Source organism: Alligator mississippiensis, chromosome 14, assembly GCF_030867095.1.
Source record: "Alligator mississippiensis isolate rAllMis1 chromosome 14, rAllMis1, whole genome shotgun sequence".
NCBI classification, from domain to species: domain Eukaryota; kingdom Metazoa; phylum Chordata; order Crocodylia; family Alligatoridae; genus Alligator; species Alligator mississippiensis.
The window spans coordinates 17,232,694-17,499,886 of record NC_081837.1 but is presented as its reverse complement, the minus strand read 5'-3'; the positions used below and the strand labels follow the sequence as shown (position 1 = coordinate 17,499,886).

Here is a 267,193-nt window from a genome sequence, read left to right as displayed (position 1 = left end):
GATGTAAGACTTCCTGAAGAGATGTATTAAGCTTGATAGCCATGCCATTCCAAGAACTGAGACCATGTTTGTAATAAAAGGGATAGCCTGTGCAGTGTCCTGGGCATGTAAGTAATTATATTGTGCCTCCCTATAATCCTTTTGTACCATCAGTAGGCGTATTTTGCTTTGCTTCCTGCTGAATGTATGACTACCTGCTAATAAACACCTGCTGTGGCACAGTATAAAATTATACTGTGGATTTTGGTGTGTGACGAGTTTCCGGCACGTATGCTGCACATGATGATCTGAGATCCTTCAGGATGAATGGTTCTACTTAGATCCAGCATCTATTATTAGTTTGGCACCAAAATAATGCTACCTATTTGCACATTAGATAACATCAGCTTCTTCTGTTTCATACCACAGTTGGATAAATGTGTTGTTTTTTGGATGTGTGCCACCAGTATTCTCCTCTGCTGTACTATTACTCTGAGAGGTGTCCATGAAACTACTTTTTACCAGTTTCTACAGCACATACTTGGATGTGACATACCTTGCCATGCTCAAGACCCAGCCTTCTGAGATGAGGCTTCCTGAACATACTTGCTCTCCTTTCTTCCATGCCATGGCTTGTCACAGCCATTCTATATTGGCATCACCACCAATTAACAAGTGTCATAAGCTAATGGAAAACCAGTTGCGAACCAGTGTCAAGGCTTCTATGGATCCATTTCTTATCAGTTATATGTAGGAAAAGCCTCCCTTGGAGAATAGGGTTCCCTTGTTTTAGGTGCAATGGGCTTTTGTCTATACATGGAAGTTGCACCAATTTAATCAGAACTTTAAGTTGATTTAATGAAAATTGTTCACAGTCCGCTGGGAACATACTTATTTTGGTTTAACTCCATGCAGTAATTTTTATCAGATTAAAACAAGATGGTCTGAAACTAACATGTAGGTCTTCTCTCTGCACAAACTTAATACTGGTTAGTCAAAATCAATGTAGTTAACTCTTATTTTGGTTTAAGCCAAACCAGAATAAGCCACAGTAAAATGAGTGTGTCTGTACAGCCTTTTGCACCAGTTTAAATTGTGTTGAAAACCGCTCTTTAAGTTAAGCTAGGGAAGGGAGCATGGAGATAACCTCACAGTTAAACCAGTGCACATCTGTGTATAGAACAAACCTAAGAAATAGTCCTTGCCCTGGGAAGTTTACAGTGAAAACAGAAAAAAAACACACAATGGGTGGGAGAAAGGAAATTAATCTAATTCTTCTGCACTGGGCGTGATGGAAAGGGCCTGGGAACATTCTTTGAGACAAAGCTAAAGCTTCCTTTGGCTCAGGAATGTGATTCTGTTGCTTGTTTGCATAGAGAGTACAAAATTAAATGTAGCACAAGTGAAAATCATTAGACTGACTGCTGTACCAGTTGAGTGTCTCTTGCTATGGTGCTGGCATAGGCAGTACAAGCATCCTCACGCACCAACCCATTTGTACCACAAGCTTCAGTCAGGTTGGTCAGTTCTAGGGAACAGGGTTTTTATGGCTCATGTCTGCTTAATTATGGCACTAGGCAGCACTGTACTGAGATGTACCCCAACTGCTCTGTGCACAATCTGCTGAAGCAGAAGTAGTGTAGTTGACTTAGTGTGGCAGAGCTTCTATTGAGAGGCAGAACTTCTAAGAAGTTCTATTGAGAGGGAGAGCTAACAGGTTGGCACATAATCCCACACTGAAGAAGCTACCTCTCTTTTGGTTTGCAAGGCAGGCCAAGCATGGTGTGCCTCCATACAGCACTGCCTGGGACAGTGATTGGGAGGGAGAGACTCAACTGCCAACCTGGATGGCACTTTTGATGATGGGGAAGTGGTGGAATGAACCCTCACTGCTGGCTGCTGGCAATAGACTGAGATCATCCGCTCCAATCATTGAAAGTGGAGGAGGTTGGAAAGAGCAAATGTGGGCATGTGTGTGTGTGCATGTATGTATGTGTATGCATAGGCACATGTTCATGATGGTGGGTATTGAGGATTGTAGGGAGGTTCTGTCATGGAGGGAAGTGCTAGGCACCTGTAAAAGAGATGGGGTTAGAGGAAGCCATTAGATAGAGTGCATGTTGAGTCTCCTGGGCATGCGTGAAAGGTTTTATATAGTGTATGAAGGGAAAAATAACTGAGAGTGACTCCTCAAGGCAGGTCTTAGGTTCCCCAACTAGTCTGAGACTTAGGTTTATGTCTCTGCCCTGCTACAAACTTCCCATGTGAGCTGGGGCAAGTCACTTTGCCTCTCTGTGCCTCAGTTCCCCATCTGTAAAATAGGGGAAAAAATCACCGTCCAACCTGACAGGAGGACTCTGATGAGCAGTGCGGTATAGGCTAAGATGCTTGGATCTCATGGTGAGGGGGACCAAAGAAGAAACCAAGACAAAAATGTGTCACAGATAGAGCTACTATGTTCTGATTGCTCAGCTATTTCTTTTTCTATCTCCTGAGGTTCTTCTGGCCTTACATTCTCATGGTATTCTGGTTGTGGAGGATTTCCATCCCCTGTCTTTTCCCTGGAGACACCTTTGGAGGAGGTACCAAGTGGGGCTTCCCCAAGAGCCTGTCCTAGGTTTGGTATAGTTTAATATCTCATTAATGATTTGGAGGATGGGACTGAGCGCATGCTTAAATTTGTGAATGACAGCAAATTGCCAAGTTGTCTAGTTGCAGACACTGGAGGGTAGGACTAGAGATCCAGAACAACTTGGATGAACTGGAGAAATAATCTCAAATTAATCTGATGACATTCAGCAAGGACAAGGGCAGACTTCTGCACTTAGAACAGAACAATTACATATACAAATTCAGACTGGGGCATGGCTGGCTAGGTTGAGGTACTGGCCTGGGGGTTAGAGTGAACCATAAGCTGAATATGAGCCAACAGTGTGCTCTTGGTGTAAAAAAGAGCTGGCAACACGAGTTGCATGGGCGACTGGTGCCTCCTGAGTTGGGGGTGGGGGGGCACTTGCCTCCCCCAGTGGCCAGTCAGTGACTGGGAAGGGGTGCCCCTGCAGCTGATCGTGCCGACCAGGGGCGGGGGTTCCCCCTGTGGCCAGTCACACACGCCGACCTAGAAGCAGCGTTCCCTCTAAGCTGGCTCTAAGAGGGAACGCTGCCTGGAAGTGGCAACGGTGCGCCTGGAAGGGCCAGGGACATGCCCAGAAGTGCCACGGCACTTCTCCTGGCACCCCCACTCCCTGGTCAGCTCTCTCAGGGGGGTCACCAGTGCTCCTGCCTGCCTCCCTTGCCCACCACCTAAGCGGGGAACACTGCTGTGATGGGGTGCACTAGTGCTCTTAAGGAGTGTATGTGCACCCCCGTGCACCCCCTATGCATCGCCATGCTGAGTTGTATTAACAGAAGTGCCACCTGTAAAGCGAGGGATATGATTCTACTGCTCTATTTAGCACTGGTGAGGCATCACCTGGAGTACTATGTCCAGTTTTGCATCCTACACTTCAAGAGACATGTAAACAGATTAGCAAAGGTCTAGTGGAGGGCAACAAAAATGATTAGGGGTATGGGAAGCAACACTTATGAGGAAAGGCTGAAAAAACTAGGGTTATTCAGTCCAGGGAAGAGAAGACAGGGGTGGGGGTGGGATTTGATAACAGTATTCAAATATCTGAAGGATGGTTATAAAGAGGAGAGAGACAGAATATTGTTGTGGCCACAGGGGACAGAACTAGAAGTCATGTTCTCTAATTCCAGCAGGTTGCATATTAGGAAGAACTTTCTTCATGAATGTGATTAAACATTGGAACAGCCTACCTCGAGAGGCTGTGGAATCTCTCTCCATGCACATAGATTCATAGATTCATAGATGTTAGGGTCGGAAGGGACCTCAATAGATCATCGAGTCCGACCCCCTGCATAAGCAGGAAAGAGTGCTGGGTCTAGATGACCCCAGCTAGATGCTCATCTAACCTCCTCTTGAAGACCCCCAGGGTAGGGGAGAGCACCACCTCCCTTGGGAGCCCGTTCCAGACCCTGGCCACTCGAACTGTGAAGAAGTTCTTCCTAATGTCCCGTCTAAATCTGCTCTCTGCTAGCTTGTGGCCATTATTTCTTGTAACCCCCAGGGGCGCCTTGGTGAATAAAACCTCACCAATTCCCTTCTGTGCCCCCATGACGAACTTAAACATTTTCAAGAGTAGGCTAAACAGACACTTCAGTGGTGTGATTTAGTAGGATGGTGTAGGACACGGATGGGCAGAGTCTGGCCAATGGGCTGGATCAGGCCTCCAGCAGATTCAATTTTCCAGGAGCCCCTGTCCACGTGGCTTCCAGCCAGTCTCCATGGAGACCCTGGGAGTGGCGGGTATGAGAGTGCAGGGCCAGAATAGTGTGGGGCTGCAGAACTGGGGCTGTGCCCCAACCCCGCTTGGCCCTGCACTGTCACAGCCCTGCACTCCTGGGGTCTCCGTGGAGACTGGCCAGCAGCCTTGTGCGCAGGGCATGCGGCCAGGCAGGGAGCTGTTCTGCAGCCAGGGCTAGGATTTTGCGGTGGTGACGGCACGGGGCAGGGCTGGGACAGGGCTGCAATCCGCTCCCTGCATGTCCCTGCCCGTGGAACCAGAGACCCAGGAGCACAGGTGCAAGACAGTGCGAGGCCATGACAGTGTGGGCCCAGGGCAGAGCCCCAGGTCTGCGGCCCCATGCTGTCATGGCCCCATGCTATCATGCCCCCATGCTCCATGGGTCTCCATGGAGACCAGCTGGGAGCCACATGGGCAGGGGCTGCTGGGAAATGGAATTTGGCTGCTGGCCCCATCCACCACTTTGCACACCCCTGGTCTCCAACCTCATGAAGTTCCTTCTAGCGTTACTTTTCTCTGATTCTGTGCCAGACAAATTACCTCATGCCTGGTGCTAACCCAGGACCTGTTGGTTAGGGACAGACATTCAAAAAGCCGGAGCCTGAATTGATTCCCAGACCCCTTTCTGGTTTAAGTTAAACCAGAGTCTCCCAGCATCCCAGATGCTTTGCAGCCCTGGGCTGGGCTCTCTGCTCCAGACCAGCACGGCAGGCCCTGCCTTTCTGCTCCCCTGCCACAGCAGGGACGGGCAGGTGTGGAGGCCTGGCCAGATGCTATTCTCCTCCCCCCACTCCCTCCCCTGTCCCACCAGCGTGGACCGGCATGTCTCCACTGGCTGCTTGAGCAGTGAGGGCATGGCCAGCCCTGGCAGTAGCTTGAAATGAAAGGGCCGGGGCTGGGGTCTGCCTGGTGCTCCCCCCTCACTGCTGCATGGCCCCTGAAGCAGAGGGGGAAGGAGGGGGGTTATTTTTCCTTCTACCCCTACTGCCCCCGGGGGACTGCAGCAGGGTCTGCCCACCTTGACTTCTGCTGCCCCTGTTCCTCCATGTGTGAGGCAAGCGGCGTAATAAGCCCCCTCCTGCTCCCTCTGCCAGATGCTGGGGGGAGAGGGAATAACTCCCCCGCACCCCCCACCCCTCCCACTGGGAAGAGGCTCACACTCCTTGGACACTAGGACAGGGACCTTCCCCCTCACCACTCCAGCGGCAGAGGGGGCAGGAGGGGACTTATTGTGCTGCTTGCCCCACACATGGAGGACTGGGGCAGCCAGTGGAGACATGCAGGTCTGTGCTGGTGGGACAGGGGAAGGAGGGGGGAGTGGGAATAACATCTGGCCAGGCCCCTGCCCCTGCCTGTCTGTGCTCTGGCTGGGGAGTGGAGGGGTGGGGCCAGCCCTGCTGGTCTGGAGAGGTGAGCCCAGCCCAAAGAGCATGCAGGGATGCTGGGAGACTCTGGTTTAACTTAAACCAGGAAGGGGCCTGGCATACAAGTTCCATAAACCAGCTTGACCTCAGTCGATTAAGTCTGATACTACTGTGGCTGTGTGGAGGTAACTAATGAAATCTCTCTCCCTGGGGCTCACCTGCCATGTCTTGATGTAATGGAAGAATAAGAAGTTAATTCCCCAACGAGAGAGAGTGTAGTAAATCACCCCAGAAGCAGGATAAAAGTAAATTGGTTTATTAGTGAATTCCCAGCAGGTTGTGGATAACCCCAGCTGTCTTCCTTTGCCCTTCACCACTGTGCAACCTACTCCCCTGAGCCTGTCAGCTCGCCTTCAGTCTCTCTCTCTCCTTCCCTCACAGGTATCAGCGGATTCTTCCTCCGTGGGACCTTCTCTCTGCCTGGCTTTCCTCACGCTGTGCCCCAGGGGGCAAAGAATAGGCCCCTGCTGCGGACTTTAATAGCCACTGTCTCTTAATTGGGCAACATTCACCCCTGGTGTGATCCCTCTCCCCAACTGTGCCTACTAAGTAACTATCCTTGCCCTGTCTGTGCCTGCCTGTGCTCTATTAGGCATTCCCGAGCAGCCTTTGTCCGGACAGTTGATCTGGTTTGTCCCGGGCCTGTGGATGGGCCCCAGAGTATACCTCGGCTGATGTCAGGAGACCCCCTTAACTCGCCTGCCATGACTTTGGATGGATCCTCAGTGGAGGGGGTCTCCTTTGAGGGAGCCTCCAGGGTCGTCACGCCTCTCGGCGGGCACTCACAGGGCTCCGACCTCCCCTACACCCCAGCCAAATGCCACCTTCTGCCACAGGTCTTCAAGGCTTGCTTTACCACTGGCCCCTACTTGTTTCTTCACCCGGACTTCCCATTGTTCGCCAGCGGCGGGACCTGGTGTCCTGGGCCAGGCTCTGGCACAAGGCTGAAAGGCTCTTAATTTCCACCTCTCTCACCCTTATTCTAACACCCCCTGTGACACCACGCGAAATACCCACCACCGTGATTGCCTGAGGGGTGCAACCGTCAGGCCAGAAGGGGTCTAGAAGGAAAGTAGAGTGTCCCAGCCCGTGGGGCCCTGTGCTTCCTCAGTGCCCCTCGGCTCCCGGCTTCCCCATAGCTGCTTTCTCTGCGGGCCTCCCTGCTGGCTTTGCTGCCGGCTTTTCGGCTAGCTCCTTCGTCGGTTTCTTCACCGGCTTCTCTGTCGGCTCCTCTGCCAGCTTCACTGCTGGCTCCTCCACCGGCTTCTCTGCTGAGTCCCTTGCCAGTTCCTCCACCGGCTTCACTGTCGGTTCCTCCGCTGGCTTCACTGCCAAGTCCTTTGCCGGCTCTTCTGCCGGCTTCTCCACTGGCTTCTCTGCCGCTGCCACAGCTGCAGCTGTCCTCGCCATCCTGGGCTGTCAGCCACCGCGGGTGCATGCTGCTCGCCTCAGGTCTTCCTGTGGGGCTCTCTGGTAGCCTGCCTGCCCCCTGCGCCCTCGGGGTTTCCCTTTATTTCCGCTGCGGGGTGTCCTTTGCTGACATCACCCGGCCCCAGCTGAATATGGGCACGGCTAATGAACCGCGCAGGCGGTTTTCCAGCGTGTGCTCCCCTGCTCCTTCCGGCCCCTGTGGATGGTAAGTAGGGGGCTTTCTTCCCCTTCTATTTTGGCTTGGGGTTCCCCTATAGCCCCGGTGTCCCCCTCTTCTAAACCGGTGTCCCGGGGACACTGTCCCTGACCCAACTCTCCCCTGCACTCACAACTTTGTAGTACCAAATGAACAGGGCTGTTCCTTGCCCTGTTACAACTACATTCAACCAGGTTTATCTCAAACCAGTTTCGGCCATTTTAAAACTGGTTTATGTACATTGAATTTATGTTCTGTAACAGGTTTAAACCAGTTTCTTATCACTTAAACTGGTTTATGTGTAATGTCTGTCCCTAGCCTTTGGGACCAGGTGCTTTTATTACCCATATTGTACTCTGAATGAATCAGAGGCAAGACTCTCTATTGCTAGAGAGGCAACCTCTGGTTCTTGCCAGCCAAGTTGTTTGAGGCCTTCCCTCATAGCTCTTTGCAGGCTGTCTCCCAACTGCAAAAAGAATCTAGAAAGCTCTAGATAAGGGGTAGGCAACTTTTTTTGGCCAGAGTGCCGAAAAAAACACAATGTCTGCTTTGGAAGGTGCTGGAGTGCTGACATGCCGGAGCCCAGAGCAGCTGTTTGCAGCCTTTTGACTGCAGCCGACCCACAGAGCCCAGTCTGCTTGCAGCAGGGCTTGCAGCCTCCCAGCCGCCTGCTGGAAGCAGCCTGGGCTCTGTGGCTGACAGCAGCTGCTTAGAGCCTGGGCTGGCGGTGGAGTGCTGAGCAAAATGGCCTTGCGTGCCATGCTAGGTATGCGTGCCGGGGGTTGCTGACCCCTGCTCTAAATGTTTCTAAGAACTCACCTGAGATCATCCTGATGTTCCCACAGACAAGGCATGGAAATGTTAACTGCACACCAGGCCCTCTTAGATACCAAACTCCCACAATTCCATCTGCAGTCAGTGCTCAGTCCTTCCAGAAACCAGACTTGAGTGACTCACCCTCACACGGCAGAAGACAAGTCCTATCTTTGGATTAAGTATGTCATCCAGGAAATCTCTCAGAGCCTGATTGCATATGTCAATCCAATAAAGGATGTGTACGTGTGCGTGGGAGAAATTTCTTCACTCATTTCTCTTTCACCATCTCCTCATCCAGTAGTCTTTCTTTAGTGGGGCTGTAACCTTTTAGTTAAATTCTTCAGGGAAATACATTTCTCAAAATTGACTTGATTCTGTAGCTTTCCTCACTTCCAGAGACTTGCCCCTGACAATCTCTGGGGTGTGTCTGTGGAAGAGGGGAAATTTAGGGTTCCTCACTTCTAGAAACTCACCCTAGAGACTGCTGATTGGCAGCCCGAGCTGCAGGACCACATCAGAGTATTGAACTAGCTCTCTAGCATGGTTCCGAAGCTGAGACTGACAATCAGCTCATTGGTGGTCCCAGAACTGGGACTTCACTGGAGTGTCCCAGCTTTCCTTGCTTCCAGGGATATGCCCCCAGGATCTCCAAGGCATGTCTCTGGGAGCAGGGAAAGTCAGAGCTATTTCCAAAGACATGCCTGGAAACCCGAAGATTGCCAGGGGTGTATCTCTAGAAGGAAGGACCGCATCAACTGTTGTCCCATAAGATCAATGACCTGGACAATGGGTTTTTTTGCATAATGAAGTGGAACCAGCCATGCCAGACATCCCAGCAAGACTGATCTGTTATTTGGTAACATATAACCAACTAACTAACTGTTAGCTAACTGTATCTATAGTAGTTAGTTTAAAGCTTGTGTAGATCTGTCTACATGAGCTGTAGTAGCTGTAGTAAGACATGCTCTAAGCTCTTTGAGGATTTGATAAAAGTGTTTATGCTTATTATACATTGGGCAAAACCTTGCTAAACTGGTCAGTTTCCTTGCTGCCTTTCCTTTGATGTAGCTGTTAGATATGGTTAAACACATTTTTCTGCCCAAAGCACAGGCAGATGCCAAGATGCTCAAGAAATTGAATACTCTGGACAGACAGGCTTCAGCAGGGCAAAGTTTGAGAAAGGGCCTTATGTCTGGGTGGATGGGAGTCATCTCAAGCTGAGAAGCGGATAGGACTCCAAACCAGATTGAGAGTTTATCTATATGGCTGACTTACCTCAGTGGAACCTTGGGGTACCTACAGTCTCTTTTTATGGGGTCTCTTTTTATGACCAGGTTACAAAATGCCTGGATGGAGGAGTAGGAGTGGATGTTGTATACTTAGACTTCAGGAAGGCCTTCGATACAGTATCCCACCCCATACTGGTGAACAAGTTAAGAGGCTGTGACTTGGATGACTGCACGGTCCTGTGGGTGGCGAATTGGCTAGAGGGTCGCACTCACAGAGTTGTAGTGGATGGGTTGGTTTCGACCTGGAAGGGTGTGGGCAGTGGGGTCCCGCAGGGCTTGGTCCTTGGACCGATACTCTTCAATGTCTTCATCAACGACTTGGACGAGAGAGTGAAGTGTACTCTGTCCAAGTCTGCGGATGACACAAAACTGTGGGGAGAAGTGGACACGCCGGAGGGCAGGGAACAGCTACAAGCAGACCTGGACAGGTTGGACAAATGAGCAGAAAACAACAGAATGCAATTCAACAAGGAGAAATGTAAAGTGCTGCACGTAGGGAGGAAAAATGTCCAGCACACCTACAGCCTAGGGAATGACCTGCTGGGTGGCACAGGAGCAGAAAGGGATCTTGGAGTCCTAGTGGACTCTAAGATGAACATGAGTTGGCAGTGTGACAAAGCCATCAGAAAAGCTAATGGCACTTTATTGTGCATCAGCAGATGCATGACGAATAGATCCAAAGAGGTGATACTTCCCCTCTATCAAGCGCTGGTCAGACTGCAGTTGGAGTACTGCGTGCAATTCTGGGCACCGCACTTCAAGAGAGATGTGGATAACCTGGAGAGGGTCCAGAGAAGGGCCACTCATATGGTTAAGGGCCTGCAGGCCAAGCCCTACGAGGAGAGACTAGAGAACCTGGACCTTTTTAGCCTCCGCAAGAGAAGGTTGAGAGGCGACCTTGTGGCTGCCTATAAGTTCATCATGGGGGCACAGAAGGGAATTGGTGAGGCTTTACTCACCAAGGTGCCCCCGGGGGTTACAAGAAATAATGGCCACAAGCTAGCAGAGAGCAGATTTAGACTAGACATTAGGAAGAACTTCTTCACAGTTCGAGTGGCCAAGGTCTGGAACGGGCTCCCAAGGGAGGTGGTGCTCTCCCCTACCCTGGGGGTCTTCAAGAGGAGGTTAGATAGGCATCTAGCTGGGGTCATCTAAACCCAGCACTCTTTCCTGCCTATGCAGGGGGTTGGACTCGATGATCTATTGAGGTCCCTTCCAACCCTAACATCTATGAATCTATGAATCTACAGGCATTTAGGGCCCTGCTCTAACTCATGGTGCTTTACACAAAGCACCAAGAGTTACAGCCCTGCCATGAACCAACAGACATTCACCTGCTGGGTGTGTGTGGGTTGGGAGCTCAAGTCTTCCTGCACTGGCCCTGGCCAGCAGGCAGAGGTGCTCCAAACTGCATCTCTCCCTAGGACCCCTCCAACCCCCCAAATCCGGAGCTGTCAGCAGGGGCGGGAAGGGAACAGCATGGAGCTGTCCCCACAATCCCCCACCCTCCTTCAGACCCATGCCTTGCCCACATGAGCTCTGTGTTCCCGCCACCCCTCTGGGCACAGGCTCTGCACTGCCACCAGCCCCACACTCTGTGCTTCTGCCCAGATACAGATCCACCCCCACCCCTGTCCCTATTGCTGCTTTGCCTGGTGCCTGGAGCAAGCGAGACGCTAGGGAAGCCGAGCAGGTCCCCTGGCAGCTGCAGCAGTGGCAGCAGCAGCCCTGCCCAGAAGTTATGAGCTGGCTGGGCTGGGCCCTTCCACCCACAAAGGTGGGAGTGAGGTCCATGGGCTGGGTGGGGTAAAATTAATTGGTGAACGTCCATGAGCCAGATGAAATTGCCTGGCGGGCAAGATCCAGCCCGCGGGCTGTATTTTGTTCACCCCTGATCTAATACCTCATTTGATGGGGGTTAATTTTTCATGTGATTGACCATTTTAAATGCACTCTGCAGCCATGCATGTACATCACACCACTGCTGTAGGGGCCCAGTCACACAAAAAATGTCATTTGTATAAGCTGCCATGCTTGCTCTGAAGTATAAAGATCCTTGTCCGCATGATGTAATGCCTTCCACTGATGCAACTGAGGAATTGATCTGGATCTGTTATTTCTGCAAAGATCTGCCTTACCAGGAAAATATATTGCAGTCTGAAAGACCAGTGGGCTGTGGCACTGGGAGAAGCCAAAAAAGTGGGGTGTTTGAGTCTGGGTGCTGGTTGGAAGAGTTGGCATGCTGAGCAGGGAAACTGTCTCTGCCTGAGTCCTCAGAGAAGCCAGACTTTGTATATTCTTATAAAAGAACAGACTGAATCAGATACTTGACTCCATCATCAATTTCTCTTCCTAGCTGGAAAAACCTATAAGACCACAAATTGTAGCTCAAAACTTAGATCAAAAGAGGTACCAGTCAGGCATCTGGTAGGATTTTTCTTTAAGCTCAAAAAGAATGGAAGTCAGCTGTTTAGGCACTCCGAAGCCTTCCACTAGGGGCTTGTCTGCAGGGTTTAATGTTTGAATCCCTTTACAAATGGGAGCCTTTGTAATGGGGTGAGTGGCTCCAGGTGCACCCCCAGGTGGCCACATTATACCTTCATTCCTATTCTGGCTCCCCAATTTGCCCCTGTCTTCTCATGCCATGCTTTTATGTTTATTAATATACATTTTAGGAGGCTGCCATCAGAGAACCAGAGTTCGGTCTTTTGTGCCTTGCTCCATGCAGCTCATCATCAGGCTGCCAGTCTGCCCAGTGCTCACATCCTAGCCTGAGCAAGTTTTGGTCTGGGCTCCTTGGCCCTGTCTCGCTCTTGTTTGCCCCCCCCCCCCCCCGGCACTTCCAGGCTTCAGCCCCTCTCCCTAGGCTTTTGCCCCTTGCCATCCCCAGGTGCTGGATCTTGCCAGGGATCTGTTTCAGTTCAGTATGTTCAGAGCTGTGTGAGCTCTGGGTCCTGATGGTAGAACAAGAGAGCCATGCATCATATTCTGAGCACCATTTGAGAGGAAGATGTGGCACAGCACACTAGATCCATCCTGAGGCTCCGGAGAAGGTGGATTTAGTCTGCTGTGAACTAACCTATAATACAAAGAGTATCAGGGACAGTGAAGCTGGTTAGCAGCTTATTTACTACCACAGAGCTTTACAATGTATGTGAGTATATATTTTGATTTTTCACATTTTTCTGTGTAAGGTTTTCATTTGTAGTCTGTAGTTCATTTGTTATTGTCTTTTTTAGTATAGTAAAAAGATACATTTGGATTTTCTTTTGTTTATAATTATCCACTGAGGAAAATTTGATACTAGATATCCCCTATTGGGTGGTGTGTGTGTGTGTGTGTGTGTGTGACAGAGAGAGAAATGAACTCAGAATTTACACACTCATGGGGATCTGAGCTACCTGAGCCTCCAGCCCCATGCTCACACTTATATGACTTTGACTTCTTCCCCTCTGGTCATCTGACCTGACTCTCTGGAAACAGGACCCATATGTTGTCCAATACTCCAAATCAGCAACAAGGGTCTCAGTCCCCTCATCAGCTGCTCAAAGCCCTGCAGCTCCACTTTTTGAAAGCTCCCTTCCCCCAGCCTGCTTTCTGCAACACTACTCCCTCTTTTCTCCAGTAGCAAGGGTCAGGGATGCCCTGCTACAGACTTAGTGCCCGAGGGGATGTCTACACCATATTTCTGGTACTGCTTGCCGTGCTGGTTTTTGGGGACACCTCACCCACGTATTCCTATTTGCATATGCTGACTTAAAAGAGTGTTGGGGAGGCAACTCCATGGGTCCTGCTATGGTGACTTTCACGTGTGCCAGAGAGAGGTGTGAAGCAGAGAGGGCCAGAGCAGTTTTGCTGCTTCCTCTCTGGTTTTGGGAGGTGTGAAGGGGGCAGGTGACCAGGGTATGCTTGAGAGTGACCCTTTCTGAAGCATTGGAAACACAGTACAGATATACCCTAAGTCACTCTTGAAAATCACTTAGCACCTTGGAAATTTTTTAGAAACTCTAAGATGTAAGGTTAAATAAATGAATTGATGCATATGATGTTTATTTACTAGCAATACCGATTATTCCTGTTCATCATAAATATTCCATCCACGTTGTTGTCCATTTTTTTGCCATATTTGCTGAAGTGACAGCAGTAGCATAATTAGGATAGGGTACCAGTCTCTGGTGCCAAGTTAGAGGGGGTGCCAGCATGGCCCCAGGAGTCTTTACCATGGCACATACAGCTCAGTGCTGCTCCTGCCCCACCATAGGACCCCTTTCCTCTCTCCCTCCCTCACACTCCCAAGGGCTCTGGGTTGATAGTGTTGAAAGCAATGTTTGTAAGAAAGGGAGTGATGTGTTGCTGTGTCCTGATGGGAGGGGGTGATGGTGAGGGTTGAGTGTGGTTTCTCTAACTGATGTCTTTGCTTTTTAATAGTCATGCTGTTGTATGCAAATACCTTAACTCTAAGTCAGTGAACTTTTTCTGGGAGTGTGGGGGATGTTTCCTAGAATGACACAAAGCAAAACTTTGTGACTTGATTTCTTGATGGCCTTGGGAAAGGTTAGATTGGGCTCCAATTTTGTATCTAACACTTAAGGCCATTACTGGCCATATCAGAAGCCTTATCTGAATTTTGTGACCTTACTACTTGCTGAGCCCAAATAAGCCTAATGGCTCAACCTCAGATCCAGGCAGGGGAACGGTGGGCAATGAGGGTGGGCTTAGGTCCACCAGCTACAATCAGCTATCCTCAATGGCTATAGCACTGGTTCTCAACTTTTTTTTACATTTGAGTAGCCCTTGCTAGACTCAAGGCACCTTCAGAATATGCCAGCTTTTAGTTTTCACTTGTTTCATGTCTACAGAAAAATAACAGAACAATTCTTCTATTGCAAAGAACTCAGAAAGCCAGAATGCTTTTAACACTATGGATTCCTATTGGAAATGTCTGGGTTTATCTCGTGAATCAAGTTTGCATACCTAGTGGTGCCAGCATCGCATGGAACTCCATGACAAGATACCCTGCTTGAGAATCATTGGGCTAAAGGGATGCCATAGGTCATGCAAGCAACTGATTTCTTGGGACAACCAATGAGAAAAGAGAAGCAAAAACCCAGTGCAGGCTAACGACCCAAGCATTTATCTAGGTTTTGGAGCAGGCTTTCTAGTCCACACTGAACTGTGTGCTGCAGCAGCTACTATGCTAGCACTGCTTGAACTAGTTAGGTTATTTACTAGCTTGGCTATACCCTAGGTTACTTCTGCCTCTAATTTCCCCAGCATGTCCTGTCTTTTGTTTGCCTACTTGATAGAATACAAAGGGCCAAAGCTGTCTTTAGTCTTGACTGTAGTGCAGCACCAAGTAACTTGTCAGTGTTTGTCACATATGAATTTTCCCTTACCTGAAACATGCCTGCAGACTTCACTGCAGATGAATATACAAGGAGACAACATAAAATTTCCATACAGATTTGGCAACTGTGGATGTTTCCACCAAGGATATTGCACTGATTCTGGTAAAATAAGAATCTGGCCCCAATTTTTCCCCCAGCCTTGATTAAGTTAAGCTTGAGCTCTGGGTGTGTTTGGGTTTGGGTTAGGGTTAGGGCTTGGGTCATTTTCATCATGCTCTCCTGGATTCCACAAAATGGAAGGCTTGAAATAGCCCCAAGGATCCTTATTTTCATGGCATTTCTGATCTGGTTGATTATGGAAATATAAGGGGTTGCCAGGCTCTCAGAAGATTTGCAATAAGCTTCCAAGTCATGGGTGCATCAACAATGTTTTAAACAATGTTGTCTACCTGCCACTATTTTTAGTAAAGCTGGTGGCTTATGTAAAGGACCACAATTGGGAAATGCACCAAATTACTGCACCTACCTCAGGGCCAGCACAGATGTACCCCAAGATCTGTCATTCAGTGCACTCCTACCAGCAATCTGCAACAGGGAAAAATTAGAGCAGGTTATAGGCCAGTGCTCACCCAGGAGGCAGAGCGGACATGTCTCCCCCCATTCTAAAACAAAGCAGGATAGAATTACACTTTCAAAGTAAAATTAATTTTCATGCTGCCTCCACACAGCTCTGGAATTCAAAGGCCTCCCTCCATTCATAGCACAGTCTGTGCAGCTGCAAGGTTAGCTTCATGCTTTTCCCTACTGATGTGCTGCAACCCTGCCCTTCAGGAACTGAGGGAGTGTATGGAGAATTTGTCTCCATGAAGCAATAAAGGCCTTGGCCTCTCCTGAGAGTACAACCAGGGATGTCACTTAGAGCCAAGCGCAATGCTTGGCATTATGACAAGGAGACCCACTAGGAAATGTGTATCTAAGCAAATCTGAAGGTTGGTTAGTGCCCACTGTTTTTACCAACTAGCCCTCTGAGATACACATTTCCTAAATGACTACATTGTTTCCTCCCGAACTATTGCTCATGCTCTGCCTCCCTCTCTGGCTGTAGTCTCTTGAGATAGCATCACATCGCGCCTGTTCACTGACTGCTTTGGTCAAACACAGTACAAGACTTTATTTGCTGAATGCTCTGTCCTGGACTCTCTGAGGGCGCAGTCTCTGGATTTCTGGTTTACATCACAACAGCTGCTGAACGGAACTGAACCAAGGTACCACATGCCAGCTGCTCTCCTCAGCCCTGCTCCAAATCTGACTCTAACAGAGACTTTGTACTTTCTGCAAGAACTTTATTGACTTTTCAGTGAATGTTAACTAAGTTTAGATGTGCAATAGTGGAAATGTCTGCAGAATCCTTCACCATCCAAATGGTAACACTTAACTTTGCAGGAGGCCAAGTAAGAATACAGACAGTAAGGAGTGAACATGACTGGACCACTGAGCAGTGTAAGCACCTTATACAGACACAGAATTTCATTGCATTTACAGTATTTGTTTTGAGGAACTCAATAACTTCACTTCACTGGGATTTGTGCAAACTTGATTTCTGGCTGTGGTCCATATACCTGCCTGCCTCTGGGCTTTGCTTTGAACTCAAAAGCTCAACAAGGAATTCAGCCAAAATGAGCAACCGGGAAATGCTTGCTACCAAAAAACCCCCTTTATGCTCATCATATGGAACCTGTTTTTACATTGAAGTGGCCATCTAGATATAAAATCTTTGCAGAAACATGACAGAGGATAATTTGTACTTGTATGGAGCTAGGCAAAGTAAGCCCTGTTGCTCCCACATCTGGGGTTGACCTTAACAAACTAGACCAAGTTAAAATCTACACTGTAGACCTTCTGTCCATTTGTTTGGGGTTTTTTCAGTCGGGTTAGCTGTCATTATGTAAAGACACCTATTTTGCAGTCAAGCCATAATGTTAGAACTGTTAGGTGTGCAAACATGTTTCACAAGATAAACCCAGTTTTCAAACCAGCATCCAGACTGTTAAAAATATTCTGACTTATTTTGATCTTTGAGTTCTTTGCAACAGAAGAATTGCTTTATTATTTGTCTGTATTCAGAAAAGGAGTCAAAACTAAGAGCTGGCATTTTGTGAGGTGAGCCTTTAATCTATCAAGGGGTGCCTTGCATTTAAAAAGGTTAAGAACCACTAACATAGGGCTCATATACATGCACAGGGAGGCTGCTCCAATGCACTGTAATTCCACTGCGTTGAAGCAGACTCAAGTAATCGAGTCTGTTGGAGTGTGGTAATTACTGTGCTCCAGCAGACTCCAGCATCATGTGTATCAGCATCCCCATGCTGAAAATGGTGGGGGGTGCTTTAAACTAAAGCTCGTTTGATGGGCTTTAGTTCAAAGTGCCCCATCGCCATTTTTCAGTGTGGGGATGTTGATACAGGTGACGCTTGGGGCACTTTTAATTAGCGCACCACTTGGAGCTGCATTAATTAAAAGCACCCCACCCCCCACCTCCTGGAGCACGTCTATAAATGCCCATAGTTCCTAACTTGCTCCTGCTTTTAACCACAGTTTAGGACTTTCAAAGGATTCTGGCCTTGGTTCTCAGTTCTGTAACACCTTCCTGCTTAGCTGCACTATGCTCTAGCATAAGCCTCAGAAAAAAAATCTTAAAGATTTTCCTGTTTCTCATAATATTTACTTAATCATACTATCCTAGGAAAGCTCAGAGATCAAGCAAAAGCTATTGCTTTTACTTTAGTGAACATTACTTTCAACCAAACAAGTGCTTATTCCCTCTTCTTCTCATTGGTTTACCCAACCTTTATCATCTGCCTCTGAGTACAGATATAACTGCAGGAGTAGATGAGAACTGTGTTATCTTATGGTCTGAACACACCTATGTAGGCCAAGGAAAAGCCATAGATGTACACGTTAGGAATATGTGATGCAGATCCTCCACTGGGCTGAATTGGTGAAGCTCTATAATGTCCAAATAATTCCAGCTTACACTAGCTGTGAATCTAGCCATATGTCTCTCATAAAAGATGGTAGGGAAGTAGTCAGAGGCCACATCTACACAAAACTGCCTGCACTGTTGTTACTGCACAGGCATTTAGTACTTGCACATACAAGTACTAAATGCCTGTGCAGTAACTGGAGTTACCGTTCAGTAGCGTTTCTGAATGGCTTTTTGATGATGCTATTTGCACAGTAGTTCATTACAACTGCATAGTAGCTCATTACTACTGCACAGTAGTGTTGCACCATGCTTCATGCCACACGATGCCACTGTACAGTAGCCATGAGTTACTGCACAGTAGTAATGAGCTACGGCACAGTCAGCATCTTGTATAGATATGACCAGAGTCATCAACCCTAACCATTCAAAAATTATGCATCATGCCTTGAGACATCATGTGATTGTCTTAAATATCATGAGATTAAAAGAAAAACGTCAGGCTCTTTTGCTTCTTGGTACTAGTACATTTAGGCTTCACAGTCTCAAGCTTGTCACTGCAACTATGAAGGCCCAAAAGTTCCTTTACTTTTGTAAATGAAAGCTGGAATTCTTAAGCAATAATCCAGAGTGGTGCTCCCAGAGAAACTCCAGCATGACATCTGAATCAAGGGAATCGATCAGTTGTGTGTCCTGGTTATTGATCCACTACACACAGATCCATCTTTTTCACACACACAATGCAAGCATGTTCATGTCCAGGGGAAGTAGTAACATCCTTCATAAATTCAACAAAGAGCATCTGCTTCCACCAGTTCTGAATACTGCCCCACATATTTATCTTCCCCCATGGCACAGGAAGCACCTGTGCTTACTACATGATTCAAAGCATTTGCATGGGTCTCTTCTATCCTCAGGGTAATTTCACTTCTTCCTAGCTGGAACAAACATAGATGCACTTGCCAAATAGCTATACTTGGAGCTGCAACCATGACCTACTGGCCAGCAGAACTCACTCGTGCATCAGATCCCATAGTGATCCATATCATATACTCTTACTAGTTCAAAGATTAACAATGCCAGTAGGAAAGGACTGGTTATGTTTTTAGGCAAAGGTTTTCAGAAAGGAGGGGCTTGCTTTTGCTTATGTTTTTGCCTCAGGCCTTCAGAAGGGAGGGGTTTTGGCTAGTATCATAGGCTTTGATTCAGCATGATAAGCATATAAGCATATGAAGACTACCTTTGAAGTCACTGAATTAATCTGGAATATAGGAGGACTGTGCCTGTTTACAGTGTGTTTTACAGCTTCCTTCAAATGTACCATATTGGCCACTCTGGATAAGGTTTTGGACTCAATGAACCATTGGCCCAGTCTACTTTGCTGAGGCTCCCTTATGGTCTCAGTTACTTCCCCATATATTGTCTTAAGGTTATTCCCTTCCTCATTGTCTCCTTTTCTGGGGATGGGTGCCAGGCTGTGCTTTACCCTGTGCACCCTACACCTCCCAGCTCACTTCTAGGCCTGTAGATTGAAGTGCTACCTGAGTCACCCCCACTGGCCCCAGTGTTACCGTACTCCTCATATTACCTGGTTATAGCCCCAAGACTTTACTACACCTCAAGAGCTTGTGGCTCAGTCACAGAAGGGCTAGGGTGGCTATTGGTACTGTTTCATACTGGCCGTTGGTCCTGTTTTTAAACATTTAGTCTCCTGTCCATTTCTAAATGAGGAACGGACTGCAAAAAGTCCTGTTTTTCCATTCATTGGTGGAAACACGTCAATTAAGGCTGTGCAAACCTTCAGTCGCTGATTTGATTTGGCAGAGATTTAGCCCGATTCGGTGGTCGAATCTCCAAACCCAAATTGAATCAGGAGACCCTTTAATCACTCCGAATCAAATCAGGAGACCCTTTAATCTCTCCGAATCGAATCAGAACCCTCTGAATTGGTTTGGTGAGATTCGGAAAGATTCGGCAATTCAGACATAGACACAGCTTTAAATGTTTTTCTACATACCTCAAAGTAGCAGGCGGCTTGTGAACACTGCGATGCTGGGGCACATGGAGCGTCCCACAGGGGGGCGGAGGGGGGGGGTCCCCAGTGCCCTCAGCAGCAGACCCGGAAGTGGATCAGAAGCACTTCTGGTCCACTTCCGGGTTCGTTGCCGAGCTCGTGGAGGGCACTCCCACACTCCTGTGAGACGCTCCATCCGCCTCAGCATTGTAGTATTCACAAGCCATGCCTGGTTCCTCGAGGTAGGTAGAAAAAACATTTAAAGCTGTGTCTATGGCCGAATCACTGATTCTCTGAATCAGCATCGAAACTTCAGATTCAGATTCGGCCGAATCGAATTGGGGACAGTGATCTGAATCAACGAATCGAATCACTGTCCCTGATTTGGGCCAAATCCGAATCAAATAGTGCCTGTTTCGCACAGCCCTAATGTCAATCCTTTGTCCTCATGATTTTGTTGGCTGTGCCTAGAGGTAGGGTGGTGTACAACCAGGAAGAGAAGGGTTCAGAGCCAGTCAGGGAGGGAGGAGGCTTTTTTCATTATGGCCCCACCCCTTGCTGCTGATTGGCTACGAGGGCCAGTGGATTCCCCACCCCCACCCCAGCAAGGGGATGTCCTGCATCGTGGGGATGTACCAGTGGCCACCCTAGAAAGGGGCTGAAGAGTGACACCGGGTACTTTGAATACTGCTACTGCAGGAGGGTTGTGAAAAAGCAGGAAGGAAAACAGAAACTGGGGATTCCCAGGGCAACAAATGCTTAGAGTTACTCTCCCCGTTTTGGACACTTATGAAGCCAAGCCCATATGTTACTCCTGTTCCAGTGATAACCACGTCACCGATAGATATGGACTGAGTAGCAGCTGACTAGCCTGCCCTGTTTCCAGTGGAGCTTGTAGGAATATGATTAGGGACCGATTGAAATCGCAGTTTTGCTTATTTCACAGAAATGGGAAAATCTAACATTGCCCGCAGAAGTAGGCAATGACCATGAAATCCATAAAAAAAGAAAAAGATAAATGACTATAAGTTAATATAAAAGATAAACTGAAAATAAAATGCTGGCTCCCCAGAGGGAAGTCCGCCAGGGTAGGGGGGACAGGATAGGAGGGTGTGCTACCCGCACGAAGGGCAACCCAAAATGCCTGCCACCCCACTCCTTGCCACTGACTGGCTGAGAGGGCTGCCTGTCATGTGGCCCCACCCTTCTCCATCAATTGGTGGCAAGGGGCAGGGCCACACGACAGGCAACCCTTGCAACCAATCAGTGGTGAGGGGTGGGGCCGTTTGATGGACAGCCCTTGCAGCCAATCAGAGGCATACCCCCACCCTCCACGATCAGTCCAAAAATATGGCAGCCAGCCCTGTGATCTCCCTGTGAAATTGGGTGGCTGCCTCCTTGAGTTAGATAAACCACCTACATATGAGGCGCATTGACTGTGCGCTAATATTCCCCAAGGAGCCCAGAGCTCCTGTCCTCTCAGCTTTCCTGCAAGATGATTTCAGACTTGGCAGCAGGGGAGTGGCAATTACACTGTCACCACTCTCCTGCCACCCAATTTGCAGACCCATGGGGAGCCGGGTGGGCTGGATGTAGGGTTGCCAACTCTATTTGAATCTATTCCAGGAGGTCTCCATCATGCCTGCAACACGGAGTGCGAACATGCCCGCATGCTTGCATATATCAGTTATGGATTACAGTGCATAAACTTTACATCGGGAAGGCAAATGCACATTACTATTACATCTTAAAACTCCACTGGACTGCTGTGTGTCAGATTCAACATTTAATATTTATTTTAATGAATGCCCTATCATTTATCTCCCGGGTGACTTTCAGCAGTCTGTGGGGGTTAATATCTAATTCCTGGAGACTCCAGAGCAATCCTGGAGCGTTGGAAACCCTAGCTGGATGACACCATTCTGCAAGCCATATCTGGCCCACAGGCCAGGGGTTGAGCACCCCTGTCCTATAATGCTGAGTACTGTAATGTCTACGTGAGAACTGTCAGGCTTCCTACTGTGTGCTGCATGTACAAAGTCCTGCACTGGCCTCAGCTAATTAACCCAGCTCAATTACAGGCTTAGTAGATTCCCAGGAAGGTCACATTTCAAATGCTGAGGATGAGGGGAAAAAAAAGAAAAAAAAAGTCATTAGCCCAAAGGTTCAGTTCTTTTCCCTTTTCCTGCCCCAGAACTCCGGAAGCCAGTGGGATCCCCTCTTGCCAAGCAGGGGCTGCTCTTCAGCTACCAACATACCAGTCCCTTTGTAATGTGAATGTAATGTGTGTAACATCAGAAGGAACCAAGGGGCAGTAAGCAGAGCTGTGCTGTTAATTTGGACAACAACTCCCAGAAACCCCCTGGGGGCTGGGGAGGGGAAAAGGGAAAAAGGAAGCAGAAGCTTGAGGCTGGAGTAAGAGGAAGAGAGAGCAGTGTGCTCATGGAAACCAGTCAGCCCCACACACAGAAGTCCACAGTAGAGCTGGAGATCTTGCTTCTTGGCCTCTTGTGGGTTACGTTGGAGGTCTGTTGCCCAGACCGAAATGGATTTGAATGGCATTGTGTAGTAGTGGGTGCACCCCTGTCCAATGCACTGTGGCCAGGACACCCTACGGAAGTCTTGTAGTTAACTTCCCGGTGGCCAGCGTCCAGTGGGAGGATCTCGGCTACACGCCTACTTTATGGAAATGTGGGACTTCTCCCTAGCTTGCTCCTGTGGCCGGTGGCTAGGGTTACCATATTTCCAGGTCCAAAAAAGAGGACATCTGTCACGTGCACGGGGTGGGGGAGGTGTATGACTGTGCAGGGGCAGTGATATACTGGTGCCCTGCCACTGCCCGTTCTGTTGCCCCTCACTGCCAAGCCACAGCACCCCCAGCCCTGCTGCCGCCCCTCGCTCCCGACCTGCTGACCCCAGCCCTGCCAGTGCCCCTCACTCCCAAACCGCCGTACCCTGTCCCCCTGGGCTACAGTGGTGCCCCTCACTCCTGGCCCGCAGCCCTCTGGTGCTGCCAGTGCCTCCCACATTCCCTACCCAAAGTCCCCCACCCTGATCCGCAACCCCCTGCTCCCCGGCCCTCCAGCCCTGCCGAAGGGGCCCCAGCTGTCCCTGTCCTGATTGGGCCTGAGCGCGGTGCTTTTAATTCATGCAGGCAGCGGGGAGTGTGTCCAGCCCCAGCATGGCCTGGAGCGAAAAGGAGGGAAGACTTGTGGCACCTCCCAGCCTGGGATGGGGCTGCCATACAGTGCCAGGCAACCTGGCCATGGCCCCCCTCCAGGCTCCTTGCCCCCTTCCCTCTCGGGCAGCATCTCCTGGATGCTCGGCCCCTGCGAGCACAGGCAATGGCCCCTGTGCTACCAGCCAGCCACGGGGCTCCCTTCTTCCCTCAGAGCGCCCCCACTCCACTCCTTTCCCCCACTGGAGGGACAAGCAACCCCCCCACTCCCCTTGCCCTGTCACAGCCCCATCCCCTAACTCCTCTGCCATGACCAAAGTTCTGGGATTTTGCTCTGCTCCGCTGGTGGGAGCAGGGGGAGGGTGATTGAAGGCAGCAGGGAGCACCGCATGGGTCTGCACATGCCTCCACAGCTGCAGGCAGGTATCATAGAATCATAGAAGTTGGGTTGGAAGGGACCTTGTAGATCTTCAAGTCCAACCCCCTGCCTGGGCAGGAAGAAAACTGGGCTCAAATGGCCCCAGCCAGGTAGGCATCGAGCCGCTTCTTAAAGACCCCCAGGGTAGGAGCCAGCACCACTTCCCTTGGAAGTTGGTTCCAGGTCCTAGCCGCCCTAACTGTGAAGTAGTTCCTATGGATGTCTAATCTAAACCTACTCTCCAACAACTTGTGGCCGTTATTCCTTGTTATCCCGGGGGGCGCTAGGGGAAACAAGGTCTCCCCCAAACCCTTCTGGTCCCCCCTAGTGAGTTTATAGACGGTCACCAGGTCCCCCCTCAGCCTTCTCTTGTGAAGGCTGAAGAGGTTCAGGTCCCATAACCTATGGTTGTAGGGTCTGCCCTGCTGTGCCCAGATCATGCGGGTGGCCCTCCTCTGGACCCTCGCAATGTTGTCCACATCCCTCTTGAAGTGGGGTGCCCAGAACTGGACACACTACTCCAGCTGCGGCCTGACCAGTGTTGTGTAGAGGGGGAAGATCACCTCCTTGGCCCTACTTGAGATGCACCTGTGGATGCACGATAGGGCTCTGCACGTTAGCCCTGCTGACCGTGACCTCGCATTGTTGGCCCATGTTCATCTTGGAGTCAATGATGACTCCAAGATCCCTTTCTGCCTCCGTGCTCTCAAGAAGGGAGTTTCCCATCTTATAAGTGTGCTGCCGGTTACTACTGCCCAAGTACAGCACCCTGCACTTGTCAGTATTGAAACGCATCCTGTTTTTGTTAGCCCACCCCTGCAACCTATCCAGGTGTTTCTGCAGTCTTTCCCTCCCTGCTAATGTGCCCACCTCACCCCAGATTTTGGTATCACCAGCAAATTTGAACAGGTTGCTTTTCACCCCATCATCCAAATCCCTGATAAAGAAATTGAACGGTGCGGGCCCAAGGACTGAGCCCTGGGGGACTCCACTGCCCACTTCCCCCCAGGTCGAATATGACCCGTCCACCACCACCTTCTGAGTACGACCCTTCAACCAATTCACAATCCATCTGACTGTGTAGACATCGATGCCACAGTCGCCTAGTTTTTTAATGAGGATGGGGTGGTCGACAGTGTCAAAGGCCTTGCTGAAGTCCAGAAAAACTACATCCACGGCGACACCTGCATCCAATGCTTTTGTGACCTGACGTAAAAGGCTACGTGACCTGGACGCACTGGACGTCACTTTTGTGACCTGACGTAAAAGACCAATCAGGTTGGTCTGACATCACCTGCTCCTAATAAAACCGTGCTGGTTGCCCTTGAGCATCATCCCCGATGCTGGCCCATCACAGATGTGCTTCTTGATGATCTTCTTAAAGAGTTTCCCCAGGACTGAGATAAGACTGATGGGCCTATAGTTGCCCAGGTCCTCCCTCCTCCCTTTTTCAAAGATGGGTGCCACATTGGCTATCTTCCAATCATCTGGCACCTGGCCCAAGCACCACGAGCGCTTGTAAAGCCATGCCAAGGGCCCTGCAATAACCCCTGCTAGCTCCCTCAACACCCTGGGGTGGAGAGCATCCCGACCTGCTAATATGAACACGTCCAGCCCCTCCAGAAGTACTCTAACCCGGTCCTCCTCAACCTTAGGTCTTGAGGCATTTCCCTCAAGTCCATCTTGAATCATGGTGGGGGAGTCCCGGTCCCTGCACAAGAAAACAGAGGTGAAGAATTTGTTAAAGAGGTCTGCCTTCTCCTCTGGCGCTACCACCACATTGCCCAGAGTATCTTGCAGGGACCCCACATTTCCCGGCGCCTTCTTCATCCTCCCTATATATTTGAAAAAGGACTTTTTATTATCCTTGATCTTGGACGCTAGTCCTAGCTCTATGTCCACCTTAGCTTTCCTAACAGCCCCACTACAGGCTCGAGCAGTGGAGGTATACTCCTCTTTGGAGATCGCCCCCCGCTTCCACCAGGTGTACGCTGCCTTTTTGGCAACCAGGCATTCCTGGACGTCCTTGGTGAGCCAGGGAGGCTTTTGGGCACTCTTGCCCCCCTTGCTTCTTGTTGGGATCGTCACCCCTTGGACCCTGAGTATCGTCTCCTTAAGGAATGACCACTCATCTTGGGCACTGAGTTCCCCTGCCCTCGAGAACCCCAGCGCCTCTCCCACCAATCTCCTCAACTCGTTGAAGTTGGCCCTCTTGAAGTCTAGGGCTACCGCCTTGCTGCAGGCCCTTGACACCCTGCGCTGGATGATGAATTCCAGCAAGTGATGATCGCTATCACCCAGGTGGTCCAGGACCTGAAGCCCCCTTACCAGATCATTGCCTGTGGCCAGGACCAGATCCAACAGAGCATTTCCTCTGGTGGGACTGTACACCTCCTGGGTTAAGTGGAGGTCCTGTATCTCGGCCAGGAACCTCCTAGAATGGTCCGACCTGGCTGACTGCTCCTCCCAGCAGATGTCCGGGTAATTTAGATCACCCATGACAACTACATCCCTTGCCTTAAATGCCTCTGCAAGCTGGCCGGACAATTCCTGGTCCAGCTCCTCCCCTTGGTTGGGGGGGGGGTCTGTAGTAGACCCCCACTGTTAAATCCCTCTCCCCACGACCCCCTTGTATCTTGACCCAAAGCACTTCAGCTTGCCCCTCCTCCGACCCCATTTTGCTGGCCGAGGAGGTGTATTGCTCTTTGACATAGAGCGCCACACCCCCTCCCTTCCTTCCTTCTCTATCCCGCCTGTAGAGCCTATAGCCCCTAATGCTAACTGCCCAGTCGTGGGATGAATCCCACCACTCTTCTGTAATCCCTACTATGTCTGGGTTTGAACTGGCTATTCTGAGGGCGAGTTCCTCCTGTTTGTTCCCCATACTCCGAGCATTGGTATACAGGCATTTAAGGCCTTGTGTAGCTGCGCGTGCCACCTCCCAGTATGTCTGTGCTCCCTGCTGCCTCCCATCACCCTCCCCCTGCTCCCACCAGCAGACCAAAGCAAAATCTTGGACATTTGGTCAGATTTAGAAAACCCACCTGGATGGAGATCAGAGGGCTCAAAAATAGGACATGTCTGGGAAAACCAGGACGTATGGCAACCCTACATTGGCTATGGGCAAGTGAGAATTGGGGGCATCTGAACCCCAAGCCTCCAGGCTCGGGCCTGCATGTGGGATGCCCACCAATGGATTTGGGAGTGTCTGAAGCCTGAGGCTGAAAAGCCTGGGGTGGAGGATACCTGCTGGTTGTAATGCCATATATGGTGTTTGAATGATTGAGTTTTGCTCAATTGAAAAGATTACAAATGGATTTGGCTAACTTGACTTGGAATATGAAAAATTTTCCAAAAAAACAGTCTCACTGGCTTAGTCAGCCAGGACTTTGGACTGAAGGAGCTGGACTCATACTTGGGGGCAGCTGCAGCCTGCTGTTTGAGTACTTTAGAGACTGAAGGCTTGTTTGGGGACACCTCTGGAGGTGTGTGGGAGGAAAATTAAGGTGCTGAGTATATGTTACCACAGGGCACATCCAGACAAGTTTGGATGTGCAGTATGTGGTGCCGCAGACCCGTCTGCGGTGCCACACGCTGCACATGCATGCATTCCCCACACTGCTACCTTGCAGCATGGAGGCAGGGTGGGGGACAGGGTTTGACCCTGGGAGATCCCAGGGTCAAAAAATGCCATGCCAAAAAAAGTGAGGTGGCACACATGTCAGCAGCACATACTGCCCAAAACCAGAGCCTGGCTGGCCAGAGCCACACTCTAGCTGCTGGCCAGGCTTCCTGCTGCAGCTACAGCCCCGGGAGGCCCCCAGAACTCTAGGTAAGGTTGCTGGGGCCAGCACGGTTGCTGACCCCATCCTCTCCTACCCCACCTGGGGTAACCTACCACATGCCATTGCATGCATGATATGGACATTCCCCAGAAGCAAGTAGCAGCAACACAAGGTGTGCCGCTGCTACTTGTAGTTAGGGCAACAAGGCATGACTGGCCCATCAAATTAACAAAGCATCTGATGCCAAAACTGCTAGAACATTTTTTACAGCAAAACACTTCTGACAACAAAGTTGGAGGCAGTGAGAGTATTGCTAAGAGCAGCATTGCAAAGGGCTCACAGCACACTGGTCATTCATAAAACCAAGGGATCTTCCTCTAATATTCATCAAGCATTTTACTGGAGAAACTAAATGAAGCATAGAAAGGTAAAGTAATGTATGTCAGCTTGATCTTTGCCCAGATGAGGGTTGTGCTCACTTTTCAGAAACCAGGGTAGGGGTGAAAAGACTGCATCCAGAACAATCTAAAGGGCAAATGCAGGGAACTCTGTGATGAACTCAAATGGTAAGGCAGTTGCAGGACTAACCCAGCCTGCAGCACTGGTGAGAATAGCGAGTTAATTGAAAAGATACAGTAGGAAATCCTAGGTTTATGCAAAGCAAGTTGAGACAGCAAGATGAGGCCTTGCTGGACCTGGTCCTGGCCACAGGGGATGACCTGGTAAGGGGACTGCAGGTCCTTGACCACCTGGGCAATAGCCATCATCACCTGCTGGATTTCATTATCCAGCGCAGGACGTATTAGAATCATAGAATCATAGAAGTAGGGTTGGAAGAGACCTTGTAGATCTTCAGGTCTGACCCCCTGTCTGGGCAGGAGGAAAATTGGGCTGAAACTTCAATGAGCTTAGGAGACTAGTGTGGGAGGCACTAAGGGCCCAGAAGGTAGAGGAGATGGGAGTCCACGAGGGAAGGTTGTACCTTAAGGGGGTGATCCTCCAGGCCCAAAGGATAACAGTCCCTGAGAGAAGCAAGTGGGGTAAGAGTGCTCAGAAACCCCCTTGGCTCAGCAAGGGCATTCAGGAATGCCTGACTAAAAGCAGGGCGTACAACCAGTGGAAGGGGGGAGCTATCACCAAGGAGGAGTACTCCTCCTCGGCCCGGGAATGTAGGAGGGCTATTAGGAAGGCCAAGGCAGAGATGGAGCTCAGGCTAGTGTCCAGGATTAAGGACAACGAAAAGTCCTTTTTCAAATACAGTGGGAGCATAACAATTTCTTTGCCTCTGTTTTCTTGAACAGGGACCAGCATATCCCACCTACCAGAGGTAGGGACAATCTTGGGCATAGCTCTATCAAGCCTTCAGTCAGTGCAGATGTAGTTAGGGATCTTCTGGAAGGGCTAGACATTTTTAAATCTGCAGGTCCAGATGCCTTCCACCCAAGGGTGTTGAGGGAACTGGCAGGGGTCATCCCGAAGCCCTTGGCCCAGCTGTATGAGCATTCATGGTTATCTGGCCAGGTGCTGGAGGCTTGGAAACTGGCTAATGTGGTCCTAATTTTCAAGAAGGGGAGGAAGGAGGACCCAAGTAACTATAGGCCTGTAAGCCTCACCTCGGTGCTCGGAAAGCTCTTGGAGAGAATCATCAAGGAGCACATCTGTGGGGGCCAGCAGGGGAGATCATGCTCAGCGGCAATCAGCATGGCTTCACCAAAGGCAGGTCCTGCCACACTAACTTGATTGCCTTTTATGACCAAGTAACTAAATCCTTGGATGATGGTGTCACTGTGGACGTAGTCTTTCTAGACTTTAAGATGCTGTCTCTCACCCCATCCTCATCAATAAATTAAGTGACTGCAGCATTGATACCTGCACAGTTGGATGGGTAAAAGAACTGGCTGATGGGGCACACCAAGAGAGTAGTGGTGGACGGGTTGTACTCAACCCGGTGAGATGTGAGCAGTGGGGTACCCAGGGCTTGGTCCTCGGGCCCGCACTGTTTAACATCTTCATCAGCGACTTGGACGAGGGGGTGGAAAGCACGCTGTCCAAGTTTGCTGATGACACTAAGATGTGGGGCGAGGTGGGCACACTTGAAGGGAGAGAGAGGCTGCAACTAGATTTAGACAGACTACAAAAGTTAGCAGATGAGAATAGGATGGGGTTCAATGTACACAAATGCAGGGTGCTGCACCTTGGAAGAAGGAATCCATAGCATACATACAGGCTGGGGAGCTCCTTTCTTGAAAGCACAGAGGTGGAAAGGGATTTTGGAGTCATTATTGACTCCAAGATGAACATGGACCACCAATGCCAGACCGCAGCCAGCAAAGCCAGCCATACCTTGTCATGCATCCAAAGGTGCATCTCAAGCCGGTCCAGAGAAGTGATACTCCCCCTCTATGCGACTTTGGTCAGGCTGCAGTTGGAGTACTGCGTCCAGTGCTGGGTGCTGCACTTCAAAAGGGATGTGGCCAGCCTGGAGATGGTTCAGAGGAGGGCCACCCACTTGGTGAGAGGGCAGCAGGACAGGCCCTCTGAGGAGAGACTGAAGGACCTGAACCTGCCTACAAACTCATCAGGGGAGATCAACAGCAAATAGGCAGAGTCCTATTCTCCCCAGCACCACCTGGGGTGACGAGGAACAATGGTAATAAGCTGATGGAGAATAGGTTTAGGTTGGAGATCAGAAGGCAATATTTTACAGTTAGGGTGGCCAAAATCTGGAACCAACTTCCCAGGCAAGTGGTCCTTGCCCCTGCCTTGGACAAATTCAGGAGGAGGTTGGACGATCACCTGTCTGGGGTCAGGCTGAACCCAGCATTCATTCCTGCCTGTGACAGGGGGTCAGGCTAGATGATCTGTTCAGATCCCTCCTGACCCTAGCTACTCTGAAACTATGAAACTATGAAACAGCAAAGGAGAATGTAAATGTTTGAACCAACATGATCCAAACTGCAGAGTTCAGAGCCCCGGCATGGGAGGAAAGCTGGGGAGCAAAGTTACTGACTACAGGAAAGGGTGAGTTGAAGAGAATGGTGATGATTTCAAGAATGCAAAATATTTAAAAAATGAAGTGGATAGGAAATGGCTTGGACCAAAAATAATCCTGGTATGAAAGATCCAAGAAAAATGGCTGTGATTGTTTGGCCCCCTGTTGAAAATGGACCCTGAAAGGGTATCAAACATGGTGCTACAGACAAGAGTGCTAGGAATGAAAACTAGAGGAAGACCAAGGACATGATGTGAGCATGGTGAGGAATGACAGAGAGAAAAAAAGGTTGAAAGCTGAACAGAGCTGGAAAGCTGATACAAGACAAAAAGCAGTCGAACAATTTCCTTCACACACATTGCTGCTCTTGAGGTGATGGGTGAGAATCAAAGATCGGATCAGAAACCAGCCAATGCGATTCGATGTGTTAAGAAATGGCTGCTCAAATCCATGTTCTGACATCCAGAGATTATCTCGGAGCAGCAATTCTGCGAAAATGTACAGTAAGATGACACATCCTTAGAAATACTGTGCTGCCTCCTCTTCTCCTTCCTCCTGAGCATATTTCAGGAAGACCTTGTACCTTAATCTTGAAACTGGCTGTAAATGGCAGTTTCTCCTTGACATGTATACACGCAACACCCATTCATCAGGTTTTCCTTCTATGCTGACATGAAAAGCAGGGTATTTATCTGCATGCAAAACACAGATGAATGAGGAGACCAAAAAAGGCAGTGCTACCAGGGCCCACGGTTTGCAGGCTAGCTGGTGTTGTTCTTAAATGCCCAGCTGCTTGACTTCAGAGATTGCAGGAGATTCTTGGCTTTTATTAAAAACTGTTAACGAGCTCAGACAGTGCTAGGGCACTGCTTGTGGTCTAGCCACTATACGTCTGTCCTGATGCTCAGGCTTCACCTTTCCTGGATGAAACAGAATGTTTAGACCAAACCAAGCATGTACACCCAGCCTCTGGCTCCTCCCCGACGGGGGGACAGGGGAGAGGGGGTCACTATGTCTTTTCCTTCCAGACACAGGGCTCAGGTCCCAGGAGAGGGGGTGTGCCTGGCTTCTCTTCCCTGCCTTCCCTGGAGGAGATTGGGAGGCCAACATAGAGGACTTTCCGGTTTTCCGCTACTCTGTCCTCTACTGATATGAAACCCAATGCCTTTAGGTCCTCTATTTTTCATTCCAGGTTTTGTATCAATAGAGGACAGCCAGATTGTCCACTATGATGGCCACCCTAGGAGGAGAACTACTCTTCTCCTCCTTCATCCTCTGATCCTATGGTCCCTTCTGGGCTGCTGTTGTATGGGATCTATATGCCCTATCACAAAGGTGCTTGTAAATACAGGGATGGGACAGTTTCTAATCTGATCTCAGACTGAATTTGTGAACTACTCCTTTGAAAGCACTTTCTCTCCTGGGCTCTCCCCAGGAAGAATTAGGACCCAGCTTGTGAGCAATCAACTGAATTCCTATCGCTTTTGTACAGCATCATAGAGTCCAGGCATTTCATTCTAGCAAAAAGGAGGGGGAGTTGTTGGCCTCATGAAGCAATGGGAGATACTGTTAAATGCACAAATAGTCATGTTGGCAGGACAAGTCAGGGAAGGACTTTATGGAGGTAGGGGGTGGGCAGTCTTACCTGTTACAGCATGGGCTCACCCAGAGGCATACCTGGTAGGAGGATGAGGCTCCAGCCCTGTGGGGTTGTGAGGAGGTAGTGTCCACTCGTTAGCCTCACTCCCTAACTGCTATGCAGTTAACCCTCTCACAGCCACTTCTGAGTTATATGTGGAATGACAGCATAAAAGCTTTACTTTGGTGGCTGTAAGAGGGTTAAATCCAGTAGGCATCTGCAGCAGGAGGAGTGAGGCTGAACAGGGGAGTCCTGCACTAGCTGTGTGTGGCTGGAACCACCAGTCTAGAAACAAACTGGACTTTCCTCATTTAAGATGCAGATTCCAGTTATTAACCACTAATTTTCAGGGGAAAGATGTGGCCTGCAGATAAACTCGGTAATCCATATTGGAGTTGCACGGGCTCTTCCAGTTGGAATCAGGAGAAACAATACTTAAGTTCCTTGACCTTCTTACTTGGGGAGACTTGATGAGAGGTTACAGCAAGGGATTCTGGAGGCAGGAATCCTGGTGTGTGTCTACACATTCAATGAATGCGCTTTAGGTAATGTGCATTCAATTGAGTGCCTCCATTGTGAGGTACTAGAAAAAGAGCATTAGCCTGTTTTAATGTGCATTAGCTAAAGAGCATGGGTTTTTTGGTGATGCATTAATGTGCATTAAAATAGGCTAATGTGCATTAAAGTGCACATGTAGACACACCCCTGGGTTCTTGCCTGATTCAGGTTGCAGACTTACCTGATTATCTAATTGATTATTGTTAGTTAGTAAAGTACATGAGATTCCCATTGATTCTTGTGCCCTTTTTCTCCACAGTTTCACAATGACACCTACATGGATTTCCACCTGACCTATATCCCCACTTTCCCTCCAACATAGTGCATCCCTTGACACCAATTTGGACCAAAGGGTGCTCAATTTCTCCAATACATACACACTGTCCATCCCAGTGTTTGGCACAGCCTATACCATGGAGTGATGGGCTGTGCTGATATCACCATAGCCACCCTGCCACAGAGAAGGAAGGGAGGAGTGAGCCAGTACAAGAGTGTTTAAGTGCTTAGTCATGGGCATGCCATCCTGGAAGGGAGTCTGGTGGGATGAATGCTGCACTATGCCAAAGAATAGATCATGAGAGTCAGTGATGGGGAGAAGAGGTTGAGAGCAGGAAATATCATTTGTACCAAGAGGATGAAGGGAGAACATGGGTGAGGAGCTTAGTTTTTTCAGCTGTCTGCTTTTGCTGAGCTCAAAAAGATCCATTTTTCCAGCAGAGCTAGTGACTGGGCATGTTGCTGGGGGACTAGTACAATGTGTGTTGTGACTGCCCTGCCATCCAGTCATTCCAGTTTCAACCCCAGTGGTTCAAAGACCAAGATTTGCCAAGCAATCCCAAAGGATGCTGTCACAGCCCACTGGGGCATGTCAGTCATGTTGAAGGATGGATGTGAAGGTGAGATGATGTGAGATGAATGGGTCTAGCCTGGGTTGGTGTTCAGTGTATAGAAAAGCCTGCTTCAAAATGAGCAGTGACAGGCAAAGGTAGAGCTGAAGAGACTTTGGTTCTGCAACTGGGCACTCAGTCTAGTGACCCACTGCTCTTCTTGGCTGGTCTACCAAGCCTCCTGGAGCATATGGCCCTTCTGAGCTCGTGGATGTGTTTATGTCCTGAGATGGCATCCTGCAGATGGGCCCAGAGTGTGCCCACTGGGCATCAGTGTCAGGACTGGATGTGGAAGGTCTGAAATGAGTAAGTTTGGGCAGAGAAATTGATCCCACATATACATACCCCCTGTCCCTAACTGTGCCCCCACCACAGGAAAAAAATCCCTGCCATGTGGCATGAAGAAATGAGGGTGCTGCGGTAAGCTCATCCTTGCTCTTGCTGCTGTTAAGGCCTGCACAGCTACATGCCTGTGGCATAGGAGGAGATGTAGCCACTCCCCAAGGCTGCCAGCCAGATTTTTCAACCCTGCTGTTTCATGTTCCCTTCCTCCTCACGTAAGGAGTCAACAATACAGAGCACCTCTTTATCTCAGCTATTCCCTCTTTTTCTTGCTGCAGCTCATAACTGGAGGCAAAATGCTTATTCTTCCTTTATTACTTTTGTAATAGGCCTGCTGTATTTTCTGCCTCATAGGAAACATTTTCCCTAAGGTCTGGATTACCACCAGTACATTATGGGAAATATTTTTCCCATTGCATTATAGCTCAGAGCTGCACATGATATACAGTCAGAGGGGAGAGCCTACTGTAGAATGTCTGATTCAAGGAGATCTCCTGTTAAAGGCCAGGTGAATGGTTAACGCGATGCAAGATGCAGTTGGTATGCAGGGCAACAGTGTTAGATGCCCCATTAGTAGAGTGTCGTCTACTGACCAGCCCTGGGGAGGTTATTCATGAGATGGAACTGGGTCTAATGTGCAACTCTTTACAAAAGCAGGGCACGTAACCAGTTGGGCAGTCCAGTGGTCAGTTGTCTGCCATGTAGGAAACCCAGGTTTGTTCCCTAGCCCTGTCCTCCCATCTACATGACATCAGGAGCAGTGAATGGAAATGTTAAGCCCTCAGAAAGCAAGAGGAGAAGCCACATGGTTCTTAACAATGAAGACCCAATGTACCCAATGGTCCTTCCAGCTGGGGAGGTAGGGCTTGAAAGGAAGTCTGCTCCCTCCTTAGCCACTGGGGCCAGCTTGGGGAGAAGTACTGGGAGGAAGGGAGATCTTCAAGACATAAGGATGTACTGGGATTCCCTCTCCCCTAGTGAAGGGTTGTGGACAAGGGAGATGGAAGAATGGCAAGGACTGCAGGAAGCCAAGTGGTTTCCAGCTCTTGCACAGGTCCCCTCAGCTAGCTGCCATCTGTACTCCTTGCCTCTCAAGCCTTCCCACTATTTCCTATTCTAGATGAGGCCTGAGATGCACAATGGAGCACATTTGTGGTGGTGTTACTTAGGAGCACCAGTATGTGCACCAGAATCCTCTCATTATGATCTATTCCCAGGCTGTTCCCGGGTGGACAGGTAGAACCCACCCTTCGAAAGCCATTTAACTATGTCTCAGGTGTGAAACTGGAGAACCTTCACTGTGTGAACAGAAGTCCTTCCTTTGTCTGCACAGGCAGGTGTATGAGCCTTCAGCCTCATTCAAGCCTCCAGGCCAGCTGATGGACATCCTCCATAAACAGAGCTTTTGTAATCCATGTGCTCTGCTGAATAAGAACATTACCATTACAACTCTTATTTGTTTGGCTAACCAAGGAGCCAGGAGCCCAGTTCCATGTGCAACTTTGTAAACTTTGGCCCAAGATCAGGGTGTTTAAAGGGAAAGAGCATTAGGAAAAAACAGTAATTAAGATGCCAATAACTCATTAGAGATTCCAGATTCTTAGTCACAGCTCAAGGACTGGTTCAAGTATGGGAGGAAAGGTGTTGAAGGAGGAGAGCAGGTCTTTTTCAAAAGGGCTGTATAGGGCAGGCCAAGGTCATCTACTTGCATGCTAAGATTGTGCAGGAGCTTTGATTGGAGAAAAGAGGATGATCTCCACAGGGGATGGAGTGAAGAGGTCAATGATGAGGCAAAACTCAGGAAGGTCTGTAAGAAGGTGGCGAGCTGCTGGAAAAAGGGCTTTAAAAGGGCCAGCAAAAAGACTGGGACACCTCTGCCCTGGTGACAGACAAAATGTTAGACATTGTAAGAAAAAGAATAAAGCCTACCATGTTCTCTAGTTTCTCAGCCTCCCTCTTGAAAAAGTCTGAAGTGAGGTCATTGTAATGAGAATGGTAGGTCTCATTCAGCAGCTGGAATGACCCCATGAAATACTGAATGGCTTCCATTTCTTCAGCTCAGCTTGACACTTTTTGAATTGCAGTTGGCTGTGGAGTTGAAATAAAATTCATGGGTAAGAGTCCAGTAAAGGCTTTGGCAGGTAAAGCGGTTTCCTCAAGGACAGGCTGCTGGTGGGGAGTATGGTGAGCTGTATGGTAGTAACAACATCTCTTAGAATATTGACTGGGTTTTCAGCACTCGGTAGCATAGACCAAGAAAACTCTGGAAAAGAACCACAGTGATTACCTGTTTTCTAGAATTGAGCCCCACATCCTAATATCTCCTCACCCCTGGCTCTTTCAGAGCTAGAAGAGAGTATTTCTAAAGTTTATTCCAGGTCTAGACCTGATTTTTTTCAATTGTTCCTTTGGCCAGACCTGCAGCTGATGATACTGGGTATAGCTCCATTGGATTAATATTAATCCTTTGCAGTGCTTTGCCAAAGAGGTCAGTATTAGTGACTTAATTGTATGGTTGAAGAAAATGATGCACAGGGAGTTGCAAATTGCAAAGCTGAAAACAGAAACCACATCTTCCAGTTTAGTTTTCCATGCACTGTTCTGCTGCTGGAACTACTGGTTTACCACTGAATATCCAGCACCTTTTTATCCTGGCCTGAACCAAAACCCTAGATAGGAACACTCTTCAGTGTGTTCTGCATTTGGACTCAGCTTGAGACCATTTCTGCACTTGTTGTGCTGACTCTAGTAGGAGAACTCCTGTTTCAGTGACTGTAGGCTTATGTGGTAGGAGTACAGGCCCAGAAGCTTGCGTTCTTCCATTGTGTGGGACAATCCATTTCCAACTTTACAGCCGCACCAACCTAGATTATTTGCTGAAGCTTTTTCGAATTGCAGACATTTGTCGCTTTTAACATTAGGCTTCAGTTTCCTAAGGCCTGATTCTGCCCAGCCCTACTCTGGTTTGTTTTCTGAGTATCCTGTCAGCCCTGCTTAACACCACTCTGACGCAAAGGAGTCTTAAGATGTGATTCTGCCTTTATACTACTTCTGCATTGGCATAGCTCAACTGATTAAATGGAGCCATGCTGATTTATGCTGCCCTTTGACATTTTAATACAATGCTCAGCTGAATACTACTCAACTGAAAATCATTTACTCCATATGCCAAGGGAAGGGACTTTATTGTCAGGTATAACTTATATTAGAGGTAAGCAAGGTTTTTCGGCAGTGGGCTGGAATGACCTATTTCAGGTCAGGATGAATCAGTGCTAGGACCCAGCTAGTGCTGTAGCTTCTACCTGCTTCCACAGGCCAGATCCAGTGGCTCCATGGGCCAGATCTTGCCTGCATGCTGTAGATTGCCAACTCTTGACTTATGTTATCACTGGATATTTGTATAAACTCTCTAGCTTGCTCTTGTAAGCAGAGTCCTCTTTAATACATTGAAATGCACTCACCTTGGGCGTGCTAGCTAATAGGGCTGTGCGAAATTTCACCACCAGTTTTGTTTTGACTCTGTTTCAACCCATTTTAGGTCAAAACAGCAAAATTGAAATGGAACAGCTATGGTTGAAACAGCCTCGAAACAAAACAAGGCAAGTCGAAACATTTCGCTGTTTCAATGCTGTTTCAACGCTTCGCCCATAGGCTATAATGGGGAAGCTTGAAACAGCCTATAACTTTGTCATTTCTGGCCTGATTTGGATAGAACTTGCAGGAATGGTAGCCCATTCTGGGGGCACGAAGTCTGCCAAGTTTCAAGAGGATGGGTGCAGGGAGTTCAGAGAAACTGCACCCTAAAATCTTGAAAGCAAAACTCATGTCACACGTGTGTGTTAAGCCACAGCAAGGTCAAAACTGCAGGCTTGATAGCCCCTGCTGAGGCCACGAAGCCTGCCAGCTTTCAAGGAGATAGGCACAGGGGTTTCTGGATTCTGGGGTCCTGCACCTTTAGCTCCTGACAGGCAAAACTCGTGTCATGGGTGCTTGCGCAACTATGTCTGTCTTGGGGCATGGGGAGAGTGGGGGGTAAAGGTCACAGTCTGGACACCCTAGTTGTGAAGTAGTTTTTCCTTATGTTGAGCCTGCAACAAGCCTGAAACAATCTTCCAGGAGTTTGTTACCATTACTCCTAGTTTTCCCCAAGGGTGCCTTGGTGAACAGCTATTCACCAAGCCCTAGATGTACGCTTTTGATGTAGAGGTAAGCTGCCACCAAGTTCCCTCTCAGCCTTCTGTTTTTCAGGCTGAAGAGTCCCAGGTCCCTCAGCCTTTCCTCATTTGGCATGCCATGCAAGTCTCTGATTGTATGGTTAGCTCTTCTCTGGACTCTCTCAAGCTTTACCACGTCCTTGTTAAGGTGCGGAGCCCAGAACTGGATGCAGTACTCCAGCTGCAGTCTCACCAGTACTAAGCAGAGCCGAGTAGAGCAGGAGAATCACTTCTTTGCAATGGTTTTGCTGGAGATGCATCAATTGATGCATGCCAGTGTATTGTTGGCCCTGCTGACTACCGCATCGCATGTTCATACTGTGGTCAGTTATTACCCCCAGGTCTGTGGTGGCAAGTGATGGCTCATGTCACAAGATTTGATTGTCTGCAGCTTGAGGTGCAGTTTCCCCAAGCCCCTGCACCTATCTCCTTGAAACTTGGCAGGCTTCATGGCCTCAGCAAGAGCTACCACCCCTGCTGTTTTGACCCCGCTGTGGCTTAACACATACACGACATAATTTTTCCTTTCAGGAATTTGGGGTGCAGTTTCTCTGAATCCCCTACACCTATCTTCCTGAAAATTGGCATGCTTCATGCCTGCAGAAGGGGATACCATTCCTGAAGATTTCATCCAAATCAGGCCAGAAATGACAAATTTTTAGCCTATTTGGACCTTCCCTGTTATATCCTCTGGGTGAAATGTTGAAACGGTTGAAACAGCAAAACGTTTCGACGGAACAGAATGGAACGGAACAGCCATTTCGACTTGAAACAAACGTCAAAATGGAACACTTCCGGCGAAACATCGAAACACTGGTCAAAACGAAACGCTGCTATTTCGCACAGCCCTACTAGCTAAGTAGCTGGCATTTAAAGTCTCTGTTTGTATTACTTAATCTCAAACAATGAACTTAATACAAGTTTAGGATACGTCTCTCCACCCAGATAAAATCCTGAGCTCTGCAATGCTGCTGAAGCAATCAAGTTAGCCCATTGTGGACTACAGGCTAAAAGCTGCAGGAAGTATTTGCTTGAATTGGGAAACTATTTTCCCATTTCCCATGCATTTGTGGGTTAATGTACTCAAGTTCTGATATCTTCCACTGGGTTGCACAGTCTCCCTGTGTACCCAAACAGACAGGCAAATTCTTCTATGGTTTACTGGGAAAGAGTTGTAGACAGGCTCAGCTTACTGCAGCACAGTGAACCATGGGGTATCATAGCAATACACAGGAGAATGTCCCACTGAAGAGATGAACTTGAGTGTGGCTCTACAGTGCAAGGCTTCATGGCTAACCCTTGCACTCAGATTGGCTGCCAGTGACCTGATTTAACTCTACAGGGAATATTTACCAAAAAAGATTTACCAAACTGCCCTATGGAGTTTACTAATCTGAAAGTGTTACATGTGCTGGGCAGCACCTCGGTTGAAGTGGCCCAATTTCTGAGCTAGTGTGTCTGCATCTGGTGGAGATATGGCAGTTTACCCCAGCTGAGGATTGTCCCCTCTGACTTTGATGAGAATATTGCTAGAGTGAGACTATCAGAATTTAGCCCTGGGAGTTGTGAGTGAGAGGCCTATAGATGGATATGAGCTTTGTGGCCTCCGTGATGTGCTTTTGTTTTTCTGATTTTCTCTCCCTGAGGTGGAGAAGGTGTGTGACATGAATTAGTGTTTATGGGCCGATCAGATGCTATCAGGAGGCATGTGAAGGAGGAATGAGGGCTCCTGGGTCTAACATGGGCAGCACAGAAAAGCACAAAGCCAGGAGTGTGTATGGAGGAAACAAATCAGGCCTTAAAAGTGATATTGCTGGTGGTGGAAGGGAACCCATGTTCCAAGAGGAATGATAGGAAATAAAATCTGAGCAGAGGAGCTAAGGATGGAGTTAGGTGGAGCCTTGAAGGGGGCCTGGTCCTGAGCTAGTATAAACTGGCCCATTGACCCATTGACTTCAATGGAGCTATGCCAGTTTATATCAGTTGGAGATCTGGTCCAAGGAGTTAAAACTTCATGTATACTTTCATAGTTTCATAGTTGGTAGGGTCGGAAGGGACCTAAGCAAATCATTAAGTCCGACACCCTGCTGTGGGCAGGAAAGAATGCTGGGGTCAAATGACCCTGGCTAAGTATCTATCCAGCCTCCTTTTGAAGACCCCCAGGGTAGGAGCGAGCACCACTTCCCTTGGAAGTTGGTTCCAGATCCTAGCTGCCCTGACTGTAAAGTAGTGCTTCCTGATATCTAGCTTGAATCTACTCTCTGTCAACTTATGGTCATTATTCCTTGTTACTCCCAGTGGTGCTCAGGGGAACAGGCACTCTTCCATTGCCTGCTGGTCCCCCTTGGCCAGTTTATAGATGGCCACCAGATCCCCTCTCAGCCTTCTCTTGTGGAGGCTGAACAGGTTCAGGTCCCATAGCCTCCGCTTGTAGGGCCTGCCCTGCTGCCCCCTGATCACGCGAGTGGCCCTCCTCTGGATCCTCTTAATGCTGTCCACATCCCTTCTGAAGTACTCCAACTGCGGCCTGACCAATGTCATACAGAGGGGGAGGATCACCTCCTTGGACCTGCTTGTGATGCATCTGTGGATGCATGACAAGGAGCAGTTAGCCTTCCTGACTGCATCCTCACATTGGCGGCCCATGTTAATTTTGGCATCAATAACGACTCCAAGATCCTTTTCTGCCTCTGTGCTGACGAGAAGGGAGTTCCCCAGCCTGGGCTGCACGTGGGTATTGCAAGGAGTCCCCCAGTCTGATGTCCCTCCCGATGCCCCTTGCAGCTGGGCTGGGACTGGGACCCTGATTTGTGGCTTGAATAGGGACTGTCTGTCTGTCTGAGGTGCTGTGCAGGCCCCCATCCCTGTGTGATCCAAGAGTCTGATGCCGCCCCTTGGAGCCAGCACTTCCCCATGCGGGGGTTATCGGCAGGCAGGTGGGTCCAACCCGGGAGGGACACAGGGTGCTGAAACCACCCCCGACTGTTGCTGGCTCCGTGCACACCCTTCCAGTCCCTCCCCACCCTTCCCTCAGTTTCCCTCTCTGCGATCCCAGCCCCAGGCCTGTTCCTGAAGCACCCGGAGACTCAGCTCGGTCGGCGGCAGGTTGCACACGGGTGAGTGGAGCGCAGGCTCTCTGAAGTGTAACGTTTCTCTCCTGGAAGCTGCTCATCTGTTGAGGCCCTTGATCTCCCAGGGATTAGAGTGCTCGCACAGCCAGGCGCGCGCGGGGGCATGGGGGAGGGCTGCGCTGGAGCAAGAGACGCCTGGACACTTGACTGGAAGTGACACTTGGCGCTGGCTGGCTGCACTGTCTGAGCTGTGCCGTCGGCCCCCCAGGCATCGCTGGCATGGGGCATGGGCAGCCACCGGCTCACCTACTCCCGAGCTGGGTTGCAGTCCAGCCTGATCCCTCTGCTTCCAAGGCAAGCAGCATTACTGGGTGCTGGCGGGGGCCGAGCAGCCCTGGTGCTGGAGGTCAGTGCTTGATCCCGGGGGGTAGGTATGCTGCTGGTTCTTTCTCTCTAGGTGCAGTACCCTGCACTTGTCAGTATTGAATCCCATCTTACTCTCATCCACCCACCCCTGTAACCTGTTCAGATCCATTTGCAGCCTGTCCCTCCCTTCTAGCGTGCCCACTTCTCCCCACATCTTAGTGTCATCTGTGAATTTGAACAAGGTGCTTTTCACCCTCTCGTCCAAGTCACTGATGAAGATGTTGAACAGTATAGGCCTGAGGACTGAGCCCTGGGGGACTCCACTGCCTACATCCCTCCAGGTCGAAAATGACCCGTCCACCACCACTCTCTGGGTGCAGCCCTCCAGCCAATTGGCGACCTATCTGACTGTGTAGGCATCAACATCACAATCACCTAATTTTTTAACAAGAATGGGGTGAGAGACAGTGTTGAAGGCCTTCCTAAAGTCCAGAAAGACTACATTCACCGCGACACCTGCATCCAAGAATTTTGTGACCTGCTCATAGAAGGCATCCAGGTTGGTCTGACAGGACCTGCCTCTAATGAACCCATGTTGGTTGCCCCTAAGCATACACTCCCCTGCTTGCCCCTTGCAGATATGCACCTGGATAATTTTCATGTAGGAGGCAGCTGAGGAAATGGACAGTAATAAGGAACTGGAATGCTCCTCAGGCAGAGAATTAGATGACCAAGACCAGCCCACCCTATCCTGTGAAACCTGCAGCCGTGGGGAACCTCGCAGCTAAGGGCCCCCCACTACGTCCAGGCGCTCGCCAGCCCCTGCTGCCAATGCAGACTCCAGCTTCATGTCCAGCTGCTTGCCACCCCACCCCCAATGCTGCCAGTGGCTTCTTTGGGGCAGGGGGCCCCAAAAAATTGTGGGCCGGCCCTGTGGATGACATTCTACTTTGCAGCTATATGAAAGAAGGGTCAGGTCCTGCCAGCAGCACTCCAGAAAGCAATCCCATTGGCCAAGACTGACAGGGATTTTAGGTGACTCAGTTTTTAGGTGCCTGATGTGAGGTGCCTCAAATGAGTCTGATTTTCAGACACAACTGAACACCCTTCCTCTGTAAGTTAGGTCCTTTTAGGTTGTCCCAAGTTGGGCACCCAAAAATCAAGGTGTTGAAAATCAGTCATGACTTCTGAAAATCAGGGCCAATTTGATTTGCCTCATTTCATCTTTTGCTGTCTGAAGGCCTGGCCCTCAGGGGACTGAGACCTTACCTAGAAAATATTGCAGCAGTGAAAGGACTGTAGCTATAAGCATCAGGAAGACGAATCCATCAAGCACCTCAATAAGCAGTACCAGCAGCATGTGGACTTCTCGGGCTACAGAAACAGTCACCAGAAAGATCTGTTTGTTCATGTGGTTCCAGATAAGAACCTTTTATCGGGCCCTGTTAGATAAAACTTCACAGTGGGCCTGGATGCCTACCTTGCACTAACTGAGGATCCTGTCTGAGCATGTGTGTGCCCCCCATACTGGCTAGGCTAACTCTGTCAGGATTAGAGGACAATGTATATTTCGCTGGTGTGGGACTGATAATTTTGAGAACCATGTTCAAAGCCTGGCTCTACCTAAAGCATTGTTGTATGACTTTGAACAAGTCACTGGCTCTTTTGTGCCTTGGTTTTCCTGCTTACAAAATGGGGATACCGCCATTCACCATATTCTTATGATAGGTGATGTGAGGATTGGAGGTACTCTGGGTGACAGTGATCATGACAATTAGGTTCACCATTCACCTAAAGGCTGAGAAATCAGTTAGTAGAACAGAAGTCTTAAACTTCTGAAGGGCAGACTTTGGCAGACTCAGGAGGTTAGTTGGAGAGGCTCTCTGCAATCAGCAACTGGACAATTTGGGAGTTCAGGAATGGTGGTGCTTCCTTAAGGGGGCAATTCTCACTGCTCAAAAAGAGGCCATCCCCATGCAGACAAAAAACAGGAAAGGAGCCAAGAGACCCGCTTGTCTCAACAGGGATATTAGGGAACTATTGAAAAAGAAAAAAGAAGCTTGCAAGCAATGGAAGAATGCTTCAGCAACTAGAGAGGAGTACACTTATATCACCAGGGTCTGCAGGTATGGGACAAGGAAAGCCAAGGCAGGCATAGAGATCAAGCCAGCAACCAAAATAAAGGACAACAAAAAGTCCTTCTATAGATACATAGGGAGCAAGAAAAAATTGGGCTCCACTGTAGGACCCCTACTGAATATGGAGGGGCAGCCCACAGTTGATCCCCCCGAAAAGGCAGCGCTCCTAAATACATACTTCACATAGGTATTCCTGAAATCAAACGGGGCTGTTCACCTGTCCAGAGGCCCAGGGACTATGGGGAAGATAACAGACTACATGAAATCAGTCCTGAACAGGTGAGGGATCTCTTAGAACACCTGGATGTTTTCAAGACCACTGGGCCAGATGACCTGCATCCGAGAGCCCTGAAAAAACTGGTGGAACTTATATTAGGGCCACTGGTGAAGCTGTTTGAAGAGTCGTGGAACTCAGGAGTGGTCCTGGATGACTGGAGGAGGGCCAACGTGGTACCTATCTTCAAGGAAGGGAAGAGAAATGACCCTGCAAATTACAGACCAATCAGTCTGACTTCGGTCCTGGGAAAAAAATTTGAAAAATTTGTTAAGGAGGCCATCAATTACAAGCTGGTAACTGGCGGGGTATTAAGAAGTAACCAGCATGGCTTTGTCAAGGGTAGATCATGCCTGACAAACCTGGTGTCCTTCTATGACCAGGTAAATAACCATCTGGACGAGGGACATGAGGTTGATGTCATTTACTTGGACTACAGTAAAGCCTTTGATTCTGTTTCCCATGAGATTCTCTCAATTAAACTGGAGGGTTCTGGGCTGGGCCAGTCTACAGTGAGGTGGGTGGACAACTGGCTTGGAGGCTGATCCCAGAGAGATGTAATCGATGGGATGGCCTCATCCTGGAGGGCCGTCTCTAGTGGTAACCCCCAGGAATCTGTACTTGGACCTGTGCTCTTTAACATATTTATTAATGACTTGGATGAGGGGTAGAAAGATCAATGATTAAGTTTGTGGATGATACTAAGCTGTGGGGAAATGCAGGCACATCAGAAGATAGGGTAAGGATCCAGGATGACCTTGACAGACTGGTTTTATGGGTGGAACAGAATCAGATGAGGTTTAACAGGGAGAAGTGCAGGGTTCTTCAGCTGAGTAGGAAGAACCTTCACCATAACTTCACGATGGGTGGTGGTACACTGGCTGACACAGCATCTGAATGGGACCTGAGGGTCACAAGCGACCAGAAAAAGAACATGAGTCAACAGTGCAATGAGGTTGCCAGCAGGGCAAACAGAACTCTGGCATGCATCAGCCGATGTGTTGCCAGTAGATCAGGGAGGTGCTTCTTCCTCTCTATTCGGCATTGATGAGGACACCGCTGGAGTACTGTGTCCAGTTCTGGGCACCACACTTCAGGAAGGATGTGGATAAGCTTGAGAGGGTACAAAGAAGGGCCATCTGTATGATTAGGGACCTGGAGGATAGGCCCTATGAGGAGAGACTCTGGGAACTGGGCCTGTTCAGTCTGAGTAAAAGAAGACTGAGAGGTGACTTGATAGCCACCTACAAGTAAGTTAGGGGTGAGAATCAAGATCTAGGGGAGCAACTCTTCAGGAAGGCACCTCAAGGGAGACTGAGGACCAATGGGCACAAACTAATAGAGGGAAAATTTAGGCTGGACATAAGAAAAACTGTTTTTTCTGTAAGGGTTACCAGAATTTGGAACACACTCCCAGCAGTCGCTATCCTTGGAGGTGTTCAAGATGAGGGTGGATAAGCACCTTGTAGAGCTCATTTGAGCCAAACAACTTCCTGCCCATGGCAGGGGACTGGACTTGATGATCTTGCAGGTCCCTTCCAGTCCTTCGATTCTATGATTCAAACTGTCAATGTACTGGGCTAGTCTTCTTGGCTAGGGACAGACATTCAAAATGCCTGAGCCTGAATTGACTTAATCTTTGCAGGTTAGTTTAACCTTCCTAGGTTGAACCAGGTTGCAACCATAACATTCCCTCTGGACTGAAGAAATGCAGGCACATGCCTGCAGTGGCTCAGGCTAGAAGCTGGGGGGTACTAGAGCAGCCCTCCCTTCCCTTCTACAGTGCTTAGCTGAGGGGAGGTGTTACTAGACCCTGGCAGAATGCTCTTATTAGGGAGGGGTGTAAACCCCAGCCCTGGCCTGCACCATCCCAGGCTTTTCCTCACTTGCTGCTCAAGGGACAGGAGTGTTGCCAGCCCCCAGCCCTCAGCTAGCACTCTGAAGCAAAGCTGGTGGGGAAAGGGAGCAGTGCGTGCATCTGTTGATGATGATACTGAGCTTTTCATTCTCCCTCTCTCTGCTTCTTCATACTGTCTGCAAACCTGACAGGGCTTCAAACCAGCAGTGGGCTGATAACACAGTGTTTATGAGCTCACCAACAACACAAAAGTTTCTCTCATTAGTTCAAGCTCTTCTTAAACAGCTTTTCCCAAGGGAGGAATGGAGTCACATTACCAGCTGACCTGTTGATTAGCACCAAAAAGCCCTAAGTGAAGACTGTTCTGTCTGCCTGTCCCAGTGAAATTGGAGAGACATACACAGATACCTCTCAGCATTAGCTAGCATACTACATGCCTAGGGTCTGTGGGGCTGGGGTCTGTGCTGTGGGAGATGGGAGAAAGGGAGTGGGGAATCTCTGCCTGAGCTGCAAGCGGTGAGGAGGGATGGGGCAGAGGGAGTCAGGCAGACCTGGCTGTGCTGGAGCTCTGGCTAGGGAGCAGAGGGATGGGGCCAGCTTGTTCTCTGGAGCAGAGAGCCCAGCCCAGGGCTGCAAAGCATCTTGGATACTGGGGGCTCTGGTTTAACTTAAGCCAGGAAGGGGTCTGGAACAGACATTGCCCAAACTGGTTTGACTACATTCAACCAGTTTTATCTTAAGCCAGTTTCAGCCATTTTGAAACTGGTTTACATGCCCTGAACTTATATTTGTTACAGGTTTAAACCAGCTCCTGATCACTTAAACTGGTTTATGTGTAATGTCTGTCCCTAGCTCTTATGTGTTTGTAAAGCACCTTCTGCTAAGGGGCCTCTGTTTGCTGTTTCTTTGGATGCCAAAGAAATAATGGATAGTACTAGCAAGGAGGCAATCTTCCCTGGATACGGGAGAAGAAGAAGTTGCCATCTTAGTTATAAAGGACCTGGCTCTAGGAACATGCAGATCGCTTTTGGGGAACTTTACCTTTCCATAGAGGATCTGCTACCTCTTCCTGTTTTCTGTGGTCTCCAGCAAAGCTGTGAGCCTCTCTGCTAGAGAAATGTTTGAAAAGTTAATGTACAATTTACAACAGACACATATTGCAACTGCTTGTTGGCAAGTGTGAGGGCAGACAATAGCTACAGTAACCTTGCTCAATCTCCATGTTTATTTCTTTGTTACAATGTCTCCAAGAATTATGAGTAGAGATTAAAAGAGCTGAATGATATAATAACATTCATCAGTGTCTAAGACCCTGACATGTTTGGTACGCTGAACACTGTGGATGCTTAAGATTTCATGATACCAACACTTAGAAATACCTGAGACAGAGCAATCAAAGTAGTGACAGCTTGCATTTGAGTTAAAGGAGACATTTTATCAGAGATGCCAGATTTTGTGGTTTTATCATGAGTCTTATTCTGTTACGTTTTTTTTTTTAAACTCCAGCACCTGTAGTAATGTTATTACCTAGAAAGCTTTATTTGTAATTTAAATGTGCTCTAAAAGCCCATCAAAACATAACAGAACCAACCCGAAATGTGCTACTAGGGGGTGCACACATCTGTGTGCACATATTAGTCCATCCTTGATGGCCCCATTGTTAAAGCTGTACTGAAATTTTTGAAGTCTCTATGTTTTCAGTCAGTATACAATCTGTTTGTTATTTATAAAAAAATAACAGATGTAATTCCTAAACCTATCCTGTGGACTCAACCTCATGGACTTTGCTTAGAAACTTGGCACAACAGAAAAAAAAATTATTATTATATATTTATGTTGTGGTTGGTAGATAAGGCCCTGATCTGCCTGACTCGGTTGTTATTGTCATAACAGTACAGTACCGCCTTATAGACTCAACCAAGAATAGTACCCCACTGCACAGGGTGATGTACATCTACTTAGCAAATGACAATCTCTATACTTCTGGCATCTAAAGTGCCCAACACCATTTCCTTGTAGCTTGTAACATTGGCAGAAAAAGAGCCAATTCCTGAATCATTGAAGTCAGCAAAGGATTTGCTTTTGATGGATACAGGCTCCTTGTCAAACAGCACAATGCAATTTAATCTTTTACTGCTCTTTGTATGTCTTGCACAAAAAGAATCCCAAGGAAATTCTCATGTTGCTATGTAAAAGCATTCTTATTCTGAGGAGTCATGACCCCAACAGCTCTGATCAGCCTGCAGGGTATCATGAGCACCCGCTCTATTTTCCATCTAGGTGGTAGGGGCAGTTCTATTCTTTTCCTATCTAATATTGGGTGCAAGTATAAAAATAGGATGGTAATGCCTGAATTTAAAATTAAGGTTGCCAAAGGAGTTAATATCACACTTAGACAAAATAAGTATAACAGTGGTTCTCAAACTTTTTTTTTTCGCGGACCACTTGAAAATTGCTGAGGGTCTCTGTGAACCACTTAAGAAACTTTTTTTTGGTCTACAAATCAAAGCTACATTGCATCCATGTGGCATTAGGTGCCACTTCACGGATATGAGCCATTACCCCACTATGTCTTCCTGTATGCTCGTGCACCATCGGTACGTACTCCAACACAATGTTGCCAACCAATACCATGTTCCTTCACAAACTCATCTAGTAATTGGAAAAGTTGTTTGGCAGTTGTTCTTCTTGGCACTGAACAAGAGAACAATATCTTCGCCTTCTTCAGTGATCTGGATGAAGGGGTGGCAAGCACCCTGTCCAAATTCGCAGATGACACAAGAATATGGGGTGAGCTAACACCCTGGAGAGGAGGAACCAGATCCAGGCTGACCTAGACAGGTTGCAGAAGTGGGCAGAGAGCAACAGGATGCAATTCAATAAGGACAAGTGCAAGGTGCTGCATCTGGGGAGAAAGAACTGCCATCATACCTATAGGCAGGGGGGTGACCTCCTCAGCACCACTGAAGCAGAAAGAGATCTTGGAGTCACTGTTGACTCCAGGACGAACATGAGTCATCAATGTCATGAAGCAGTCGGCAGAGCCAATAGCACCTTGTCATGCATCCATAGGTGCTTCACAAACAAGTCCAGGGAGGTGATTCTTCCTCTCTACATGGCACTGGTCAGGCCACAGCTGGAGTACTGTGTCCAGTTCTGGACGCCACAGTTCAAGCGGGATGCAGACAACCTGGAGAGGGTCCAAAGAAGAGCTACTCGTCTGATTGGAGGCCTGCAGGAAAGGCCCTACGAGGAAAGGCTAAGGGACCTTAACCTCTTCAGCCTCTCCTAGAGAAGGCTGAGAGTGGACCTTGTGGTGGCATACAAATTCATAAGGGGAAAGCAACATGAAGTAGGCGATGAGCTGTTTATCAAGGCACCCCCGGAACAACGAGGAACAATGGCCATAAGCTACTGGAAAGTAGGTTTAGACTGGACATTAGAAAAAAGTTCTTCACGGTCAGGGTTGCCAGGATCTGGAATGAGCTTCCAAGGGAGGTCGTGCTCGCCCCATCCTTGGGGGTCTTCAAGAGGAGACTGGACAGGCACCTGGCTGGAATCACATGGTCCCAGGTTTGGTGACTTTTCTTGCCTGCCAGGGGCAGGGGGTCAGACTAGATGGCCCACTGAGGTCCCTTCCGACCCTAGAATCTATGAATATCTTCCAGTCCTTTCCCTTCCCACTCATACCTGATGCACGCAAAAAGATTTGAAAGGTCAGCAACATCAGCGGTCTCATCCAATTGCAATGAAAAATACCTACTGCTGTTCACACATTTCACAAGAATGTCTTCAACATGAGCTGCCATATCTTGAATTCTGCATGACACAGTGTCATTTGAAAGAGGCATACAATCTAACTGCTTTGCCATCTTCTCTCCACACATTATAAACACAAGTTCTTTAGCTGCAAGCAAAATAAGTTCTTCCCCAATAGTGTAAGGCTTCCCTGCTTTGGCAATTCAAAGGCTTGCATGATATGAAACTTCCAGGGCCTTTACATTTACTGTTGCATGAGCAAACATTGTTACTGTCCCTTGTTTCAACAAATTGAGTTTGTGCTGAAAAAATTCAGGAGGTTTATCTTTGAAAGCAGCATGTATTATCTCCAAATGATACTGGAGATTTGCAGGCTTCAACCTTTTGTTAGCTTGCGCTGTGTAGCATAACACGCATTGCAGCGTTGGTTCATTTTGTTCACCAATCCATGTGAAGCCTAAATTAATATAGCTTGAGTTCTATTGTCTTACCATTTTTTGGCATTTCAGTGTATTTTCATTACCAGTACTTCTACTCGTACTGGTTCCTGGTAAACACGGGTTTGTACTCAAAATTTCCTTTGCAGATGTATAGATTCATAGATTCATAGATGTTAGGGCCAGAAGGGACCTCAATAGATCATCGAGTCCGACCCCCTGCATAGGCAGGAAAGAGTGCTGGGTCTAAACAACCCCAGCCAGATGCATATCCAACCTCCTCTTGAAGACCCCCAGGGTAGGGGAGAGCACCACCTCCCTTGGGAGCCCATTCCAGACCTTGGCCACTCGAACTGTGAAGAAGTTCTTCCTAATGAATGTATGTTTGCTTGCTGTAGTCTCATGTTCGACTTTGAACTTTTCGCTGATCTCACCATCACTGGTTTGATTATTTGTTGTTTTCTTTTTCAAATATCTCGTTTTCAACCACAAATCCATTTCTGGGGATTGACTACTATCCTACTTACTGGACTGACGACTGTTACATTTTTTGAAAAAGCACTGGATTCTGGTACAGTCAGTACTTTCCACGTGACAATGATGACCAATAAATACAATACAGGTAGGTTAGCTGAATTGCATCCAGTGAAGACCATGCACACACAGCTGAAAAATGCAACCTATTAAAACTATGCGTGTCATGTAGTAGGGTGACACCAATTTGAAAAAAACCCACACATTTCACTTCTGGATTAAATATGAATAAAAATAAAATAACAACATTTTTTTCTTTAGCACTGGCATCATATATATAATGTTAATCACAGTGGATAAGGTAATTACATAAATACACTATTGCTAGCTCATATGGTTGGTGATGACGATATTGACATTTGAAAGGTGGCTGTACACATCTTGTCAATGACTTTAAGCATGACCATAACAAAATTACCTTATAGCTTCCAGAAACAACTTTATCTCTGCTGAACAAGGCAAATTTGTAATTTTTTTCAACATATGTCACCAAAATATATGAATATTTAAAGCAGGATATATACTGTAAGATTGCATAAGTTTATCTCTGTAATGGAGCCCCTATCCCATCATTGAAGAACAGAGGGAGCAGCTGGCTGGCTCCAGCCCCCTGGAGGAACTGATAGGGGCAGAGCACCGCTTATAAAATCCAGCTAGCACAGTAGGGCCAGTGACTGATAAGCCTGTGGCAGAAGTGGGGGTCAAGTGAACCAGAGAGGGGGTTAGAGGCCAGGGCCTGAAGGAAGGTGGGTGGTCTGGCCCCATGAGTGACTGGTGCCTCCTGAATCTGGGGGAGCACCCACAGAAGCTGCCAATGGCAGCAGCCCTGTCAGGAGGGGGCACCAGCCCTACTGACAGCATCAGTGTTGGCCACTGGGGGGGCACTGGCCCCGTCAAGGTGGGGGCACGTGCACCCCCGTGCACCTGCTACCGGTCGCCTATGTCTGGCCCTGCACAGTGCAGAAAGTGGAGCTCTGGGGAGTAGAAGGGCCTGACTGGCCAAGGAGAAAGGACTCCAGACTGCAGGAAGCTGCAAGAAAACACCTGCACCACCAGGCAGCAGGGATAAGTATTTTGGCCCTGAATCATAGCTCAGTGCCATGGGGTGGTGCTGACCCAGGGTTGGGGAGGCCTTTTGTTTGGGAATGGATGCTTGTATGTTTTGTGTTGAAGTTGACCTGGGGGATTGGATAGTGGCTTTGGGTGGGGGATAGCAAAGACAAGGGTGCCAGAGACACCCCAGGTCCTAAACCTTTCAAAATAGCACGACTGTGGCCTGAGATAGAAAAGACTGAGGGCACAGACCCAGGTTGGAGCCTAGGGTCCTGGGACAGTGGACCTCGGGCAGAGGGGTCCAGCCAGAGTAAAGTGGGTCAGGGCCAGGGGACCTCAGTCCAGACAAGGATGTAAGACCAGAAGTGAAACCCCGATACCCTCTAGGGGCAGCCTCTATGTCCAGTTATAATGCCAAGGCATGGCAGATGAGACAACAGGGTGGGACCCTGAGAAGCCAGAGGCAGCAAGCAGGGTGGGATCCAGGTGACTGCTAGGAGGTGACTTGGCTGGCTCAGGACCAGACACATTACACTCTCCAAGATTACAGTTAAAGGTGTTGCCTGCTTGTGTCAGGTGAATGTTCACATGCTAATAATGTCATCAACAGATTGCATAACGTGTAAGGATAATATCCTAAATAAATTGCTGCAACGTGTCCTTTTCTGTTCCATTTAAACGCTTGAGATTCTCTAAAAGGTAATGTGTCAAAGTGTTTTGCCTAATGTTTACATAATCTTAAGGAAGCTGATTGTGTGTAACAAAAAGTTCATTTATAACATCTAATGAAATATGCTGTAACCTAGGAGACTCATGCCTCCCTGAACCAGTTACTCTGTAAGATGACACCCTGTCCTGCCTTCCATGTAACAAAAGTTTTACTATTTCATAATAATATGAGCAGCCTCACTAAGCTACCACTGTCAAGTCTCTCTTGTTATTTGTGGCACAGCAGTATTTAGAAGTCCCCATTGCCCTGAGCACAATATAGTTCCCCAAAGAGATTCCAATCTATATGGACAAGACAGACATGGGAAGTATCATTATCCCCACTTTACAGATATAGAACTGAGGCCCAGAAAGATTAAATGACTTATCCAAGGAACTGGCTAAAACTGAGCTCTGGTCTCTTCCAGTCTAGTCTTGTGCTTTAACCAGTTGCATAACTAGGGGTAGGAGACCAGGGCATCAGCCCCAGGCGCAGATTTTTAAGGGAGCACAAAAATGGTGATGGCCACTAGCTTGGCCATCACAGCCACCACTGCCCAGATGCTGCCACTGCCCTGGCCACTGGTACTGCTCCTGGCCAAGCTACCACTTTCCCTCTGAGGTTACTTGAAGCATATTAAGATTTCGGAGGGTTTGGGATGGATCATGCAGGGCATAGCCTGGTTCTCTGTATGTTGCACTACTTAAAATGGATTCTCTCTCCTTGCCTAGATTTGCATAAAATTCTAAGAGGTACTTACACCACCTTCTGACTTTGACCCCTAGCATTTATAAAAGAAGTGAGGTTGGTTTGACTCATATACTGTAGGATCTGAAGAGAAGCATGCAAGACAGCAACAGGAAGGTGAAATGTAATATCTTCCCCAGTAACATACACCTCTGAAATGTCATCAGCATGTGTTCTACATTCTCACTCATTGCTGTACATTTTTCTTTGAGGGAACCTGACTGCAAGAGCATGTGAGTGCCCCACCTCACACACCCACTCCGACTTTGGCCATAACTCTGGTTCCTGAGGAATGAGAATGGTGCCCAGCAAGTCCAGAGGGGCCAACAGCATAAAGAAGACAAGCTAAAGCTGTTGATTCACCTTGAGAGGCCCTGATCCTGCAGCTAGACTTCGCTACGTGGACCCCTGCACTCATGAAGGTCTGATTGCAAGACTGAGACCTTAAAACAAAGAGTCATCTGCAAGTTGCTTTCCCGGACCACGCAGAAGGCAGATAACACTGCAACCTTGACAGTAGGATGGGGCGGGTATCTGGAAGAACAGCACAGCCCCAGCTGCTAGCACTTCCCCCTTGACATCAGGAATGCAGATCAGTCTGTTCTCCTTTCTATTTTTGAACCTACATTGTAGCCAGCCCCACAACAACCCCTTCCTACAGACTCTGTCTGGTTGGCCTCCTTCCCAAACCAAGGACATTCTCTCACTGCTATTGCAACAGACTCTTTGCATCAAAGGCAGAGCATTGAGGTCATCAGCAACATTTATTTCTCTGCAGATTCTCCTGGGCTCCAGCTGTTTACTTTCCCCATATCCCACCATGCAGTGGTTCAAATGTGTATGCTCCCAGTTACTTAATCCTATTCCCTCTGAGAGCCCTGTATCTGGTCCCTCACAGGCAGCTTCAACCCTCTACATCGGGGCAGGCAATTATTTAGGGTGCAGGGACACTTAACAAGTGTTGGTGAGCTGTTGGGGGCCGCATAGGTAGCTTTGCCCCTTGACAGTTGCCTGCCCACAAGTCGCCCTATTAGGACCAGAAATCTCGCCCCCTAACCCCTGACCTTTGCAACCAGAAGTCCCTCCCCTTGACCCCCAGAAATACCCTTTTTGGGAGGGGGGTTGCCATCTTAGAACCAGAAAAAAACAAATCATACACTAGAAGTCAAACGCCTACTATAGCATACTTTAATTTTATTACAACAAAATATTTGTCATGATTTGTGTTTGTGTACTGTATATAGAAGGGATTGCATAATAACTCAGAAATAAAGTCTCACTCAAATTGTGTGAGGGTTTTGTAGGAATACACCATACACACTCCCTACAAAACTCCTGACTTGCATAGGCAAGAACCCTATGCCCCCCACTATGTGGGTGTGCGTATATGTTGGTGGGGTTGTGGGGCAGGGTGTGTGAGGTTTGTGGGGTGCAGGGACCCCCCACATTCCCCCACATGGCACACAGCCCCTGCTGCTGGGAGCAGCAGCAGGTGTGTAGGTGGGGGGAGGCTTAGGAAGCTCATGCCTGGTGTAGGCACTGGTGCCCAGCAGGGTGCGGCTCTGGGCAGCGGTGTGGGTGGGGGTGAGTAGCGTAGCCTGCCTAGCTGCCTCTATCATGGGGACTTTACACTGCATGCTTGCAGCTTCTGCACTCCCATGGGGGAAACCCCGCACTGGACTCTGCAGGCAAGCAGGGGACAGGGCTCCCTTCACTCTAGGCAGAGTCTGGGGTCCTGGGCAGCATGGGGCAGCAGAGGCAGTGGGTTCCACCAAAGAGCCTCCCCCGCTGTGCGTGCGGGAGCTGCAGGCGCACCGCAGTAGTAGCGGCAGCAGCAGCAAACTGGGAACCGCAGGGCCGGGCTGGCTCCAGCTGCATTCTGTGATCCTGGCATTGCAGCCGGGAACCAAGTGGCAGGGCACGGCATGGCACGGTCAGGTACCTCCCAGCAGCGTGCTGTTCCTGCCTGTAACGCCAGAACTGCAGAACACAGCAAGAGCCAGCCCACCCCATGGATCCCAGCTTGCTCCTGCTGCTGCTGGTCCTGACCCTCAGGGCCCTGCACTCCCACCTGCTGCCACTTCCCCCAGTGCTTGCCCCTGCTGCCTTCCCTCCCTGCCCCCTGCAGGAAAGTCTGCAAAGGAAGGGGAAAGGGCTGGGGGGGGGGAAGGGGGGGAAGTGGAGCAGGGGCCCACTGCATCCATGTGGCCAGCCCTTCCCCCATGTCAGGGTTGTTGCCCAGCAGTGGGATTCACATGGCGCTGCACTGCTTTCAAAAGCAGCAGCAAAGTACGGAGGCAAGAAGCAGGCAGATCCCTGCTTGCAGCTGCAGCCTGCCCTTGCCCCATGCAAAACTCAGGGGTCTACATGCCCCCCACCCACACCCCCTTGGCTCCCTGGCACCATGCCTCTGGGCTCCGACTGTCCCATGACCCGGCCTGGCTGGGGCCCCATTCATTGTAAATGGGGCCCCGGCCAGGCTGGTTCATGAGACAATTCCCACAGTGTAGCAGGGAGCAGGGCAGGGGCAGAAGTGAACGATTCACCCCTGCCCCCACCCCTCTCCCTCCTGCACTGTGAGGGGTACAGTTTGCCCCCTGCCCCTCCACCCCTCAAGCTGAGGCAGAAAGCAGATGAAAAGAAATTTACCTGCCTGCTGGGCTGGCTGCTGGCTCTTGCTGGGCCGGTGATCCTCTCCGCCCTCCGCCCCATTCTTACCTGAATTTCCCTCTGGGGCAAAGGGAAGCGGGGAACAACCACAGGCTCCCAGGCTAGAAACTTCCCCTAAGACAGGGGCTTCCAGCTGGGGGCTTGGTGGGGGGCAAGGGGCAGGACTGACGGGCCTTCCTATTGCTGCTGCTGGCTTCCCCTGGGTCCTGCTGCTGCTGGCTCCTGTCATCTTTGACAGGCAGCCAAAGGCAGATAAAAATTAGTTTTAAAAAATGTTTTAGGATCCCCATGGGCTGGGTGAAATGGCCTAGTGAACCGGATCCAGCCCGTGGGCTGTATTTTTACCACTGCTGCTCTACATCCTTCTCCATGACTTTCTGTTTCTAGTCCCCATTTACATGGCTTGCTTTTTGCTCCTATCCTACTTCCACCAGATCTTTCCTAACCAGACTTCCAGGTAGAAACTGCTACCCACCTGGCTCCCAACCAGCTTGTTGTGCAAGAAGCCAAGGAATTTACTAGATCTTGGATAGCTTTTCACTTTTATTGTCACAAATTTCTCACATGAAATGCTGAGAATAGGAAGTACTGGCTCAAACTGGCAGGGAGCCAGTATCTAAGAGCATTAAAATGCCCCAACACAGTGCTGGGAGTAGGTCTCTGGTCTAATACATGGTTCCATGAAAAAAAAGGGCTGTACCTCAATGTGGAGGGTACAGATCCTTGCTGGAGAATGCAGTACAGGTTTCCCTCACTTTATGTGGGTTCTGTATGTGCAAATTTGTTCTTATGCAATTACCCTTTTTATACCAAAAATTTGTTATATGTGAGGTAAATTCACTCTTATATGAGTGGTGCGGTGGAAGCCTGCAGTCAGCTGCTTTGTGGGGAGCACTGTGGGAGTGACGCACCCTATAGTCTCCTGTGTGGATCTGTGCTCCTCACTTGTCTGTGACACATGTTTCTGCAGTTGCCATCCCCATTATGATAGTGCCCTGTGCTTGTGTGTACTGTCTGCTCTTGGTGAGCACCAAAATTGTCCTGTAAAAGTAGTAGAAATCGGTCTAGGGGTCAGTACAGTTGAGGTCTTGGAACATATCCCTATTTGTTACATTGTAATGTGGGTTCCCTTTATGCAAATTCAAGTTATGTGCCATTTTCCAGGAAACGCATGTACAGCATAAAGTGAGGAAAACCTGTACTGTATAGCTGCGTAGGCCAAGAACTGAAAGGTCATGTTAACTGGGGAAAATGGTACGCTTGCTTGCCCACGTGCTCTCTGTGCTGTGAGGAGGAACAGCAGTAACATAACGTGGGGTGGGCAAGTGGAGCATATACTGCCTAAGCAGAGGAGTGCCTCACTTTGGGGGTTCTTGCTACAGGTTACTTCCCTGCTGCCTTGCCTTGTTCTTCCAGCACTCTCCAGCTCCAGGAAGCTGCCAGTGCAAGGCGTTCTGGGAATCCTAGCTTTGTAGAGCACCAGTGGAATTAGCTGTTGATGATGGGGAGAACTGACCCCCGTTTTTTCTGCTGAATTCAGAATTTTATTGTGTTCTGGAAATAGGCTTCAACAGCAAGAAAATGGGGTGAAAGTTTCCTCTCCCGGCAGCAGCAAACTCCACTGCCACTCCACTAAAGAACAACGATTCCTACAATGCCTCAGACTCAACCCAGCTCTGTTCTGTTCCTGCACTAGGGGAAGGTAGGAGGAGGACAGGGAAGGATGAAAGATGGCTCCCCAAAGCACATTCTTTTCCACACTTTGCCTCTGAATGACAGGATAACATTCTTCACAAGTGTCATCAAGTATATTTCCTCAACACTATAATTGTGTACTAAAGCAGTGCAGATTATACTGCACTGGACTGCAAAGTCAACAGCCTGAAAAAGTTAAGTCAGACTGTAGGAAAATTGCCTACTAGAAGCAAAGCCACACGGTGCAGGGTATGTGCTATATCAGCTTCTATCTAATCCATCTCCTCTTCCTAGGAGAAGATGAGGGTCATGGAATTGGCCATTTTGCCTGAGACCATCTGAGACAAATCCCAACAGGTTAAGACAGATAGGTCCCAAAACATAGCACAGACTAGCCACCTCTTCAGTCAGGACCCCAAAGGAGACCTATAAGTCCTGGAGACAGTGACAGGCCACTCAAACCAAATGAACATTGCTTTGCTAGCAAGTTAGTAAATTAGACACATGACTGTGGTGTATTAATGTTGGCTCTTCATTATTATGGTTAGGTGTGTCCGTGAAAGGAAAATATGGGGAACTGTATCTTTAGAAGCTCCTGTTATGTTACACAGTGGCACTGAGTGAAGCAGTTTTGATAAGCACCTTGTCTTGGAGTGATTCCTGAATACCACACTCAGATACCATGGTGAGAAGCCTGACCCTGCACCATGGAAGTCAATGGGTTCTTTGTCACTGGCTTCAGTGGTTCCAGGATCAAACTACAGAAAGAGATAGAGGCCAGCTGTATTTTCAATGTATTGCATGGTCTGTCTTTTCTGTTACCAACCATGGGGAACTTCAGCTTTTTCTTTTTCTTTGCTAATTATCTCTAATGTTTGCTTAAAGTGCTAGATTCTTTCTCTTCCCTGTTTGTTTCTCATCATCACAGTGGCAGATAATACATCTCATTCAATTAAACGCTTTGGTCAGGACACAGCCGATCTGCTCAAAAGGCTCTTGAACACAAAGAAAATGACTATGCCACATGAAACCTGGTTTGCTAAATGGCAGGAAGACCAGACAATTAAACACATTCAATGCCTTGAGAATGCCAGAGAAGCTGGCTTGGGTTATACTTCAAGCCTGAGTCTACTTTCAGTCTTTGTTGAAAACTCCCATGGTTACAGATTAGATTCCAGCGCATAATCCAGTTATATAATATACAAAGAAGATTTATCACATTTCTACTTGCTGTACCCTAAAGGCAAATACCTCTTGAAGTCAGTGCAGGCTTATATGTATGTCTGATCTGTGAAACTTAGGGACAGAAAACAGGCAGGGACTTCCCGGGTACGAAGTCCTTTTCTTCCCATTGCATGTAGTGTCATCATATAATTCCTTTCCTAAACTCATCAAATTCCATTTTAAAACTAGGTAAGTTTTTTTGTCCCCACTGCCTGTGCTGGGCACAAGGTCCCTGAGCCCCACTCCCCCCTAGCCTCCCAGCCTGCTGTTGCTGCTGCTGGCAGCAGGGGCTGCATGCCATGTGGGGGGTCCCTGCACCCCACAAACCTCACACAATCACACCCTGCCCCCACAATCCGCACTGACATATACACACACCCCAACATATCCTATGCCCCCCCAAAAACCCCACCATACACACACATCCCACATACCCCCACACAATATAAAAGAGTGAGACTTTATTTTTGAGTTATTATTCAATCCCTTCTATATACTGTATAGAAACACAAATCAAGACAAATATTTTTGTAATAAAATTTTAAATATAGTAGGTGTTTGACTTCTAGCATATGATTTGTTTTTTTCTGGTTCTAAGATGGCAACCCATCTCTCAAAAAGAGTATTTTGGGGGCAAGGGGAGAGGCTTCTGGTGGCAAAGGTATGAGGTTAGGGAGTGGGACTTCTGGTCCCCCTATGGGGGCGGGGCAAATGTCCAGGGGCAGGGCTACCCATGCAGCCCTTGACAGCTTGCCAAAACTTGTTAAGCGGCCCTCCAGATGCTCTTACATAGTGCATCTCATTTTTCCATCCCAGACACTACGTAGGTCTGCACCATCATCGTTGTTTTACAGATAGGGAAACAGGCCCAGAAGGGGAATGGACTTACCCACAGTTAGCAGAGCCAAGAATAGCACCCAGAGCTTCTAAGTCCTTGGGTTGTACTCCTTCCACTAGACAATACTGTTGTACTCGATTAATTGAGTCTGCTAGAACGTGGTAATTGCCACGCTCCAGCAGACTCCAGCGTCATGTGTCAGACATATCACCTGTGCTAGCAACGGCAGTTTTGTTCTATAGCACTGTCAGCCTAGCACAGGATTATTTGGGCTGGAGAGCCACTTAACGAGTTTTGGTAAGCTGAGGGCCGTACACACAAACATGTGCACACACATACATGCACATACACATGCTCCCCACAGCCGGGCTGGGGATGGTGGCAGAGCAGCAGCAGAAGTGGAAGCACAAGGCTGTAGCATGCCCAGGCCCAACCCCACACCCCGTGCTGCCCAGATCCTGGAGCCAGCACCTGCTGGCTGCATCTGCAGCTATAGGGGTGGAGGATGGGCCTCCATGCTGTCCTTCCCTGCCATCAAGGCTCCTGGCATGTGCATGCATTCACTGCCCCCCATCTCCAGCATTCTCAGATTCAGGGGAAAGTCAAATCCAGACCCAGTTTTGCAGCTGTCTAACGTATATCACGAAGCAAAACCAACCTCTGGATTTAAACTCTCTGAACACCGAGGAACCCTGCATCCAGGCTGGAACTGAGCTGCCTAGACCCAGCTTGGTTCTGAAGGACACTTTCTAGTATACATGTACCAAATCTGGCAACCCCAGGAATAGGCACAGAGAACCACCAAGGAATGTTTCCACTTTTATGTAGGGGATGCTGGGGATTAGGGTCACAAGCCAACGAGCTGAAGAGATTGGGAAAAGCACAGGCAAGTAATCATTAGGGTACACACACTTAGGATATATATAACGGATAATAAAAAGTGTCACTGTGGTGAAACCACCCAAGAACAGATAACAGGTAACCGCTACAGAATACTAACACTATGGTTAATACACTTGAGCAGCCTTAAACCCACTCCACAACTCCAGAGGGACTTCAAACAAGTCTCTGGTCCCAAACACTTAATTGCAATGTCTGAATTCCACATCTGACCCCTGCTGCTCCAGCCCATAAATCTAGCTGCTTCCCACCCTCACACCATGTGCCTCTTTCTCTGCCATGCTGTTCTATGCCCCACACTGCTCCTGCCACTTCCCCTTGTCTCCCACAGCCTTCTGGGGGTTGTAGTGCATACTACAGTTCATTCTTCCAGTCCCCTGGATGCTTCTGGGAGCTGTAGTTCACTTTACAACATTACAGTACATTACATATGCACTGCAGTGAGTCTGGCCATATTGAAACATCCAAACCCAATATGAAACTGGAGATGGAAAACGGAGAGCCAGCTTCACAATGCTATCCTGCAAAGCAACCACTCAAAGCAGGTTTAGCTCCTTCATTTCCATGTCTTTCTAAATTCACAGATGTTTCCTGAGTACAGCATAATACTGTGCTTCTCAACCTCTTCTAGGTTAGAAAACCCTTATTCAAAGTTCTTCTAGGTTAGAAACCCATTACTGATCAAAAACAAGAAACAACTGTATAGTATATGTTAGGAGTGCACCAATAGAGATTTTTAAGGAATCATAATGGCCAATACCAATCTGATTCTGATATGCAGCCAGGCAGCTTGGAGACCAGCATTGGGCTGGTAAATCTGGTGTGAGGGAACAGGTAGGGGGAAGGAGGAGGCATGGCCGGGGGGGGGGGGGGGGGGGTTGCAAATCCAGGCCTCTGTGGTGAGGGAGGGAGTGGGGCTAGGGAAGGCACTGTCCAGCTGGGGTGGGGCATGGGTGGCTTCCACCCTGCACACACCCCGGGAGGACATAGGGAGCATGTGCCCCTGGATCTGTGAAGGGCAGGGCGCTGCTGTGGGCTGGAGCCAGGGCTGCACTGGGCTCTTCCTGGCGGGGGCTAGGCTAAGCTGCACTGTGCTCAGGGTGGGCGGTGGTGGCACTGGAAGCGGGAGCTGCAGCCACCTCACAATTTGCTGTAGCCTCCCCAACCCCCCTTCCCAGCACCACCACTGTGTGCCCTGAGCACAGTGCAGCCCAGCCCCCACCAGGATGAGCCTGGCACAGTCCCTGGCCCCAGCTTGCCCTATGCACAGATCTGGGGACACACGCTGTGGCAAAATGCCATCTCAGTCACTCCCCAAACTCTGCTATCAAGCTTATTACCTATCTGACAATTTGATTACCATGGTCACTGCAGAGGCAGGCACCTCTGCTCCCATCTGAGCTGGATACATTTCTGAGGGAGGCAGAAACCTACTCCCTTTGCCTGTGTGACTGGCCTCGCACACCTGGGTAGGGGGCTTAAACTCCCTATTATTCTAAGCAATGACATGATGACTGGGAGTGGGGCTAGAGACCCTGCCAGTCTACCTGGCAACCAGTGATGCATTTCAAATTGGTTGGCTGGCAGCCAACAACTACTGGCCTTCACTGAATTTGATAAATGAGGTTATAAGGTCTATATAAGTTAAAGACTGCCCAGGAGGAGGGGTGGCAGCCATGATGAAGAGACACAGAGTTCATCTCTCTATCTCTCTCCTGAAACACACAGACACACTACAAGCTGCCTGCCTCCAGAGGAAAGATCTATCAGCCTCTGGATGATACTTGTGAATAAGCTACTTGAAATCTAACTAGATATATAGCCTGAAGTAACTCAGATGCGTGATCAAAGGCTACCATGCCACTGTTTGCTCTAAGGGTTATCCTTTGATATTGCTCTACCCTGTACCCTATTCCATACCTACTCCTTGTAATCAATAAAGTTATCCTCTGTATCTAGTGTGAAAAATGTATTAGGAGAGGGTTTAGATTATGCCTTAGGGTCCCCTTGGTCTCGCTGACTAAGGGAGACCACTATTTGTGCTTCAGACTAAAGGAAGCATTCCAAGTTCTTGCAGTGGGTCTAGTACCCTTCAGGTCTATAAGGCCTGTGTACCTCATGAGGCACAGGGCCACTAACACACTGAGACTCGTGAGTGGTGGCAGTGTTACCTCCAGGCTTGCAGGTGTACTCCAGGAAGGGGGTCAGCTGGACATGAGGCGCCCTCAGGGAGGCACTTGGAGCCTTGCAGGTGGTCGGGCACAGTGATGTGGGTGGCTCAGTGCAGAAGCACCCCCTACTGGCCCACCACACACACCTTCCATGCCTTCCTGGGGTGCATGCAGCAGTGGGAGCCAGTCTCCCACCCTATGCCCCCTGGATGAGCCGCTCACAGCTCTGTCCTGTGCTCACCCTGGCTGAGCAGCGCCTGCCCCAGCCCCACTCCCTCCCTCCCCCCACCCCTTCCCCCATATCAGACTTACCAGCCAGATGCTGGTCTACAAGCTGCCGGGCTGTGCTCCTGGCCCCATGCATGCTGTGGCTGTGCGCACACACAGGGCATTTATTCTCCAGATTATTGGCTGCATCAGGCAAAAAAAGCTGATTTCTGATACTTTCAATTTTCCCTATATCGGTGCCGATCTGATATGGGGCCAATGTATTCGTGCACCTCTAATATTTGTACATAGCTCCAGCAGATTGCTGTTTCAAAGATGATAATGATGATGATTAGAGTCCCCTGTGGTTCAGTGGTAGAATCCTGTCTGTTACGCAGGAAACCTGAGTTTGATTTCTGGATACTAATACAATTACAGCCATGGAGTCACCAAATGTCAGGACTCAATCTGGCCTTTGGATTCTGTCTCAGAATGGAAGGTCTGGACAGGCTCCAAACTCCTGTCTTGGCATATGCAATGAAGGTCTGGGTGATCTCTCATGAATACACCATGACCCGGAAGGATCAACAGTTGCCAAACTATGAATATTATTTTTATTGTTATTATAGGTGGAGCTAATCCCTATAAAAAAAATAGCCTGTGATGTCATTAAGGATTGTGTCATATTGCAGATGCATGCACAAGGAGGCCAAACGAAAGGTGTCTACCTTAACTCTGGCCTTTCCTAAATGTGGAGTGCTTGATTTTGTTACCTTAATATTCTTTGTAAGGAATTTCACACATATATATATGGCAGTAACATCCAGAGACACTGGCATCTATGTGTATAATACTGCTTCTCATATGTGCCATGCCATGAGGGAACCATACAACAATTGCTTTGGGGATAAATGTGTCACTTTATTGGCTCGTTAACTTATGATTAACTTAAGGACCATTTGTATCCATGAAACAAGTTACTTTTGTTGCCTTCATGCTCAGCTGCTTCTGCCATCTTCATCCTTCAGAGGGTTCCACCTATACCAGACTATAAATACTCTCCTGGCACAGTTATCCTAGGAAACTTTCTGTAGCATATGCAAGGGCTCACTACATCCACAAAATCTTTAAGGAGGCCTAGCAGTATGCATGTATTACTGGACTGCAAATAAAGGCTTAGCTTGCATAGGGGAATTGACTGAACTAACAAGCGCTTCCATAGCAGCCATAGTAAACATAGTGAGCACCTCTGAGAACACTGCTCTGGCTACAGCTTCCTCTCCCAAGCAGAACTCCCATTCAGACACCCCTGCTCGTTGGTTTGCCTAAGTACAAGCAAGAGAGAAGTCAGATGAGAGAAGGAGGTATTACCCTATATATAAAGGTGATGTACATATGTTCAGAGGTGAGGTCCGAAGGGGAAGGCGGCCTGTTGAAAGCTTCTAGGTAAAGGTCAGAGGGGAGAGCAGCAGAAGGGATGTTATGGTGGAGATCTGCTACAGACCTCCAACCCAAGAGGAGAAGGTAGATGAGGCCTTTTTTAAACAACTGATGGAAGCTTACAAATTGCAAGACTTAGTTATCAGAGGGCTTTAATTATTGGGACATCTGCTGGAAGGTAAACACAGCAGTGCACAAGCAGTCCAGGAAATTCCTGGAGAGTGTTGGGGACTGACTAAACAAGGGGTTTCACCCCTGCTACTGGGGAGAAGACAGGGAACTGGACCACAGGGCTAGGTCCTTTTAAAGCAAGGACTTTTAGAGCCAGGAGTGAAAAGCTGCAGCTGAGGGCAAGCTGCAGACCTGAACCTCCTGAGGGCAGGATGCTATGTGGGCCTGAGCAGACAGGGTCAAGTGACCAGAAAAGGGGGAGGGGCCCAGGGTCATAGAAGTGGATCCCTGGCTGCTGGCAGGGCTGGGAAAGAAAGGGATTGGTTGAGTGATGTGATGAAATGTCCCAGAAGATGGTGAGTTGGGGCCCCAGGGGGTGGCCCTCATGATGTATAGATTGCAGTAATAGTGAGTAGTGTGTTGTTGTTTTTTTTGTTTTGTTCTCTTTTGGGCTTGGTGGGGTGAAGTTTATGTCTGGGGACTTTGTTTGGCAGCCCAGGGGCAGGATGGTTCATAAAAAGGAAGAAATCTCTTTATTACAACTGGTGGAATGGATGTGGTTATAAGGGGTGATATGAAGGCTGCACAGCAGAGAGGCGAAACAAAGGACTCTTCTGTAATTCAACCTCAGTTGGTTGGGAGTGCCTGTTTCAAGATCTGGGACCTTCCAGGGCACCAGCGGCTGAGAGCCGACAGGCCGGTGGAGCTGAGGGCTCTGGGCTCAAGACCCAGCAGGGTCACAAGTAGGACTGTTAGTAAGGACAAGGAGGAACCTTGCAAGCAGCAAGGCAGAGGCCCCTGGAAGGGGCCTGGACACTACTAGTATCAGTGATGTGGATAAAGATGAGCCAGTAATGAATGGCTCTGGATTCCCCCTCCATTTGGGATGAGAGAACCTCCCCAGATTATTCACCAATAAGGTGAAGCAGGCAAGTGAGAGGGAGTGGAGAGTGTGAAGCCAACTGGGGATGGAACCCTGGGTCACATGCCAGTGGTACCCTGTAACAGTGATACCTTTTCGGTTCAGACGGTAGAAAGGCAAATGAAGAGGGAGCTCTTCTTGGCCTATTGCTCACAAACAAGGAGGAAATGGTTGAGAATGCGCAGGTGGGAGGTAAGTTGAGTGCCAGTGACCATGAAATAATAAGAGTTCAAGATGCTAAGTGGAGGGAGAAAGGAGAGCAGCAGAATAAGGGCACTAGATTTCAGAAAAGCGGACTTTAACAACCTCAGGGATCTTGTGGGTCCCTTGGGAGGCAAGTTCGAGGGGAAAAAGGAGTCCAGGAGAGATGACTGTAGTGCAACAGGAGACTAGCCAGGCAGGACAATCCTTTCAAGGAACTGAAACTAAAAAAGGAATGCTATAAAAAGTGGAAACTTGGTCCTGGTACTAGGGGAGAGTATAGGCATATTTCACGGGCATGTAGGAAGAAAATCAGGGAGGTAAAGGCACAACTTGAGACGCAGATGGCAATGGACATAAGGCAATATAATGGGATTCATCAGGTGCATCAAAAATGAGAGGAAGATGAAAGAAACCATAGGTCCGTTATGGAATGTGGAAAACAATCTAGTTACAGATGATGGAGAGAAGGCTGAAGTATTTAATGTCTTTAGCTCAGTTTTTATGAAAAGGGGCAGCTACCATCTGACAAGTGCAATTCCCAGCAGAGATAGGGAAGGAGACAAGCAGTTTAGAGTAATGGCAGAACAGGTTCAGGATTACTTAGAGAAGCTAGCTGCTTTCAAGTTGGCAAGACCTGATGGGATGCACTTGAGGGTACTGAAAGAATTGGCTGAGGTAATTTTAGAGCTACTGGCAATCTTTTTTGACAACTCATGGAAGTCGAGTGAGGTTCCAAATGGTTGGCAAAGGACAAATTTAAAGAAAGGGAAGAAGGAGGATGCAGGGAACTACAGATCAATCAGCCTGACCTCAATACCAGGGAGGATCTTTGGCAGCTCTCTCTCAAAGAAGGCTAACATCAACGAGGAACTCCAGCGTAGGATCTGATGTGACAGCTCTGCCTTCAGAAGACTGGACATGACATCAGGACTCAAACAAAGCTCCTACCATATAAGGTTGTGGCAATCCTAACTCTTCTCTATAGTTGTGAAGTTTGGATGATCTACAGGGACCACCTGAACAGTCTGGAATACCATCACCAGCGCTACCTCTGGAAGATCCTTGGCATAGAGAGGGAGGATCATCACATAAATGCCAGTGTCCTCACTGACACTAGCACCCAGGGCTGGATTAACCCTTTAGTGGGCCCTTGGCAAGCAAACTTGTGGGCCCTGGGCTGGTCAAGACCTCCCTCCCCACCCCAGTGCTGCCACTGCTGCTATTAGGGGACAGTGGTGGCAGCGGCACCAAGGCCAATGGAAGGGAAGGGAAGGGAAGGGAAGGGAAGGGAAGGGAAGGGAAGGGAAGGGAGGTGGATGAAGCCATTCACACCACCACCATGGAGGAAAGGACCTGGGGTCCCCACAGCTCAGGGCCCTAGCCATGTGCCTAGTTTGCCTATGCGTTAATCTGGCCCTGTTAGCACCACCATTAGGGAAGCACTGATTACTCAACATCAACTGCAGTGGATAGGGCACTGTGTGTGCATGCCTGATGTACATTTACCAAAATAACTGCTATACTCCCAACTCGGCTAAGAACGAAGGACACATGGGGGCCAGAGGAAATGCTTCAAGGACACCCTCAAGGTGAGCATTAAGTGTGGCAGACACACCACAAATTGGGGAAAAATTAGCTTGGACAGGGCTACATGGCAATGCCTTGTGAGAGAAGGTACATCTTACTTTGAGGAAAACTGTCTCACCCTGGAGACAGAAAAATGACATAAATGAAAGGAAAGGAAACAAGAACAAGAAATGCTCTGACCCCTTCCTTTAACCACCTGTAGCATTTGACAGAGAGTATGTGGCTCTAGGATGGGCCTTGTTAGTCATAAATGACTCATTTACAACCCTTTAGTTGATCTGTGGGACTGATCAGCCTCAACCATGGGAGTTCACTGACAGCCAGCATGGATTGGGTCTCAAGGAATGCATTGTGAAACACTTAGAGGAGAACAAGGTGATTTCAAACAGACAGCATGGATTCACAAATAGCAAGTCGTGCCTGACCAACCTGATTTCCTTCTATGATAAGGTGACAGGCCCTGTGAATGGGGGAAGAGCAGTGGATATGATATACATTGACACCAGCAAGGCTTTTGACACTGTCCTACAACATTCATATTAACAACCTAAGGAAATACAGACTAGCTGAAGGTATTGTAAAGTAGATTAAAAAAACCTGGTTGAATCATCATACTCAGCGAGTAGTCCTCAATGGCCTGATGTCTAGCTGGGAGGAAGTATCAAGTGGGACTCATCAGAGCTCTGTCTTGGGTCTGGTATTGTTTAACATTTTCATCATAGTTTTGGAAGATAGGATCGAGTGCTTGCTTGTCAAATTTGTGGACGACACCATGTTGGGTGGAATTGAGGATGCTCTGGAAGTTAGGGCTAGGAGATCTAAAATAACCTGGATTGAATCAGGTTGGTCTGGAATCAATCAGATGAGATTCAGCAAGAACAAGTGCAAAGGCCTGCACTTGCGATAGAATACCCACAGGCATAAATACAGACTGAGGAATGAGTAGCTAGGCTGCAGTACTGCAGAGTAGGACTTGGAGGTTATGGTGGGCCATAGGCTGAACACAAGCCAGCAGTGTGCTCTTGTTGGGCAGTGGGGGAGAGGAGCAAACAACATCCTGGATTATATTAACAGGAGTGACTTGCAAATCAAGGGAAGCGATTCTTCTCCTCTATTCAGCACTGGTGAGGCCTCACATGGAGTTTTTTGTCCAGGTTTAGGACCCACGCTTCAAGAAGGATTTGGACCAATTGGAAAGAGTCCAGTGTCCAGAGTGACAAAAATGATCAGGGGCCTGTGATATGAGACCCATGAGGAAAGGCTGAAAACGAGGGTTATTTTAGTTTGGAGAAAAGAAGACCGGTGGGGGGGGCGGATTTGACAACAGTCTTCAAATACCTGCAGGGTGATTATAGAAAGGAAGGAAATAGGCTTTGCCTCTGTGGCTATAGGGGATGTTACCCCTCAAGCTGCAACGGGGAAAATTTAGATTGGAGATTAGGAGGAACTTCCTAACTGAGGGTGGTCGAGGAGCCTAAAGAAGCTGTGGAATCTACATTCTTGGAAGTTTTCAAGAGCAGGTTAGAAAGACACTTGGCTTAATCAGGCAGGCCTTGAGCAGAGGGCTGGACTAGATGACCCTTTCCAGCCATATTTCCTATGATTACAGAACAGCACTAATTATTTTTCAGGGGAAAACTCTTTATTCTAGAATAATGTCCACATAAGAAAATAACTATCTTGATCAATTTTCTCAAGAAGATAAGAAATATTGGCTGATGGGAAGGACTGCAGGCATGCAAGTTTTTGCTAGGAAAAAGTGAGTGGGTCTTCATGTATCCAGTGTGTATGCTTTATATCATGACAAATGAAAGCTAATCTGCAGTATCTTAGTTCTCTTTCATTAGTGAAGTAAGAGACTAAAGTAGAAGGGAAAGGATCAAAAGGGATGAGATGTCTAGTAACAGCTTATTTTAAACGTCAGCATGGTGAAGTGTTAGTAGTCAGGAGCCAGCTTATGACCTGGTTGCCTTTCACAGCTGAAGATTAAAAAGAAAATCCAAGCAGCAAAATCAGTCTAATTGAAAAATATACCTTATAGTTTTGCTTATGAAAAAATAATATTATTTAAATGTGAATTATTGTTGACCAGGACCCTCCCGCACAAGGTGCTGTACATTCCTGGAACAAATGCACATTCCAGGGCACTGATGTAAACCCATGTAACTATATGCACACACACAGATTAATTATACAGCTGCTACTGATTGCCCACATGAATTCACTGTACATACAATAATAACACCTACCTACATATTTGTAACTCGTGACTCAAAACTGTTGACATTCCATGTTATTGTTGACATGGTATCTTAAGGGATAGATTGGGCACCTTTGCTCCATAATATCCTCCGAGCAAGGCATCCCAGGAAAAGGTGCAGCGGCAGAATCAGGGTCTCAATGGATATTCAGGTAATCCTATGTGTCTACGAGAAAATGTTTCTTATTTCTGCTGATACCATGACAAAAGGAAGACTGGCACGGAGGCAGGCAAAAGAACAGCTTCTGCATAACACTTTGTCCAGGTACAGCACAGTGCATCTTGGTACAGGTCCACACTATGAAATCCTACTAGCAAAATAATGGTGGTTAAAAGCATGAACATGACACCCCTAGCCAATGTAAATGTACCAGGAGCCCCTTACCCCCATTATGAGCGTCCTTTTGCTGGTCTATGTCATCTCAGGCAGTGGGTTAACTTAATGAGCAAGACTGTCTGTTGCTGGTATAAGCTGAGAGCCTCTCTCCATTATCGGGCTGCTGCTGCTGCAGCCATAGCTGTGCAGGAGTTGGGAATAGCGGCAGGACCCCCTTGTGGAGATGCAACATATGGCAACAGAGGGGTTTTTTATTAGCCAGATCACACCCTCAAAAGGCAGAAGCTGAGCTAGCAGAAGGCCCCTTCTGTCAGCCTAGCTGTCCCCAGACAAGGGGCCTGCCTACAGTCGTATCAGCGGGGGTGGTTATTTGTTTAACACCTAGTTGACATAGCTTTGCCACCACACTAAACAGACTGAGCTCCAGTCTCCTGGTGAGGGCCTTTACCAGTATAGCTCCACTACTATTGCTGTCATGGCAAAGCATTTGTAATGCAGACTGAACCTGAATTTAATTCAGGCAGAAAAAGGCACAGCTCTGCATCCTACTTTGATCCCATCCAGATGCCTTTAGCATGACCCCTGGATTCCTGAAGGATAACAGCCCTTCTGGACTGTTAAATCTCTCCAAGAGCACCCTGATGCTCCACTGATTTCAACTAAGCAGGGTTGAAGGATGGCTGCACAGCAAAGACACGAGAGGGACAGCAGGAAAACAGTTAATTGTGTAAGTAGCTGCCAGCACGGAAAGGAAAGGAACCTCGTATCCTGCTGTAGGAACATGCTTATTTCTATCCTACCCTGGGCCAGGAGAGCGTGGCACATCTCAGGGACACTTTCGAACAACAGAAGTGTTATCATGTTCCTGACTGCTCTGCCAAATGACCCCTTACAAGGATGAATCCAGATAGTGCAGCTGAGCAGAACTCCTCCCTCTCTTCCCGCCCACTTCCACAGATGATTTCTACCCCTGCTTGAACTAGGCAGGCTTGGCTCTGTAGATAAAAGGAAACAGGAGGGCAAGTCAGTGCAGGAGGAGGAGACTTTCATTCCGTGGAAACAGGCACCGCTCTCACTTGACCACACTACAGACACCTCGGGGCTGAGCAACCCGGAGCGCACCGGCTCCGCTACCTCACTATAACACTACCTGGATGGTAAAGGCAATCAAAGGACAAGAACAGAGCCACAGCTGATCACATCTGGAAGAACCTCTGGCACCCTGAGAAGGTCAGCGCGGCTCTCACGAGCGTCTGCTCCACACGTGGCCCGGCCCGGAGCCGTCCCGGTTGGGGCAGGTCGAGCTAGTGTCACCGGCCTGAAGGGCCGAGCGGGCAGCTCCGCACTGGGGAGCGGGAGCGAGGCCGCGACAGCCGGGCAGCCCCGCCGGGTTCCACGTCGCAGCCCGAGCCGCGGGCGGGGAAGCGGGGGCGACCCCCAGCCCTCCCGGCGCAGCTCCGCGACCAGCCCAGGCTGCTGCCGGCACCGGGCCGTACCAAGGCCGTGGGAGGGAGGGGGGTGAGCATTCCGCGGGCGGCTCCGCTATTGGCTGGAGGGAGCTGCCGCGACTGCGCAGGAGGCGGCAGAACCGGCCCCCCCCCCCGTCCCGGGAGTGGTCTGTGCCGCCGGAAGTGCCGGCCGCGCCGGGCCTGGGAGTCGCCGCCGGGTGCGGGGAGGTGCGTGCGGCGCCGCGTGGGGCGGGCGGGGGAACCGGGTCCGCGTGGGGTGTCTCGCGGGGGCGCCGCGACGCCTGGGCTCGGTGTGGCGGGGCCGGGGTTCAGTTTCCGCCGGGGAGGGGGCCGCCGGCAACCGTCGCGCTCGGCCTCGCCCGCTCCTTTCGGCGAGGAGCAGCGCGGGCCGGGCCGGGCCCAAGCGGCGGCGGCCACTTCCCCGCGCTGCGGCCCCGCGGAGAACCCTGCGCCGGGCCGTCCCGCCGCATTGTCCGACCTGCTCTGAAAAGCTGCCAAGGAAGGGGCTCCCGCGGCGGCCTGCGCTGCTCCGCGCCCAGAAGCTTTTGTGTCTCGTCGTTTCTTGACCAGCCAGGCTGGTCTCTGGTGCCCTTGAGACGGTTTGGCCTCATCCCGCTGGTGGAAAAGGAGAACAACTGATCACCCTTCTCCTTGTAACAGCCTTCGGCACATGGGAAACTCTTATAATCTTCCCAGTCTCCTTTCTAGACTAAACAAACCAAGTCCGTCGGCCTGTTTGTGTAGATCCTGGTTTCTACATCTCTTATAGCTGGAGTGAAACTAAAGAGTAGGAAGGGTTGAACAGCTGGGATAGCTCCTGACAGTGAAGTTGTGACTTTGTGGAATAATTTTGCTGAAGGAACTGGTGAAAACTTCCACTCCTCCAACCTGCTCTAACTTTTGATGTTTAATACCCAACAGTACAGTGCTTTTGTGATTGCAGCATCCAGGTTTAATTGGTAGAGTAGACTTGAATGCTTACACCAAATAACATTTGCCCCAAACCTATTTTCAGTGCACATACCAGGGTGCTTCCTCCCATTCATAAGGAACCTGGTAAACAGGGATCCTGGTTTTCTCTGATTAAAAAAAATATCCAATTTTTGGTTAAAAATAAATAAAAGTAACCCCAAATCCATATTTTTCTTGTGGAAAAATATGGATTTGGGGTTGTTTGTTTTTTTTCTTAACTGAAAATTAGGGTTTTTTTTTTAAATTGTAGAAAATCAGGATCCCTGTTTATTAGGTTTCTTATGCATGGGCGGAAGCACTCTGGTATGTGCACTGAAAATAGGTTTGGGGCAGATATTGTTTGGTGTAGCCATTCTTTAAAAAAAAATATTGGGGTTGAAATTAGGCAGTGGAAAAGCCTTTTAAAGAAATTCAGAGGAACAAATGTAGTGAAGAGGAAGCTCCCATCTAATCCGACTAAAACTGGACGATTGTATCGTGGAAATTCTCCTGCACGTTCAGCTTTGGTTTCTAATCAGTCTTTGTTTGACAGTTGATTTGCAGGTCTAACGCCAGAAGGAACTGAGATTTGGTCAGTTTTGTTACTAAAATGTTTCCCATTTCTGAATGTGAATCTTTACTTTTGTGTGGAGCTTCTAGTTCCTAGGTGCTCTAGATGCACAGGTTTCCCTCGATTTTATGTGGGTTCTTTATATGCAAACTTGCTCTTATGCAATGAGCATATTTAAACCCATAGTTTATTATATGTGAGGTAAATTTGCTCTTACGCAATCAGTAAACATGCGTGCCCCCCCTCCTCCCCCCCGCCCAAGCAGGTAAGTCTGCGGGGGGAGGGGAAAGGGCCGTGTCCCCACTCACCCCAGCCCCGGCTGCAGTGGCCTTGGGAACAGCCAACACCAGCTGCCTGCACCAGGGTACTGCATAGTGCAGGAGCAGAGGTGAGTGGGGACAGGTGGAGCATGGTGCAGCCTAACAGCTAGTGCTGCTGCTCCTGGCTGTTCCTGGGGCCGTTCTGTTCCCTCTGTTTTGCTGTGTTGTGCAGCCCTGGGAGCAGCACCCCTGCCCCTTCCCTAGTCCCAGCCTCCCTCCCTCACCGCCATAGGAACATATTCCTATTTGTTACATTGCAAAGTATGTTTGCTTTATGCGAATTTGATTTATGTGCCGTTCTCTGGGAACGCATGTACAGCATAGATAGAGGGAAACCTGTACTGGAAATTGCTCCATCTGCAGCCATGGCCTGGGGTAAACTGGAGGAGCAGCTTTTACCAGTGCATGTTGATCCTACCCAGTAATTTCTGCTAGGAGCTGGGCTGGGTCTTTACTTAGCACATCCTACAAGTCTCAAGGGAAGAGCACCCCCTACTGATTTGCCAGAACCACCTCCTTCATACCAGTCTGTTACCGCCTCTGAAGCTTACCTGGAAACCTCCTAGGACCACACTTGAAGGGAACAAATCCCATAGCATTTTGTTGGAGGCAGTTTTTTGTTCAGTTCCTACAGGGCTGCCCCAAAGGTCATAGCAAGAATTATAGTTCCCCGGTGGTGCTTACAGTAACTGTTTCATTTTTCCTTCAGTCCCTCAGATGAATATTTGCAAGGCAGGAGTCCTTGAAGGGAAAGCTTAAAAACGGGGAAAGATGGGAAGGAGAAAATGGATACACTCAGAGAACCAGTGCACTGAGAGAGAGTACTTTTGTCTAATCATTCAGCTATAATAATCTTAGACGTAATTTCAAAACAGAATTATGGAGAAGTTTAAAATCATAGGGTATTTTTAAATCCTTTAAGCTCTTCAATTGTACTTAATTGAACTTGGTTTACCAATTAATCTGGGTTACTCTATAGGCAGTATCACGGTGTCCTTGTTTAATCACTTGATCCATTTCTCTTCTATGTGGAAATCTTTGAATGAAAATTTAGCACACAAGAATATTGTGACTGTGAAAATGATCACTGAAATGATCACAGGAACTCAATAGTGTTTGCAAAGCCAGAAACACCTTTTATTTTATTTTTTTTTAAACTTACGGGAGTACAAATGAACAGCGGCCTTCAAACTTCAGACAAACAGAGTAAGCGCATTTGATACAGAAGGCACAGACAGAATAACTAGAATTTTATGAAATAGGACTTTATCTCTTCTGATTGCAGCTGCACATCAAAAGCTATGTATTGCTGTGATCTGGGGAGGGGGTATTAGTTACCTTGCTCAGGTCTTAAGCTGTCCTGTTCTTTCTTTTTCTCATATATTAAAACAATAAATAAACAAACAAAAAAAACCCACACCCCACTGCTATGAGTTATCTGCCTGGGATGAACTTTGTTCTATTTTCTTAACTCAACTCTAGAAAATTCTTACAGGAGTTGCTTTCCCAATAGGATGACTTGATTTGACTAAATGGTTATATTACTCTGCACATGATAATGTAAAAGGTGAATCATGTCCTACAGCCCTGGCAATAGTGTGCTTTTCATCACTGATCAGTAATTAAAGAATGTTTCTGTGTACTAGCTACTATATTACATGCTACTTGAATTGCTTGAAATATCATAATTTGTGGCTGCCTTTTACCAAATTAAACATTATAACATCTGTAACCTGGGTTACAGAACCTGCAAAGATCAAACAGGGAAGTCCCTTGTAGCCCTGGAAGCTGCTTTAAGAATCCTGATGGTCCAAAATGGTATTCATCTGACTCCTAGCTGCATATCATTTTAATATTATTGATTAGTTAGCAGCTCAGGGTGGGGGGTGTCTTTAAATAGAATGTGGAGGTGTTACAAGTAAGACTAAGCTGATTTTTGCATTTCCATGTGATACCTGCCGTCTGAATTTCAAATCACTTTTTTTCAAATAGGTAAGCCTCTACACCTGTTGTGAGTCAAGTAACTGTGGTAGGTCTGCTCTGCCTTCCTCTTGAGTCCTGGAGTATTGCCAAAGCAACTAAGCCCTTTCTGCTCCCTCCCACTTAACACATGCCCATCTGGCAGGTGGGTACCTTAGGTGCAGGATTGTACACCAAGACCCCTTCTTTCTCAAGTGATCTTTCCTAGGAGAGCCTGGGCCCGTACAACCTTCCTCCACCACCTAATTGCAGGGTTTGGGAGCAAGTGTGTGGGGCTTGTTTTCTTGGTGGCAGTCCTGGGCTCAGCAGGATTGCAGTCTAGCCATGGTCTATCATCCCTGTTCTACAGACAGCAGGACTGGAATTGAATGGATGTGATATCAGATTTTCTGCCTTGTTAACTCCCACAACAGGGCCTGATTGTCATCCTTTTGAAAATCTGGTAACATGCTTGACTTGAAAGGAATTGGTAGAGCTGAAAATGAGAACCATGAGTTCTGGCTTCTACTTCTTACCACTGTTAGTAGCCAAACAGTCATTTTTGAACTGCAGCTGGTGAGCTTTACTTCTTTTGGAGCATTACTAGAGCTTATTTTACATCTGTACAGTCACTACAGTATGAGGCTGATAGAGTCCCTGATAGATTGCACAAGACATGATTGTGTAACACCAGAATGATCTATTTGTAACAGCATGATGAAGCAAAAAATATGCAATTCTTGTTAAGACCAAGAGAAAAAGCACCCTTTTTAAATCTATGAAAAGAAAATGAAGAATATACTAGACTTCCACTTTTGTGCTCGTTAAATCCGATATGTCAGTAATGGTGGGGGGGCATCAGTTGTCACCATTTCCCCAGTGGGCTCTCTTTTTAAAGTAAAAATTAACCTCAGGCCTATTATCCTTAAACAGCTGTCATCCTGGATGGGGTGATGATGCACATTTTGAATAGCGTGCCTGTATTTAAAGCATGCCATCAAGAGTCAGAAAATCTGGGTTCCATTTTGGACTCTGCACTGAATCACTGTGTGACATCAGGGAAGTCATAGCCTTTTTTATTTTCTCGTATAGTAACTACTAGGGGTGTACCGATAAAGATTTTCTTGGATGATACTGATAGTGATAGCCAGTGATTAACTGATATTTAGTAAGAGTGCATGGCATTTTAAACTACTGACATAAATGAACTTTTTGTGTATTTGTTTTGTATTTATAACACATGCACATGCACACACCTCCTACCTGCTCAGGCCCTTGATGAGGAAGGTGGTGACTACCTTATTCCCACATAGGTCATCCCCCTTGCCCACAGCTACCCACAGCCCTGCTCCCTGTTCAGCCTGTGCTAGCAGGTGGGATGGACCCTCGTGCAGACAGTGGCACCAGGTGTGTTTGGAGCCCCAGAGAATGGCACTGCCTCCACACCAGCAGGCCCCACATAGCCGAGCTCCCATGGCCGCTGGGGGGGGGGAGCCATTTTTACAAAGACATGGAGTGCCTGGTGGAGTAGAATGTCCCTCTCACGACACCCTACCCTGCCCGCTTGCAGCCCAGCAGCAGCCCCAGCGCTCAGGTCCCTGAGCAGGTGGTGTTGCCATGGCAGTGGCAGCAGCAGGAGGAGAGCCAGTAATGGTGCCTTTGTTGCTAAGTGTGGGGACCTTGTGACCGCTTCCCAGCATCCCCTCTGCCTCCTGCTGCTTGCTGGGACCTGTAGTCTGCCACAGACCTGGACTGGTGGCAGGGTGTGGGGACTGGTCTACAGTCATCAGGATGCTCTGGGCACATGGTCGTAATTACTGGCTAAAATGACCAAAAAAAGCCTATAGCCTATAACTTCTCTTTTTATCAGTGCTGGTGTGATAGCCAACCAATATTTCAGTGCACCCCTAGTAACTGGTATGTAGAGTTAGGGATGCACTGATAAAGGTTTTCTTAGCTGATACCAATAGCCTATTATTAACTAATCATATCAGCTGATGCCAACATAATAACCAATTTACTTTAAATTGCAAGGCATTTTAAAGTACTGACATAAATAAACTTATTTTAGCACACTCCAGCAGCCTTTTGCTTCACATGTATCAGCATCCTGGTACTTAAAAAGGGTGGCAGGGGTGCTTCAACTAAAGTTCATCAAATGACCTTTAGTTCAAGTGCCATCACCACTATTTTTAAGTGCAGGGACACTTTTAAGCAGAGCAGAGCGGGGTGAGGGCAGATGCAGGCTGTCCCTGTGGGCTCGGGTCTCTCCACTCAGCTGCCTTTGCGCTGGGAGCCCTGTGCTGGCCACGCACCCCCTGCCTGCCCAGCAGTGGGGGGCACAGCTCACCACCCTCACTGCTGCTGGGTGGGCAGGGGGCACACAGTTGGTGTAAGACTCCCTAGGGAAAGGAAGTAGAGTGGAGAGCCCCGAGCCCACAGTGAGCAGCCCACATTTGCCTCATGCACAAATCTGGGTGTGCACATGTCCCCCTATGCCTCCCCTGGGGGGGTGCAGTGGGGGGGGCTGCCTGTGGCTCTGTTCTGCTCCCCACCCTGGCCCTGGGTCCAATGCACAACCCTGGCTGGGCAGCGGCCCCAGCCCCGGCTCCACTCCCAGCCTCGCTGTGGGGGCCTCAATCTGCACCCCCTACCCTTACCCTCCCCCATGCCCCTTCCTCTCCATAGACTTAGCTGCAGGGAGCTGTTCTCCATGCTGCCCAGCTATATTCCTGGCCACGTGCATGTGTGTGGCTGTGCATGTGCATACGGTGCCCCCTGTGTCTCACTCGTGGCAGCCCCAAGCAGGGCCCCTGGTGGGCTAGGATGCTGCCTGACTGCAAGGGGACACGAGGCATCCAGGGCCCTTGGACCCACGGGGGAGAGGGATCCCAGGTGTTCAGGGCCTTGGCCAGAAGGCATAATTATCCATAAACATTATTGGCTGCAATGTCCAAAAAAAGTCGATAGGTGATAACATCATTTTTCCTTTTATCCGATAGTCAACTGATATATTGGCGCATCTCTGTGTAGAATGGCTTCCTACAGCTGTTGAGAGAGAAACATCTAATGTTTGTAGTGTTCTGAGGCCCTGCTATAGAAGGTACCACCGAAGCACTATGCAGTGTAATTATACCCTAACAACGAACTCTTGCCTCTAATGAACATCAGGCTGATATGTACCTGTTTGGATTAATTAGAAATTTGGAGCTCTTAAAATTCTGGATGGGTTTAGCTTTTATTTAACAGCCCACTGTTCAAAAATAGCTTGTCGCTTAGTTTCAAGGAAACATTGAGGCAAGTGTCAACTGCTGCCATCAACATCTGCCTGAACCCTGGGCAGCTCCAAGGCTTTTGCTGTTGCTCAGATCTCTGCTGAGGGGCAGTAGTGGGAAATGTCAGATTCAGGCCTGCAACTGGGAAACCTTAAAACAGCAGATCTGGGTCATTTTCCTTCTGCTGTTGGATGGGAAAGGTGTGAGCAGCAAAAGGCAACACTGGAGGTATTGGCCAGTGAGCAGGGTTTAATGGCTTGTCATGTAGCCTTGAAGCAGCCAGGGCACAACGGGATGAGGTAGAGGGCAGAGAATGTTCTTGGTTAGTGACTGGAAGGATGGGGAGTTGAGGGAGCTCAGATTGCCCAGACACCTAATGAATCCCATTGCCAAATTTTGCAGTGTAGTCACGCACTCCTAAGCACCTCTGCCCCTCTTTCCCTGACTGTATGAAAGGCCTGTTCCCCATTTGTGTGGATCAGCTGATGACAAAGGGAAACTGTGATTATGACTGTGCACAATATGCTTTCAGATGTATAGAGTCAACAAATTGAGCATGGATGTTCATGGTGGGGGGAGGGGAAGAGAAACGTCTGCTCATCTTAATATCTATTATTACAACAATGGAAAGAACGTAAAACTATAAGGATCCAGTGCCCTACAACCACAGGTCGCTACGTAATAAATGTTTATCAAGACAGGTCCACAAGAACATCCACTTCGGCCCTTTCTGCCCACCATAGCTATAAAGCAGTTCCTCACAAACATAGTATTAAAAGCCTACAGGTGAGACAAGGACACTGCCAGTGCCTTGAGCCCTGATGTTTGTAATGACAGAGTAGGGAGAGGGGTGTCAATATTGAAGTTGGCAATCTGCTTTGCATCTCACAACCTTTTCCAAACACAACTCCCTCCAAAAATTCTTGAGCCATAAAGAAAACTCAGATTCATGGGTTGTTTCTGCTCTGTAAGCCTATTATGATATGTTAGCTCAGTAAACAATGCCCTGCAGTATCATGTATATAAAGTTTTAAATTCATTGTTCCCAGCCAGGTCCTGAATTTTGCCATGGTGACTCCCTCCCACCTTTTCAGCAAGAGCTGCTTATAGTCTGATATTTAATCTGATCTTCTTTTCCTGGGAAAAACAAATGGGTCAACAGTTTGCGGTAGAAGAGAGTGTTGTTTTACTTCTTATTCTCATTATTTCTGTTGATCTAGTGGTTGTTCACAAAAACTGCCAAAGCTCTATGCCACCTGAACACTAACTCACTCATCAGCACACAGTAACCCTAGAGTTCTTGATAGGTCAGTTTAACCTAGTCAGGTACTTAGCAGTGGTGGTTATTTAAAACTGAACAGACAGATGGACATTTTCAGGGCTAGCAGCTTACAAGTGAAATGGTTCTGGGTTGTTTAGTGCAGTTCTCTGCATTCAGGGTTATTACGCCAGACTAAATGCTGGAGGTATCAAACTACACAAAACCCAGAATAATTGCAGAGAGCTTGGTCTGCCTCCACAACAGAATTTTGCACATAACAGAATAATTCTTTGTCTTTTGGGGAGACTTTTTATTTTTCAAGGTTTTTCAGCTATTCTGCCTTCTTCCACTAAGGGCCCCTGTCACATTTTTGTGGATGATAATGAAAATTTAAGCCATACATGAAGTGAAGATCATGCCTAAGAAATGTACTGGGTTTCTGTATTGTATCTTTAATAGTATCTGCCAATCCCCATGTAGTTGTTGTTGCAGTGTCATAGTTGATTAGAAGGAAATGCGTTGTTGAGTGGGGAATGTGGCTTTTTCTTTATGTAAGCAAAACCTTCCTCTACAATTGTGCATTACATAACCTTTTCTTCCTCCTTCTCAAATAGCCTCTCCAGCCAAGAAGACATCTATTCAGATCAATATTTTTGAGCTGTTGGAAATTTGCCACAAGATCAGTGTATCTTGCAGGAAAAGTGCTTTTTATTGTTGTGTGAAAAGGGTGAGACTTCCCTTCTCTGCACCCTTCCTCTTTAGCTATAAAAAGGGATGGTAATGGTCAGCTTACATTGGAGGTTGTAGGACTGACGGGACACTTGGTATGCCTGTCACTTTAAGAGGAAAGGCTGCCAGAGGAGCAGCGTATGGGTGTGAAGGGTGTCATCTGACCCAAAGAGGCTGGGCTCCAGGCATATAAGGCCAGGGCCCAGCTGGTCAGGCAGCCTAGTCTCCAGTGCCAGTGGGAGATGAGCTCCTGAGATAACCGCTGAGCTGGGGTAAGCAGCACTGAGCCCAGGAACAGGCTGGGCCTTGGAACGGAGAGGCCTGGGAACAGGAGCGGGTGAACCCGTTGCCTGGAGAGGGGCAGCAAAGAGCAGAGGGACAGAGTGCCTGAAGCCCAGCTAGCAAATAGAGCAGAGCCCAAGATGGGTGAAGCAGGCCTGGGGATAGGGGCCGGGAACCCAGCATCTGAGAGGGGCGAGGCAGGCCCTCGAACAGACTGGCCTGAGAGGGCAGGTGTTGAACAACACTTGGTGGACATGGAAGGGACAGATGGGGAGGTATGGAGGTCCCAACTGGCCCAGCAAGATGGACAAGGGCCAGAAGAATAGAGGCCCAGAGGGAGAGAGCCTGAACCCATTGAGGTGGGAGTGTGGGGCCAGAGCAGGCCATAAAAGAGAGAGGCCTGAGGTCCAGAGAGAGAGAGAGAGAGAGAGAGCATCATTGCTACTTTGGTTCAGCTTCCTTTTTATAGAGGTGCCTGTGCGATGAATTGCATTGTTATGGGATTATCATGTATCTGAGAAATTTTGCATGAGTGCAGACTGGCTACAGCTTCCCATCTCTTGACATAAACATTGTGTTGCCATTCATGTAACCAAAGAAAGGGGAAGGTGCTGAATGTGTCAGCATTTCTTTGGAACTGTGTACATGTTGCTCTTTACTGGAATTGTTACTTTGACCACTGGAAAAGTTTTGGTCCTGTTTACACCCCCCTCCTCCCCAAGCAAACAACTTTGGCCAAGGTTTTAAACAGGGAACCAGCATCTTCTAGCGGTTTGTGTTTGTTCCTGCTGTTGCTGATGCATAGATATGGTACTGGTTTGTACTGTGAACACTGTTGTGGAAGGAACAGGACACTGGTTGTCTGCTAAAGCCTAGCATTTCCTACTTGGAGCTGATGGCCAACTCTCTGATCAGGCTCCCTGACCAGTTCTCCATTTCCTGTTTACCACTTGAATGTGTCTCTAAGCTTGTAGAGACATGTCTGACTTTGGTAGGTTGGGTACTGCAAGCTTTGTAGTCACAGCTGTACAGATCTCTGGTTAGGTAGATTCTCTGGCAGTTAGGTCTCCTTGAGCTCTGCACTACTTTGGCTGTGCTGCTAGCAGTGCCCCAGCCAGCTCAGGCCTACTCGCACAAGTTGGTTACAGCATTGTTGATCCACACTCCGCTCTTGTAACACAACTTGCTCCTTTAACTTCCTAGTTACAAATATTTGCATTCTTGCTACTTGAATCCTTGGCAGTTGTAGTCTGCGGCCTCCTGTGCAGCTTTAATCCTCACCAGAGTCTTCTGCTACTGAAATTTGTTCTTAAGCATGGTGAATAATTTAGGCCAGTGCTTAAAATAAAATCCTGCGCCATAGGATAGAACGGGGGTTCTCAAACTGTGGGTCGCGATCCTTGGGGGATTACAAGCAACTTAAAAGGGGGCCGCAAACTTCCCAGGGGGTACACGCAGCAGTGCGGGGCGGCACAGAGCGGTGGATGGTGGTGGTGGCTGCATGCAAGCTTCCCATCTCCTGCCACTGCCATCCAGCACTCGGGGTTGCTATATCACAAAGTTTGAGAACCCCTGGGATAGAAGATCCCTGGTATGGGAGACTTCATTCTAGACCACCTTTTGCCTTCTGCTTTGAAGGTCCTAGATCAAAGATGCTGCAAACAGTTAAATATGTGGTGCATTGAGTCTGGCATGGCCTTGTTATGGGTGCATGATGGGGCTGATGTGGTAGCTGGGCTTTTTTCCCCACCCATTTCTACCCTGCATGGCTGGTTACAGTCAAATTGAAGACCTGATGGCAATTGGGATTCTGTCCAGCACCATCCCTGCTCTGTGCCTGTGCTGAGTGCTGTGGTCAGCAGGGGCAGGGGGAATTGCCAAGGAGTTGAAAGACCAGCCCAGAACAGGAGTGTGGAAGTGAGAGAGAAGAATCAGGACCACTGAACTAAGAGCATTCATGAACATAACTGTTGACACCAGCGCCAGTGAGGAGGGATGGACTTAGAGATTTGGGTTACTGGCTGCTGTGGGGAGAGCCCTGAACTGAGTACAGTGCATGGCCAGTGGTGGAGTTGTTCACCTAGTGATCTGAGCCGCAAGTGGCTTTTTTGCTTACTTATGTAAAGAGCCAATGGTCTATATTTTTAGGAGGGATGGTCTGACTTTCCCCACTTCGGGAGATTTTGGGGGGCACATTCTGAGAGATTGGCTTCCTTCCTAGAAAGTGCATAGAATGGAGGCAGCAGTATACTCTGAGCCATGCTCTGGAGATGGTGGGAATTGGGTGAGTCTGTTAACCTGTCCTCTTGTCCATCCCCAGCTGCCTTTGAAGTAATTAGGAGATGGTGCCTGAGACATACAGCCCTGCAGTTAGACTGCTTCTTGGAGCCATGCTGCCCTCATGAGTAGGCTCAAAAAACAATTGAGATAGAAAGAAGCATCCTTGAAATGAATAGAAGGAGAAGTCTCTTCTGCCCAGTCTCTCAGGCTACGTTTTTTGTGCCCGCCACCCTACGTTCATAGATATTCTCTCCTTTGCTCTTGGAGCTGTCTGTGCTTCTCCATTGAGTGCTGACATTCATTGTGTGCTAGTCTTGCAGGGAGAAGATTAGACCGTTTTTAGATGTTTGACAGCTCTTGAGGAAGCTTCTTGCCAAGGATTGTCTGTAGTAATAATATTGCTGCAGTTATTTTAATTTAGTCAGGCTGAGGCCTTGTATGATGTTTTGAACATACACAACTTGTTCTAATGTCAGTGGTGGTCAAACAGGGTCAGCAGTTTTCAGGATGAAGCCCTTTTCCTCCAGTTCATCAAAATGTTGGGCACTGGGATCAAGAGCTGACAGCAGCTGTCACATGGTCATGTCCGAGATCGTAGCACCCAACATTCTTGCTGCTTTTCAAAAGATTCCCAGGGTCGTACATGGAGCCCGTGTCAGAACCATGCATAGGATCTGTGTCTTTGGAATCCCAGTCCACTGCCACAAATGGGGGTGAAGGGGGCCTCTGGCTTATCCCTTTTCCAGAATGAGGGGGCTTGATGTTAAAATCTTACTTTCTTTCTGAAGATCCTGGCTTTCAAAATACAGTTTCTGGGAGACAAATGCTATAATAAAAACAGACATTGTATTTGGCTCCACATGGCCAATCTCTGCAGACAAGCCAGAGAAAAAATGGGCCTTGGAGTACACACATCTGCTGGAGCCTCAAGCAGTCTGCCTGCTCGGGTTTTAGGGCCCCATGAGGAGGTGGTGCAAAGTCAGAAGGTTCTACCATTGGCTTTGCAGAACCTGTAGAGCTTCATTCCCCAGGACTTTCACTTTTGCCCCCTCTTTGCACATGCTGCTCAGAACTCGCTTTCCTTTGTGGTTTCCCTGTGGCTGGTGTGGGGGAGAAATTGGCTGGCTCTTCAGAATGACAGGGTTGTAATCTCAAGTACCCACCCATTGCATTCCCAATGCAATTGCATGTGAAGAGAGGGTGTGGGCGGGGAGGGGCATGAGTACAGTGGACAGAGTACTGGACTGGGGCTCGGGAGGCCTGGTTTCTCTTCCCAGTTGTGCTACTGGTCTACTGAGTGACCTTGGGCAAGTTCCTTCCCTGCACTGTGACTCAGGTTCTTCATGTAACAGACTATTTTAATGATGCTGGCCTCTGTAGAGCACAAGAGAAGTTGGTGTTTGGGAACTTGCATTTCTCCCTAGTGGGTTTTCTAGGATCTAGGCAGTTCCTGAAGCTGTCGGGGTCCCTGTGGAGAATGCATACCATCATAGATACCTTCTGACTAAGCATTGCAGTAACTTCCCTTTTGTGATTTCAAAAGGGCTCATGCTTGAAACTTTTCCAGCAATCATTTTGGTAATGTTCAGAGTCACTTTAGTGTGAAGGCAGAATCTGCACGTGAAATGACAGGGTTTGGACAAAGAGTTTCTGAATACAAAAATGGTGTGTGAAACATAGATCCACAATCCTTTGCATTTCTTTTGCCATGGTGGATTGGGGTTTCCACAATCAGAAGAAAAAGAAAGGGGGAAAGAGAAAATCGATAGCTTAACTGCATTTTCCTGATGGAAATCTTGTGTCTAGCATCAAAATTGAGTTGATCAATCTGAAAATACAGAAGTTAACAATTTGCTTCTCTGGCTGTGTTCTGTCCAAGTCCAAAGGTCACCTGAATGCCAGAGACCAGGGGAAGTTGAGTGATATCTTCCCTCACATCAAAAGGTTCATGGGTTCACTGTGAGCTTCTGAAATTCCTTTGGGAATGCCCCCTTCCTGCAGCCCTAAGAAGGTCTATAGGAGATGGGGAAACCCATATGGACTGTGGCTTTAGGAATGCTTTCTGAGAATCCCGGGAGATTTCCTGTGTGGTGAAGGCTGGGAAAGGCTAGTGCCTCCTCCTATAACCCCTTTCCATTCTGGATTCCTGAATCTCCCCACCCCACTTGAGCATTTTGGTTCCTGGCAGCTTGCCTTTCTCTCTCTGTCCTTGAATCATCCTGCTGAATGATGCCACCCTCCCACATCAAGCAGAGTAAAAGAACTCTTTTGAATCACTGGGACTCCCCCACCGTGATTCAAGACGGACTCGAGGGGAATGCCTCAAGACCTAAGGTTGAGGAGGACTGGGTTAGAGTGCTTCTGGAGGGGCTGGACGTGTTCAAATCAGCAGGTCCAGATGCTCTCCACCCCAGGGTGTTGAGGGAGCTAGCAGGGCTTATTGCAGGGCCCTTGGCACGGCTTTACGAGCGCTCGTGGTGCTCGGGCCAGGTGCCAGATGATTGGAGGATAGCCAATGTGGCCCCCATCTTTAAGAAAGGGAGGATCCAGGCAACTATAGGCCAGTCAGTCTTACTTCAGTCCTGGGGAAACTCTTTGAGAAGATCATCAAGGAGCACATCTGTGATGGGCCAGCATCAGGGATGATGCTTAAGGGCAACCAGCACAGTTTCATTAGGGGCAGGTCGTGTCAGACCAACCTGATTGCCTTTTATGATCAGGTCACAAAAGCATTGGATACAGGTGTCGCTGTGGATGTAGTCTTTCTGGACTTCAGCAAGGCCTTTGACACTGTCTCCCACCCCATCCTCATTAAAAAAACTAGGCAACTGTGGCATTGATGCCTACACAGTCAGGTGGATTGCAAATTGGCTGAAGGGTCGTACTCAGAGGGTGGTGGTGGATGGGTCATATTCGATCTGGGGGGAAGTGGGCAGTGGAGTCCCCCAGGGCTCGGTCTTTGGGCCCGCACTGTTCAATTTCTTTATCAGCAATTTGGACGACGGGGTAAAAAGCAACCTGTTCAAATTTGCTGATGATACCAAAATTTGGGGTGAGGTGGGCACATTAGCAGGGAGGGAGAGACTGCAGAAAGACCCAGATAGGTTGCAGGGATGGGCTAACAAAAACAGGATGCGTTTCAATACTGACAAGTGCAGGGTGCTGTGCTTGGGCAGTAGTAACCGGCAACACATTTATAAGATGGGAAGCTCCCTCCTTGAGAGCATGGAGACAGAAAGGGATCTTGGAGTCATCATTGGCTCCAAGATGAACATAGGCTGACAATGCGAGGTCACAGCTGGCAGGGCAAACCAGACCCTATCGTGCATCCACAGGTGCATCTCAAGTAGGTCCAAGGAGGTGATCCTCTCCCTCTACGCGACACTGGTCAGGCCGCAGCTGGAGTACTGTGTCCAGTTCTGGGCGCCCCACTTTAAGAGGGATGTGGACAACATTGTGAGGGTCCAGAGGAGGGCCACCCGCATGATCCGGGCACAGCAGGGCAGACCCTACAGTGAGAGTCTACGGGACCTGAACCTGTTCAGCCTTCACAAGAGAAGGCTGAGGGGGGACCTGGTGACCATCTATAAACTCACTCGGGGGGACCAGAAGGGTTTGGGGGAGACCTTGTTTTCCCTAGTGCCCCCTGGATAACAAGGAATAACGGCCACAAGTTGTTGGAGAGTAGGTTTAGATTAGACATCCATAAGAACTACTTCACAGGGCGGCTAGGATCTGGAACCAGCTTCCAAAGGAAGTGGTGCTGGCTCCTACCCTGGGGGTCTTTAAGAAGCGGCTTGATGCCTACCTGACTGGGGTCATTTGAGCCCAGTTTTCTTCCTGCCCAGGCGGGGGGTCGGCTTTGAAGATCTACAAGGTCCCTTCCGACCCTACTTCTATGTTTCAATGAACTAGGGTAGTGTATGTTTCTTTGGCTTGGAGTGGCAGGTGACCTTTTGTGACAGGGCATACATAGCAGTGAGTTTTAGTTAGAGGTGCAGCTGTGAGCTCACCTGTTACCCAGGGATGGCTAACCTGCGACACAGGTAGCCTCTTACATGTGGCTCACAGCAGATCAGGGAGGGGGCTGGCAGTACACTGAGAGATTGGTTGGAAGCAGAAAGCAAAGCAAAGTCAGGTAGGGAATACAGAGAAGGAAACAGAAAGAGCTGCAAATCAGGAGGGGAGCAGAAAGCAGAGCAGATGATCAGGTAGGAGAAGGTGATCAGAGTGAAACTTGGGAAGTGGCCCTTGGTGGACCTCAGCAGATCCCTCTAAGTCTACTTTTAGTCCCATTTCATAGGAGAATCTCTGTTCAGTAAAATTTTCCATGGATCTAAGAATCAGCAAGTCTTTATTCCATGTTTCTCTCAGCCTTGCAATTTTGGCTGTACAACCTTGGTTGAAGAACCCCATGGCCTGTCTAATGTTATTGCATGGTGTTTATGTGCATGTCTACCCCCTGCAGGCATGTTTTGTAATGCACTATAGCAATGCTAAAGAACATTTCTCCTTTCCCTCCCCCAGTATCAGAACGGTCACAAAGCTGGGTCCAGTGAGGTCTCTGATCCTTACTGTCTTGGAGTTGAGTTTTTCCCTTGCCCAGATATGTGCGTTCCTTGGCAAGAGCAAGCCTCTTGTTTGGAAGCTGCATAGCATGCCTTTGTCAGGACCTAGGACAGTGGTTTTCAACCTGTGGTCTGCAGACCCCCGGGGTTCCGCAGACAATGTCTAAGGGGTCTGTGAAAGATGACTGTGATCAATCAAAAGTGTATGAATACCTGCTTATAGTTCAAAGGGGTATGCACCTCCATCTGAAAATTTTTAGGGGTCTGCAAATGATAAAAGTTTGAAAACCACTGACCTAAGACATAGGGGCTCAGCACCAGCCCTCACTAAGCCTTCAATCTAAGAGTGGTTGGATTGTAGTTTATGGCTGTATGTGGTCTCTGAGTTGGTGACTATTACCCTGTCATATTTTGTTCTTCTCTGGAAGATGTACAAAGTCCTTATCACCTCATCAGGATACTGTGAGCAAAAAATCTACTTGGGAATGTTTGGTACTTGGATGGGGAGCCCTCCCCTTGGGGTGTCGTGGAGTGGCACTGGTCATTGTGTGCATGACAGTAGTCACCGTTTGGCCATGAAGTCTTTTTCTGTGGCTGTGCTTCCCAGAACCATTGGACTGAGGGACCCACATCAAAATTTCTTGTTCATCACCATGTAAAGGTCCAAGGGACTGGTGTTGTGAACCACTGAACATGGCCTCATGGACCACAGTGTAGGATCCATCATTCTACAGTGTTTTTCTGCAGGCTCGTGAGCCTCCCTATCCTGCCCAAACTTCAGCTTGGGCGACTCGCTTCTGCCTATTGTAATGTGCCTGGTAGCTCTACAAATGCAGTAGTGTTCGTTCTCTGCTGCTGTGGGGTGTTCAGCATTATTGAACAATGGTGACTACAGGTCCAGTGGGAGGTAAAGACAGAGAGAGGGGAGGGGGAGAGATAATGTGTGCCTGTTTCTCTGTAACTATTAAATCATTTTGAAATTCCTCCAGAAGAAAGCTTTAAAGATGCAGATTAAGTCTCTCCTCTCCAAATGTTTTAATTGTTATTTAATTATTTAAAAAAATATTGCTGATACTTGTGATTTGTGTCCAACTTTTGTTACTTATGTTGGTAGGACAGGTCATGTGTTGTGCCGTCCTTTCCGCCCCCCCCCCCCCCCCGTCTCTGATGTCAAGCCCTGTGCTGTGACTTGTGCTAGAAGGGCAGCTCATGCAAAGATCGAGTCACATCTTTGTTACTCCTAACTGAGATCTTCTTGAGTTGGAGAGTGGAAATGATTCACAGTGGAGAAGTTTTGCATTAACCGTGTTACTTACAGGAATGTTTTTCATTGATTCAGTAACAGCACAGTTTCTCCAATCCAGGTTCCCCAGCCTTCTCTTTCTGGGCTTGAGAGCCCTGCCTCCTTCAGATGGTCACTTTCCTCCATTCTGTCCAACAGTCCCTCTCCTGAGAACATGGCCAGTGGGAGGAACAAGGGAGGGCTGGCTGGCATTAACCCTCTTTGTCCTGGGGACCTTGCAGCCGGTCTAGGTTTAAGGCAGACAAATGCTCTGTGCACCAGTGCACTGAATGGGTTAACTTAATCACAGCTCTGGTAATGAGAAGCCACTATCATGAAGTTCAGTGCTACCTCTAGTTTCCTCTGTCATTTTTCTGTATGGAGCAAATTCAAATGTCCTTAGTCTTTTGCACTGGCAGGATACCTGATTATAAGCAAAGGAGCCACTGTGGCCTGGAAGATCATAGTTCAAGTTAATCATCTGCTTGTCCAGGCACAATATTGCTCTACCCATGCTGAATCTAAATTCCTGATCTGGACCATCATTAAGAAGAGTTTACACCTTTAGAAACACAAAGGCAGAGCAGGAACAGAGTTACAGGGAGGCAGGATGGCCTCCTGGTTTAGGAACTAACTTGGGTTTAATGCCCTGCTGGAATATAGACTTCCTGTTTGACCTGGGCTGTATGCGGGGAGGGGCAGGGGAGGGATTAGATGCGTCTCTGAGTACTACTGTTCAGACTCTGCTCTCCTTGGTTAACACTTTTTCCGTGCCACTGAATAAAAAAATATGAATTATTGTTAATAGAGCAGCAGTGCACAATGAAAAGGAAATTAGATGTTTAGAAACTGACAGTTAATGCACAGATATTTGTTTTAAGGAGGGTGGTGGTGGGAGTTGGGAGGTTGTAAACCTGAAAGGTGACTTAAGCCCCCTCTGCACATCCAGGTGAAGGCATACCCAGGGATCTAATGTGTGTTCCACACAGTTGCACCTCCTGTCATCCCACATGCGTGGTAGGAGGTGGGACTGTGCAACTGGGAGCCCACTCAGCTGAGGGCCTCCCAATGCAGGGGCGCCCCACACACCCCTGGGCCGCAGTCTCCCAGACTTGGGGTGCATGAAACCTCCATGCCTGTGGGACTGCGACTGCTGTGACTCAGCTGGGTCTTGGCGCACAGTGTCCACAGCTGCGGGACTCTGGGTCCCAGTGTTGCTGAGACTGAGTCAGCAGCTGCTGGGGTTGAGAGTCTCCTTAGCTTATGGGGCTCCCAGCCACAGGGGAGACCCTGGTACACAGGCAAATTAAAGCTTGAAGCACCCAGCTATAAAATTAGTGCATTTTGTTGAGGTCTAACTTTATAGTGAGTTGAAGCTTTTTATGGTGGGATAACTACTTTGCATGTGTAGCTGGTCTTAAGGTAATTGAACAATTAACCAATTAATTATTTGATACCTGTAGTATGTAGAGGGGGCATCAGTACTAGTGACCAACAAATTAGACATGACTGCAACAGGATGTAGCAAAATGTAAAGCTAATGTAGCTTGGACTGCAGATGAGGCATCACAACCCCATCCTGAAAGGTAATAGTCTCAGTCTGTGGTTCTGCGATTGACGGCTATGAGGCAATAAGCTTGGGGCAAGGATGGAGAGGAAGTGTCTTATATTAGAGCAAGAGGAATGCAATTGAAGGGGAGAATGTTTGCTGAGTATAATAAAATCTCACCATTTAGAAGTTTTAATAAGGCTCCTTTGTCCTATGTTAGCTATTCCCCTATGTCTGTGGATGTTTCAAGACCTATTATGCAGCGGTTGGGAGGGGAGAGAGTCTGGATAACTGCCTAGGTTTTTCCTTCTTCCTTTGATACTATTAGTGCTTCATCAACATGTAATTATTTGTTTTCTCTTTCCCCTTCCCAGAGTTGCTGATCACAATGGGGGATTCGGGCATGGATCCAACTGTGTCTCCGCCTGAGAGCACTGCACAGGAGGCTTCTTTCTTGAGCATGACTGACATGTTCCTCATCTCTCTTATCATTGGCCTCTTTTCTTACTGGTTTTTCTTCCGCAAGAAGAAGGAGGAAGTCCCTGAATTCACCAAAATCCAGCAAACGTAAGTGACTGCCCTTTAAATCTTTATCTGAGATAAATTCCTTCAGGTCTCTCCAACCTTTCTGGTTCCTTAAAACTTGGATGTTAATATGAGATGAGCATTTGAAATCTGTCCCTTTCCATAGGCTGGCCTACATCTCTGACACCTGAGGTTGCCAGAAGAAGAAAAGGCAGTTTCTTGAGCTGCAGTAAAGTATTTAAGCGATACGCCCAGTGCTTGTCACCAGTAACAGTATTTTGCAGGCCAGGAAAGTTGTCTGCATTGGAGCCAGCCATTAAACTTGGCTTCTGTTATCAGTAGATGTCAAGGAGATTGCTTTGATTTCTGCCAACCCAGAAAATGAGACGCCAGAAGTTCAAGGGGTTTCCTGAGTGACAGTGCAGATTCAATATACTCCACGTCCCAGGGCAGTGGAAGGGCCTCAGTTTTGCCCGGCTATGACTGTCCTTAGAGGTGTGGAGATGGATGGCTTCAGTGGGATCTTCCTCTGATGAACTGTAATACAGGTCCCTGCAGTGGATGAATGCTTTCTGATAGGGATGGAACAAAATAAAAAAAATCAAGGATTACTTACTCCTCTCTTTGGGTGACAAAGCAGTTTACGTGGTGGTTTGGCTTGGTAGGTTTACAGTGTGAGTTCTTTCTGCAGGTGACCCCTGTCCTGAGACCTGAAGATAGAGGTTGGTTAACTAAACATCCAAGAGCCAAATTGTAACAGAACCCATGCCCAAAGGGCAGCCATCACACGCTCCCAGGTAGCGACTTGACTCCAGTACCGTGCTAATTTAAAGTACCCTCCCTTTGTTCTCTCCTGCCACACCTTGATCTTATTAACGAAACTTGAAAATGGAGGCTGCCCCAAGGGTCTTGGAGTAAGCCACAACCTGTCCTCTCTACTCATGCATCCCTCTTGGACCCTGTTGCTCATAAGCCTTCCCACTATGTAGGCCCTCTTGGCCTGTACGTGCCCCCAAGGGTACCCGTTGCCTTGAGGGCTAATCACAGCCTCTGTACCGCCCATGCCTTACAGGTGTTTCAAGCTGTCACTTAGGTGGCCACCTTAGATCTCCATTCCCTTGTTGGGGCCTCAGTCTTCCCAGCTTCTGCCCCGCTACTCTGGCTGGTCCCTGTGGCCTGGACCCACTATACCAGGTCTGGTTCCTTGAGCTCCAGCTTGTCTTGCCCTCTTGGGCTCTTATCTCCTCCCCTTTCTGGGCTGTGGGCTCTCTAGCCCTGTTTCCACTCCTCTTGGTCTCATGAGCTCCCTTGCCTCAAGCCCTGCCCCTCTCAGGCTTTTAACTCTCTTCCTGTGATCCAGCTCCTGCCCCCTGGCAGGGCTCCAGGCAGCTATGTGCCCCTCGGGCACCACCGATACCTCCTCTCACCCCTTTTTAGTCTCACCCAATCTGCCTGTCACAACTCAAGCATGATTCATAAGCACACTGGCTGCAGCTTAGTTCTCTAAGCCTGTTGGCTCTCTAAGGCAATCACCATCCACAATGGTTCCACTCCCCTGCCAGCCCTTAGCCCTCCACTTGCAGCTTCTTGGTATAGCAGGATCTCATTCAGTCTCTCAGCAGCAAGCATCTTCCTGCAGAGCTCTTTTCCCTTTAGCCTCCAGGGCCGGACTGTTTGGTTTTAGTTTGGCTCTGACTCTGGCTTTTATGTCCCAGAGTCCTGCCCCTTTCCGGTCTTGTGACTCCCTGGTCAGTCTGCAGGTGTTCCCTTGGCTTGGCTTACCAGCCCTCAGGATGGCCAAGACCAGCAGAGCTAGTGCTGCAGTCATTCTCTTGCCTCCCCAGGCTACTTCCTTATTGTACTATTGCTGTGCTCGCAATAGGCACTTCTCATTTAAAGGACCCTTTCTGCTTATCCCTTTATAGCTAGCCCTCATCTTGACTGCCTGAGTGCAATTTGCCTCTATTTTTTTCTCTCTAAGTAACAGGAGCCACAGGTTTCCTGTTACAGAAATTCAATCAGTGAATGTTCCACCGAAGTCAGTGGACTTGTGCTTACACACTGGATGGTTGGGTTTGACTCCAGTGTCCTGGCAAGTTTCATAGTTGGTAGGGTCGGAAGGGACCTGAGCAGATCATCAAGTCCAGCCCCCTGCCATGGGCAGGAAAGAATGCTGGGGTCAAACGACCTCGGCGAGGTGATTATCCAGCCTCCTTTTGAAGACCTCCAGGGTAGGAGCAAGCACCACTTCCCTTGGAAGTTGGTTCCAGATCCTTGCTGCCCTGACTGTGAAGTAGTGCCTCCTGATGTCTAGCCTGAACCTACTTTCAGTCAACTTATGGTCGTTATTCCTTGTTACTCCGGGAGGTGCTAGGGGAAACAGGGACTCTCCCATTGCCTGCTGGTCCCCCTTGGCCAGTTTATAGACGGCCACCAGATCCCCTCTCAGCCTTCTCTTGTGGAGGCTGAACAGGTTCAGGTCCCATAGCCTCTCCTCGTAGGGCCTGCCCTGCTGCCCCCGATCATGCGAGTGGCCCTCCTCTGGACCCTCTCGATGCTGGCCACATCTTTTCTGAAGTGCGGCGCCCAGAACTGGACACAGTACTCCAGCTGTGGCCTGATCAGTGTCGCATAGAGGGGGAGGATCACCTCCTTGGACCTGCTTGAGATGCATCTGTGAATGCATGACAAGGTGCAATTAGCCTTCCTGACTGCGTCCCCACATTGGTGGCCCATGTTCATCTTGGAATCAATAGTGACTCCAAGACTCTTTTCTGCCTCTGTGCTGACGAGAAGGGAGTTCCCCAGCCTGTAGGTATGCTGCTGGTTCTTCCTCCTCAGGTGCAGTACCTTGCACTTGTCAGTATTGAAACCCATCCTATTCTCAAGTGTTGGGAAGAATAAGGCTTAATGATCTCTTACTTCATGTGTGTGCATGACCTGTTACATTCAGGCCATTTGCTGTCTGTGGCCACATCCACACAAGCATGGACATTTGGTTCCCCATGGACAACTAGCAGCGGGACACCTTGTTCCTCTGTTAGTTGTCCCCGGGGAATGCCTGTGCCGCGTGCCCTGGCATGCGGCAGGTTACCCCGGGTAGGGTAGGCTGACTCTAGCAGCTTTACCTGGGGTCCTGGGGGCCTCCTGGGGCTTGAAGCAATGGCAATTCTGTCGCTCAAGCCTGGCCAGAAGCCGAAATGTGGCTCCGGCTGGCCAGACTCAGGCTTTGAGCGGCACATGGTTTCCCTGAGTGTGCTGCTGTGGGTTTTTTTGCGTGGTGTGTGGGTTTTTGGTTTTTTAGTTTTGTTTTTTTTGGGGGGGGGGTTTGTCCCCTGCATATCCATGGCTCAGAAAAACAAACAAACCCCCATGCTGCTCCCTTGCAGCACAGGGAACAGCTGAATGTGCAGAATGTGGCACTGCATACATGCCTGCAGCACCACACATACTGCATGGCTGTGCTCATCTGGACACATTCTGTGTCTCCATTGTACCATGTTATAAAACCAAGGCATCAGTCCCACCCACCCTTCCACAGTAGCCCATAACCTAGCTTTTTTCCCACTCACTTTTGTCTTCTTCCTGCCAAACAGGATTAAAGCATCAGGCTGTACCTTGGGTTGCTTAGCAGTCACTTCTGTTGCTCTTAAGGAAATGCATCTTTTCATAGTGAATGCAGTGAAGAAAACACTTCCAGCAGAATAAGTTGCCTTCTCAAGCAATGCTTGCATCCCTTTGTGAGAGTTGCTTATCTATTAACTTAGTTATGGAAGAGAAGAAATAGTTGCCAAGCATTCAAAGAGCTTTCCTGTGTCTTAACTTTGTGGGTCTCTGGCCCCTACCCTAAATCAATGTATGAAAGGCAGTCTAGGATGTGATTGCCTGTGCAGGAAGTAGACTTGACTCATCCTCTGTGTAAAAAACTGAACTAGCATTCTTGCAGAGCAAAGGGCAAAGGAGGACATAAAGAGCTGTGATTTCAGGACATCTTTACCTTTATATTTGTGTTAGGGGTAAAATTCACCCTGAAACAGAGGAGCACCAATTCAGCCTCACTGTAGCTCTGCTTTACGGGTTAAATAGTCAATAGGTTTTTATTTTGGAACAAATTTCAGCTCATTTGCACAGTTGAGCAAATGAGAACTCTGGACCCAGATCTCAAGTGTTTCAGAAGGGCTTTTGAAACCTGCATGGGTGGATTTCTGTAAGTACTTCATGTGTCGGTTACTCCCATTATGAAAACAAGTCTGATTCAGAATAAAATAACCAAATGGCCTGTCTTTTACAGAATTGTGCCAGATTTTGAAAGTGCATCACAGAGGACTCCTGGTAGATGTGCCAGAAGTGGTACCTTTGTCCCAAAATTTCTGGGTTGGCCTCAGATTCACCACTCCTCCCCACACCTGCTCCTCCCTACCACACCCTGTTTCTGAAGCACTAGACAATGTCACGGCAGTAGTGTTCAACCTTTTTGGCTGGTGTGCTAGATGGGTGGTGCCCAAGCTATCCGTAGGCTGAATTTGGTATGTGGTCCCAAACTGGCATGAAGCAGACATGTCAGGGCCCCATCCAGCTGTATGGAGGGGGTCATCCCAGCTCTAACCTGGCCCTGTGCGCGTGTGGGGAGGGGGATGCTGTGGCCCAGCCCCGGTTGGGGTGGGGAGTGGCCAAGCATGGGGCTCAGGGTTTGGGGATTTTCAGCAGAGGAAGATGGCTGTATTTATTGCCACCACCCCCTTGCTGCCAAATTTCCCTATCTGTGGGGAGCCCCATGGGCTGGATATCAATGGCTCCACGGGCTGCATTTGACCTGCGGGCTAGAAGTTGAGCACCCCTATCGCATGGCATGTGCTGAGAAGAGCTAGTGAACTCTGGGTACAGCACCTCATGAATACAGCTATGCTGCTTTCAGTTTGGAAGAGCCAAGCTGTACTGCGCTTCCTGCTTGGGATACATCTGTTATCGCGAATAGACCTTTCTCATCCACAGCTCCACAGTAAGATGGTTACAATAACCAGAACCAGAAGTAGTATGAGCTGTTTCTGGGTCTGGAGTTCTGCGGGACATCCAGGACTTAAGTCCTGGATTATGCTTTTCAAATATTGGTTGTCCACCACAGGATGAGTTACCTGAAGAGCAGCATTTCTGAGCTTTTCCTGGGTTGTTTGTGTTGTGATTTGGGTCATCGGTGAAAATGAGTGCATTTGGTTTAATTGATCCCCTTTGGCCATCTCTTTGATCCTGATTTTGTGTGTTAGTCCTCCCAGTCTCTGCGCAGAGAAGCCAGGATTTGAGGTGTCATGACGTTCCAAGGAGGACAGGAAGGAGGAGAATGTTGTACACTGACCAAGATGAACAGTATGTCGCTTCAGGCAGGTTGCAGTGGAGGAGATAATACACAAGAAGAAAAAAGATGTTCCTTGCCTGGGAGCAGTTTAAAGGGAGGAAATCTGAATGACATTGGCAACTTGGAATAAAATGTGTTTGTGTGTGGGTAGTTCGGTGTGTGGCTGTTAATTCTCAGTGATTATTGGTAGGGCCATACTGAATTCACAGCAGAAGTGGGCTGCACTGCAGCACCTTCAATTTTGCAGGTTCCCCCATGTGCCTCCCCACCACTGAGTGGTGGAGGGGCCCCACTTGCAGCTCACTCCTGAATGGCAGGGAGGCAAAAACTAGTTTTAAATATGGTGTCATTCTTGCCTACCGCTGCTGATTGGCTGAGGGGGCCTGGCAGCCCTGCTGCTTGCTGCTGACTAGTGGGGAGGCAAACACAGCACCATATTTCAAATCATAGTTTTTGCTTCCCTGCTGATCAGGAGTGAGGTGCAAGCAGGGCCCCTCCACCAATCAGTGGTTGGTGCCCACGCAGGGGAACCTGCTAGATTAACGGCGCCACAGCACAGCCCACTTCTGCTGTGAATTTGGTAGGGCCCTAATTATTGGTCCTGATTTGTGAATTCCTTTGCTTGGTTTCATTGAGCCATTCAAATTTTATTTTTCCCTTCCCTGGTTCTCTGTTTATCTTCTCCAGCCTTCATCTCTGTGGGAAACCAGTCTGCCTTGAGGAGAGTTGGAGCTGACTGGGGAAGTTGGATTGCCAGCCCCTTTCCGACCTGGAAGCCGAGTTTAGATTCAAACTTGTAGCAGATCATCTGCTAAAGCTCCCAGGCTCAGTTGTTGTGAATGCACCCACCAGTCACACCCAGCTTCAAAGGACATGGTCCTGAGCCTTGCAGAGAAATGTGCCAAAGATGATACCTATCTTATGGTATTATGCTGCTGCCTTTTACTGGGCACATGCCAGCTGGCCTTTTAGCTCAAAATGTGTTTAGAAAGTCTCATCTGTCTCTGGGGTTTTCACTTGTTTATCCTAACTGCCCTTTTTAACTAGTCCTTCTAATTGGTTTGCGCTAAGAGTATTTTATATCTCGTCTGCTAGTCTTAGGAGCTGTTGGAGAGCAGTGCCTCCAGCAGCCCAGTGAGAAAGTAAAACAAGGTTGCATACTGCAATTTGAGTGAAGCACCCTCCATCTTGCCCGTTGGGATTCTGATGGACGAGGTGGGACTTGAGTTTGATTTTCCCATACAATCCAGGATCACCCTGACTGTAGCACAAGAATAAGCAAGGTAGCAAGCCAATTGCAACATCCCAGAGCATCCCCAGCTGTGCTCCTGCAATTCAAAAAAGAGCTGGAGGGTGAACCTATATTGTGGTCAAAGCAGTCATGGTTGTAGCTTTGTTTCTGGAATGGCTGGAGGGAAATGAAAGATGGTGGCTCTTCAGTTGAGGGATTTTTCTTCTTCCCAGCCTCAAGCATAGGGGCAGATTTTCCTCCTGATAACTAAGCTGACAGCTGGTATTGGTCTGGCATTACAAACTAGCTGTCCATTACGGCTGCTTGCTTTAGGATCCTAGAGAGCTACATAAGCTCCCTAGATGGGTTACTTCACTGTGATGAACTGGCTATTCAGCTCTTTTCAGCACACTGACCAGGCAGGACTTATACAGGTCCAATCCTGACAGATTCAAGACCCACAGCCTGCTTGAGTTTCTGCAGAAGTTGTTTATTGCTCAAAACCTCTGAGAGTCAGACAGCTCTGAGCAGAGAGTGCTGCTTTCTTCAGCACAGACTTTCTACTGTTACAGTGGGCGCATCTACACATCCTACTAATGCAATGGAATAAACTCTGGTGCAGTTCAAACCAGAGTTTATTGCTCCTGGGTGCCACATTTACACATACTCCCAGGACCACAGCAGGTTGAGCCGGGTCAGAGCAGCCCCAGCTGGCAGGAGGGCTAGAGAGTCTGCCTGCCAGCCTGGGGCTGCTCTGGCTTGGCTCAGCATGTTGTGGAGGGGTTGTCTGGGGCATGAGGGAGCTTCAGTGTGGGGCTAGCCAGCAGGCAGCCCCTTGACTGAAGCACTTTCATGCCCCAGCCAGCCCCATCAGTGTCGACACGTGTTGTGGTGCGCCAAATAATGCTGTCACAGGATAATACTGGTTTTTATAAGTACTAACCTACGGTGGCGTTTCTTAGTTTACTGTGGCCTAATAGGATCACACGTGTAGATGTTGAGACTTTACTGTGGAGTTAATTAGGCAACTCCACAGTAAATGCTTCATGTAAATGCTCACAGTGTGTTGCTTTTATCCAGTAATTTCTGTGCTTGTCCAGCCCTGGCACGAAGAGGCTCCATCAGCTTCTCTTGGTGGTGGCAGACTTCCTGACCCACATGGTTTTCCTAGCACTATATCTGCCTTTGTGCCCATTGGCAACACATAAGGGGTGCATGCAGGTGCACGTGCACTCCCTGAGAGTAGCGCCACCGATGCCGCTGGCGGCCCCTGCAGGCGATTGCCACTAACCACCCCCCTCCCCCCCTTGCTGCCAACACTGCCAGCGGCATCTGCAAGCGGTTGCTGATCGCTGCTGGCTACCGTCGACACTGCCAGTGGAGTCTGCAGATGGTTGCCGACTGCTGGTCAGCACTCGCTGCCGCAGCCACCTGCAGGTGCTCACCGCTGCCAAGCTGCCGCTGCCTGTAGGCAGTCGCCATGTCCCCCCAGCCTCCAGGGGCATGTGTGGTTCATGTTTGTGCTACTCCTCAAACAGCCCTGGACATGGTTTGTAATGATAAAAAGTTGCTGTCCATATCCCATCTCAGTCAGGCTTACATAAGAGCTGCTGCTTACTGGGTCAGACCAAAGTTCATCTAATGCAGTGGCCTGCTCGGTGTTTTCCCTTGCACCCTGGTTATTAACCTGGAAGCTTTACGGTTGTTTCTGTTGTTGTCGCGTTGCTCCAAAACCATGTGTTTTGCACCCAGTGACTGCGCCTAGCCATTGAGGGGAGTTTGTAGTTCCTGGTAGGTCTAGGTTGGCTGTCATTGTACAACAAATAAGCCTGTCTTGCAGAGTATGAATGCTGAGGGGGAAGGTAAGGAGGACACGTCAACATTTTTCTATCCCCTGCTTCTCTGTACTGCACCTTCCAGCATTTGGAGGTTGAGGAAGTAGGTTGCATCCCTACTTACCATAGTTAATAGTGACTGATGATGAACCTTTCTTCTGTGACTTTCAGTTCCCTTTTGAATGGGGTTAAACTGTCGGCCTCCACAACATCTTGGGGCAATGAGGGCCATGCGCAGTTATATGCTGTATGAAAAAAAACTTCTTTGAGGTGGTGGTAGTAGTAGTAGACCAGCTACCTACTGATTTCATGTTATGTCCCCTGTAGTATTGAGAGGTCATAAATAATATAAGCTCTAGTTACTTTCTCCATGCCACTTATTTTTTTTTCTAAATCTCTGTTGTGCCCCACCCTCAAACATCTCTTTTTGAAGCTGAAAAGTTGTAGCCTGTTTAGTCTCTCCTTACATGCAAACATAACCCTGATCACCCTTGTTGCCTTTCTCTGTGCCTTTTCTAGTTTTTCTCTATCCTTTATGGAGTAGGGGCAGGGACCAAACCTGCATTCCAGGTGTGGATGCACCATATATTTTTATAAAGAAAGAGGCATAATGATACCTTCTGTTTTATTTGCAAGAGTGAAAAGGGGACTGCTGCTCAAGAGTGCATAGAAACTGTAAGCTGTGTAACAGGGGGTGGGTATACTGATACAAGTGTAGTGGTTCAACAGAAGGCTGCTTCATCCAGGGTCAGAACTGGAGCGATTTAACTCTTGTATCACTGTACCTCATGCAAATATAAGAGTTCCTGCTGCCATGGGTTCCCCAGCAGCTTCAGCTCCTCCTCCCCTTATAAAACCTATAATGTTTGCTCAGCCCTTCCCACATCAAGTATGAGGTCAAGTGATTGGCTCTTTCCTGCTTCAGTGTCTTAACTTTAACCCTGTCTGTGTTGATCTGGAGTGACTTAGTTTGTAGCATAATTAGAAGGGGACTTGACCATAAAGATAGAATTGAGTAGATTGCCATGAATGGATGGAAAAAGCCAGATAAAAATCTCTCTCCAACCCTCAAGATTTCTCTTAGTAATTTTATCCCTTGATTAAAAGATTCACCAGGTTCTAATGTGCTAAAGCTTCACTTGAGAGGTGATGATGAAGTTTCTACAAGGGAAGAATTTTTTTGTAGCTGTCTACAATCCAAAGGGGATAACCCAGGTATAGTTCTGGGCTGGAGTCTGACGAGAGGTAGAGTGGCATGGTGCGCCGGAGGGCAGGTACCGCTGCTGAAGCATAGGAGCAAGGAAGGTAGGAACCCCAGATATGGCATCTTTGACAGGGTGAACATACATTCACCCCCCTTGCTCAGCAGCAGCAATGCCTGCCTGGCGCACCATGCTGCTGTGCCTCCCCTATGAACTCCAGCCTGAGACTTTGTCCAACCAGCTGAGACCAGCCTACAGAAACCAGGGCATATGGTCACCCTACTACTGGACAAAATGCTGCCAACCAAGACTGCAAACCAATTGCATCAGCTAGAACTTGCTTACCTCTCAATATAAAATCCAATCTGAACAGCAGAACTAATTGTTGGGAGTGAGCCTGGAGAGGTTTCTCTATGTGGGTACCTCCTGGAAGGATGTAGTTATGAGCTACTACTGATGCTTCCCCTTGGGGTCTTTGAATTCTTGTTGTTGGCTAGCAGATGTTGTCTTGATTTGGATGGTGCCCTGGTTGCATGTTCATATGTGGTGGAAGTCTGTTGAACTACTGTGCTTCAGAAGAAAGATTGTGTCCTGACACTAGCAGCTGTGCTTGATCCAGGAATCCAGTTCTGGATGGTGACTGGGTTGGAAAATTCAGCAATGCATGCAGCCTGCTGAACTAAGAATGGAGGCACATTGGCTAGATCCTGAGAATGAATATTGTGGCAGCAGGTCCTAGGCATAGCTCAGTCACTCATTTTCTCTTTGCCCTTGGGCAAGTTTACTCTCTATCAGTTTTCCACCTCTGAAATGGGGGTGCTTTCCTTGCTGAGTTTGGTTGTGAGGTGTAATATTGGCGAAGCACTTGTGTGACAGACTGCAGGAGGGCAAAGCATAGTGACACATTTAAGGATTCAGTATCTTAGCCAGCCTCAGAGACGTGTGTTTGCATTTTGACCATTTAAAGACTTTAATTGAAACCATTAGAGTAATGTTCCTAGAGGGCCTGCTCTGCAGATGTCATTAGAGAGGAATGTCCCCTTGATCTCTGAATGTGCACTTGCATTGTGGTGGGATTACTGGGGAGTATGCTTTTTCTGCCAGGCTGCATATGCATGTTTCCCAGTCTTTTATTTCTCCCTTCATCTTGCTTGTGGTCCTATGTCTTTGCTTTGCACACTGGTCACGCAGTTATCCTAAGACATGGGTCAGCAACCTATGACCTGTAGGCTGGATCCAGCCTACTGGAGTTGGGGCTTCAGCAGCATTCATTGGTGGGGGCAGCTTTGGCATTTGGTGGAGGGGAGCTTTTCCATGCCAGGCAGCAAGGAGACAGTGGTGGTGACAGTGCCATCCTGCCTCGGACCCAAGCTGGGTCATTCCTGCCTGCTGCTGGAAAAGGTTGTTGACTGCTGCCCTAGGAAAACCCAGTGAGTCCTGTTACGTAATCCATAATTTTTTTTCTGGCTTTTTTTTTTTTTTTAGCATAGTTTGAAGTCTCCGATGTTAAGAGAGAACTCATTCTGTGTTTTAAAGAGTTTTCTTTGTGAGAAACTACTCCAGTTCTTTAGCTTGTCTAAGTCTTATGGGGGGGGGGTGAGGAGGGGGTGAAAGAGAGAGGGGGAAACCATCTCTAATTTAATTTACTAGGAGCCTGAGGAGAACAAACTTCTCGCAGACGTTCTTCCTAATGGATGGCACTACCATAGTAACCTTCAGCACCGCCTCTGCCGTGTCTGGAATCAGTTCATTCAACCTACAGGGTTGCATTAAAATATATTTAAAAACGTGTAGCTATGATATATAAACTGTTGCCAAGGTAATGAGTATGGCAGAGAGGGTAGTTTTATTCCCCCCCCCCCTTCCATACAGATGGAGGGGTTGGTGGGGGGGGGTAGTGCCTGCAAAGAATCATGGGAAGTTTCATTCTTGACTCTTAATTCCTTTCTGCCACTGCTGCCAGATGTTGCAGTTTCTCAGGGCTGTGCAGATCTGCTCGGGAACTTTCAAAGTGTCCAGCGGGGATCCCAGCTTGCTGAACCTCTCTTGCTATGACCTATGTGGGGACCTTGATTTGCAGGCTCTGTTCTTTACAAAAGGAGGCTGACAATTGGCTTTAATGTCTGAGAGGGACAGAATGGAAAGTCCTGGACACATGCTGCTCAATAGCTAAGTTGCAGTTTCTTCATTCCACGCCCCCCCTCCCTCCTGCCCTGCTTCTTTCTTGAGGGGTAGGAAGGCTGTGGGATTGTTTCGTGGTTTCCGTTCTCTGCCTGACCATGGGATGTGCATACTCCATGCCACAGGAAGACCCAGCTGCTGGGAGGTGAGTTAATCATCCTGAAAAGCAAACGGTGCATCTTACTCATGGGAGTTTCTTCTGTCTCTTAACATCCACATTTAATTTTACATTAACCTCCTGCTGAGCTTTGAGGGTGGGAAGAAGGGAGAAAGGTGTCCTGCTTTACAGCAAACAGCTCTGGGTGAGTGGGGGTATGCATGTTTTTGGAAATTTCTGTCTTTTAACTTAGAGTTACTTTGGGTCTGAAGTGTCTTGCTTTAAAATATGTTAGAAACCAAGTCTACTTTTCTGGAAAACAGCTGCTTGGGAGCTCTCTAAGACAGTGGGTGATTTGAGATGGAGATCTCTACATACTCATCAGGCTGGGCTGGTGGTTCTCTCCCTTTTTTATGATTGGTTTTGCACTCAAAAAGAAGAAATTGTCTCCAAAGTTCTTGGTATCTTGGATTGTTGAGGAGAGAAACAAACTTGAGAGTTGAAGGTTAAGTGCATGTTAGCACTAGATAAACCCCCAACCTGCCCGTTTTCTTACAGGTGTTACACACCATATGTCTAGATAATTAAAACCAAAACCATTTGAATGTGATCTTTCACCCTTTAGGTTTCCCTTTTATTTTGAATTTCTTTCCTATTGAGCTATAAAAGGAACTCAGTGCAGCTTTCTTTAATTGTTGGTTTCTATTCATTTTCACACTCCAGTTCTCATGTTGTTTCACAGTGCTGTAATTTTACGGCAAGGGAGTGCTGATTCTTTGAAACATGTTGTAGACCCGACTTGTTATCAAATCTGTCTGAGCCCATTGCCACAATATCCTAAAGGCTGGAAGTGTGCATGTGCATGTGTAAAAGTATACACCAGCACACACCTCAAAATGGACACAAACTCCATGCACCCAGTATGAAAACATGTTTCTTTCTTCTGTTTTAAATAGCCTGAAACCTCCTAATAACCTAATGGTCTTCCTCTTAATCAGTTTTAAGCAGCTGCTGTTGAAGTCAGGAACGGATGGGACAAGCATCACATCTGGTAACCTTTCCAGGGCTGGGGCTATAGTCTGTAAAATGCCTTGTGAAATTCCAGTTAAAGCAGTGGGTGATAATTTAGAGTGACTAGTAAACTACCCAGAGGGCAGTGAAAGCTCAGACCTCCTTGTGTGGGGTTCTTTCTCCTGATGCACTTAACCTATCACTGCAAAGGGGCTCCGTCCTTTAGAAAGGAAGTTGATCTTTGCTGGTGTAGGTTGGGGAATTGGTATAGTTCATTAGTTTTGGGTGGGAAGGGGTGCCTGGAGAAAAAGATTTAATTACAGCCGTTTTCTTTGCTCCAGGGATGAGCTGAGCCACGTTCTCTAGCATCCCTCCCTGAGGGGGCCACATGGCTTAGGAAACTGTTAGCTAGAGAGCTCTGTACATTTTTACATGGGTGAAAGCCAAAACCATTTGTTTTTTGCCCAGAGGCTGCTCTCTTCCCACAGGAGACCCAGCTTTGCATTCTTCCATTGTGAAAGAGAAATGGGAACGGGTCCCACGTTCCTCTCTCTCTCCTGTGTGCTACCAATGCAGCATCCAGTGAATGAGAACGAGCCAATGCCTGGCACTCGCCAGACTCTCTGTGAAAAGACCCCAGCATCCAACATGCCTACAGCAAGAAAGCAGACGCTTCTTCCATTCTCCTAAGACTGGGTCTGTTTAATGTGTGTTGCTTCCAGGGTCCTGTGCTTCCCTTCCACCAGTGTAACCCTTACAACTACTGAGATTGCAGTTGTGTAGATGAAGTCTTATCTGTCTCAGCTTCTCACCATGAGTAAAGCCACAACTGTGCAAACTCTGGGCATAGGCGCAGTGTGTACTGGTATGGTTTTGTTTGTGCAGTGCTAAGGATTCTTGTTGGCAACTGCTGTTGCAGCGTAGACACAAGGCCTGCCAGAAGGATTCACCCCTCATAGGGCAGCTATCTTCTTGCTAGCGACTCACTTGAGCTGTGACCAGGAACAAGTTTCCCAGAGCCCTGTAAGCTCTTGGCAGCTCTCATGGAAACGATTCATTCTGAGAGCCAAGCGGATGTATTCCAGCTTGAGCAGGGACCACAGAAGAACATGGGCTTCTCCTAGAAGCTCTCACCACACATTCTTGGCTGTCATACCCCTCTTTTCTGAGGCAGATGTGGCTGTTTAAATGTGCTGTCCTCAAATATGTTTGTCTTGGAAACCAATGGAAGAGCTGTGCTTGCTTGCCCACAAAGGGAAGGCAAGAAGCTTGTTTTTCCTCACCTGTCATTGAGCTCCACAGTCTACAGCTCTTCAGGTACTTCTACACAGGACTATGACTCAACGTACCAGGGAAGGAACATTGCTCCAGGGAAGTCTTGCAAACCCAGAAGGAATCTTACAGGTGTTTTTTGGTGAGAAGAAAGAAAGAACAAGAATAGGTGTCAGAAAAGATTCATACTGAATATCCAAATTATATGAAGACTTTCTGGCATTGAACAGCCAGTTTACAAGCTTTCATAGCATTACAGCATACCCAAGAGGAGAGTGTAGCAGTTTGGGGGTCTAACCATGGGGTCCAACACCCACTGGGGTTCAGACTTGTCTGCTGCACTTCGATCTCCCTAACCACCTGTCTCACATGCCATGCCTTAAGGTTAATTTGACTGCCTTGGGATGCTACCTCTGGAGGCCAGAGTAGCTCCTTTTTGGTACCTTCCTTCTTGGCCCAGTCCTCAGGGCTTCTCCCTAGCACTGCTTCCTTATGTCTGTCTAATGTGTGCTTCCCCTTTAACACAGTCCTCACTGCTTTTTGGCATTATTAATATCAGTTGTGCTCCTACAGAACCTAAACGCAACCTCTTGGCCCTAGAAGTCTTTTAGGGGCTATAATTGTGGTCTGCAGATGCCTGCAGAGCCACACTCATACCTTCATTCACTGGGCCTTCTGGCCCTGGCTGTCTCAGCTTGCCAAGCCTCTGGCCCTGGCAAGGCTTTCCCTCTTTCCTGGGCTCCTGGCTCTACTTTGGCTTCTGTCCCTCCTGGGCTTCAGCCCTCTTGCTGAGCTTCAAGCCTTTCAGTCCAAACCTGTTCTGGCTTCAGTTCCCTGTAGGCTGCAGCCTCAATACCTTGCCCTTAGCCCTTTCAGCCTTGACATGCCTCACCCAGCGCTCTAGGCCTCTGGCCAAACCTGAATACAAAACACAAGTATCAACTTCCTTGTCTCTAATAATCTTATACCCCAGGCATAAATCCACTGGTCTCTACTCATTGCAAACTCCTGTCTAGGTCATCTTAATTCCCCCCTCCCACACAACTGTCTTACTGAGCCCAGGTGTCCTCCTTTAACTCAGTGAGCTGCCAGCTCTTTTCTGCTGCAAGGGTGCATGATGACTTGGGAATGAGCGACATAACCTTGATGCCCAGCTGGGGATCACTTCTGCTACTTATGGTAGGCCTCTATGAGGAGCACTGTGCCACTGTAACTGTACTGACTTACTAAACCAGCAGGGAGCTTCTAAAAGGAATCCAGCTGTGCTTTCTCCTGGAAGTTTAATGCCAGCCCCTTCCAGAGGGAAATAAGCTATGCATGTAGAAGTGTAGTTTTTTTTCCCTGTACATAAAGGGTTTCTGCTTGGCTGTCAGGAATGGCACCTTTTCACATGTGTGCCTAATACAATGAAAGTCACATGGGATAGTTAAGAAATGTGAGGTATAAGGATGCGTTGTGCCCACATCAGGTTAACTGCAGAGCAAGGGTGGGCAATTATTTGAGCTGCAGGGCCACTTAAGCAGTTTTGGTAAGCTATTGAGGATTGGAGGTTGCAGGGAGGAGAGAGGATGCAGTTCATAGAATCATAGAAAATTAGGGTAGGAAGGGACCTCAGGAGGTCATCTAGTCCAACCCCCTGCTCAAAGCAGGACCAGCCCCAACTAGATCATCCCAGCCAAGGCTTTGTCAAGCCAGGTCTTAAAAACCTACAAGGATGGAGATAGTCCACCACCTCTCTGGGTAATCTGTTCCAGCGCTTCACTAGCCTCCTCGTGAGAGAGTTTTTTCCTGATATCCAGTCTAAACTTCCCTTGCTGCAACTTGAGCTTCAATAGCAGGCCAAGGCAGTGCAACTCAGTCCCTTTCACGTGTAAAGCAGAACTCTTAAGTCTTCAGAGGATCACCAGAGCGCTGCCCCTCACACAAAAATGCATATTGTATCTAGATAATTAAAACCCCCAGAGCACCTGTTTTCTTACAGGCTTCTTACAGCTACCCTGCCTGGGTGGCTTTCATTCACCTAAGGGAACTTTAAAATAAAAAAGTTGTGGGCTTTGCCAGGTGAGTCCTCTGAAGCTGGCTGGGCTGCGCAGCGAGAATGAGAACAGGCAACACCTGGTGCCAGAAACCAGATCGACCTGTTTACTTAGCCCAGTTCATGCACTCGCTTTGCTCGTGTGACAGGGGCCTGGAGGAGGGAGGGGCTCCCAACCCCCCCCACTCCTTCCATGTGCTCATCATCTGCTTCTTCCCCTCTCCCCCCCATGGGGAAACGGGGCTGTCCCTGACTCAGACCAGGCGGCATCCTCAGCCCAAACCTCTCACCCCCCACCCCTGTCTGGTCTGGAACAGCACATTGGGGGTGCTCCCATGGTACCCACTACCTGCATATGGGGAATCCGTGTGCGTGTGTGTGTGTCCATCCCCACAATGGTCCCTCCCACCTACCCCCATTTGTGTGTGGGGATTCCCCCTCACAATGGGGCCTCCTAGGAGGAGAGTGGGGTGGAGGCGCTCGCTCGTACATGCGGCCTTAGCTTGGGCTGCCTCCTCTTGCCTCTCTATTGTCTATGTCTCACGCAGCAGCGCCACGACGGGACCTCGCCCCAGTACGGGGTGGAGGGAGGGAGGGGGTCTCGTCACTTCCACATAGGAGTCTCCAGTGGCTGCCTCCGTGCTGGGCGGGTGCTGCTGTCTCGGTGCTGGCTGGAGCTGAGGCCGGGTGGGGGGAGGATCTAGTCCTTGGGCAGCAGTGGTGCTCCTGCTGTCCAGCTGACATGAAGCTGCCCCAACTTGACTTGCGGGAGAGCGGGCCCTTCTTGGCCAGGTCTTGTCGGGGGTGCAGGTTAGGGGGTTGGGGGAACGTTTGCTGCCACCATTCAAACCCCGTGCGCTGCCCCAGTCACTGCTGTTATGCCTGCTTTACTCGAGCCCCGCTCCTACCCTATCTGCCAGCTGCCTCTGGGAGCCTGAGGGATGGCTGCACCCTGCACCACTCCACTCCGCCATGGCCGGGGCTGGGCCGGGCCACGCAGTGTTGCACACTTGTGCACAGCTCTCCCTCCTCAGGCTCCTGGCGGTGGCTGCTGGGCCAGGTAGAATCAATCTGTGGGCTAGATATTAGGGATTTTTGAGGCCAATGCCGATAGCTGATATTTAAGGAGGCATATCGTCTGATACCGATCTGATATCCGATACACTGCCTGCAGCAGGTCAGTCTGGTGTGGTAGGAGAAGGGACGTGGTGGGGCAGATCAAGGCCCCGCTGTGAGGGAGGGAGGCAGGGGCAAGTACTGCCCAGTCGGGGAGGGCGGGCCGGGGATGAAGCCACAGCTTGTCTGGGGGGCATGGGATGGAGCAGAGCTCATCCAGAGGGTGCAAGGGGAGGCGGAGGTGGCTCCCGCCACTGTGTGCGGCTGGTCTGGCAGCTTGTCTGCTGGCTCCTGCCGCTGCTGCTGTCACTCACCTAGGAGGGGTGTGTGCCACTGGGCGGGGGCAGGCTGGGGCCAGGGCTGTTCCCCACAGAGCTTGGGCCATTTGGGCAGGGCATGGGGTGGGTGGCGGCGCCGCTGGGAGCGGGGGGCTGTGAGGGGGTTATGGCAAATTTCAGGGTGGCTGCAGCCTCCCAGGTAACCCCCTCCCAGCAGTGCCGCCCCACGCAGATCCGGAGTCTGGGGCGGTGCTGCTGGGAGGGGGCGACGAGGGGCTGCAGCCACTCCAAAATTTGCCATAGCCCCCCACTCTCAGCGGCACCACCATGCACCCCACCTAGCACAGGCTGTGCTGGGAATGGCCCCAGTCTGCCCTGGCCTGCCTTGCGCAGATCTGGGGACAGATGCCCCTTAGTACTCTCCGAGATAAGCGACAGCAGCAGCAGTGGGAGCCAGTGGACGAGCCGTGCACAGTAGCAGCAAGAACCGGCTCCCCATCCCCCGTGCGCCACTGCCCGGGACAAACCATGCTCCATCCTGTGCCCCTGAACAAGCTGAGGCTTCATCCCGTATCCGCCTGCCCTGACTGGGCAGCACTTGCCCCTGCCCCAGCTCCAGCCCCTGCCTCCCTCACAGCAGGGCCTTGATCTGCTAACTTATCTGGACATATGGGCGGAAAACAACAGAATGCAATTCAACAGGGAGAAATGCAAAGTGCTGCACCTAGGGAGGAAAAATGTCCAGCACACCTACTGTCTAGGAAATGACCTGCTTGGAGGCACAGAAGCAGAAAGGGATCTCAGAGTCCTAGTGGACTCCAAGATGAACATGAGTTGTCAGTGTGACGGAGTCATCAGGAAAGCTAATGGCACTTTATCATGCATCAGCAGATGCATGACGAACAGAACCAAGGAGGTGATACTTCCCCTCTGTCGGGCGCTGGTCAGACCGCAGTTGGAGTACTGCGTTCAGTTCTGGGCACCGCACTTCAAGAGGGATGTGGATAACCTGGAGAGGGTCCAGAGAAGGGCTACTCGTATGGTTAAGGGCTTGCAGGCCAAGCCCTATGAGGAGAGACTAGAGAACCTGGACCTCTTCAGCCTCTGCAAGAGAAGGTTGAGAGGTGACCTTGTGGCTGCCTATATGTTCATCATGGGGGCACAGAAGGGAATTGGTGAGGCTTTACTTACCAAGGCGCCCCCGGGGGTTACAAGAAATAATGGCCACAAGCTAGTAGAGAGCAGATTTAGACTGGACATTAGGAAGAACTTCTTCACAGTTCAAGTGGCCAAGGTCTGGAACGGGCTCCCAAGGGAGGTGGTGCTCTCCCCTACCCTGGGGGTCTTCAAGAGGAGGTTAGATAGGCATCTAGCTGGGGTCATCTAAACCCAGCACTCTTTCCTGCCTATGCAGGGGGTCGGACTCGATGATCTATTGAGGTCCCTCCTGACCCTAACATGTATGAATCTTACCAGCTCTCTACACTGCAGGCTGTCTTTTCACTGCCTACGTGCTGCGCTGTGACTGCCTGCAGTATGGGCATTTATTGGCCCAATTATCGGCCACTTAAGGCCAATATCCAATATAGATAATTTTCTTTATATTGGTACCGATCCGATATCGGACCGATGTATTGGTGCACCTCTACTAGATACAGCCCGTGGGACATGTTTTTGCCCACCCCTGCTATAAAGGCTGCCTGTGTTCATGCTGCCATCTGATCAACTTCTGCTAGAGATGCTTTCTTCCTGCCATAGTGAGTTCAGAGGTTAACGTTATATAAATACATTTCAGTCCATTTCCTTTTTTGTTTAAATAACTTTGTGGAGCACCTTCTGGGAACTGGCAAACAAGCAGTTAACTGGGTTTGCCTCTCCATGAGATGGTCTTCTGAACATCTGTCAAATCTACTTTTGAGGTCACATATTCCTAAGGTCACATTTGCAAAGGTGTTTCAATGCCTAAGGCTGCAGGACACCTGGTGAAGGGGTCACTAAAGCCTGAAGAGTTACATGGTGCACCGAAACTAAAAACCTGATAGACCAGGGGAATAGTGTGTGGGGATGTATGGGTGTGAGATTACGTGTTCTCTCTATGTTCCAAGTTTCCCATCCATACAGGCAGTTCTTGTACTTACGGCACAATTTGTTTCTGAAAACCACGTCTTAAGTTGAAACGTCGTAACTTGGAACTGATTTTCCCATTGGAACAATGTTATAAATGGGGGGTTGGTTCCTGAACTAAGGCCCAATACCCTATTTTCACCAAAAATAACCCAGAATTTTGTACTCAATCAATTATAGACAAGTAATGTAGCTACATTAATATATTTTATATTGTAAATAGCAATCATAATGATTTGGAAGGACTTTTTTGAGGTGACTTTGCTGGACTTCTTGAAGAGCTCTTGGTTGGACCTTTTGAAGGGTTCTTGTCTGGAGTCTTTTTCAAGAGTCTTGGCTGCAGGTTTTTCTGGAGTCTTGTCTGCTTTCTTAAAGAAAGTGTCCAAGGAAGTTTGGACAGATGTTCTCCAGGGAGATGGACAACATAGCGAACTTGTTCGCAGGTGTGGCGCGGCGTCAGATCAAGTGTCGTAAAGTCGAAAGTGACGTCAGAAAGTTGAAACGGGATGTCAATTTATAAACGTCGTAAGTGCCGTTCGTTGTAATTCGAAACGTCGTAAGTCAAGGACTGCCTGTATAATCAAGGGGTCACAGAGGTATACCATGGAGTTCTACCACCGTGGAGAGATTTGTACTTCTGATATAGTTGTTTGCTAGTCTGAATCCATCAGTGAGTATTTTCAAACGTAGGGGCCATGTGCTTGGTCTGGGAGAGGCACAGGAGAGAAGAGAAAGTTCACAGTTGGTCTCTGGCCAGTTAAATCAGTTTGTAATTATGGGTCTGTGCACCTTTGCTGTCTTGGAATGGGGAGTGATGCCTTCTGTCCCACACCATCACGCACACTTTTCTCTGGGTTCCATGTAGGTAGGATCTCAAGGCTGGTCCAGAATCCCAGCCTGTGTGTGCAGCAGTGTAGCCTGTTCATGGATCTTCTTACCTGTAGCCCTGTTCTGTCTCCATGAAGCAAGGGTACTCACTAGCCCACTCAAGGACCACTTGTCGCAATACCTTAACAGGCTTCTTCCCACCAGCTCCAGGCTCTGCACCTTCCCTTGCAGCCTCTCCTAATCCAGGGAGAATTAGAACATACCTCTGAAGCAGGGATGGGCAAAATGTGGCCTGCGGGCCGGATGTGGCCCACCAGGCCATTCTGTCCAGCCCATGGGGCCCCTAAAAAATTTAGAAAATTAATATTTATCTGCCCCTGCTGCCTGTCATGTGGCCCTCGATGGCTTGCCAAAACTCAGTAAGCAGCCCTCCGCCCAAAATAATTGCCCGTCCCTGCTCTAAAGGCAGGTTTCTTCTGTCTTTCAGAACCTCTTTCTCCTCTTCTTCAGGAGGAGACAGCAACTTTGTGGACAAGATGAAAAAGACGGTAAGGTAGTTCCTTTCTCTACTCTGACATTATGAAATGGGATGGGTTGTTCCTGTCTAATGGGTGTGGAGGGAACAGAATCTCTCCTTCTCCCCCAGTGAGAATTGCCTTCAGTGAGTCCTGCCAACAGGGAGTTATGTGTGAGCGATTGGCCCTCTGTACCAGGTGGGAAGCACGAAACTCTTTGCTGCTGAACTGGTTGGCTGGGATTTAGACCTGGGTCTGTCACTGACAAACATCTTCAGGAGCAGACATCTGGGAGGATGGACAAATTTAAATAAGAAGGAGGAAGAGGTTAGAGCAGTCTGCTGGTATTTTTTTCTTGCCAGGTGGAGGAAATTTATTTTTTTTTATAAAAGAAAAGATAATTTAGAAGAGTATTAGGCAAGAAAGAGGAGTGCCAGATGAAATCAGAGTAGGAGGAAGATGTGGGAGGCCTGAAACTTATTGATCATTATTTATGGAAGAGCCAATGTGTGCTGGGCACTTTTGAAAAGCTTCCAAAATGTCCTTAAAAAAAGCTTGCTCTTGCCTCCCCTTAAAGAAGTTGCTTTCCCAGCATGACAGATTCTATGAATGGATGATATGTGTAACATCCTTCACTGAAACTCTGCAGTGACAATCATTAGCCTTCCAGTTCCCCAGGGAGTAGGCTGCTGCTATCCCTGCTGCACAAGTAGGAGCACCAAAGCATAGATATTGCCATCCCAGGTTTGCACCAGAACCAGGAATACAATCCAGGTTTCCTGACACCCAGTCATTTCCCTTAACCAATCCATCCAATGTTAACCTTCCCTTAATACAATGTCAACATTGTATTTTCTCCCGACCCCTAATTACTGCCCAGATTAGCATTTTGTATGTAATTATATTTCACTTTCTTTTCAGGGGCGAAACATAGTGGTATTCTATGGCTCCCAGACTGGGACAGCAGAGGAGTTTGCCAACCGCCTTTCCAAAGATGCCCATCGTTATGGTATGAGGGGCTTCGGAGCTGATCCAGAGGAGTATGACTTGGTAAATCAGATGAGACCTCACTGTGTGCAGCACCTATAACAGACTAGAATTATGTACAAGAGAAAAACTCTTCCTTCTGTGCCAAAAGCATGTGATCAGTGTCAGTGGCCAGTGCTGGAACTGAGCTAGAGAGAGATAAGTTAGTTGACAAAAGAGAGGATGAATTGTTGGCAATTTCTTGTGGTACCATGTAACTGTGGACCCTGAAAGATACAGGACAGAGAAGAATGTGACTAAGAACCCATCTGTGCTAGTCGAATCTAGGGCCCAATTGGCTGGTGTGAGTAACCCTGTAGGCCTGAACTTGTGGTGGCTCCCTGCTTTAGAGGTCTGTTCCAGTGGCTCAGTTATGAACTAAGCCAGGCTTATATTGGCTTTATAGCACAGTGATCAGAGCTCTGTTCTTACTTTGAGCAGGAGATTGGATGAATTTTGAGGTTTCTTCTAACCCTGTTTATGAGGTTTAGGCTCCCTCCTCTCCCTCCACCCCAGCTGCCAGATCTCTTTTGCTGGGGGTGAGGGGGAAACTTGACCAATGATTTGGCCCCTTGAGCAGTTTGGAAAAATTAAAATTGCTGTCACTCCAGAAGTAAGCTGCGTTTTAATGGTAGTAATACATGGTTTGTAATATGTTTTAGGGTCCTTGTGGATAGAAAGCGCCAGGTATGTTCAAGGACTTTTATTTCTTTGGCTTTGTTTTCTAGTCTGATCTGAGCCGCCTCTCTGAGATTGACAATTCCTTGGCTGTGTTCTGCATGGCCACATATGGAGAGGGTGACCCCACGGACAATGCCCAAGACTTCTATGATTGGCTGCAGGAGGCTGATGTGGACTTGTCTGGTGTCAAGTATGCAGTAAGTAACTGCTTTACTGCTTATGTCTTATTTATGCATGACCCCTCCTCCCACCCACAAGCCTTACCACATAGTTGCCCAAGACAGACTTGAACCAATAGGTTGGTGTGCAATCGGAATTTTTATGCCTGGCATTCATAACTTGCATGCCTGTGTCACGCACAAATCTTGGTAGTATGCGCTGCACACACGGCAGCAAACGTGGCTCTGCGTGCTTTAAATAAGTATGTCAGGTCTCCTACCTGAATCTCTAAATTATGAAGCATAATTGGGCCCCATCTTCTGCAGACAACTTCTCACTTGCATTTGAACATGGAGGCTGTTACGTGAGTTCCAAGTATCTGTTGTTGTTCATCAGGCTAATTAGACACTATTAGGTCAGATAATCTGCAAATTAGATCTCTCCAAGAGATGTATGTTCCTTCTCTATACTTAAATTTAATAATTGGATGAGATGATGCCACCCCACCTAACTCCCCAGCTAATAATCCTTTGCCAGAGTTCCATTCCATGTTCTGTATGTTTAGCCCCTTTGGCTATATGACTCCTGTGCTGTCCCTTCCAAAGCAGATGCTGGATTAGAAGGGATACTAGTTCTTGATGCTGATGGAGAGGCAGACCCAAGTACTTTATTTGTCCCCAGAAAAGGCATAACACCAGGGAGATGAGTGCCAGCTGCACTGAAGCTGTCCCACCAACTTGCTCAAACCATGGCTTATGGGAGGTGTTGATACTCCATGAACAGCACACCAGACTGGGACTTAGACCTGGATTTTCTTCCTCACCCTGCCATCGGTCCATTGGGTGGCTGGGGATAGCAACACAAGCTTTTTTTTTTTTTTTTTTTTTTTTTTTGTAAAACACTTTGAGACCTACTGATAAAAAGTGCTATGTATGAGTGGGCTAGTGGTATTAATGATAACATGATTTAATGGTGGCAGGACTGGCTGCATGCATTATGGCCTGGGCTGCCTCCACCCTCACTTGGCTCAGACGGGGCTGAGGGACCTATGGGGGGCCAGATAAAATCCCTTGGCAGGCTGGATCTGTATTTTGCCCACTCCTGTCTCAAGGCCTGGCTATGGTAGTGGTTCTTTTGCATAATGGTTCTATTACCCACATGCTTGGGCTTGGATTTTGGCCCTCAGCTCACCTCACACAATGGTAAATAGCCATCAGAAGGTAAGAGCTTTTGATTGTTGTGGACCTTGGTGGAGTGTGAACTAGCAAACTAAGAAAGGTTGGAAGTTCTTTGTGGCCAGGAGCTCCCTAGCCAGCCAAGCCTTAGTAAGCAGAGATCCCTCCCCTCCTTCCTTTTTGAGCTCTTGAGACCTATTAACTTTATAATCTTTCTGTGGTGTTAGAGCTGTTGCATTAATTCATTAGCTGTACCTGAATGAACAAAGTGTCAATCTCTTCCAGGTGTTTGGACTTGGAAACAAGACTTACGAGCACTTCAACGCAATGGGGAAGTACGTGGACAAGAGACTGGAGCAGCTCGGAGCCCAGCGAATCTTTGAGCTTGGGTTGGGTGATGATGATGGGAAGTAAGTAGACAGAGGCAAATGGGTCGTTTTTGGACAGCTTGCAGTGAGTCTTGCACTGTAGACATGCACTCGTGGGAGGGGCAGACCACAGGTGCTTGCTTCAGTTATTGTGGGGGATCTTGGTTTACATAACTCACTGATGTGTGTCAAATGTACCTGGCCAGGGTTAGTTGGGACCTGGTGTGTGTGCCTCTCAGATTCAGAAGGCAGGGCAGGGCAGTACTGTCTCTTAGGTGCTTCCATGCCCTGCCCTCTGTCCTGATATGCGAGTGTCCCTTATCCTCTAATTGACTTTACATACACTGGTTTGATCTTGCCTGGGATTCTCTCAGCAGATGGGAACCTGCACAAGCTCTATGTTTGCCTTGTCTGGTTGTACTCTGAAATTAAATATGTTAAATAAATTAGTGGCAATGTGGAACCTCTGAACTTTTCAAGTTAGGCTTGCCTGCAGTCTTTCAACCTAGGCCTGGAGTTCTGTTAATGGGGTCAAAACTGGCTGGGGAACAGCAGAGTTAAAAGAACAGGTGCAGTATGTTCCCATCTATGCCACTGTGCTCTTATAACCCTTCCTGGGGTCCAGTGTGAGGGACTAAGAAGGGTTAACTGAACTGCAATTGACCCCACATTTCCTGATGTCCCATGGTGCTAGGTGAGTCAGTGAGGATAGTGTGAAAAATGAACATCCTTGGATCAGCTGTGTCCGAATAAGAGTTTCATCCCAGCTCCCTGATCACTTTTGTGAACAAAATGAGGGTGGAAGAAATTAGAATGGGTGGAAGAGTAATGGTGTTGCTGTGGTGTTGCTGTGGAAACACTCCTCTCCTGCATCTCTCTGTGACAGGATAGTAAATCTCTTTCCATTTTTCCTGCACAGCCTGGAAGAAGATTTCATTACTTGGCGTGAGCAGTTTTGGCCAGCAGTTTGTGAGCACTTTGGCGTGGAAGCTACAGGAGATGAGTCCAGGTGAGCATGGCAGCCGAGGTGGTATTAGCATGGTTTCTTTCAGCAGTCCCAAGTGAAGAGTGGTCTTCTGCCATCTGGACCCTATTCAGGCCTGAGATGGTGTTTCAAAGAGCAACTCTATGCAAACCCACCTTACTGAGATTGAAAAATAGTGGGGAGATGCATCCTTTTAAGTGAGTGCATTCACTTAAATAAATTTTAGATTTAGTTCAAACAGGTCCCCACATCCTACTTCCCAAGCTTAGAAATAAGTTCAAACTCTGAACTTGGTGGCTCTGTTGCCAATGGTTGATTTGTGCTGAGTTCTCTGCTTCATGGCACCACACACTTAATAACCAGCTGTCTAGTAAAAACAAAAAAATCCCTGCTGACACTTTAGTTCTCTGGCCTCCCTCTCATCTGTCTCCCAGCTGCAATGCCATTCCTAATTGCATTATCATTCTGATATAACAACACAACATCTGCCTTTGAGTGTCAAGTGCCAGCCTGTCACACTGCCTCACTGATTTCTATCCATGTATATTATCTGTCAGAACGAATCTGAAAACACTTTGCTGCAGGCCCCCTTGTACACAATAGTCTTAAACCTTCCTGAAACCCACAGAAGGGAGAGTTGTGTGAGCAACTGTCTCTCTGCCTGGGCAAACTTCTGGTTCCGGTAGGTGTCCATCTTATGGCATCAGCAGAAAGATCTCATTCCTTAGAGGTTTCCAAGAAGAAGTTGGTAGGCATTTGTCTGAGGAACGGCAAATCCTGCATCTGTGCAGGTGGCTGGTCTAGATGTCCCTTGAAGTCCCCTCCAGCCTGTGAGTATGATTTAATCATGCAGGGAGCCTGAAGCTCAGTGTGATCAGGATGGGACTGTCATTAAAGTTAAAACCATTAAAGTTACATTTGGATGCTTATCTTTCTGGGATCCTTTGACCCCAGCTGACTTCCTGCCCCTTGGGCAGGGGGCTGGACCCGATGATCTTACGAGGTCCCTTCCAGCTCTAATGTCTATGAAATCAATTAAAACCTATGCCTCGAACTCCATCCAGAGTAAAGCAGCAAGGAGAGCAGGAGTTTCAGCGCAGGTTAGTGGGGAATCAGATTGCCCAAGTCACATTACCTCAGCGGCTGTAGCTGGTGGATGAGCCCATTGTATTAGTCTGTCCACATGGTGTGGGCAGTTAGATCAACTTGGCTAAAAGCCTGGCCTTCCCACAGCCAGTAGCTCTAGAACATGCTTGGATGAAGGAACAGAGGTTGATGTTATTTACTTAGATTTTTAAAAAGGCCTTTGACACAGTGTCACACCCGATTCTTATAAATAAACTAAGCGGTTGTAATGTAGATTATTACACAGTCCAGTGGGCAGAAGATTGACTCATGGTTCATACCCAGAGAGTAGTAGTGGATGGGTTGGTTTCTACCTGGGGAAATGTGGACAGTGGAGTCCCCCGAGGCTCTGTCCTGGGACTGGTACTGTTCAATATCTTCATTAGTGACTTGGATGAGAGAGTAGAAAGCACCCTGTCCAAGTTTGCAGATGACACCAAACTATGGGGGAGGTAAACAAGCTAGAGGGCAGGGAGCGAATCCAGGCTGATTTGGACAGGTTGGGGAAGTGGACGGAACAGAATAGGATGCAGTTTAACAAAGATAAGTGCCATGTGTTGCACCTAGGGGGGAAGAATCATCAACACACTTATAGCCTGGGAGGTACCATACTGAGCAGCACAACAGTGGAGGGGGATCTCAGAGTTGTAGTCGACTCCAAAATGAACATGAGTCACCAGTGTGATGAGGCAATAAGTAAAGCTAACCACACTCTTTCTTGCATAAGTAGGTGCATCGCAAACAGGTCTAAGGAGGGGATACTTCCCCTGTATGTGACATTGATCAGGCCACAGCTAGAGTACTGCATCCAGTTTTGGGTGCCGTGCTTCAAGAAGGATGTAGATAACGTGGAAAGGGCTCAGAGGAGGGCCACCCATCTGGTTAAAAGACCTATTGAGGGACCTGAATCTCTTCAGCCTCCGTAAGAGAAGGCTGAGAGGTGATCTTGTGGCCATCTACAAGCTCATTGGGGGGGAACAGTAGGAAATAGGGGATACGATGCTTACCAGGATGCCCATCAGAGTAACTAGAAGCAATGGCCACAAACTGAAGAAGAACAAATTTAGATTGGACATCAGGAAAAAATTCTTTACAATGAGGGTTGTCAAAATATGGAATACGCTTCTAAGGCAGGTGGTACTGTCCCCTTCCTTGGAGGTATTTAAGAGGAGATTGGACAAACACCTGGCTGGGGTCATCTGAACCCAGCACTCTTTCCTGCCCAGGGTAGGGGGTCAGACTCGATGGTCTAATAGGTCCCTTCTGACCCTAAAATCTATGAAAGCTATGAAACCTATGCTTCTGTCCAGGGTAAAGCTGCACAGCAACTCCCTATCAACAGCAGCAGGACCCAAGGAAATGTACTTCTGTCTCCTTCTCCACAGAGCTTTTCAGTAACCTAGTGAAATGCTTTGTTTCACTGGGGTTTTCTCAGAACCAGCTCATTCATAGATTGGAGTGTCAGGAACTCTGACACTACACAGTCCTCTCAGAGCTCAAGGAAAAGGATGTACCATGTGCAGTGCTGTTAGAGTGCGAGGGGGACCCTGACAGCATCTGTCAGAAGCCTCTCAAAGAGGCAGTACATCAAGACCATAGTGCATTGGAGCCATTCCCTCCCTAACTGGCACCACTGTCCCTCACTCTAAGGTCCAGTAGCACACACTATGATTGCTGTTGGACACAACTAGAAGTATCTCTGCAGAGGAGTCAGGGACTATGTGTGTAGTCAGCTTTGTGGTGCTTTGGGAAAAGGAAGCTTATATGCCAGCCAATGATGGTACCAGCTGCAACATATAGTGGAGGCCTTGAGTCTCCCAAGATTGTCAGCTGTTTTCTGTCAGTGCTAAATTAACTTGTATGTGAAAAACAACTCATTGTTTATGATGGAATGCTGTAAAGCTTCTGCGTTCTCTGGCTGCTGTCACATTAATGTCCAGATCAGTTGGTCTCATCCTTTGACATACTCAAGGCCCCCTCCCCACCAGGAAAATGTCAGCTCTTAGTTTTCTCTTGGTTAGTGACTACAGAGAAATAGTAGCGCGATTCGTCTGTTGCAGAGAACTCACAAAGACTAAAACAGGTCAGGATACTTTTAACACTAGATTCCTATTTGAAATCTTTGGGTTTAACTCGTCAATCATATTTTTCATAGTTAACAGTGCTAACATTGTGTGGCATCCTGCAGCACTCCTGAAGGGATCTCAAGGCAGAGTGCCACAGCACTTTGGTTGAGAATCACTGGTCTAGATTTTAAATTTGGCAATCTTTACCCTGATCCACATCTAGTGTGGTGGGGTGTGTTGATGTCTCTGGCTACAAACAGTAACTCCAAAGCTGTCCCAGGGTTCTGTCCTTTGCAGTAGGAAGCTTAGGATTAGTTTCATAAATGAGTTTTTAAAGTAGATTTTAAGTACTGCCACATTTATTTTTGTACTCTAAAGCCAAGATAATGGCTTCCTTCCTTCTGCTCTTCCATCTCCTGTGAAGTTCATAAACTGGAAACATTTGTCCTACTGCCCAAAGCGAATGAACTTTGCATTGATTAACTGCCTGCAGCAAAGTTCTGCAAAGTATGCTTGCTAATGAATCATAAAGGTTCCCAGGTTCATCAAAGTTCAGGACTTGGTAAACTGCATATTTTTTTCCTCCTTTGAAGCTTCCCTGGGTGGCTCTGACTGAAGTCTCTTCTGAATAAGCTGGGAATCCTTCCAGCTTATTGAGTGGTTTTTTTGAGTTGAGGCCTAGGTTTCCTAAGCCATTAGACTGAGAATTTCATGTCATGTCATGGGTGGCCTAAGCTGAACTAACGAGCTAAATGCTAGAAAATGGATTGAGTCACTTCCTTCTGCAATAGTGCCTTCCTTGCATGGAGAACAGCAGTTTTGGTGGGGAGAATTGGGTGGGTGGCTAGATCCAGCAAAGCAGATACTCTGGGGTCTGGACCAAATCCTGTGATTCACACTTGCTTCCTTTCTTTTTGCCCCCCCAGCATTCGTCAGTATGAGTTGGTTGTCCACACAGATATGAACATGAACAAAGTCTACACTGGGGAGATGGGCCGGCTCAAGAGCTACGAGAGTCAGAAACCGTGAGTACCAGACAATTCCAGGCAGCTTTGGCAAAGAGTGGTCAGGATAGACATGTCAAGGACTGTGTCATACAAAGGATTGTGCTAAACACTGTGCAGAAACTTATTCCTCCAGCACAGCCTTCTTAACCCCGCACCACTAGTGGAAAGAAGGCTACAAACTACACACTTCTTGGGACAGAGAGGGTCTCTCTTATGTGTACAGCACGTAATACAGTGGAGCCCTGATCCCTGAATGGACACTATGGCCATTATCCCAATAATAAGAAATAACAATATATTAATGAAAGGTTGGCTGGATATGCTCTGGTGGGTTTCTGCCTGCTCATTCAGGCTGTGCATTTGGGATTGCAGTGGGACCCTGCATTACCACATAAACACACTACTGTCACTAGCACCCCTGTGCCCATGTGGGCTCTGTACCTTAAGTTGTGGATACAGGTCTTTTTGGCAGACACAGAGTAAGCCCTGTTATTTGACTGTGTGGCTGCAAAACACCATGGTTGATATTAAAAAATAAAATTACCATCCTGTGGTTGAGGCAGCTGGCTTTTCCTCTAAGCTCTGGGACTTGTGTAGCTTCAGTAGTTTATTCAAGGGCCAACTTGAGCTTCAGAGAAAGATTGCAATGAAGGCGAAGAGATTTTTGGTTTATGCAGAACTTGGAGTAGGTCTATTTGGGATAGGCATCATTGCCCTCATGCTTTCACAATTGGGAAAAGAAGGATCCAAAGAAGGGATCCCAGTCCTTAAGGTTAGGATGATCTTGTAGCATCAACAGTGCAGTTGGAACATGGCTTGAGGTATTTTGGATTTATTTCACCTTTCCTGAATGGTGAATACATTGGGGAGGTTAGAGCAAAGCCCAACAGAAAGGCTCAGTTAGAAACAGAGATCTCTGAGACAGCTGTTGGCAGATATAGTGGGATGCTTCTGAAGGGCAAAGGGATGAAATACTCCCTTCAGTCCTTAATAAAAGTAATAAGGTTCAGCTGTAGCAAGGGAAACTTAGGATCAGTGTCAGGAATAACTGTAAGACTAGGCTGCCAAGGTGGGCACCCTGATTGGCTAGTCATAGTCAGCATGACTGAATGCTCTTTTCTTGGGGTGAAATCAGTCCTGGCAAACTGTAGGGGGGGGAGGAGTGTGGAGGGTGGCTGTTTTGCCTGATCCTGTGATCTGGGCAGATCATTCAACCTCTCTGCCATGGTTACATATATATAAATGAGCCTAACAGCAATTCTGCTGTGCCTGGGCAGCATTGGGAGGGTCAGCACATTCCATCCGGAGTGTGAGGTGGGCAGACACTGGTAATGGGGGCTATATAATTACCTCAGATTGGGACTGAGGGTGTAAGGGGGAAGCTGCCTAATTGTTATCCTTCTCAGATGCCCTTCTGGGAGTAGTTGCTGAAAGGAAGTCCCAGGATGATGGCCATAAGGGATTCAGTGTTCTGTGGGTTTCCTCTGCAAGCAGGTGGCCACTCAGGAAGGCAGGACGCAGTGCCACTCCTGCTTGGGAAGCATCGTAACAAATGCTTTTGCATAAGCCGAGTGCATGTTGCAACATCTATTCATGCCTACTCCCACAGGGTGTTTAGATACCGTCACTAATTTGCAGAGAGATAGTGATCAGCAACCACTGGTACATGAGCAGGGAGACTGAAACTCACTCAAGGTGAAAAGTCAGGGCCCATGTTTTCTATGAGGCATCCCTCCATGTTAACCTTCAGCAAGCTGGCCTCTCGGGCTGTGTTCCAGCAGAGGAGTCACCTGATGCAGGGGGAGGGGGTGCGGGTTCTTTCCGAGAGGGCACCCTGCCTGGACTTATCCTCAGTGGTATTAATAGTTCATGTTGTCTCGCGTGCTGCTCTGGTCTCGGTAATGCCAGCTTGCCTTCTGTGAAACTCCAGAGGCTGGCATGTAATACTCTTTATGGGTGAAAGGTCTTGGACTCTGCTTTCTCTCTCCTGCTAGCTGCAGGGGTCTTGAAATCTGTGGACTAGAAAAAGTCTGTCAGTCAAGAAGGAATTGAAATCTAGGACACTTGGGGTCTTCTTTGTAACCAGTGCACATCTGAGAGGGGGAGCAGAACTGTGTTCAAGACACCAGACTGGGATTTGGGAGATCAGGGCTTCATTCTCATTGGCTGGATGGCCTCTGCAGAAACTGTCCCCACTGCTCTCTATGCCTGTTTCCTTCTCCTTCCTTCTCCTTACATGGAGTTATGGCTAAATTAGTTAACACATGAGGTCAGATGCTCTGGAGATACGGGCTATGAAAATACCTGTAACTGGATGGGAGAGGATTGATTAGTTTCGTGCTGTGAGTGAGGACTAGCTGCTGTGTTTTATTTTGAATGAATTGTACTGTCAAAGTTGTGTTCCCTCAGGGAATGACTGAAGCTTTCATGAATCACTTGCAATTGAGGTGTATCTACAGAAAGATTAGATTTGTTACATTAATCTAAACCAGATGAAGACTCCTAGACCTGTCAATACCTTTATCCCAGGCAGCCTTGTTTTCATCTTCTGTGACTTGGTAGCAGAGTTACAGCAGTTAACTAGGGAGTGTTGGGAGGTGTGATAACCTGTAGCCTTTCTGTATAGGAGAAGGGGCTTTAGGGGCTCAGATGGATACAGTTTAAGAACTTTGACAGGTTTTACTGCTCTTGCCAAAGCCAGCCAGCTGTTTCGCTGGGTTTGAAGTCATTAGTTGACTTCTCCATACTCTGGGATATGAGTACTGTAAAGTCCACTTGTAAGTGAAGTCCATTGTTCCTTCCAGCCCGTTTGATGCAAAGAACCCTTTCCTGGCACCTGTGACCAAGAACAGAAAACTGAACCAGGGTGGAGAGAGACACCTCATGCATTTGGAGCTGGATATCTCAGGTTCCAAAGTCAGGTACTCCTTCCTGAAAAATGGGCTGCTGGGATTGGGAAGGGGTGGGCAGCACCATAGCAGAAGCTTTGGGAAACTGTGTGCTTGACTCATCCAGAGCTTTAGAAAGGATGTTTTCTATTGCCTTTACCTCGGTGCCAAGGGTATATGCAGTCTCCTTTTGTGGGGTGAGGTTGTTTTTGGAAACTAGGGCAATTTTGCTATGTTGAATTTTGCTTTTTCTGCAAAGTAGTTTTCTCCCGGTTTGAGTACCATGTTACATCATCACAGAACAGCCACTGTGTTCTACTTGAGGGGGACAGGTGTTTCTGTAAGCACTTTACAGTCCCAGTGGGTATCGATTAGTCTAATGTGGTGATGCAAGCGTACAGAATTACCTCTAATTAACTGCAGAACTAAGCCCACGGCAAAGGATGCCTGTATACGTAAGTGAGAAATATCAAGAGAGCAAGCTCCTGCAAAGGCACCTTTTGGGATTCATTATTCTACAGTGGCATTTAGTGCACATACACAGAAGAAATTAGCTGTTGGCTCCCTTTTCTCCCTTCAGCTGAAACAAGCACTGTGTGGCTCCCTGACCCCTCCAGATGGATGCAAGTAGCAGTTCAGTATAGACTGGAAAGAACACTGTCTGCATATTACACTTCACTCTCCCCTCCTAGCTGACTTAATCGGGCCTATTTTATTTGATGTGAGCCAGTGCCAGAGCTACATATAATATATCCTTTTTATCCTCTCCAGGTATGAATCTGGGGACCATGTTGCCGTTTACCCAGCCAATGACTCAACATTAGTGAACCAGATTGGTGAGGTTCTGGGAGCAGACCTGGATACAATCATGTCCTTAAACAATCTGGATGGTGAGTGATGCCACTGAGATCAGTCCTTTGGCAGACTATTGAACAAGTGTTCCTCTTTCTGTGCTTGTGCTGTAAGGGTGCCCCTCATATGAGACCAACTGATGAGCTGCTTTTGACAGTATTTATACCCTCATGCCTGTATTTTTCCACAGAGGGATCTTTTTATTTAATCTGTATCATCCACCCTTTGACCTTTGAATTGCTGGAGTGAATTTGCTCCTCCTACCTTTCCCCCAGGGCCAGAGTATGGTGTTCCTTTCAGGAACAGGAATTGTCTTTTGTTTTGTACAGTGCATAACACAAAGGAGCTTTGGTTCATGCCTGGGGGTCCTGGAGATCATCACAGTCCAAACAATGGGCATTTCTGTTCCGTGAGGCTAAGTGCTTGATGTTCTTACACTTTGTCTTAGTTCAGTCTCCCAGATCCCGTAAAGCTGTTAGGAGGAGCCTAGGCTGCTTTGAGCTCTGCATAATCTTTAGCAGCCGTGGTCCAGAGCTCTCTTGTCATTACACAATCCGGGGAGGTCTGGTGTCAGTTGTATGCATCACAAATTATGCAACTGACACGTCTGGAACTAAGAACACCAGGCTGACTCGACCTCCCAATTTGCACAATGATCCCCTTCCAGCACAATTAGAATATTAATTTCTTTATGCCCTTATATAATAACAGAAGGATTAGGTTCTATCTTGGAGTGTACTGAAATGCAAAGACAGGGCCCTTCATGCCATATGCTCTTCAGAAAGAATGTTCTTGGCAGTTAGCCAAGCCTCCAGCCTTTCTCTGCCCCTCTGCCAGCACACCAGCTTACAATAGTTACAGAACAGTAGCAGGGAGCAGTGGTGGCCCATGCATCTCCAGCGCCTGGGGGCCAATGCCTGCATTTGGCCCCCACCCCCCCACCCTGGGACGATCCGAGCAGGGTGCAGGTCCCAAGGCAAATCAGCCTATGCAGGGTGCTGCCTCCTGCCCCATGGCACTTCTGTGGGAGATTTAGCAGCGTGGCATACCAGCTGTGGGGGAAAGGGGGGCAGCTGGAATTTCCGGCCGGAACAGCAAAAGAAGCCCACAACCCGCTGGGCAGGTGGGTGGGCCACACAAAACATGGGAGGCCTTGGCCCCCTGCCCACCCCCATCGGTATGCCACTGGCAGGGAGTCTCCGGTGTGTGCACCCTTTCTACCTACAGTTCTCTTCTAATGCCAAGACTCCTTTGAAAATTGATTATTCAGAGGAGGAGGAGGAAGACATTAGCCGTCAAAAGATTTTATGGGCAGCTGGGTAGTTACTCTAAGGCCTTGCTCTTGTTTTTGGCAGCTTACTTACATATTACTGAGCAAACTGCAGATCCCTGTCTGTAGCGCCCTCTCCGATCCACATTACAGTGCCATGAGGCTTGCTTGTGGCCCCTCCTGGTGTAAAGGCCTCTTTTCTTAGTGTATTGTACTGAATTAACTCCCATTTAGTTAGCTGCTGCTTAGTATTCCTGAGAGGTGAGTCATGGGGTGGGGAATTGTTTGGGCTGGAGGGCCATTAAGGAGTTTTGGTGAGCTGTTGGGGGAGGGAGGGAGTTGGGGAGTTGCCAGTTGATACTATCTGGCCCTGGGCCCATCTGCCCTGCACCTGCTGCCAGGGACGCTGGGTGAGTGGGGTCTCCATGGAGACCAGACCAGGACCCCTGTGGGCAGGGTGCCCTTGGCCAGGTGGATGGGATGGGGCTGCAGGTGGGTGATGAGTGGCCTCTGGCAGCAGGATAGGCAGGTGGGGCCAGGATTGCAGGGTGGTGACAATGTGGAGCAAGGGCCCCATCCAGAGCCAAGATTTGCTCCCCAAACATCCCTGGACGGTTGCTGGTTCCATGGGTAGGGACCGACTGCTGCCTGTGGAACTGGCGCCTGTTGCAGGAACATGCAGGTTGTGGATCATGGCTCTACCCTTGGCCCTGGCCCTACACTGTCACTGCCCTGCAATCCTGGCTCCTCCCGCCTGTCTCACTGCTGGACACCACTCCTCACCTCCCCGTGGCCCCATCCCATTTGCCCAGTTGAGCGCACGCTGCCTGTGGAGGTCCCAGCTCAGTATCCATGGAGGAGATCCTACCTACCTGTCCATCTGGTGGCCCTGGCAGTGGGGGTGTGGGGTGCCTGGGCAGCGGGACTGGGTCCAGTGGCAGCAGCAGAGGCACTGGCTGAAGTAGCCGGAAGTTTGAGGGCAGAGTGAGCTGCTGCTGAGGAAGTCAAGTCTGGCCACTGCTGCCCCTGCCCCTCCACCGTGCCATCTGGTCTCACAGACAACAGCTCCTGGCGTACCTGAGAGCCATGCACAGGAATAGGGTGGGCTGTGCTCTGCACCAGACAGCTCCTGCACACCTGGGGATGACGGGACCAACCACACACGCCATGGCCTGGGCTGCCCTCTTTGCCTGGACCAGGTGGAGCCAAGGGACCCACCACAAGCTGGATAGAATCACTTAGTGGTCCAGATCCAGCCTGCAGGTCATATTTTGCCTACCCCTAGGTTAAATACATACAGGGCTCCCTTTGAAAGTGCAAAATCTCAATGTAACGACAGAGAACCAGTGTCTTTTTGTAACCCAAACCATTAAAACATGCTTTATAAAGTCACTTTCCTTCACCATGCCTCTGTTACCCATTCTGTGAAATGGGGAGATGAGACTGATTACAGCTTTTGTGAAGTGCCTTGAGATCATAGAGTGAGAAGGCCCATCACAGGCAGGGCTTTCTTACTGGCTGCTCAGCCCTCAGGGAGTCTGATTGTAGTGACTAAAACGGTAAAGAAGTATGGAGGAAAGCAGGCAGTAGAGTGGCCATAATGACTCCAGCTTTTCCATCTCTGCTATCTAGAATGTGCTGCTCTGCTCTTACAGGGTAGCCAAGAGGTCTGCTAGCATGGGCTGACCTTGCAACAGGAGAACTGACCCATAGTCATCCACATGTGTAATCATCCTGTCCCAGTGTTTTGAGCTATTTTGCTAGTGGGTCGCTATGTAATGTCTTGTGCTGTGAAATCAGTTCCCCTGCAACACTTGGCCTTTCCTGCGTCATCTTTTTTGGTCTAGCACAACAGCTTGCGATGCCAACAGCACCTCTGATCTTCACCCTCCTCTCTTTTCTACAGAGGAATCCAATAAGAAGCATCCATTCCCTTGCCCCACCTCTTACCGCACAGCCCTGACCTACTACTTAGATATCACTAACCCGCCACGTACCAATGTCCTATATGAGCTGGCTCAGTATGCCACAGATGCCAATGAGCAGGATCGCCTCCGCAAAATGGCTTCCTCTGCTGCTGAGGGGAAGGTGAGTGCTGGGCTGTTCTCTTCATCCTGGGAGATAAAACTCAGTCCATTAGGCAGAAATAGCTTTGCCATGGGGCCTAGTCCTTGCTTTGCAACCCACTGTGTTTCTGATGAAGCTAAGAAGTGACTTTAGATGAAAGGCTTGTCCACTTGAGCCTGTTACTATTTCCCTACTTCAAAAAGCTGCCCCTCAGGGTCCAAACAGAAAGAACCCTGTGTGAGGAGACCTAGCCACTGGTGTAAGGCCAGATGGTGGGGGGGTGGACAGGCAACTTTGGGTGACTTTATCTTATCCTCTTGTATAACCCAGACCATGGCGTTTCACCTGTGTCTTGTTCTGGTCTATTCACCTGTAGGAGTTTTACCTTAGCTGGGTCGTTGATTCCAGGAGGAACATCCTAGCCATCCTGCAGGACATGCCTTCTCTGCGACCACCCATTGACCACCTCTGTGAGCTGCTGCCACGCCTGCAGGCCCGTTATTACTCCATTGCCTCTTCCTCCAAGGTGAGTGCTCCCTCTCTGCCTGGCTCATGTAGAAATGCTGAAGAGCCTGATTCCTGGCATGACTAATAGGCCTCAAAGCAAAGCCAAGAGATTCCTTTCTGCCACGCAGAAGTTCAGCAATCTTAGCAAATCCTTTCCCAGTAGTGCTTTTGGACATCTGTGGAGTCTCCTTAAGGGCTCATGTGAAGGCATAGGAATGAAATGCAGGGATTTCCCTTGGAAATGTATCTAGTATAGAAGTAGCTCTGTTTTGGCATTGTGACCAAGAATACCAGTCTGTGGTGTTTCACATAGGCTGCAGGGTTCTTGAGAAACTCAGGGTTTTTCCTCATCACTGCTGATCACACCATGTACGGCTCCGCTGTCACTGCTATCAGGCTGTGCTTTTATAGCTTGGGAGTAAGATGGAATTCCAAAGAGGAATATTATTTGTCTCATGGGTTCTCATCTCAAGAGCCACCCTAAAGAAATGAGGAACAGCCATTCTAGAGCATCCAACTGCATTTCTTGTGTACCAGAGTTAAGGGGCAGCTGAAATTGAGCCTTGTGCTAATTTTATTTCAGTTGCACATGCGCTGCCTTGTACTAGTTAGCTAATGAAAAAGGAAAGGCAGAATCTAAAATTCTATTAACTGTAATTCAGAGAGAAACAGATGAATACCTTGGCACAGGGATCTGACATGGGGCATGGATAAAGGAGCGTGTCCTAGGTAACTCCTCCACAAATCATGATGTCATTTGAAACCAGTCCCAGCTTTCACATGCAGGAGCATGTTTTCCACAAATTGGTCCCTTCTGTCCTCCAATAGGAAGACTAAATCCTGTCCCCATTCCTAATGTGGGAGGGAGGGAATGGCAGTAGCAAAACTTTTGAAGACTACTTACTTACCCTGTACTGAAGGGAGAAACGGAGCCTGGGGTCTGGCAAGAGTCCCAGTTAGAAGGCATAGCAGACCTCTCATTGTGCAGTTTAGGCAGACTTGTCTGAGATGGTTTAGACAGGGATGATTCTGTCTTGAACACGAGGAATTGGACAAAATGTGATCTCCTTGGGTCCCTAGAAGTCCCACGAATCTATGCAAGTTCTCTGCTGAGAATCTGAGAGCTGCTGACGAAGAATAGTTGGTACACCAACATTACCATTATTGGCTTTTCTTCTCCTTTGGGTACCAGCAGTGGTGCATAAACAGGCAGCAGTTGACCATTTCCCTAAAGCTGATGGTGCTTTTGCTTCTCTCATTTAGGTTCACCCTAACTCCATCCACATCTGTGCTGTGACCGTAGAGTACGAGACCAAGACCGGCCGTCTGAACAAGGGAGTGGCCACCACCTGGCTGAAGAACAAGGTGCCTAATGAAAATGGGAACAAGTCCTTAGTGCCCATGTATGTCAGGAAGTCGCAGTTCCGGTTGCCTTTCAAACCCAGCACACCTGTCATCATGATTGGGCCTGGGACTGGGATTGCCCCTTTCATTGGCTTCATTCAAGAACGTGCCTGGCTGAAGCAGCAAGGTGAGCATGGAAAAAGCACAGTCTTTGTATTGGATCATCTAGTCCCAGGTCTGCCCCCAGGTGGCCATAGGTGGGGTGTATCATATTGTCACTACCAGCAAACAGTGGAAATCTTCAGAACAAAATATCTCTTTGGGTTTCAGACCTGAGAACTTTATCCCAGTGCCTGTGGCTTGCTCCTGCTTGGGTTCCAAAGCTAGAGCTTTCCATGGCTCTTTTGTGGAGCTCATCACTGTAATACTTCATCCAAGATACACACCTCACCGTACCACACAGTCAGGAAAGGTTGAAGCAAGTCCCCTTTCTTTTCTCTGGGCCCAACAATGAGACAGCAGCTTGATTCCTGTAGCCATAGATGGTCCATGTTTGGGCTGCTGGGTTGTTACAGAAGCAATGCAGGAATATTGCTTCATTCCTTTGAATTAAAAATGAGGGCAGCATGGTGGGTATGAAAGAGGAAGGTGGTTGGGCAAGGAGGTATTTCACAACCATGATGCAAGGTCTTCAGGTGACCGCACCAGGAAGTGGGAGAGAGGATGACGTGGTCAGCAGTGATTTCAGCTTGGTCTGCTGCCAGGCAGATGCTGTTAATTTTGTTGACTTCACTGAAGTCACACTGACCCAGTGATAGATGCTGTCAGACAATGCTCTTTTGGCAAAGTTTAGAATGCAGTTATGTGGCAGCTGGTGAGAAAAGGCTGTCTGGGAGCAGGGATCCAACTAACTTCCTGTGGTCATGTTAGGACGGGAGGGGAAGGTACAGTGGTTAGGAACTACTAGGGGTCTCAGGTTCAATTCCCTGCTGTGCCATAAACTCTGCTTGTAACTTTGGCTAAGTTGCTTAGGCTCAGGTCCCCAAACAACAAAATGAGAATTAGGTGCTTAGATACCTTTTATGGATCTGTCTCAGTTTCCCATTCACAAAATGGGGGTAGTACCACTAGCAAACGTCACTTGGATTGTCAGAACAAACACATCAGGCTGTGAGGTGCTTATATGCTCTGGTGATGGGGGTGGGATAAGTCACTTGACAGCCCTGGGGAGTCAGAAGAATGATGTAATGGCTACATGCTGTGTTCCAGGCAAGGAGGTTGGTGACACAGTGCTGTACTATGGCTGTCGCCATGAAAAAGAGGATTACCTCTACCAAGAGGAGCTCACCCAGTTCCACAAGGAGGGAGCCCTCACCCAGCTTAACGTCGCCTTCTCCAGGGACCAGGCTCAAAAGGTAACATCCAGCAAAGACTCCCAGTGCCTTCCTCCCCTTGGCTGAGCCTCAGGACAACTTTCCTCATCCACTGTGGGAGGCTTGGCTACATGTGCTGCCTCCAAACTGGAAGAGTTGAAAGGGGCAGGCAGGTGCCCCACTGCACCATCTTAGAGGGAGGACCATGCGAGCTCAGAGGCCTGCCCAGGTTATGCTCCACCTGGTGCCTGGTATCTCTGCTGCAGCAGTGGCCTGTGGTTTGTGCTTTAGAACAAGGCCCACACACCCTGTGTATAACGTGCCTGGCTGGTCGTTTAGTTTTGGGTTCTGTTCTGGAGGTCTTTGGAGAATGTGCCATAACCTCTCCTGATTCCCCAGAGTGCCATCTCTAAACCCAGCTTTCCCCGTGCTACCCTGTGGTTCAGCCGTTGGTGCAGGAGTGGGTTAGACATGCCCAGATCCTCTCTGTGGGTTTGGGGGGTTTCCTTCCCTAGTGGTGCTGCAGCCAAATGGGTGTGGTGTCTGGCACCTGGACCTGCCCTTCTCTCCTTCCCTTTCTCAACTCAGCCTTTGTTTTCTGCCAGGTTTATGTTCAGCACTTATTGAAACAGAACAAAGAAGGTGTCTGGAAGCTGATCCATGCGGGAAATGCTCATATCTACGTGTGCGGGTAAGTCCCGTGGGGGTGGAGAGAGACCTGGGTTCCCAGACAGAACTCTTGCAGATTTAATAGTGCTACCATGGTTCCTGGTTGAGGTGGAGCCTGTCAGAGATTTTTGTATCGTAGCAACCTTGGATGATCAAGGGTGGTCTCTCTTCCCCTATCTGAGGAGAGACAGTGTGCCTGGGTTGGTTTGAACAGACTGTACATAAACAAATAGATAGTCTGAGATTTAACTTGCAATGAGTAGTAGCCAAAGGAGGCAGGGCAGAGGGACCACCCTGACAGGTCCTTGAACCAGAGGAGTGAGCAGAATTGGTCACATAGAAAACTCCACAATGCAGTGGGACTGGGGCAATGCTACATGTTGTAGAATGCAGAGGCAGGTAACACGGCCACCATGGATGTGCCTGTGAGCCTTCTGTTTCCATCCTAACCCAACGACCCCAAAATGTTGTACTCCCATCAACTGACAAGTGCTGGTTTGTTTTGAAAAGGCTGACTTGTGTCCTTGCAAAGTGCATGCTGGTTTAGAGCTATCAAGAGGGGCCAGAAATCATTCAGAGCTGCTGGGGAAACCATTTCAGGAAACAGAGCTCGTCTTTCAGTTGTAGAGCCAAAAAAAGCTGGGGAGAGGATAGCCAAGGACCTAGAGCAGAAGGGGTACACTCCCAGAGGGGCTGCATGGATGTCAGAGGTGTGACGTTGTGAGGAATGGTGGCAGCTGCACAATGGATTCCTTTGGGGATTCCTGCCCTAGGCTCCTAATCCCAGAGGACCGAGACAGGTGGTTTTACCAGGACATTGCACATTGATTTACTCAGTGGCGAACACTATTGTTTGCAGTGGCAGAGCATTGCCCAGTGCCCTTATCTACCCTGCTTTTTGCATGTGGCACAATATAGGGTGCTCCTAGTGTTGAGGGTTTGGTGCCTTGTGCATAAGGATTTGAGGTGGCAGTTTAGGGATTGGTCTCGATGGCTCAGGGGACCCCTCCCAGTCCCATGTTTTTTCTTTCCTTCCATGGCTAGGTTCACTCCTACCCAATGAATTGGGTTCCTTGGAACTCCCTGTGCTTATGAAGCAGGAACAAAGCCATCAAACTGTGCACAAAGCAAGGCTGGCTCAATATTGGGGGGGGGGGGGGGGGGTGGTCAGGGGAGGTGGGGGAAGCTGGGCCTTGTAGTTATCCTGGGAGGACAGCTGGGCCCTTGCTGCTGTGTCCACCTGTCCTGAGCATCACCTTGTTAGCATGGACTGACCCTGGGCTGTATAGTACCCTGTAGAAGTGTTGGGGGACACATAACAGTGCAAGGGGCTCCCAGTGTGTTTCTTACTGCAGTGAGATAGCACAGCCTGAAGATCAGAGCAGCACCCTGGGAGTCAGGACATGTCGATTCTGTTCCCTGCTTCCAGAACAAATCACGTAGATTCCCTGAGCAAGCTTCCCCTCAGTCTGCCTCTCTTTAGCCTCTTGGCTCTGTGGAGGCAAAGTCTTCATAACCGTGTGTTTGAACAGCCCAAGCAGAACAAAACTTCTAGGCAGGACCACAGTACATATGTTGCTACTTTGGGAGGCTCCTTGCAGAAACATGAGGAGAAGAGCTGTCTAAGTGTTTCTGTCAGGAAGCGCCTTGCTGAGCTGGGGGGAAAGGATGGGGAACACATTGAAAGGAAGGGTAAAAGAACAGGTGTAGCAGAGGGAACTGAGCCAAAGTGTATATTTGAAAGAGAGCCCTTTCAGCTGCTCAGTGGGCTGATTGACAGTGTTGTTTGTTGATTTACTGTCTGCACCAGGTAGGCAGGCCAGGCCCTGCTCCTGGGAGTGGGTGCTGAACTGTATGTCAGAAGCTGGCTCTCTGAAGCAATAGGAATACCAGAGGCTAGCTGGGATATGCTTGGGGGGGGAGCGGGTATTCTGGGGTAGGAAGAGAGGATGACTGCCAAGGGAGTAGGGCCAGGCTAGGGAAGCATTGTGATCTAGAGACTCTATGGAGGATGGGATGACAGTGGTATGGAGCATGGACTACCTAGCCACCGTCCTTAAGCTCTGCCACTGACTTACCAAATAGCCCTTGGCTCAGCAAGCCCCCTCCCCTCTCTGCCAGCTTCCCAGGATTGCCTTCCTAGGACAACCTAGGGATGCTTCTTGCCTTATGTAGGTGAGGGCCCCTGCACTGTAAGGACATTGGCTCTGTCTGCACTCATGCACACCCTGTCACACAGCAGCTGCCTGTGCAGTGTCCCTTTGAAGCTGCCAGTCTGAAACTGAGCTCCTCAGACCTAAAACTACAGGGTTGGAAGAACCTCAGGGATCATCAGTCTGACACCCTGCACAGATGCAGGATTCATTGTTCCTAAGCCAACCCAGGCAGAGGCCTCTCCACCCTCTCCTCAAAAACCTCCAAGGCAAGAATTCACAACTCCTCTTGTTCACTCTTTCCATTGTCTGACTACACTTACTAGCTGGAGTTCAGGGATGCCCTCCTGCTGCCTGGCTGTGTCTGGGGTCCAAACTAAGCTACCTTCATCCACAAACGTGGGGATGTGCAGGATATGGGGTAGCACCAGATATAGGAGATGTGGTCACTTCATACTGTCTGTCCAGCTGTTGGCTCTTGCAGGACATCATATCCCTGAGATTGCAAACTTCTCAGCTGAGATGCCAAGCTGGTTGTCAGCCAGCCAGGGTGGGTGTCAGGACATGCAGTGCCATCCCTCCCTCATGTCCTCCCCCTGCTTCTGTCGTTCTAGTGATGCTCGCAACATGGCTCGAGATGTGCAAAACACGTTCTACGAGATCGTGGCTGAGTATGGGAACATGAGCCAGCCTCAAGCTGTGGACTATGTAAAGAAGCTGATGACCAAGGGCCGGTACTCCATGGACGTCTGGAGCTAGGGCTGGGCTGACTAGGTGAGGGAGAGGAAGGATTCCTAGGTGACTGCCAGACAGGATGCAAAGGGCACCTGCCCCAGCCATTGCAAGAGCATGTGAACAGAACTAAACTAAAGAATAACTAACTACTCCCCAGTAATTGTCCCTTTCTAATTTTCTGCCTTCTCTGCACTAGACTGTTTACAGTAGACCCCTGGAAGGTGAGGGGTGGGATGGTTGTAGCTGCTGGAACTCCTTTGGGTTTTTTTTTAGGGAGACACCTCTAATAGGGATGGATGGGCTTGTCTAGAGACTCAGAAGGAGCTCTTAACTGTTTCAGTCCCTGTTTTGGTGTTTAGAGCATGTGGTGCATGGCAAGGCGAGCTTGTCAGAGGAGGGCAGATGCACCTGTCCCAGGGCATCATGTCCAGAGTTGTGAACCTCTTGCTAGGGCATTCATCCTCATCCTCTGCCAGAGTTGTTTTTTTCCTGCTCTGGTAGGAAGTGACCTGGCTGAGGGGTCCCTTTCTGCACCTGTCCGCCTCACTTCTAATGACCAAGCCTTCTGCCTTCAGGCCTAGACAGCCCTCTCCCTGTGAGCAGCCTTTATGTTGAACCATTTCCTTTGTGCTAGTCTGGAGCAAGTGGACATGTGCTCCCTGGCTTTGATATGGCCCCATTTTCTGCCTCATGGGCAGATCAGACCCAGACCCTGGAGGTTCTGAGGTTTTTAACAGACCCAGTAGCAATATTTGGCAATAAGTAGGGCATAGATCAAAAGCTCAAATTCCCTTTTGGTGTCTACATTTAGCCAGTATGGAGCCCAGCTGGGTGCTCCGCTGTACAGCTCACTTGAGCCCCTTCAGTACAAACCTCCACTGCTAGAGGCTTAGAGGATAGGCAGATTTATGTCTCAGTCAGCCCTGCCAAACCCTGGGTGTTTCTAGGGCAGTGTGAGGCTGGATATTCTGTGCTCAGTCTGCCCCAGGGCCCTGCGCTACGTGTCATGCGCAAAGCACTGCTCTTATCTTGCTGTCCAGTAGCTTAACAAACAGGGTCGTGGTGCTGCCACTGTCACTGTGACTGGGCAGTCTGCTTGGGCTCTGCTTGCGGCTGCCTTGACAGAGTGCTGGCACCAGCCTGCCAAAGCTGAGTCAACACCCTCTGAAATTCGACTGTGGCCTTAACCCAAGCCAGGAGCTAGCTGGCTTGTGTTTGCAGGGTCTTACCCTGGCCTGTGCAGGTGTGGTAGTAGCTGAGCAAGCTTGGCAAGGATGAAACGGTTCTTGTGTAAGCTGCCCACGCTCCCTGGTCACACTGATTGTGCAGACAGTTGTTAGTGGCCCATTGCTGTCACTTGCTCTCTGCACCTCTGATTCTGGGGATGAATTTTGCTCTTGGCTCTCAGCTAACACCCTGAGGCTCAGGCCCTACTTATGCTGTCCGTGGTGTGAGGCTGTCAATAATGTTTTCTCTCTGTGCTGGTATAGGTAGGACAAAACTCTCAGAGGGCATTTCCCCTTCCCCCGTTTGAAAACCACTGGTTCTAGGTGTCTTAACAGTAAAATTGGCTACTGTGGTGCTGTAGAGCCAGGACTTGCTCATTCCCATTGGCCGAGTGTCTTGTAGACACGCCAGAGGTAGCCTCAGTACCAGCAGCAGGGCTGCGTGCACCAACTCGCCTTGCCCAGGAGCAGGGCAGAGGAGCCTGCACTGGGTTGCTGAGGCTAAACTGGTTGTTGCATCTGAGCTAACTCAGGTATGCCTGCCCTCCAGTGCCAGTGTGGTTATATGCCCTCAGTGAACTCGGACAGCACGCGCCCCCCCTCCACTCGTGGACAGTCCCTGGAGGACCGGGAAGGGGGGGGGGGGGGGGGGGAGTGCTGGCAGCAGCTGGTTGAAGTCACTGCCGGCCTCCCTCCTTAGCACAGTCACCGCCCCCAAGGACAGAGCACAACCTGCTCTTGGGCCTTGAGGCTCCTCTGCCCACTGTGTGCAGGTCAGGGACGCTGCTGCTGCTCCACCTCTGCCCATTAAAACTTCGTGCCATGGTTACATTGTGGCAGGAGGGAAAATGGCAGAAGCCCCGAGGAGCAGGTACTTCATTCTCAGCAGCTGCCTGGAGGAGCCACGCTCCTCCAATGCAGTTGTGAGCCACCACCCCGTGCGCCCTGTTTGCAACGTGTGGTCACAGGGGGTGGGTTTTTTGTATGTCCGTATGAGACTTCATCGTACACCAAGCTGTATTAGAGGCTGTCCCATGAATGTAAATAACTTTAAATGTACTTTTGCCCTCAGAATAAAACAATTTATTTTGCCTCCTCACACCAGCTTCCTTTGCTTCATTTCAGTGAGGGGAAAAAACAAACACGAAAGGGAAAGGGGCAAGAGCTTTGACAGGCTGCCGGTCAGCAACGTTTCCCTCCCTGGGATGGGGAGATAGATACCCTCATCCTTTACGACTCCGAGGGGAGAACAGGTATAGAGCACGGCTTCCTCACAACAATGGATTTAAAATTGACCTGTAAGAGGTATTGACTAGGAACCAGGCTGAAGTCCCTGCTCTGCACCAACTTTCCTGTGACCCAATTCCCCACCTGTAAAATGGAGAAATCGGCAGCAGACAGAGTATAGCAGCGATGTGGTTCCCACAGGAGCCAACGTGGGCTCGCCCTACGGGCACTGAACTAACGTTTCAGGCTCCTGTCGCTTGTGCTAGGGGCAGTCAGAATTATGGGAGCATTGAAAACAGCTTTTGTCTAAAGAGTTTTAAAGTCATAATCTCCAAAACCCACCCTTAGGGATGAGTTTCTCCCTCAGTAGTTGTCAGTCGTATTACTGACTCATTTTTTAAATGCTAAAAAAAAAAAGGCAAAGAACTCCAAAACAAAACTGCTTTTCAAGCAATACTGGAGCACCCCACTGTGAATAAAACCCCACTAAGCTGCAGGCCTGTCTGAAATGTGGCCTCAGACCATTTTTAAGACTGCTATCATTTTGGGAGTCTTGCCTCCTTTGCTGACCCCAGGCCTCTCCTTCACTGGAGCACCCACCAAACTTTTGGTGGATAGCTGATGGGGGGAAGAACAGACTGTTTAATGGTTGAAAGGTGTCAGGGAAACTCATGGCATTAAGAGCTTTGGGTGAATGCACAGCTGGAGTCAACAGGTAGAAGAAGAAATCCACGTTCATGGAGAAGAATATTGACAGGGCGAGTGGATTCAATATTTTCAAAACAATGACAAAATGTGGTGAAATAGCCAGAAACTTTTGCTTCTGTTTGAGGATACCAGAGGAAAAGGAATTAAAACTATTTCCCTTTCCAAGTACAGCGCTCGTGCCAGCTGCAAGGGTACAGCAAGCAAGAATTCATTGCCTCTTTCAGACTACTCTTCAACCACACCAGAGCCTGGCATCTGGAGAGGGAATGCATCGGAGTACAAGAGCTCCGAGGAACTTGCACCATCACTAAAAACTGCTCCCCCTGATCCTGCTTGCTTCCTTCCTCAAGCCAGGGCTGCACAGACTATTGGAAGAGGGGAAGTCTTTGTCCCTTAGAGAGTAGAGGACAAACTACTTGCAGCTGGCTCACGAGCCTCAGATGCTGTAGTTCTACTTCCCCAGCTATAGAACGGCATAACTCTAAGCACCTTGCTAGAGAGGGAGCGGTATAGTCACCTCCTTTTCTCCCCATCGCCCTTCTACAGTAGCACAGGAATTTGTTGTGGCGCAAATGCAGCTTCTGGCCCCAGGCACTAGAAACTTATGAGGTCAGTAAGCTTAGAAGGACTCTTCCTTTCCTTAAAAGCATCCCCTGCCCTGCTTTCATGCTGCCGGGCTTAGCCAGTGCTGAATTGTACGTTGAGGTTAAATTAAGGGCGACTCAAAAGAGAGTTGTCATTTGAAGGCATCTTCCCCTTCCTTTATTTTGGATAACTTCCTATAAAAAGGAGACACGTTTCTAATACAGGTATTGACAAATACACTCCAGGACACATCTTCACAAAAATCTAAAAGGGACTTCATTTCAATAGGATGTGGATGAGAGGACAGTGGCTCCAACGTAGGTTTGGGAGTCCAGCCCCAAGGGACTGGAGCTTTGTCCATCCTCTGCCATGACTAATATGGCAGCCAAGCTCATAACAAAATCCAGCTATTATCTAGAACCAACTACATAACACAAACATGCACACATTTTATCCCTTTATGGTTTTGGCATCAACTCCTTCTTCTCTACTCCTGTTGCCCTCTGGACTTATGGGATGGCAGGGAATGCACCACTTCCTGTATCATCCTGGGATCCAGAACTCTTAAGGCTTCCTGATGCTGCCAGAATGGTTTAGCAGTGGCCTTTCTTCTGCAGAGGATGAGTGCCAGCTGACACCACTGGAGGAAAAGCTTTAATGCTCCCCTAGCAATGGTCTCCCACTGCCAAACTGAGAAGTTGTCAAAAATGCACCTATGCTCTGTGGGCTCCTGCTCCATCCACAAAACAGCTCTAGCTTCCTCCATCACTCGATCTCCCATGGACGGAAAAAATGTCTCAACTGGGGAGCTCAGCAGCAGATTGACAGGGACCCTGGTTTCATGCAAGCTGCCTCATGCCAAGGAAAGGAGAAAGTTACTCAAGGCAGAGCTGGGGTGTTTTCTTAAGGTGTCTCTGTAGGCTTTTCTACTAAGATAGACACCATGGAGTTGGAATGGGATACTACAGGCAGGTTCAAGGCTGGAGGTGGCCCCTCCAAGGCTGGAGATGAGCTCAACAGCTCTTTAGAGTGTTCAAGGCAGAAGCCAGGAGTGAGAATACTGCACTGTAAGAGATGGCTAAAAAGAGGCATCCCCCAACTTCTGCTGAGGAGTTCAGTTCTGTGGCTACTTGAAAAGAGGCAAAGGCTGGAGTTATCTGGGTTACTATGGGAAGGAGCTTGGCTTGAGCACCCTGCAGAGTGGTCATATCAACATCTCAGCCAGCAGAGGTGAGCCTGATGGGCTGGATTAAGGGCCCTCCATTCCACACTGCATTTCTGAAGCAGCAGAGGATGAAGATGCACTAACTGTCAACAGGGGCAAATGTGAGACAATGAACAAGGTGTCTGATCCTCTAGCTCCCAGTTTAGTGTCTCAGCAAGCAATGCTGGCTCTGGACAAGGGAGCCACATCTTTGACTGGAAGGGGAGTGAGCGCTGCACCACAGTTCAGTCCATTAAAACTTCAGCGGTTTGGTTTTCATAACTGTACATTCATCTGAGGTTTGGTTCAGAGGCCCAGCTGCTCAACACTGAGCTGCAAGCCTCTGAGGAGTGGGGCAAGAGGCATGAGAAGAGTCTGGATGGCAACAACTAGAATGTGGCAAGGAGGCAGCAGAATGGTGAGAGTGTGGCTTGGTGTCTGAATCTCCTACTTCCTCTTAGGCTCTTTATTCTGATTCTGGAATTTCTGGTGGACAACTCTCAGGGTGGTGGAGAAATTCCCTAGGAAGAGGATCAGGAAAGGGAGCCCACACATGAGAACCTGCAGGATCAAAGGGCAAAATTAGGCAGGAATAGATTAGAAGAATTAGTCCAATAAGAGCAAGTGGCAATGTCCTTCCAAGCTAAAAAGGCTCAAGTGAAAGCCCATCAAGTCAGAGAAGCTGCCACAGTGGCACATCCCACAGCTGTTCCAGAGACCAAAGGCTCCATTCAGCTGCTATGTCCGCCTTTGAGACCCCAGACCTGTCTCCCAGTACATCTAGGCTTTTTTGTCAACACCCCTGAAAGTGAAAGGATGAAGCAAAGCTACCTGGGGCTAACCGTGAGATGGAGCAATTAGACCAGCCGGCAAGAGCCACAGCTGAGAAGTCACAGCATCACCTGGGCCTTAGGACCAGCAAAGCTGCTGCACCCACCACAGGCTCGCTACTGTTTATGCCCTGCCTGGTAATCTTATGCAACCGGGCATTTGAAAGAAGGTGAAGCAGGCGAGGTCTCCAAGGCATCAGATGTTCCAAAGAATGAAGTTGGAAACCCACCCCACTTCCCACCCCTTCCATTCCCTTAGCTCACCTGCCATTCCTTGCATTCTGGGTGTCTGGCCAGGCGGAAGAGGGTGATTGCATTGTAAAGCTGCCAGAACTGCAGGAGACACAGCAGGGTCATTAACAGGCATTTCTGCTTTTGTGAAGATGAGGGTACAGCCAACCCAGCACTGACATGTAACAGCCCAACTTCATCAGGCCCAAATCCTGTTACATAAACACCTGTCCAGCTCAGTCAGCTATGGATGCCAACCTTACAGGGCAAGGAGAAGGTTACAGTTGGGATTTTCAGAGGCCCTAATCAGAAAGAAACCCCTGTCATGGAATTTGGGATTAAAAAAAAATAAATAATAATAATCCTCTTCTTGGGCCAACTGGTCTCAGGAACTTGGCATGAACCTGATTATTTGCATTTCTCCCATCAGTCACAAAGGAATTTTACTAGGAAGAATACAGATGAGATTTTAGGTTTCCAGAAGCACCTCTAGCTAAGTTCCATTTTCAGAGGTGATTTAGGGACCCATGTCAATGAGGCTTCTGAAAGGCAACATGACCTTGGACCCAAGGTCCTACTGTCAAAGCTGAAGCAGGAGTGAGTGTTAGTTTTGCCCCTTGTTAAAAAACAAAAAGCCATGCTGCTGCGGTGCTCTGTCATGAAGCAACCACTTCCCCATCTCCTGTTTCCAGCCAAGCACATGAGTGGGCTAAAAGGAAACATGAGTTGTATTCCCAGCTCAGCTCTGTCTTTGCTAATAGGGAGACACCCTGCCATATGGAGTGGGGCACACATACTCACATGCCCAAAGAAAAGGAATGGAAGCAAGAAAGTGAGACCCCTCCACATCCAGGACTGGAAGCCCTCTGCAAGGAAAGGACAATGAACAGGGCTTACATGGCACCCTTGCAATTCAATGGAACATAGGGGCTGAGTTCCTTACAGCTTAACTACTACTATTTGGAACTTGAACACAGCGCAACATAGACCATTCCTGTGAAATGAACCAACCCATGCTCCCTTCCATGCACTACAATGCCTCCCCCAGAGGGCTGCCGGTGGCTTCCTGTCCATGCATCACCACAACCATTCCCAGCAGTGAGCCACCTAGAGCTGATTCCAGGACAGGGATTACCCAACTCTGTTTCTGCAAGGCCCAAGTTATTGCTCTGAGACTGAGGAAAGAACAGACCTTCCCCATTACCACAAAGATCAGGATCAGGTGAGAGGAACTGAGAAGTCAAAAGGCTACCTGCTTTGAACATCATGCTCCTCAAAGGCACCTGGGCTGCTTTGAGTCAGTCTGATATTAGACTGCAGCTTCCTGCCATTAGGGGTCAGTTTGATTTGGCTACAACAGTTTGTGGAGAGGGGAAAGGGGGACAGACTAGAAACTCAACTTACCCACAGTGAGATCCATGTTATGTCTCTCTCCGAGTGCTCGGAGCCGATACAGGCAGCCACTCTGATAGTAGTACTGAAGGAACTGCACAAAGCCTGCAAGGTGGGAAGAACTCAGCATGAGAACAACAGGAAGAGGATAAGAGCTAGATGGGGCTAAGCCCTCTGCTGCTTTCTCAGTCAATACAAGCTCAGAACTGGGACCAGAAGTCAAGTCTCTCAGATCAGCAAAGAGCTAGTCTCTTATCCAGAAGGCCTGATGGGAAGGGGAAGGTTTGATGTGGAGGAGGTGCAAAGCAAGACAACAGACATCATTCCTGCTGCTCTGCAGGTAAGACAGCAGCATCACAGATTTGTGTGCAGACAGAGCAAGGCTAGGGAGTATTTTGGGAAAGTGCTGAAGCCTGAGAGATCACCATTCTGTGGAGGTTTCAGACCTGCCAGCCTCTCACCTGCTGGCCCGGGGAGTGTAACTGGACAGCTGAGGCAACTACTAGGGTAAACGCACCATAGGCTGTCCCTATGATGACTGCCTTAATGTGGCATGAAGTGCCATACGCAGGATGGCTACTCCCAGTCCCCATGGGGACACCACCACAGCAGAAGCACTCACTGCCACCCCCCCCCCCCCCCAGCTAAGAGCATTGAAAAACTCTGTTAATGTCATCTGTGGCTGTGTGTTGCAAGAACACGTGCACATCAAGGGACGTTCTACAGGGGATAGTTTACACCTAGGCCTAGGCCAGCAAGTGCTTCAGACTAGATGGAGAGCTTGGTCAAAACAGAAGGCAGACACTGGCCTGCCTCCAGACACCAGCTGCAGAAGGGGGTTCTGAACAGCCAAGATTCCCCCCTCAAGCCCTCCCTAGCACAGATACCACCAGCACTTACTCTGATACATGGAGAAGGAGAGGAATTGGTTTCGGAACTTCTGGTACATCAACCCATCTGGCCTACAAGAAAGAAGAGACTGGCTGAGACACACTCAGATGAGCTACCAGATGCAGCCAACTCCAGTGGCACCTGACTGCATTATGTGCCCATTTTATATTTGACAGTTGATGCCAGAGCACACCTGGCCTTCACTCTCCCACTACAAATGGAAACACCAGTGATGGGTCTGTCTAATTTGCTAGGGTTTCAAAGCAACTTGGACAAACGGAACTACTGCTAGGCCAAAAGTTGAAAGAAGATGAGAAGATCCCTGCTAGCATATGAGGACATAAGAGACCAGAAGCTACAGCCTCTATCAACAAGGATCAAGTAAACATGATAAAACCTAGGAAGTGTCAGGCGTTTTGTCCCCTGGACAATATCAACTGATAAGCTAGTCCTTGCCTGGGGACAGGGGAGGGGCAGAACCCAACTGTAAACATTACTAATGGCTCCTCTTCTGTCCAAAAGATCTAAGGGTTTTAATGATGTACGCTAAGATGGGCAAGCTCTCTCTCTGAGAATCACCTGTGCACCAGGAAAGAGAAGCAAAGCAGGACAATGTGAACAGAGACTCACCAAGTCAGCATGACACCTGAGAGAAAGGTGGAGATGTAATGATGCAAAACCCACCAGCCTTTAATCCTGGAATTGCAGAGAGATAAAAGAAGGAAAGCCAGAATTAGAGCCCTGAACCAATGCAACTGATGCTCAGGGCCAGGCTCTCACATGTTCAACACCTCCAGCCTGGGAAGGGCAGCCACCCACCCTGATCTGATTCACCCAGAGAAGATGCTCAACTGGGACTGTTAAGTCACACAGGACAAGAGCCAGTCACTGATACCAAGGGTTACAATTAGAAATGCCAATCTGCTGTAACTGCTGCTTAAAGGTACTGTTTGTATATGAGCTCTCCCTCACAGCAAAGAGCAAGTCTCATGAGCAGAGATGCTGCACCCTAAGTGGGAGGTTCTTTCATCTGCTCCTTTGAGGAGCTTGGACCAGGCTTGAGGGTCAGAGCCCTTGGAAAGTCTACTGTATCAGGTAGGGATTACCTAGCTCAAAGTATCCCAGCCTTCAGGCAACTATCTGTTCTGAAATTGGGCAAAGAGAGCTATACTCACTTGGATCCATTGTTGATTAAGATGCTCTCTCGGATTGTGAGGGTGCAGTAGTACCAGACCAGCAGGAAGTTGAAGACAGCATCCGTCACCCTGTCACCAACAAAAGCAGGCAGTGAAGGAGGGCACTGGAGCAAGGAGTCTGTAGTGCCTCTAGCCATTGCCATTTGCAAGTCAGAAGTCACTGTAGGGTGCCCACAGGCAGGACCTAGCTCTATCACTCTGTGGGCATTTCCAGTGAGGTACAGCTTTCCCTACAGACCAAATACAGGGTTCTCTAGTGCGATCCCACTGCTGGTACAGCACCTATGCTAGTGTGTAGGGCAATGGTTCTCAACATTTTCAGATTAAAGATAGACTTAAGGTCCCATCTGGAAAAAGCCTGCTTAGCTTTCACTCATTTTTGAGTGCAGAAAAGTAATAGAGCAAGTCTGCTGTTACAAAGAACCCTGAAACCCCACAATGTATCAAAATTGTTTTAACACTAAAAGATTTCTATTTGAAGTCTCTGGGTTGATCTTCTGAACCATGTTTTTACACCTGGCAGTGCTAATATTGCTTCATACCCTGAGACATCTTAGAAAGGACCTCAAAGCACCTCACAGGGCTTTGGCACCCTGATTGAGAATCATGGGTCAAAGAATGTGGTAGACACAACTCAGAAGGGCAAAGATGGACACGGGCTGTCTTCCTAGTAGGAGCAAGTGCAAAGAATGCAAGAGTAGCATCTCCCTACCAAAGCAACATAGCTTGATCTCAGAAGAGCAAGCTTTTTGCAAACAGCTTGAAGCACACCACATGGCCCTGGACTAAAGCACAGGTATATGCTACATAGAAACTAAGGAATCTATCAACTGCATCCTCTCTACAGGTCTCTCATGACATTTCAAAGTCTGCAGTGATAACGGATGCCCCAGCTCTGGGCCCATCCACTCAGCAGTGGGTGGAAACCCACACTACCAAATCCCAAGTGGCTTTCATCCTTGGGAGCAAGGACAGTAGCATCAGGGAAACATGAATGCACTGACGTTTCACCAGCTGTTTGCAAGGTCTTAGTTATCAAGGCACAGACCATAAGCCACCTGCCAAGGCCATAATCAGTCCAGAGCTGGACCCTGTGAGCCATTTTCCTTATGCTGTATTCCTTATGCTTTTGAGCTTTGCTTCTTGCAGAACAAACACCAGGAAAACCCCTAATGATTGCCCTAATGGCAACTTGCAAGGGAGCTTTGCTCTATCTGGATTCCCAGGCCAGGTGGGGGTCATTCAAAGTGGCCTCTCTCTGCCTCACATTAGTTACAGCTGGCTACAACAGCCCCACAGCTGCAAGTTGTGTATGTGCTGGTACAACCCAATCAATTATAGAAGGCTCCCATATGTAGCCCCTTTTTTCTATAAGAAAGAAAGCCCTTGAAGCTGCCTATATTTTGAGGCCACCAGCACGGTGTGGGGAGCTCCTAAGCCTTGCTGCTTGCTAACTCACCTGGAGTTGAGGAGGAACCTGCAGGAGAAGGACACAATGAGCAGGATGATGGTGAGGTAGAGCTTGAACTTCTCATACTCATCTTTATAAGCAAACCTGCAGGGAGGTACAGAGAAAGGTTGTGGACACGGTCTGGCAGGAAGGAGCTTTGCAATCTAGCACTCGTTGCCCAGAATTGGTGGGTCACCAAATCAGTGAGCCTGAGCCCCATCAGAAGAAAATCATATGGGGTATATATTTAAGGAAGCAACATAAGGAAATCCTTGCCTTTGCTGCTCCTCAGAAATTCCACTTAGATTAAGTGCAACCCAGAGCAGAGCACAGCTCCTGCCACCATAGGGGGGCACCTCACATCTGGCAGAAAAAGCAAATTGCACTGGTATCCCAAGGCCCTGATAATGACACCTGGGTTTTCCACACACACACACCGGAGTGTTTACTAACTTTGAATGAAGGTACCTTGGGTCCCTCTGAACATCAACCCTTGTGAATCCCAACCCCAATCCCTTGGCTTGAAGATCATTACAGCGTACTGAGAACAGGCAAAGGCAATGGACAACATTCAACTGCCAAGGGCAATCTCTCACTGTTAGAAACAAGTACCCCTGAAGCTGTACAGCCCTGAACTGATCCTGATAGTTGGGCAACACAAGGCCCAAGCTACTAAAGAAAGGAGAACTCCTTGTTCTTTTTATTGAGCATGTTTTGGAGCAGCTTCTTAGACAACACTGTGCCCCTGGATTTTCCACCTTTCATAACGATGTTCCCTCAAAGGAGTGCTGGCTACTGAATTAGTCACAGAAGCAGCCTGCTATTCTTCTGGAGGACTTGGTTACCCATTAAGACTTGACCTTGCCTGGCTTTTAGAGCTGAAAAGCTCGGGCAGAGGTGGTACATTTGTAAGCACAGGCAAAAGAAGGTTGGGTGTCTAAGACTGATTGGAATCAGTCAGCTGGGAAAGGTCTCTGCAGACGTTGCAGGTAGAAAAAAACTGCTGTTCAATGCTCAGCACTGCAGCTCAACTCAGGATGTCTTGCTGCCACCTAGCCAAGAGAAGAGCAAAGCCTGAGCCCCGCCAGAAGAAAAGCTTTCCCTCAGAAGGATAATTCCACCACCCTTAAACACAGAGACAGATACAAAAATAGCAGAGAGGCATTACTTAGCCTGCTTGCTGAGCAGTGTGACATTCACATTTCCAAGCACCAGACTCAGGTATAACCTAGATCAGAAGAGAGAGGAGTTAGACCAGACAGCAGCACATGCAGGGAGCTGCCAGCTTAACCTCGGCACTAGGGTGGTTATAACAGTTCTTCCTCTCATCACCAATGCTTTCAGGAACTAGGGACACTGGCAGACTTCTGATAATGTTACAGCAACTGGGGAGGGGAAGATTCACTGACTGTCTAAAGGGGCCCTCTTCTCCCAAACACCACTTCCTCTCCTATGGGAATGATTCGGAAGCAGGAAATCATATGGGTTCCCCCCAAGGGGTAGCACATAACATGATAGGAAAGCCTGTGGTCTAAGTGGTCTCTGGATGGTAGGTCTGTTTTCTTCCCAGGCCTAAGCTGAAACATGGCTTGGGATCTGGTTTAGCAGGATTCCTAAATAAGCAGTAAGAAAGTAACTAGGGTTGACTGCAAACTGAGCTTTTCATTAGTTTTCTCCAAGTGTGAAACCCACCAAGATTAATGTAGTTTCTTCCCCGATAACCTCAGTGATCTCTAGAAACTACACAGAAACCAAAAGCTTTGTTCCTTTCCACTAAGAAACCCCCAAGACAGTGTCTTACCCGTTCTTCTTTGGCAAATACGCATCCATTTCAAAGAAAACATTTTGCCTCTCCTTGATCAAGTTCTGGATCTCTTGGATGGACTCCTCCTCCTCTGCAGATATAGAGGGCTTGCATCTGCAAACAGGAACATGACATGGACTGACAGAGGGCACTAACATGACAGAGGTGCTGGCACTAGATGTTTCAATTTGTATGAAAGAAGGACAAAGCAAGGGCAAGAAGCTACAGAGATTAACACAGAACTTTGAAGTCCAGGACTCAGTCTACAGGTCAGTTCCTGAATATCAGGGAGAAGAACAAATGAGGTGGAAGCCAGCACAAGCAAGCAGCCACCTGCTTTCAAAACCCTGAGTGATGTTCACTAGTTAAGTGCTAGGGTGGCCTTGGTCCAAGGACTCTGAGGAGACCTGGCTGTCTTTAAGAAAGCTCAGATGAAAAGTAGCAACAAACAGGTGGGAAATGCCAAATAGCATTTGCCTTCCTAGCACTTAACAGGTACTAGGAAATCACCATGGGACATGGAAACAGTCCCCACTGTTTACAGCAGGCAGACAAGGATAGGGGTTGTGTGCCCACTGAATGAAGTGGACTGTAAACTAGGCCTGGTTTTAGCAGCAAAGCTGATAACAACACCCAAGCCTGCATAAAATAGCCGGTATGCTTAACACGGCCCAAGCCAGTGATTCTCATGAGTCCCATGAGATCCCATTAGGGGTGCTGTGCTACCTGGTCTCTGCAAGAGGAGAGAAATAGTCTCCTCCCCCAGTCTGATGCTCTGTGCCTGGCCCTAGCTACTCAGGGGTGCCTGGGGCTGCTCCTCTGAGAACTGCTGCCCTTCCTCATCTTCCCCTGCACTAACTGCCTCCATGCTCCCAGCAGTATGCTCTGCTGTGGGTGGGCAGGTGGATATGGGGGCCAGTGCCACGTTTTGCAGCTCAACTCCTCCCATACTTCCAGTACTGATGAGAGGAACTTCAGAGGCAGTTGCCAGCATTTGAGACCCTGTAGGAGCAGCCTTGCCAGTGGGGAGCTACCCTTGCTTCCTTCAGTGCCAAGGGTGGAGAAGAGGCAGACAGTGGAAAGGACAGGATTAGATCCTGCCCCTACTGCCTTCATCTGGCACCACTAGGGCACTGGTTCTTAACCTTTTTTTAGCATCAAAGTACCACCCCATACCTTTTCTGAATTTAAGTTCTAGCTCATTGATTTTCAGTGGATACCATAAAAAAGTCAGAAAAGTTATGCAGAGAGGCCTCGAGGCTAAAAAGACTCAGAACCACTGGCTTAAGCAATGCCTTTAATTGCTAAGATCTTCAGGGTCGGCAAGTGGCTCACCCTGTTTGTGCAATACAAATGGCTGCTTATACTAGCTGTGGATGTTTTTAAGTGGCAAAGACTGTATTAATGTAGGTAGGCAAGGAAGAGGCTGCTGAACAAGGAATGAGAAAAGCCATATCTCCATAGCCTGTGCTCCTCTATGATTCACCTCTCCACAACATCCCTTCTCCACCCCTCTCTTCTTGGTTTCTGTTGGAAGCCCAAGGCACAACAGCCAGCTGCCTAGTCTCCCTTGCTACCTCTGAGCAGGGATCTGCATGGTTATTACACAGCTACTTACTTCTTGAGGGCAAGAGAAAGCTCCTTCAGCTGCTTCTTTTGCCGTGCAATGGAACTGGAGATCCCATCCTGAAGCCCGGTCAGTTCCTCAAGCTTCTGTTTGTACAGCTTGTGGTTATCCTGGCAACAGAGATAAGGTCTGTGTTAATCCTCTGAGACCCAGCTTGCAGACCCTGCTTTTGTTATACGGAATGGACATTAGATGCAAGTACAATGGAATAGTACCTACAGCAGAGGAAGAGGAGTCACTTTTGAACACTTTTCTGAACTCAGTTAGCAACTTGTGGCAATAGCTACACTTGTACTAGTTTGCTCCTCTGCAGCTGGGAATAACCTGATGCCCCATCACAGGAGGTGGTGGAATGGCTCATCTGCCAAGCACCTTTTGATGGAATCTCCTGGGAATATTGGTGTTTGTCTGCCTCCATTTGCTTCCTTGACTTGAAGCAGCCTCTGGGGACAGTTGTAAACAGATTCAATCCCAGCTTCTACCCACTAATGCAGTATTGAAAAACAAAGGCTAGCAGCTCATAGGGCTAGCATGGCCAAGACACACTAATTTCTATAGCCACAAGTGAGCAATGTAGCTGGCATTATATTCAGCCACCTTTGACTCCCTAGCCTGGATCAACTGGGGACAGCCTTTAATGAGAATCCAGACCAAGAACTCACATCCCTGGATATGTAGCAAGTGCAATCAATCACTGTCACCATGCCCCTCAACATGAAATACTGTCCTGAAACGGAATTCAACCATACACGCTGGCAGTACAGTGCCATTCTGCTGTTCAGCACACTCTCTGCTGGAATAGGCAGGCCCTTTTTGACAAGGCATTCCTCCTGAGGCCAAAGTAGCAATTTAATTAAGCAGAAAACTCCAATTCCAGGAGATGCCTACAGTGGATGCTACCCTGAAAGTGGCTTGAAGCCTACATAGCTACTGGGGCTTCTACAGCCTCAGACCACCAAGCCACAAAGAGAAGCTGACTCAGCAGTTTGATCAGTCTTACAGGAAACTCAAGCAATTGGGAAACAACAGAGAGGAAGCTACTGACGTGGAAGGCAGCCCATAGCTCAGAAGCATAAGACTCTTCCAGACCCCAGTTCAGGACAGTAGCCAGTGCTGGAAGATGGAGACAGATTTGTGCTATAACATCAGCTGGTGCAGTAGGTCATTGACTGACGTGGTAGGGTAGGGAAAAGTCTCTTTCTTCTCTCAGCTGGTGATCACAAGCTGCCCTGCATAGCTTTGCAATAGTACTCTGCCTTGTATAACTGCAGATACCATTCTTATTATATTTTGCATTTAGGAGAGAGTTTCTTTCCCTGCCATACAAATGCTGTGAAAAGCTTACATTTTATGTGAAGAAGAGAAAGGATAGGGAAGAAGTAAGTGACTTTCAAAGGCAAAGCAGGGACAGAACCTAGGTCTCCCAAGTGCACTGCTTGGTTTGCTCTTTCTAAGCTCTATGCCTGCTGTAGGACAAAGGCTCCACATGTTTCACACTGCTGGAAGACAGAATGTGTTTTCTTCAACATTTTCTGCCTTTCAATTTGTGTAAGTACCTCAGTTGAGAGAACAGCAAGAGTAGCTGAAGATGTGAAACAAACAGCTTCCCGAAATGTATAGTCTCTCCCCTATTACTTGCTGAAGAAACTGGAAGATGCAGGAAAAAAGTCCCAATCTAGTCTTTGCCAAGCTGAATCAAGAGAAAAAGGAGAACTCTGTCTTGAAATCAGGTCATTTCAAGCAATAATGCTATGTTCTTATGTTCCAATAAACAGGAACAGTTTTACATCACTGCTGGTTTCCCCATGCCCTTCACAAAGCAACTCTGGTATATCCCACTTAACCCTTTTAAAGCAAGGCTAAGAGTCTCAAGGACTCCCCACACTGCATATGCACCCCGCCTATGTATCAGCTCCATCAGTTTAGCTTCCCTACTGCCAGAGAAGCAAGCCAAATGCATGTGATTTTATGTATAATACAAGAGGCTATGCTGTGTTTAAGGACTTCTCCTGAGTGCCTCCTGCCCCAGGTTGGGCTAGGTGCATCTGGGCCTGCTCATTTGCCCTCTGTCAATTAAATGTCTGGAGATTAAGGGAGGGAAAATTCTCAAATCAGCACAAATAGTAGCTAGCTACCCTTCCAGCACATCAGGGATTGGGCTGATTTGTCCCCAGGACAGGCTACAAGTATTTGTTACAGCAGCAGTCACTTCAGACAGAAGAGAGTCTGAAGATTCCCTATGGAAGGATAAGAGAAATGTAAGAGGGGCCACAACATGGAGATGTGCGTTCACAAAGCAGATCCAAAAGGCCTCAGACACCTGTACAGTGACCTGGATCTAGCATGGCTTAGTCACTGGTGACATGAGCTTGCTCACTTCACACCTGTATCTGATGGATCTGCCCCTTTCAGACAGAAGGGTTCTAGACCATTTCGGAAACTAGTTTGTGCTCAGGAGACTTCAGTCACAGCTGTAACAACATGGGGAACTTTGCAGGGGCATCTGCCCACTTCATTCCCAGCGAGAGCCAAGCCACATAGTCATCAAGTGAAAATCCCTGATGAACTGCTGGGATGTCATTTCTCTGAAAAGCATTCTTCCTTCCCCCTCCCCCACATGCTATAGCAATGGGACTGTGCCAGGCATGAGAAATAACTGAAGTAAATGGTGCTGGAAAATCCCCTGCGACTAATGCCTAGAAAATGCCATCTTCTCCATTGGGGATATGTTCACAGGTTCCATATAACAGTAAAATCTAAGAAGTTTTGGATGCAGTACCCAGAGATTAGCTTCTCAGAAGTACTGGCCTGTGTGTGATGCAATATAAGTGTCCTGTTCCTGCTTACAAGTCCTTTCAGCTGAGGTAATTCAAGCAGACACATCGGCTGCAAGGCAGTTAGGAAACACTGACAAAGATAAACAGTAATTAGGCCAAGGCACTAGCTGTGAGAGAAAACATTAATACATTCATAGGGGAGTTGCATGTTGGCATTCCAGGGCCTATTGCTAATGTGTGGTGTGGCCCCATGCTGTACCCTGAGCTGAGAGATGCCCAAGGCTGAAGCTCACTAAAGACATCAGCCATGTCTAATCACTGGCCCCTTGGTGGCTCACTGTCACAGCAGCTGTGGGACAAGTGAGGCCCAATATAAAGGACAGTTGCACTGACTTTGAGGGAGTTGTGCCCACTTACAACAGCTCTCAAATTAGCCCTGCATAATGTGACATGGACTAGAAACATCCCATCTATGGCAAGGTTCACCACACTTTGTTCTGGGGAGTCCAAGCCAGAAGCACAGTGACTACGTACTTTATGCAACAACCCCAGCACGGATGAGATACTAGTTTCAAAAGGATGGTCTGATGGTTAAGGTAGTTCCCAAGGATGTGGATGACATGGGTTGAAGTCCTGGCTACAGATGCCTTGGGTGAGCTCAGGCAAGTCACCTAGCCTCAGCGTCTGAGAAAGTGAGGATAAAGTCTCGCACAAACGAGAGGTACGATTATGAGGTGCTCAGCTCCTACAGCACTGCAGGTTGGGCCAGTTCCTTATTCTATTATTTATAACACTTAGGAAACCTTGCACTAAGAGCACCGGAGGCAAATAAGCCATAATATGTTATTTGGTATAGCAAACTGCACCACGTGAATGGTCTCTCAGCAATTCCAGAGAAGACAGCTTGTCAAGCCACAGCATAAATGCTCAAGTTTGTTTGGAAGGTCTACCAAGTCTGACCAGAACCCAGATTGCATCACCTTGAGTCAAGATTCTGGTAAGACCCAAGTTGGATATAAAAAGATAGGCCTTAAACAAGGACATTGTCAAACATGCCTAGGCTAACCGGAGCAAATGTTAGCAGGTAAGCGGCTATGAACACTGTATAAAGAATACAAACTAATCCACTTTTTCCCCCACCTATCACAAAGGCATGCCCAACTGAATTTCCTGGGATGCTGATGGTACCTGGCTGTTCACGACCAACACAGAGCCTCTGCAAAGGCTGGGTAGAATGAGGTCTAGCACGTGACTCTAGCAGGGCACTGAAAAAATAGGATGCTGGAAAAAAGGACAAGCTAAGGGGAGGTATTTCCTGTAACTGTAATTAAGGCTAAAACACTCAACCACCTTAATTTTTTTTTTTTACTTACATCGATATCATCACGTCTGAGTACCTCAGTGATTAATCGATTTTACCTTCAGCAACTTAGTGAGGTAGGGAAGTTTCAGTTGTTTAACAGATGAGAAGCCAGGACACAAGAGAGACTGGGGGCAGGTCGATCTGAGAAGTAGCAGCTAAGCTAGGAACTGAACCAGGCTTCCCAAGTCCCCGTCTTCGTAGAGTTTCCGTGCTTTGGGAAACGGAACCGGACACAACACAAAGCTCTTTACCATCTTAGGGCAAGATTTCAATAGCAAGACGACGTGGCCCTAAAGCCTACTGCTACTTTTAAAGAAGCCTACTTTCAAGCAGATTTCTCTTCTTAATGAATCTTGTTCTCTTGAGGCTGCTACGCTCATGCCGTTCTGTGCAGCAGAAGTGATCAGTGCCTCAGGAAAGGTGGTGAAGAAAGGTCCGGTTGGGACAGAACTCCCTAGTGCCCTGGACATGAAGCAGTTAGGAAGGGGAGTTAAGGTGACAGCTCAGACAGAACAGATGACAAAATACTACTCGTACCAGAGAACATGAGGTAAAGTCATGCCAGGGAGAATGGGAAAAGTCACGCGCCGGACCTTAAAGCATCCAGCAATAAACACACAGTCATCAGAGCAGCAGCTGGAAAGATCAAGGGGCAGGACTGCACCAGTAAGGCAGGCGCTGGCTTGAGCCGATCCAAAGAGCAGGGACCCCAAAACCCGGCTTCACCGAGGCCTCCACACTGGCTGCATTCACACAAGGCGACTCCCGCATTGCCCCCAAGAGGGGACGGCTCCCTCGCCAGCACAGCTGGTCAGCTCTGGTCATCAGACACCAGATCACCGCCAGCTAACCAGAGGGAGGCTGGCACGGGCAAGGGGAAGTGCGGAGCGCTGAAGGACGAGAGGCTGCATGGGAGGATGGGGCTAGAGGGCAGCAGCCGGCTACGGGAGGCTCCTTCAGCGACAGGCTCGGCGGGGCCGCGGCGGGTGTCCGAACGGCCCCGGCCCCGGCCCGCTGCTCTTTCCTCGCCTGCCCTCGCCCCAAACCGGGCTTGGGCCTGACACCCGCGCAAGGCTGCTGGCAGCGGAGGCCCGGGCAGCCTGCCGCTCGCACAGGGCGCTCCGCAAGCTGCTCCAGCCCCGCACCTGGGCCGAGGGGCCCCGGGCCGGCCGGCTGCGAGGGGAGGGCAGGGCAGGGAGCGGGCGCCCCGCGCAGGCCCGAGGCACGGGCCGGGGAGCCGCGGGCGGCGGCGCGGTCGCGGGGGCCCGGGCCGTGCGGCGGAGCCCCCCCGCCAGCGCCCCGCTCCCGGGCCCGGCCGCCGCCGCCGCACCTGGAGGCGCTGGAAGCCGTCCTGCAGCTCGTCCCAGTCCCGCGCGCACTCGCGCACCGACGCGCCGCGGTTCATGGCGCCGCAGAAGCCGGCACGGCCCGGCCCGGCCCGGCCCGGCCGCCCCGCGCTTCCGCCCGCCCCGCCCAATCGGCACCGCCCCCGGCGCCACAGCCAATCGGCGCCGGGGGCGGAGCCTCCGCCCTCCACGTGACCCGGCGGGGCGGGGCGCCTCAGACACCCGCCTCGCCCCGCCTCGCCCCGCGCGGAGGTCGCCTCGGGGCTCACGGTCGCCCCCTGCTGGATCCGGCCGCGTCCAGCCGCGGGGGGCGGTGCCGGTGCCGGTGCCGGGAGCCTGGGCCCGGGGGCCTGCGGCTCACGCTGCTGCGGCCTCTGAAGACAGCCCTGGGGTAGCGAGTGGGCGCGGGGCCGGGAGCCGTGAGGCCTTGCTCGCAGGCAGTGAACGAGTCACGTCTTGTGCGATCGGCCCCTGAGGCAGCCGGACACGACACACGTGCGGGGCGCGGTCGAAAAGGCCGCGTGGTGACAGACTGAGTCTCCGCACGTGAGGCCGGAGGCAGGTGCCGCAGAGCGGAGCCCCTGGGGCAGCTCGTGTTCGGCCCGGGCCGGGCTGCTGCTGGGCCAGAGAGCACCGGCCGGGCCCTGCCCCCGGGGCTGTCTGTTGGGGGAGAAAGCAGCAAGTTGCTGCTGGCTGGGCTGGGCTGTGCCTGGCGGAGGCGGGGGGGGGGGGGGGAACAGCAGCTCACCTCAGGGCTCCCCCAGCTACCCTGGCTGGGGTATTCGGGGGAGCCAGGCCTGGGCCAGGCCCCTAGACAGTGGCAGCAGTAGCTGTCAGTTTGGCTTTGCAGTGGCTCGAGCTGGAGGGTGGGAGCCCCCTCGCCTGCTAGGCTTGGCCTGGCTCCCCCCAGTACCCCAGCCAGAGTAGTTTGGGGGGGTGCGCGGTGAGGGGGCTCCGTTCTGCCCCCCTCCAGCTCTGGCCTGGCAAAGCCAGCCTGCAGCTCCCTGCTGCTGGGGGCAGGGCTGGAGCACCCCCACCGCTGACCAGGGCTGGCGCAGGCAGGCTCAGATTTCCCACCAGCACGGGACTCCTGAGCCCACTCCCAGCCAGGCAGGGCAGTTCACATCCCCAAGACCCCATGATCCTGGTGCATGTTGGGGGGAGACGGGCAGGACCTGCTCCCAGCTGGGCAGGGGAAGCATGAATCCCACACTGCCTCCACCTGGCTGGGATCAGGTTCTGGGGCCCTACACTGCCTCTGCCTGGCTCTTGCCCAGTCAGCGTTGGCCTTTGGGACTCGTTACCCTCACCCGGCTAGGATTTGGCTTCAGTGGGGCAGAAGTCTTTTACACATCATAAAGATCTCAACAGTCACGAGTTAGGTGTCTGCATTTAGCAAGAATACCAAGAGAGAAATGTATTCCAGACCAAACATCTATGGAGGTGGTAAAAATATTCTGGTAGAGACCTCTCAAAATCTTTGAAAATTCAATTAAAGAATGAAGATGCACAGTGAGATGAATATTCTGTCTAAAGCCTAAAAAGCTGCTGCTTCTGCTGCTGTAAACTGACAATGCTAAGAGGGAGAAAGGCTATACTGACTTTGGGCATAGCAGGCTTTAATTTGTATCTCATATATTAGGAAAGGCTCTTCAAGTACAACTTCCGTGCAAAAAAGTCTGATTACTACTGCAGTGTGAAGATCCAAACAGAAGGCTGGGAGATGTACAAGTTGTGACCGAAGAGACTGAGACTTCAACGGGAGACAGAAATACACATGAAGGCATGGACCCTGTTTCTTCCTGGGTGTTTGAGAGGATGTAGGAGTGATTATCTGGAGCATTTACATTCCATGTTTACATGTTTTTGAAACAGTAGTTGTGCTTGCTAAAGTACCCATTGTCTTTCCAAGGTTGGAGATCAATGGACTGCTTTTCAATGGCTTCTTCTGATGGAAATAAAAGTTGCAACAAAATGGGTCCAAACCAGAAGTCTTTGCTTATATAAAATTTCCACTGACTTTCAACATGAACAAGCTTGAATATGGTCTTCAAACTTTGACTCAAAATAATGTAAACAACATCTGGTGACATATGGCCTAAGTTCTGCTGTGGCTCACACAGAAAGGCCCCTTTGCCCATTGATTGCTCTCACTTAATAATTTGGTTCCGAGATATCCGTGATCACGGTCCTGAAGAGCTTGTTTTCCCAGTCTGACAGCTGCTGCACAAACCCCCGGTTTGGCCTCATGTTTGTTTTGCATTGCAGGACATGATTCCAAGCCCTCTGTAAATACAGATAAAGAAAAGGAGATGCGTTAGGACCTTAATGACAGAACACCCTCCCCTTCCCCCACCCCCCCAGCTTCTAAGGATAAATATTGTTGCTTTATTTTATCATGGAAGTGCCTAGGAGGCCCAGTAGTAGATGCCTCATAAAAATGTAGACAAAAGACCAATGATTATATTAAAATTAAGGGCAAAATTCCCTATTGACAGCAGAGGACTATAGGATTTGGCCCTCCTGTACCTGAAGGAGAGGAGCTTCGTTTGCCTCCTTAAATACAAAACAGCATAGCATCCTATTGACTAAACATGCTAGTTAAAGTAACATATCTGAGATATGGACTCCTAGGCTAACATGTGACTCTCTTCCAAGTCCAGACCATTCATTTTCCTGCCCAGTCTGAGTTGGTTTATCCTGTACTGTTTTGGTGAGCCAAAAGTAATCCAATACGGGCTGGATTCAAGAGAGAATGGAGGTGTAGGTATTTACATGGAAAAGTTTAGCTTGGTTCCCTGAGAGTAAAAATAGACTAGGAACAGCATCACACCCGTCTGGTGAATGGTAATGCTGCTAATGGGACCCACCTACAAACCACAGACTGGTCCTGATTTCAAAGTCTAAATTCAGTCACATGGAGTGATGTTGGATACAACTAGTGTCAAATCAATGGACATGGAAGTAAATGTAATCTAGTCACACTGTAGCCCACACAGTTGTATATGTATTCCTTCCACATTATACACAGCATAGGAAGCTACAGACACATACCAAGGCACTGGACATAGTTTAGATCCAGATCTGAAGTCGCAAGCAGGTCTTTCTCTCTCTGATGGGCTGAACTGATATTCATATTACTATCTCTGAATGGTGCAGCTCAGGCCTCAATCTACAATATACATCATTCTCCACTAATCAGACCATAGGTCCATCTTGCCCAGTATCCTGTGCCATGCAGTGGCAGGGAGTGGATGCTGAAAGGGAAAGTGAACTGGGTCTGACCAGGGTTTTTCCTACTGTTCCTCTCTCACTTGCAACCTCCAGCATTTAAGGTCTAGGAAGTTCTAAGGCTGCAGTAACACAGCACTGAAATTCTACTTTTGATTCCTTGGTTTGATGGCACTGTAAAATGCTGCTAATTTCTCTCAGTCATAAGGGAAAGAGCAGCCAAAGAGCAACTATTTGCAGCTGCCTACCTAGTGCCTGGGCTGGCACAACAGGACATGGCACAGCACTGATTTATAATGACAGAGAAGCCACAGAGCTGTCCAGCCCTCCCAGAGTGAAGATCACAGCCATCTTGATTATCTGTGCTGGGCAAACTGTTACGTGGCAAGGGTGTTTTGCAGATAGTGCTGCACTTTACTCAGGGTATACCACAGAAATTGCTGACAAAAGCCATTCTCCCCACATAAAACCAGAATGTCCAGTAGCAATTGGACTGTAATAAGGGTTGCTTAATGAGATTAAAGGTGAAAAGATAGTGCATGGGGGTTTTCCTTGATCTCTGTGATTCTGGGGACTAAGGGTCTAAATTCTCCAACCTTTGGTCCTATGAGTAATTCTTAATCACACAGATTAGTCCCACTGACTTCAGTAGCTCTACTCATGCATTAATTGCTCCTGTGAGTAAGGGTCTGCATGTTCTAACATGCAGTTTCTTTTTAACACTCCTGTCTCCAGGATTCTTGAAGCCTTGCTAGAGCTTTTCAGGACCTCTGTCCAAATCAGATAAAGGATTTTATTGAAAAATAAGTTGAGTATATTATACTGCTGCTGTCCAAACACTGAGGGGATTTGTCTATCATAATATTCCCATAGGAAAGCTTCATGGAACAGGACTCTGGTGCAGATCTAATTTTAAAAGCTGGACAAGGTATTAAGACAAAGCCATTGATCACAATGAAGAGAAATGGCAGTTGTCAGCCTTTGACTGTTGCACTTTGGGTGCAAGAACCTACAGTAATTTAGTAGGGCTCAGCCTATGAGGGAGCAATAGTGAGAGGACTGTTATCAGTCCATGGGAGCAATTACACCCATATTAGTAGGGTAGCTTGGTAAGAATCGATTCCTGTGCTTTGCATACAGATAACCTCTTCTGTGTTGGCAAACTCACCCCGCAGTTCCCCTCTGACATATATCCTGGTAGAACAGACCTCTGCTTGTGTTGCAAGTGCTTACACAATCAGTTAAATGGCTAGACCTGTGCTCTACTTCTGTATGATCTGTTTTTACAGCTCTATGAGCCAGAAAGAAGTCTCCATTTTTCAAACAAGACCAAGATTTTTATGGGGGCTCCTTCCAAAGACCATGGCAATTTCCCTGGGGGAGATCAGCTACGACATATCCTGGCCTATAGTAAGAGGGCAGCATAAGGTATAGACAACTTCCGCAGAATACTAAGACACTGAATGCACTGAGATAGGTCTTCAATTTTGTACATAGTGGGAACTCCTCATCTTTTCCCCGTTATTTTGCTTAAGCTGTACAGAACTATGACATTAAGGTACTTCCCCTTTAATGTTTAGAAGACCATGCCTATTCTACATCTCCATATAAGAATAACCAGGGGACAGGGAAGCAATTTGTCGTTTATAAAAAAGCCCATGCTGCTGAGTCCAGGTTTAGGCCAGAGTTTCACAAGGTGAGCCAGACCTTACCACACCCCTCAGTACTGAGGGACAAAGCTGGCTCATGGGAGCCCCCACGGTCTCTTTCTCATTCAGATAGAGGAAACAGGAGTTGCTTGGATTTTAATCCTTCCAGTCAGCCATAGTTGTTACTTTGGGGTCTGCTAGGGAACAGTACTTTTCTCACATTCTGCGATATATTACCACAGGCCCATGAATCAAACCCAGGCCTCCTCCTTGACATTACAGATATGTCTCTGTCTACATTGTTTTATTCATCGGGGACTCCGCATTAAATCACAGGTTGTGTTGCTCATTACTGCAGCACCTCAGAAGGCTTCAGCAAATGATATGTTCAGGAGACCCAAGAGGCTCTCTGCGGGAGGTAGAAGTGTTGACATACCTTTAAGGGGAAAAAGGATGAATGCATGAGGAAGGCTATTACTGCTGTGCTGCTTCGACTTATACCCAAGTCAGAGAAAACCAGTACTGCTCCATGAGTAATTTGAGCATCTAAAAAGAGAAATTCCAGCAACAACTAATGTCTTGAAAAGTCACACGCGGAGAACCTCGCCCACTTCTTTTAAAGTGAACTTTTGATTCTGAGAAAGGTGCCAGGCTAACGGTTCCAGAGACACAAGCTTTCTCGATCCACTAAATAGGTACAGGCAGGCCGTATCAGAGCAAGGTTCTCTAACACTGCTCCATAAGTTTGTTTTCACTAGGAATCATCTCTGTGCTTAAACACAGCTGCAAAGTTACCAATCAGTAAAAGGCACTGCAAACCAGTATCACCATTGTCAGAAAACTGTCTAAGGCTTGCTTATAGTGACGGATCAGTCGTGGCCAAACATCGCTTGTAATAAAAGACGCTTCAACCTTTACACGGAAGGATCACTGTGAAGGATAGTGGTGGAATTCCACTGTCACCTCCTCAGTCTGTCTTCTAGGACTACCAGTGGGGAGTAAGTGAATGTAGCAGCGGTGGTGTTTTAACTGGGATGTAGATAACTGTTGTAACAGGGCCCCTACCCTATTACTGAGGGGAAGAGGGAGCTCAGGGTCATCTGGCCAACCAATGCCCCTTGAAAAGACTTACAAAGGAAACAAAACCTTAAATAAAATGGATGCCTGCCCCAGGTGCAGGTGGTGATTGACAGGCCTAGGGTGGACATAGAGAGTCAGGTGACTCAAGAGACAGACTCATAAACTGAGGGGTGGACCCAAGCAGGGCAGTCTGGCTGTAGGAGCTAGGACCTGCAGGAGGCAAAGCCAGCCTAGATGGCCTGCAAAGGAAGGACTCTGCACTGCACGGAGGTTGGAAGAAACCCTGTACTGCAAAAGAGAAATGCCTTGAGTCTTTGCAGTAGTACTATCGCAGGGTGGAATTATTCCCATCAGGGGAATCTGTTGTTTTAGGAGAAGATGCTCATGCTTTTGCTTTGTGTTGAGACTGGAGGACTGGATGTGGCTGTAAGGGGAGGTTCTGGAAGCCACCCAGGTGCTGCGGGGGTATCCCACGCAGGGCACTTCCAGGGCTTCAAGTCTGGTGGGCTGCGTGGGGCAGAAGCACAAACACAACAAAAGCAGGACTGCTGTGTATTGGAGGACTGTGGTACCACACAGCAAAGATTGGGGATGCAAGCTCAGCCTGCAAGGGTGAATCCATGGGTCAGAGTCCAGAGCTCATGAGGGCAAAACCAAGGACTGAGGGGCCCAGAGCCCAAGAGGGTGTGACTGGATCTGGACCCTGGGAGCCTATGCCCCAGTACAGTGGACCTCAGGCGCAGGGACCACCCAGCTAGAGTAAAGTGGACTAAATTCAGGGAGCCACAGCCCAATCAAAACCCTGTTTGCCATCTAGGGGCAGCCTCCATGTCAAACAATAACCCTGAGGTGTGGCAGGTGGGATAACAGGGTGAGACCCAGAGGAGATAACAAGGTGGGGTCCAGGTGGTGGCCAGGAAGGACTACTTTGTTGCTCCAGTACTGGGGTGCATTACACTGTCCACTGGAAATGACTAAGGCTAGCAAACTCACTTGGCACAAGTTCCCAGTTGTTCTTCAGATGATCAGTCATTCCTAACCTACATCAGATGCATGCCCATTGCCTAGAGCTGAAGCGGCTCTATATCTTAATCTTCTTGCCCATTCAGAGGTCTTTGACATCATCTGACACCTTGTGACAAACAGGAGGTGATAACTTTGCAATGGCAGTTCAGTGACTACTTAATCTGATCTACTGTTATTTCTAACTGAATGAATTCTGATTGGAACATGCCGTTATTCCTTTTGCTGGACAAATGCCTGAACAGTGATCCTAATCGCTACTCAGGACCAGGTTCTGACACCAGTGAGTGTACTGGGTGGTGAGTAATTCCATTTCAATATTTGGGACCACTCACAGAGCAGGATACTCCTGGGTGAAGGGGCAGGGGGTCAGAGATTTCAGTCTGGTTCATTCCAAAATCTTTGTTCCTTCATCAGAAAGGTTATCGGTCCACAACTGTGCACCGTCAGTGAGCAGGGGTGTTTGACAGCAGAATTCCTAGTGTTGAAAGATACTGAACTTCAAGTCACTGGAGCTGTTTGTTTGCATATTGACATAATATCTGCATGCAGCTGAGACTTCAGTGGTTATAGCTCAAGATGCACCTACCTATGAAGTGACAAATATTGGGAAAAAAGGAAAACAAATCTGCATCAGGAGAATCCGGGACAGAAATATGAAGGAATTTTTCATTTTCTTCTGTGAAACTGGAAAAAAGAACATATAGCAGATCTATTAAATAGGCCAATAGAGCAGTTTTGCACATTTCTACTTGCTAGAGCAAGTTACTAAATTATTAAGCAGATGGGTCCTAGCACCAACCTGTCCACCTGCCTCTGACTCAAATTGGGTTAATCTATCCCACAGCCTTAAAAAGTTCTTAACTGCTGTCTTAGGTAAATAATAGCTTTTGATTCTCATAGTAAGGATGGTCTGTAAATAAATCAAGCTGCTTTCTGTGTATAACCAAAGTGTTTGAATATTTTCCCATTTTATACCACATGTGTATTTATGTATGAACATGCCTCTGTTCCATGTTCCCTCTGGGAGGTAGAGGAAGGCAAATACACTGAAAATGAGTGTTCCTTTGATTCATGCATTTTGGAAATTTCCCCCCCAAAATATGATCACACACAAAGCTGCTTCCTAAGGTTTCTTACTTCACAAGGCATAAAACACTTCAGTATCTCAACTCATCAAGTAAAGGATGCAAAGCAATAAAAGAAGAATGTTCCAAGCTGGAACAATAACACTGGGTGTTTGGGTTTTTCAAGCTCTGTGACTTGTTCATTAGCTCAAGTGCCTTGTCAAATAGCTTTGGTCACAAGAATACAGTAAAGTAGTGGTGTCAAACATGCACCCTGTCTGGCCTGCTGGGCTACCAGTGGGCCATGGGAAGTTGGGGAGTATGGTCTGCTGCAGAATTCAAGACCCTTTGGCCCCGCTGGCCATGCCCATTGGTGGCCAGCTTGGCTCACTGCTGCCACCCTTGGACTTGCTCTCCCAGATTCAGTGCTGCTGTCAGTCCACTGGTGGACCTTTCCCTGGACTTTTTGCTTCCTCCAGACCCCTTGCCACTGCTGCTGGACTTCTCACTGACCCCTGAGTCCCTCACTGCCACTGCTGCTGTTGCAGTGGCTACAGCAGCCGCTCCTGTGCCCTGCACTGGATCCAGCCCATGAGAAGCCCTGGTCAGGATCTGGCCTGGGGCCCCAGGTGAGTTAGATACTCCTGCAGTAAAAGAAATCAGGACAGGGAGAGTAAATGATGGTTTTTAAATTTTCTTCTTAAAAGTTGCTTCAGGATGTTAATATTGAGTTCTCAGTGAAGAGTGTTGCTAAATGTTGGAATTCCACTATTAAACACCACACTTATCAGAGATGCTCAGCTCCCAACCTCCAGGCCAGATCTGGCCCATGGAGCCATGTAAACTGGTCCACAGGTCTCCTTATAGGTCTAGGAATTTGGCACTGGGAAAGTAGTGGCAATTACCAACAGGCAATGGGAGAGTCCCTGTTCCCCCAAGCACCTCCCAGAGTAACAAGGAATACCGGCCATAAGTTGACTGAGAGTAGATTCAGGCTAGACATCAGGAGGCACTACTTCACAGTCAGGGCAGCTAGGATCTGGAACGAACTTCCAAGGGAAGTGGTGCTTGCCTCTACCCTGGAGGTCTTCAAAAGGAGGCTAGATAATCACTTAGCTGGGGTCGTTTGACCCCAGCACTCTTTCCTGCCCACGGCAGGGGGTCGGACTTGATGATCTGTTCAGGTCCTTTTCAACCCTACCAACTATGAAACTATGAAACACTGCCACAGCTCCCCTGCCATCACATTTCCAAGCCCCACACAACTGGGTTAGCCCTAGCTGGGCCAGCCCCACATGACTGGGTCAAGCCCTGTTCCAGGGTAGCTGGATTGAGCTGGGACCTGATCTGACCATGAGGCAACAGACTGGCCAGAGCCCAATACAGCTGCATGGGTATAGTCTGGCTGAGGCCTGATCCAGCTGTGCAGACACAACCTGACCAGGGCCTGATGCAGCCATGTGGGGCTAGGGCCCAATGAAGACACATGACCAGGTGGGGCCCAATGCAGCCAAGTGGGACTGGGCTCTGGCCAGGCCATTCTTGAATAGCTACCTTGGGCCCTGGCAGTCAGATCGGACGTGGCCAGGCTGTTTAAGTGTGTGGCTGGATCAGGCCCCAGCTGGGCCAGCACCATGCACTAGATACAGCCTGTGGATGGACCTGGGACTGCTCATCTGACCTGCAAGCTAAAAAGGCTGGGCATCACTGCCCTACATAGCATCATTCTTTCCAAGACAGGGTAGGCTGATGCTGTAATGCATCTTTGCTTTGCCACCTTTGAGGTGCAGATGCCAGAACAGCAAGTACTGAACATCTTTAAGTTCAAGCCACTGCTTCTTGCCAATCTGCTGCTCTGGTGAATAAGAGCCTAAGAATACACAGTTTCTGCTAAGGGGCTCTCAAACTATAACAGTTGGCAGCGTTTCACATGCACACAACCACTGATGTAAATCCAGCTGGATATTTTGACTTACAGTGTTGCTGTGTCCTCTGAGATGTTGACTTGTGCTTTGATCTTGAGATCTTTCTGAATCTGACGATCACAGGCTTGCCTCAAATTGCCCATATATAGCTTAGCAGGCAGTATCTCTACTGGATATGGCTGAAAGTCTTCTAGTTCCTGCAGAAGAGAAACAAAAGAATCAGTAGAGAGTGATGGCTGTATTTCTACTTGCATTCATAGTCACTTTGAAAGTTCATAAATCTTAGCATTGTTTGATTTCTTCTTATGATTCAGTCCGTGGTCCACATCCATATTCAATAACAGTGATTTGTTTAATCAGTTGGACATTATAAGAAATGACAGTCAACACTAAATAAAGTAAATATAGTAAATAAAGTTAAGAGTGTCAGAGCCATGGTGGCCCAGGTTGAAATGGCATTTCAACATAAGATAGACTATGTCCCTTGTCATATGTGCAGGAACAGTGACACATCTGATTCACCAGTGTTTGCAGATGACTTGTTTCAAAGTCAAGTGAAATCACTTGCCAATTAAAAGGACTGCACCTGTGATTGCATAACACAACTCCACCTCACTTCTGCTCAAGCAAGACAATTTTAAGTGCAGCTTAGTGGCCTCTGGTTTGGGAAGCATGAAGTTAAGGACAACATTTTATATCCAGGCCAAGAGCAGAAGGAAAGAGTACTGAGCTGGTGACTATGCATCGCTGCCCACCACCGAACTGCAGCCAGCACTGGGCTAGAGCACAACAGCTGCTCAACACAACACATTATAAAGAAGCTTAGGGCAAGAAGTAAAGGAAAACGTGGTATCCAGCAGAAACTGCAGAGAAAATTTAGGGAGATGGAATGTTATATAAATCATCATCATAAAACAGCAAAACAGAAACATAAAGCCAATTTATTTTTTTTCCTTTGCAGGTCACCTTAAGTCACCTTGTTAAGCAAACAAATGGCACTGAAGCACTGTACAGGCCTGTGCTGCATTACTGATGGCTTTTGTCAAAGACCCATGTATCGATGTGTCACCACAGACTTTTTGTAAAGCCCTGCCCAAGATGTTGAAAAGATGATGATGATGATGATGATAAGCTAGGCAGGATCCAGGCTGATCACTATTTGCAAAATAACTCAATATGCTTCAGGAGATAAATCAAGTGATTTTGGGTGATGACACTCTTCTTCATGACTCAGTATTGAAACAATACATCTGCATTTACAGCGGTATCCTTCATGAAGAAAGGCAGGACACATCTGGGACTTGTCAGTTGGGAAACATTTTTCAGAATGAAGTGTGCTGGTTTTAAAATAACATGATAATATCTCAGATTCCTATAACTTAAAAGGAATTGGAAAAAACATCTTCTGTTTGTCATAATTAACTCCACCTTCTGTTTAGTGAATTTCATCCTTATTAAATCAAGTGCCCTTGATTGTTTTCTTGAGTTTTTCCACTTAGTAATAGAGAGAGGAAAACCAGTGAAAAACAAATGAACATGGTTGTAAAAGAACAGTAATTAGCAGGGAGACTCAGGTGCAAAGGTACTATCAGGAATGATTTATAAGTCCTTTTCTGAAGTTGGTTAGACACCAAGTTGACACAGTCCCTTTAATTATTAATGGACAATTCCCTGGCATTAGCCAAATACACATAAAATCATTCTATACATAGAACAAAGGCCTGGCCCTTCTCATCTAAGAAGCTCACCTGAGGCATCCAGAATATTTTCTGAGTTCTCAAAAAATGATAGCAGGCAGAGAAACGCTCATATCCACCTTTCAGGATGCAAACTCGGTGACGAGTAAACTGCTCTAAGACTCTGGCACATTGGATGGCAGTGCCTGCTTCAGCATCTATAGACATAAAAAAGCATGTTTTCTGAAAGGAAACGACAAGGAGGCTAGACTTAGAGTGCCTGGGCTGAAATCCTAGCATCGCTGATGTCAATGGTGACAATTCCTTTAATTATAGAGAGGCCAGCTCTGAAGGACCCCAAGGGAACTGTTAAAAGTTACACTAAACTCCCCAGACACTGTTGCTGTACAGTAACAACTAGGGACATCCTGTATGCCCTGTGCACCTGTTGGCTGGAGAGCTACCTTTTTCCTATTGTTCCTTCAGGTCCTTTTTTTTAATGGGGAACATGACTATTCTTCCTCTGGTGCCTTTGTAGGTCTAGGTACTATTTATCATCCTGTTAATTCTTTGGGGAGCACCCTGCAGTGAAACAAATTATAAGGAAAAACTACTATTCTAAGTAATTTATGTTAGGCCAGCAAAGAAAAGGCAGAGAAGAAAGAAGGAAGTGCTCAGGATAAAATTCCCTTAGTTGATGTTATGACCTGGTGGAGGGGGAGAGGAGTGTGGGGATTCAGATTTTACCTGCAGATGCTTAAGTAAAATGCCTGACTTTGCTCACAAAAATAATTTCACTTATGTTAAGGACATACTTAATTAGTTGCTGAATTGAGATCACTGGCCCATTGAAAAATAGGACTGGAAAGGCTCTTATGAGGTCATCCAGTCCAGACTCCCGCCCAAGGCAAGTCCTATTTTTTACCGTGATAATGTAAAGAGTTTTTTTATTACCTTCAGGTTAACAGTCAAATAAAAAGACTCACTTTTGGAGCATGAAGAACTAGATTCATCTGTAGAGCTGTCATCAGCAGATTCAGTCCCTAAAAAGCAACAAGTAGACAGAGTCAATAGCATCTGAACCTGGAAGAACGGTCTAATTTCTACTTGAAACAAGAACTTTATAAGTACAACATTTTCATATTGGAAACTAAGCCTGCCTGAGTTCCCTGAAAGCAGATCTGCATTTGGGAAGTCTAGGACAGAATGTATGAAAAACAAAGAGGCACATCACATTAAAAAAAAAGAAAGGCAGGTGCAACTGAATGTTCTTGTTAAGCAATCTGAAATGGGTATATCTGATCAGGGTAAATGAGGAATAAAAGTTATTCACATACCCGGACAATGGGTTTGATAAGGTTGTAAGTATCTGTCTCTAATCAGTAAACATACCTTCTTCATCCTCCTCATAATCATAATCTTCCAAGGAGCTGGTTTTGCCATCATACACAACACAATACTTAACGCACTCCAGCTCAGCTGATTCAGGTAGCAGGTATTCTCCTTTGGGACTCTGGTAAAACCAGAGAAAAATCCCATTACAAGAGTGCTTCCCCATTTTTATCATAGAAATAACTCTAGTAACTTCTTTCAAGTTATGACTGAAGAGTTATGGTTCTCTTCTGGCTATCAGGAAATCAAAGCAAAAAGGTTCACCCAGGCCAAACACCCCATTTGGTTAGTATAGTTAAGACAGGACAGCTTTTTTAGCCAACGGCAAACAAAGGAGTGATGTGACTATCATCACATCTAGAGCCTTTTTGACTCTTTGATTTGAGCAACTAGGCATGCAACTAATGGCATTCTTCAACTGCAAGGTGCACTGTGCAAAGTGCACAAGTCCCGTTATTGGGAATTGTGTGTCTAACTCCCTTAAGTGGTGTTGTAAGCCTCAACCCTGATAAAAAGTCAACACTTCAGAATTTTTCATAGGACTCCAAAAGTTAGAGATGAAAAAGGTCATCTTATCCTGTCAATATGGTAGATTCTTTAGTGCTTTGCCTTTATCTACTATTAAATAATTTAATGTGTATTAGGATAGTTCCCTACCTGTTTAGGCTAATGCAGTCTCACTCCAAAATGTCAAATCCTAGAATTACAGCCTGTGGGCGCATCCACACATGCAGGCACGTGCACTCGCAGGAACTCAAATAGGAGCAGCACAAATTTGTGCCAGAGATTTTTGCCTCAGTGCACATGCCCGGAAATGCACTCTGGTGTGGGGCAAGTTGTGTCACTTGGGGCAAAAAAACCCTGCCCAGCTCCTCCCAGATCTGCAGCCAAGGGGAACTAGAGTCTGCAGCCAACACCTATGTTGGCCCCAACAATATAAAAAGCTGCCCTGGCGAGCAGCTCGGGGAGCTTCTGAAACCCAGCCAGTTGGTATCTAGGGACACTAGCACCTTGTGCCAGCTGGACTGCTGAAGCAGCCCTAACTCAGAGTGGTCCCTGCACACTCTACAGCAGTCTGGCAGTGGGGGTTGCTGCCTGGCTGTGACCTGCTGCCACCTGTAACAGCATCCACCCTCTTGAACCTGCAGCCCCAAGGCTGCATGTCTGCCACACCTGGATGGGATGCCCCCGCTCTGCCATTTGGGCAGCTATCGCCCAGAAGATGTGTTCCTTGCAGTGGCCCACTTTGAACTGTCAAAGCATGTCCTCTTGGCCCCAAATGGCCAAGAGGTCAGCCACCTTGTCTGCCCTCCTGCTGAGTCCCCAGTGCTGGCCCTGGACAGGGTCCTTTGCCCAGGTCTCACCACTTATCTCACCAGCAGAGATTCTGTTGTTCCCTGTTTAAAAATTGCAAATTTTCTGATAAGAAACCCAAATTCTCTCATTAAAATACCCCAAATAGTGTTCTTTCGCTATTAAAATGAAACGTTACTATATAGAGAGAGATCAGTCAGGCAATGTTTTATTGATATATTTACAAGTTTAAAGCAATTTGGAAGCCTACCAGTGGCTCTATCATCATAATAAAATAAATTCTAAATATCTATATGCTTTGGCATTTACTTTGGGGGGTTTTTGTCAGAAAAATCAGAGCTGCCCCTACCCCTTTTGCTCATGGACTGCCCCCTCCCCTCCACAGGGCCCACAGCTCCCCCACACAAGGTCACAGCCTCCTCACAGGGTCCACACCCCCCACCACCTCGCCCACAGGACCCACAGCTCACCCTCACAATAGCAGCGGCTGTGGGGTGCTCAGGGCCTGCTGTGGCCAGAGCGTCCCCCCATGGCATGGCTGGCCCCAGCCACTTCAGAACCAGCACCTGTGCCGCTTGTTGTGGGTCTGGCCCAGTGTGGTGCAGTGCGGCATGGCACAGTGCGGCATGGCATGGCACAGGGCTGTGCGCCTTCAGGTAGCCCCGGGCCACTCGGGTTGTCACCCAGGGCCCGGCCTTGCTCAAAGAGACAGCATGTCATGCTGGGCCAGGTCCTGCCTCCATGGAACTGGCCCGGCCTGGTGGCACACAGGGCCCATAGAGGCAGGACCCGGCCCGGTGCGACATGTAGTCCCTGAGAGCAGGGCTGATCCCCGGGTGGTAGCCCAAGTGGCCTGGGGCTGCCTGAAGGTGCAAAGCCTAGCGCCACATCGAGCCAGGCCAGACCCACGACAGACAGCACAGGTGGCGTTGGCTCTGAGGCAGCCAGGGCCGTGCCACGCCATAGGGGAACTCTGGCCGCAGTGGGCTCTGAGCACCCCATGGCCGCTGCTGCTGTGGGTGTAAGCTGTAGGCCCTGCAGGGGACCCATCCTCCCTGACCAGCCCCCACTACTCCCACACAACCCCCCCACATCCACAACCCCACCCCTGCCCCCACAATCCCCTCCACCCCGAGTCCTAGTTACCAGGGACAGTGACCAGGTCATAGCCTTGTGCCACTCCTACTTGCCCCGCACATGAACACAGTGTGCTAGGGCAGCATGGGGTACCATATAGACACTCTGGCCTGATGCCAGAGCATCTCTGAAGGTCCAAGCACTGGCTTGCCTCAGGGCACAGTGGGGAACTGTGCTCTGTGCTGCTTTTCTCTGGGGGGATTTCCAGGTATCAAATTTTGAGTCCGTGCTGCAAATATGCAGTGTGGGGAATATCTTTTCATTCTCAGTGTGCCTCTTCCACTGTCTCAAACTGGTTTGAGACACTTCAAGAGGAACATGCACGCTCATCTGGATGTGCCCTGTGGGTGCGGCTACACATGCACTTTAATACACATTAGCCTATTTTAATGTGCATTAAAGCATTATTTAAAAACCTATGCTACATAGTTAATGTGCATTAAGCATCGTTAAAAACCATGCTCTTTAGTTAATGCACATTAAGACAGGCTAATGCACATTTTCCTAGTACCTCACAAAAAAGGGTGCCTACATATAAGCAGGGAGACTGCTTCGACACACTGTAATTCCAGCGCATCAGAGCAGATTCAATTAATTGAGTCTGCTGGGGTGTGGCAATTGCCACACTCCAGCAGCCTCCTGCGTTTTGGGTATCAACATCCCCCTCGTGCTTCAAAATGGCAGCGGGGGCACTTTACCTAAAGTTCATTCAATGAGTTTTAGATAAAGTGCGCCCGTCACCATTTTGAAGTATGGGGACGTTAATACACAAGATGCTCCAGGCACTTTAATTAGAGTGGCTCTCACAGCATCCTCCTCCCCTCCCCCACTCCTGGAGCATGTGTATAAACGCCCAGAGGTGCAAGATTTAATGCATATTAACTAAAGTGGTTTAATGCACATTAAGACACATCCTGTGACTCTTTCCTGAACCAGAGTATTCAGTCATTGGGTTTGATCTATGTCTGCTAAGATATGGGTGTGCAAAATGCCCTTCAGATAAGAAGTAGGAGTTGCTGCTCTAAAGAAATAGTCCCTCAGAGAAGCAGACACTGGGCTTGCATTGGTGCTTTCTACTGCAGAAAGGCAGTTTTAGCTTGCACTCAGGGCTCGCTGGGGTCATGTTGGTGGCATTGTCTTGGTGACACACAATTAGAATATTCCCTCCTAGCCAGAAAAACAGAGCATGGAAGACAGCATGCACAAATTATATATCTATTTGAAAACATGGCTTACTTGTTTAACTCTTCTCGCTGTAATCACATGGCTTTCATTGTACTCATGCTTTCTACGGGCATCTGACAACAACAAAGAACAGAATGTGAATGCCTTACAAAATTCCTGGTAGTGCTGAAGCAACATTGTAGGCATGATGGTCCAGGAATTATGCACCTCAGAACTAAAGAAGAGTGCCTTGCATTCAAAAGCTTGTCCAACTCTATTCTAACTACATGCAGCTGGTCTAATAAAGATATTACCCTAAGAAATTCTTGCTTCTCACATTATTGAGTTTGTGTACTACAGAATCTAGCTGCCAATGGTGTTCAGGCACTGACTTCAATGAAAGAAAGAAATGGCTTATTTAAATAGAGTGCAAAGAGCTCTACAAATTTCACAGTTAGATACCCATCACACGCCAAGTCAGTGGCCAATGCAGGTCTCCTGATTCCCAGTACATTTCCCTTTCCCCTAGATCCTGCTGTGTCTCACTTTTCACGGACAAACTTAGGGGAACAAATATTTCAGAGACACATGGAAAATGTGATCTTACTCTCAAAAGTAACTGAATATATGACTTCAAGAGCTTCCATGTTTAGTCTATCAGTTCACTTTCAGATCAAATCAGTTCAGAGGCAAAAAGCTATTTATTGGACTCTCAGCCTTGTGTACTCAACTTCAGAGCTGATAATTGAGCCACATTATGTCTCTCACATATCACCACCAATAAGAAAGATCCTGCATGACCAGAATGTAATGTTCTTGCAGTGAGGTTGAACAGAAATAATGCAGAGCAGGATTTGCCATAGAAGTTTGAACTTAGTAATGACACAAACACCAGACCAGAATCCACCTTTCTTTTAAGGCTGAAAAACAGAAAGGAAGTCTCATGGTATGGATCTGTATGGTGTGTAACTCATATGCAAGTGGGGTGGATCAAAGTGAAGTAGCAGCTAACATAAAACAGGGAAGCTCTCCTTCATCTTAAACTGTCTTACACCTTCTGCTAATTGCTTTTTCTGCCATATTTATCCACGTAGCGTGTAAGTTATGACACTCTCCACCAACTTCAAGACATAACATTCATATTTTTAATGACATAATCTCTGAATTTGGTACGGAAAGATTAAGTGGTTTGCATAAGAATACCGTGTCAGTTGCAACGGTCACAGCGGGAACTCGGCTTTTTCCTGAATTCCAGTCCGCAAGATCATTCTGCCTGTTCTGTCTTCATTGTAAATAAGGGTGTGTTTATTACACTAAGATAGTTATTCTGAGATAGTCATCTTGATGTGAAATGCTTGCAGAGATTGTACCTTATGTAATGGGGCCCAGCCCTGTCACTGTGGGGAGAAGCACGCCCAAAACAGACGCAGCTGTGCCACAGCCGCATGGGCTGGCTGGAAGTCCACGCAGGGGTGCAGTGGCAGTTGACAGTTCCAGCTGGGGAAATGTCCCCAGCTGCGGGCAGTCAGGAGCCCTACCACCCGGACAGGGTGCAGGGAGCTAAGAGCAGCCAGCAGCGGCTGCATGGGGCTGGCTGGGGTAGAAGCAGGCAAGCAGATTTTCCCTCACCTGGCAAGAGCTCTTCAGTGAGCCTGAACCCAGACCAGGGCTGCTGGGAGCACACTGGACTCCCCACCCAGAGCGAGCAGCAGGGACCATAAATAATGAGCATAGGTAAGTGCAACCTTTTGCATTGACCTTTTTATTGATTTAAGTTTCACATTTGTGGACCCTGGGCAGGGAGCCCAGGGGCCCTGGGGAAAGCCTGTGGTTCTGGTGGTGCACCCCAGCCAGCTGCCTGGGGAGGCCAGGGTCTGGATCAGTGGGTTGCCAGCAGACCCCCTGCAGCTAGAGTAAAAGGGGCCAGGGGGCCAGCAGCACGCCTAACCCAACACACCCAGCAGTGCCTCTCAGGGACTGTGGCTGCCTTGGCTGTTCACAGTTGGTGCTGTGACTTGAATTTGAACTGAGGTTGTTGTGAACAAGGGTCGGCTGGAGCCCAGTCTTGACTGCAACCATGGAGCAGGTGTTGTAGCTCCTGGTGCAGCAGCAGGTGGTAGCAGCCAAAGAGACCAAGCAGCAAAAGCCCACCTGGCTGGCCTAGTGCAGCTGCAGGTACAGCTGAGGGAGTCAACACCCCAGCCAAATATATGTCCAGCCTCCTCTTGAAGACCCCCAAGGTAGGAGAGAGCACCACCTCCCTTCGGAGTCCATTCCAGACCCTGGCCACCCTAACTGTAAAGTAGTGTCTCCTGATGTCCAGCCTGAACCTTCTCTCTAACAACTTGTGGCCGTTATTCCTAGTAACCCCTGGTGGTGCCCAAGGGAACAGAGCCTCACCCAATTTCTGCTGGTCCCCACCGGTGAGTTTGCAAACGGCCACCAGATCGCCTCTCAGCCTTCTCTTGTGGAGGCTGAATAGATTCAGGCCCTTTAGCCTCTCCTCGTAGGGCCTGCCCTGCTGCCCCCTGATCATGCGAGTGGTCCTCCTCTGGACCCCCTCAATGCTAGCCACATCCCTCTTGAAGTGCGGCACCCAGAACTGGACGCAGTACTCCAACTGTGGCCTGACCAACACCACATAGAGTGGAAGCATCCCTGGACCTGCTTGTCGTGCATCTGTAAATGCACGACAAGGTGCGATTAGCCTTGCTGACTGCTTCCTCGCATTGGCGGCTCATGTTCATCCTGGAGTCAGCAATGACTCCAAGATCCCTTTCTGCCACTGTTTTGACAAGAGGGGTGTTCCCCAGGCTACGGGTGTGTTGCTGGTTCCTTCTCCCTAGATGCAGTACCCTGCACTTGTCTGCACTGAATTCCATCCTATTCTCATCTGCCCACCTCTGTAACCTGTCTAGATCTAGCTAGATTCTGTCCCTCCCCTCCAGCATGCCCACCTCGCCCCACATCTTAGTGTCATCAGCGAATTTGGACAGTGAGCTTTCCATACCCACATCCAGACTGCTGATAAAGATGTTGAACAGTACAGGCCCCAGGACCAAGCCCTGGGGGACTCCACTGCACGCATCGTTCCAGCTCGAAAACAATCCGTCCACCACCACTCTCTGGGTGCGACCATCTAGCCAATTTGTCACCCATCTGACTATGTAGGCATCAGTGCTGCAGTCACTACAAGTGACTACCAGGGGAGCATGGAAGATCATCTGGGGAAAAGAACCAGCCCCCAGATAAGACCTTGCTCCAGTAGAATAGATGGAGTACACGTTTAGTGATGGGCTGCATCCATGGGAGATGGGGCACTCAAAAGAAGGCTTCTGCATTACAGTTGAGGTCTGCCTGGAAGGCTAGCGGGTGACTGCTTTGGTGGACACTGGCTCCATGTGGACAGTGGTCTGACAAGAGTTGGTGTGGGATGCAGATTGCTGCCAGGCAATGAGCTGGAGCTGGTCTGCCTCCATGGCAGGCCCCAGACCTACAAAAGATCCTAGGTACAGCTAACTGTGGAAGGGCACACCCACCAAGTACTAGCATGCCTAGCCAGGCACCTGGCTCACCCAGTGTTGTTAGGACAGGATCGGCCCAGCCTGTGGGATTTGTTGGGCACGCTCACTCAGCGGAAGGCACCCTGGTGTAAGACCAAGGTTGAGGGTTCCTAGGGGAATCTCAGCCAAACATGAGTTTTGGAAGCCTGACCCACATTTGGGAGACCAACGTGGACTGGCAACAGGAACTGGAGATGGGACAGTTCGTGGTAAAGCAGTTCCTGAAGATGGATTCAGACGGGTATATGAAGGAAGCATCACCCCAGTGGAGGAAGAGGTGGCACAACCTGATCTAGTACGAATGATACCCCAATTTGAGGTAAAGGGGCAGGGGGGAGGGTGTTGCACCCTACATGGAGTGGCAGCAACATTCCAGCACCTGATGGATAAGGTGTTGGCACCTCACTGGGGATATGCCACTGCATAGATCAACAATATGGTAGTGTACTTGGAGACCCGGAAAGAACACCCATGACATCTGATGGCAGTGTTAAAAAGACTACAAGCCACAGGTCTGATGGCCAACCCAAAGAAAGAGGCAACAAGACACCCAATATTAGGGTTTCTGAGGGGGGGGGGGAATACAACCGTTTTTGGATAAGGTGCAGGCCCTAAGGGATTATAACGTGCCATGAACAAAAAAACAAATGTGGTCCTTTCTCGGGCTGGCCAACTATTACTGCTGCCTAGTACCTTGACTTTCAGATGTATCCAGAAGCTGGATTTTGACCAAAGTAGAAAGTTTTACAGCCATCAAGTCACAGTCATTATAACACAAATTACCTTTTCAGTAAGTGAATATAAAACTATACATCTGCATTCTTGTTCACTTACCCAATAGGCAGAGATAGTTTGGCTCAGTTAACCTGGTGACGTTCATGGATTGGTTCAAGATATTGTAAAGTTCAGTGGGTTCACAAAGAACCAATCCTGCCATGTTGCTGGGTGGATATAATAATGAACAATCAAAATGCTCCAAGAAGGCGAGTCCTTGACAATCTAAATAATATTAAAAAATCACTTTTTTTTATATGTTATATTTCATCCATGAATGAAAACAATCACTTCGGACCCTGGCTTGTCCTTTGGGCCGTGTGGGATATTGAATCCATGAGGCAGTGGTTCTCAACCAGGGTGAAGATTATTTAAAGCGGGCTGCAGGAAGTACGAGGCGATAAACAAATACAGGCAGACTCCGGCTTCAGGAGTGAGGAGATAAGCAGAGGGAGGCAAGTTCATGCTCCCCCACTGCCTGCCCCTCTGTAAGGACATAAGTCCTGCAATTAATAAATTAGCTTTTGAAATGGGGTGCTGCTCAGTTCCCCAAAGTGACGCACAGCGGTGCCTCAAGTCTGAAAAGGTAGAGAACCACTGCCGCAAGGACTGCAGGGGCAGAGGCCTTAACAGAGAGAGAAGAGGCCAGAATTCATCCTGAAACACGCTGTGGAAGATGAAGATGGCCCGTCACGGTCAGAGCGTCTGAACCCGCCTGCGTGAGCCGGGCAGGAAACGACAGAGAAGGATCTGGCTGTCGGGAGTCTTCGGTTATATTTTCTCAAAATGGTTCTGGGGGGTAAATGCCCTCTGTGAAGGATCTCGCTACTCAGGGCTGCTCCTGGGTGGTGCCGAGGGCGGGTGCTCAGCAGGACAGGCCCAGGCGCCTTCCCCCGGTCGCTGGCACCTGCACTGCACCTGTACTGGTGCCTCTGACCTGCCGCCCCTGGGGCAGCGGTCGCCATGGCAACTCCCTCCTATGCCATCCTCAGCGCCGGTTGCTATGGCACCTAGCATCGGTTACCATAGCAACTGGACCAACAAGGGGCCTGGCACCTCTTTCCCCGGGGCGTCCACTGCCCTGGCCCCGCAGGAGGCGATCGCTGGCGGAAGGACCCTCCGAGGCTGGCCGGCCGGCCGGCCAGGCCCACCCCCACCCCCACCCACACCCACACCCCAAGCCCAGCCCCAGGCCCGAGCTCACCGCCCGGTTGCTACGGCACGCGCTCAGCGGTAACCTAGGCTGACGTCAGAGGGGAAGACAGGCCCTCTCTCCTGCAACTCTCGCGATGTCTGGGTGGGAGGTCTCTCGCAGCATCTCGCTCGGGGCCCGCCGTCGGGAGATCTCGCGTGGTTTGGCGGCAGGATTCTTGCGGCGCGCGGGGTGAAGTCTCGCGGTGCCGGCGCGGTCCGCCCTCTTGCTGTGGAGGTCGTTGGAGTCACCGCCGCTCCCGCCATCGCCGCTGCCGCCATGCTGTGCCGCCTCGCGCCCGCGCTCCGCCGCGGCATCGCCACCTCCGCGCAGGTACCGCCGAGCCGCCTGTGCCCCGGGCCGGGGGCGCTGCTCGGAGCCGGCGGCTGCTTCTGCCTGGCCCCGGCCTTCCGGGCCGGGGGTCCGAGGCCGCAGCTCCTCTCCGGCCCCTTCCCGAGGGTCTGCTCCTGGGCGGGGCGGGCGGGGCAGAGCTGCACCGGGCCCTTCCGTTACTCGACGCAGCAAATCGGTGCGGCCGCTGTGAGCCCGGGTCCCGGGGCAAGCGCCTGCCCCGCTGGTAGGAAGCCTGGTGGGCCCCTTCCTCAGCAGATGTCGTGGCCTTATTTCCAGCTTGTCGCAGGGAGCTGTTTGCCTGTTACAGGTGGGCAGAGCCACTTCCGTGCTGGGTTTGAAAGAAAGGAGATTTAGGCTCCCGGTGCCTCTTACTGTGGTGATTCTTACTGGGAGTCGGAGATTTCATCTCTCTTGCTGACTTGAAAGCCCCAATAAGCCCTTCAGGCTGTGTGACTGGATGATGGATGTCCGTACCTGGTGGTAGGGCCATAGGAAAGCGGGGCTGGAAGGGGCTCCATGAGAGCACCTAGCCCAGCCCTCTGCTCAGGGCAGGATCATCCCTGACTAAACCATCCCAGACAAGTGTCTGTCAAACCTGCTTGCGAAAACTTCCAGGGATGAAGATTGCACGACTTCTCTTGGGCTTGACCCCCTGCGTTGTCAGAAACTTCCTTCCCGTCTCCACCCTAGACGCCCCGCTGTAGCCTGAGTCTGTGGCTCCTCGTTCTGTCGCCTGTGGCCAGAGAGATTAGTCTCTCTCCATCCTCTCTCTCTTTGTGCTTCAAATATTTGATGATTGTTATCCAATTTTTTCTCGGTCTTCTCTTCAGACTGAATAAGCCTAGTTTTTGTCAGCCTTTCCTCTTAAGCCTTGCTTCCCAGGTAAAGGGGCAGTGGTTCTGATGTTGCAGGGCAAGTGAGGTCTGGCAACAAAGCTTTCCCTTGTGCACACACTTGCTTTTTATTGGTATATCCAGGCAGGCTCTGAGAGAGCTTCTGGGCAACATGCTTAATACAAGGAGAGGTCTTGTCTTCTGAGGGTTCTCCACTCGCATCTGGTTTCTGGATGGACTGAACGATGCCTGCAGGTGGAATCGTGGCAGTTTGGTGATTCAATGAAGGCTTGGTATGCAGTTAATTCAGTGCCTTGTTTGGGGAAACATTAGGATAATCTCAAATGAGTTCTTCAAAACATCTAGGAATTTTGAGATCCTTGCAGTTGGGAAAGAGCCTGCAAAAAGCTCATGAGGTAAGGCCTCAAACTTGGTCTGGGAGGAATAAGAATAAGAATAGAGGCTCTGGAATGGGCTCCCAAGTGAGGTGGTGCTCTCTCCTACCTTGGGAGTCTTCAAGAGGAGGCTGGACAGATATTTGGCTGGGGTGATATGACTGTGGCACCCATTCTCGCTCGGGGCAGAGGGTCAAACCTCATGATCTGTTTAGGTCCCTTCCGAGCCTAAGCACTAAGAATTTAGCCTCTTGATTCATTCAGGGTGAAATACAGGCAGTCCTCGAGTTACAACGTTTCAAGTTGCAACCTTTCACACTTACAACATTTATAAATTGACACCTTTTTCCAACTTTATGATGTCAGTTTCAACTTTACAATGCTTGAGCTAATGCAATGCCATACCAGCAAACAAGTTCGCTGTGTCACTCATCTCCCTGGAGAACATCTGTCCAAATTTCCTTGGACACTTTCTTTAAGAAAGCAGATAACACTCCAGAAAAACCTGCAGCCAAGATTCCTGAGAAGACTCCAGCCGAGAACCCTTCAAAAAGTCCGGGGAAAGTCACCTCAAAGAAGTCCTTCCAAGTCCATATGATTTCTATTTTCAATATAAATACATTAATGTAGCTATATTGCTCACCTATAATTAATCGAGTATAACATTCTAGGGTATTTTTGGTGAAAACAGGATATTGGTTCAGGAACCAATCCCCCATTTATAACATTGTTTCTTATGAGAACATTGGTTCCGAAATGCAACGTTTTGACTTAAGGCATGATTTTCAGGAACCAATTGTTGCAAGTCGGAGGACTGCTTGTATGGGTATTATAAGCATTTGGTTCCAAAAGGTTCTGGGTTAAAGCTAGGCATGAGGAAATTCCTCTGGCACAGAATAAGAGAAAAGTAAGGCTGAAAGGGACTTCCTGAGGTCCTAAACCTACCCACTAAATCAGTGGTTCTCAACCTTTTTAGATTGAAGGAACCTTTCTTTCAGCTCAAGGCACCTCTTGGAAAATGCCAGCTCTCTTTTCCCCTCATTTTTTGACTACAGAAAAATACTTGAGCAATTCTGTTGCAAAGAACTGAAAGACCACAACAGGACAGAATATTTTTAACACCATGTATCCCTCTTTGAAATCTCTGGTTTTATCTTGTGAATCAGGTTTGCACACCTAAACTATCTGATTTAAGTGTCTGTCTAGCCTGTGCTTGGAATCTCCGTACCTGGACATTTCCAGAGCTTTGCTAGGTAACCTGTTCCAATGTTTGACCACGCTTCTAGGGAAGGTTAGGTTGGATATCCAGAAGAAATTTCTCCTGCTGGAATTTGAAACCATTGCTTCTAGTACTGTGCCCTGTGGCCGCACACAGAATAATTTAATCTCCATCCTCTTTATGATCACCCTTCAGGTATTTGACGAATGTTATCAAATTCGTTCTCAGTGTTCTCTTCTCCAGACTAAGTAAGCCTGGTTATTTCGGCCTTCTTAAGTCTTGCTTCCCAGGTAAAGGGGGCAGTGGTCCTGATGTTGCAAGGCAAGTGAAGTCTGGCAACAAAATGAATTTTTCCTGGTTATCACTTCAGCTATATTTAAACTAGTTCCTAAAATGCCAGTGGAGAAATGAAAGAAACCCAACTTTAGCTGCTCAGTACTATGTCACAAAAATATATAAAGACTTCATAAGCAATAATTATTGATGAGTATTCAGCCTCTCCAGTTGAAGTAGGTGGTTTTTAAAATTGTGAACAGTAGTTAGGGACGATGGCAAAAGTGAGAACAAGACTGCATTCTGCGAAGTGGAAGTCTCCACTTCCATATTGAGTGGTAGCAGTGAGCTTAATGCCTCCAGGATCTATTTAAGGATCTGCATGTAGTTTTATGCCCTCTTTTTTTAAAATTAATTCTTAATTGGCAATTATTTGACTGCTGTTTAAGAGCATCCTTTTGTGTATCAGTGAAGTGCTTGCTAAAGGTCCAGAGTCAACTGGGTAATGGTGAGTTATAGTCCTCCAAGAACAGCAAGGCAGTTCAGGGTTCTTTCTTCACTGCCTTGCCAGTGTGCAGTCAACAGGACTTTTATCATCAGATGATAACTTTGCTACCATCCCAGAATCTCATCTGGTAGTCTGTTTCAGAGGCTTTATCAATTTACCAGAGCATGTCATTTTACCAGTGTCCTGCAAAGCTTGAGCTCTCTGCCATAGATGGGCAGTTCCTGTACACTGCATGTAGTTATTCTGTCCCAATTGCAAACTTTGTTATTGTAGAACTAAGATGTCATTTAAAATTGGCTCAACTTGTGGCATACAAAGTTACCTTTTATTTCTTGACATTAGAACACAGCTAGGCATTTCATTTGTTCTAGCTCCTCTGTCTGATCTTATTCGGAGGCTGTTCTCCAGAAGTGGTAGGAAAGCATGATACTCACTCTGTTTATGTAACTTTTAAAAAAAATTCCTACTAACATGCCAGACACTAAGATAGGCTTTAGCATCTAAAACTGGAAAATCTGCAAAGACAGTAAGTTTATAATAAGCAGAAATAAATCCAGAGCAGAGTTCTGGGTGGTACTTGTTTTGGAGAGACAGATCCAGTTTGAGGACAGATAATCAGTTGGGTATCTTCCTTTGCCTGAAAGGATCTGTAGGATCCTTTAAGTGTTGTTCCTGTATTTTAAACTAGTATTTTTCTTAAACTGGAAATACCTTGATGTCTTGTAGCCTGCTCCCTTGTCTTGGGGTAGGATCAAATATACGTGAAATATCCCTAATGTGAAATATATATATGAAGTTGAACACAATGTTTCATTGGCATACAAAAAACTAGAACTCTTAGTTCCAAAATGATACCTTGGTTCCAAAATGTTTCACTGATATATTTACAGCTTTAAAGCAGTTTGGAAGCCTACTAGTACCTCAATCACTATAGTAAAATAAATTCTAAATATCTATAAATGTTGATGTTTGTTTTTTGGGGTTTTTTAGCATGGAAAATCAGCTCTTCCCACCCCCCTTCACTCACGGGGACACAGATCCAGGTGCGGGTGTTCCTCTTCCCCCCCCCCTCAGCCCCATTGATTCTCGCTCCCTACCCATCACCTACCCCTGCCAGAGGGGGACTACAGGGCCAGGACCCAAGTCTGCAGCCCCCTGCAGCATACCTTGAGCCCCAGCTGCTGCCCACAAGAGGTGGCAACCTGGCTTCAGGTGTGTGGAGCCTGACTTCCACTCCCCCATGGGCAGCTCCGGCCCATGGGGAGGGGAGGTATGCGGGCTGACCACTGTGGGCTTGGGCTCCTTGCCCTGCTGTCCTCCCCAGGGCCTCTGCAGCCCAATGGACTGGACTGGACTGGACTTGGTGCAGCAGGGCAGAGCAGGGCCAGGTGGGGAAACTAGTTGCCACTGCCATGGAGATGTGCCCCCTGCCTGCCTGGCAGCAGTGGGGGTGATGGTGCAGGGTTGTACCCACTGCTGCTGCAGTGGGCAAGGGGGCACCTTGCCATGGCAATGCAGGTATTGCAGCAGCAGCAACACTGAGCTTCCCTGCTTGGTCCTGCTCTGCCCTGCCCACTGGGATGCAGAGGCCCTGGGGCAGGACAGCAGGGCGGGGAACCCGAGCTCTACAGCGGCCAGCCTTCCTTCCCCACCCCAGATCTGGGGGGCATGTGCCCTCCCAAGAGTGTGCTCAGCAGTGGGGAGCCAGTCCTCTCTGCCCCCTGGATGAGCCGCATGGCCCCATCCCACTTCCTAGCCAGGCCCTGCAGCCGTGCAGTCCAGCCCCAAGCCCCACGCGCTGCTCAGGCTGGGCAGCAGCCCCAGCCCTGCCCAATTCCCTCCCTCCTTTGCTATGGGGGCCTCAATTACCACACACACACCCCCTGCCCCCCCCACTCACCTGCTGCGAGCTGTTCTCCAGGTTGCCTGGAGGCCATGTGCATGTGCACGTGTAAATGCACGTAGCGCCCCCTGCCTAACTGCAGCCTCTTGCATGCTGGGACTCTGCCAGCCTGCAAGGGGAAACCTGTATTAACCTGTATTTTTCTCCTTTAAAGGAGAAAATCAGGGTTTTACCAGGTTTTGCCATCACAAATGAAAAACCCAGTTCCCTGGTCATGAACATGACAGGGTGAGGGGGAAATAAGTTTAGTTTTGCATCCAGCTGTGCATGCAATTGCATATTGATTTTGTAACTGAAGGAGATTAAAGCTGGTGATTTAATGGAGCCACTGTTCAAGGATGGCTAAAAATCTTTAAAGCATAATCCTCTTTCTGTTTCCACAGAACAGTGCCAAAGTGGCAGTACTTGGAGCTTCTGGAGGGATTGGCCAGCCACTTTCCCTTCTACTGAAGAATAGCCCCTTGGTGCGTGACCTCAACCTATATGATATTGCTCACACTCCTGGTGTTGCAGCTGACCTCAGCCACATTGAGACTAGACCCAATGTCAGAGGTACTGTAAGTTTTATTGTAAATTATAGAGATGTGTTCAGAAAGGTTTTACATGTCCTATGTAGGATACATACCACTATTCATATGAAGTAGGGCACTACTTGTTCTTCATGATAGACTACTCTTTGGCTATGCATATCTCACTGAAAATTGTTGTCTAATGCTCTAATGCAGGGGTGCTCAGCCTCCAGCCTGTGGGCCAGATCTGGCCTGTGATGCCATGTCCTCGGGCCTGTGGGGCTCCCCACAGGTCCAGAAACTTGGCGGCGGGGGAGTGATAGGACTGTTCTTCTGCTACCATATCTCCAGACCTGCAAAGAACCCTGGGCTGTGCACACCGGATCTGGTGGCCAGTCTCAGCTCACAGGGCTGGATGGTGGCAACAATTGGGCCCAGGGCCCAATCGCTCTGTAAAGGGCTGGAATGGGGTGGCATTAGGCCCTTGGGACCCAATCCTGGCATGTTAGGGGGCAGTGCCAGGACCCCAGGGCCCAATCCTGGCATGCAGGGTAGGGAGAAGGAGGTACCAGGGCTTGATTAGGCCCACAGATGGGCTCCACACCACTCATCAGGCCTGTGGGGCCAAAACATTGAGCATCACTTCTCTACTGTGAATGCTCACTTTGGTCACAAAGGTTGATTCGATAAAAATTGAAAAGCTTGACCATAGCTCTTTGCTATCAGTGTATTATGAACCTTGATAAACTCAACATCATATGAAGAGTAGTTAATAGAATAACTCTTTAAAACTGCCTGCATGGATTCATGCTCTGATTACATCTCTAAAGGGCATTAATAATAGAAAATTCTCAGTGAAACTTTAGAATTCCTTTAAGATATACTTACTTTTCTAGCGTGCATTTTATTTATAGGGACTTAAAATAAAAAGAAAGAAAGGGTTATTGATTACTTATGTAGGAGGTATAACTTGCGTTGATTCATAGGCCGTAATTGCAAACTATTTCTTTTCAGGACAGAGCTACTTAGGGGGCTGTAGGAGGGAGTTAAACCTACCATTCTTGTTTCAAAAGGGTGAAATTAATATTAGTCAAGAATTCCATCCAGGGTATGTAATTTGCTATTTGTTTGGCCTTTCATAATTGGTTACTATTAGATTAAGGCTAAATTTAAAGTCAGGATTAAGGTCCATTAATATAGTATCCTACTTTAGATCATATTTGGACAGCTGCTTAATAATAAGTTGTAAAAAGAGTAAAACCTGTAGCGACTTAATTGCAGGCTTCCTGGGACCTGAGCAGTTGCCAGACTGTCTGAAGGGCTGTGAAATTGCAGTTATTCCTGCAGGAGTCCCTAGGAAACCAGGTATGGGCTTCTTTTTTTATTAAGAATTATTATTTAAATTTAGCATTTGGATTATTGTGAATAAGGCATCAAAACACACAATTTCTCTGTTTAAATCTTGAATACCCTCAGCACATGGCTTTGTGCTTAAGACACTGAACAGACTTGGGTGATCTGGCTTCTATAACTGGTTGTAATACCATCCCTGTCTGATACTAGATGCATTAATTAATCCTTGTCTGAGTTCCTCTTCTCTGATGGATATAATTTCCTGCCTTGCAGGGGTGTATTTAAGGAAGCTACCACAATGAGGGGCCTGGGCTAGATTTAGGTTTATCATTTAAAAAACAAACCTGCATATGCTTTGTGCATAAAGTGGGACTTATGGTTGTTTCAGGAGCAACATTTCATTTCTATCCTGCTGGTAATTGGAACAAGGGACAAATCATGGGGAGTATTAAAAAAAACAAATAAACAAAAAAACCTCAATAATGTAGTACTGACACTTTTATAGCTCCTTCTCTAAGGATCTTTTAGCTGTACAAATACTTACAAAGGTTTATAACACCCCTGTGATTTACAATATGACCCTTACAAATAAGTAAAAATTGCTTGCTTTTTCCATAAGGTCATATAAAGAGTCTATAGTCAAGTAGGAAATAAAACCCAGAGCCCCGGACTCTAAATCTTATTGTAAACCTAATCAAAGAACATACTTAGGAGCGTGGAAGAGGGATGTTTCACACTGGTACAAGTATCAGCCTGTTTCATAGCTGGCAGGTGGTAATAAACAGACACTGCAGAGATGCAGGCCATTTGAGTACCTGAATAGATAAATGAGGTAAAACATTACATAGTAGGGGCAAATACTTGCTCCTTTCAGTGCTATTTGAGCATATTTCAGTCCCCAAATGGTATTTGTCCAGATGGATGTAGTACTAATACATTTAGGCTGTCTGGACTTCCCCGGGTTATGACTGGAGGACCTTGCTTTCTCAGCAAGGTAATTAAGCCCTTTTTACTAGTGTGAAGCTTAACCCTTTCATAATCAAGGTTACTGTTAATGGAGCAACCTGGACCTTACCATTGATGGTCATGACTTGGCTCCTCTCAAATGAAGATGATTATCTGTCAAGAAATAAAAAGCAAGAAGCCTGGAGTTAAAAATCAATATGCTACTTCCTCCAGACAGTAGATTGCTTTTGATTGGGTCATCTGCTTGGTAATTGACAGACCTTGGCTAATAACTGGTAAAAGATAATTATTTTGACTTTCAGGTATGACCCGTGATGACCTGTTCAATACCAATGCCAGCATTGTTGCTAATTTGACGGCTGCCTGTGCAAAACACTGTCCAGAAGCCATCATCTGTATTATTTCTAATCCAGTGAGTATGAATATCCTGGAGACCCTGAACATATAGTGTAAAACAGTGTTTCTCAACCCGTGGTACACAGGAAAGGGGGTATGCAGGTGCCATGTTTGAGTTTGGTCCGTCCCCCCCGCTCGGCAGGTTGCACTTTGCCTGTTCGAGCCGTAAGTTCTGGCCGCTGCTGCATCTAATGTGTTGGGGCTTTCACTCCCCAGCGTCAGTGTGCCAGGGGACAGGGAGGGGGCCCCCCGCGCAAGCTGCCTTGCCCTGGGCCATTGTCTGTGAGGAAAAAGTGGGACTCAGCTTGCGGCAGCAAAACCGGAAATACCACAGTGGAACTTCTGGTTTTGCTTTTGCCACATCAGTCAGCAGGTGGTATGGAAGGTACCAAAGGTTGTGAACCAGTGGTGTAAAACAAGGCTGGGGGGTGCTAAGAATTAAACTGATTAATAATCCAAGAATAGGCATATACTAGGATAATTTTATATTAGCAGGCTTGTAGTGATAAAAGGTAGACTGGCTTCTAGAACTAGACTACCAAACCTGTGTTTAAAATCTTTGTACTTCTGTGCACATAAGCTAGTAAAGAGGAATGCTGAACAAATGTCACTTGATACCTCTACAACAGGGGTGGGCAAAATATGGCCCACGGGGCCCTTAAACAAATTTAGAAAATTTTTAAATGCATCTGTCCTTGGTTCCTGTCAAAGATGACAGGAATCAAGGGCAGTAGGACCTAGGGGAAGCCCTGGAGGGCTCCTTCAACAGCAGGGCTCACCTGGCCCTGCCCCCTCAGGCGGAAGCCCCAGGAGGGTCTTCTGGCCTGGGACCAGGTGGCTACCCCAGCATGGGAAGCTTGGGTAAGGAGGGAGGAAGGGCAGGGGACGAGCTGGTGCAGAGCATGGGGAAAAGTGACCCCACCCTGTGCCCAGAGCTCCCTGCTGCAGCCTCTTGCAGCCCATGTGGGGCTGTCCTGAGCAACTCCAGCTCCTGGTTGACCCTTCCACCCACTCTGCCTGGCACATTGAGCAGCCACCTGTGGATGGTTGAATGGAAGGCAGCCCTGCCAGAAAATTGCGTGCTCGCCAGAGCCAGGGGGGTGTTGTTGGTGGGTGTGGACTTCCTTGGGTGGAATTGGGTGGGGCTTTGTCCCACGTGGTATGCTGCAGGGACACCCGTGGGCCGAATGCCGTCAGTTGGCAGACCAACCTGCGGGTCATATTTTTGCTCGCCCCGGTATAATGCTTCAGCAGCCTGAGTTCTCTTATTGTTTTGAAGTCGTTCATTAGATTTGACTTGTCAAATGGGTGGTCTGCAGTTTCTCAGAAGGTTATGTACCAGTCTGTTCCACTGCATTGTTGGTGATTTTTAATTAACCCAGGGTGTTAATACATGCCTACTTATTGCTTTCTTACAGGTAAATTCTACTATCCCAATAACTTCTGAAATCTTTAAAAAGCATGGAGTCTATAATCCCAACAAAATTTTTGGTGTTACCACGCTGGATATTGTGAGAGCGAATACTTTTGTGGCTGAACTAAAGGTCAGTGGCAGTCTTTCCTTTTTTTAGATGTCTCCCATTCTATATCTTTATCACTTACATTAGAAGTGGTCTCTTTAAATCAAGAGCGGACAGAACCAAGTGGCTTCAGACTTTCTCTGATATCCACTTCCAAGGAACACCTTAGTGTTTCCAGAGTCTGGATGAGGATTGAGTTTCCATCTGGCAAAATGCAGTTCTACTTGAGATGTTGACCTTTTCATGTTTATTCCCTAAGAGTCTGAACTACCTAGCAGCTGTGGCATTTTCATCCACTCTAGTTCTGAAGTCTGTAGTTGTAGAGGACTGAACCAAATTCTCCCAGGCCTTGCCAAGCTATGTTCAGAGAAGAAAATATTGTTTGGAAAATGAAACTGCTTGATCTGCAAACCCCCAGTTTGTATTCATTCTGTACAGTACAGAATGACTGTAAGCTCATTGCGATAAGTACAGAACTTCACGATGTGGCTTTGATTCACCTTCCAGAATCTAACTATACTTCACATCTGAAAATCTGTTCTATGTAGTGTTAAGTGTTCCAAGTGTCTGAGGTAAAAAAAAAAAAGAAGAAAAGGTCACGGTGCATTTAAAATGTTATTATGCCCTTTGTTTAGATGCTTGTAAAACTTCTAAAGTTATGAACCTTTGCAGAGTTTAGATCCAGCTCGAGTGAATGTTCCAGTTATTGGTGGTCATGCAGGGAAGACCATCATCCCTCTGATCTCTCAGGTACATTTTCCAGTAATTATACAGGGGAGGGCAGTGTTGTTTTGTTTCCTGTCCTCGTTCAATATTGCACTAGCATTAATTGCTGATGTTCATGATCTTTGAAGTACCAAGGTGCAATGGAAGGATTCTCTTTGCAATTACTTATACAAGCTTGCTCATAAGGGAGCGCGTTGAAAGTGTGCAGAACGAGTTTCTAATTGTACAAATTTAAACAAAGTCCTCTAGGAGTTTTTAAAGCATCATACATTTACATGCTACACTTCAGAGGCCTATTTTCTTCTCCTCTAAAGAACTTTACTGTCAGATAAACAAAGTATGGTGTGCATCCTTGAGGAAAAGAGCTGGGAACAGTCATTAAGACTTGAATTTCCATGGCTGTTCTATTATATGAATCGGGCCACTGTTTTCATCACCTTAGGAATTGTTGTATTACCTCTGATTCATGGGGAAAATAAAGTACAGAGGTGAAGTGAATTGCCTAATGGATGTATGGGGAAATCTCATGGCAGAACTGAGATGCAGACTTGTATCTGACTACTTGTCCTGTGCCTAGACCAGTTGGCTATGAGCAATGGAAAAGAAGTATCCTAAATGCTGGCTATTTCCTGCTTAGGAGTCAGTGTCAGTACTAAAACAGACATAAGGGGATAGTGAGGTGTGAGGAAAGGAGATAAAAAAAGAGATTAGAGCTACTAAAGGAGGGGGACCTCAGGCAAAATAGGAACTAGTGAGGGGAAGATGTTCCCAGGATGACAGGAGCAGCTTGCTTTGGTAGTGTAGCTAACAGCAGTGTTGACAGCTGGTTGCAGTCTAACTGAATGAGCTGGTCCTGGATAAATTCAGTATAATAGACAGAGCATGTATTTTAAGGGGGCAAAATCCTTTTATATACTGATTGTAGAGGCATAAGCCAAGCTTCATGTATGCCATTATGGAGTTACAGTAACAATTACTGTATAACCAATGGTCTAGTTCTAGCTTTGTCCTAAAGTTGCAGTTTACCTTGAGCAAATTGTATGGCTTGGTTCAGTTTTTGCTGTAGTTTAATCAGGCCTTCCCCACTGACCGGGGCTTATAGTTTGCCTGTCTCCCCATTTGTAAAATGTCTCTTTACTGTCATGGGCATAAGACGATTTGTTTGTGAAGCACATTGATCTTCCTGATGAAAGCTTGCTCTTGAAATACAAAAGTGAATGAGCTCGAATGTCTTGTCTTTAAATCTTTACAGTGAAGGTAAAGATTGATACTCAGGACAGTAACTGATCTTCCCTTTCAGTGCACCCCAAAAGCGGAGTTTCCTCAAAATCAGCTGGAAACACTTATAGGAAGAATTCAGGAGGCTGGCACTGAAGTTGTCAAAGCGAAAGCAGGAGCAGGTTGGTTCTGGACAGTGGCTTTTAAATCTTAGCTCTATTGCATCAGTTCTGAATACAAGCAGCTTTCTTACAGGTGTGGATAGACTGAACCTAGTAATGGACTGTGGTGAATCGGTGCACGTTACAGCTTTCTGCAGTGTTGGTTAGTGTTAGGAGTGTATGAAGCAGGACATGATTCGGATTCGGCCTGATTTGGGGGACAGCGATTCAATTAATTGATTTGGAACACTGTCCCAATTTTGATTCAGCTGAATCTGAAGATGCGATTCTGATTCAGAGATTCGGCCATAGACACAGCTTTATACAGGCTTCTTTTTCTACATACCTTGTTACCAGGCGAGGCTCGTGAACACAGATGGTGGGGTGGATAAAGCATCCCACAGGAGCACGGGGGGGTTCCCCCACATGCTCAGCAGCAACCCTGAAAGTGGATCAGAAGTGCTTCTGGTCCACTTCTGGGTCCACCGCCAAGCATGCTGGGGGACACCCCCCCCCCCCCCCCCCCCTCCATGCTCCTGTGGGACGCTCCATCCACCCCACCATCTGTGTTCACAAGCCACCTGGTACCTTGAGGTATGTAGAAAAAACATAAAGTTGTTTCTCCGAATTGTCGAATCTCTCAACTGATTTTGGAGGGTTCTGATTCGATTCCGAGATATTAAAGGGTCTCCTGATTCTATTTGGATTTGGAGATGCAGCCGCTGAGTCAGGCCGCATCTCCACCAAATCAAATCGGCGACCGAAGCTTTGCACAGCCCTAGTTAGAACTACCAGTAGCCAAGACTTGTGTACCTTGGTGAAAAGTAATACTATAAGAATTATTTTCTTCCATAAGAATTAAAAGTAACTCACCGCATAAGAGTAATATAACAGTCAGTGGTTAATTTATATATAGTCAAACACATCTGTTAACTGGATGACACTGGCCAAAAGCTACTGCTTAAGTTAAAGGTAATTTGTGCTGTTTCTCTTGGACTTCATTCAGTGCTTATGGATTGACCTGTTAAATATGAACAGTAAAGTACAGTTTCAGTTGTTCTTTACTGCTTTTTTTCTTTTAATCTTGCTTGTGTTCCAACACAAAAGGAAGAAAGTGCTATAGCAAGCAAAAGGAAAAAATCTGGAAATTTTCACAGGAAGGAAGATGCATGTATTCAAATCTTTTGGTTACGTTGGCTTTAGAGCTTACAGCAGCCATGTAATTAAAAGTCTGGCAGGCGGTTCAAATGGCTGATAGCAGATTCTGTCCTGTTGTAGTACTGATCTCTTACATGGGTCAGAAGTTTAAATTGCAGGTGCCCCTGTCTAAGATCTGATGTCTACGTTCTGGTCTTTTAATTGTACAGGATCTGCTACCTTGTCTATGGCGTATGCTGGTGCTCGGTTTGTCTTCTCCATCTTGGATGCAGTGAATGGCAAGGAGGGGGTTATTGAATGTTCCTTTGTTAGATCTGAAGAGACAGAGTGTCCATACTTCTCCACACCTCTGCTGCTTGGGGTAGGTATTTTGGATGGTGGCACATACTGAGCCCAGCATTCTGTGAGAGTACACTGAATTTTAATCTTGCAGTACTTCAAGTACATCTTGTCTGGCCCATACCATCATTGTTCTAAATCACTAGTGCTCCATCTCCATTCTGTAAGGCCATTTTATCTGCCTTGTGGGGCTTCCCATGGTCCTGGAAATTTGGCTGTGGGAGAACAGTGGTAGCATTAATTGGTGCAGGTTCCCAAGCTTATACTGTTTCTCTGCCACCAAATTTGTAGACCATGGAGAGCCCATGGCTGGATGAAGCAGTGCCTTGCATCAGGTTGCATGGGCAAGTGGGGTTGCTTTGCATGCAGAGCCAGCATGCAGGCTAGCCCAGCTTGCCAGGTCATAACCATGGGTCGAACCTACCACACAGCCAGCCTGTGGTGCTGGAAGATTGAGCACCGGTGTTCTAAACCAGGGTTGCTTAACCCCAGGCTGACAAAGCCACGTAATCCATCTTGTGTGTTTCCCCACGATTTTGGAAGTTTGGTGGCAGGAGATCAGTCGCAGTGTTAATTACCACCACTCTCTTGCTGTCAAATTTCTAAGCCCCGTGTAACTAGATCAGCCCCAGTTGGGCTGGCCCCAGGAAGAAAGATCCAACCGTGCAGGCTGAAAAGGTCAGGCACCACTGTTCTGAACAGGCATAGAGTACTTGGTTCAGGCTGTCAATTCCTTTCTGAATTCTTAGAGGTGTGTGTAACCAGAACTTTCCCAGTTTTAAGAATTATGGAGCACTTAGCCCCTTCCTGCCTCCCTGCCTGCCCGCACCGGTCCCCAGCTCAGTATCTTTCAAGTTTCTTACTTCAAAGCTAAATGAGGTGTCGACTATTTTGTAACTTATTTATTCAGGCAAGCACAAATGTTATGTCTCAGTTAGTTGCTGCTTTGCATACTTCATTTGAGCTAACTACATTTGAGATTTTTAGAAACTGTTTATGAAGGTTTTTTCAAAGAATAGGAAGCATTTGGGTCATCTTAACTTGATTAACTGCCAACAAATCATCTGCTAATAATTGATGGTTTTTATGTGGAAGTCCTATTGAGGATTTCAAGGTTTACTGGCTTCTATAAACTACAGTCAATGTAGACCCTAGGTGCTTTGTCCACAATGTGAGGTTATCCTGTGGCATTAAGCAATAATTTGGTAACTAAGAATAGACTGTAATAAAGACTCTTTAAATGTGACAGTTGAAAATACTGTGGTCCTGGAGGGGGGCTCCCCTCTGCTCTCATCCTTTGCCCGAATCCTCTTTAAGCTAAGAAAAGTGAAGTGTGGTAGGTGATCAGGTGCAGGATGTTTGGTTCATGGACTCTGACATAAAAAGGATTGCTTTTAGCAACACATCTACATCGCGGAAAGCTGATGATGGGTGTTAGCAAGTGAGTCATTTTCTGTGGAGTAAGCTTCAAATTCTCTGAAATGGTTGGACTTTAAAGATGGCAGCTGCAGCAATCAAAAGGGGAAGCAATGGAAGCCTAAAGAAAGAGCAGTGCTCAACTTAACTATCCTGAGGAGGAGTTGGTTCTAGAATAGAGAGAATGCACTTCTCCATGACCCCATCATGGCCCAGGAGTGAAAAATCCAGATGGATATTGAAATATAGTTCCCATTTTTAACACCCTCTTGGTGGGAGGCTCTTAGATGAGACTTCCACGGGGTTTGAAATTTGCAGTTTGGGACCAAGGGTGGCATTTTTAGTGTTTTAAAGACAGTTTGTTGGAGCTCTTAAAATAGTTCTGTCCCTTTTTAATTTAGTGAATGTATAACCTGAAAATCGCTTTTCCTTCAGAAAAATGGAATTGAGAAGAATCTGGGCATTGGAAAGATCACTCCTTTTGAAGAAAAGATGGTAGCTGAGGCCATTTCTGAGCTGAAAGCTTCTATCAAGAAAGGAGAAGAGTTTGTGAAGAACATGAAGTGATGAGTTGATAGGGAAGAGAAATTGAGGTTTCCTTAATTTATTAAGGCATCATGTCACTTTAAAAGACTTCAGCTGCAAAGCCCAAACCTTGATCGAAGTCACTGTATTAGCATATTCTTTCGATCTGTTGATTTGGAATGTTAATCATCAATAAAACAACCTCGTATTTTTTTCATGGTACTCACTCTAATAGTCTCACCATGCTTTATTTCTCTTTAAACCTGGAAATAACAAGATGAGAAGGTGTCCCAATTTTGAAAGGATACTTCCAGCTCTTACCAGTTCTATAAAACTCAGTCCTGTTTGGATCTCTCCTATTGTCTATGTTACTAATGTTCATGATCAGACATGAAATCAGTTCTTCCTTTTTAAATTTCTCTGATCTCAGAATTGTGCTGTTTTCTTGTAGATTTTCTTGTTCAAGGTTAGCACTGCTCATACCTGTTTGGGAGTTTGGAAGAGTTGTTCCTTTATGATGGGTTCAAATGTTGTCATGGTAATTGGATCAGCTTTAAAAATGACCTGGAACAGGAAACTGCAGCACACGGAATCACCCACAGACTGGTTTGTGTTTTAAGTATGGTCTAAACCAAGACTGGATTCTTATCCCATCGCCTAGATTAGCTTCTATAAGTCCTATATCCCTCAGAGGGGTTAACTGCTTTGCTTTTCTTTGCCCTACCCAGCTTGCCCCTCCCAGCAGTGGTCATCTCCTTTTCCTTCCCCCTTCCCTACACTTTGTATTCCAATTACTGTTTTCTATTTAATAGCTCTGCTTCCTGCAGTCCCTTCATTGCCTGTGATGAAGTAAGTTGCTGCTCACAGAAGTTTATGCATCTGACCTTGTTAGTCTATAAGGTGCAAATCTATCTTGCCTTCTGCCTGACTTCAGGCTAACATGGCTAACTACTTCAAACTGTATCAGAGTAGTACTGAAGGCTCAGATCAAGTGTAGCTTTCATCTGCATAGCAAAACATGAGTCACTGCACATTATGCTTGATGCCAAGTAAGAAGTAATTTAGTTCTATGTTGACTTTTCTCAGCCTGGGGAGGGTCGCTATGGCCCTATAATAACTTGGTGGTAGTATTGGAAGATTTGTTGAAAAATAACTCAACTGGGGAAATGGAGTGTTTATAGTATTCACCTACAATGCAGTGTTCGTAGCACTCTCCTGAACTTCCTCTTGGTGGCTGCTTTTGTGTTCCTTAGGCTTGGTAAGATTCTCAGATAATCCTGTAGTCCAGGGTTGTCTAACTGGTGGCCTGTGATAAGTTAAATTGTGCTTCCTGCCCCCCAGGCCCCTGTCCTGTTGTCTACCCTTCCACTGTCATCCCTCTGGCTGCAATATCAACCAGTCTCTGGGTTCCTCCCCTCCAGCTTTTGCTGTCTACCCCTTCCCCATGAAGTAGGGCACTGCAACATGGTGAGCCTGGGTCTTCATGAGCACATGGTGCGGTTTGGGGGGTTGGGGGAAGAAGGGGGTGCTGTGGGACCTGTGGTTTGTCTTGGTGCAGCCTGGTGTGTAGCTGCTGCTGGTGCAGCCTATAGGATGTTTGACCCCCCAGCTGCTTAGAAGTTGGACAGCTTTTGGTTGAACTGGCTTCCGTTTGGCTGTTTCCAGCACGTTATGGTCATGTTGGTGTTGAAGCTTCCAAATACCTGATAGTTAGCGACATCCCAGAACTGGTCATCAAGGTAAGGACCCCAAGCTACAAGAAACTACAGTAATAATTATAATGTTCTTATGTTGCCTGCACAGGGCTCAGAAATGAGTTGTGACTTTTTTATTTCTTGCATTTAAAAAACACTGAATTCTGGGTCTTGTTTCTCAAAATCTGTAATGCAGGTTCAGATGATCGATACTGCTTGTATTATAGCACTGTCCAACAACTGACAACACTTACTACCACCTTATTGTGTTAAGTACTGTGCAGACTGGGAATAAGGGGGAAACTGCCCATGGTGCTTGCAAGCTAAATTTGACTGAACTACAGTAACTTTTTTCAGAAGTCGAGCTTCACAAGCTGGCAGCTGTTGGGACCTCTCACCTTCACCAGTCTAGTGGTTCCTGGAGGTCAATTCTAAAAGTTCATAGCTGTCTTTTTCTGCCATTTTTTTTTTGGGGGGGGGGGGCCAATACCGATGGACGACTTTTAGCGAGCCTTATCGGCTGATACCAATCCAATTCCAATATGCAGCCTGGCAGCATGGAGAGTGGCTTCTGGCTGATAAGTCTGTTGTGGGCAAACAGGCTTGGAGGGGCTGATTTTTAAGGCCCCTGCGGTGAGGGAGGGAGTGGGGCAGGGTCTGCGCAGCTGGGGCAAGGGTGTGCTACCGCAGGGACTGAGGTAGCGCTGGGCTCTTCTTGGCAGGGGGCTGGGTTGGGCTGCACTCTGGGTGGGCAGCAGCTGTGCTAGGACCCTGTCCTCACTGCTGGTGTCTCCATCTGTGTGTGTCCGTCGTCCCCCTCCACGCCCCTTCCCTCACAACAGACTTACCAGCCGGACCCTGCTATTCTCCAGGCTGCACGCATGCATTGGCATTTATCAGCTACGTTATCAGCCACATCGGCCAAAAAAAAAGCCAATTGCTGATGCTGTCATTTTTCCTTATATTGGTGCTGATCCAATATGGTATTGGTGCGCCTCTAGTCTTAACTCAGAGGCTGTATCCCTAACTTGCATGCTTAATAGCTACTGGTGGCCCTTTCCTCCAAGAATTTGTTCAGTCCTTTTTTTGAATCTGGCTTAACTGTCAGCTTCCACAACATCTTTTTTCACTATGTGCAAGAATTTCCCCTTGTTATGTTTAAACTTACTACCTACTAGTTTCATTTTGTGACCCCCACCCCATTCTTGTATTCTGAGAGTAAATAATAAATCCGTATTTATTTTATCCTTAGCATTTTGTAAATCCTTATGTTTTCCCCCCTCAAGCATCTCTTTTCTAAACTGAATAAGTCTAGTCTCTTTAGTCTTTCCTCATATGGAAGCCCCTCCAAAGAACTGATCGTCTTTGTTGCCCTTTTCTGTTCTTTCTCTCATTTTTATATCCTTTTTAAAGTGTGGGGACTAGAACTGGGTATGGTATTCAAGGTGGGGATGCACCACAGATTTATAAAGGGGTATGATGATACTTCCATGTTTATAGTTCCATTCTTAAAAATCCCTAAGATTTTGTTTGCCTTTTTGATGGCTGCTGAGCACTGAGCTAATGTTTTTAGCAAACTGTCCACAATGATTGCCAGTTCTTTTTTCTGTATGGTAATGGCTAATGTAGAACCCATCCTAGGATAGGTATACTTTGGGTTAATTTTGCCCTGGCACATCACTTGACACTTTACCTACATTGAATTGCATCTGCCATTTAGTTGCCCATTCACTCAATAGTGCTAGATCCTTCTGTATTTCTTCATAGTCCACTTTGGTCTTTACCACTTCGAATAATTTTTTGTCATCAGCTGATTTGGCCACCTCACTACTTTTTCCAGATCATTTATGAACATGTTAAACTGCAGTAGTCCCAACACAGATCCCTGAGGGACCCTGCTGCTTACTACTTTCCCTCCTGAAAGCTGATCATTCATACTCACTCTTTGCTTTCTATCTTTGAGCCAATTTTGAATCCAGAAGTGGATGTTTCCTGTGACTACTTAATTTAGTTAAAAGCCTCTGTTGAGGGACCTCATCAAAAGCTTTTTGGAAGTCCAAATATACTGTCAGCTGGATCCCCTTGATCTACCTGCTTACTGACACCCTTAAATTTGGTGAGGCATGATTTCCCTTTGACAATGGTGTTAATCCCTCCCCAGCAAGTCATGTTCATCCATGTGCTGAACAACTCTTCTTTTTTTATATTATTGTTTTTACTGGTTTTCCAAGGAGAGAAGTTGGACTTTCTGGCTTGTAGTTCCCTGTGTGCCCTCTAAATCCTTTTATAAACATTTCATAGACGTTAGAGCTGGAAGGGACCTCGAAGATCATCAAGTCCAGCCCCCTGCCCAAGGGGCAGGAAGTCAGCTAAGGTCAAAGGATCCCAGCAAGATCAGCATCCTAGAGTTTCTTGAATAAGTCCAGAGTAGGTGCCTGCACCACATCTGGAGGGAGTCTATTCCAGGTCTTGGGGGCTCAGGCTGTAAAGAAATGTTTTCTTATGTCCAGCCTAAAATGGTCTTGTAGGAGTTTATGACCATTGGTCCTTGTTTTGCCTTGGGGCGCTCTGGTGAACAGAGGTTCTCCCAGATCCTGATGCACACCCCTTGTGTACTTGTAGGTAGCCACCAGGTCCCCCCGAGCCTGCGCTTTTTCAGACTGAAGAGTCCCATGGCTCTCAGCCTCTCTTCATAGGGACATTGGAGTCACACTGGCAACCCTTCAGTCCTCTGGTACTGAGGCTATTTTTAGTGATAGGTTGCATACTATAGTGAGTTAAGCAATTTCTGATCTGAGTTCAGGACCCTAGGATGAATGCCGAGTGCCCCTTTTACACCCTGATCATCATCCAAAGGCCCAACTGACTCCCTGGCAGGTCTTCAGCTTCTAATGTACTTAAAGAATTTATTATTATTACCTTTTATTATTAACTTCTGTGTCTCTAGCAAGTTTCTCCTGAAATTCTCTCTCAGCTTGTCTTATTAAAGTTTTACATTTGCTTTGCAAGTGTTTATGCTCTTTTTTTATTCTCTTCATTAGGATTGGACTTCCACTTTTTGAAAGAAGCCTTTTTTCTGATCATTGCCTCTGCTACTCTGCCATTAAACCATGCTGGCTTGCTTTTAGTCCACTTTCCCTTTCTATTTTTATGATTTTTTTTTTTTTTTTTTTACATTTGTGGGATGCATTTGCTCTATACCTCCAATATGTTGTTTTTTTTTAAGGAGTTTCCATGCTGCCTTCAAATTCCTTACATCTTGGTAAGGTTGGTCTTATCAAGGAATTAAAAAGCTAACATGCAGAGATTTAGTAAAGGACAGTGCCTGTCTGATAAGAACTTTGCCTTGGGAACGACTATGAGATATTTTATAAGCAATATTAGTGCTACATGACTCTTCAGAATGATGTTGAAACAAATTTCTGTGCTGTGGGCTATTTGTCAGCATTTTATTACAGAGGTTTCCCAGAATGGACTGCTGCTAAAACAAGTATGCTGATGCTCTTCCAGTCTCTCTGCACTGATGAGACTGCACTTAAAATTGTTTTGTATTCTTTTTCCCTGCCCTTAGAAGGGATACCAAGAATTCAGAGTGGCAGGAATTTAACATAACAGGAAAGGATAAATGCGTAAGAACTTTTCACTTGCAAAAAACAGTGCTTAAGGGGGAGTGTGGCACTAATTATTTAAAAGCCAAAAGTGGAAGACAGTAGGTGTTATTAATAAATCAAGGAAAAGTGGATTAAAGCTTAAGCAGGGTAAATTTAACTTTTACATTTAAGGCAAATGTCTCCACAAAAGGACAATTGTGGAGTAGAACGGTTTGCTGAGCACTGTAATTACAGCTCAGATGGACTGTGTTCAATAATTATAGGAAGCCTACTGCGGAGGCAGGTGGTTGACTTGACCCCTGTGGTCCCGGCAGGCCTATCAGCTGTGCCATAAGGAAAAATGGTAATGTTGTATTATTTAAATGCTGAATTTGTTCCCATTCAATGGAGCTGCTGAGCAGCTGACTAAGGTAGCTTGTTGAAAGAGGGGATGTGCCTTAGCCCTTGTTCCCAGGTGTCTGATCCACATGGAGGAAATGCTGACAGAGGCACTCTTCCAGTATACCCCTTTCTTCAAGGTCATGTTGTTTTATTGGCTTTCTGGTACTTCCTTTTGTTTCTAGGAGCTAAAAGCCCTGAGTAAGGTGAAGTGCAGCAAATGGATCTGTGTGCTGGGAAGGAATAAAGTCGCCTTCCCTCTTGGCCTGTTCTTCCCTGCTCCCAATGGCTGCTGTTCCACGTTTTTCATGGGACTTAGTATTGAGGGATGAATTGGCTAGTGAATTTGCCAGACTTTCTTCTGCAAATTCCCTGCCATGCCACTACCTTTCCAGCCTTACGTGCAGGACTGAAGTGAGCCCAGTGTGACTGTCCTTTGTTGTGGATGGTAGGAGTTGCTTCTCAGAACTGTCATTGTTGAAGAGAGGAACCAGTAGGAGTAAGCTGAATGAAGCTTATCACCAACCCCAGTGTGACATGGGGTCTGTGACGATCAATGGTCAGAACTAGAATGGAAGAAACCTTTGTGTGAGACTTATTCTCTCCAAAGTCCACCCTTCACCCACCTCTCTTGTTGCTGCTTTGAATTTACTTCAGGCAGCAGGCTGACTAGGATGTTGACCAACCAGCTCTGTATGTGCATCTAGTGCCCTGTCAGGGTCATGGTGGTTTGCAACCAGCCTTTGAACTCTGAGGAAGAAGAGTCAGCAGAGAATGAAAGCTGACATGAGGCTACAGCAAGATCTCTGCAGCAGCCGGAGACTATGATTATATAAGAAGTCAGAAGAACTATAAAGTAACCGGCAGTTTTCATCCTACCTAAGCTGACCCCATTTTACTTGGCTGCTTTGCCTTATAAGCATGATCCCCTGGTGTCCCCAGTGCGAGAGAGATCCCTTCTCATGTGAACTAGAGTGTTGTGGAAATTATCTAGTTCTATATCCTTCCAGTGGAGGTACAGCACAGCAAGGTCTATAGAAATATTTTAGTGGGTAACTTCATTCCTTCTGTTATAGATACATGGTTAGCAATAATGACTTCCTTCAGATCTACAGCACTAACTGTGCTGGTGTCAAGGGGGCTTCACCCTGTTTTCAAAACAGTTCTACCTTCTTTTCTGGCCAGTCTAATCTTGGCAGAGGGATAGGAAAAAGGGCTCAAACCTTAGGCAAGTTGTTTGATCTAGTTGAGGAAACCCCCTCTATGCCCCCTTGTCCATAGACAAAGGCTGACTAGGATGTTACTGTAGTATCTCCTAGGTGTTGAGTTTTAGGGTAATCCAGTTCCCATTCACCTCCATTGGATAAGCACTGCTGTGGGTGGAGAGAGGCAGTGCATCACTTCAGTTGCATGGCTAGTATGCATTGTGGGAAGTGAGGTTCAGCACTAGATAATGTGGGAGTGTGGTACACCTGTGTGTGCGAATCCAGCTGTTCCAGATTTTTGATGAAAAGTCAAAGCTTTCTGTGGAACTTAAACATTTTTCATGGAAAAGAATCTTAAGGCTCAATAAAGCTGAGTTCCCACTGAAAACCAGGTACAATGGAAAATGTTGGGGTAGCCTTGTTACATAGTTTTGCAGTATCTCAATCTCCCCCTAGAAAATTATCATCCCCATTTTAAATCTCACAGGACAGCTGTAGGGATAAACATCTCCGTTCTGAGTGGTTTAGGTATCCCAGTCACAGGACCATGTCAGTCCAGAGTGCCTAATAAAAACATATATTAATGTTGCATATGTTTCTATCCAGTGATTTTTTCTATATTTAAAGATCTAGGTGTCACTTTTCCCTGGTAGTCCATTAGCATGTAAATGAAGATGAGTCCTTTTTCAGGCAGAGTTGCTCAGCTGTGAGGCACAGGTGTTAAGAACTGTAGGAGATGCATATTAAGGCCAACAAATAAAGCTATCCAGCTAGGTAGAGCTCAGGCCAGTCGATCATACCTGTCACTTTCATCCTGTCCAGTGAACATAAAACAGGAGAGAGAAGAAGAGCACGTGCAAGCCTTTTGCTGTGGCAAATATGTGTGGGCGCAGTCTGGGTTGTTCAAGGGGCAGTACCCAGTCATGCTGTTCCAGCTGCAGACTAGAGCCTGGCTAGTGACTACATTTCTCAGTTCCACTCCTGGATCCCCCACCCAACCTCAACCCTGGAGAATGTGATCTGTTAATTCTCTTTGCAGAGCACTTACCACTAGGTCAGCCCAACTGCCAAATGGTGCACTACAAGAGAGACAAGAGCCAATGGTGCACTACAAGAGCCAAGCCTCTGCTCACCTATCTCTGCAGCTCTCAGGCTCCCTATTGGTTGAAAATGGAGCATATGTGAGTGAATAAGCTAATAAAACTACCACATCCCCAGCCACAAGCCACTAATGACCAGGGAAGGCAACTTAAGCGGGAACTTATTGCAAGTTGCACAGCCTTGGCCCTGATTCCACAGCTGGATCCTGGATGCTGGGGGCAAAACATGAACTGCTTTTAAGATGGGCTAGATCAGCATAGAGAAGTGATCACATGCTGTGGTGGTCTCTGCTAGCAGTGGACTGTGTTCCAAGACCCAGAGATACCCAGCACCCTACCTAGACCCCTAGTGGCCCTCGGCAAACTTTTAGTATTGAGCCCACCTTCGCCAGAGATGATTCTAATATTATAGAAGTCTTAGTCTGTCTGTCTGTCCATAACGCTTTATTCACACTCTGGTTGGCTGTCTTGGCAGCCAATCAGAGTACTCCAAGAACATTCAGACTGCAGGTGGTAGTGGGGCTGTGGCAGAGCACTGCCATGATGGCAGGGACAGGGGATAGGTGGCAGGGGGCTAAGGCCTTGCTCCTCCCCCCACCCTGCTCCTGGGAGGTGGCAGTGATGGAGCGGACAGAGCGGGGGACAAGGCCAGCAGCACTGGCCTTGCCCCCCTGCCCCCTGTTCCCTGCACGTGGTGGCAGCGGCATGGAGTGCTGGGTCATGGCACTTTGTCTGCACCTCCCTCCCCCTGTCATTCATGGGGAGGGGAGGCAGGCGGATGCAGGCCAGGAGGATGGGGGGGATGTCATGCCATCCCACTACCTTTCCAGCCCTGAGTTGCTTGATAAGAGATTTTTCCGCACCGCTGCATGGGTGCAAGAGCTAAGATGACCAGCAGATGGCAGCAGTGGCTCACTGGTTAAGCATGACTCCTCTGCAAACAGCAGGAGCACTTGAATTCAAGGACACTCAATGGTATTTGCATGATATTTGATAGAACGATGTAGGGAGACAAAAAAGCTCAGGAAGACATTTGGCTGCAGCATGAACATTGCCAGAGCTGGCTGGATTCCCAATTCCCAAAGTAGAAATAAAACTCCTATGGCCTTTGATGGCAAGAAGAGCTTCACAAAGATTGTAAAATGTCACTGCAAGACGGCTGCAGTTGACAGGCCCCAATCAGACAAGTGAAGCTGATGTCCCCCTGATGGAGTTCTAACTCCGCTGTATTCCCTTTGATTTACTGGGGCTTAGAGTTCTTACTGGGCTTTGTGATTGATCATGTTTCAAATGTTTCATGTTTTATTCACCATGCAGCCACTTCCTGTAAACTCCCAGGGCTAAACATCATAGTTCAAGCCATGCAGAAGGGTGTCCTTGGCATCTGAGATTAGTGTTTGGACACAAGGATCCCTTCTATACAAAACAAATGCTACCCAGGTGTCTCTGTTGCATTGCACGGGGTGTGAGTTGAGGGGAGAATTTATCCTAATATGGGTAACTGGTTGCTGGTGTTACTGCAGTTGAGAAAATACCCCATTGTGATAGGATCTGTACAGACTAATAGTAGGAAATGGTCCTTGTCCCAAGGAGACAGCAATCAAAATAAACAAGATCCATAAAGGAGTTAGAGAGGGAGGATTATTGCAAAAGAGAGAACTGTACCATCGGAAAACTGAGAGCTACATCCTGTTCCACCTGTTGGGCATCTAAGTGGACTTAGCTGCATGAACATGATTTTGCTTCATCCTGTTTGAGTTCCTGAAAACCTTGTATTAGAAAAAGATGGGTGGGTCCTCTAGTGCCCTGCTCTTGTGTGACTGAATTTTAGGCTAAGATGACAGTGTGTTAGAAAAATAGACACATTAATGGATTTTAAGGGACTTGGACAGGGCAAACCAGATGCCTGACAGGTGAACTAGGACCTGGCCCTAAGTAACTTACCCAAGGTCACAGCAGAGCTTGGAGTTGTACCTATATCTGAATTTCAGTCCAGAGACTATCCCACTTCTCTTCTTTATAGTATATCGTAAGTCTTTATGTCCACTGTAGTATGGGAGCAGAGAAGGGAGGAACAGGCCCCAAACAGTGGTTCAGCCTAGTCCGGGGGAACATGTAGACCTGTTGTGACTTTTATTGCAGCCATAATTTCTCTTATGCCTTATGTAGTTGGTATCTGTTTTGAATCTTTGTTTCCCCTGTAATGAAGAGACAGAGACAGCTGTCACATGCGTGTGGAGATGCCGCTTGCTACAGGTAAGTCCCCTACACTGTGCTTTCTCTCCCCCGGGGACCTTACGTATTTCCTTTCTTAGACTGTCATTCTCTGAGTTTCAAGGACAGCAATGCTGAAAGCCTATGCTTGCTCTTTGCAGTGGCAAAGCCCAGCATTGCTTAGCATTTATAAGTAGCGCTTTACATCCTGAAAGACGTAATTGTGTAACAACAAGAATTCAGTCCAAGTTACTGTGGAACAAAAGGGGCTGGAGTGGAAATGCTGCAGGCCTTGGACTGCATCAGCTAACACCAGAGCTGAGCAATGGGGTGTTTAATGATTACAAAGGAAACACGTGAGCCCTGGATGGCAATGGAATCTCAAGGATCCACAAATTCTCTTTCTGAGTGGCTCGTGTCCTTGTTCTCTAGGTCACTTCCAGGGAATTAAGGGAAACTGAGCGTAGAGAAGAGAAGGGCCAATGTAAGTGGGAGAGATTTCCACAGGTAGAGAGATCAGAAGCCATCTAATCTGCAGTTCCCACAGCATTATTTTGTCAGTGTCTTGTAAGCTGCTCTGCTTGGCATTCTGCAGCTTTAAATCACTACCTTCCATTCGTCCTTGATTTACTAAAATGCCTGGGAGCTCCTGCCTCCCTCCTGGGTCCTTTCAAGGCACATTTGGAGCATAGCACTGAAAGACAAGGGTTTGTTTGCATTTACAGTGAAACCTGTTAATAAAGGACACCAAAGGGACTGCTCTTTTCCTGGCTGCTATAACAGATGGCCAGATAATGCAGTGCGATTAATTCAGAGAAACTCCTGCCGGGGTTGAGATTTTCTTGCCTGGTAGGAAAGGTGAGCTCGAGCTTTGGTGGGCCTGTTCATTTCCCTGGTGCCAATGTCTGGGGATCATTAAAGCCCTTGACAGACAGTAGTGACCCATACACCCCCTGTGAGGGGAGGGAGCCTTGGGAGCTGATCAAGGGCACAGATGGAGTTGGTGGTAGAATTTGGAGGGTAGCCTCAGCATGGGGAGGGACATAGGGAGATAGGATGAGGTTGGTGTCAAATGAGAGCTTTCTCATAGGGAGTCACTGTCTTGCTATGTATGTGAGGAAGAGTCTCAGGGTATCCTGGAACCTCCCCATGTTTGTATGAGATTAACATGTCATTACATAGGGCTGCAGAGCTCTCTTATCCATTCCCAGCAAGAGGGAGCTGCAGCAGGGAAGCTCAGGCCCGTAAGTCCAGCAGGCGGCCGGGCAGGGAGATATGCAAGTGGTGCATGGAAAGCCGGCCCTGGGAGCAGGTCGAGGCTGCTCAAGTTAGCCCCAGCTCTAGGCCAGACAACCAGAGCCCTGCAGTGTGGTTCAGGATTAAACTAAAAGAGCCCTGGTGCCCAGAGCAGGGCCCGGGAAGGGGAAAGACCCTTGGCGTGAGGCTGGGGAGTCGGAGCCAGTGAGGGCTCGGCTCCCACAGGAGCTCCCTGTGTGCACAGGGCCCAGAGGGAAGAACTGTCAACTCAAGGCCAACAGCTCCAGGAGGCCTGAGATGGCGTGGGGACCCAGAAGCCAGATCGACAGCTCCCAGAGGAAGGACCGTGAGTTACCAGAAACCCGGGACCTGCAGGAGAGGTGCCTCTGGGCAAGGGACCCTTGGGGGAATGGGCCTAGGGGGAGAAGACCCTATCCCATTTGAGGGACCAAGTGGTTGGAACCCAGATAGGGTGCGTCTGATATCTATAGTTATGTTTCCTGTTCGGTATCTGTTGTTGTTGTTGGTGTTATAAATAGTTGGGTGTATTAATTCTGTATAATGGGCTCTGTAAGGATGTCTTTATTAGCTATAATCCACTTGTGGTATAAACTTGCTGGATTGACTGTCCTGAGATCCACCCCTCTTCTGGGCCTGAGGCATGGGTCCTTATCCAAATGCCTTCCCTAGGGCCAACTTCCTCCAGCTAACAGACCTTTATATGTATATTTGTATCTATATCTGTAATTTATATCTATCTTAAAAGAGTTTTATATATATATATATATATATATAAAAAACGTGTTGGTAACTCAATAAATTGTACATAGTTAAGAACTCTGGGCATGGGCTAACTCTATAGAGGACAGAGGGATCCACTCGAAATTCTGGCATCCCTCTCACAGCACCCCCTCCTGCCTACCCGTCCCGTCCGATTGAGAATAGGGCCCACCCTTGGGTGTACCCGGGTTACATACATTACAACAGGGTAGGTGGCATGTTACCTCAGGGTAACCATTTGCTCAGAGCACAGCTGATTAACTGATCCTCCACCGCCTAGAGGCAGGGTATTGCAATAGCAGCCTTCTGCAGCAGCTTCCCCAGGATAACTGGTTGTCTGTCCACTCCAGATGCTGGTGTAATTTCCATCAGCATACAGAACTGAGGTAAATTACCCTGGTGTTAATGTGAAATTAGACTTGGCTCTCTGTCTTAGCCCTACATCTACTATTGTGTTGCTGCTCTATCTAGTCTTCTATGCATTCTGTCAAAGTTGTCCATCCTTGTCATGTGTTGTCAGTACCTCTCCCCCGTCCCAAGCCCCACTGTATATATGAGCAAGGTCTGGTAGCCTCACAGCTCCAGTACATAATGTTGCTTTGTTTCTTCTTCATCTGCTGACTTTCTAACTCTATTACTATCCTGTACTGCTAATACTAGGTCACTGAGCAGCACTGTCAGAGATGGGCTTTGATCAACAGGATGTCTCCTTTGCCTTTCCAAAGCACACTCTTTGAGTTTCAATAGCTGCTATTTCAAGCCACCCTTTCTTGTGTCTTTTGAAAAAAATGCATGGAAATTTTGAACCCCTGTATGAATCTTCTTAATTAGACCTTGTTCAGCTGCCTTCCCCATTTGATCTCCTTTAATTATGTATTGCATTTTTTCCTTTTGCATCCTCAGTTTCTTTCAAGTGATTATTTTCTTCCGTTTTCCTTCAGCTGTGTCTAGCTCAGTTTTGTTGCAATTAATGTTCTTTTTCCCAAGTTGTTTTTCTCTCATACGGCCTTTTGTTCTCTGCAAGATCTCCCCGTTCACACAGCTATCACAGCTGAACCTTTCCTGCAGTTTCTCTTCCTGCCTGGCAGTTCTTAGCTTTTTCTTCATTTTTTTGCACCACAGCTAGTTTTCTTTGTGATCTCTTAGGGTTTTTCTGGTTTTGTTTTTAGGGCTTTTTTCCATTTTTTACAACAGTTCACGAGTGCATCAGCTCTTCTTCAGAATTTGTGCAATCCCAGGAAACTGACTTGAACTCTCATCTCTTGGAGGATATGCCTACCCAGGGTGTGACTGTTATGGATTTCCTTTAAAAATGCAACATGTTCACTATGGGGCCCAGGAAGGAACAACTTATTTCTCTTTTTGTAGGCAGATACAGTCAAATGTTGTTCCCATGGCAGATAGTTGGAAAGTTTAAATGAAAATCAAATCATTGCCAGTTTCTCAGTGGCAAAATGTTACTCTTCATTGAAAAGAAACGCCCCAGACTCTTCAGAGTTAGCAGCTGGTCCATACTGCAGTGGAAGGTCATGCCTCTGTGGTAGGCTCACCACCTCAGGTTCACCAAAACATTTATTTAGAGTAATTGAGAATAGGCCCACTTCTATGGGCTTGTCTACATTAAAGGACAGCTGCTACCCTAGCATTGCCAGCAGAGCTGTGGAGGCAGAGCTGCTAAGACAATAGATGCCAAGCTGGCCAACAACCTTGTTTGCCACCCCAGCTGCATCCAGATGTGGGTTTTTGCTGGCACAGCTACACTGGCTAGGGCTGACGTGCTCTTGTCAATGGCTGCCTGGAATTCTGCAGGGTTCTCCAGTAGTTACTTCAGGCCTTGAGGCATACCACTCTGCTATGGATGATTCATAAAGGGTAAAATTCAACCCTGTGAAAAGACTGAAGTGGTGCACCAGTTTATGAATAGACTTTAAGGTGGCCCTTTGGGGAAGAATTGCTCTGGCTCTCACTGATTTCAGTGGGTTACTTGCTGAGTGAAATACTCCTCATTCTTCTCCCGATTAGATTCTTCTACTGCCCCCGTTTTCATGGCATCTGAGGCTCTTCACTCTGTCTCTGTGGATTGATCCCCTTAGCACCTGTGAGGAAGTAAGTGCTGTTGTCCCCATTTTGAAGATGGCAGTCAAGGACACGGAGGAGTTAAGGTCTAATCCTTAAAGGGCCTTTTCCAGCAGAAATTTAGGTGCCTAAATGGTCAGGTCACAACTGAAAAGACATTTGGAAGACTTCAGTGGAGCCAGAATGTTGGATGTTAGTTTGCAGGTTCCTTGGTGGATTAAAGCAGGGAAATAAACTTCAGTTTCATGTGTTTCAGGCTGTGGGGAGGTCTATCCATTGCATCACAGTGAGCAAGCATGACAGGAGATGGCTTGACTATAGGATGGAGCACATAGGCTAATCACCATGGACTCCTTGTTTTCCTTTTAATAGTTTGTTCTTCCCCTTCAACTTCAGCTACTGTCCCAGAGCTGGGGACAATTCGGACTAAGGTTCCAAAGCATGCAGTCAATAGGATCACTTCATTGCATGGTAAGTATCAAATGACTTGACCTTAACTTATATAAGTATGTGGATTTGTATTGAGGGGACAGTGGTTCAAGGTTAATTAGAAAAAGAACCAAGCACCAGTGAAAGACACTGAGCTGACAGATCTGGAATTTAAGGTTAAGGCTTTCCATGCCAATGAAGGCATTTAGACACACAACTCCCACTGAAGTGTGTAGGAGTTATGTATCTAAATACCCTAAACTATCACCCTTGAAGTTGTCTCTGTCCCTCTAGAAAAGGTGCAGGAGAGATAGTCCAACACGCTCCCCAGTAAGATGCTTTAGCTCTAAGCTAGCAGGATCATTGGTAGGGGCAAGTCAGGAGTTCACTCTTCATGGCCCAGTCTGTCCTGACCCTCTTAGCTGGTGCTGTCATTGAGGGGACCCGTTAGTACTAGTTAAAATGTGGATTGAGACTGGAGTGAATGCCTGAGAATGGCTGGCAGTAATATTTTGCCCTTTATAGCCTGTTCCATCCATGCGCCCCAAAGTGGGGGACCAAGGCAGTTCGGTCATGTCTCATTATCTCCATTTTACGCAGGTGGACACTGAGGCACACAGAGGGGAAGAGACTTGCTGAGGGTCATCTAGTGAGAGTTTGTGCACAGGGAAAGTTACTGGTATAATTACACCAGCAAAATTTGCTGAGTATAGTTATAACAGAATAACTCCTTGTGTGGGCAAGGGGTAGATCTGGGAACATGTCCAAACAAGAGGATTACAGCCTAGGACTGGAAGGGGCCTCCAGGGGCATCATGTCCAGCCTATGCTGATTGGACAACCATATCAGGAAATTACTTTCACAACCTCATCAAGTTTCACCTTAAAGCCCGTTTAGGTTCTTGCCTCCCTGCCCTGCTCCTACCAAAAGGCTGTTCCAGACCCTGATGGTTACAAACCTCCTTCTGATTCCAGCCTAAATTTATTCAGGGCCAGTTTATAGCCACTTACCTCATGCCAGCATTGTCCATTAGCTTAAACAATAGTTCCCTCCGCCCTAGTGTTTCTCCCCCAGTGCACTGAGTGAGAGCAATCACATCCCTTCTCAGCTTGTTCTGCTGGGTTAGACAAGCCAGGCATGCTCAGCTGGCTCTGCCATGACCAACACAACAAGCTACCGCAGTGATGCCATCGTGTAAATGACAGCAGTATTGATTGTCTGTTGAGAGGCAGATCAAAAACAGAACCCAGGTGTCCTAGTGCCCAGTCATCTGCTCTAATTGGTAGATATGTATACTCTCTAGGGAAAGGCTCCCTCTCCTGTTACTAGTAAGTGGTTGCTATGAAAGTAAGCAGTCCAAGTTCTGGTCAGGTATATAGATACAACTCCTAAAAGGGTTTTACCAGTGAACTGGGGGGAGAACTGGACCTTAGGTGTTAAAAAAAAATCAGATCCCAACCCCCTCACCTGACACCGTTATACCAGTACAAAATCTTTGTGCAGCCCAGGCCTCAGCCCCTGCACTGCTTGGCAGTACTGCTTCCCCTTCTATTATGCACACACAATAGGCATCTTATTTGTTCTAATCACAGTGTGTTTTGGGGTACATCTGTACTGCTCCCATGATGCTTCCACAGGTAGAGAAACAAACCCTGCCCACTTGTTGCTGCTGCACATGTACCAAATCTTGGTGCAAAGCAATGAGGCCATCCTGAAACAGTTCATTTCCAGGTGTGCAGTGGGTGTACATTTTGGGAGCCCTCTTGAGCGTTCACTGTGCCATCAAAGAGGCTTACCCTAGGAGGACACATTTAAAGCACTGCCCTCCACCAGCTTTCCCCCCACCACAGCTAAATGGTGCTTCTGTGCTTTGTACTGTGCCACTGGGTGTTTCTGCTCATGGCCACTGCTGCAGTGAACATGCAGCAAAGGCAGCCAGGCAGGGCATTATCTTCAGGGCATCAGCTGGAAGAGTTCTCACATGTGTAAATCTCTCTGATCCCATTTGCCTCGGAAGGCCTCTGGATCAATTATTCAGTGCCGCAGTCCTGCCAGGTAGCTATAAAAAGATGACGCCTGAGCGGAGGGTAATGGGACCAGCCCTGGGGATGCAGGCTCAGTGTCCGGATGGCCTCATTTTCTTTTCTACCTCAGTTAGGGTTAGGGATGCTCTGCCAGACAAATTCACCTGGAAAAGGAACAATCCATGAAACAGGGTCCTCCCACGAGATGGCATCTGCTCTTGCTTAATAGAATATGTGGATGGTAGTGACAGCCCAGGGAAAATCCAGCATGAAGCATTTGCAAAGGCAGTGGATGGAGTAAATGAGAATGAAAGGCAGAGAAATACAGTGGGGTTCCCAGGGGCATCTCATCAGCCTAATTTTGCTGAACTGAAGCTTGCAAAGTTGTGTTTCCTCTTCCCCAGTCTCTCCCCTGTGACTCTGGCAGCAGCTCAGAAAATAAACCTCCTTTAACTATTTATCTCCAAGCAGCGAAACCTCCAACTCAGCCCAGCTGAATCGTAGGCTTAGCAAACAGAACAGATGACTGAAAAACACAGCTCATCCCTTGCACCAATGTGTAGTGAAGTGCACCTAGCACTCACAGGGAGCATCCACACATGCAGATGCATACGTTTACAGCAGCTCAAATAAAAGTGGCACAAATTTGTGCCAGGGATTTTTGCCTGAACATGCACTTTGGTGAAGGGCAAGTTGTGCCACTTGGGGTAAATTGACCCTGGCCAGCACCCCAGGGCTACTTGCTCTCAGGAGCACCTGGTGAGCACCAGTGAGTGGTATCCACTGGCTCCTTGGATGCCTTTGAGGCATCCTTTGAGGACTGGTGGGTGCAGCCCAGGGGGCTCTGCTCAGTGTCCCCCCCCCCCCCCCCCGAGTGCTTACTTTCACGTTGTGACCCTTTGATCCCCATGTCACTCATCCTGGTTTTTTTCCTTAGTTGTCCCATGAAATCAGTTGTTCCATTCATCCATTAGTCCCCATATAGTAGAGGCTACTAGTTTACTGGGTGGGTCTTAGAGCCCAAGGCAATTTTGAATGGACAAATAGATAGGATCATCTGGTACCCAGCCAAGTGGTATCTGGGGACACTAGCCCCTTGTGCCAGCTGGACTGATGAAGCAGCCCTAACCTAGAGTTCCCTGCACTCTCTACGCACTGCAGCAGTCTGGCAGTGGGGGCTGCTGCCTGGCTGTGATCTGCTGCCACCTGCAACAGTACATGGCCCCAAGGCTGCGTGCCTGCCTGACCCAGATGGGGCTGCTCTGGCATAGGCACTGCAGCAGAGGTGTCTGCACCTCTGGGCCAGCTGCCAGTGAGCAATGGCTGCACAGTTGGCCTTTGTGCAGCACTGCTGCCATGTGTGCCCCCGCCCTGCCATCTGGGCAGCTATTGCCTGGAAGATGTTCTCATTGTGATGGCCTACTTTGAACTGTCAAAGCATGTCCTCCTAGCCCCAAATGGCCAGGAGGTCAGCCACCTCATTTGCCCTCTAGCTGGGTCCTGGGTGCCAGCCCTGAGCAAGTTCCTCTGCTTGGGTCCTACCGCTTGCCTCGCCAGCAGAAATCCAAGTGTTCCCTATTTAAAAATGGCAAATTCTCTGATAAAAAAAATCCCAAATTCACTCTTTAAAATACCCCCAAAATCCATTTTCTTCCACAATTAAAACAAAAGACCACTGTGTGTGTGTGTGTGTGTGTGTGTGTGTGTGTATGTGTATGTGTGTGTATATATATATATATATATATATATATATATATATATATATATATATATATATATATATATATGAGAGAGAGAGAGAGAGATCAGTTGTGCAATGTTTTATTGATCTATTTACCATTGTAAAGCAATTTGGAAACCTACCAGTGTCTCTATCATCATAATAAAATAAATTCTCAATATCTATATGCTTTGATGTTTGCTTTTGGTTTTCTTATCATAGAAAAAATTAGAGCTCCCCCTGACCCCTTCACTAACCAGATGTGGGGACAGCTGCCCCTGAAGTCACAGCTCCTGCCAGCTGATCTCATTTTGTCTGGCAGCTTGGCATGTGACGGGGGGGATGTAAGGCTTGCAGGAGTGGGGTGGGAAGGGGTGTGGGGGGATGTGTGTTGGTTATGTGGTGTGTACATGGATGTGGGGGGATGTGGGGTTTGCAGGAGGGGGTGTGGGTGGGTGGGTGGGTGTGGGAGGGTTTGAGGGGCAGCCACCACATGCCCTCCACCTCCCCCCACCCATGGTGCACAGCCCCCGGAGCTGGCAGCAGCAGCCAGCTGGACCGTCACAGCTGTCATGGCCCTCGTGCAGGCACAGCCCCACTTCTGTGCATCACTGCCTGACCCCCTGGAGGTGGTGGTGGCAGGAGCCAACCTGGTCCTATCCAAAAGTGTGCTAGCAGGACGGGCTGGGTTGGGCTGGGCCCATTCTCCATGTACAGACTATGGGAAAGCCATGCACTAGTGGGGCAGGGCAGGCTGGGCCAGGTCTGTTCAGCACAGAGCCCGCATCAGGCAGTGCAATGGCCCGGCTGGCTCCTGCTGCCAGTGCTGCGGGGGGGGCAGATGTGTAGCAGCCCCCTCTCAAGTGTCCCCCACAAACCCCCCCATCCCTTCCACATCCCTGTGCCACTCCTTCCACACCCCCCACACCCATAAACCGCCCACCCTCACATCCCTGCTAACTTACCTGGGACAGCGCCCAGGTCCCTTTCACGCCGCAGCCTTGCCCTGCTTCTGTTTGCCTGTACACTAGGGCAGCATGCTAGGGCAGCAGAAGCACCATAGAGACACTGGCCAGATACCAGAGTGTCTTTCTGGAGGACCTGTCTCCAGGTTGCCTTGGGACATAGTCCTGGACCGTGCCTTGCCTCACTTTTTTCTGCAGGTTTTTTTTTATACCTGGATTTCCAGGTGTCAAATTTAGAGTCTGTGCTGCAAATATACATCGCGGGGAACATTCCTCCATTCCCAGCATGCCTCTTGTGGTGTCTCAAACTGCTTTGAGATTCCACAAGAGGCATGTGCATGTTCGTCTGGATGCACCCACAGTGTCTGAGTGTCCCAGAGAAGCCTGGCTGGGGTAAGCCAGGAACATGAGGGTGTGATTGTTGCTCCCTGTCCCTATCCCTAAAATAACACTTGAGCTCTCTCTTTGTTAACAAAACAGAGACCTGAATCAAGCCTGTCTCATCTTTGAGGGTTCCCACACCCCAAGCCTCATCCGTTTAGTGGAGATGAAGACTTCTTCACAGAGTGCTTGAAGGTTCAGCACATCCACATCCTGTCACCTGTGGCAACAGATCACATGCTGTGTCAGTCTGCCCTTGACATCCCTGGGACCCCACTCAGATTCTTCAGTTATGCCCAATCTTGAGAGTTGCTGAGCCACAAACTGGGGATAGGGATTTGGGGCAGCAGCTCCACAGTGCTCAGGATCTGGCCTTAAAACTGAGGGATCTTTGGACTAGGGGCATCATCTTCATATTTGTTTGCAACAGGCTTGATGCTTCTGCCCTTGCTCCTGACTCCTTTCTTTCTCAATGATTTCACAGGCCCCTTTTTCCTTCCCCCGGCCTTGCCTTTGTTACACTGACTTAGAGACCAGGTACACACACAGCTGGAAGGTGGTGATGAGGCTGGTACTGCCTTCCTGTGCAACCATGAGCAAGTTGCTCACTTTGTGCACTCTATTCCCTAGCTGTGACATGGGGATGATAACACAACCCTGCCTCCCCAGGGTGTTGGCAGGACAAGTGCAGTAAAGGCAGTGAGGTGTTCAGAGGTTGCACTAATGGGTGCTATAGAAGCGCCATGGATGGAACATGACATGGAGTGTACCCTGAAGGCTCAAAAGGCAGGAGGCAAAAGAAAAAGAGATTTAAAGCAATCTTGTAATTTTTCAGTGGATGTCTTATTTTTCAACATGCAATAGCGCTGCAGTGGAAGATCAGATGCTGTGACTGACAGTTACTCATGGAGGTGGACATGTATGTGTGTGTACACACATGTGTACATGCATAGGGACATTTTGCAGTTCCTCACTCCTCTTCTGCCTTATTCTAGAAGACAACCCCCCAGGGCTTTGTCCCACAGCAAAGAGGCTGAGAAGGCTGTTGAGGGATTACAGGTATAGGTTCAGATTCTCCTCTGTGTGACACTTGCTACTTCCACAGGTGTTAGCAGTATTGAGTGCATGGAGTGAACTATACCAGCTTGCTATTTCATGCTCCTGTCATAATGGTTTTTTCTGCCCATCCTCACCCAGTAGCCAGTGCACATTACACTGCCAAGGGCAGTAGACATATAGTTTAGGCCAGCTCTGCTCCTCTGGGACCTTTTCTATGGGACCCTGGCACATCAACCGCACCTTGAACCCATCCCAGCAAGATTCTAGGTTGCTGTTAACTGCAGTGAGCTGAAGAAAAATGACCAGTTCCTCAGCAGAAATGGATGGCAGGAGTCTGTTTATGAGCAAAGGAACTGCTGTTGCCTTTCCTGTAGACCAGGAAGCCTAAACCGAGCCTTAGATATTGTTTTCCTTGGTTGTCACAAGAACTCCTCCAGGTAGTTTGGTGGGTCACAAGCCTTGCTTTTAGTCTTGCTCAAAGGAAGGAATTGCTGAAGGACCCGGGTATTGAAGTTGGCTGGCCAGGAAACAGACTGTATCAAGACAATCCCTGTTTTATCAGACTGCTCACACGTGCTCTGCCAGGGGTGAGATTGCCTGGATGTTCACAGCAGGTGAATGGGAATTCACTGAGTGGAAGTCCAGGTGCCTATTGATGCGGCAGAAGGCTCATTGCCATTGAAGGGGTGGGGGGCACACTGGCTAATAGCAGGGACAAGCTAATTAGTCCCTAGGGCTAGGTAAACTCATCCTGGTCTCTTGGCCTCTGGGGAGACTGGAACCCTCCTTTTTGGGTCCTCCTCCCATTCGCACCTGCCTCTGCCTCCTGCTTCAACCGTATCCATCTGTGAAACATGGAGTCATTTCATATTGAACTCTCCCAAAAGAATCAGCTCTGGTTTGGGGTTTAAGTCAGCTCCCAGGGCATTAACAGAGTCTAAATCTCCTTGGTAATGGGAGTTCAGTCCACAACAGACAAGGACACGTGCTTGTTTCTCTCTGAGGCATCAGTTCTCAACCACTGGAGGTGAAGGGGAACTGCTTTAATCACCACCAACAGTATGGCCCTTATCCATCCTGGATAGAGACAGAGACTTGCTCAACACACAAAGCTGGTACTTTACTCCGTATTGGTTTCTTTGTTTCTATGACAACAGGCATTGTGTCCACACTAGTGGTACTGTAGTCTTGCTGGTGGAATTCTTGATTGGCCGGTTCAGAGCAAGGACTGCTTAACAGTGATAGCAAGCCCCATCCCTTTGTGATAAATGAGATTCAGACTCATTTTCAGAGTCTCTCTGCACTTCGGCACTGTCTGCTGGTGCTGGAGGAGTCGCATAATCCCTGCAGGGCTCAAACTTGAATGAGCTCTCTGGCTTGATGGGTTGCACTGTTTTGGGGACTGCAAGAGGAAGTCCTGGCCTGGCACTCATTAAATGAACAAGCTCTGAAAGCTACAATGGGAAACCCCCTTAGGCTATGCTGTAAGGCCCGGATTCAGAAAGGTATATAGTCACCGAAGGGGCACGGATCTGAGCCTTATGGCCTGGAGGAAACTGGTTTCCCTCATCATTAGAAAGCTTGCCGCCCCTAGGTGGTGAATTTTTTTTATCTTAGAAAGAAGGATACCATTGGGCTGCATTGCCCAATGGCTGTTGTCTCTGGCCAACCCACTGTTATCCCTTTCTGACTGTGGGCGGGTAGGCAAAATTTGGGTCACTGCAGGCTGTTTCTGGTAGGAGGAGGACTCAGTGATGGATTCAGGGACCTTTGAGACAGGTCTGTTTGTTACAAAGGATGTAGCTCACCCTGCTTCCCTGAGCACAGGAGGAATCAGCCAGGAGATCACTTCTCTGCTCTAAGTCTCTGCCTGTCAGTGCTTAACCCAAAAGCTCTCTCCTCCCTGCTTAGTTTTTTTCCCCTCTGGGCTATTGTGCCTCTGTTATTGGATCTGCTTTTTGCTTGCTGCTTTCCCTCACAGCTTCTCTGGTCTTTCTCAGCACCCCAGAAACTGCACAAAACAGCATCCAGAAAAGTCTCTTTGCTGATGGACAGTGCCGTGTGTCTGTATGTGCACGTGCACACATGTACATAGTGTCTAGCACAATAGGACCTGGATTTGAGTTTCCAGCTGGTCCTGTAATACCTCTGATGTAGCCTGTCCCAGGCTGGCAGGCCAAGTAACGCAGGCAGTGTTCAGCCTCTCCTTTGATGAATCAGGTCCTTTTCCAACTGATCTTAATCATCTTGAGAGCAGGTGGTTTGGGTCAGCCATAAGACTGCAGGAAAAGACTGAAGTGATTTCTGTGAGCTGCTGGAGAAAGTGAATTATTTGTGATGGATCCAATGGGAAAATGTTGTAGTCCAGAGCTTATTTACAGCTTAACTGGGAATGAGGCTATAGTGGGCCCTTAGGAAGAAAGCTTGAGGTCTCAGTTTTCTGTGGGAAAGCCCATGAAGGGAAGGGTCTTTTTCTTCTAGGTTTCTGTTTTGAGGTGTTTGCAATCTGCTCTCTGTCTGGAGGTGCTGAGAGACTTACCTGACAGCCCCCTTGAGGAGAGGTGAGCTGCACAGGGAGAGTGATGCGAGTATTGTTTCAAAATGTGTATGGACTGGGCTCTGATCATCCACTGAGCGCCAAACCAGCCCAGGGCTTTTAGCCAAGCTGCAGCGGAGAGTGCAGGGTGCAGAGAAGCATACAGATCCCTGAACGAACCACCTGGACCTTGGAGTTATGGGCTTTTGGTATTTTGTTTTGGCACTTGGATACCTTGAAATGGGTTGAATTCTGGTTTGACTTGCCTGGATGGTGAAGTCTGTTCGGTGCTAGATCCTGTTGGAGGCAGCTGCAGGCTATGGAAATCCTGGCAAGGCCAATGAAGTGGGGTAAGGAAGGATTGTCCTAACAGACCACGAGGGGGTGTGGTAGAGGCCTTGCAGCCCATGATTTAAGAGCTCCAGGAGACTAACAAGGCCCTAACCCCTGGATCATTCACACAGTAACACCTGAAACTGCTTTGATGCTGTTCAAAGTTAGGTCACTCCACAGCAGAATTATCTCTGGCCCATGCTTGCCGGCTCCTGTTACACTAAGGTGCAGCCATGCTAAACATATTTCCTGCCCCCCGCCTCTCTTGCTGGCCTGGACATAAGATGCAACAAGGCCTTTAGTGTGTACCTTGACCCATCTCCTGCCTCCAGTGTGCTGTCCTATTCTGCAGCTACTGCTGCTTGGTTGCTTCTGTGTGGGTGGGTGTCCTGAGAGTTAATTCCTCCAAGCAGCTTAAGATCTTTGCATAGGAGCTGTAATAAGTCTCCCCAGGTTTGTGGAGGGCGACTAGCTGAAGGCAGCATGTTATATTTCTGTGTTGTAATGCCTCGGGGAATTCTGCCCTTTGTCTGTGTGTACCTCTTATTTTTAATACAGCTGTCCTTCGCTTGTACTGAGTTACCTCTTTGTGCCTTAGCTGTTGGTGCGCAGGACCTGGGAGGTCCAAGTTCTATTCCTGGCAGTGCCACTGACTGGCTGGGTGACCTTGGCTAGTCACCTCACCTCCCTGTGTCTCGGTTTACTCTTCTGTAAAATGAGGATGCTGCTACTTGTCTCATTCATGATGCAGTGCGACTGTTATTGGTGATAGATGCTATGTAAGAGCTAGCTGGTAGCATTACTGACTTCATAATCATGTGTTGCCCTGTAGTTCAGTGCACTGTTGCACTGTACCATATGCTTGGTGGGGGAAGGCATTCTTGCTGCCTGTTGTGTGGTTAATGTAGCATTGGGCACAAGAAGGCTTCTTTTCAGTTACCCATTGCTTTTTCCAGTATGACCACATAAAACAAAGGAATCCCCTGACTCTTCACAGTTTAAATCCAGATGTTCTGTGTTTCTTAAGGGCATTAACTCCACACATGGATTAAAGCATCGCCACTACTTAAGACTCTTCCACACACTGCTTTGTTAGCTCTTTATTGTGGGAGCAATGTTGTAATACTGTTGTCAAGCCTGGGTTTTCAAATTGCATGAGTTGGCCATTCAAAAACTCATTACGGGTTTTGGACATCCTAGGCTCCTAAAGCTGTTGGGCTCTGTCCTTGATGCAGTTTCTGCACTTCAGTTGAGAACTATGAATCCTGATATGCAGCCACAAGAAGCTATGACACATGTTGTGCAACTGCTAGCAATGCTACCTTCTGTTAAGCAACGGAAGGTGTTTGGGGATAAGTAGAACTGGTTGGTCAAGTCTTCCTTTATATGTACTCATGAAGAAGCAAATTTGATGGGTGTTTGTAGAACTTCCATGCTGTATCTGTTTTTATTCAATGGACAGTTTGACCAGCTCCGAATGGGATAGACTTTTCCCAGCCCCCTGAATGATGTCTTCTGTCCAGCCATACACTGAGATATCTTTAAAGAGAAGATGTGTAATACATCATGGTGAGTAGCTTTGTCTTTGCTTCATAGGCCATTTTGCATGGCCAAGCCATAAGCCATATGCTGGCTGCAAGCCAAGTGGGGTCTTGTCTTCTGGTTTCTGATAAGTCTTTGCCTGAGCTCTAGTCCCTGGCCAGTCCTGGAAGAGACTTGACCAGAGCTGCTGTTATACCTGCAAACAAAAAATAACTGCAGTCCTATGATTCCAATTTCCTCTGTGTCCTTAAACTCCCCTTCTTCTGGGCCTGTTCTAATACTGTCAGATTAAACACAGCAGGAGTGGTGAACATTGGGCATGGGCATTATTTTCAAACTTCACTTCCAGAGCCAGCCCTTCAGAAAGGGACACCTGCCCAAAAGGTGTCTCTTGCTGTGTCTCCAGCAAGTGCTATGGCCTGGTTCTGGGAAGGAGGGGGGGATTGCTTCCTGTCAGTATGGTCGCCTTTGCCAGCTGCCAGGAGCAGCCATTTCTGCAGTGCCCTTTGCTCATTGCAGCTTCCTGAGGAGGAACAAAGAAAAAAGACATTTTCTGCTCCTTTTAGATCAACCTGTGCAATGGAATAGCATGCAGAATGGTTATGCCTGGCAGCACTGACTGCCTCCAGCCTCTGCACACGACGCCTTTGCAAGGCAAAACTCTGTCCTCATTGATGTGGGGCAAAAGGTTTAACCTCTAATGCTTTGAGTCCAGAGGATCTACTGACAGAAATAGGACTAGGAGCAGGGTGTTACAAGGCAATGGTATTGTTGTCCCTTTGACCCAAGTGGTTGGCCAAAAATTGAGATTCTTGCAAGTTGTTCCAGTTCAGAGGAGAAACTGATAATGGACTTGGATATTTCTCTTCAACTGTGTTAGCTCATAACAGCTAACATACTTTTTGTCTAAACACAGCCAAGACTGTATTTCTGCCCCAATTCCAAGCTTCTTTCAGCCAGTCCTCTGCCCAAAATGTCCTCTCTAAGCTCTCCTTTCTTAGGGCCATGCTTTCAGTACTTGTTCAGGCCATGGTTTATATTGGTACATCCCTCTAGCTAGCTCTTTGTTTTTGTGGTGTTTCTCCTACTTCTCTCATGCACATTTCTCTCAGAAAAAATACTAGGGAAGTCCCTTCAACACATGTGCCTCTCTTGGGTGGTGACAAGTACTTGTATTCTGGCTGGAGGCTACTTTTGTTCTGGTACCGAAGGGATGCTTAAGCGTGTGTGGTTTGTGCGCGCTACATAAAGGCAAATGTCCTTAAACCATGCTGAGAACAGGATTTAATACAACCCACAGCTATTCTTGTTGGAGGGTAATAGGCAAAACGCCCATGCACGATCAATTCTACATGGAATCTAGGCAAGAGCTTCCCGGCAAGGCCTGGGTAGAGCTTAACGCTTCTGCCGGCCTGAGGCTTGCATCAACCTTTTTTTTTCCCTGGCTTTGGCTCTCACCCTACAAAAGTCAGTTGATTTCCAATCCTAGCATGGGTAATATTGTGAAGAAAACCATGCAAATCCTTGGTCAGGTTGCAGATTAATCTAGTGATGGACATAGCCTCTACATGTGTGCTTTCAGGACAACAATTGCACATGCCTTTGCAAGGTAACCACGGCCACTTGTGTTCTTAAAGGCGCTCTTCTCCCTCAAGTCCTCGAGACTAGAAGGCAGGTCTCCATGTTCAGAAGCAGCATCCTCTAAAACTGCCTTATCACCCCATCTTCAGTAGAGCAGTGTTAGCTTTACTCCACTTGGGGATCCAGCCTGTTAATGTTGGGAAGTGACTTTCACCAAAATTTATTTTAATTTTTTAATCCGAAGCTAAATGTGGGGCCTAGCAGGGCCCTTTCATTTTTGGCCTCTTGTGCCTAGTTATCACAGTGCATTCATTCCTCTGAGGTCTTCCTGACAATGCAGAGCTGAGGGCTCTGAAATTCCTGGTACCTGTAGATTTATTTAACTCCAGAGCACTGTGCAAATGGATTTGCCTCCTCTCTTTGATGTCATTATGCTTTTTAGCCACGGATGGCAAATGCAAAAAATTTTCATCTCTTCTAAAGAAGAACCTGGCAGTACTAAAAAAGAAATAAGCAGTGGGAGGCCAGGAGAGTTAAATGAGCTACAAAGCCTTTGAAACAGACACAAAGCAAAGCAGCATGCTCAGGACTCAATCCCAGACACTTTAGAGAAATAGCCTGCAGCAACAGCCCAAAATCTCCCTGTGTGGACTGTTGGGCTGGGTTAATGTGATGCCTAGAAATGGGAAAGAAGGAGGAGTTTCTGGTTTCCACTAATGTTGGCTGAGGAAATGCCTGGAGGGCCACTGAGACGATAGAAAACCTCCTGTGGCTCTGCACCTGCGCCAAGGAGGTATGGAAGAGGGTACAGCAGCTTTGTGAAGTGGTGACTGGCGTCAGCCAGCTAACCAGCAAGGTTGCGCTGTACGGGCACCTCACCAAAAACCAGGAGAGCCCCTCAGTATGTTACAATATCCTCCTTTGTATGGGTGCACGGGTGTGGGTTTGTTAATACACAAATTGTCTGTAATGGGATCGGTTAGATATATATATATATAGAGAGAGAGAGAGAAATATATTTTTACAAAAAAAAACAACCCCAAAGCCTGGAGATACCTAATGCTGGGTAAGATTGCTGTGATGTTACCTGTTCCTTGTCTCTTTTCTGCCTGGTGTTTTTCTTTTTCTCTGCAGTTACCCAGGGTGGGGAAGTCATTGCTAGAGACCCCTCTCTAGGAGCCCTACATTCATATGATTATGGCTTAGGTGGTGTGGCCCCTCTAAATGTATGGGTATGTGCCGTGGGTAGAAGGCAAGGCAGCTGCTGTTTTGTGAGGCAGAGTTGAAGCATGCACGCCATGCTCTCGTGTTCACACCACTTCGAAAATGAATCATTCCAACTAATCAAAGCCTTCTCTTCAGGCTAAGGTGAAAATTTAAGGTGGTGCTTATCTGAGAAGCATACCTGTCTCTTTTCCAGGGAATTTGATCCTTTGGACTTAGAGCATCTAGGCCCATCACCCTTCTGTTGGGTTTTAAACCTGCTGTTACCCACCCACCATGTGCATCCCAGTCCAATCTCATCTGCTCTCGTCCCTGGGCACCAAGTCTTCCTGCCTGAGGGTTGAAAAGAGTAGAGTAGCCAGGCCTGGGCTCTATTTGGCATAATTTTGTTTTACTTATTGTTCCATGACATTTCTGCACCATGTAAGTGTTGTCTGTCATTAGAAACCCGACTGGGCTTCTCGGTGCTATTGACACATGTCATTTGCAACTGTCCTAGATCAGGAACCATCAGAGAAGTAACTGCTACAAAGTCAGTGTTTGCTGGCACCAGCCCATCACCCCTGGGTAGTGCCATGTGGCAGAAGTGACGTGCTTCAGGTGAGGTGTAACAGTCCTCCCTGTCCCCTATGCCCATCTGTTAGTCGTGCATGCCCTCCTCAGCTTGCTGTCTGGGTAATTACACCTGCCCTCCCTCCTGGAGCTATCAGGTGCAGGATTCTTCCTTCCTGTCCCAAACGAGCAGCACAGAGTGATTTGTCTTCAGCAGCAACCCCCTGCTCACAGCATCTGCTTGCCTTTGCTATAGACGCTTCAAATATACTCATCAGAAGGCCTGATCCTATGCAGAAGCAGGACGTCATCTCCTGGTGGGAAGGAAGAACAGAGGTTTTGCAGCCTTTATAGATCACACAAGTGATGTAAGTGAGCTCAAGTCAGCAGCAGAAGCACCTCCTCCCTTCCCTGTCCCTGTGAGTAATGAGCGGGTGGCTTGGCTGGTGGCTTGGCACCAGGAGGAGTTGAAGGACAGGAGTGGCTTCACTCTGCTCTCTGCCCTGGATTCCTGTGGAAATGGACATAAGCTCATCAAGTGAGCAGCCAGCACTTATGCAGGCTTGGGAAAGGGAAGCTTCTGCCCTGAGCAGTCTCCGCCAGTAATGTTTTCCATTGCTTCTCATAGTTTCACAGTTGTTAGGGGCTGGAAGGGACCTTACAGATCATCAGGCCCAGCCCCCCCTGCATGTGGGCAGGAAAGACTGCTGGGATCAAATGATTCCAGCAAGATTGGTGTCAAGACATTTTTTGAAGATCGCCAGGGTGGGCGACTGTACCACTTCTGGGAGGAGCCTGTTCTAAATCCTTGGCACTTAGCTTGTAAAGAAGTTTTTCCTTATGTCTAGCCTGAATTAATCTTTGGTCAGTTTGTGCCCATTATTTCTTGTCCTCCCCTGGGGGGGCCTTAGTGAATAGTTGCTCCCCCAAACCCTGATGTATGCCCCTGATATACTTATAGGCTGCCACCAAGTCCCCCCTGAATCTTCTCTTCTCCAGGCTGAACAATCTCAAGTCCCTCAGCCTCTCCTCATATGTCTTGGTCTCCTAGGCCTCTAATAATGCATGTGGCTGTCCTCTGGACTCTTTTGAGCTTCTCCACATCCTTCTTGAAGTGTGGCACCCAGAACTGGATGCAGTACTCCAGCTGTGGTCTCACCACGGCCAAATAAAGTGGGAGGATGACGCCCTTTGCCTTGCTCGAGATACCTCGGTAGATGCATGCCAGTGTTTGGTTAGCTCTGCTAGCTATGGCATCGCATTGGTGGCTCGTGTTCATTTTGTTGTCAATCATGACACCCAGGTCTCATTCAGTTGTGGTGCTGGCAAGCAGAGTACTGCCAAGCCTGTAAGTGTGTTGTGGGTTATTTCTCCCCAGATGGAGCACTTTACATTTCTCTGTATTAAATGACATCAGGTTGAGGTCTGCCCACTTCACGAGCCTGTCCAGATTGGCCTGTATTGCCAGCCTGTCTTCAAGCGTGACAATGCTCCCCCATAGTTTGGCGTCGTCAGTGAACTTTGCCAGATTGCTTGTAATACCTGAATCCAAATCGTTAATGAACATATTGAAGAACACTGGTCCACATACTGACCACTGAGGGATGCCACTTGTCACCCTCCACCATGATGACTGATTTCTGTCTCTCAGTACCCTTTAAGTCCTACCACAAAACCAGTTACCTAGCCACCAGACTGAAATAGTTGAGGCCATATTTTCCCAATTTGATCATGAGGATATTGTGGGAGACCAGGTCAAAGGCCTTTTTGAAGTCCACATCCATCAATCTCATTTCCTCTATCCCACAGAGGCAAGATAGTTCTATAGGTTACTTTCTCCCATGCTCCATATGGCCGCTCTTCTAGTGTTGTAAGCACTAGGTCCTTGGTGACATTCCCTTCCAAAGATCCTGAGAAAGAGGATGATCCACAGCAGGCTGCCTCCAGCTCAGGCTGACAGGCTTAATTCTCAGCTCTGCTGCAGGCTCCCTGAATATCTTGGACAAGTCATTTGATCCCTTGGACCTCCTCTCCTCACCTATAAAACGTGGATGATATGTCTTCTGTAAGTTGTTTCAGATGGAGGTTCTCTGTTGTCAAAAGTGACGGGAGAAAATATTATTTGGGGGGAGCTGAGTTGTGGGGCCGGTGCACACTGGTGCTGTACACAGCAGTGGAAGAGTGCATGGCAGGGGCCCCGGGCATGGCACTGTGGTGGCAGGGCATGGCGGTGGCAGTGGAGCTGTGTGGTGCCAGGTGTTGCTGCTGTCACTGGCTGCCGCAAAATTAGTTTGGGGGGAGGGGGTTAAGTCTCATTAGCCCCAACCTTCTGCTGCCTGTCTGTTGTGCTTTTTGTGCACATGTAGCTAACTGGGCCAGGCCCTGCATGTATTTTGGCTGATAAACAAGAAACCTCCAGAGCAAAAAGCAGGAGTAAAAGTCTCAACATTAAAGGTGTTGCAGATTCTGACTGTGGTTTGGATGCAGGAGCCCATAACATGCAAGTTGACAGCAGGTCACATGGCCATATGACTGGTAGGACTGGAAGTGTTTCCCCATCCATGTTTGTTTCGCCTCCTTCCTCCCTTGAACCCCATTCAAAATTCCTTTCAGTCCAAGACATCTATTTGCTCTGGAGTCTTGCAGAACTAGACTTGGCTTCATCTATGCACAGATGTCCTGGTGACCAGCACACCTGAGCCTGTAGGGAGGGCCAGAGCCAGTTGTACCAGTGTGATGCCATTGGTTTCACTGAAGCTATTCTAACATGGAAGCAAATTAGGCCCTGTGACTTCTCAGTCAAGTCTTCTCTTCTCCTCAGTTGAGTCCTTCCCCGCTCCATTGCAGCCCCTTGGTTTGGCTTTACCTCTTGTTTCAAGCACTCTTTTCAGTGGAGTCTTTTGTCTAAGTTTTTAATTATTATTATTTTTCTGCATGCTGCCATAGAAACAGTCTCCTGCTGTGCTGATTTTGGGGAGGTGGGGTGGGGGGAGCAGCACTGACAGATTCTAGGCATGTGCCAATGCCCGACAGACAAGCTGCCTGACCGTGGTGGATGCCCAAACCAGAAGTACTAATGGCGGCATCTCTCCCTTCTGGAGATGGCATAGCCCTTTGCATCAGACTGTGGTGTCCTTGCCATGGCAGCATGACTGGGCAGGACAAGAAGGGATGCAAGCTGCTCAGGCTTTCCAAACTCCGTGGGGGAGCTTGGAGGAGGTAATCTGACTAACCAGCTCCACTGTCAGATGGAATGAGTGGGTAGGGTCTTCCTACTTCTCATTTGATGGCAAGGGTCCAGTTTTTCCCTCCCCACCCCCCTCCCTAGTGTGGGAGACTCTAGCATCTAATAGAGGACAGTTCCTTCTACCTGTGACTCTTAATGCTTATGTGCCCTGTACCTGCTGGGCTCTGTCCTGCCATGGAAAGCCAAATAGTTGTGAGGAAGGCTGTTCTTTGGCTTAGCCTATGCTTTAGACAAGGGCATGTTGGTAGGGATGCACTTCTGTCCTCAGCCATGGCACTGAGTAGGTGCACTAGTCCTGATGATATATCTGGGTACTCCTAGAGCATCTCCTTCCCCACGTGTCTGCCCTACACAGGCTGTAGGGATGTAACCTGTATTCTTACAGGTGGGTCATAGCTGGAAACAGATGGGCCTTTTCTCTAATGTGTACCACTAACTGGGTCAACCTCTAAAGCACCTGCAAACCAAGGAGGGTCACAGATTTGAATGAATGAATGGTTGGGGTTCAGTGAAAATTTGCATGGTGTAGATGTATCCAACATATGACCGTGGGTATGTGCTGGAACAGGGGTGAAGGGTCTCCTCACTTCTGAGGCCCTGGTGAGGCAGACAGCCTGGGCTGAGGAAAACCTTTTTGTCCTCCATCAGCTCCTGTGCTCTGTGTATGGTACCTAACCTGTGCTGTTAGTATGACTTTGTCCTCCCTGTCCCCAGAGCTCACCTTCCTGGCCTCTTGACTCCCCCTTTTGTCGCCAAAGGCAGCAGTGACTTTTGGCAGTGTGGCACCTCCTTTTCTGCAAAAGGTAACGATACATAAACTCTCTGGGGGAGAGAGAAAGAGAGAGCCAGGGCTGGATTATTAATTCTCCTTCCTCCTTCCACTACCTGTATCTCCCTTAGCATGTTTTAAACCCTTCTCCATTAGTCCTGGCTTATCTTTCTCTTGGAATAACCTTTCCCTCATCAGCCTCCCTCCACTGGCCAGAGGATGGATTGTAGCCTGGGCTCATCTTTCTGCTGCTCTCAATACTTATATCCATTGATCTCCAGATTCTGTGTAATCATGAACTGAAGAGCCCCAGCAGGGTGGAGAGAAAAGATGCTGCTCTTTTCGGAGGAGCACCAGGCCTGGAGATGGGTGTCTCGCCATGCACAGAACAGGGCAACATAGCCAGCTGCCTTGTCCAGGCTCTGAAAGTGCACAGACCATGACTGTGGCTAAGAGGGTCCTCTGTCTCCTTGGCCTCCCTGGAGAAATAGACCTTCCAGCATTGGGTGTGAAGCCCACTTCCTGTTCCTGTCTCTGCTCCTTAGACACTATGGGCATGCACTCACAAGTGGGAACGTGCATTTCCTTGGGGACAAACAGCAGTGGCACACACTGTGCTGCTGCTACTTGTCCTTGGGGAATGCCTGTGCCACATGTGCTCTGGAGTGTGGCATGTTCCCCCAAGGTGAGGTAGGGCAGGCTGGGGCCAGCACCTTACCTGGGGTCCTGGTGGCCTTTGGGAGCCGCAGCCATGGTGATCCTGGAGCAAGGAGGATTTGCCACCCACCTGCCCGTGTAATCATCTACATCACAACCTGTCAGTTTATTTATGAGAATGGAATATTATACCATATCAAAGGGCTTCTTAAAGTCTAGGTAGATGACATATACCTCAAATTCTACCTAAGCATTTTGTGACCTGGTCATAAAAAGAAACAAGGTTAGTCAGGCAAGATCTACCTGCAATGAACCCGTCTCTGGTTTTGGGTGGCACATGCTTCTGCCATGTATGCTGCCCTGGTTTTTTTGACCCCAGGATCTCCCAGGGTCAAAAAACCTCCCTGTGCTGCTAATTAGCAGTATGGGCATCACCTGCATGTGCAATGTGTGGCACTGCAGACAGGTCTGTGGCTCTGCATACCATACATCTGCGCTTGTCTGGACAAGCCCTATGTGTCCCTGAGCAACTCACTTCCCCTTTGTGTTAGGAATGGTAGCAATAGGGTTGGGGATGGTACAATGTGAATACTTCAGCCAGATCTGTGCCAGTCCTGCAGCCCAAGCTAGACTTGAACCCTTGACCTGGTAGTTCAGAGGTCTCCAGCTCATCACTAATGGCCCTGTGCCAGCTGGCTCATCAGTCACTCTACCTCACTCTTCAGATTAAGAGCAACCAGTAACTATCCTGCCAGTCCCTTCTCTCCTGATAGGAAGTGCTGGCTGTAACCAGTGTGGATTGGAAGAGAGGCAGACAAAATGTCACAAGCCACAGGCCACCACAGTCCATGGCTCTGTTGCATTGCTACTCAGTTGGGACTATGCTGAAGAGAGCTGGTGTGATGCAAGCAGGGGCATAATTTTTATAAGTAACACACTGCCTCTCACATCTGATGCATTACAGGAGGTGACTCACTTCCCAAACACTAAGCAAACCTTTGCAAAGACCTTGTTTGCAGGGATCAGGACCCTGGGAATAGCTAAGGTGCAGAGACTTTTTCCTTTGGGTTACAAGGTGAAACCCTGCCCACATTAACAGTGAGGACCAGCTTGTAGACATGCAGGGAGTACTTGTTTGTCTGCCACATGAACATCCCTGTGTAGGTACACTCATTGTAGCTTAAGTTGACTCTTTTCAGTTCCCACTGACTGGAACTAGGTGTAGGTAAGCCTGTGATTTGTGTTTCTGTTGGGGTTTTTTTATGCAGAATAAGAAAAGCTGTGCTGGGCTTTTTGCTGCTTGAACCAGCTGGGATGAAAGGGTTGGGTGCGTCTTTCCCTGTAGATTAGTTGCTGTCATTTGAGGGATTTTGAGTGTCACAGCTGATGGATCTCAGTCCAGGTCCTGGGTTAGGTCTGTCCACATCTCACAACCTTGCTCCCTGTCCTGTTAGTCAGATTGAGGACAGAGGGTCTGGTTCAAAGCCCATGAGGAACAGTTTAAGTCAATGGAAAGACTGTAGCTCTCCTGGGGTTTAGATCAGGTCCAAGTAGTATGTACAGACCTGCTGAACTTGCCACTTTACTTCAGTGGTGCTTGCTAATGGACATACAGGGAGATGCTTGTATTACCTCTCGAGCAACCCTGGAGTGGAGGGAAGCCTGCTGCTGGATGGCTTGGGGGGCGACTGGCTGTATTGTTACCCATACTGTACCTATTCTGTAGAGACTAATTCCAGCTCCCTTGCTAAATCCCAATGCTAAGTTCAGTTCCCAAAACACTTTTTGAAAACAAGTTCCTTTATTACAGCAAAGTTCCCTCAAAGGAACCAAAAAAGCAGGTAGCATTGGAGAAAAGCACAGTGTATCAAATATAGCCCATTAGGAAAGCGAGCAATTTCAGGAGATTGATGGCTTGTAGGGAAGAGGCTAGAAAGGACTGAGAGCTCCCATTTGGTGCCTGGGTTTTATTGCTGGTGCTGATGTCTGAGACTGGCACAAAAGAACAATGCATGTCTGTCACCACTGAGCTGTGGTGTGAGTGGTACCCACTAGGGTCTGGTTCCACTTACAGCAGCCATGGAGAAGCTAGCTCCCTTATCTTAGGTGAGTTGATGACTTGGCTGAAGGGCTGAGCTCAATCCCGGGCAGTGTCCCCTGTGCATCGCATGCTTGCCTGTAAATGCAGAGCTTGAAGCAGCCAGTCCTCTGGTCAGAGGAAACCACAGTTGCCAGTCATTAGCATTGGCTCTAATGTCTATCCTTTCAGGGGGATCACAGCTTAGGGGGAGCTTTGGCCCCTTAACTTCTCTCTTCATGGTGCTGTAACTAATAGGTGGGGACTCATGCTGACTGGTGCTATGCAGAGGAAACCTGCCAGTGGCTTCTGGCTGAGGCACCATATTGGGTCTGGAAGCTCTGGGGTCAGTCTGGCTCCACCACCTGCCTCTTGGGTAACTTTGGACAAGGCACTTAATCCCAGTTTCCTGTTGTAAAGAAAGGATTTTTCTCCCATTATTTTGCTTTCAGGCTCTCCAGGGCTTGTCCCTTTGCTGTGTGCATGTACCATGTGGCCTGCTGGGGCTCCAGTCTTGGTTGTACTTCTGCCATCACCATGGAAAGTCTCTCTCAAAGCATGGGCTCTGTTCTGTGTGCCTGTCCAAAATGGATGAGATTCATAGATCCGATGAGGAGGTCAAATACCTCCTTACTGAGAGGTACTCGGGAGATCCACTGAGTGACCTTGACAAGTCCTCTCTCTGCACTATATGTTTCTATTCTTCCTCCTCCCCCTCCCCCCAGCCTTGACCTTGTCTGCTCAAAGCCCTTTGGGGCAGGGTCTGCTTCTTATTTTTGTTTATGGAGCACTTAAGCAGAGCTGGGATCTTGTTTCCTGCTGCTACTAGAATCTAGGTAACAATATTATGAATTATGCAGTTTCAGAACAATGCTGAAGGACTGTAGGTGAGCACAAATACATCAGCATCTCCCCGTGACTTTGGATAAAGTAGACCTGGCTTCAGGAGGGAGGTGTCTTACCAGGTGGCTGGAGATGCAAGCTGGCACCAGACTGATTGTGATACCGGTATCAGAGCCTCATCCTGGATCCCTGGGCTCCACATGCTCAGTAAAGATCTGCCTCTTGCCACTCTTCTGGCCTGAAGCCACCTCCCCCCTTGCTGGTGAAGCCAACCCAAAGAGATCCCTTTCTCCCAATGTGAATGCAAAGGAAAATGACAGTCCAGTCCTTGAAATGGAGCGTTTGGGTCAGGAAGATCCCTCAGTAGCTGTCCTGTCCTGGTCTCCCTTGGCGACTTTCAGATCAAATGTGATGGCTTTAAAATGAGATTCCTCTCCCTCCCCTCCTGCTTTTTGCAGAGAGCCTGCACTGCAGGTTGAAGCTAGTGAAGGGGGAGGGGGAGGTAGTTAACAGAGGGAACTTTACCAAGCTGTGCTCATTCAGCTCTGTGCCTTGCCAGCCATCAGCACCAATAGAGCTTGTGGGATGAGAGCAGCTGGCAATTTGGTTGATGTATGAGGCAGATTAAGGATGCTTCCTGCAGTCCTGCGGTGCTGACGCCAGACGGCATTTTGTGGTGACTTGGCCGCGGGCAGGGCACAGAAGGGCAGCAGTGAGAGGCAGGCCAGGCGCCGAGCTCTGCTGCCCTGCCACACGTCGCAGCAGATAGCAGGGTTCTGATCTACAGAGCTCTCGGTTCCACGGCAGCTTTTGCAGATGATTCATAAACTGGAGTTGCAACAGATCCTGAGATAAAGTCTGCCTAGAGCTGGAGTCTGTCTCTAATATGCTTTTCACTGCAATAGGAGTGCTCAGCCACAATAATCTCCTGAGAGGTGCTGTGAGCCCAGGGTTGGACTGGCAACCTCAGTACTGCACTGAGCTGGAATCCAGGGATGGGCATTTGTATGTACAGAGTTGCCATTGGGAAAACAAGGGCGGCTTTGCTGCAACCTAAAGGTCTGATCTAGCACCTGTTAAACCAGTTGAGGTCCTCCCAGTCTTTCCAATAGATATCAGAAGGGGCTGAGCATGACAGAAGTAGCTTATATCCAACACAGCAAGCCCCAGTGAACCACATTGCTCAGTCCCTGACTTCAGCAAGAGTAGGATAAGGCAGGTAAAGGGTATAGGATTTGACTCGACAGGTAGCAAACACTTCTGCATATTAGCAACACACCTAGAGGAAGCAAAGGTGAGCATTTAGGAAGATCTGCTTGTTTTGCTGATGCTTGGTTTTCCTTTAGTCTCCTGGCCTCGGCACATCCTTTTGCTTACGTTCAATTTTCTGGCATCCTACAAGCCTCTACAATTAAGCTCCATTTAGCAATTCGGCTGGATTTTGCAATGAACAATTCTGGCATGATTGTGTGTGTGTGTATATGGCTTTGCCAGGGCTTTTTTTTTTCCTTGTTTGTAAAAACCAGGGAAGACCAGCCAAGACCAGTCATCGCCAAACTGCAGAGGGAAAAAGTCAGAGCCTAATTCTGCATTAGGTTCAAAATTAATCTCTGTATCATCTCCTTCCAAACTGGAGATTGTACTGTAGTATTGTCCTTGTGATGCCAGCATCTGGTGTTGTTCTATGCCTTCGGTTGGAGTACATTGGCAGCAAGCCACAAGACCTGGAAACAACTCCTCTCCCCACCCCCTTCTTGCATTTAGTCTCAGATCTAGTGAGGATCTTGTTTTTGTCCTGCACTTCACTATTCATGGCTCAGCAGAGATTCAGGTTTACGGGGAGCTGCCCGAGTCTCCTCCTGCGGTCCATGGAGGAACAAAAGAGGAAGCTCATAGAGCTGGATTCTAAATATGTACCTTTGCAAAGGGTTTTCAGGAGGTGGCCAGGGCAGGTGGCAGAACAATTGCTTTCACATGGGGAGCTCAATCTTGCTCACATTGAATTGCCATGGCAAGGGTCCAGTAGCACTCGCTGAAGCAGGGACAAGGGCTGTATGTGTGTGTTCCTGGCACAGGCTTGCATAAAGCTATGTCTGTGCTGCAGTTAGTGTGACTGCAGACCTGCCTGAGCTGGTGTAAATCTAGCTAGCTTGGGTACCCAAGCTACCTAAAGCCAGAGATGCAGGGCTTTACAGGAGTTGCACAAACCCACCTGGTATATAAGCTAGTGAAATGTAAACTAGCTCAGGCATGTCCTACAGGAGCTGTTCACTTCTGCAATTTGGACTTGACCAGGGGCAAAGAGCCTCAGCCATTACTCGTGATCTTTAGAGGCGTTACACTCAGAGGCCAGGGGAGTTGTAATCTGTAGCCTGGCTTAAGGGTCTCCATTTGATCCTGGCCAGATAAGAAGGGGGCCTGGTAAGGGGGCCTGGTTTTCTAGCATCACTGCTGGAAAGCTCTGAACACGACAGAAAGTGGCTATGCTGGAGGCAGCATGGTCTGAGGCTGCGTGGTACAGCACGTGACTGCTAGCAAATGCCAATGTTGCAAGTCACTCTTGCTCTGTGCCCCCTAACCACCACCACCATGTGAAACTGCCTCCCTTCTCCATAAGCTGGGCTACCTAGCTGACCTACCTATCCCATGATGCCCCATGGCTTTTCCCCTTGGTGAGGAGAGGCAGTACACCATAGCAGACACATGGCTGCAGTGCATCATGGGACAAGATGAAATCTGGCCGGGGGCCCCATAGAGGTGTCTGGATTGCAGCCACCTCCACCTCTCCAGGGAACCACAGCCCCTCTGAGAATTGGTTTAGGGGCATTTGAGTTTTGAATTTTAATGTTCTTCAGCAAATGGGCACCACGCGAGTTTTTTGTAAGCGCGGTCATGGTGTAGGCAGGGACGTGGGAAAGACCCTGGTGTTGCCATTGCTATCAGGCTTAGGGGTTTGTGTGCTGAGTCCTAGGCAAGAAAGTTATGAGGTCAAGGCTGGGTGTCTGCCCAGAACTCCCCCTGGACAGGGGCGTGCAAGAAAGTTTCATCTGGATATTTTTCTTGCTGGGGTCACTTGATCCCAGTTGACTTCCTGCCTATGGCGAGGGGGTGGGGTGGGGGTGGGCAACTGGACTTGATCTCACGAGGTCTCTTTCAGGCCCTAATGTCTATGACATCTATATTCTCAAGAAGGTCCACTGCATTGAATAATGGGTCTGGCCAGAGGCTTAGGTCACGCAACTGCAGGACCCACCAGGCACTGTTCAGAACCTGGTCCTGACTGGGGTGTCTCCAGGAGTGCCCAGCTCTTCAATGCATGGGGGCCAAGGCAGGACTTAAGGCAGGCTGCCCTGATATCTTCCAGGGCAGTCTGCCTTAAGTCACTAGTTTAACTAGCTCCAGAGCCCCACATAACAGTTGTTGCAAGAACAAATGAGTTGCAGCACAGCTATAGATCTAGGGAGCTAGATCTATTTGCTTTCATGAGCAGAACATTTCTTTGTATCTTAATGGGCCAGTCTGGCTTTGTCATCTCTACTGACAAAGACCTTCCTTAAATAGTTGGAATAAAATGGCAGAGAGCGGGGAGAGTCAAGGGAAACTAATGGCTAGCATGCTAAGGGTGGGTAAATTCATTCTGTGCAGGCATATGCTGCAACTGAGACCTAATCTAGGGTTGAGATTTAATTTTACATGACCTTCAAGATGATTCCCTGATTTCTTGTCTTCCAAGATCTTAAGTGTCTTAATCCACTTAACCCAGGAGGTGCACAGTCCCACCAGAGGGAATGCCCTGTTGGACCTGGTCCTGGCCACAGGCGATGATCTGGTAAGGGGGCTCCAGGTCCTGGACCACCTGGGTGATAGCGATCATCACTTGCTGGAATTCATCATCCAGCGCAGGGTGTCAAGGGCCTGCAGCAAGGCGGTAGCCCTAGACTTCAAGAGGACCAACTTCAATGAGTTGAGGAGATTGGTGGGAGAGGCGCTGGGGTTCTCGAGGGCAGGGGAACTCAGTGCCCAAGATCGTTCCTTAAGGAGACGATACTCAGGGCCCAAGGGGTGACGACCCCAACAAGAAGCAAGGGGGGCAAGAGTGCCCAAAAGCCTTCCTGGCTCACTCACCAAGGATGTCCGGGAACGCTTAGTTGCCAAAAAGGCGGCGTACACCTGGTGGAAGGGGCGGGCTATCTCCAAAGAGGAGTATACCTCCACTGCTCGGGCCTGTAGGGGGGCTGTTAGGAAAGCTAAGGCGGACATAGAGCTAGGACTAGTGTCCAAGGTCAAAGATAATAAAAAGTCCTTTTTCAAATATATAGGGAGGATGAAGAAGGCACCGGGAAATGTGGGGCCCCTGCAAGATGCGCTGGGCAATCTGGTGGTTGCGCCAGAGGAGAAGGCAGACCTCTTTAACAAATTCTTCACCTCCGTTTTCTTGTGCAGGGACCGGGACTCCCCCACCGTGATTCAAGACGGACTTGAGGGGAACGCCTCAAGACCTAAGTTCGAGGAGGACTGGGTTAGAGTGCTTCTGGAGGGGCTGGACGTGTTCAAGTCAGCAGGTCCGGATGCTCTCCACCCCAGGGTGTTGAGGGAGCTAGCAGGGGTTATTGCTGGGCCCTTGGCACGGCTTTATGAGCATTTGTGGTGCTCGGGCCAGGTGCCAGATACCCAATGTGGTCCCCATCTTTAAAAAAGGGAGGAGGGAGGACCCGGGCAACTATAGGCCCATCAGTCTTACCTCAATCCTGGGAAAACTCTTTGAGAAGATCATCAAGGAGCACATCTGTGATGGGCCGGCATCGGGGATGATGCTCGGGGCAACCAGCACGGTTTCATTAGGGGCAGGTCATGTCAGACCAACCTGATTGCCTTTTATGATCAAGTCACAAAAGTATTGGATGCAGGTGTCACTGTGGATGTAGTCTTTCTGGACTTCAGCAAGGCCTTTGACACTGTCAACCACCCCATCCTCATTAAAAAATTGGTGACTGTGGCATTGATGCCTACACAGTCAGATGGATTGCTAACTGGCTGAAGGGTTGTACTCAGAGGGTGGTGGTGGACGGGTCATATTCGACCTGGGGGGAAGTGGGCAGTGGAGTCTCCCAGGGCTCAGTCCTTGGGCCCGCACCGTTCAATTTCTTTATCAGCGATTTGGACGACAGGGTGAAAAGCAACCTGTTCAAATTTGCTGATGATACCAACATTTGGGGTGAGGTGGGCACGCTAGTAGGGAGGGAAAGACTGCAGAAAGACATAGATCGGTTGCAGGGGTGGGCTAACAAACAGGATGCGTTTCAATAGTGACAAGTGCAGGGTGCTGCACTTGGGCAGTAGTAACCGGCAGCACACTTATAAGATGGGAAACTCCCTTCTTGAGAGCACGGAGGCAGAAAGGGATCTTGGAGTCATCATTGACTCCAAGATGAACATGGGCCGACAATGCGAGGTCACGGTCAGCAGGGCTAACGTGCAGAGCCCTATCGTGCATCCACAGGTGCGTCTCAAGTAGGGCCAAGGAGGTGATCTTCCCCCTCTATGCGACATTGGTCAGGCTGCAGCTGGAGTAGTGTGTCCAGTTCTGGGCACCCCACTTCAAGAGGGATGTGGACAACATTGAGAGGGTGCAGAGGAGGCCACCCGCATGATCTGGGGACAGCAAGGCAGACCCTACAATGAGAGTCTACGGGACCTGAATCTGTTCAGCCTTCACAAGAGAAGGCTGAGGGGGGACCTGGTGACTGTCTATAAACTCACTAGGGGGGACCAGAAGGGTTTGGGGGAGACCTTGTTTCCCCTAGCGCCCCCGGGATAACAAGGTATAACGGCCACAAGTTGTTGGAGAGTAGGTTTAGATTAGACATCCGTAAGAATTACTTCATAGTCAGGGCGGCTAGGACCTGGAACCAACTTCCAAGGAAAATGGTGCTGGCTCCTACCCTGGGGGTCTTTAAGAAGCGGCTCGATGCCTACCTAGCTGGGGTCACTTGAGCCCAGTTTTCTTCCTGCCCAGGCAGGGGGTCGGACTTGAAGATCTACAAGGTCCCTTCCGACCCGACTTCTATGATTCTATGAAGATCTATCCCAAGTTTGTCCATTTCTCTCCTGCAAAGGACAGGTGTCAGACAGTCTGTGGGAATCCACCAGGCTCCCTCTCCGCACCCTCCTGTCCTAGTGGTCACACCTGGAGGCAGTGCAGTGCAGTGGGCAGAGCACGTGAGTTGGGTTCTATTCTCAGTTCTGTTCCTGAGCTTCTTTGTAACCCTGTGAGTCTAGCCCTTCCCTGGGCCAGACTCCCAGTTACTCAGCACTGTTTTGGGGTCTAGATTCTGCTCCCCCCGCCCAAATCCTTGACTTCCTTTTAGGCACCTAAAAGTGAGGGGGATAGACTTACAAAGGAGCTCAAAATGTCCTAACGTGACACAGGTATCAGCGAACCCAGCACGTGGATATGGAATTGCCTGGAAAATGTTCTGCTTGTGAGACTGAGCTTCTATGCCTCAGGTTCCCCAGGTATAACTGAGGCTTTTTTGCTGCTTAGTTATCTTTTGCAAAGTGCCTTGAGATCTGGGGCTGAAATGCTTCTGTACATGCATCCTCAGGCTTATTGTTCGTGAGCTGTGTCCTAAGCGCTCGCAAACTGACCTGCAGGCTGAGCAGCTTGGACAGGGCTGAGCACTTTTCCATGGAAGCCCTTGTACTCATGAGCAGTGACAGACTTGCTTGTACACGTGACAGGTGTTTAGTCCTAAGGGTTTTAGTTTATGCCTCCTAAATCAAAATGGTGGGTTTTTAACTGAAACTCACCATTTAATTTTTGTTATGTTACCGTGAGGGGCCTAATTCATTTTTTGCTGTAGCCAGAGCCTGCCCACGGCTAGGGGTTGAGCTGCCAGTGGGCCGAGCAGCCCCTGAGTTGTGGCGGGCCCCTGGTCCTTCCCTCCATGGCGGTGGTGTCCCCCAGGGCCACCTGGGACAGCTGCTGGTGAGCCAGGTGCTGCCCCAGCTTGGAGGCAGTAGCCGCCCTGATCCAAAGGTTCCCTGAGCCCGCCTGGGGAGCACTACCTAATGGACTTCCAGCAGGTAGGCTCAGGGAACAGTTGGATCAGGCTGGGTGTTGCCTCTGAGCTGGGGCAGCACCCGGCCCACTAGCAGCCTGTCTGAGTGACCTTGGGGAACACAGCTGCTGTGGAGGAAAGGACCGGAGGCCCTGCAGTTTGGGCTGCTCAGCCCACCAGCAGCTCACCCCCCAGCCACAGGAGAGGCAGGTAGGCTCTGCCGGGGCGAAAAAAAAAGCATTGGGCTCCTTGCCACTTCTGCTTTCAGTAGATGTGAGGGGCCCAATCCTTTTTTTTCTGTGGAGCCTACCCACTTCTCCCATGGCCAGGGGCCAAGCTGACAACTGCAACACATCATTGCAAACTCATCTAAACCCCCCCAAACTGGTGCATGTGTGATATCATTAAGCCACACAAATGACATTTTTGTTGCATGTACATTGTGATGACTGTCATGTGTACAAGTGCCCCCAGAATCTATTGCAAACATTTGTTGTCTGCAGCCTGGGCAGCAGCTATCCCTGCTCTGCATCATAAATGCTCCCCAGCACTCATACCAGCCCTCCTGTGACCCATCCAGACTCTGCTCCCTGGGCTGGAAGGGACATGACTATTCATTTGCTCTCCAGTGCCTGCTCTCATCCCTCTAGATGATCAGATCTTGTTTTGCAGTGTATGCCCTTTACCAGGCTGTCTGGCTGGTACAAATCCTCCCCCCCCATCCCAATCCCCTTTTTTGTTGCAACAGATAGAAATATCTCACCTATTTGTCCTTGTCACTTTCATCTCTGCTTTATCCATAAACGAAGGACATGAGCTGTGGGCCACACTGGGTTTCAGGCTTATTCCAGCTTATTGTTATCAAAGTTTCCCTTTTCTTATTTTATTTTTGAAAACCAATGCAAAAAAATCCAACTACTCTCTTCAGTAGAGAGCAAGGAACAGATCTTTTATTGCTGCTTGAGTCTGTCTTTTGGCTGGGGAGTACATGGGTCTGGAGTTGCTAATACAGACTGTATTCACTGAGGAAAAAGGTAATCTTCACTCTGTCTTTACAGCACCAAATACAAAATGGGCCACATCACTATGGCTCATGAAGGTGCAATATAAATAAATAGTGTATAAAAATCTGATTGGAGTTGACGTGTTCTTGACATTTGGAAAGTGACTTCACAGCGTCTGCATTGGCTCTGTGCATCTGTTCTGCTGCCAGGGTACAGTATGGGGTACGTATATATTTCAATACCATTCACTTAACCACAGTCGGCTTTTCCAGCACTGCTGGCACTTCCTATCTGACAGGCCAGCAGGCTGGGCAGGAACATTTTTGGGGCTGAATCATTTGGTGACCTTGCCCTGCAAAATTTCCAGGCAAGTTTTGTGTGTGTAGGTGCAAATGCATCAAACTCTCAAGTGAGTGGTGGTGGACAGATCAGTTTCTACCTGAAGAAATGTAGGCAGTGAAGTCCCCAAGGCTCTGTCCTGGGGCCAGTACTGTTCAACATCTTCATTAGTGACTTGGATGAGGGAGTAGAAAGCACCCTGTCCAAGTTTGCTGACGACACCAAACTGTGGGGGAGGTAAACAAACTAGAGGGCAGGGAGCGAATCCAGGCTGATTTGGACAGGCTGGGGACATGGGCAGAACAGAATAGGATGCAGTTTAACAAAGATAAGTGTCATGTGTTGCACCTGGAGAGGAAGAATCATCAACAATCCTATAGCCTGGGAAGTACCATCCTAAGTAGCACAACTGCAGAAAGGGATGTGGACTCCAAAATGAACATGAGTCACCGATGTGATGAAGTAATAAGTAAAGATAACCACACTTTCTTGCACAAGTAGGTGCATCACAAACAGGTCTAAGGAGGTGATACTTCCCCTCTATGTGGCATTGGTCAGGCCACAGCTGGAGTACTGCATCCAGTTTTGGGCACTGCATCTCAGGAGGGATGTAGATAACCTGGAAAGGGTTCAGAGGAGGGCCACCCATCTGGTTAAAGACATACAGAAAAAATCCTATGAGGACCGATTGAAGGACCTGAACCTCTTCAGCCTCTGCAAGAGAAGGCTGAGAGGTGATCTTGTAGCCATCTACGAACTCATCGGGCAGGGGGGACAGCAGGAAATAGGGGATATGATGTTTACCAGGGCACCCATCAGGGTAACTAGAAACAATGGTCACAAACTGGAGGAGAGCAAATTCAGATTGGACATCAGGAAAAAATTCTTTACAGTGAGGGTTGCTAAAATACGGAATATGCTTCCAAGGGAGGTGGTGCTGTCCCCTTCCTTGGAGGTATTTAAGAGATTGGACAGACACTCTGCTGGGGTCATCTGACTCAGTGCTCTTTCCTGCCCAGGGCAGGGGGTCGGACTCGATGATCTTTTAGGTCCCTTCCAATCATAAAATCTATGAAATCTCTCTCAGCCAATTTCAAATCATGGCTGCAGCTGATGCTTTAAATGAAGTGGCTTGGTCTCAGCAATCGCATTGGGCTTGTGTGGGTTCCAGGGGTCTGACCTTGTCTACTCAATAAATACCTTACTGAGCTTTGGGGAAGAGATGGCTGGAATCCTGACTGCTCCGACTGGTTACCAGCACTCTTGCCCTAAATGCCATCTACAGACTCCATTCGATCTATTCCTCACTGCCCATCCTGAAGCACTAGGAAACAGCTGGTGCACCCCTCCCCAGAAGTGACTGCATTTCAGTGGCAAGTGAGTCTTTCTAAGTCACAAAGTAGTTCTAGATAATTTGTGCTGAAAAGCGCAATAGAAATGTAGTTAGACTTGGAGCATCCCAGATGAGTTTGTTTTTGGCTTAAGGTTCCCTCCGTTTAAGTTTAGGGGCAGCAACTTACAATCAGCGCAGGCTCCCGAAGTAGGCCCTGAGTACTGAGAAAGGGATTTAGCTTCGTTAGTTCAATGAAAGGGTGGAATTCAAACCAGCTGGGTCAAGGTGTTGCAGAGATCCATGCCAATGCTCCTGGCTTCTGCCAACACAATGGTGCATTCATTTTAATAAACTGGGGTATTAAAAACAAAAACAAACAAGCAAACAAAAAACCTCCCCAGCATATGCTAATCAATGTAGTACCCTCCATGGGGGCATGGCTATATCCACAGGAGAGCATTTCATTTGGCCTATCTTTTTTTGTATCTCCATCTAGAGGCAAAAGCAACTTTTTGTGATGTAAGAAGGCAGTGTTGTCCAATAGATCTGGTCTGGGACACCTGAGTTCTCTTGGATCTGCCACTAGCTTGCTCTTTGGCCTTGCATGAATCACTGCATCCCTGTGTCTCAGTTCTCCACATCAGTGAAATAGGGACAACAATGCTGCCCTGTTCTGTAAAGCCTACTTCAATTTGTAAGAAATGGGTAATAGACTGAAATGCCAACCAACATGCCATGACAACCCGCTCTAAGAGCTTACTAGATTCAGTCACAAATTACACCGGTGAGTAGCACTGGTTCTCGGAGCACTTTCCAGCAGTGGATCTCAGTGATCCAAAGGGATCATTGTCATCACCCTCCTTGGTTGTTGCTCCCTAACATGTTTATGGAGAACAGTCCTAACCTCTCAGCCTTTGCTTGGCTGGACTACATAAGCCAAACTTTTTCAGTCTTGCTGCACAAAACAGGTTTTCCCATTGCTTGATCATCTTAGTACCCTTTCTCTGCACTTGGGCCAGTTGCAATTCCAGGGCTAGGATGTACTGCCAGTTCTCTGCCATCCTGTGACTGCCTGGTACATCCAGGTCTTTCCCCACCTCAGTGGGTAATTCCAGCTGATGAGTTCTCAGCTTGTTGCAGGAATTCTTCTTCTTAGCCCTTCAGCTCATGACCTTGCACTTCCTGTTGTTGGACTGCTTGCAGTTTCTGCTACTCCAGTCCTCAAAAAAATCCAGGTTTGCACATAGTCTAACTTTCCTCTGTGTTGATGATGGCCCCTAATTTTGTGGCCCTAGCAAACATCACCAGCACATTCCTACTTCTTGGAGATCATTTGTGAAAATATTTAATAAGATCAATCCCCAAACCAATCCTTGAGAACCACTGGTAACTTCCCTCAGCTTGATGCTTTCCTTTCAGTCCTAGCCATTATCAACTCCCCTTTTTAATAGTCCTCATCTCAACATTTTCACTAATTTCCCCTGTGGCAGCGCATTGATTACTTAGCTGAAGTCTAGCTACATAGATTTACCATGTTTAGAAAACCAGTTATCTTATCCACGAGCGGTGCCAGGTTAGTCTGGCACAATTTACCTTTGGCAAACCTAAGCTGTATTTTGTCTCATTTTCCATTTACTACCTTTTGTAGCTTTTAATTATTCTTCCCTTCAAAATTTTGTTTTAAAGCCTAATGTGTTTGAGGTCGAATTTAATAAGCCCATAGCAGCCTGGATGATATTTCCCTTGCACTTTTTTTTTTTAATATACAATCCAACTTTAGCTGGTCTCCAGTAACTTTGTCCCACTCCTGACTTGGTTGGATTATTAAAAACACTTTCTACTGGGTTGTGGTTGCATGTGCCCATGCCTTCAGATTTGAGATGGAGATCGTAGGTTCCCCTGCCTAGACCTGAATGTATTGAGTCCTTTTGAGTTTGCTTCTACGTTGGTTCCATTTCCAGACCTTCCTTCCTTCTCTCCACCTTGCCTTTGCAACCAGTGAGACCTAAGGCAAAGTATTTATTTAGCTTTTTGAGCCACACCTCAGTTATCTTTGATCTCTGCCCCATCCTCACTGCACAGTGGCCCTGCTTTTCTGTTCTTTGCTTTCATTTTATTTATGTCTGAATAAGCTTGTGCTGTTTGTTTTTTTAATTTCCTTTAAGGTTTAACTGAGCTTGACTTCTGACAATTCACTATATCTTTATTCCTTGACCTCTAGGGCATTGCTTTCTTTCCTGATCAGTACTTTATCTCTCTCCTTTTATTCTCTCTACTTTATTCTTAATCTTCTTGAAATGGTGGTTCATTCAGAAAGAAATGGCCTCATACCTAAGAAGTTTTCCCCTTGTTTGCAGTACAAATTCCAGGTTTATTTATTATTTTTATTCACCTCTTGACTCAAAAATTTTAGGTCACCTCTACATTTCAATCCCTCAGCTCCTCTGGCCAGCTGGCATCACAAACTAGTTCCCTAAGTTTATTGGAGTTTGTCTTTGCAGCTGAAAATCTCGGTTGCACATCTACTTCTGATTTATCCTTTTGATTTAACTTAAACTGAATCAGTTCAGAATTGCTTGGTTCAAGGTTATTTTTCTATGATCAGCTCCTTTCCAACAGACCAAAACTAAGATTAATACAGCATTGCTTCTTCTTGGTCCTGAAACTGAAGAAACCTCTGGGGTATCCCACCTGGAAATATCTGGGTCCTATTTATAGTTTTCCAATAGACCTTTTGAATGTTGGTCTCCCCTAATGACATGACAAAGGGTAGGTAGTATTGAAGTGATATTGTAACCGTGATGATCCAGGAAATGCAAGAGGCTAGAGTTCATGTGGGGGATCTTTTTATTGGACCAACTGTGTGGCTGGGATTGGATTTAGACAAGCATCTGGGTATTGGGGAGGATCGAGGAAGAATAATGTGATACCCAAAAACTTGTCTAAATCCTATCCCAGCCAGGCAGTTCGTCCAGTAAAAGCTCACACACACGCAAACCCTAACCTCATAATTCAGGGTAATGTTTCTCTCTCCTTTTTCCTACTCAGACCTTGGTGTTCTGGAGGAGGATCTAAGCTTGGGTGTTCTGTTGAAGAAAAGGCAGCGACACTTCCAAAGCTTGCTCCTGGCTAGCACGAACAAGAATGAAGGGAAAAGAGGGGAAGAGGGCAGGGGTGCAAGGGAGGGGCAGATTGAGGCCCCCAGTCTCACCTCCATCCTTGGTAAAGTCTTTGAAAAAATTATCAAGACTCACATTTGTGAGAGCCTGGCAGGGCAAATTATGCTGAGGGGAAACCAGCACGGGTTTGTGGCGGGCAGATCGCGCCTGACCAACCTAGTCTCTTTCTATGACCAGGTTACGAAACGCCTGGACACAGGAGGAGGGGTGGATGTCGTATACCTAGAATTCAGGAAGGCCTTCGATATGGTATCCCACCCCATACTGGTGAACAAGTTAAGAGGCTGTGACGTGGATGACTACACAGTCTGGTGGGTGGCGAATTGGCTAGAGGGTCGCACCCAAAGAGTCGTGGTGGATGGGTCGGTCTCGACCTGGAAGGGTGTGGGCAGTGGGGTCCCGCAGGGCTTGGTCCTTGGACCGATACTCTTTAATGTCTTCATCAGTGACTTGGACGAGGGAGTGAAATGTACTCTGTCCAAGTTAGCAGATGACACAAAGCTATGGGGAGAAGTGGACACGCCGGAGGGCAGGGAACAGCTGCAGGCAGACCTGGATAGGTTGGACAAGTGGGCAGAAAACAACAGAATGCAGTTCAACAAGGAGAAATGCAAAGTGCTGCACCTAGGGAGGAAAAAATTCCAGCACACCTACAGCCTAGGGAATGACCTGCTGGGTGGCATGGAAGTGGAAAGGGATCTTGGAGTCCTAGTGGACTCCAAGATGAACATGAGCCGGCAGTGTGACGAAGCCATCAAAAAAGCCAATGGCACTTTATCGTGCATCAGCAGATGCATGACGAATAGGTCCAGGAAGGTAATACTTCCCCTCTATCGGGCGCTGGTCAGAGCAGTTGGAGTACTGCGTGCAATTCTGGGCGCCACACTTCAAGAAGGATGCGGATAACCTGGAGAGGGTCCAGAGAAGGGCAACTCGTATGGTCAAGGGCCTGCAGACCAAGCCCTACGAGGAGAGACTAGTGAAACTGGACCTTTTCAGCCTCCGCAAGAGAAGGTTGAGAGGCGACCTTGCGGCTGCCTACAAGTTCATCACGGGGGCACAGAAGGGAATTGGTGAGTATTTATTCACCAAGGCACCCCCGGGGGTTACAAGAAACAATGGCCACAAGCTAGCAGAGAGCAGATTTAGACTAGACATTAGGAAGAACTTCTTCACAGTTCGAGTGGCCAAGGTCTGGAACAGGCTCCCAAGGGAGGTGGTGCTCTCCCCTACCCTGGGGGTCTTCAAGAGGAGGTTAGATAAGCATCTAGCTGGGGTCATCTAGACCCAGCACTCTTTCCTGCTTATGCAGGGGGTCGGACTTGATGATCTATTGAGGTCCCTTCCGACCCTAACATCTATGAATAGTGAGGGAGGAGGGGAACTGGGGCTGAGGCAGGTGCTGCCCAGCCACAGTGAAGCATGGGATAGAGCTGTGAGCAGCTATTCTGGGGCCACGTGGGGCGGGACTGCATGTGGCTTCCTCCACTGCATGCACACACAGGGGAGGCATGGGGGAGGGTGCCCCCCAGATCTGTGCATGAGCTGACAGGGGGCTGGGCCAGGGTGGCACTGGGCTCTTCCTGGCTGGGGGGCTGTGCTCGAGGCAGGCAGCGCTGGGAGGGGGGCTACAGTGAATTCTGAGGTGGCTGTAGCTCATCCCGTAGTCCTGCTCCAAGTGCTGCTGCCACCCGCCCCAAGCACAGCCCCAGTCCAACCCCCTCCCTGCCGCTGAGAAGAGCCTGGCGCTGCTCCTGGCCCTAGCCTGCAGTGGCAGCCTGCCCTTGCCCTGTGCACAGATCTGGGGGGGCACACGCCTCCCATTCCTCCCCTGGGAGTGCACACAGTGCTGGGAGCCACTCCCCCTCCCCACACCAGCTGCTTGTGGCTCCATCCCATGCCCTGCCCTGCCTGGCCAGCACCTGCCCCAACCTCAGTTCCCCTCCTCCCTCACTGTAGGGGCCTCGATCTTCCCTCCCCCATGCCCCTTCTCCCCCACCCCCAACAGACATACCAGCTGCTCTCAAAGCTGCCAAGCTTCATATTGGTAACTGGACTGGTATTAGCCAATATGGCTCATTAATATATTGGCCCAAAAAATCTTTACTGGTGCACCCCTACTAAATATATTTTACCTTGGCTTGAGCCCCCACCCAGACCACCTGGGAAACTAAATGAATTACAGGCGATCCTTGCCATTCACGGGGAGGATATGTTCTTGTATCCCCCACAAATGGCGAAATCCGCAAATAAGGTGTTGTGTTCATGAACACCGTCTGTGTTCATGAACTCAGTGACTCCAGCAGCTTGGGGGGGGGGGGGGTGGCGTACACGGGTGCTCTGGCGACTGCGGGAGTGTGGCAGCAGCGGCAGGAGCTCGGTGGTGGCAAGCGCGGAGGTCCCGAGGAGCTCGTTTAAGTGTGTTTAAGAAGCGGGTTTGGCATTTGCAAATATTTGAAACAACGAATGCCGATCCCATAAATAGTGAGGGTTTCCTGTACTAGGGTATCCTGCATAAACAAAAACCCACCTTCACAAACAGTGTAAAAAGAAAAAGACAGATTTATTACAGAAAACAGAGGACAACATAAAATGCAATTTAAAACACTACTAACTAAAAGACATAGCCTTTAGGTTGTGCTACACCAGGGAAAGCTGCTAGGGAGCACGGGTCCTTGCGTGGTGCAAGGGGCCCCTTGCTGCTCTTGGAGGGATGGTAGCATGCCAACCTTTGTTCCCCTGGGGAGGCTGTATGTGTGTGGGGAGTGACTGCAGCTCCCAACAGCGCACACTCCCCAAAACTTCTGGGCTATATGTCCTGCTGAAACAAAACTACAGGAAAAACTCCAAGGTGATTAGTGGCCACAGCCAGCCCAGCCACACAGCTTGACTAGAGCAAAAGAAATAAGGGTGAGACCAGCCCTACCCTCTAGGCCTGGGCTGCAGGTAGTTTGGGTCACAGCTCCGCTGGGAGCAGAAAGTGGCGAACCTCAACCCCGGCCTAAAACTGGCAGAGTTAGAAACTCCTAGGTTTCAACCCTGTTTAAACTGCCAAGCCCAACTCCTGGCCATCAAACCCAAGGAACCAACACTCTTTCCCCTGGTATTAATCCTTTAAAACCTCAAAACAAAACAAAAAAGGAAGGGAGGGGGGAGAAAAGGAGGAGAGAGGAGTTGGGACAATTCTCCCTTTTGCTCCCCTCTACCTGAGCTTCCCTTTTCATTGCCTGCAGCTCCTTCTGCCTTGGAGGAGACTTCGTTCTTCAGCAGCCCCTGACAGCTTCTCTCCTCCCGCAAACCAGCCTCACTCCCCTTGTACCAGCCTCACTTCCCTTGTACCAGCCTCGCTCCCCTTCTACCCCGTTGCATGACATCACCCTGGCCTCAGCCAGTCAGAGCACCACACTCCTAGTTCCTCTCCCTACCAATCGGCCTGAAAAATCCTCTGCTTCCCCTGGCCAATGAGGCCAGAGGGTTTTACATATTTCCCAGCAAAACAGGCCCCAGCTAGCCTAGACAGAGGGCCAGTTAGCCCACATAACACACAAATGCACACCCCCAAGTGTGTGTGGGTGTTACAGTTAAATACCCAAATAAGTGCATCCTCTCCTGAGGCTACCTCTAATGACCAAGTCATAGCCGCCGGCTCTCCCTAAGGGCAGCAGGGTACTTGATGCTGAATGGCCCTAGGACGGTTCTGCCCCCTAATGAGGTCTTTATTTTACATTAATGTAACAGTTACTGCAGCGTCTTGCAGCACTCGCAGAGGAAGAGAAATACTATCTTGCCATCATTTGATTTGTGAGGGAAAGTAAAAAGGGGGGTGGGGGCAGAAATCCTCTCCTCTCCTCTAAAGCCCATGATCAGTTCTCTGCTCTGCTACTCTAGGCTGCCAGGTGGGACACTGTGATAGCATCTTGCCTCCTCTACCTCTCTAGGGTGAAGTGGTTCCTGTGGAGGCCTGGCAAAGCTCTTTTTGCAGGGGCATAGCATGGCAATCCCCCAGTGAGCTAGTAACTGGCAAATCACTGCACAAAAAAGCCCTGCAGAGTGGTTGCAAGGGGCAAGAGGCGAGGAGGGTAGTTCCACAGATCTCCCCTCTCCCCTGCACTAGGAGACAATGTGTTGCAGCTCCAGTAGAAGCAGCTCTGTAGGTGTTGGGTCTGGAAAATGCATCAAACTACAGTCAGGAGGAAAAGCAGTGCTACTCCTGGAGCTGGGGCAATAGCAACAGCCAAGTCTTCTTGCTTGGTTTGACTGCCTCTCAGTACATAGGGACATACCACCGAGCGGTGTTCAGGGTTGCCTGGCTTGGACAGACAGTGATTTGGGGTGTTCTGTTAAGGTACAAGTGAGGAAACCCTGCCTCTGAAGGTTGTGTGTGTTTTGCCAAGTGCTCCATGGCAAGGGTCCCACCAGAGGCTTTTGCCCTCTGCAAGTGGAAGGCAGGACTCTCATTTTGTATGAGGAAGAAGTCTTAGCAAAGCAGCTGCCAAGTTTCCCAGCAGAGGCTCTGGATGGGGTAAGTGGGCCATCTTTTGGGAACCAAAATCTGGGACACTTTTCAGAGGCTGCTACAGATCCCCAGCACCGGAAATGGCTTTGAAGTTGGAAATAGTAATGTAATGTAGCTGCCTTCATGAGATGCTATAAGTAGCCTGTTAGGCTCGGCTGTGGGACAGAGGCTCTTTGCTAGCATGGAGATGCATGGGGTCGGTGTGATGGCTGGGACATGGACCTTGGCTTTGGATCTTTCATTGTAGTGAAGATAGCTGGGACCCTCCTGTGTGGCCTACAGAGCTGGAACAAGACTTGCCTTCCAGGGACTCTGTGGTGAGGTGAGGCCAGGACAGAGCCCTGTAACTTGGGGCTGTCCTGTTAGCTACCTGGGGAGGACGAGCCCCAGGAGAACATATAAATTGAATTCAGCTGAGAGGCTAACAGCAAGGGGATGCCAGAGGTCAGCTCCAGGCTGAAAGTCAGGGCATACGCTGCCTCCATACAGCAGCCCCATCACTGTTGAGCTGCCCAAGTGCTGGTCTGTGCTCTGCCTGGCACCGAGCTGCCCTCTTTGCCTTTGCCCATGCTCCTATATCATTAACATGTCTGTGGTGTAGAGTGGTGTCTTTTGCCCTGGTAGCTGGGTTCAGGGGAAGTTTCAGACACTGATTGGACCCTGGATATTCCTTGGAACTAGGGAGTCTCAACTTCTTCCACACCAGAAACTCTCCCTCGGTGCTGTCCCCTCCAGCCGGCACCCTCCTTCAATAAGTGGAGTGATTATGACTGCCTGGGCCCTGTTGAGGTGGTGACCTTCCCATTCTTCCCCAGGCTAAGAGCATGCTAGGTGGTCCTGGCTGGCTGTGGGAGGACCCAAAGGTGTATGTGGAGAGCCCTGTTTGCAATGGCAGGAGTAATATCTGGTTGGCAATTGTTAAGGAGCAAATAACCCTGCAGGGAGCGGGGTTTAAGCAGAAAATGTCAGCACCTGCTGTGGAAGGGACCAGTATGAATTCCAGATTCAGCAGCGAGGCTGGCAGATGGCTGGGGAGCCCCTGGCCACGCATATATAATTCTCTTTTTAATGTCAGCACATGAGAGACGAAGCCCTTTGAAGAGTGGTTGGAACCAGGGCTTCTTAGCTGTTCCCTCAGCAGTTCTTGTGCATGTGTGTCAAGGGAGAATGGTGAGCCAGAGGGTTAACGGTCCCATTCCCCTGCTGACTTGCTCTGGCCTTGTCAGGAAGTGGACCTGTCCTCCCCAAAAAGGTTCAGAGCCTCAGTAAAAGGTACTGTATTGGCCTCAGGGAGCTGGGCTCATCTTGGCTCTGCCACTCATATGTGTGACCTTGGGCAAGTCCCTTTGCCTGTCCCTACCTTATCTAGTCTCAGGTGTGGAGACCATCCCTGGATGTTTTGTACAGCGCCAAGCTCTGATTTTACCTGGGGCCTTTCAATTACTCTGTAACACTGCTAATGCCTCACTAAAGACCCTGGGTGCAGGGTTTGAATTATGGGCGGGCTCAGGGAGGCTGAGCCCGCTTCCTCCCCCCTATAAGTGATGAGAAGCCCCCCCCCCAGGGGCAGCTGGGCAGAAACTGCTGTTTAGTGCAGGGTGGGGGAAGTGGCTCCTCCCCCTTGTCGCTGCCGGGTGCTTTGTGCTGCAGCTGCCTGGAGCCTGTGCCTGGGCTGCCCTGCGGCTGCCACCACCACTGCTACCTCCGACCCCCACAAGATTCAAAGTGTAATTCAAACCCTGCCTGGGCGAGATCTGTGCTATCCATACAAGCTTGTAGAAGTGTAGTCTAGAGGTCTCTACTAGGCAGCATGAGTGAGGTACCCAGTTAGCAGAGCCAATGACATAAGGGAGTGAGGTGGTTGGGCTCAAGTCAAGCTGCCACATCCAGCCTGAATGATCAGGTACCTACTTGCAGCTTGGGGCACCCTTTGGTGTGAGTCCACAGTGAAGCCAAAACTCATGGCACTAGATCTGCAGCCAGGCACCTTGTCTGCTCTGCTGCTGCTCCCTGGCATGCAGCATGGCAGGCTCTACATAGGGAAACAGGCAGGATGTGTTGTGGCTGGCGTGTCCCCCTCCTCTGCACACAGAGCAAGCAGGAGGCCGTGCTGGAGCCATGCTCACGGTAATTACACTAGCCATTAGCTGGCAGATGAATTGGGAGGCTTGTGAAAAGTTCAGAGTTGCTACCTGCCTGCTGGGAGCTGTCACATTCTGCCTGACCCCAATCTCTCATGCTGCTGCCTCCTACCCCAGCTCCTGGACCTTGTTCCTCTCTGCCTTAACATTATTACTTAGCAGCTTGTTCAGACAAGGTGCCTCGTGGTCTCCTGTCTTTTGGTAATAAAGCAGGTGACTCCCCATTGTCACTCTTTGGGGCTTGGAGCCAGTGTTATGGTATGAAGGGGCATCATACCCCTTCCTTGACTGGCAGAATGTATGTTGCTGTTTCTGTTTAAATATATGCTGTTGGTCTACTTGGGATCAACTCTTAATTTCCCTTGTGTCTCTTAACATCTTCAGTCCAGCTGCAATATGTATGAGGAGTACCTCATCATCATTAATGGGGTCTTGGATCTTATGAACCACAACTAAGGGAGTAACTAGTAGCACTGGTGGGCTGCCCTCCTTTCTGCCCTGGAGAGGCGGGTAGTGCATGCTTGGCCAGTATGCTACACACATGCCCAGGTAAGGTGAGAAAGGCCCAGCATTGAATGTCATCAGCAAGATATCTGAGCTGGTAACTCCCCTTTTGTGCTGATAAGGACCTCTTATATTCAGCCCTCATTTCAGTCTCTGTGCTCTGATAATCATATCCTAGCATCCATGTAGAGAACATCTTGTCTTGTGGTGGATCATCTGTGTTTGCTCCACCCAGGAGGCAGCAGCATTTAATTGGCAAAAATGCTGCTTAACAGGGCACAGCAGCTGCTGTTAGTTTTACTAGTTTTATTACTGTTGCACCCAGAAGGCCCTAACCCAGATAAAGGTACCACTCAGCTGAGGGCTTCACAGACCTGTGGGGTATGTCCTGAAAAACACACGTTGGTTTGTGGTGCCTCAAACTGCATGCGGCACATGTGTACCCACTTGTCATGCTGCTAATTAGTAGGTGCTGGCACCAGCCTCCCCTACCCGACCCGGATCACTTTGCCGAATGCCAGAGCGCTCACGCAGGGGCATGGCCGGGGACAAATAGTAGTGGCACAAATATGTACCACTGTTATTTGTCCCGTGGGAATGCGTGGTGCGCCCCTGCGCACAAGCACTTGTCAGGATGCACTTATGATGAGAAACAGTCTTAGCTCCTGAGGGCTCCTGCACGGAATAGAAAAGCGGAAGCTGAGGTGGAGCTGGACAGTGATGTGCCCAAGGATGGGGCCTAGGTTAGTGGCAGACCTGGGAACTAGAACCTGGTGTCCTAATCTGCCTCATGCCAATAGCCTAGACTACACTGCAGCCCTACACTGCTATCACTGGAGGTGCAATGCAATGCCGGGTGAATCTGTGCAGGACACTGGGGTACTGGGTGGGGGGGCCTTGGAAAGGGTCAGGAGCTCTGTACTGCCCCCAGTAGCTGGGGGCTCCATGCCTGCCTCTCGCAAATGGGAGGTCCCTAAACCATGAATCGAAAAAATTTGCTCTCTGCATTGCTCCTCCCTCAAACACGGAGTCCCATCCCAGAGTCCTTTATCTGACTTCAGCCTGTTGAAGCCCTAGCACAGCCCAGGGAGAAACACTGCACCTTTCAGTTAACTGATGGGGCAGGGCTGAGCTTTCCAGACACAGTGGGCACAGTGGCTCTCCTGGCACCCGCTCCTCCCAGCATCCACACTCCTGTAGCCTTGGGTCTGATCTTCATCTGTTCCCATTCCCCTTCCACTGGCATCGGAGCTCCTCTCCCCAGTCCACATCTCCTTGGGCAGCTGCAGCCCTTTCCCTATGAAGGAAGCCATCTGCAGGACAGATCCTTAGCACCCCACAGATGTCTCTGCCCTACGAGTGGCTGGTCAGTGTAAAAATGTGACAGCTCCTGGATGGCATGAAAGATGGTTTTAATTATGACCCAGATGTAGGCAGCGACTCTGTCAGCTTGATGCTGCTGGACTGCCACTGCAGGGGGGAGGCTCACTGAGGCTGTTCATTTGCCTTCTACAGGCCTGTGCTGGCTCCTGAACCTTTTCACCTTTCCTCTCACCCAGAAATGCCTCTGGCTTAATGCATCTTGCAAGAGAACAGTTCAGTGGATTTCCCCCCCCCCCCCCCCTCCCTCCAAACTGCTGCAGAGGATGGCATGAACCTTGGTACAAGAGGAAAAGAGGTTCATGGAGGAGTGGGCTGGCTTCATGCTGGCTTCCATTGCTGCTGCCTCTGAAGAAAAATATCCAGCATGGATATCCACTTGGGGCAGGGGGATGAGGGGGGCTGTGGCATTGAGCCCAACACAGGACAAGCTTCCCAGCAGTAGGTGGGCAAGCATGTAGCTGCCCAGCATCATTGTCTCCGGCTCTTCAGCAACTGGGAAGCTCCGGTTCCAGGGGGGTGTCTCAGGTCTTTGTCGCCCTTGATTATCTACCTTGGGATCCTTTATGCTCCTGCAGGAAGATGAGTGCTGCTGCATGATAATAAATTGCTGCCTTCTAGGGATAGGAAGAGGCGAGCCTGGTATGCACACAGTTTACAAAGCTCTCTGGGGTCCCTCACTGGGATCAGGGATCTAGTAATCTTAGGTTTGATTATGGGTTATACTCTGCTCTTGAAGGCAGACTCGCACCCAGAGAGTCGTAGTGGATGGGTCGGTTTCGACCTGGAAGGGTGTGGGCAGTGGGGTCCTTGGACCGATACTCTTCAATGTCTTCATCAGCAACTTGGAAGAGGGAGTGAAGTGTACTTTGTCCAAGTTTGCGGATGACACAAAACTGTGGGGAGAAGTGGACACACCGGGGGGCAGGAAACAACTACAAGCAGACCTGGACAGGTTGGACATATGGGCAGAAAACAACAGAATGCAATTCAACAAGGAGAAATGCAAAGTGCTGCACCTAGGGAGGAAAAATGTCCAGCATACCTACTGCCTAGGAAATGACCTGCTGGGTGGCACGGAAGCGGAAAGGATCTTGGAGTCCCAGTGGACTCCAAGATGAACATGAGTCGTCAGTGCGACGAAGTTATCAGAAAAGCTAATGGCACTTTATCGTGCATCAGCGGATGCATGACGAACAGAACCAAGGAGGTGATACTTCCCCTCTATCGGGCGCGGGTCAGACCGCAGTTGGAGTACTGCGTGCAATTCTGGGTGCCGCACTTCAAGAGGGATGTGGATAACCTGGAGAGGGTCCAAAGAAGGGCCACACATATGGTTAAGGGCTTGCAGGCCAAGCCCTATGAGGAGAGACTAGGGCACCTGGACCTTTTTAGCCTCCGCAAGAGAAGGTTGAGAGGCGACCTTGTGGCTGCCTGTAAGTTCATCACGGGGGCACAGAAGGGAATTGGTGAGGTTTTATTCACCAAGGCGCCCCCGGGGGTTACAAGAAATAATGGCCACAAGCTAGCAGAGAGCAGATTTAGATTGGACATTAGGAAGAACTTCTTCACAGTTCGAGTGGCCAAGGTCTGGAACGGGCTCCCAAGGGAGGTGGTGCTCTCCCCTACCCTGGGGGTCTTCAAGAGGAGGTTAGATAGGCATCTAGCTGGGGTCATCTAAACCCAGCACTCTTTCCTGCCTATGCAGGGGGTCGGACTCAGTGATCTATTTAGGTCCCTTCTGACCCTAACATCTATGAATCTATGAATCAGCTATTGACTTTGGTGGGAGTCACCAAGAAAACGGAGAGCAGAATGGTTGTGGTGTACTATTTCCATACCTAGAAAAGTTTGGGGTGGGCATCGTGAGTGCCTATTTAAATAAGATTGTCTGTCCACTAAAATAGCCTTGGATTGGGGTGGGCAAAATGTAGCCCACAGGCCAGATGCGACCTGCCAGGCTATTCTATCCGGCCCACAGGGCCCCTAAAAAATTTAGAAAATTAATATTTATCTGCCCCTGGCTGCCTGTCATGTGGCCCTCAATGGGTTGCCAAAACTCAGTAAGCAGCCCTCTGTCCAAAATAATTGCCTGCCCCTACCTTGGATCATTTTCCAGTCAACCCAGCATCCTTGTGAGATGCAAAACACTTTCTTAAATTTTTATAAGTAGCAACTGCTACGGTTACTATTTGTTAAGAACTCAGGGGAACCTCAAATGTGCAGTTGGATTTGCAAATAACTACCATATATTCTGCTTTGTGGCATATTTCAGTTACTTGCATGCTTTCCTGTGGTTATCCATGCATTGGCTTTTAGCATATTTTGATTTATTGGATAGGCCAAAACTAGAAAAGGAAGCCAAGTATCAGTTAATCGCATAACACCCAGATTGAGCTGTTCCACAATGGAGAATTCATCGTCATGTTTCAAATCATGAAATAGCTTTTTGTAATTGGGCAAATGATTACAAATGGCTTTTGGTTGTTCTCAAACTCAATAAGCACATTTTGCTTCTGGAGGTATCCTTAACCTGTTTCCTGCCATTAACTGCTTTATCGGCCATATCCGACCATTCATTTGGCAGCATGTTGGAGGGAAGGAGAACCAATGTATGTGTGGGATTTTTCCTTTTGTTGTTCATGTGCATGGTCAAATGTAAGGGCACAACAGGGCGTGAGATGTTATTAAAGAGCAGTTGCCACAAATTTTAATTTGTTTGCCAACAAGTTGTTAAGAGCTGCCGAAAAATTGAGAGAGGAGACTTGAAGCACAGTGCCACATTGTGCTCAGGAATCGTGCAGCCCATTTCCAGTCTCTTTCGGTTTTAAGTTTTTTCCCTCGTTCTGCTTATTTGCATAGCTTGCTTATTTGCATAATAGAGTTGAGAGCTATGTAGTTAACAGGAATCTACTTGGCTTAAGGAAGGCCAGGATTCTCTTACACGTGCTGCTGCTCTGTTAGGTTCAGGTGGCTTCTGCTATGGAAAAAAGATGCCCACTAGAGGGCTCCTAAATTATATAAGGCTGTATCACCCTGTTTGTTTACAAGTGACCTTAAAATTGAATGATTTCCTGCACCTGAGTAGGGAATAGAGCCCAACCTCTCCTTGGTGATGTTCTGGGCTCATTTGATTTCAGCTGAACCTGCATCAGTAGTCCATCCACATGAGCAAGTGCTAACCCGGCACATCAGATAGCAAATCAAGAGCAGGCTGACAGGGAAGGGGCTGAAAACCTGCCACACCTCTATCTTGCTATAGTGGTTTTCAGCCTGTGGTCTGTGGACCTCTGGGAATCTGCAGACTATGTCTAAGGGGTCCGCAAAAGATGACTATGATCAATCAAAAGTATGTGAATACCCACAGGTACAGTTTAAAGATGTCCGCACCTCTATCTGAAATTTTTTAGGGGCCTGCAAATGAAAAAAGGTTCAAAACCACTACTATAGATCAGTGTTTCCCAACCTTTTCCAGTCCAAGGCACACTTACATTAATAAATTGTTTCCATAGCACACCTGTTAAGGCATTCCCCATCCTCATACCTATTGTAGCTTATTGCCATGGCAAAGTTCTGCGGCACACCTGTTCATTTCTGATGGCACACTTTTGTGCCGCAGCACAAAATAGTGGTCTGAGGCAAACTCCTTCACTTCAGGAACAGGCCTGGGGGAGGTGGGAACCCCAGAGGCACGAACCTCTGCTGTGTCAGGCTGCTAGCTGCCCACCTTGGCTTAGAGACCAAATGGAAAGCAACGGGCCTGGAGCCATTCCCGTGTCTCAGCGAGGTGCTGAGCTGTGCAGTTCCTGGGCCCAGTTTAGATTAACGCTCCATTAGTTGGCCTGTTGCAGTGTCTTGCTGCATTTTTATTTATAGTGATGTAATGGGTAAGGCACTGGAGAATCAATTCTGGCCTCCAGACAGCTAGTTGTGCTCCCCCCATTATTAGCAATAAGTCACTCGGACAGCTGCTCTCGGGGGCTTACTTTACAGATAGGTTTGCTTCCTAGGCAAGCATCCAACTTCCTCCCCCTACTTCTCCTGGGGAGTGAGATGAGGGAAGTCCAGAGCGATGGTGATAGTGGGAGAGAAGCCTGGGGCTTGAGGCAGAACCGATGTCTGACGTCTTTTTGAGGCTGCTTAAGGTCAGTCTCACTGATGGGAAGGGATATGGTCACATAAGGGAAGGGTTTCATGTGAAGTGCGGCTGAGCCTGGGCCTATTGGGATGAGGGTGCAGCTCTGCTGATACGTGGGCTTCCTGGCACTTGCTCATTGCAGCCCTTATCACTGCTATGTGTCGTAGTAGATTTGACAGGCTCTTGCCCAAACTGGGACCTGTTGCTCCCTTCCATATGGGTGCTTATACTGCCCCTTCACTGCAGGAGCTCCACACTCACCAGCTGTGCACTGAACAACATGTCTAACACCTGCCCCGTGTGCTCAGGTTCCAGGTGCTGCACATACGCTTTTCTCTAACACACTTCATGTTGAAGGAAGCCACTCATTTAGTCCCAATTTTTTATTCATGTGTATGGAGGTTGCATTTGGGAGCCCTGCTTATGGACCAGGATCCTTTTGTACAAGGTGCTGGGATAATGGGCCCTGCCCCAGAGAATTTGCAATCTTAGCATAAGTGGAGAATTGGTATGGAGAGACAGCAGGAAACAGAGGTGCAGCATATACACCTGAGCTGGCTTTAATTCATGCAGGCATGAATGAATTCACATAGTGGGTGTATTTACCTCACAACTTTTCCTGTTTCACCCACCCAAAATGGTGACCTTTCATGTCCTTTGGGGGAAAGGGAGAGCAAAATTTGCCCTGAAATGAATGCAAGCCCAAGATTTGCAGGGTGATTTGCACAGCTGGGTAGTCTCCATTGCAGGGCTTTCTCCTGAGCAAGGGTTTTGCTTAGTTAACTTGTAAGAGCAAGGCTTCCCTGCTGTCAGCACTGCAGAGCCAATAGAGCTGTGTGACACGCAGTGCTGGACTCCAAACCGCCTCATGCATCTTGCAAAAAAAAAAAAAAATTGCCAGCAGAATTCACTGTGGGTGATATACAAGACAGGAGAACAGGGCTCAATTTTTAAATTCCTCCTTGAGCCTATGGTGGCTGACAGCAAAATCTAATTTGAACTTGTAAAGTGAGCAAATTTAACTATGGAAGTGGCTGATGAATAATAAATATGTACCACTGGGATGCCAGGTTTGCAGAGCAACCTTTAGAAAACAAACTGAATGTGGATTTAATGCTCACAAAAGGAGCTGGCTCAAGTCCAACAGACCCAAATCCTCTCATCTGTCTCAGACTGGTGCAGCACTGGCAATGGGACTACAACATCTGTCCCAATACTCTGGTGGGATTCAGCCCTGTGCTGAACAGACCAGCTCCAAGGCAGCTTACTCATGAAGAAAGATGACCCAATAATTAAGGCACTTGTCTAAGAGCTGTGAAACCTGGGTTCAAGCCCTGGCACTGCCATAGACTTCTCGTATAAATTTGGACAAATTGCTTAGTGCAAAATCTGCTGGAGGTATATGTGCATTTAAACCCCTAAGGCATGTGCACACATGCAGTTTGCAGTGCTGTAAACTGCACGTGCATGTTTGCCATGCTGCTTATTTGCAGTGTGGCAGGCTTTTTTGACACTGGGAAATCTTGATATAAAAAACACCCACCACTAAAAAAAGTGGTGTGGCGCGCACACAGCAGTGTGCACTGCCAGAAAGTGAGCCTGACTGGCCAGAGTCATGCTCTGGCAGCTGGCCAGGCTCCAAGTGCTTGGATTGCTGCCGCTGCTGCCCCAGGAGGCCCCAGGACCCCCGCTAAGGCAGCTGGGGCTGGCCCCAGCCTCCCCTACCCCACGCAGGGCAATTTGCCCTGCACCAACCCCATGTGCAGGGGAGTTTGCAGTGACAAAACGTAGTGGCATAAATTTGTGCCACTGCTATTTTTGCCACAGCAACTGCATGCCCATGCATGTGGGGATATACCCCTATTGACTTCTATAGGAACTTAGGTGCCTCATTCCCTCTGAGGATTTGGCTGTATTTTCTCTGGGCCTTGGTTCCTTGGCCTGAAAACAGGGCAATGCTATAGTCTCCATCTTTAACAAGCATTACATTATTTTCATGTGCTATGGGAGTAGAGCTAGCCAGCTTGCCTGCATAGCCCATTTAGATTTGGATGTCACTGCCTGTGAGGGACATTTGTGGCAATGGATTTTGTGACTTGGACACTTGCAGAAAGAAATTGCAAAGCAGCCATCATCTGCTGGCAGCAGGTTGGTCATGGAAATGGCTGGGACTTGAAGTGGTGACTCAGAGATGGAAGGTGCTGTATTAAACAGTCCCTTGACCTGCTGTTCTGGCCATCCTGGGGCATATGCTTCCATGAGAATGATTCCTGCCATCTTCCTGGAGAGTGGGCTTAGAGTAGGGTTGGCCTTAACAGCCTCTGAGGCTTTATAAGGGATAGAAATATAGTTCTTGGTAGTGAGAGACTAGTAGCTAGGGTGAGCTCATGACTCTGAGTGCCCCTTGTCCTTGCTGACTGAGGCAAGAAAGGGAGGTGGTGTCTCTTATTGATATGGGAGCAGTGCTGTGGCAATCGTCTTCTGGTATTCATCAGTTATGGGCACTCTGCTTGGCCGGAAGCTGTGTTGAACAACACCTGTCAGGACTTTTAACAACAAGGAGGTTTCTCGGGGCCTGGGTTTTTGAGGTGCTGTGAGGTAACCACCTTCTTGTTTCCGCCATTCACTATTCTCTTCTACTTCCCCTCCCCACCCCCAAACTGCTGTGCTGTACTGCTGTGCACTGTTAGCTTCCTGCCATGTTCTACCCCAGAGACAGCTGCATTTCAGTGATGCAGATGGAATTTCTCTTTTCCCTTCCTATTGCTCAGATTTGCTTTCAAGATGTGTCTGACTGAACTGTGCTATACAAATGCAAGGCTAGCAGTGATCTATATCCTTTCCCACAAAGCACCAGGACTGACTTGGTATAAAACTTGGACTGAATCTTTCCAGATTCAGTTGTGCTGGACACCTGGCCCTGGGTATGTAACAGATCTTTTGCAGAGATTATAACTACCATCCTTTGCTCTCTAAGGACTATTTTCTGAGAGAAAGGAAGTGGCTGAGCCTCTCTGCAAAGACACCTGCAAGCTGTCCACTGCTCCTCATCCTTTTTTATTTTTAGCTCCCACTCATTAACAGCTGAGGAGGGAAAAATTATTGCCCTCCTGGCAGAAGGGACAGTGCAGCAGCCAACACAGCCTGCTCTACCTCGAAGAGCTGGGGCCCTCGCTGCCTGTCAGAAGCCGTTTGGAAGATAAATACCTCCCCTGCTCTGCGAGCTCAGCGGGGGAGAGAGTAATCCAGTCACCTTCATTAATTTGCCGCTTGGAAATGAGGAGCCAAATGAAGGAGGGAGCTGCAGCAGGAGCCAGCGTGCAAGATGCCCACATCTGTAATAATTAATGTCAGGGCAGAAGGCCCTTCTCATTCCAGGCTTCCCAGCTCTTCTCTCTCATGGTTTGTGGGGGAAGGGAGGAGTGATGGGTGTTTTGGGTTCCCTTTCCCTTTCTTCTCTTACAGCTCAATTTGTGACATCACCTTTGCAAGGTTATTGGCAAGAGCTGTGTGTGTGGAGAGTAAGATCCTGGTAGAGACAGGACAACAGTGTATGAAGGTTCAGAAATAATCTATTGAAGGGAGAGAGAAAATGAGGCAGAGCTGGGAGAGGTGGCTGTGCTGAAAGGCAGGGTTGGCTCTTTAGCAACAGAGCAGCTGCTTTTTGTAAAGACCCTTTGGAGTTTAAGGGTCAAATCTATAGCTGTTAAAAATTGGTAGCATTGCACAGGCCACTGTGAGGCAGTACTAATTTATGCCAGAGGAGGATTGGGCCCATAGTCCTCAAGGGTTCCACCCGTAATTAATAGGGAAAACATGTATCTACCCCAGGGGCTAGGGACAGACATTCAAAAAGCCTGAGCCTGAATTGATTCAATCTTTGCAGGTAAGTCTAACCTGGCTAGGCTGAACCAGTTTGTAACCATACAGACATACCCTCTGGACTGAGGAAATGCAGACGCATGCCGGCAGTGGCTTTGGCTAGAAGCTGGGGGGTGGGGAGCACTAGAGCAGCCCTCCCTTCCCTTTGACAGTGCTGAGCTGAGGAGGGACATGGCCAAGCCTCTGCAGGATGCTTTGATTAGGGAGGGGCTCCCCCACTCCTGTTGATAACAGAGCATTTAGTTACACAGCAGGGAGTTACACAGGGAATTGTTAGCATTTATCAGCCCATCAAAAAACCCCCAAAGGTTCTCTCATTAGTTCAAGCTCTTCTTGAGCAGCTTTGTCTAAAGAAGGAATGGAGGGACACTACCACCCACCTGCTGATTAGCTCTAAAAAGCCCTAAGCTGACACTGCCCTGTCTGCCTTTGTCCTGTCTCCCACAGCACGGACCTTAGCTAGCATGTGGTATGCTAGCTAATGCTGAGAGGTGTCTGTGTAAAGCAAAGGGGAGGAGGGAATCCCTGCTTGAGTGGGGTGGGGGTAGGGTAGGAGGAAGCCAGGCAGACCCTGCTGTGTCTGCAGTCTCTGCAGGAGCTCCAGCCAGGGAGCAGAAGGGGCGAGGCCAGGCCTGCTGGGCTGGAGCAGAGACCTGCCCAGGGTTGCAAAGCATCTGGGATGCTGGAGGACTTGATTTAACTTAAATCAGGAAGGGGTGTAGGACAGACATTACATAAACCAGTTTGACGTAAATCAGTTAAGTTTGATTCTACATTCAGTCAGGTTTATCTCAAACCAGATTCAGCCATTTTCAATCTGGTTTATGTGTACTGAATGTCTGTTCTGTTACAGGTTTAAACCAGTTTGTGATCACTTAAACCAGTTTATGTGTAATGTCTGTTCCTAGCCTGGGTCTTCAGCCCTGTAAGTTTAGCATTAAGCCACACAACAGCCAAGAGAAATGGGACTTTTCCCATGTTGGGGGGGGGGGGGGAAGGAGGGGAACTGAAGAAGAGGTTAGAGTTGTGATGTGACCATCTCACAGAGGGAGCTTGAGCTGGAGGTAGAGTTTGGGAGTGCCTGGCTTTGCCCACTGGACCCCAATGCCTCTTTTGTGAGGTGCCTTCCTGTCCTCTGGTGTTCGGCTTATCGATCCTCTGTAGGACTAAACCTAGCAGTACAGTATGGCCCCCTGCAGCTCATGCCCCTTACTCCTTGAATAGTGTGTGGAAATCCTCCTCCCACCCACAGACCCTGCTACTGCAGCTATTTCTCTGCCTCTGACACCCACCTGGCTCTGTGCCAAGACACTGCTAGACTTCCCTAGTATCAGCTTGTCGGGGTGGTGCCAGGCTCACACCTCCGGTGATTGGCACCAGGGAGCAATACAAGTGGCCCAGTTGCTGACTCAGTGTATGGACCTGCCGGGGCACCCAGATATCTTGCCACCAGTGCTATATTTGGGCTCCTTCTGGTGTCAGCCTGGTTCATAGCCAAAGCCTGACAGTGCAGGTCACCCCACTCTAATTGTTAACCCTGCTGTCATGAGTAGCGAATGCCAGGCAGCCACCACATTTGCAGAGACCAGTCCCCAATATCAGGCAACCATGATTGTACCACTTACTCAGAGTCAGCTATAAAACCACTGAGCAGCCAGCTTCCAGGTGTCTGCTGCTCAAGGTGTCTCCTTCATACTGCTAAGCCTAAGGCTTGACCTTGCCTCCTGGAGTCCTGCTTGTCTTCTGCCTTGCTACTGTTTCTGGCTCTGGTTCCTGCCTCCTGGGAATCCTGCTCCAGCTTTAGCTCTAGGATGCACATCTGGCTTTTTGCCACCTTGGTCATATCCATCCCAGCTTGGAGAAAATGTAGTAACAGACCCCTCCTTGCCAGCTAAAGGTCCAAGCTCAGTGCTCACATGCTGGATATCTCCCCACACCCCGCCTTCCCCGCCTACTCCAGTTACATCTCATTACTCTCTGGGAACATAGATTATGGGGAATTATTGTGTGTGCTTGCAGGTAGAACTGATCTATTTCAGTATTAACTATGTAATTAAATCCTGTTGTAATAATTTAATACCAAAGCAAGCACTGAAATGTTAATTATGGCTATAACTCATAATGGCGCTTATGACTTTTGTTGTAAATAACTTGCTGCTATTTTTTTTTCAGGAGGGAGAGGACAGTTTGTGAAAAGAGTTCCCTAAGCTACTGGGTATTCCTAGTATGATAGTGTCACACTTGCTACCAAGGTAGTCATGAGCCTCCGGCCAGAACTAATATAAATCAGGCTGGCTGCATTGACTACAATGGCCCTGTCTGTCATGTTTATACCAGGGTTATTCCATGGTTTATACCAGCTGGTGACCTGGCCTCATTAAATTCAGTGGAATTATGGTCCTTTTAAATCAGCTGGGAATCTGGGCTATTGACTTCAATGGAGCTGTGCTGATTTATCCATGTGGGTGTAATTTCTGAGGGTTATATTCTGTCTTGGACCACTTGCTCTCATGGAGAGACAAAGAAGGAGTAAAGAAACTTCTCTGCAGGGTACCTGGAATTTACAGTGAGATGTCTAGGACTGAGCACATGACTCCTTTTCTAGAGTATGAGCATGCCAAAGGGTGTGGGGAGGAGGTGGGGCTTGTGTGTAGCCCCTCCCCCTTTCCCTCCAACCTGGGATGGATATGCTCTCAGAGGTTGGGACCACTACAGCAAGAGCTCTGTTCACTGCTGATCTGGGGCCCAAAGTTGGAACTCCCTCCAAAGCAGATGGCAATGGCTGAGACTTGAGGCAGAAGAACAATGTGCTGATTTATTTGCTGGAGTTACAGAATGAATCCAGCAGCCCGGACTTGGGCAAAACTGCTGAAGTGGATTAGTAACAGGACTCTATTAGATAAAGCATAACTATGTGATTTGGAAGGGGTCAGTAGTATAATGTCATTATCTAACTCATCCTGTAGTTATGTGTCAGTAATGGGGAAGTGCCGCTCCACGGAAACTTGCTTTATAGCCCATCTGTTAGTTAAGCTGAATAAAGCTACGTTGAGGCCCAACCTAAAAATGCCACCTGGGCCCTTAGGAAAGGGTTGGCTCAGCAGTAGACTACAGAGGCTTTTGATACAGGTCGCTGCCACAAGTCTCAAATGGGCACTTGATAATGTCAGCCATTAGGGTATTGGCCTGGGCTGCTTGCCTTGGCTCCAGGAGCCTGTGTGTTCACATGCTGGCTTCTTCTTCTTGCTACAGAATCTGAATTTTAATTAAAAGTAATTACTCCTTTACAGCTGCAAAGGTAGTCTGCACAATGGTACTCAGGTGGCAGCTTGGGAATGGGGATAGGGCTGTTGTTTTTAACCAATGCACATTGTTATCTAGCACTGCATGTGGTTTCTGCTCAGGTCCCTGTCCTCTTGTTGTCCCCTGGTTCCCAAAGAGAGGCCATGAGCCATATGTTGTGATAGCTAACAGGCATCCTCCTTCAGCTCCAGTGTGGAAGGCCCAGAGACATAACTAACAGGGTTTGTGCCCTGGGGAAGAAAGACACAAAGGAGAGGGGTGCTGAATGTTGGGGGAGGGGAGAAGGGGGCTGGGGTCCTGGGGCCTGAGTCCTTGGCTGGTGCTTCTATGGCACAGTCAACCTATCCTGGCTGTAGCTACTGCAGCAATAATAGCTACTGCCTCGCTGCTGCTGTGGCCATGGCACAGATTTGCTGGGAGCGGCGGGGAGGTTAACATTCTGGTACCCTCACTTCATTGGTGCCCTGCTCCCCCACCCCAAGTTACACGGAGGAGACCCATAGTTCTGGGACAGCAAGCTCTAAGGTCTTGATAGCAAAACACATGCACCTGCAGGGCACCGGGTACCTGAATTCAGCCAAATCCAGGAAGCTGTGATGCCATGTAGGAGGTCTGAAAAGCAGTGACATGGGCATTTGGATAGGTTTTGCCCCTTACATGTTTTAACCTAGAAATCAGACTCTCTGGACTCTGGTGCAAGCAGGAAGTGCAGAGGCACTTGAGAAAATCTAGGTTAACAAACACCATGGCAGAAGGTTGGAACAAAGGCCCAGGTCTGTTTGCTTTTAGTTCATATTGTTAGTACCTATAGGCCCAACAGAGCCCATGTCATCAGGTGCTGCACGTGCCCATTAGAAGAGATGGGCCCTGCTTTATTTATCTTACAGTCTAAACTTCCCTGGCTGAAAAGGTCAAGAGGATTAATGCCCATTTTTAAAGCATCCAGGCCAGGCTTCCTCTCCTCCCCGCCCCCCCCTGCAAACACCTCTCTCCACACCCCGCTGTCTCTCTGGTCTCCACCTGAGATGCACCCCAGTGGCCAGAAGTGAGAGGCAGCTGTTAAAAAGGAAAGCAAAATTTCCACCTAATAATTTAAATGGAGTGTAAGTGGTTTTTCTCAAGGAAACTTGGTCTGCCTTTGAGCAGCTGCTTTTGAACTACAGCTCCTTTGATGTGTCACAGGGATGGTGTGCTGGTGTGAGCAGCGCGCAAACAAATTACCCCGGGGCAAAGCTCCAAAGGGAAGCTGAGATGAAGAGAACTTTCTGCACGATCTATCCCGAGGCAGATGAAAGGGGAGGCACAGCAGGAGCAAGTGGGGGGAGGCAGAGCGACCTGCCCCATTCCAAACTAGAAAGGAGCAGCAAGGCAGCCAACAGGGCCACGCAAGGCATATGGCAAGAAGGAAGGGAAGAGAGAGCTTGAGGGGGGAGGCATGCACGCAGGACAGAGTCAGGAGCTGGCTGCTGTTTGCTGCCTCATAAGCAGGAAGGATCTGAGCCAGCTGGCTCCTGCCTGAGGATCTGTCCTGGATTGAGGCTATCCATCCCCTCTGTGTGGGCAGTGTCCCTGTTATTAGATTGGTACCAACTGTGGGGGGTTTTGCCTTCTTCTGTAACGGGGGCTTGGCCCTCTTTCTGAGATCTCTGGAGCAAATATTAACAACCTTTACAGCAGCAGGATGTCGGGGACTGTGGTCCCCCTGCTTTACCTGTGGCAGGTTATGGTGTTATGTCTTGTGCCAGGGTTGACCCTGTAGTTTTGCTAAGAGGTCAGGTAGTGGATGGACAGTTTGCATAGGGATGATCCAGCCTCAGGCAGGGGGTTGGACTGGATGACCTGTGGAGGGCCTTCCCAGCCCTACTTGTCTGTGATTCTATGATCTCCGTGTTACGGAAGGGGAAACTAAGGCATTCCAAGGTTTACCTTGTTGGTTTACTTGGTTATAGGGAGAGGCCTCAGCCCCTTTGTGATATCAGGTTCTCATGGGAGCTGCTTGGTGCCAGCTGAGCAAGGCAGGGAGATGGGATCAGGAGGTGCTAGTCCTGCCTGGTTTTCCTTGGGCTTTAACATTTCAGGAATAACCTCAGAGCCCCAGGAGCCCATGGAGTGATGCAGGTGTGGCCAAGAGCCCCTGTGTTCGTGGGTAGCTGCCTCTCTTTTGCACACACTTTTGATGCCTTGGGGAACTACGGATTGGGTTCCTTCTATGTTGTTGCCACCAGTCAGGAAGGGCAGTACAAGGAGCAGAAGAGACCTTGAGTCATTTTGCCCCAACAGAAGACTCCTGAAGGTGATGAGACTCAGAATTACACAGGGTGAAGGACTAAGGTTTATTTTAGATCCAGTGGGCTTTGCAGTCATTGCCTAGAGCCTGTAGGGAGCCTTTCCTTTGACTTTGGGGTTTGGATTGGGCCCAACTTCTCTGCACTCTCTCCATGATCCCCAAAGGCATATAGCACCCAAAGGAGCTATCTGCCTGGAGACCAAACTCCCCTGGGACCCTCCCTGTACTGCCATGTGCCAGTTGCCACAGTGCCTCTGGTCTAGGAGCTGCAGTGACAGTAGGGCTGAGTTGCCCCTGGTGGGAAGGATGCTGTGTGTGGGGAGAGTATCCCCGAGCTCCCTGGAGCCTGGCATTTCATGCCTGCCCGTGGCTACCTCTTCTCTGTGGGGTTGTGTTCAAACAGCTGCTCCAAGCTGGATTCTCACAAGAGAATCCACTTCCCAGCCTCTGCAAGAGCAGATCAATGTAGTAGAGAGAGGAAGGAGCTTGTCTCCCTCCTGCCTTTGTTGCTATCTCTAAGGCTGAGGACAGAAATGGGTCTCCACAGGGTGTTATAAATGCAGGCTGCACTGAGAAGGATCCCAAAGAGACAAGTTGTATGTTGCTGTTGCTAGGTTTGCTCTCTTTCTCAGCAGCTCATATCTTCCATGCCCTCCCTGCTGGCTTCTCTAATGTCCTCTCTCATGTTTCAGTTAGTTATTTTTCCTCCATGTGGCAAAAAGATTATTCCCTTTCATTCTCATCATATTGTCTATCACTATCTAGTGGAGCATCTGGTTACCAGTGGGGCAGCAGAAAACTCCACATGCCTTGGGCTCCCTACTCCTTTGTCCTGTTCCACACACCGCCTACGAGGATGGCCACTGGCACTAGAGACTAACAGGGCTGTGCGGGCCTTGCCTGTATTTCCCCATGAGTTGAGCCCACCCTGCAGGCCCTGTATCTCTGCCCTTGCAAACGGGAGGTGGGCAGTAAATGAATGCACTTATTGAGCAACGGCTGGCTTCCAATTCAGCCACAGGACAGCGGCTCCTGCTAATGAAATACATTAGTTAAAGGAAGCCAATTACTGCTGTCTGGGCTCTACGTGGCACCATCTCCTGGGGACTTCCAGATTTGGATTTGCAGTACATGCTGCAGCTGACTTGACTGAACCAGCTACTCTTTGCTTTCATCCCCGCCTGCTGCTACCAGCTGGATGCCCTGCCAGCCCATGCTCAAGGCTCAGCCCAAGCTTTAACCAGAGATACTTGGCATTTTCTCTCTTATTTTTCTCTGGATGGGAAAGGAAATGGAGTTTCTCTGTGGGGTTGTTTCTTTTTTTGGTGGAGAGGGTGGAAAAAATATCCTGGTTTTAACATTGTTCAGGTTTCCGTGCAAAAAATAATCAGTTTGGCTGCCCAGTAGGTGAGAGTCCGGCATTACTCTAGTTTTCCAGCTAAGGTCTGAAGAATTGTGATTCACTTTCCCCACTCTGCTTTGCAAGGGGAGCGGGTGATCTGGGCTTGCAATGCAAGGTACAGACCTGGGCAGGCAGCAGGAGGGAAGGGAGGGAGTCACGGGGCTCACTGTCTGCCTTCTTTCTCTGCTTGGGTGGAGAAGTAGAGCCCTGCACGTGTCTGATTTTAAAGGCCTGCTTCCGACCCACACCCGATATTATACAATGAGACCCAAATCCATAACCTGCATTAGCAAGTCTTCTTATCTGTGGACTGACTCAACCTGTTGTAGGCAAACCCATGACACAACCTGTGCTGCTGACAGACACGGAGGGGAAAAAAACCTGCACTTTCCAGGAAACAGTAGTATGTTATTTCGACCTGGCTCCGCAGCATCTGTATAGATTGGGTGCTTCAGCGGGGCTTTTGGGGGCTTTTATCTAAAGCTGATTCAATCAGATATTAGATAAAGTGCCAAATAAGCCCCACTAAAGCACCTGATCTATACAGACGCTGTGGAGCTGGGTCAAACTAATGCACTGCTGCTTCTGGGAAAGCAGCTTTTTTTTTGGTTTTGGTTTTGGTTTTTTCACATCTGTCAGCAGCTAGTGATGAGGTTTACACTCCAACCTGAAGCTGATCCAAAACATTTTTTCCCAGACCCGCACCCAAACTGCAAAATGTGAAATAGTTCATATTCCCACCTGAACCCGACCCACTTTGCAGGTCACCCCCGGGTACTCGTGGGTCCCTGACATAGCGCAGGACTCTGAGGAGGCTCATGAGAGTGAGACTGCACAGCTACTCTGCAGTCCTTGCCACCCTGCCAATGCACTGCAGTCCTGATCCCTTGCACACCTGCTCATCCAGCCCCAGCCCTGCATGCAGCTTTGTCTGCCAGCCCCGCAGCTAACCCAGCCCTGTTTACCACCCCCCCGGCCTTACAGTGCACCTGTCCCCTGGGCTGCTGCCCTGCTTTGTTCCAGCCTAGCCCCTTGCCCCCCCCTCAGTACTAACCTGTAATGTTGCAGGCCCTGCCAGGGCTCCAAAGTCCAGCAGGAGGCCCTGTGCCAGTTTTTCCAGGTAATTTTTTTCTGTAACCTACTGTGTCCTTGGCCATCCCAATAGGGCCCTCTAGATGATGAGAGCCTCCCAACTGAGGCTGCCAAACTCACTGCAATAGGGATAATCTCTCAACCCAACGTCAGCCCTACGTCTGGGAAATGAAGGCCCATAATTCCTCACTGGTGCCACTCCCCAGTGTTGAAGGCCACCATGCATTGTGTGGGCAGTGGAGCAGGGAGGCAGTCTGTTTTGCCATCAGGGTTTCCCCAAGGGCTAAGGTACCACATGCCCTCTGCCCTATTCCAGGCACTGCGATTGTTGCAGTGGCTGCACCAAGTACACTCATACACATGGCTGTGTGAGTAATGGCAGCCCTGATCACAGCACCTCAAACAGGGCTGTGGTGAGCCTAGCAGGGCTTGCCAGAATCAGCTTTGGAGACAGCAGTTTTCTCCATAGCTCTCTGGTTTACAGGACTGTAAGGTCCTCTCTTTTAAAGGAGACTTTTCCCATGATACCATGCAGATAACTGTTGTTTTGCTTTTGGGAGAGAAAAGTGCTTAAAGCCAAACTCATCCCTTGATTTCAACACTGCTGCTTCCGGCATGAATTTGGCCTGTTGGGCTTTACCGTGACTCTTCCTGCACTTTGCAGCTGTCTGCTATGAGCTTCTTCACTGTCTCTTCCAGGTGGTTGTGACAGATCCTTGTTTTGTTTTTCCATCTCTTTTCCCTGGGGAGGCAGCACATTCATCTCACTCAGGGAAGGGAAAAGCCCCTATTGAACTCCTTCATTTAGGCCCCATTGAAAAGGATGAGCTCTATAAAGAATGTGCCCATCGTGGAGGCCCTGAGTTGAGTCTAGGCTGCATTTGCAGGTGAGTTGGGCACAGTCCAGGAGCTGGTGTTGGCAAGTGACACATCTTTGTGCCTCCTGGTTCCTGGGGCTACCAAAGGCAGGTCCAGTGGGCCTTTGTGCTAAGAGTATCTGTGAAGGGCAGTTCTGTTCTTTGCCATTTGAAATCATCATAGGGCCCTGAATTGAGTACTCATTCTCTGGAGTTGTATGTTCGGGGATGCTGGGTTTATCGCACAATTCCCTTGGTCATCCTATTTAGCCAAAATAGCTACTGTTTGCATATCATGTGGGGTGGCTCTCTGAAGAGGTGCCATCCATGGGCCAGAGCCTGAGATCCTGGAAATTGTCCTGGCTCCTGTGACATCAGTGGATCTGTGGTGATTTACACCATCTGAGGATGTGACCCAAAGGCTGGCAAAAGGGGCAGAAGCCCTTTTCGGAGATGCTTAGGTGTTTCATGGTAAGTTCTGCGGGCTCCCTGGAATACTTGGGGTCTCCTCCTGTCTGTTGCCGGGCAGGCTTCATCCACAAGAGCTCCCTACCTGCTCAAAGTCCCAGCCTGGCTTGCCACAGCCTTTTGTTTCTGGTATCCTCAGCAGCTGGCTCTTTTGTCTTGCATCTCCCTGACAGCCCCGGTGTCATGGGCTGATGACATCCTGATGCCAGCTGCTCAGCAGCACTGCTCCAGGCTGCTCAGCTGAGTGGGGAATGCCAGG

General features: G+C 48.5%; 4 protein-coding genes and 1 long non-coding RNA gene across 10 annotated transcripts; 3 read left to right on the top strand and 2 right to left on the bottom strand.

Moving 5' to 3' along the window:
* Nucleotides 1-70,425: 70,425 nt before the first annotated feature.
* LOC102568888 (NADPH--cytochrome P450 reductase) lies at nt 70,426-136,303 on the top strand. Of its 3 annotated transcripts, none has more exons than XM_014609870.3 (16): nt 70,426-70,662; nt 90,303-90,495; nt 111,501-111,561; nt 112,450-112,578; nt 113,283-113,432; nt 114,855-114,979; nt 115,857-115,946; nt 120,040-120,138; nt 122,925-123,041; nt 123,780-123,898; nt 127,037-127,218; nt 127,574-127,723; nt 128,968-129,235; nt 130,318-130,463; nt 131,027-131,112; nt 133,858-136,303. In XM_014609870.3, the coding sequence occupies exons 2-16, from the start codon at nt 90,317-90,319 to the stop codon at nt 134,000-134,002; spliced, it is 2,046 nt and encodes a 681-aa protein (XP_014465356.1). In that variant the 5' UTR covers nt 70,426-70,662; nt 90,303-90,316; the 3' UTR covers nt 134,003-136,303. The 3 variants fall into 3 exon arrangements, with proteins under 3 accessions (XP_014465356.1, XP_006274812.2, XP_059573332.1); XM_006274750.4 differs by lacking the exon at nt 70,426-70,662 and adding an exon at nt 71,020-71,108; XM_059717349.1 differs by lacking the exons at nt 70,426-70,662; nt 90,303-90,495 and adding an exon at nt 102,284-102,397.
* Nucleotides 136,304-137,872: 1,569 nt separating this feature from the next.
* Nucleotides 137,873-153,953, bottom strand: TMEM120A (transmembrane protein 120A). Its single transcript, XM_059717350.1, has 12 exons — nt 153,820-153,953; nt 148,341-148,459; nt 146,720-146,836; nt 146,087-146,146; nt 144,928-145,023; nt 143,448-143,537; nt 142,903-142,968; nt 142,282-142,343; nt 141,394-141,486; nt 140,791-140,855; nt 140,023-140,091; nt 137,873-139,489 (listed from the first exon to the last, which is right to left on the bottom strand). Exons 1-12 carry the CDS (start codon nt 153,892-153,894, stop codon nt 139,376-139,378), a joined length of 1,026 nt encoding a protein of 341 aa, XP_059573333.1. The 5' UTR covers nt 153,895-153,953; the 3' UTR covers nt 137,873-139,375.
* Nucleotides 153,954-154,054: 101 nt separating this feature from the next.
* LOC109284590 (uncharacterized) lies at nt 154,055-155,820 on the top strand. Its single transcript, XR_002092107.2, has 2 exons — nt 154,055-154,397; nt 155,478-155,820. It is a non-coding gene; the product is annotated as an uncharacterized LOC109284590 (long non-coding RNA).
* Nucleotides 155,434-176,339, bottom strand: STYXL1 (serine/threonine/tyrosine interacting like 1). Of its 4 annotated transcripts, none has more exons than XM_019493425.2 (10): nt 176,069-176,339; nt 174,891-175,055; nt 170,566-170,627; nt 166,879-166,999; nt 166,473-166,529; nt 165,559-165,704; nt 163,862-164,007; nt 161,408-161,505; nt 159,152-159,261; nt 155,434-156,121 (listed from the first exon to the last, which is right to left on the bottom strand). In XM_019493425.2, the coding sequence occupies exons 1-10, from the start codon at nt 176,337-176,339 to the stop codon at nt 155,990-155,992; spliced, it is 1,308 nt and encodes a 435-aa protein (XP_019348970.2). In that variant the 3' UTR covers nt 155,434-155,989. The 4 variants fall into 4 exon arrangements, with proteins under 4 accessions (XP_019348970.2, XP_006274813.1, XP_019348971.2 ...); XM_006274751.4 differs by having other exon boundaries at nt 176,035-176,136; XM_019493427.2 differs by having other exon boundaries at nt 156,037-156,121; nt 159,077-159,261.
* Nucleotides 176,269-192,016, top strand: MDH2 (malate dehydrogenase 2). The gene is made up of 9 exons (XM_006274752.4): nt 176,269-176,355; nt 181,891-182,059; nt 183,298-183,381; nt 184,638-184,747; nt 186,150-186,275; nt 186,924-187,001; nt 188,278-188,377; nt 189,724-189,875; nt 191,705-192,016. Exons 1-9 carry the CDS (start codon nt 176,302-176,304, stop codon nt 191,834-191,836), a joined length of 1,005 nt encoding a protein of 334 aa, XP_006274814.1. The 5' UTR covers nt 176,269-176,301; the 3' UTR covers nt 191,837-192,016.
* Nucleotides 192,017-267,193: the final 75,177 nt, after the last annotated feature.

Coding starts and splice junctions, on each gene's coding strand:
- LOC102568888 (XM_014609870.3), top strand. CDS start 90,317: ATGGGGGATTCGGGCATGGATCCAACTGTGTCTCCGCCTGAGAGCACT. Junction 115,947..120,039: donor GCTACAGGAGATGAGTCCAG/GTGAGCATGGCA, acceptor TTGCCCCCCCAG/CATTCGTCAGTATGAGTTGG. Junction 127,724..128,967: donor CCATTGCCTCTTCCTCCAAG/GTGAGTGCTCCC, acceptor TCTCTCATTTAG/GTTCACCCTAACTCCATCCA.
- TMEM120A (XM_059717350.1), bottom strand. CDS start 153,894: ATGAACCGCGGCGCGTCGGTGCGCGAGTGCGCGCGGGACTGGGACGAG. Junction 143,538..144,927: donor AGGTTCCTCCTCAACTCCAG/GTGAGTTAGCAA, acceptor TGTTGGTGACAG/GGTGACGGATGCTGTCTTCA. Junction 142,344..142,902: donor TCAGGTGTCATGCTGACTTG/GTGAGTCTCTGT, acceptor TCTTTCTTGTAG/GCCAGATGGGTTGATGTACC.
- MDH2 (XM_006274752.4), top strand. CDS start 176,302: ATGCTGTGCCGCCTCGCGCCCGCGCTCCGCCGCGGCATCGCCACCTCC. Junction 186,276..186,923: donor CTTTTGTGGCTGAACTAAAG/GTCAGTGGCAGT, acceptor GAACCTTTGCAG/AGTTTAGATCCAGCTCGAGT. Junction 187,002..188,277: donor TCATCCCTCTGATCTCTCAG/GTACATTTTCCA, acceptor CTTCCCTTTCAG/TGCACCCCAAAAGCGGAGTT.
- STYXL1 (XM_019493425.2), bottom strand. CDS start 176,339: ATGCCGCGGCGGAGCGCGGGCGCGAGGCGGCACAGCATGGCGGCAGCG. Junction 164,008..165,558: donor AAATATTCTGGATGCCTCAG/GTGAGCTTCTTA, acceptor TCTCTTCTGCAG/GAACTAGAAGACTTTCAGCC. Junction 161,506..163,861: donor TCAGAGGACACAGCAACACT/GTAAGTCAAAAT, acceptor TCTTTTTTCCAG/TTTCACAGAAGAAAATGAAA.